The sequence below is a fragment of the Dermacentor albipictus genome, chromosome 1 (assembly GCF_038994185.2).
Source record: "Dermacentor albipictus isolate Rhodes 1998 colony chromosome 1, USDA_Dalb.pri_finalv2, whole genome shotgun sequence".
NCBI classification, from domain to species: Eukaryota; Metazoa; Arthropoda; class Arachnida; order Ixodida; family Ixodidae; genus Dermacentor; species Dermacentor albipictus.
Genome location: NC_091821.1, coordinates 193,219,419 through 193,507,776, shown reverse-complemented (window position 1 = coordinate 193,507,776; position 288,358 = coordinate 193,219,419). Strand labels below are relative to the sequence as shown.

The 288,358-nt window shown below is 46.1% G+C and overlaps 4 protein-coding genes across 5 annotated transcripts; 2 read left to right on the top strand and 2 right to left on the bottom strand.

The window, feature by feature from the left end:
• Window positions 1-6,377: 6,377 nt before the first annotated feature.
• Window positions 6,378-39,157, top strand: LOC135897968 (cytoplasmic dynein 2 intermediate chain 2-like). Its single transcript, XM_070534200.1, has 11 exons — window positions 6,378-6,532; window positions 7,074-7,286; window positions 12,646-12,698; window positions 16,616-16,794; window positions 18,936-19,066; window positions 22,237-22,390; window positions 26,336-26,440; window positions 30,184-30,353; window positions 30,777-30,979; window positions 37,749-37,928; window positions 38,676-39,157. Exons 1-10 carry the CDS (start codon window positions 6,416-6,418, stop codon window positions 37,885-37,887), a joined length of 1,464 nt encoding a protein of 487 aa, XP_070390301.1. The 5' UTR covers window positions 6,378-6,415; the 3' UTR covers window positions 37,888-37,928; window positions 38,676-39,157.
• Window positions 39,158-51,649: 12,492 nt separating this feature from the next.
• On the top strand, window positions 51,650-145,349 carry CCAP (Crustacean cardioactive peptide). The gene is made up of 5 exons (XM_065426728.2): window positions 51,650-51,888; window positions 103,564-103,661; window positions 104,903-105,118; window positions 126,011-126,130; window positions 144,636-145,349. The coding sequence occupies exons 2-4, from the start codon at window positions 103,587-103,589 to the stop codon at window positions 126,083-126,085; spliced, it is 366 nt and encodes a 121-aa protein (XP_065282800.1). The 5' UTR covers window positions 51,650-51,888; window positions 103,564-103,586; the 3' UTR covers window positions 126,086-126,130; window positions 144,636-145,349.
• A 148-nt stretch (window positions 145,350-145,497) lies between these two features.
• On the bottom strand, window positions 145,498-188,319 carry LOC135898014 (mitochondrial proton/calcium exchanger protein-like). 2 transcript variants are annotated; one of them, XM_070530703.1, is made up of 13 exons: window positions 188,096-188,319; window positions 182,309-182,352; window positions 178,665-179,240; window positions 175,154-175,297; window positions 174,640-174,780; window positions 172,925-173,128; window positions 169,720-169,971; window positions 165,661-165,795; window positions 159,789-159,879; window positions 158,999-159,159; window positions 154,940-155,139; window positions 148,625-148,775; window positions 145,498-146,752 (listed from the first exon to the last, which is right to left on the bottom strand). In XM_070530703.1, the coding sequence occupies exons 3-13, from the start codon at window positions 179,163-179,165 to the stop codon at window positions 146,561-146,563; spliced, it is 2,172 nt and encodes a 723-aa protein (XP_070386804.1). In that variant the 5' UTR covers window positions 179,166-179,240; window positions 182,309-182,352; window positions 188,096-188,319; the 3' UTR covers window positions 145,498-146,560. The 2 variants fall into 2 exon arrangements, with proteins under 2 accessions (XP_070386804.1, XP_065282799.1); XM_065426727.1 differs by lacking the exon at window positions 182,309-182,352.
• Window positions 188,320-248,045: 59,726 nt separating this feature from the next.
• LOC135897969 (uncharacterized) lies at window positions 248,046-250,224 on the bottom strand. Its single transcript, XM_065426679.2, has one exon. It carries the CDS (start codon window positions 250,209-250,211, stop codon window positions 248,964-248,966), a length of 1,248 nt encoding a protein of 415 aa, XP_065282751.1. The 5' UTR covers window positions 250,212-250,224; the 3' UTR covers window positions 248,046-248,963.
• Window positions 250,225-288,358: the final 38,134 nt, after the last annotated feature.

Here is a 288,358-nt window from a genome sequence, read left to right as displayed (position 1 = left end):
ATAACTGTTTATTAACGCGATAGCGTTAAGGAGCTCGTGTCGCAGAAAAGCCGGTGTCGTCGGCGTCGGTGTCGGCGTTTGCGGCGTTGACCGTGAGCGATAAATCACGGCAGGCGCTTCATAAATAAAAAGCAACTTCCAAGATTGGCCCGGTGGGAATCGAACCAGGGTCTCCGGAGTGTGAGACGGAGACGCTACCACTCAGCCACGAGTTCGATGCTTCCAAGCGGTGCAAACGCGCCTCTAGTGAATGCGGTGTTGCCTTCGAAACGAGCCGTGTAAAGTTATACTGCGGTGTATATCGGTAATTATGAACATGTAACGTACAGAAGTCACAATTACACGAGTTGCGAAGTGCGTTTCCGCTGCATTTCTTCTGCGCTTTCCGCACACGCAGAGCCATCTTGCGGCAAACACAGAAGACCCCCTCCTCTCAATGTACGGCGCTGCCCCGACAGGAGGCGCGCCGCGCGCGCATTGGGACCGCTGCCAGGCGCGTCGCGGGACTCCCTCTCCCCTGACGACGCTTCACCGTGCTCCCGGTTTAGATTACTATCTATCTCTCTGCCCGTGCCGATCACGACGTTTGGCTGGCGTAGATCGTTTCCCCTCCGAGACACCGAGTTCTTTGGTTCGTTCCGTTCGCTCAGGCGCACGTTTCGTTGCCGCGCCGAACGCTGCGTTGCTCGACGCTCACCGCGTGATAGGTGGGCGCTAAGTCCGATGCGGGGCGCATCGTAAGTGATCGCTGTGCCGTAGCGCATTGTCTTATACCCATTGGCGGGTTTACGGGAACGCTGTCGCGTCCCACTCTTGAAGGCGAAGCTTAAGCGTCCTCCAATTTTCCTTCTCCTCTTCCTCCTTTTTTTTTGCATGTATATAAGCTCGATTTTTTGTTAGTTACAATCGTACGAAGAAAACAGACAACGAAGACTGAGGAATAATATATTAATGTAAAAAAACATTTATTTTTGTCTCCCATCTGCCAGAAAGCGCGTTTTTCGTGCCTCTGGCAAAGCCTAGCACATGCGCCATGCGGACAAGTCGACAGCACTCTGCAGCATTGCGCCATAAGGCTGGACTAAGTTTACTGAATCGGTTCGCGAACCAATTCAGTGTCTGAAACTGGTTTGCGAAACCTTAATTTTTTACTTCTCTAAACCGGAGATGAACCGAAATAAAATCGGAGTGCGCTGAACCGTTTTTTTTTTCGGTTCGACACCCTGGAGTCATCAGGCTGAATAAAAGCGTACAGAACACAGGGTAGTAAAGCAGCTTGATAGACCTGCACGGTGGTTGCTTGATCACACACCAGCTCCTAAAGCATAAATGCACGCAAACTAAAAAATGAAGTTATAAAGAATTTCTGTATAGAGCCCCATGACTATGTGGAAATTCATGTTATGCAAAGCCTTTTGCACGTATCTGGCTGTCCAGCACCGTTTCGAGTTTCTCATAGCGTTACCAGAAGGACCAACGTGTTTGTGTAAGGCGAGCACAGACACACGCGAGCGTGCGTCTGATGACAGCGGCAATACGACGACGATGATGGCGCCGACGATAGTATGACGGCGATGACATGATGGCTTTATACATATTTTTTTGTAATTCGGTGAAGAAACAGTTACAAAAAGCTCGATTACGATTTGGCCGATCCCGAAGGCTGTAAGATGTCGCGCTACGTAGAGCTAGCTGCTCCGAGGGAAGGGCAGGGCCATATGCGGGCCGATCCCGAGAGCGGTGCTGTTTAAAAAGGGTGTTAAACTGCAGCGCCTTCGGGAACTCGTGTTAGAACACGCCGTGTCACTACAAAAGAAAGAAAGAAAGAAAGAAAGAAAGAAAGAAAGAAAGAAAGAAAGAAAGAAATTTACATACCTGGCCGCCGACTGCGAAAGCCGCAAGCGTGTGCAGTTGTTTAAAGAAATGAATATATTGTAGGTGTAACAGCAGAGACATTGTGGGCGCGTGAGTTATTTTTAGGCTTTTTCATCAAGCAGAGGGGCGGTGATTGCAGTAGTGGCACAATGTTGACTTGAAGAAGAGCAAAAAATAGGTTTCTGGAAAGGATAAATTAACAAGATCTTTAGTTCTCATTAAGCATGTCTGTCGATCACATGACTCTGTCTTCCGAGAGAGGCGGCTCAGGTGCTTAGCGCTCTTGCCAACTCCGACCCCGTTCCTGTATGGCTTTCATTGATATTGCTTGTGTGTGTTTGCCACAATTTTGGTTCTTGTCCTGGCTCCCAAGTATGGTGTTTGTCTAGCGTGTCTTTCTATTTGTGTGGCAACAATTATACGGACACTCCAGGTGAATTTCCCTCGTCGTAGTTCCTTTGTTCTAAGAAGTTCCAGAAAGGTTATGAAGAAAAGACAACGTTCCATACCACTCTGGAACTGCACTCTGTTTCATAACAGAGTTCATGCACGATTTTGCCACGAATTTTCCCAAATCAATGCAAATCGGGTGTTTCAAGTAACTTGAACCAAACTTTACAAAAATTGTTTCATAAACGATTGAGACCATCAGTACATCGTTCGTATTCGCCCTTAGTTACGTGGAGTATTTTTTGAAGTACGATTATTTAGCTAAATAGCTAAGTTCAATTATGAAAAATGTTAATTGTTTTAGGGCATAGGCGTGACTGTAAAAGTTAATAACATCAAATGGAGTTGTTTCTGTGACGTTATATCGTTTTTTCCCCCGGACTCCAAAGAACGCTCGCAATACATAAAAAAGGAAAAAAAAAAACGTGACGTCACTGGGCGTTTGCGCGCCTGGGTGTGCCGGGCTCTCAACCACGTGTTTCCAAAGTAAGAAGCCCGCATACCCGTCGTGAAAGCCGGCCAGTGTGTTTCGATGCGCTCTTAGCGCCAGCCTATCACTTATCATTTTGGACCATGCTAACGTGTCTGCCTAGATGACGGAACTTATCGCTTCCTTTTACAAAAAAAACATGACGGAAAGCTCTGCAAGCAATAGGCGCAAGCGCGCAATGACGTAATTTCTTTTTTCCTATATTCCGAACTTTCTTTAGAGCGCGGAAAGAACTACGGTAAAAAAAAATGTGTAAGGGAAACAAGTTCATTAGGGATTACCAAGCACGCGCTACAACTTTTACAATCACACTTAATTGTGCTTTAAAAGGAGAATTTGCAATTTGTTATAATTGATCTTAGCTATAATTAGCCATCTAACTGCACTTCAATATATACTCTGAGTAACCGCGGACGACTACGAACAATGTGCGCTTTTTTTCAAATTCTCAGTCGTTTGCAATGTACTACTTTCTTTTAAAGCTTGGTTCAAGATAGTGAAACACCAGGTGTAACGTTTCCGTTTTTGCTAATAACGCTTCGACCTCTATGCTTACTTAGAAGCCTTTTTAGATTGTTTCCTATCCCTCATATTGAGTCCCACGCTGTTCGGGGGTCGAAAGGCAAGCAGAAACTGCGAGCTCTGGTTGTGGGAGTTGTGTATGTCATCCCACTTTCGTGCAGCAAAAAGTACTTTGGGCAGACTGGACGCTGCCTTAATATCTACTTGGTGGTGGGTGGTAACAACTTTATTGAGACTCTGCTCAGTTATGATCTGGCAGGCCCGAGTCCTAGAATGGCCCCTCACGAGGAGCGACCCTTTCGGCCCAGGCAACGAGGGCTTTTTGTACTTTTTCATCCGGCGTTCTGAGCAGCTCTTCCCACGTCTGTTGTGAGGGAGCTGGCAGGAGCGACCTGGGAGGGGGTAAGCCCTCGCACCCCCAAAGAATGTGATTTTGGGTAGCCAATGTTTGATTTGTGCAATTTTGACATATTGGGTTCCATTGCCCGTTGGTAATTATGGCTAGCCAATGTGGGCTGGGGAACGATTTAGTTTGGATTCGACGCAGGATCGAGGCTTGCGCTCGCGTGAGGCTTGCGTTTGGAGGCGGGTAGATTCGCCTTTTTTGCTTGTAATAGTTTGTTATTTCGTGGTATGTCGTCGGTGCCTCATCCATGGGATCCGAGTCTGAGGGGCACATCTCCCGGTTGATTAGACCTCGGGCTACCCAGTGCGCCTCCTCATTCCCTTGATTCCCCGAATGGGCAGGGACCCACACGAGTTCAACAGTGTTTTCATTATTAAAGTCCCGTAGGACTCGCGCTGCACGGACGCCTATGCTGCCTCTCGAAAAGTTGACTATTGCCCTTTTGGAGTCGCTTATGATAGTTTGCACGGAGGGATTCATGATGGCCAAAGCAATGGCAGTCTCTTCCGCTTCCACGGTGGACGCTGTTTTTATGGTCGCGGCGTTGAGGATACTTCCCTCTCCGGTCACGACGCTCACTACGTAAGTTTGGTGATTTTGCTTTGCTGCATCGACATAAGCGGTGTGCTGGTTGCTTTGGTACCTTTCTTGAAGGGCCTTGGCTCGGGCAGACCGCCTCTTGTCGTGTCTCCCAGAGAGCATGTTCTTGGTCAACGGTTTTATAACCAAACGGCTTTTGACCGCACCGAGTAATGTTGTTCTTCCTGCTGAATTCATAACGGGATTCAGCCCGAGTTTACTTAGAATAACCCTGCCAGTTGTAGTGCGGGAGAGTCGTTCACGTTGGGCTGTTTTATGGGCCTCCACGAGTTCGTCTAGGGTATTGTATATACCTATAGCTCAAGTAATCGTTCAGTGTTCGCATACCTCGGGAGACCAAGGGCAGCTTTATGAGCTGTGCGAATGACGCTGGTAACTTTTTCCTTGTCAGAAAGGCGTAGGTGGTAGTAAAGGAAGGAATACACGACGCGACTGATCAGGAAAGCCTGCGTCAAATGGCAGATATCAGCCTCCTTCATACCACGGTGTCGTGTGGCTACTCGTCTGATTAGGCCACAGATTTGGCGGGCTGTTGTCTGTAATCGTGCAATCGCCTCAGAATTATGGGTGTTATGTTGAATCAACATGTCCAGGACTCTTATAGTCAGTACGGGCGGAACTGGGCCGTCTTTCATACTGACTCGTATAGGTGAGGTGGCGTCCCTTTCGGTGGCGTGTTTGGATGATTTATCACGGATGACGAGAAGCTCCGATTTTGTCGGCGAGCACGCAAGACCATTCTGTCGCACAAAATTTTGTATGGTATCCGCGGCCGCTTGTAATGCTTCCGTGATTTCTCCATCGGAACCGCTATTGTCTACTTTCTATCAGGAACTCAACAGGCTCGAATATGGCTGCGCATTGTAGAAATTGCCCATGCAAACCTCTGTTTGAAAAAAAAAAAACTGAAATATTGCATAAAAGTGCAAAGCAAATCAACCGATAGATTGTAGAAGCTTACTCTACGCATATCAACCTAGGCGCATGCGTCAGCCAGACTTCTATCTCTCTGCATGATAAAGCTTTTGAATGGCAAGATAGACTGACACCCGTTCACCACTTGTACACGTCACGTGATCACGTGGTCAAATTCTCTGTATATTTAATCACTTGTTTGAAAAAATAAACCAGCTGTCAGTCTGCGCTCGTATCGTCCTCCTTTTGTCCTTCGTCCGAATTGTGCTGCCCACCCATAAGATTATGTTTGGGCGATAGCTCCTCGCAATAGCTCATCCCCATTTCGCTGCTTTGTAAGCTGCCATACATATATCTGAGGCGTGCAGTAAGTTACTAACAAATCTTTCCGCTGCGTGGGTTCTCTCGAAGCGTCCTTTTTTACTTAGTATAGATGCTAAATTATGCTATAGTTCTCCTTTGCACTGTGGTATTGCACACGGAAATATATAGAAAGCATTTTGTGCTGCTGCTGATACTCACTGTTTACCATATGATTTTGTCGCCCACCGTCCCGAAAGCTCGTCAATTTATTTCGTGCTACATTCTTTGTGTATTTGCCTTCTGTGATACCCACTATGGGACCAGCTTTTATCGTCGTCGTTGTTGTGCTAACAGTCTATGACACATACCCACAGCGGAGGAATTGGCGGAGAATTGGGCGTTAAAATATGCTGAGGAAAAGATGTAGCTATGGTGTCAATTTCGGAAACATCTTGGCGGACACGAAAAATAAGGGAACTGGTGAACACAGGAATAAAAAACAAACACATGCAAAGCTGGGTTTACAAAGTGTACGTTTGACATCAAGGTATAGTCTTGAGTTGTGGCGCAAGTTATCGTGTCTTTACCTAGAAGTAGAGAAAAAGGGAAAACGTTACCACGAATTATATATATATATATATATATATATATATATATATATATATATATATATATATATATATATATATATATATATATATATATATATATATATATATATATATATGCCGCCGTGTCAATTGTTGCATAATTTGAACAGGGTACAATCAGCCGAGAGCAAACTGTCATCGTTGTCAGACAAGAGCCCGAAATGTCGCCGACCCACAGCGTCTTCGTCGCTCGTTGCGCGAGCAATGCGTAAACGGCGCTCCCTTTTCTCTTCCAGAGAGACACAGCACAGCTGCGTCCAGACAGAGCCGCGGACCACGAGGGAGGCGGGGGTCCAGGGGCGCCGCTGTTGCGACGCAGAGGTATTTCCACTGTGTGTTTACGCAATGCCTGAGCACTATTCGCGAGCTGGCAAACGCAATTAGAGCAGCATTTAGAGAGGACCGCACGATACCATTCCTTCCGCCAGTTGACCGAGAGACGCCGCTTAAGTTTGAGGCTCAGCATGCTGCAAGGAGGTCCAGCCCGTCGCATGCATTATAGCAGCGGCCAATGTCGCAACTACTTCGCGTGAGCTATAGAGCCGCTACATATTAATTCAGTGCAGTCGCGGTACCAGCGTCTTTAGAGAGACCTTGTCAGAAGTGCGTAACCTAACCTCGGCGCCTGCGAATGCCCGGGAGTGCCCGCGACAGACAATAGACGCCACAAACATAGGTCTTTCCTTCTGTCGCGAAAGGACAGCTCCGAACTCATTCCTTGTCGACGTCCGGCCGCGATTGGCCCGTATACTCGTGGCTTGCCATGTCAGCTTTCCAGATATTCTTGTCGGCATGCTTCAATATCATGAGATAAATAACCTGATTGATTGGCTGATTGATACTGAAGCTGAGCATTGCGCAGGTCCAAGCGTCGCCGCAAGCCATGCCGACCGTGGAGCCCAGGGCATATGATTGGCCGTCCCTTGCAACGTTCATGCGGCAGGCCTACCCAAAGATGTTGCAGGAGCTCGAGAAATCATCGCGCAGCAGCGCCTTTCGTGGCTACAGGCTGCTGGCCGACACTTGCGAAGGCAGTGCGTCCCGGCTCTACTGCAACATGACGTTGCCCCGAGAGGTTGGTACGAATTTTATGAAAGCTGCAGATAAGCGAGTACTAGCCTCCGCGACTGCTTCACCGGCAGTAAACAGAGGAGCTCCTTTGTTATATTTTCACATTTCCTTGTTTCAATGACAACAATAACGTTAGAAAATGCCGGCCCGTTGTTTCGGTTAGAACCAAGATTGAGCAATTTTTCTGTCCAGACCACAGACGAGTTGCGAGCGTTGGAGAATTCACAACATCTGCGAAGAAGTTAGAAGCACCTTTACGCGTACGAACTATAGACCTACAGCTGCTGGCAGCTGCCACACGAATAATATGTACAGGGCTCAGCGAATGAAACGTGATACTCGGAGCGCGCGACTGCCGGCTGTGTCCCCAGAGCGCTGGGGACACCAATTAATTGCGGTATATACAATAAAGGCCAGATTCTTTGTGACGCATTGTGACCTCATTTGTCTCCCCCAGCGCTCTTCGGTGGCGCAAAAAGCATCGGCGGCCATGTGTCCGAGTACCGCGTTTCAATCCCTGGACACTGTACATTGATAGTGCGGTCTCATCGCATCTTTATGAAGTGATAAAAGCAACGCGTGACAGTGACAAGAACTTTATTAGAGTGTCCGGAGTAACTTGATTGGGTCGGCTCCCCAGTCAAGTTGGTGGCTCCGCCCACGACGGGTCTGGGAGGTGGTGACTCTCTGCGATGTCGCGGGCCTTCTGGACGACCTGTAGTTGGTGCGTGAATTCCGAGCTCTTCAGCAAGGCCTCCCACTTGTACTTGTATTGAAGGTCGGAGCCCGCGCTGTGCGGGCACAGCCAGAGCCTGTGGTCGAAGGAGCAGCATGCGTGACCGCATTTGGAGCACGATAGCGGGAAGTTGGGGTCTATCCAACTAAGCGCTCTGGGGGTGAGATACGATCTCGTCTGTAATAACGGCCTGAGTCCTGTTCAGTTTAGGGCTCGGGGGAGGGAATTTCCTCCTGCTGTGTCTATAATGCGACGTAATTTCGTGATAGGTGTGCTCCGGGGATGAGAGTAGCCAAAAGGGATAGGAAATTGTATTTACGAAATATATACAGAGAGGACGGCTGCAGGATATATAGATGTCAGAACAACACGAGCGCTACTCTGATCGTCGTCGTCACCGTCTTTCTGCGCGTTCTTCCATGCTCGGCAGGATGCGTGCTTCAGTGCGCGGGAATAGCGCGTACAGGTGGTAAGAGGATCTTTGAAGGGGCAACCCTGAGGGAGAGCTGGACCGTTAGCTCGGACGTGGTTCGTGAATTCACGCGCCGGGCAATTGGCCCGCTCGTTAGGGTCGCAACCCGCTTGGTTAGTTAGATCGTTCACGTGGGCCGGGAACCACGCTATGCTGTGACCTCCAGTCTCTTCGCCCGTAGTAATACGAAAGTTTCTGTTGAGGATGCCGGCTGCGTGCTTAGATAGAGCGGACTAGAAAGCCCTGACCGCCGTGCGCGAGTCGGAGAAAATAAAATTGAGCGAAATAAATATTAAAAAGAATACACAACCACGAAGCCAGAAGGGTAACGAAAGCTGTTGGGACTTCAATTTCAGACCTGTTGGAGCTGTGTTAAGAGTCGTACAGCACACCAGTTGTCAGAGCAAATGCTCCGTGATTGCTTTGCGATGTTGTGGCATGCGCAGCAACGTAACCGACTTGGACGCAGGGGTAAAAGCAGGACTGCACAAGATATTCAGGAACTGTGTTCACTATTGGCACTCTATTTTCTTGAATGTATTTTGTATACATACGCAAAGTGCTTTTGGAGACACATGCAAATATATATTTTGTTATTTGGTTGCTCTTGAAAACGTATTACATTCCTTATGCAACCTTAGGTAAACTGATACCTCTTCAAGTATATCTACAGCGATACATTGCTGAAACGAGCCACAAAGCCTTAACTTCGAGGGGGAACTGTTTGCTTAGAAGTTAATACAATTTCCTGAGAGGTCTCTTTATAACTTTGTACATTACAATGTGCTATACAATAGTGGTAAAATAATGTGGTACTCTGTAGCTATAACGACGGTAGCTAACATGGTTACAAAACGCTCTCTCTCTCTCTCTCCAGGCGTCAGCAGTGGGACATTTGCACACAAGCAGCAATAGCGCACTCATTCGCATTCAAGTCGTGTTCATTTGTTCTGAATTGAAAAGAAGTTGCTTACATTAGTAGTCGGCCTTTTGGTGTTCGCTTATACTTATACAGAGCGGGCTGAGCAGAAAACATGATATCGAGTATATCAAACTAGATTACTTACTGTGCACTGAAAGGTTAACTATAATTACGTTTTACTGAAGCGGCCTGTCCGCGCGTGAGATAACATGAACAGACTACTGATTGATATGCCCAAAAGCTTCACTGTATCTTGCTGTCGTAAGCAACGATCAAAAGAAAAGTAAAGTTTACTTGACGGGTGCTACAAGGTCGCTTTTAATGGCCGATTTGCATATGCCTTTCGCGGTATTTTTTCACGCATTTACCTTTCTTGTGTGCTCTAGCTTTCAATAAACGTAGTAGCTTTTTCGTTGCGAGAAAAAAAAAAAAAACATTACTACGCTAAACACGCGAACGAGGCAGAGGAAACCGTGACAGCCTTGGCTCTTCAAGCCGCAAGAGGCCCGGCGACCATTTTCTCCGACTCGCGCACGGCGGTCAGGGCTTTCTCGTCCGCTCTAGTTTGTAAACACGCAGCCGACATCGTCAACAGATCCTTTCGTATTATTACGCGAGAAGACACGCGAGGTCATACCATAGCGTGGTTCCCGGCGCACGTGAACGATGTAACTAACCAAGCGGGTTGTAGCCCTAACGAGCGGGTCAACTGCCTGTCGCGTGAATTCACGAACCGCGCCCGAGCTAACGGTCCGGCTCTCCCGCAGGATGGCCCCTTCAAAGATAATCTTACGACCTTTCACGAAATTACGTCACACTACAGACACAACAGGGCACAGGCTCTTACTTTCAGGCTTTTACAGACGGAGATCCTACCTCACCCCGAGAGCGCTTAGTTGGATAGACCCGAACTTCCCGCAATCGTGCTCCAAATGCGGTCACGCGGGCTGCTCCTTCGACCACATGCTCTAGCTGTGCCCGTAAAACGCGGGCTCCGACTTTCATAACAAGTCCAAGTGGGACGCCTTGCTGAAGAGCTGGGATTTCACAAACCAACTACAGGCCGTCCAGAGGGCCCGGGACGTCGCGGAGAGTCACCACCTCCCTGTCCCGTCGTGGGCGGAGCCACCAACTTGATCGGGGAGCCTTCGGTTCCCCCCAATCGAGTTCCTGAGGACACTATTTAAGTTCTTGTCACTGTCACTGTTGCCTTTTGAGCAGTGAAGCGAAAATAACAGCGCCCTACTCGTTTCTTAAGGCAGGCTTCTCTAAAAGGAAATGAAAATAAATGTCTGGCTCTCGTCGACTGCCCTGCATACCTCTGTCTCGCACACCATACGAAATATATAAATCGCAATTACTGGCTGAAACGAAAACTAAGGTGATACTTGTCGCTTACATGCTAACATACAAATCCATAAAAATGATATCTGAAGTGCGAATTTTCTTTAAAAAGATTTACCGAATTTTCGAAGAAATACGACTAACTTCCGTCATTGAGTCATAGGTGTGCAGATGTGTGCCTTTAAAAATTTATTCACATGATCGTATACTTGAGTGTTTTTTTCAAGTTAACAGCGGTTGCCGTTTAAGTGCATAAGAATCACCCGCCGTGGTGGCTTAACGGCTATGGTGTTGCGATGCTGAGCACGAGGACGCGGGATCAAATCCGGTCGCGGCGGCCGCATTTCGATGGGGGCTAAATGCAAAAACGCAGGTGTCTCGTGCATTGGGGGCACGTTAAAGATCCCCTGGTGCTCAAAATTAATCCGGAGTCCCCCACTACGGCGTGCCTCATAATCAGTTCGCGGTTCTGGCACGTAAAACCCCAGAATTTAATTCAATAACTGCATAAGAATGTTCAGATGACCTGAATATTCACAACGAAAAAAGTATGACAGGCAAACCCTTTATTTGCCAAACGTAAATCAAAGGTAATCCACAAGGCATGGCTGTCCGTCCACAAGCAGCGAGCTATCCAACTATGCCACCAAAATCCAACTACCTTTGAGCGACTCCCTTGACTTAACGCCGCAGGCATTTCCCTAGAGGATGTGCAGTAGTGGGTACAAGCCCTCGGCCGCCAATGCAGGGCCCAGCACAAAAATAATTCGAGGACACCGAAGCACTTATCAGTTGTGAATGCGAAAGCATTAATGTGCAATTGAACGCTGATGAGCGGTCCTTCGAGTTGTGAATTCCTCGCGGGCAACCGAGAGCGTTGCGACGCCTGGCGTGTTTGACTGGGCCTAACCGAGGCGCAGTTCGAACGCAGGCGAAAGCTTGCGCGGACGAGGAACGCGCGGATAACGCAGTCTTGCGAGGGTGACGTGGCGTCGCGGCGATGTCGCGCCAGGTGTTGCCTTCACGGAACACCTGACGCGCTGTCACGGAAGCAGGTATTCCTTTTCAGCCGCTCTGCTTTGTCCAGGCGCGCTCGTGACGTAGTTTCGCAGCCAATGGGAAATTAGGCTCCGTTTCGCTCCTACAGGTGACAGACGGCTTCTTCGCTCAATTGGTTATCTGACGTTTTCGCATCAATAAATACTCTTGATGCAGAATGAAAATGCGTCTATACAACGTGACTAAAGCGGCAGTCGTCGTTAACTTTATAAGTCTCAACTACAGGTGATGATGAAGGGGCAGCTTGATCGATAGTGGAGTCACGGAAAATAAAGCGCTGGCGATAGCCGCAATTGCGCGCTCAGCGGGATAATTACACTTCGTGTTTATCGTCGTGCGCTATGACGCTGACATCGAGAAGTGGCGAAGCACATTGCCTCTAGACTTACCGTGCTTGCTGCTCCCCTCAATATCGTTCAACGTCCTCGTGCTAAATTTATCAGGCTTTTGTGAAGGAGACTGCAGTAGTTATGGAGTTCTTTACCTGAGTAGTAGCCGACTATAAAGTTGTCATTAAGCTAACAAATAACTCCTAATTTAGCTGTAGAAAGCTTGCGGAAGCACTGCAGCTAACTTCACGCATGGTTCGTTAATATCAGTCATAACCCTTTCTTCTATCGGTCATATCAACGATATACCGCACTTTATTTTCCAATTGAAGTACCTCTTCATTCTGAAGCAAAGCAAAACAAAGAAAATAGCATGCTGAAAAACGTGTCGGCAACTTCGCGCGGTTGTTTTGGCTGATGAAATATGACTTTGACGGGAACTCTCCATCTTCCTGTGATTATTTGTCTTGTTTGTCTCACGAAATGTCTGCTTCCTTGCAGCTTGTCTGCACTGGCTCTTCATGGAATGCCACTGGCTCCGTCATAGCCATTTCATATCCTTTTGACTTTGCCAAGTAGTGCATCAGAGGGAGGTCTGTTAACCGCAGTATACCCAGGACTACAGTCCGCGGACTATACATGTCTAAATGTTTAGGTTTTAACGACGTTCGGGCTGTCTACATTTACTACGCAAGATATTTGTCTTCAGTATCGCTCATTCTAGACCAGCGCGATTCTTCCTGCCGTGACAATTTCTCCTGAGGTCACACGCGAGGCAAACGTGGACGCAAATGACGTGTTTCGTCGATTTGGCTGTAACTATTTTACTTGGACGTCACAGCGAACATTTGGAATTAATAATAAAAAAACACACACACACGACAGCGATAACGCTCATTTAATTCAGTCGTGTAAACTTTTTATCAACTTCTACTGCTTATTCGTAGAATTTCACTCCATCTTTTTTTTTTCGAATGAAGCAGCTGCGCAATTAAGTAGTACAAATACATATTTTTTTTTGTGCGCCGATTAGGCCCCTGCTTACTATGTAACAAATGTTGAGAAACTAACGAGAAAAAAAAAACTTGTAGCCGTAACTGACCCCTGTAGCCTATAGCAAACTGTAGCCCGGAAATACGGTACACGTGAATCAATCAAGATTAAGAAGTGCGTGCTGAAGTGTGGCATATTGTGCAAATCTTCGGAGGTCGTTTTGTCTGTCTGCGGCCGCCGCACGAGCGTAGACTCCCGAAGAGCGCCGTATGTTGAACAGACATGCACAGAGGGGATAAAACGTGTCCTCTTGAAGTGCTAGCTCCCTACATAACATTTACTTTTCTTCAGCCGGAAATAAGAGCTTTTCCAGTTATAGTGTTAAAAGTGTTAGTAGTGTTACAGTGCTAAAAGTCTGAGTGTCTAAAAAGGTGCGAATAATTAACACGTCATCTCCGTTGACATAGCTACATATTTTACTCCGTTAGCCTTCGTTGGTCCAGAATATACTGACGAGAAGAAATTACTAACATTGCGGCTTAGGTTATTGTTCGAAGTTTCGGATGGTCTGACTATACCGTGAAACATGTGGTCTGGATCTTTGCACCAAGGCTACTTGCATCAAAGCAAATAAATAAATAAACGACAACAAAGAGAGGTTAACCGAGGGGCCCGATTTTATTAATCACATAAAAAGCCAACAAACAATGACACCAAGAACAACATGGAAGTTACTTGTACTTACTAATGTAAATAAAGAAATGATAATTTAATGGAAACGAAAGTGCATGAAAGAAAACAACTTACCGCAGGTAGAAAACAATCCCAAGTGTGCGCATTACGCGTGCGATGCTCTACCATTTGCTCATCCACTTTCATTTCTATTAATTTATCATTTCTTTAATTAAATTAGTAAGTACAAGTAATTTGCCCTATGTTGTTCTTGGTGTCATTGTTTGTGGGCTTCTTAAGATATATATATATATATATATATATATATATATATATATATATATATATATATATATATATATATATATATATATATATATATATATATATATATATATATATATATATATATATATATATAGTCGAGGGCTTTGGATAAATTTTGACCACCTGCTGGCGTTCTTTAGGCATCGGAATGTTCTTGCATTCCGTTCCAATGGCAACGCTGCCACGGAGGCCGGGGAACGCAACCTCGTACTTCGCAACAGAACGCATGTGGTGGCAAATTGTTTTTTACATGCCAGCTTAAGGTGCTCCACTGTCAAATCTGGGCCACTAACTTATCTGACACATAGTGGCTATGAAAGCGGTTACACGCTTTCAAATTCCCCCTTATCCGAAACAAGTGTTTCGAAGTACCGTTAAGCGGTTAGTTCTGAAGAATATGGCGCTGTTCTGCTCATTGTGCAGATGATATTAAAAGAACCGATCTCTTTGACGTCAGCAAAAGCAATGCGAAAATTTTTGTGCGGGAACTTGCGGAAAAAAATTAGCGTAATTTACCTGGCAAAAAACAAAAGTCAACCAAACGTACCAGTAGTTCTATGTATCAGTGATTGTGATTGCGAATGTCTTTTGTGATTTAGTTGCTAATTATAAATGATTTTTTTCTTTTTGAACGCCGGCGTACGATCTCGCAGAATTAAATAAGATCTAACCGCGCGGACTTGAAATGAACACCTCAAGGCATATCCATTGTGTCGCTTGGTTTCGCGTCACAATGTGTTCCCCAGCCTTGCTAATACTGTGCTGACGTCATCGGATGTTGTAAAAGGATGTTTAATATCATTCACAGAAAATAGTCTCACTCGACGCGCATCCCACGCTCCCGTACATTTAAGACAAGTGTAAAGCGCACTGACGCTAAATAGGAGTCCATGCATTTTTTTCCTGGTATCCTTAGTCTCTATTAATTTCAAACGATTTAAACATATAAACAACGTGTATCGTCATTTTTCCTTTGTGCCTCTAACATAATTGTTCTCATTCAGTATGAAACCCGGAGGGGAAAACCACAGATTTCAGTAAGCCTCCGAGAAAAAAAAATGTGTTCCTCCGCAAATATCGGTGGAATCGTCAGTGGCCACATTTTACATCTAATAAGAAAGAAAGAAAGAAAGAAAGAAAGAAAGAAAGAAAGAAAGAAAGAAAGAAAGAAAGAAAGAAAGAAAGAAAATTAAGCCCTTGAATGAACCAGCCTCATATAAATTTTAAGTAACTGAGGAAGACAAAGAAATGATAATGCCTTGTGTGCTTATCAAGTGTGACGGCTACCAATCGGTGCAGAAAAAGTTCGGAATTTTCATTGTCTCAGTCTAAAACAACGCACTTGAGATTTCATGCTTCATCAGTAAAAACGTGTGCCGACAGAGCGCACCTCTTCTACAAGCTTAGCTTGTAGAACCAATATTGTCTACTTCAAGAGAATATGAACCGGGGCCCGTATTCACAAAAAGTTTTCTCTGGAATTGTTCGTATGATTGAATTGAATAGCCAATCCTGACGCTGGACATATCACTATAGCGAAAGCTGCCTACCAATGGCAAAGATCAGTTACAAACGAAACGCTTCCTAAATTTGGTTCTGGGTTCTTCGTAGCTTAGCCAGGACATGCTTAATCGGAGTGTTTCAAAACTGTTTGATGCTCAGGTATAACTTTCACGTCAAGGTGCATAAGCGACAGAACGCACCGAAATTCAGACGTGACCTTTGCTATGCATATGCAAGCGTCTGCGCCTGCGAGACGTGGTTATATAAACGTCTCGAGCAGCACAGATGTTTCTGTACGAGTTTGTTGTTTTGTAAGCTTCGAGAGGAAGGAAATTGGTGTGTGTTGTTCCAGGAAGCCCAACTTTTTCCCCCTAACATACTATGACGGACTTGTATAGATTGCCGACCGAAACCCTCCATTGCATGCTGGATTGCGCAACCAGTGCGACAGGCATTATTTTGCTCTCCATTCCAGTGTCCGCCCAGCGCTTGTGTCTTTTCTAGCGCAGGACACTGGCCAAGCGCTCTGCTGTGTTCATTAAGAAGGTGATGTAAATGACAAAACTAGTTCAGTGGCGTCAAACAAGAGGACGTTTATTTGAGAGTACATGTTTCGAAAGAATGATGCTTGTCTTTCAGTTCAACTTTTTTTACGAATGTTCACAGTTCAGGGCAGATCGACTAGATAACTCCGGCCATGACCGCATTACATGTGTTGCGCATAGTATATATGTGAGTGGAATCGTCAAAAAAAAAAAAAGAACCTCGGTAGTGCAAAATTATTTGGTGTTGCAAGAGCCGCATGATGCGGGGTTGATTGTGATTTTGGTTATGATATGACATCTTGCGTCTCGTGAATCCGATATGTACACTACGCGCCTTGCCATGGCATTGTACGCCATGTCACATATCGCTACTACCAGTAATCTCTGCAAACGCATTCATTGGCGTCCTCCTTGACAATAACTTGTAGCACGTGTGGAGTTGCCAATCACGATGAGTGGTGCACACACGAAGCCGGGGTGTTTCTCTGGAATCCCCACCGCTCACACACTTTCAACCAGACCGGCGGTTTCCTCCCCACGGACACCTGCGTCACCTCCGTCGCTTTTCACCCACAAAGGGCGTCAGTTTTGGTTGCAGGCACAGTGCACGGTAAGTAAGCAGACGTACGCCTGCATTGCTATGCCTCCACTTTCCGCATCCTATCTCGTGCAAGAGACGCTATTACCTGGTTCGATTCACATGAGCTGCGATAAAAGGCGTTTTAATGCAGTCGACACCGTGGGATGCACTCTAAGAAAAATCCCGGGGAAAACGGGAGTAACTGGGCCGTTAGTCCTAAAAAGGGCGCTTTCGTCGCTCAAAGGACTAAGTGCATGAATATGCATGTCGTGTGCAAATTTCGGAAAGTAAGTGTTTAGTCCCTGGTCGGAAAGAGAGCAACGGGAGGACGAACGACAACAGTTACCCTCGATGCACTTCGCTGTTTTCGTCCGTGTCATGGAGCGATCCAGTGAAAACAGTATTGTCTATAAATCGTGAATAGTTCAAAGTCCGTGCACTCTTTATTGAACTACCGACCACCATGCCTTTAAGTGCTTTTTTGCGTGAAGTGGTCGCGTCTTTCCGAACACTAAAAGCAAGATTTTCCAGTGAATATCTGGCCGTTGTTACTAGTAAGAAGTTGTACAAAGATCTTGTTGATGTATTCTTGCCTGTACCGTTGTATCGTACAATATTTGTTTTAGGTTCAGAACGAGATGTTCTTAAGAGAGTTAAACGAATGCCGGTAAGAGCTTCTGTTAAATCTTTCTTTTTTCAACTACATACAGGCACGCTCCCAGTGAAACCGTGGCTGCAAAGCAAAGGCATTTTTGTACCTTGGTCTGTGAATTGCTTTATATGCAAAAAACCGGAGACGATTGAGCATATCTTTTTGGACTGTCATGACGCATTATTTTTGTGGGATATTCTAAAACGTAGCCTTAAAAAGGAATTGCCGTTAAGTGCTTTCGGAATACGCTTCCTGCCATGCGCGGAACCAGAGGGAGTGCCTGTCGATCTGTTAATGCTTCTGTGCATGCACAGTGTGTGGCGAACGCGTATGGATATTAGACATGAGCGCATTGTTCAGGCCCCAGCACATGAATATTTCATTGAAAGTGTGTTATATATACGCGAATTTTTCTGTGTACAGAGGGACAGTGTATGTACAGTGTACATACACTGTGTACACTGTGTACAGTGTACACAGTGGACTGTGTACAGACCCTCCTGATTGGCTAAGTGCTTTGGACAAAGTGACTAGCCTACATCGTTCTTATCACACCACACTGATCCGGCATTGACTAGTTGTTTTTTATGGCCATGTAATACTCACAATGTATCTGCTTTTGCCAAGCCGGTAATAAAAAAAAAAGACCACCGTGGTGAAGTGGTTAGAGTGCATAATTTGTGAAGGAGGAGACATGAGTTCGAATCCTACTTTCAGGCACCTTTTTTTTTCAGCTCAGTAATTTTTTATCGGGGTATAAATGCCTAATTTCATTATTTTCACCTTTGCGGAGCATCGGAAAGAATGACCGTTACTCCATTGAGGAGCATCGGAAAAGGGCAACTGTTAGTCCTCGAAGGAGTAAATGCATGGGGAGTAACAGTTCATCCCATGTCAATTAGTCCCCAAAAGGACTAACCTCCCTACCCCTTTTAGTCCTTTTTTTCTTAAAGTGTGTGAGATATGTTTGCATGCCATACACACCGGGTATATTGAATGAAAGCAGAACATATCGCACATCCCACTATGTGGTTCAGAAGTGGCAGCGTAAGCGTGCCTGCATGTCTCGTCGCGAAAAAATAGCATACCGCGCACGTCGCTGCGTAACGGCTTTTCTTCATTTCTGGGCGTTCTGATAGCATCTGGGAATAATTTCGCCGAACTTATGAGAGCGCGATTATCCAATCATTGCGCAAACGTAACGTTTTGTCAGAGGTTCGGAAGTAGATAAAATGTTCATAAAGACGAGCATTTTACTGCACGTTGGTGCAGGTCACGTGCTAAATTAACACACCCGATGCGTAATTAAAGTACGACCAGAGATTGGTATTATGCCCGCTGTCCCGGAGAAGTTCTCGCTCCACACGAGTGAAATCAGGGTAATTGATTTGTGATCAACATGGCGAACAGCGCAAAGAACTGTTAGAGGTGTTCTTATGTCCTCCAACACTCCTCTTGCTTTTATTATATCCTGGCGTATTCTTCTACTAGTGAATAATATCGACTACTCATCGTGCAGGAGACATCATGATCTGGGACATGCAGAATACAAGTGACCAGTGGGCTTCATCCCCAAATGTCATGCATGACAATCACCGAGATTTGGTGAAATGCGTTGAGTGGATCGGAAACACTGAAGATTCGAACTTTGTAAGTTGTCAGGAGGAAGATACAATTGATATCTGTTTATTTTGCAGAAGATTTTAGAAAATCCATGATCGTCAATTGAAATGTCAAATCGCGCAAGACTGAAAGCGAGGCTGATGCTCGCAACAGTCGTTACATATCCGTGATGATATAGGCAAACTAGGTTGCGCCCACCACCACACGTTCTTCAGTGCGCCACGTATTTCATGCGCCACGTATAACCTCTCATGGTTCCTAGCTGGGAGCATGTATACTGCGCAGTTATCGGCGCACATTAAATATCCTTGCCAAAAAGCAGGTAGGTTGCAGAGAGGAAAGCAGGAAAGTGGTTTTGCTCTTTCAGGTGTGCCTCGGGCTCTTGAATGATGTCAGCTAAAGAAACGACACCTTTCAGTTTTTGTTTTGTTTAGAGAACTGACTATTACACGAATGCTGAAAGTCAATTCTTTGAAGCATTATCATATCTTGTGGTTTCACAAGGAAACACACGCAGTCGTTCACGCTTTAGTCAAGGACTACAGCGATCTTGCTTTTCGGAAGACAAAATTATTTGCTGTATGTCAGCTTCAGCTGCATTGGAGAGTACAAATGCACTCGAGATTGCAAGTATACTGTAGTAATGGGCGACTTAATGCAAAAGTGGGGAAAAAGCAGGCTGGTGAACAAGCAATTGGCAACTACGGTGTTTATTCTAAGAACGCTAGAGGAGAGATGCGTGGTCGAATTCACAGAAAGGAATAAACTTCAAATAATGACAACCTTTTTCAGAAAGCGTAGCAACAGAAAGTGGACCTGGAAAGGCCCTAATGGTGAAACACGAAATGAAATTGATGTCATACTTTCTGCTGATCCCAGCATAGTGCAGGATGTAGGGGTGTTATAAGGTAGGGTAAAGTGCAGTTATCAAAGGTTAGTGAGGGCTAGGATACACCTAAATTTGAAGAGAGAAAGAGTAAAATTGCTCAAGAAGAAACAGGTCAACCTATAGAGGCAGTAAGGGTAAAAGCAGACAAATTCAGACTGGTACTTACAAACAAATATGCAGCCTAAGAACAGAGAGATGAAGATGACATAGAGATGATGAAAGAAACCGTAACTAGGCTGGCTTCAGAGGCAGCAATTGAAGTGGGAGGCAAGGCACCAAGGCAACCAGTAGGCAAGTTCTCCCAAGTAACTAATGGCCTAATAAAGAAACGACAAAGTATGAAAGTGTCCAACTCAAGAGATAAGATAGAATTCTCGGAACTGTCAAAACTCATTAACAAGGCGAAAATAAGGGATATTCAAAACTATAACGTGAGCAAGACTGAAGAAGCCGTAAAATATGGACGCAGCCTAAAATCAGGGGGAAGGAAACTTGGCATAGGACAAACCATGATGTATGAACTCAAAGATAGGTAGGGTAATATCATCAGCAATCTTGAAGGTAAAATACAAGCAGCGGGATAATATACTGACCTGTGCAGTACCCAGAGGAGTCAGGATACCTCAATTAGAAACAGTAATGAACAGGATACAGGAACTCCTCCTATAACTAGCGATGAGGTCAGAAAGGCCTTGCAAGACATGAAACGAGGAAGAGTGACAGGAGAAGATAGAATAACAGTCGATTTTAATCAAAGATGGAGCAGACATACAGCTTAGGAAACTGGCGGCACCTTATACGATGTGTCTATCGACTGCAAGGGTTCCAGAAAACTGGAAGAATGCAAACATTATACTAATCCACAAAAAGGGAGGTGTTAAAGAATTGAAAAATTATAGGTCCATTAGCTTACTCCCAGTATTATATAAAATATTTAGCAAAATAATCTCCAATAGAATAAGGGCAACACGGACTTTAGTCAATCAAGGGAACAGGCTGGCTTCAGGAAGGGATACTCTACGATGGATCACATCCATGTCATCAATCAGGTTATCGAGAAATCTGCAGAGTACAATAAGCCTCTGTATAGGGCTTTCATAGATTACGAAAATGCATTTGATTTAGTAGGGATACTAACAGTCATAAAGGAATTACGTAATCAAGGAGTACAGACCGCTTACGTAAATACCTTGGAAAATATCTGCAGAGGTTCTACAGCTACCTTAATTCTAAACAAAAAAAGCAGGCAGATACATAAAAAGAAAGGGATCAGACAGGGACACACTATCTCTCCTAAGCTATACACTGCGTGCTTGGAAGAAATATTCAGACTATTAAACTGGGAGGCTTAGGAGTAAGGATCGACGGCGAATATCTCAGCAACCTTCGGTTTGCCGATGACATTGTTCTATCGAGCAACAATGAAGACGAATTACAACAAATGATTGAGGACCTTAACAGAGAGAATGTGAGAGTGGGGTTGAAGATTATTATGCACAAGACAAAGATAATGATGAATAGCCGGGCAAGAGAACAAGAATTCAAGATTGCCAGTCAGCCTCTAGAGTCGGTGAAGGAGTATGTTTACCTAGGCCAATTAATCACAGGGAACCCTGATCATGAGAAGGAAATCAATAGAAGAATAAAAATGCGTTGGATTGCATACAGACATTGCCAGCTCCTGGCTGGAAGCTTACCATTATCATTGAAAATGAAGGTGTACAACCAGTGAAATTTACGAGTGCAGACATATGGGGCAGAGACTTGGAGACTGACGGAGAAGCTTGAGAACAAGTTAAGGACGCGCAAAGAGCGATAGAACGAAGATTGCTAGGCATAACGTTAAGAGACAGAAAGAGAGCGGTTTGGATCAGAGCAAGCGGGTATAGCCTGTATTCTAATTGACAAGAGAAAGAAATGGAGCTGGGGAGGTCATGTAATACGCCAGTTAGATAACCGTTCAACCATTAGGGTTACAGAATGGTTAGCAAGAGAAGGGAAACGCAGTGGAGGATGGCAGAAGACAAGGTGGAGCGATGAAATTAGGAAATTCGCGGGCGCTAGGTGGAATCGGTTGGCGCAGGACAGGGGTAATTGGAGATCACAGGGAGAGGCCTTCGTCCTGCAGTGGACATAAAACAGGCTCATGATGATGATGATGATGATGATGATGACTGCAGAAAAGGAAGTGGCTTGAAATTATTTGTGTCGGGTGTCCATTCTTTGCTATAAGTGTACACGTAAAAGAAATGCGATGCGCTCATCCAACGACGAATTGTCACAATTATTTCTTGTGGCTCCTTTCAAGCTGCTAAGCTGTGGTTTAGACGGCATGGTTATCCAATGGAGACATGATACTCGAAAGAGCAACCTTGAAGTCGTCAACTACTTCTTACTGCTAGCAGAAAACGTACGACTCCACAAGCAGGTTCCAAGCGGAGGAAGCGGAACACATGTCGGAGGTAAGTCATGGGTTTCTTCATTTACCAAGTGTTTTGAGCTTACAATGTGCCCAACCGGATGTCGTTGTCGCAAAACAAGAAGTAACAGCACAGACGTACTCATATATATTTCCTGTTACCATGACTACCGCGTAATTAAAAGCGCTGAAAGCCGATTATCCGAAAATGTCACTGAACACAAGTTGCCGTGTCTTATTACCTCCGTCTCTGTGTCTCTCAGAAACTTAGCATCATCAATCTGTATTATACTTGTTATTTATATCTTCCGTCAGGGGGACGTGTAAGCTTACTGCAATGCCTTGGACGAACACTTGTTTCTCGTATTCTGTGGGAAACATGCTCTTTAATTCGTGTGCTCAGCAGCGTGTGTTGCTTGACATTGCAGGCTCTGTATGCGTACAGACCACAGAGTTGTATGTATTACAAAGAACTGAGAGGTGATCATCACCGGCTTTATATGCGAACTATGGCGGTTTTGCAGTGGTGACTGCATTCTCCTAGTCAGCTGCGACCACTTTCGTGCTCCTTATTTTCCCGAACGTTTTGCTATTATTTGCTAACAGCACTGGAGCGGCACCCTCGAGTGTTCTTAGTAACATTTCACTTACGAATATGAAATTCTTCCTCATTTTCGGCTACTGTTTGGATCGAGAGCCTCGTTCGTAATGCTCATGGTCACGATGTCCGCCTACTTCGAAGGAAAAGGGGAAAAAAATAGCCTTCCGAGTTTTCGGAAATAACGCGACTTTCCTGTATTATTTTACGAGAGAGAAAAAGTACCTCTCTGAACGTATACGTTGCCATTAAGAATGCCTTAGCAGAGACCAGAGACCGTATATGCTTTTAGCGGTACTTACGTGTTCAGCTGGTCACAAGAAGAGTGCCACATTAAGTAAGCTGCGCAGCATGAGGCACCTGTGAAGTCAGTGAAGTGCTACAAATAAATTCTGGGGGAAGTAATAGCAGCTTCCGCGTGCTCGTGTGCATCGCCTTCCTCCTTTCTCTGTGTCGGTACAGTCGCCGACCAATAATTTGGCCTCAGCAGGGATCACCTAGTGTCCATGTAAACGCAAACCCAAGATAACGGATCCGCCAAAGTTAAGTGACTTACTTAAATATTCTCCAAGTAGCAATAAAAAGAATCGCACAAGAAAAAAATCTCAGTGCCCTTACACTCTGTGAAGAAGGATGACCAGCGAAGCTGTGTATGTGGGCCCCATAATGGCGAACTGCACCTCCGCCGCGGGTCGGCCCGGCATTGCACTATATATATATATATATATATATATCTTCGGGATCGGCCCACGTATGGATAGTGCTTAACACGTGCTTCACCTCTGCCGCGGGTTGGCCCGGCATTGCACTATCTTCGGGATCGGCCCTCGTATGGGGAGTTTTCTTTGCTTATCACGCCAACAACGACACGAAAATTTCCTTGGACGGTAAAGGTATACAGCTTCGCTGTAGAAAAAAAGAAAAGAAAAAAAAGGTTGCCAGACGTGTTGCTGCACTCACATATGCTTGAATGCAACCTGGTCAATATCTACATTGATCATCGTGGCGCTGTCGATACAGATAGACCAAACTATATACGGTTAATGAATGCACCAAGTCTGCATCCTCTAACTAGAACGGAGGTAGGCCGCGCTCCGATAGCCGTATAACAGCGTTTCCTTTCTTTTTCTTTTTGCAAGTCACTTTGCGGTCCTTTCCTCGCTTCATTGCCTTGCTTCATACATATATATATATATATATATATATATATATATATATATATATCATAACTGGATTCTGCAGTTCCGCTGAAAGGGAGTTCCAAACATTCTGGTGCTGTTTTACGAAAGTTGTTTTTTTGCTTTGTTCGAATACAAAAGCAACCATGAGAGATGTTAGTCCGCTTAAATGGCAATTCTGTTTAAGCAGTTTCCGTTTGTCGAGATTATGCTGTAGTGAAATACTATTAAAAATATAGTGCATAGAAAGAAGAATGAAAAACGAGAGGAGCAAGAAAAAAAAAGGCTTTGAAAACGTGATAAGAAAAAAAAAAGAAAAAAAAGAAAACCGATTAGAGAGAGCTTATTGCACAGTTTATCAAGGGATAAACGCGACCGGATCACTGACACATTTGGAACCACGGCAAAAATTAAACCACAAACAGTGAAATATGCGGCACCGAAATTTGATGAAGCATGCTCAGAGGCCCATGTGTATTCATGTTCTACTAAGTAAACACGAGTGTGGCAGCGCATGATCGCTTGCTCCCTTTCGTGACGGCCAAAAAAAGAAAGAGGATCGAAGTTGGAAAATGGGGCTAGAAATTAGGACTCAAACGCAAAATAGGGCGACCTTTCCCTACAAGCTTTCTTCTACCATTGTTTACAGTCAGTACTCAGTTTTCTTTAGTCCCCTCTCCGTTATTTTCTTTATTTTCTTGCCATTGCTCTTTCATCCCGTTGGCATCCATTTCTCTCTTCCCACATCTCGATTTTCTTCATTCATTCATAGCTCATGGTGGAGCACGTGCCAGCATTTCTTTGTTTTTTTTTTCTTTTACATCGCCAAATCATTGACAGATTGCCTTAAAGAAGAGACTTGAGCGATCAAGATTTCTAGTGACATGGCACCAACTCTCCGCTCACTGCGTCATGCAGCTTTAACTCGGGCGGTCCTATCTAAATACACGTAAAAGGAGAATTCGTTTTTCTCGACAACCACTGCACCAAATTTGGCGAGGTTTGTTGCATTTAGAAGACAAACATATATTCTAGTGACTGTTGGTTTCGAATTTTTTATTTAGGCCGCGAATTCTTTGGCAAAAATAAAGAATTTTCAGAAGAACAAACTATCAGGTTTGCAACTATGTAACTCAGCAATGAAAAATGTCATAACAACTTTGTAAATTGCAACTAATAGTGCATCTAAAGCGGAAAAATAAACTTATATGTTACACTTGAAAGTCAAGAAATTTAGTAATATTGAAATACAGCTTTTTCAGAACCCTTGTGTACAACGTAACAAGTTCACGTAAGATATAAAATGTCATATAGGATTTCTCCGCTTTCAATGATCTAATGGATGCCGTTTACAGAACCGTGATATCCGTTCTTGATGCAGAGCTATTAATTTGTAAACTTCGTGTTTCTATCTTTGTAAAACTCTCGAATTCTTGAAAATCTTTTTGACAAGATGCATGCCCTAAATCGAAATTCCGCTTCCAACAGTCACTAGCATTTAACTTTCTCTCTCAAATTTAGCGAATTTCATTAAAATCGGTCCAGGGGTTATCTCAGAAAAGCGTTTTTGCGTTTTACATGTATTTGAATAGGCCGCGTCGGAGTTGGGCCCGAGCTAAAGCTTCCCCTAAAGTTTATAACGACACAGTGTTAGTTAAGTAACAGATCACAACGTAGTTGATTTTGTATTTTTTCAGTTACATAATTATACCGTGAGTCTTTCTCCACTCGTGCCAAGCCCTGAGAATTGCGGCCGGTATACAGCTTCGCGTGCCCGCCGCCAAGCAGAGCGCAAGGGTCAAGGCGAGCGAGGCCAACTATCAGGAGGCTGGCGCCTGCCGGGCACCGAGCTTCAACAGCGAGGTGGGGCGGACGCGTAGTCGACTAATCCGACAGAGCTGCGGGTAGCGGTACAGTGGATTAAGAAAAACAAGCCACGTAAACTGCCTTCTGCCGCCAGACTGCATTTAGCACCGCCGCCCGTCTGTTTCCGTCAACGTCATGTTGGGAAACTCGCGTCCGCGGAGAAAACAAGTTGGACAGGGCCTCCAGTAAGCGCGCTGCGCGACCCAAGTCGGTGCTCGGAAGGGAGCAATAGGGGCCTCCTTGCAGGGAATTCTTTGCCGAACCTTTCAGACGGGCGAGACGACGGCAGCTGCTACTTTGCATCTAGCGAAGAGCACTCGCTCATTCTCCCTCGTTTCTCTTTCAGTGACGTCACTTGCCAAGAACCATTTCGACGACGCCGTCTTCGTGATGGGAACTGAAGGAGGCGGAGTTCTCCAAGGGTCGCTCAGTCTTTCGCGGCCGATAGCATGTAAGACTTTTCGCATACAGCTTGTATACCATTCCCGTGCGATGCCTCCGGGCGCAGCAATGTTCAGCGCTGTGATCTCTGAGAGAGCTATGTTGTTGTAAGCGGCCGGCGCAAGCTCATTTCGCATGAGCCACATCTGCCGCCAGCGCTCAGTGTTTGCGGATGCGATGTGAAAATAACGATAAAACGTACTTATATAGGGTATGTGTTGTATATAACGGCTTTCTTTCGCTTTTCTTTTTCTCCTTCCGTCCTTCCTTTTTCATCTAGTTTTCTTCTTACAAATTTTTTATTTGAAATTTTTTTAGCGAGGAGACATGCTGTGGCTAACCCTCCTGCAGCTTTCTTGCAAATTGCAACAAATATGGAAGGAAATTAATGCCGCTGCGGACCTGGGCCGCAAACATGAAAGAAAAGTGCCGATGAACTGGTTGAACTGTGCAGCTAAAGAGATTGATTTTTCTGGTTAAGGCTACACCGCGCAGAGACTGAAGTTTTCTCAAATACGCTACCTTGTGTCGCCTGTCTGGTGACGCACCACCTGGCGGTGACGCGGTGCAAGTCGTTAAGGTTTCTAAAACTAGTGCCTAGATTTTCAAAGTGATTCTCATCCAGGAACGATATAAAGCGCTGGTGCCTTGTGATAGTAAGCAGCGAAGGTACCAGCCCCCGCCGTGGTTGCTCAGTGGCTATGGTGTTAGGCTGCTGAGCACTGTTGTGCCATTACCACAAGCCCGGATTCCGAATCTGCAAGATGCAGAATCTGTCCTGCGAGCGCCCTAATTCTCCCTTCACAAGTCAAGGTGCTGAGCCGTCAGGCAGCGGTGTCCTGCGGGAGAAGCATCGGCAGGCGACGTGTTTAGACGTGTCAGCGTGTGCCAGACAGCCCGGCGCCGCACCTCCTTTTGCATGGAGGTCTCCGCGCGCGCGAACTTTGAACCGGGTGGCCAGCGCGGTCGCTGGTTGGACCCCTCGGACGACCGTCGTGTGCTGACTTTGTATTGGGCCGTTTGAGTGACAATGGTTCTCGGGGATTATAAAGCGGCGAGGAGGCCGCCTCGAAAACAGGATCCGCCGACCCACCGGGAGACAGTGTCGCTCCCGACTGGGGTGAGATGTGTCACGCGTTTTCGCCGGACGCCGTCGTGCGGGAACAGTCGCGTTTGTGTGAGCTCTCGGCCCCAGTGCCGATCCGATCTTGTCCTGTACAATAACCTGTATATAATGTATAAAGTCCCTTTTGTTATGCTCATCGACGCCAGGCTCGGAGTCTTCGCTACCAACGCTCTGTCACGAAACGGGTGACGAGCGCTACGGGACCACAAAGTCGTAATAGTGGTGCAGCGGTACAAGTTCGTAACAGCACGAGGTCGCGGGATCGAATCCCGGCCACGGCGGCCGCATTTCGATGGGGGCGAAATGCGAGAACACCCGTGTACTTAGATTTAGGTGCACGTTAAAGAACCCCAGGTGGTCTAAATTTCCGGAGTCCTCCACTACGGCGTGCCTCATAATCAGAAAGTGGTTTTGGCACGTAAAACCCCCAAGCTGAAGGTACCAGCAAGTGATGCAATCTTATGAATGACGGAGGCTGCACAAGAAATGATACATGTGTATGGGAGTATATGGTATATAGCATATATAAGCCAATACTGAACAAGCAAATGCTGGCCAATGACATCAAAATGGCACATTTCTGCTACGCCGGCTTGGCAGATGTATGGCACACAGCACGCTATGACGGCTTACGTCCAAAGAAATTGCTACGTCGTCAACCCAATAGAGGGGCGCGCCTTGTAGACTACATCAGACAAGCCAGCAGATCTCTGCGTAGGCCGAATGAAGTCTTCGGAAAATAAAGGTTTAAATTTCTCACCCGGGCAGCAGTCTGATTATAAATATATTAAGTATATTTCGACAGAATTAGTCAATCGGAAAACAACAAGGGTAAGAGTGCTTTATGTATAAAATGTCAATACAGTGTCTGAATATATTTGCTGAATGTATGCACTCTTTTTGGTAAACACATTGTTTGACCTTACTTTGCTTCGAGTTCTTTTTCTTTACCTCGTCCTGCCCATGCTTCAAACAGTTTAATTAGCACAGATGGTGTCAGCGGCTCCCGGTTCAGCGGCAGTCGCAGGTTCGAGCAAATTTTTTGTCAACTACCAAGTTTGGTTGTAGAGCATCCCTATATGTCTTATAAGTTTCTGTTTGTAACATTTTGCAACAGGCAACTGGATTAATTTTAAAAAAAATTATTTTCATTAGGAGCTCGATGTGGGTGAGTTGGTGTAAATTACTTGAAGAAAAAATAGCGCTACAAAGACGCGGACTAAAAGAAGAACATGCCATACATTGTCTGAATACCTTTGCTGAATGTATGCGCCTGTCCTTCGTACACGTTTTTCTTTTAGTTCGCATCTTCGTAGCGCTGTTTTTTCGACTTTTCACTAGACATGCGCTCAACTTGGTCTTTGTCAGCGATGAAAACAGGCCTAAAATTAGGCGTAATACGTGCGTCGTCACTTTGCTTGTCAGAAAAGTACATTATGGTACCGAGCAAGCACCCTTGTTTGAACAAGCGCCGACCCCATTGGAGTCATTTGCATCACTTTTTTTTTATCCAGCAAGTGCACCACATATTTTTATCAGCTTTGAAAACGCCTAAATGGTATAGTGCCAACTCTCTTATCTGAAGCGAATAAAATGCGCGCTTTCCAGGTGAGAAAACATCGCCGGCATATCTCACCTGCGATGTTCGAACTACATCACTTGTGTAACTCTATTTTCTTTTCTCACTCTCTATATCTCTCTCTTTTGTTATTGCACATCGGCACGTTGTGCAAACGGCTGCCTTTTTTTTTTTATAAACCAAGGGGCCGTTAAGTTGCAATGAGATTTTAGTCTACCAGCCGCCCACGCTATCAACTTATATATTGCTGAATTTTTTCGCCATATAATCGCACAGCCGCCCATCTAAATTTTTCTTGCGTTAATCCAAAAGTTTCTGGTGAGCTCTGCATTGACACTCTGCTATTGATGACGTGTGTCCAGGATTCAGTTCAGGACATTCCTGTTTATATTAAGATTTGCAAGTTTCATTTTAAGACGAGTGTGAGCAACCTTGTCGAACGCTTTTGCGAAGTCGATGAAGACGGCGTCAATTCTTGCTAGGTGACGAACAGCGTCATGAAGGTCGGCTACGATTTCGAACAATTGTGACTCTCAGGAACGACCGCGCACGAACCCGTGTTGGTTTTGAAAAAAAAAAGAAGTTGTGCTGATCCAGGTACGTCATTATTACCGATGATATTATGTGTTCCAGCATTTTGCACGGTATGCTCGTTAACGAGATAGGCCTATAATTTGAAAGGGCATTGTGCGCATTCGGCGAGGTGCAAAGGTTGAAGCAAGTTTCTCGCGTCGCCTTTCCTCTCTGCCACGCTCCTGTCATTATACATGCGTTCTGAACCACCCCCCGACGCGGTGTGCCAGACAGCAGCAGTGGGAAAGTCGAAGGAAGGGGCAAAGAAACTTCGCTTTAAAATCCCAACAGTTCTAGCAGCTCCATATTCCAGAACTCCAGGCTCTTAGCTTGGACACAAAATACGTTGTATTGATTCTGTTTCCCGAGAAGCAATGACCGAAAATTGTGAAGTGAATACTTTGCATTCCTTGTGTGTTACAGACATTCTGGAAGGCATGCGCGAACAACTGGTTGCCTTCTTTCTTCGTTACAGCCCTAGTCGTGGGCCACGGATCGCTAGAGCGCACCTACAGCTGTCCAGTCGTGGCACGATTCCCTCCCCACCGTGGTCACACACTCGACGTCCACTCGTCTCCCTTCGAGAGGAATGTGTTTGCGTCAGGCGGCATGGACAGAGAAGTCAAAGTGTTCAGCTTGCTGCAGGTAATCCTACATGGCGTCAAGCTAGAAGAGTGCCTGTCGAGGGTTTCTGTATCGGATACATTCTTCGGCCTGTCCATATTGCGCGACTATTTCTCGCGAGCGCGTGGCCAAAACATCTCAAAAGCGAATTATGCTGAAAACTGTAACATTCGTTTCTCTTGCGAACCTCGCTGCAAGGTCTCAGCTTACTGCAATAACTAAAATAAAAAAATACAAATGGAATGAACAGTTGCCCACTGCCATCCAGTAATTTTGGCTCAAGTCTCACCGACAATCATTCTATAGCTTTATTGACGTAAAAGGACCTACATTACGCGGTCCGTTCAACGTGCGACGCTCGCTGCGAACCAATGCGAAGTGCAATATACTGTCGCGTACCGAAATGAAGCAACTGAAAACAGTTGGTACATGCTCTAATCGCAGCTGGAGCCCGTGCTGACCATTCCACTTCCAGAGGCGGCCATTAGGGTCCGTTGGTCTCCTTCGCAGCCGACTCTGCTAGCGGCGCTTCAGGGCGACGGCCGCCTTGACTTCTACGACCTGCGTCGCACCACAGCTCCCGTGGCGGAGTTTCCACTGAGCGCTGAACGTGGCGCTGGCACTAGCCTCGAGTACTGCGCGCGCAGGTAACGCGATAAATCGCTACTCTACAAATGTTTCGCTCTCTCGAACGCCGAGGCAGCTTCCCTTCTGACAGGCGCATGGCCGGAGCCGCCTTGCCCGCGGTTTAGGTCTGACCGTGACGTGCTTTGAGATGCAACAACGGCTGAGTTAGAAAACAGGGAAAGAATAGTGAAACAAGACAGAGGTGCCGGAGTTTGTCTTTATTGCCTTCCAAGCGCTTTCGGTGCCTCGCGCGGGATGCTCCAGAACACATTCGGCATAAAATCTCGCTATAGCCGTGCGTATTAGAGCTTTTCTTGCGTCGCGCTTTAAAGAGCCGACTTTTTTCTGGACCTGACAGCGACGCTTTCGGCTAGTTCTTCCACATGCGGACGAGTGCTTACTCTGGGCAAATGTGAACTTAGCATATTGTTTTCGCTGTAATGGCCCTTACGATTATATAGAGTATATCGGACAGACAGCCTTTGCAAAATGCCGTTACAGCGAAAATTCGTCGTTACTCGGCAAAGCCTCGACTGTAGTGCATCCATCTCAAAACATTTTGCAGATCGAAGCTCCTATCAGCATGATCAGTACAGAATGGTACTTTTAATTTCAATAGAAACGCTAGTATCAGGCCACACTGATTATTTTACCAGCCGTGGTTGCTCAGTGGCTATGGTGTTGGGCTGCTCAGCACAAGGTCGCGGGATGGAATCCCGGCCACGGCAGCCGCATTTCGATGGGGGCGAAATGCAAAAACACCCGTGTGCTTAGATTTAGGTGCACGTTAAAGAACCCCAGGTGGTCGAAATTTCCGGTGTCCTCCACTACAGCGTGCCTCATAATCAGAAAGTCGTTTTGGCACGTAAAACCCGATAATTTAATTTAATTAGGCCACACTGCAATATATACACTAAACGATTGAAAAAATCGCAACTAGAGCACAACAGGGACAATTCTGACACCGAGTTACGGACGGGCTTGAAAACAGGCTGCGCTAATTTACTTGTACAGGGTGCACAAAGTTAAACTATCAGCAACTTTAATAAACAACGCTGTGCTAGCCACGCAAGTGCTGCTTGCACCGGTGGTTTATGCGCTTTGGCGGGCACAATTTTCGAGAACATATACAGTCAGCAAGTATATAATTATCAAAATTTTGTTAACCTTACCCGACGCGGTGGCTTAGCGGTTATGGTGTTACGCTGCTAAGCGCAAGATCGCGGGATGAAAAAGCGGCCGCGGCCGCCGCATTTCGATGGGGGCGAGATGGAGACCCGTTCGTGTTCCGTGCGTTGGAGGCAAAGATCCCCTGGTGGTCGGAATTACTCATGAGTGCCCCACTACGGCGTGGCTCATAATCGAATCGTGGTTTTGGCACGTAAAACCCCAGAATTCATTCATTCAAATAACGTCATAAATGTTGCGCTTACTGCATATCTTTATATTATAAACTTGAAGGCAACCGTATTGGAAGGCAATCCCCATCTTATTTGACACCTCTAAGAGTTTCTGTTACATGATACTCATCATCAAATTTAACGCTCAGTACGCTAATTCGCATTTAGAAGCTGGAGTCTCGATACGAAGACGAACGTCGCAGGTGGTGCAGAGGATTGCTGGGTAAAGGGGGAAAAATCAGTCTTGTATCTGCCAGCCGGGAGCAGGATCGCAGCTGTCAGATCCGCCAGGCTATACAGGCGTGCTATACGGAATCAGCGTATTCATGTAAAAATCAAATGGCAGATCAAGAGCGCTTCGCAAGCTGTGCCACAGAGCGCCGTCTTACGGTGGAGACCATTTGCTTCAAATCTGCATTTTGAACGCTCGCGCTACAGCCTGAGCAAGCAGGTGTGCATAAGCGCATACGGAAGTATACTGACAGGGATTTTTTCAAATGAGAACGGTTTCGGCTACGCGGCAAACCTGGCCCTCAGCTGGTGCACCCCATCAGTGCTTTGCCGTAGCCTTGTGGCATAACAAATTTCGCGCGGAACTTCAAGGTGTCGGTGCACACAAAGTAATTTGCATCAGAAAATTCGTAAACTACGACTTACACACAAGCTGCAGACATGATTGCTTGAGGTTGTAATTCAAATACAGCCGAGGAGGTTGCAGTAGCGCTCGCTTTTACGGGGGTACAAAAGCGGGAGTCGTATTATGCGATAGCCAATTAGCTGTTCGAAATTTTAGCCAAGGGAGAATCTCGGAAGACGCCCTCCAAATTCTACTCAAACATCCTCCTAGGAGAGACATAACTTTTATTTGGGTTCCGGCCCATGAAGAAGTCCCGGGTAATGAAGCCGCTCACGAGCTCGCCCGAGCACTCTACCACTGGACAGCTCTAGAGCAGCCAGTTCCCGGGATCAAAGATAACATCATCACGCACAGGGAAATCGTAGATCACTACAAAGCCGAAAGAAGAATCTTTCCGCCTCCGCATCGGTCTCTCTCTCTCCGGAAGACACTTGCATTTGGCGGCGCCTCTAGGGAAACAATTATACATCACCATATTGGATCTACTGAACTCAAACGAGGGACTATAACGACGGCCTCTGCACAATTTGTAAGGAGAAAGGTACGCTAGACCATGTAATATACGAGAATAACGGCATTCTCACGTGACAGTATCGCCTGAGGACATCATAAAGTCAAACGTAACGTCGCACGATGACATCTTTAAGGGATGATGTCATCTGATGAATTCATGTAATGCCTCTTGGAGAAGCAGCACAATGTGCGCTTCCCGCTTCAGTTCACTGTCTCCAGGATTGGCCCGCATTATTGTGTAAACACCGCGCACGCGGACACGAAAAATCCAGACCAACTAGAGGCTAACAGATTCGCTGTAAAAGTTGGCCCATATGATATCTAACGTTCGTCAGTTAATTAATGATTTTTGCAGGCATTCATTCCAAATGTAAGCCGCTATGTCTGCTTGAATGTCGATGATTTGTTTTCCCTGAAAACGTCGACGGCACTGTTCGTTATTCGTTGTAATAAATTTGCTGTCAGTATTGCGCTCATCTTGTGTTCTACGAGCATGAGCCAGGGCTTTAAAGTATCGATGTGGCGTTGCAGGGAAGTTGTGTGGCGCACTGGCCTAGACAGATGGAGTGAAGGTGAAGTACGAATGAATGAATTCTGGGGTTTTACGTGCCAAAACCACGATTTGATTTTGAGGCACGCCTTAGTGGGAGGCTCCGGATTATATTTGACCAGCGGGGGCATTTTTACCGTGCACGGAATACGGGCGTTTTTGCCCTTCGCTCCCGTCGAAATGCGGCCTGCGCGGCCGGGATTTGATTCCGTGACCTCGTGCGTACCAGAGCAACACCACAGCCGCTAAGCCACCGCGGCGGGTGAAGGTGAAGTATCATGGCGAACAATGTGGGCATGGTAGGGAATGCCATAAAAGGTAGTCAATAAAAGTGTACTTTTTTTTTCTTAGGCGAGAAATGCTATTCAAATTTACGTATATCGCCAGGCCTAATTAACAAAAGCTTTCGTTTGTAAGAAATCTTACTGACCGAACATCATCGCCGATGTCCTTACATTTATTTATTTATTTATTTATTTATTTATTTATTTGATACTGTCAAAACCGTTCTTGGGGTCATTACAGGGAGGGTGATGTGTCAAAATTCATGATGCATGATATTCATACATAAAGCATTATATTCTATGTAACATACAAATTCACTGACGCTATTGGTGATCAACAACAGAAAACCAAGGAATAAAGAGGAGTGATTGTGCAAAGAAAAGGCAACAAATAAATGCTCGTACCAAAATTTAGTAAACATCATCACAGAAAAAGTATCTAACGCATTTGCGAAATCGGTAGATCTTTCATTGCTCACAACTGCATAAGACACACTGTTCCACATTTCAATTGTGTCACCTAAAAAGGGGAAATGAAAAGCATCCGCGCGTGTTAAATAAGGTTGTATAGCTCTGTTGTTTAGACGATCGCATCTTCTTCCTAGATGTTGCAGATATACATGCCTGTTGATTTTTCTTCGCCGACTCATGATTCTAAAAAGAAACTTTAGCCGATGTTTACGTCTGCATTCCTCCACACACTCTCGCTCACACGATTTTAACAAGGCCGTAACGGAGTCCGTGCGTCGGTAGTCCACACAATACAAGCGTACTCCAAGGCTGGTCGCACAAACGTTTTGTGGGCTCCTAATTGCACCTCCCGTGTAGCGCATTTCAGCTTTTTCTTTAGAAAGTATAGTTTTTGGTTTGCCTTGGAACACACATTATCAATGTGTGAGTGCCATTGCAATGTGTGCATAATGCTTACTCCTATAAGTATTTGAAACAAGCTGCACTACTTAATGGATGCTTTCCGATGTGGTAAGTGAAGGAAAGTTCGCGCCTACCGGAGCGAATATGCGTAAATGTTGTTTTGCTATAGTTTATTTCCATGTCCCAAGCGTCTGCTCAGATGTTATAATCGATATCCCAATTCAGGGGCACGCGCACGTACGAACCGTTCTACCGTACGGAAACGCTTCTCGAATGCGACACGTGGTGCTTTTATATTGCGTAGCTGCCAGTACTTACCAGTACCAATACTTGTCCGTAACGAGAGGCATCTTTCACTAAGTCTAATCTTCCTCTTTCTTCAGATTGACATTTCTTTGTGCACACACGATGCGAACTAAATCATGTTAAAAACTAGGATATCATCTCTTTGTTCGCTGCTTTGTGAAGATACCGGTGGATTTTGACTGGCTGTAAACGACTGGCAATAACTTCCCCCGCAGGGTATAAGACAATTGGTTTATCGATTGACTGATTACTCGGTTTACCGGCCCAAAGCGACTCTGGGGCTATGGGCGACGCCGTAGTGGCGGGCTCCGGATTAATTTTCGCCAACTGGGGTTCCTTAACGGGCACCTAGGTCCAAGTGCGGGCATGGCTGCCAGGATTCGAACCCGCGACCCCGTGCTGTTTGTGGGTTCGGCTCCCAGCGGCGAGAAGTTATTTTTTAGATGGTCAAAAAAATTAACAATAGCCTGTAGCACGTAGCACAATTCTAACCCTTGATATAAATTACTCGATGAGGCGGCCATTACTTCTACGCCTAACTGAATAATTAAAGTATAATTACACATATTAACTTTTGAATTGGTTACATTACGGCTCATGTGTATATCTACAAATTATAGCCGGTGAGTTCACAAACCGTATCTACTTGGAACGAATTCTTTGGTCTGCACCAGTACCCGCCGCGGTTGATTAGCGGCTATGGTGTTGCGCTGCTAAGCACGTGGTCGCGGGATCGAATCCCGGCCACGGCAGCCGCATTTAAATGGGGGTGCAATGCGAACACACCCGTATACTTAGATTTAGGTGCGCGTGAAAGAACCCCAGGTGGTTCACATTTAGGGAGTCCCCCACTACGGCCTGCCTCATAGTCAAATCGTGGTTTTGGCACGTAAAACCCCATAATTTAAGGACTGCACCAGTTTCGAGATATTCATTTTCAAAGTGTCCGACGAAATTCATTGGCGTTCCAATTATTTACTTTAAGAAAAGGCTGTTTTATGTATTGAAGCACAAAAGTAAATGGAATACCAATGCATTTGGTCGGACAGTTTCAAAATTAATATATCGAAACTGGTGCAGTCTAGAGAATTCGTTTCAAGTGGATACGGTTTGAGAACTCACCGGATTTAATTCGTACATTTAAATATGTGCCGTAAAGTAATTAAATAAAAGGTTAGTTAGGGTAATTATGTTATTTAGTTAAGCATTTTGATTTCACGCAGAAATAATGGCCGGCTCATCGAATAACATAGTCCAAGGGTAAGAATCTGCCACCCGCAATATTAAAAAAATGTTGGAACTTCTAAAGAAAAACACCTGGTCTATAATATATATATATATATATATATATATATATATATATATATATATATATATATATATATATATATATATATATATATAGAGAGAGAGAGAGAGAGAGAGAGAGAGAGAGAGAGAGAGAGAGAGAGAAAGAGAGGTTATAATAGAAGGCAGGAAGCTTAGCCCGGCTGATCCCGCTACGCTACCCTGCACTATAGGAAAGGAGGAAATGGGACTAAACGATGAGGAGGAGGAGAGTATTACATTTTGCATGATTCACACTCAATCAAACGTTCGTCGTTGAGTCATTCACAAGCGGTCATATAGGCTGGTGCATTTGAAGAACAGCAGCAGCGCTTTTGTGGTTTTGTACATCGTAGACGGACGTGGCCACGGTCGCAAGATCTTCTCTTCTGTGAACGGCCTTTCATCTAAGCGCCCAAAATCTCTCCGAAGGGCAATCCTTTCCCCTTCATATGTTGGGGAGTCACACAGATGTTTTATTGTTTCTTCGGCGCCACATGCACTTCCCGTGTAGACTGCATAAAAACCAGGGGCCCGAACTCGCAAAGCTTTTGGATCATACAAGAGCTGTTTACCACTGGCACACGCTATATACCTCCGCTATCATACGTACACTCAAGCAATCTGGAGGCGCTCTCTTCTTACGAAACGCTCTTGCGTGCATGCTTCGTCAATCGGGGCCAACAAGGCGCCCTCTGCTTCGCGAAACCGCTGCCTTCTCGAGTAAAACCACTCTTTCGCTTTGTGATCACTGCAAGCACATAGAAAGGTGCGTCTGCGAACATTCCCTTTCTTTGCGGACTGTGCCGTCGGCAGATGTGTCGTTGTAAGAAATAGAACTACGTTTGCTTTGAAAATGAGTCCGTGGAGTGAGCATTCGCGTGGTTTTTACGTGTGCAGCCCAGACCTGGTCTTCGTCAGTCGCGGGCCCGGCAACACGCAAGTCTGGCAGCTGGGTTCCAAGTTGGTGGCGGCAGGCGAAGTAAACCAGAGCGACCTCATCAGGGATGTGGCCAATGGCACGTTTGCATCCGAGTAGCCCGCACTCCTCGGGTCGATAGCCAACATCCAACATTGGCTGTACGTGTGTGTATGGTTTGGTATTAACTGGTGTCGCAGGCTAGTGCGCTTCATATCCAAGGTGCTGAAAAGATTTTTGCCAATAAACGGCGATGTGACCGAGAGATATTTAACCTATCTGTAGAAAAAAAATAATTATGGCTGGTTATGAAATAACTTAATAAATATCCTTTAAAAATTTACGTTGTTTTGAGCGTTAGGAGCAGTTTAGTGAAATGGAGCAAGGTCTTTCGGCAGAACAGACGGTAGGTGCAGGGATCTGTTTTTTAAGTGAATGGCAAGTTCAGTGAATAACTAGGTTTGCTCACGGCAAGAAGTCGTTTCGCAGCGTGCTCGTTGATATTGTAACAGCCAGCAGGATGCTATCGGCCTCTTGCGCAGTCCTGGCAAACACCAGAGGAAAGCTGAGGCATTCCAGTTAAGAAGTAAAGAGAGCACTCAGTCCAGCTAATACGCGGCTAGTCGGGGTATGTTGAACGGCAAGGCAAAAACTAACAGCTCCGCTGCGCTTTGCGGCCCGCCGGTTTTGAACCGCCATTTCGGCAGGAAATGTGCACTGTGTCCCTGCCGAGTTCAGTTTAGTATGACTTGGTCTCATCAGTCTGCGCGTATGTATGCATGAAAGCGGCGGGAAGCGAGATGCCGTCGGCTCTTTTGACCGAAGCCGCGCAAAATTAGTTGCAGTGGGCCACGGGCCGGGATGTTTCCTTTCACCTCAATGTTCTATTTCTTTATTTATATTCGCAGACGTCCAGTGAACTTTGTTCGCTCACGGAAACGAGAGTGGAGGTGCACCTTTCATCGGGATTGACGTTTCATTGAGAACGACATGAAAGAAGGAAGTACACGGATGATCCTTCACATTCGCCCCACACGCGGCTAGAAAAATATTTCGAAAGAAAGGGCTCCCAACTAATGGAATGAACTGCACTGGGCCCCAGATGACGTCGTGGCTGTATGCGTTTAGGGTGCCTCAATCATTGAGGCGCCTTATATGCGTTGCTCGTTGCAGCTACGAAGGGCATCGTCACAATGTCGCAAAGGAGGCCTGCGACGAAGCGAGTTTCATGGAAATATATTCCAAGTTTACATGCGCTAACGTTCACGAGCCAAAGCTTTGAAAACTCGTGGTTTACGCGTGTGTGATATAAGATTTAATAAGCTTTGCTCCGTTAACTAAAGCTACGGAATTAGTTAAGTTAAACTCTTAATAAAAGTAAAGAAGTTAACTCTAATATCTGCAGTCTTCATTCATTCATTCATTTACATTACATTACACTACATCACAGGGCTTCCGAAGACGCATATATAGTGATGGGGCACGGTGCAATAAACAGAGTTATGTCAGCAGACAACAACTAAAACAAAGCACTGGAGTGTCATCGATGTACTATACAGACCTATTCAGTATGCAATACAAGGGAATGTGGAATCCTTGCACAATATTAAGATTAAGTTGTTCACGAAAGTGGTTACGGTCCTGAGCACGAGGTCGCGGGATCAAATCCCGGCCACGGCGGCCGCATTTCGATGGGGGCGAAATGCGAAAACACCCGTGTACTTAGATTTATGTGCACGTTAAAGAACCCCAGGTGGTCAAAATTTCCGGAGTCCCCCACTACGGCGTGCCTCATAATCAGAAAGTGGTTTTGGCACGTAAAACCCCATATATTATTAAAGTGGTTACGGTCAGGGATCGTGACGATGGCTTCGGGAAGTGCAATGGCGCGTGGTAGTGCAGATGAATTGAACGCTTGAGGCCTTCCAGAAATGGCGTTTGATACTCAGATTACTATGTAGACCTCGTGATGTGCGCGTGGGAGGGTGAATTGGTAAGCGACGAGGCGGTAGGATATGAACGTACTTGTGCAATGGACATAAAAGGGAAACAGAGCGACGGGTATCCAATGGCTGGAGGTCAAGTTCCTGTTTAATATTAGTAACGCTGAAATGGCGGTCGTAGTTACACTGTAAACGAAAATAAACCCAACTGAGAGTTTTTAAGAGGTGATGTGCCCTAAAACCTCCCCTCCTCAAATATTTACTCCGATGTATGGGAGCAAAACAGCGCCATTCCCTCGTTTCACTCCGCTGGCTAGCTGCCGGAGTATTAAGGCGACATGACGCGATTTTACTCCGCTTAAAAATTTTGTTCTCCCGTGAAACTCCGACAGGGAGTTTTGAAAAACTCCCCTCCGCCGATACAGGTTAGTCACGTGGCGCTTCCCATGAGGCTGTGCGCCTCGCCAGCGACCGGGCGCGTTCGGCGGAGCGGGCAGTGCTCATGGCTGACGGTTTGTTTACGTCTGTGAAGTGTCGTTCCGTGACAGCGTTTCGTCAATTTGTTTCCCGTATCTCCTTCCAGAAAGTGTTATAGGCATGCCTGAAGCTCACTGTATCTCAGCTTCAAGTACATTAGCTGTGATCACTTTGCTGACAACGATGATTGCAAGAACCACGTTTTCAAGTGCGGAAAAAGGCTTAGGTATACCTCGAAGCTGCTCACTGGCTCGTGATGTCGGCTCACGTTCTGGTTGTGTTTCCGTGCTGCGTCACCCTGTCTTGTGTTCTTCAGTACGTGAAATGCCACTTCTATGTCCTTTTGAGTACATGCTGACAACGTCCGGTGTAATGTTTGTAAGGACCGCGTAGCAATGGCAACAGCAGCCACTGTTCGAGCGACGACATCCGTGCTAGTCGCGCATGAATGGCGTAACCCAAGTTCGTTGCGGTGCTGTGTTGCCAGTGAGAGAGACCGGAGTGCAAGCAACTGTTTTTATTTATCTGTGAACGGATATCCTCGCCCGAAGAAAAACGGTAGGACATAAGTATATATGTGTGCTTAAAATAAAGCTTCTTATTGAGCGATGTGAATCGAATTGTTATCGCGCATATAGGTTTTGGTCACGTCGTTGCTTCCGATATTGCATTAACATTACGCTCTATCCGAGACACTGATTTAGACGCATGCCTGCTGGCTACGAGTTTAGGGGTCCACTCGACAGATCAGCGATGTAGCTCCTTTTCGCAACCGAGACAGATTGCTTGTACTCAGAGCAAGTAGTGCGGTGTATAAATGTATGTCTGCGCATTTTTCGGTGTTACGTCGGCTGCTGCGGGTCATGCTCACACGTAATAATTTCTTGCTACGCTACCACTATATCGAAAAAATGCAATTTTGCTATGCAGCACATGCACTTACATTTTTCTAGCTTACTGTAACTAACGCACTACTTTTTGGCCGCGAACGCCGGCAGTGTGCGAAGTCGCTTCAGCACTCACAGAATGGCATAGTATTGAAAAATAACGCCATTAACTTTTTTTATCTCACTATTTTGAATTAACAGTTTTGTGTTGATTAAGGTATTCTGTTAGTTTCAAAGAGGCAGATCTCGTATGAACGAGCATGTGAGTCGTAATTCTGAAAACAGCACAGCTGCTCCCTTGGCGGTTTCGAGGCACACAGTATCGTGGCTATATATACTGGCACCGTTGCATCTTGAGTATCGCGTGTACGTGGGATGTCTTTCAAATTTCTGCATTGGGCGTTTCTGGAATGTTTATGTATGTCATGATATATGTGCTTTCATTGACTTGTTTCATCGAATTTGACGCGGTCTCGTGTGCATATTTCGAAATTTGACCAGCAGCCTCTGCATGTAAACATGTTCGCGCAAACTGACGCGATGCCTCTTTTTATACTCCCGTTGCACCTCGAAAAAACTCCGTCAATTGCAAAGCAAAAAATAAAAAAAGACAGAAAAAAACCTCCCATAATTCCACGCAAAAATTCCGCTCGTGCGGAGTAAAAATTCTACTCCGATCATACGGAGCATAATAAACTCCGAACCGGGGGGTCGCTAGAGGACAAGCAGTATACTCCCACCTCGGAGTTATTTCCGTTTACAGTGTAGGTGATATAAATCGAGCGACCCTATTTTGGATCGACTCTATCTTGTTAGCCAGGTACTTCTGGTGAGGAGACCAGGCTGCTGAGGCGAATTCTAGCTGCGGGCGAACGAATGTAGGCTAATTTACGTATACATATGAGTTAGAATGACGCAAATACGACGCAAATAGCCATGTTTTAGATGCCTTAGCTCAAATGGCAGTTATGTGCTCCTTCCAGGAGATGGTAGGTAGATGGTAGGACTAATTCCTAAGTAGGTGTATGATGAAGCATGAGGTATACACTATTATTTATAGAATAAAGAAAGCTAGATGTAGAGTGCTTACGACTGAACGAAAATACCTTGCTTTTAGTTGAGTTAAGGGTCATTATCCAGTTATCGCACCAGTAGTTGATAGCTTTAAGGTCGTTTTGAAGGGTAAGATGGTTATTAGCTTTTTTAATAACCCGGTAAGCAATGCAGTCATCGGCATTGCACTTCAACATTGTGACGAAGAAAGGTTTCTGGTTCTTCAAAAGTGTATAATGTATATAATACCGTGCTGCTTATGATTACCGTGGCAGAGGTAGTAGTAGTCGTCGTCGTCGTCGTGCCGTCATCATCATGGTCATCATCATCATCATCATCATCATAATGTTTTATGTCCACTGCAGGACGAAGGCCTCTCCCTGCGATCTCCAATTACCATTGTCCTGCGCCAAAAGATTCCAACTAGCGCCCGGGAATTTCCTAATTTCATCGCTCCACCTAGTTTTCTGCCGTCCTCGACTGCGTTTCCCTTCTCTTGCTAACCATTCTGTAACCCTAATGGTCCAACAGTTATTTAGCCGGCGCATTACATGACCTGCCCAGCTCCATTTTTTTCTCTTGATATCAATTAGAATATCGTCTATACCCGTTTGCTCTCTAATTCAAACCGCTCTCTTTCTGTCTCTTAACGTTATGCCTAGCAATCTTTGTTCCATTGCGCTTTGCGCGGTCCTTAACTTCTTCTCAAGCTTTTTTGTCAGTCTCCAAGTCTCTGTCCCATATGTCAGCACTGGTAAAGGGCACTGATTATACACCTTCCTTTTCAATGATAACGGTAAGCTTCCAGTCAGGAGCTAACAATGTCTGCCGTATGCTACCCACCTAATTTTTATTCTTCTATTAATTTCCTTCTCATGATCAGGGTTCCCCGTGATTAATTGACCTAGGTAAACGTACTCCTTCACAGACTCTAGAGGCTGACTGGCGATATTGAACTCTTGTTACCTTGCCCGGCTGTTCATCATTATCTTTGTCTTCTACATATTAATCTTCAAGGCCACTCTTACACTCTATCTGCTAAGGTCCTCAATGATTTGTTCTAACTCGTCTGCATTGTTGCTGAATTGAACAATGTCATCGGCAAATCGAAGGTTGCTGAGATATTCGCCGTCGATCCTTACTTCTAAGCCTTCCCAAGTTAATAGCTTGAATACTTCTTCCAAGCACGCAATGAATAGCATTGGAGATATTGCGTCTCCTTGTCTGACCCCGTTCTTAATAGGTGTCTACCTACTTTTCTTGTGTAGAATTAAGGTAGCTGTGGAACTTCTGTAGATATTTTCCAAGGTATTTACGTAAGCGCTCTGTACTTCTTGATTACCTAATGCATCTATGACTGCTGGTATCTCTACTGAATCAAATGCCTTTTCGTAATATATGAAAGCCATATAGAGAGGCTTATTGTACTCTGCGGATTTCTCGATAACCTGATTAATGACATGGATGTGATCCATTGTAGAGTATCCCTTCCTGAAGCCAGCCTGTTCCCTTGGTTGACTAAAGTCCAGTGTTGCCCTTATTCTATTGGAGATTATTTTGGTAAATATTTTATATAATGCTGGGAGTAAGCTAATGGACCTATAATTTTTCAATTCTTTAACGTCTCCCTTTTTGTGGATTAGTATAATGTTTGCATTCTTCCAGTTTTCTGGGACCCTTGCAGTGGATAGACACTTCGTATAATGAGCCACCAGTTTTTCAAGCATTATGTCTCCCCCATCTTTGATTAGTCACCTATGGGTAGATATTGAAAGAGTTGCATTCAGTAAAAATCTAGAAATGTAATGAATTGGCTAAGTACAGTTTAGTCTAATCGACATATCTACCAGTTTCGTAGTCTCGCTTAAAGTCAAGGTTTAGCGCTTCAAAACTGTGTGTCCAATCCGTTCCAACTCCTATTCCTAAATCTCGGGCTCACATTCCATTCACATTCCATCTACCAGATTGGTACCTTCATTCTATCGCCATTCCATGCAGGGTGACTGGAAATAGGGGATGATTCCGGAATCATTCCAATTCCGGATTTGCCACTCCGCAACTCTGGTGCGCACTATGTACGAATGCACCATTTCATATGACTCCCTCGTCATCTGCAGTAGAATACTATAGGCCTATAGCCAGGCGATCATCTGCAGCACCCATTAAATAGTGTTCAATAGTGTTTTTCTCTCTCTCTTACCCTTCAGTCCGCGGTCGATTGCCAAGTTTGGACAAAGAAGCAACCAAAACGTTCGCGATCATACTGGACGTGGTTCATTGTTTCTGGCATGTGGCAACAGATGGTGCACATGTCGTTTTGTGAGAGCCACACATATTGTAGCCTTTGAACGACGCACGGTTGACTTCGCTGTATGTCAGGTGGCATTCGAAAAGACTTAGTAGGGTCAATCCTATGAAGGCGGCTATAACGATTGGCCGATTGTGACCAGTGTCTTCTTGCCGTATTTGACATAGCCGCACTGTCGAGATATTGGGGTTTGGGTCTGTATAATGAGAAATAAATATGTGTGTCATCATTCGAGGGGAGGCTCACAGCTTTATCTGCGAGGTGATTTCGATGCAGTCCGCAGTATCTATGTGTCTACTGGTAGTCACTGCCATGGCATTTTACTGCTGCAAGACTGCGCAGTTTTGCCGTTAAAAGCCAGTAAATACCGCTATCACGCATTCAGGTAATTGAAGGTCTGGCTTTGCATAACTAAACTTTGAGTCACAAGGCAAGAGACACAACGTACACATCTGAAAAAAAAAAAGACAGGACAGAGTGAACGTGTCCCGTTCGTGTCTTACCAGTCGCCTGCCGTTTTCATGCTGAATAAATAGTAGCTCAACTTAGCACTCACAACAGGAACCCTCGATTATGCTAAAACGCGTGCACAGAGAGTACGCACGCCCTCCAAGTGCCGGCAAGGGGCATTGCTTAGCGGGCATGCTGCACTTTTCACCTATAGGTTCACAATGCTCCGCCTGGGCAACGTCTGAGGGCAATGCGAAAGCGCTCGGGCTGGCCCTGAAAATGCTGCCCTGTTAAGTAGGAAAAGAGAAGACGCTGGCGCCAGGCGAAAGAGATCTGCAGCAGCGCGCTTCCCACCACCTAGCGGCCATGGAGATGAGCGCGCTTCCGCAGCGCGACATAGGGGGTTGGCGTTGGCGCGTTTGTGATGCGTTCGACGCGCGGCAATCGGTGCGGCGTCGCCTGATCCTCCGCTGTGCGTGGGAGCCGTGCGGCCTTGCCCGGCACTGAAGGCAGCTGCCGATGACCAATGGGGCCTCGTAATCCTCGGCGGCCTCGGCGGGCGGCGGACTGCGAGGCGTCGCTTGCGGAACAGCGTCCCGCACTCCGGCGCGACCTGGACAACACGGCCGCGGTTCCGGCCAAGGCTCGCTTACACAAACTTCGGCGACGGCGCGTGCGGGATTGTCGCTCACCGGAGAGAGCGGCGTGGCCTTCAGCGGTGTTGTAGTCAGCCGCTCTTCCAGCCTACACGCGTTGGATGGCGGCGATCGCATTACGACAGAAGACGCACCCTGCTTCGCTCCCGGCCCCCTTCCGCACGTATATATAGTAGGCCACTGGCGGACGATGTACACGCAACCGTTTAACGCCAAACTATGCATGCGGCTAATAACTTGAGCCACGTGTGAGCCGCCATGGGTTAGAGAAGGATACCTTGGTAGCAGATGGCCACGGGGAGATTCGAGGGCAACGTAAGAAACATACCCTGCAGGGGCGTAGCCAGGGGGGGGGGGGGTGCTCACGGGGCTTGAGCCCCTTCCCCCCCCCCCCGCCCCCCCTGCTGTCGTGCTGTCGTGCACGGCCGACCAAAACAACTCCCAGCGCCGGAAACCATTCTGGATTTTGTCTAGAATGTCCTTTTCACTCTCGAAAAGACATTTCAGCGCGAGCATTGGGATCTTCGGCTGGATTTCGGGGCAACACCCATGCACCTAGAGTCACATAACGCAAGGAGCCCCATCCGAGCACAAAGTTTCAAGCGTGTTTTGATGGCAAGCGGGCTCGTCGCGGCATCTCGCGGAGGCCGCAGAATTTACGGAGCGCATGGATTTCAATTCTGAGACTTTATATGTATAAAGTTCTCATAAACTTTTGATGCGAAAGGTGCATTGACTTTTCCATAGTCGTTCGTTATATATCTTCAATGCCGGAACTTTGTGGGTTTACTGTTCTTCATTTGACGCCATAGGTGCATTGACTTTTCTAAACTCGTAAATCGGACCATACAACGAGAGAACCGAAGTCAACACACTATCAGACAAGTTGAAAAGCACGAAGCGAGGTCCGATGAGACGAAGCGTTGTGGTGGTTCATTTTTGCCGTCAAGTCACAGAAAATAATATCAACATTGTTTTCACCTGCGCCAAAGCATCCATGTCAAGATACTGAAACCAGGAAAGGTAACTGCGTTCGTAATTATTTTTCTACGTTAACTTTTATTTGCGACGACACATTGAGCCTCTTCAATTTTTTTGTTGTCGATACCCACGGGCTGCCGGAGCCAGCCAGAGCGCATGCGTGTTTCTCGTGTTGCCCCGACCACCGCGAGGCGCACATCGATGCGCGTTCGTTTTAGAGCGCAGCTCTTTGGCGTCCGTTCCTGGGTTTCGCGTCGGCGTTGTCGTCGGCCTCGTAACCAGCTCCGCCCCCCTTTCATCCCCCCAGCGCTAGCAGCGACCGACTGATACCGCTGGATGCCGCTGACGCCGCTAGAGAGTCAAGATAACGTGACTGCATAGAACACCGTCGCCGCCATGCAGAAAGAGGAGGAAAGGGTCCCCCCCCCCCCCCCCTGGTTCTTAGCGCTGCGGAAGCGAGGGTATCATATTGTTTGTGTCGGCATCGGCGGCGTTGTCCCTGAAACCAACTCCGCAGCTGGGGTTGACTCACTATCGGCGTCAGCGGCATCAGTCAGTCGCTGCTATCTCTTCCCTCCTTCCTTTATCGTGTTGTCCGCTTGCTGCACGCGCTTCTGCCCCCATCGTTTGCCGCTGGGTGTACACGCCGCCCCCCTCCCACCCCTTCCTGCGAGTCTCCGGTTGTCAAAGCGCCGGCTCGAACTTTGAAGTTGGCGAACTGTGCGCCGCAAAGTTGCCCAACGGCTTGCTGGTAGTAGCTGCCTACTTCGCCCCTACCGCACTCACGAAAGACGTCGTGCACTTCCTGCAACTCGCATTAACCGTCCATCGATCCACACCGATGTTAGTAGTGGGGGACTTTAATGTTGACACAAAGACAAACAGCAATTTCCTAACACTTATGCGGGAGAACATCCTGTTCCTCTCGCTCGTAACGCGTCCCACGGCTGTGACAACCTCGCGAGGCACTTGTATAGATCTCGTCTTTGAGAATCAAGCATTGGTGTACCAAGTCGAACATATATCAGTCTATTTCTCCGACCACAAAGCTTCCTTCATGACTGTCAAGAACTGTTAGTGGAGTCTTTGTTAAAGGAATACGCGTGAAAAATTAAAAAAAAATTCTGTGATAGCGCATACATGTGTTGCTCGATTTCTTTGCCTCAATCTATCGAAAAGGTGAAACAGCTTATTTGCTGCGCTCAAATTTCGCATTAGGAAGTAACGTAATCGTCGGTAATTTTTCTCTTGCCGAGTGGATTTTCGCCTGGCAGAGTTTTGGATGCTTTCTGGCTAGCAGACGAGAAAAAGAAATAATGCGTGGTCTCTCGCTGCCATCACTGCGGGGACTCGACGGATTGCAAAGCGTCCGCTTGAGCGTAACCACTCCGGAAAATTTTGTCTCACCGGTGTAGGATACCTATAGCATTATGCGTGTGTAGCATTCGCATTTGTATATTCCATTGTATTTTCGCATTTCTAATGTACGAGGGCGAGTCAAAAGAAAGTGAGCCAACCCACCCCGCGCAATAATGATTCAGTTCATTATATGCGAGGCATGCGCGTAGCACAGAGGCATCTCTCATTTACAAAAGTGACACGCAGGTGTGAGTAGAAAGGTTCTTTAATGCTCTCATACACTGTTCAACATGGTTGCGTGACATAATGGACCCTCTAAAAGTTGAACAGCGTCATGTCGTGAGGTTTTTGACAGCTGAAGGTGGTTCCGAAAAAGAAATTATTCGCTGTATGGCTGCCGTGTGCGTTGAAGATTGTATTTCATTGGCCACTGTGAAGCGTTGGAGCAAATGGTTCAAATAAGGACGTGAAAATTGCAAAGACGATCCAGGACCGGGTCAAAGCCACCATGCAATTACCCTCAACACAATTGCAAAGGCTTATAAGCTGATTAGAGACGAACGGATGATAAGCATCGATGAACTGGCAGGGCGTGTGAACATCAGCCATGGTTCGGTTCACACCATTATTCATGAACATTTCGGTTATCGGCTCTTGTGTGCGCAATGGATGCCCAAGGTCCAGACGACGGAGAGGTTCGGCGGTGCCTTGACTCATGTAATCCAGTATCACAATGAGGGTGACGAATTTTTGTCTGCAGTTATGACCAGGGATGAATCATGGTGCCACTACTACGAGCCTGAAACACGACGGCAAGTGCTTACAGTGAAAACATTTGAATTCACCACCCCTAAAGAAAGCAAAGGTCGTCATTTCCGCCGGAAAGGTGTTGTTGGCTTTTTTTTTTTCGATCGCTAGGGGCCATTAGTGATTGAATTTGCTAAACCTGAAGAGGCTATCAATCGTTTCCGGTATTGTGAAACGCCGGATCGGCTACGTGTTGAGATCAAGAAGAAACGACGTGGAAAATTGAGGAATGGGGTCATCTTGCTACACGACAATGCCCGTCCCCACGTCACTAATGGGGTTAATACAAAACTGGCAAAGCTTAAGTGGGAAACGGTGCAACATCCGGCATACGGCCCAGATCTGTCGCTTTGCAATTTCCACATTTTGGGGTATTTGAAGAAACAGCTCAAGGGAACCAGATTCGTTGTCGGACGATGACGTCAAATAGTCAGTTACAGACTTACAGACTACAGTTACAGACTACAGAAGCGGCAACCCAAGGATCTTTATGAGACAGGCATCACGCGACTCGTCAGTCAGTGGGACAAATGTCCAAGTGCTCATGGAGACTACATTTAAATAAAGTACCCCGTTTGTCATTTCTTCGCATTGACTCACTTTCATCTGCATGCCTCGCCGTCGTATATCTTATAGAACTCCTGTTTTTTATATGTGCTCTCTGTTGCGACTATAATTTTGGTGGAATCACTCACAATACAACGACCGGTGACAGTTGATGCTACGCAATACGTTGTAACAAAGGAAAGCGTCATTGAGATTTCTCGCTGGCCGTTGGATATGTACAAAAATGTAAACAAGGTTCTTGAATGACAAAAATTGCATTAAATTATTCATTCACTACTTGTTCATTTTATGGCCTTTACATTTTTCATATCAACGACATGCACTGCTTTGCTGGTCTCAAACTGACATAGTTCTAAAGTTCGTGGGATATTTTCTTTACTTATTAAATAGGCAGGCAATATGGAAGCATTGACATCAGTTATTTTGGGCACAACTTTTGAGACATACGAGTATATTCTTTTATGAAAGAAATACATATTTTACTTGTCTTGACAGTGCGTAGCAATCAAGAATTCGTTTGCAGCATCTTTGGCAATGGCAATACAGTTGTTATTCATGTATTTGATCGCTCGACAAATTATATAAGGAATAGGTCGAGTTGCAAGGTGAGCCCCCCCCTCCCCCCTCCCCCTTTTCGAAAAAAATTTCTCGCTACGCCACTGATCCCCTGCGCCTCTTTGCTCTGTACCTGAGCCACCGCGCCATGACTCTGCCGAGTTTCCAAGTGCTCACGTCAAGGCCAGTTAGGCAGCTTTCCTTTTGTCCAGTTCTCACTTGCAAGTCTGGTCGAGCGAAATTATAACGACTGATGGATACCCCTGCGTCTCTTTCCTTTTGCTTTCGCGTATAGCTGCCTGTATAGTATTCGGTGTGCTCCATGTATATTTTTGCTTGTTTTGTTTTATTAATCGTTAATTACGTCCAATCAATCTTACGAAAGTGCTTTCTTGGTCCACACGAGGGCGACGGCGCACAGCTCGCGTAACTGCATTAAAGGGACACTAAAGGTTACTAGTAAGTCAGCGTGGACTGTTGAAATACCATCCCAGAAACCTCGAAACGCTTGTTTCGTGCCAAGGAGAGACTTATTTTAAGAGAAAATGCGTTCTGAAGCGTCCGCGTACCTCTAGCGCAGTTCAAATCGCCCGCCCTCCGATCGAGGAGTACTGACATCATGGTCTCATAGTGACGTTGCGCCATTGGTGAGTAGAACGGCGTCCGCAGACGGCGCTACGGCTTTTCTGCGCAAAACGCAAACGCGCGGTCAGAAACAGAGCCAAGACAGAGCCGACAGCAGAGCGAAAGCGGGAGTATGGTGGCTAGAGGAAGGAGAAACGCGCGACCGTAAGCTGGTGCTTCATTCTATGATGCAAACTTCGACGCTCGTCGCAATGGACCCTGACAACGACAGATTGGCTCGCGATGCTGGGCTCAACTACAGCGATTTGAGCACTGACGAGCTCAACCTGCTGCCGAGGGCTCGCGCTGCCGGCGTCGTTGCGTACTACGACGGCGGCCTCGACACCGGCTCTCCGGAGCGGGAAAGCAACGAGGGCTTCCCACGACATCACATGGACGTGGCATTCTCGCTGCTTGCTCCAAATGAAAGTTTCGCGAGCCAGCAGAACCCGCACAGCGCGACGCGATAACCAAACTTCTGAAACTCCAAAGCGTGCGCGGCGCAGAGTCGAGCCTCGCAGAGTCGAGCGAAAACGAAACCTTTCGACCACCCATACTACGGAAGGGTAAAGTCAAAATGTTATTTTTTCTTAGAATCGAATAGACGTAGACAAGTAGCATTTTCTTCCGTCTTATAATCGAATGAAATGATATTTTTAATACGAGTAGTTGAGTATTAGTAACACAAATTATGAGGAGTGCTTTCGTCATCGGGCTATCGGAACGTCGCTGGGGGGTCTCAAATCATGTCATGAATTTACCTCAATTTCTCGGTTACTAAAGCTCTGTTCGCGGTTATATTGACGCCTTAGACGTTCTAGAACATTGCTCTACCACTTTAACTTGGCTTTCTGGTAACCTTTAGTATCCCTTTAATGAACAATACGTGTCGCGATCCCAGAACGTGTCAGTCGTTTTGACTGCCGCCAGCGGCTTTTGGGCGGCGTTTGTCACACGGTGTGCATAAGTAACGACAACGAGCAGCCCACCGCTTTCTGTATTTCACAGCTCAGCCCGTGGCAGCTTCGCCGGGGCGTATCTCAGCGGCGGCGCGCGATCGTCTGAATAACGCAAGAAAGAGGCGCGGGAGGGAACCGAGGAGACTCCGCCGGACGAGAGAGGATGGGCCGCGCCTGCGCGCCGCTTCTCTTCCCTCGCCTTCGAGCCGTCAGTTGCCGTGGGTGCCCTGGGTTCGAACTATCAGCTGGACGCGGGGCCGGTCACGTGGTCACACGCGTCATCGCGCCGGCCCGTGCAGTCCCACTATAAAAAGAGTTTGAGCCTCCCTCGCGAAGGGAAGCCGCGCACTTCGAACGAGTCCCGACCGAGCGGTCACTCCCGAAGACGTCCACGCTGCGCTCGCCGGCCCTCTCGACCACGCGAATTCGCGAGCTCCGGAGGCACCAGCCAGAAGGCAGCGCCGCACAAGAACAGCGCGGAGGACTTGTCTTGAGGTGAGCGCTAGGCTGGCAGTTTGTCGGCTGTCGATTGGGCCGAGAACAGTTTTGACCCGAGTTCATCGATGCGTTCGTAGCTGAGATCGGTTCCTGAGTCGCCGGCGCTCGTCGGATACTGGTCCCACTGTGGAAAACGAGATAATGGCCAACGTGCTAGCTAGAATATAAACTATTCTTTATCTGTACGAACGTGCTCGTGAACTCGTGACCGCTCATTTTGGGTCAGTACGGAGACTTGTTCGCGTAGTACGTTACTCTTGCGCGCAATACAGTCGTCGCGGAGAAAGCATACGAACGTCGGGCGTTCTCTCTGAAGCGTAATTTATCTTATTTGCGTGTTTCAATGACAATTTTTATGAACGCTTTCGTCTATAGGACAGCACAGATTGGAGTACAGTTTACACACGTGTGCAAGGCTTCCGCGAAAGACGATAAAATAGACTTGTCGCATCATCACTATATGGTTTCACATTGTTCTGTTATGTGTGACCTCGTAACATTGTCATCGTCACTGTACACTTTAGCTAAGGCTGATTTGACAAAGAACGCAAGTTGTCATTCATTTATCGTATAAGCCAAATAAATGTTCAAAGAAATTACTGAAAAACTTTCATTCAGAACTTTCCAGGAGGAAATATTTAGAAATGTGTTAGCGAACTTGCGCGTGTGATGCATTTTAACATTTGGCGACTACCTGTGCGATGAAAACTACAGTTGACATGGTTGACATGGTTCACATGAAAATTTCGTTTAACTGATGGTGACGCACATGACGTGTGCCCGTACCTCGTACCTTCACGCTGTACAAATGCCAGCACTTCTGCAGGGTGATTCATTTTGCATTGGTCGATGATTCATTCTTGATTAACCCGGAAGAGAAAAACTCTAGCCACCAAGTCGTTTCTCTCCTTCGTCATCACCTTCTTCTTTTTTTTTGTAAGCTTCGTCTCTGTATCAACTGAAAAATCTAAAATGAAAAAAATTAAGACAGGGCTATTTTGCTCTAAAAATTGCATTCATGTAGCGCTTGAGGCCTATTAGTGTGTGTAAGTGTGTCATTTAATCGTGCTCTCAACATTGATCTGTATAAAGTTATTGCACGTTCAAGCGACTCGCTGCAGAGAAGTATATATATGGAGAGAGAGAGAAGAGGAGGAAAGGCAGTGATATAGGTATGGAGGGTGCGCGGCGCTGCAGCACTGAAGGAAATTGGCATTGGCTAAAATATCTATGTTGTTCGTTCTTCTATCGCCAGTATTGGGTAGAATTTCTGGGCAAGCGTTCCACAATGTTTTACTTAATGAATACCTTTGAGTACTGCACGCTGTGGTGCGTCATATGTATACATAAGTGCTCAATAACTTGGTTCCATCGCAGAGCGTCTGTACGAACCGTACGCACTTCATTCGGTAGCGCGGTAATTCGGTAGACTCTATTGCGTAAAAAAAAAAAAAGCTATGTTATAGCTAAGCGTGTTTAGGAAAATTTCCAGAAAAAAACTTTAAACGGTTCGATGTATATAGATACAAATAGCCGCGGCTCCACAGCCATACAGCTACAAAGAAAGACGTAGTGCCTTTTCTTTGTAGCCGTACGACTTCTTTCGTGTGAAATTAGCCGAAATAATCTCTCCGCAAGTGTATTCTTCGATATCTCAAGTGCATACGCGTGAAACTACGCGATGCAAAAGCATCCACAACAGAACATTCAGCTCAGGTAGTAGGTCCCTTATACAGGAAGGGAAACACACTCACGTTGGCACTAATCTAAGACTCCAAACTTTGTTCTGTTCTGAGTTCTGGACTGTCATAAATGTTTGAAGGTCTATTGACAAGCCATAGTTAGAGCAGTAAAAAGGTAAAAAAAGAAAGAAGAAAAACGGCGCGATATCTCACAAAAATACATGGGCCTTGTGGCACACTTGGGGCTTCGCACAGCGGATTCGCGATGCGCGTTACTTTGCGAACTTACTGAAGGAAATTATTCCAATAAGGAATGGCGCAGCTTCTACGTGTAGTCAGTAGCAGTTAGGCAGAGGATTTTCAAGCGCCACTGATATTTCCGGATAACTGCGGGGCATATGAAGGCGCCATGTCTGACTGCATAACACTATTCCTACTTTTTCGGATCCATCGCGTTTTTGAGATGAAATGAGAGCGAACAATTGGACGTCTGATAGGTGTGCGCCGTGATACCTAAAACGTCCATATGTTGGTATACGGGGTTAAAAAAGAAAGAACGCTGGCAATCTCTTTCGTCATATGTTGGCGATTGCACCGGCGCCTTTAGGTTTTTGGCCTGTTCGTCGTCTAGTCAGTAATAGTTAACCCATACTCCGGTGTATGGACATCCTGTCTCCGTTCTCCAGGAAGAGCTACGGAAGCGGCTTGCTTCAGAGAACAGCTAACGATGCGCACTCGATAGGTAAGCCATCTCCCATTGCAAATAAGGAAGAGGCCCGTGCCTGTCGAAACATTTGGTAAATATTTAGTAATATGCTCCAGTTTGCTTGCCGAACTAAGTCGTAAAAAATATATGCAACGCCATCAGGTGTGAGGTATCCCTCCGTCGGTCTTCGCTATACTAACACACGCTAGGCGTGGCCGAGCGCACGTCGCGGCCCTCGTTCCGTTTCGCCATCCGTAGAAACCAGGGGCCCAAATCACCCGATTGTCTCGCAAGGGCCCATTGCCAATATAAGTGCCCATTTCATATATATATATATATATATATATATATATATATATATATATATATCGCGCGAAAGCGTTTGATTCAGTCGAAACCTCAGCAGTCATGCAGGCATTACGGAATCAGGGTGTAGACGAGTCGTCTGTAAAAATACTCGAAGATATTTATAGCGGTTCCACAGCCACCATAGTCCTCCATAAAGAAAGCAACAAAATCCCAATAAAGAAGGGGTTCAGGCAAGGCGGTACGATGTCTCCACTGCTATTCACAGCGTGTTTACAGGAGGTATTCAGAGACCAGGATTGGGAAGAATTAGGGATAAGAGTTAATGGAGAATACCTTAGTAACTTGCGATTTGCTGATGATATTGCCTTGCTTAGTAACTCAGGGGACCAATTGCAATGCATGCTCACTGACGTGGAGAGGCAAAGCCGAAGAGTGGGTCTAAAAATTAATCTGCAGAAAACTAAAGTAATGTTTAACAGTCTCGGAAGAGAACCGCAATTTACAATAGGTAGCGAGGCACTGGAAGTGGTAACGGAATACACCTACTTAGGGCAGTTAGTGACGGCGGATCCGGATCATGAGACGGAAATAATCAGAAGAATAAGACTGGGCTGGGGTGCGTTTGGCAGGCATTTTTCAGATCATGAACAGCAGGTTGCCATTATCCCTCAAGAGAAAAGTGTATAATAGCTGCGTCTTACCAGTACTCACCTGCGGGGCGGCAGAAACCTGGAGGCTTACGAAAAGGGTTCTACTTAAATTGAGGACGACGCAACGAGCTATGGAAAGAAGAATGATGGGCGTAACGTTAAGGGATAAGGAAAGATCAGATTGGGTGAGGGAACAAACGCGAGTTAATGACATCTTAGTTGTAATCAAGAAAAAGAAATGGGCATGGGCAGGGCATGTAATGAAGAGGGAAGGAAGGAAGGAAGGAAAAAGTGAAGAAGGAAAGGCAGGGAGGTTAATCAGTTTAGCTTAACCGGTTTGCTACCCTACACATGGGAGAGGGATGGGGGAGATGAAAGATGGGGAAGGGAGAGAGAGAGAGAGCACATAGCACAGCACACACACATCGTCCGTTGGAGTCCATCAATCTGGCATGGTACGTGATCTCACTGTCACAGCCGCTTGTCCAATCCCGTCTCTTTCAAAAACCGAAATAGTCCCTTCGTCGCCTTCACCTGCGATGTCTTCTGTCGGCGGCATGTGAAAATCGTGTCGAGGGACAATGCTCTAGTGTCAAGGTGCGCTAGAACAGATGCCAGGGACTGTCGCTGAACATTATATTCGGGACCGTCGCACAGGATGTGTTCCAGCGTCTCCTCGCAAAGACAGGCATTGCAGAGAGCGTTGTCGGCCATTCCAATGCGGAAGGAGTAAAATTTCGTGAAAGCCATCCCTAGCCATAAGCGATAAAGCAGAGTCGCATCTCTTCGGCGGAGTCCAGTTGGCATATAGAGACGTATAAAAGAGGGCAGGTGGTATTGACTGTTGCTCTGGTTGGTCTGGCTGTTTGGTGTGTACCATAGAGAGAGCGTGATCTCCTGTGCAAGCACTCGAAGTCTGCTAGCTGCGTCGGATCGTGAAAGCGGTATGGCCTCTTTTTGTGCGTCTTCAAGAGCTGCCCGAGAGGGAAGATAACCGATCGTCATTAAAGGGAAGCTGAAGAGTCTGTCGAATTCAATAAGACGCTCATATACGGGTGCGGGAACCTTATAAACCAGGAAGGTAAAATTTTGGGGGGATTTTTCATTTAGGAGCGATGCAATCGTCGGGTAAAATTGCGCTGTAGCTCCGCCCCCCGTCGAGCGCCGTGCGCTGCTGCTGACGCTGACGATGCGAGCGGAGACCGGAAACCGCGGCTTAGTGACGTCAACACTGGTGTTCCGCTCCTTCGCAGTCTCCGCGACCGTGCCTGACCGGGCTTATTTCTGCGTGCGTGCCGTCCTAATCTGCTTTGCTCGACCCTACATTCCTTTATTTGTGTGTATATAGGAGTGGTAGTTGATGTGCGCAGCATCAATTGAACTTGTAGGCCGATCATGCCGGCGTTCTGTGCAGCCTACGCTTGCACGAACACTAGCGGCCGCGATGATGTTCCGATGTTCCATTAGTTCCTGCAAGACAAGAAGCTTTCAGCTAAGTGGGAGGCTGCTGTGAAGCGAAACAACTTCAAGCGCTCAAGAACAACAGTGTTGTGCCCTAACCACTTCCGTGACGATTACTACCGGAGTTTATCAATAATGCGTGCTTTGGGTTCTCCTAAAAAATATAGTTAGCACGCTGAACGGAAGGTGCATGTTTATCGCCCACCCTTGACGCAGGTTTCAACGCCAAGCGCCGTGAATTTTCTATTCGCACGTGTGTTGTGAAACAGGCTGCATGCAGCTACCATAACGCAGTGCAAGCGTAAAGTTTGCGTGTGTTGGAAAGCCTGCTCACGAAGACGCTGCGCTCCCCCTTCTTTCGCACACATAAGAAACCGACCATCTCACGTGGCCGACGGAATTCGCCGGTTACGAGTAACGTGCGGATGGCGCGTTGATGAAGGTTCTATACTACACGTGCTACAAAAGCCGGTAAACTTTTCCCGCGTTTACACCGTCTGTGTAGATTGCCGGCATCTTTGGGGCAGCGCACAAATGCTGAAGATCGCATCACCGCTTACGTTATACGAGGAGGCATGCAGGAACATAACACTACAGTTGTTCGTACGTACGTATGTACGTACGAACAACTGATTTAGATGTACGTACGTGTAGTATGTACAAGTATAAACTCCTTACAAGTGATCTTGCACGTGACAGCGACAGCGCTACAAGCGAGGCGATGGCTGTCCTGTTCACTCGTCCTCTGCAAGCCGAACTCCACGCGAGCGAGGGCTTTGAGCGACGACTTTGAGCGACGACTTCCCGGTATGAGGGCAGCAATATACGCGCCGAAACTAGCGTGACGCATGCTTTATCAACTTAAGTTGATGTATTTTACTGAAGAAGGAGCATAAAATATTTCTGAAGGTCTTTCACTAGGTTCTTAACCTTGCACGTGTAAAATTCAATAGTTTGCTCGTTCCCTGCGACAAACAGTAGTATTTGAGTTATGTACATCCAGTTTCGGCTTCGCACAATTGGCTAGTGGCTCATAGCATTTCCGGGCGACGAGCGACCAGTTCCAGATTTCTACAAACGAGCGATTGAGCGACAACAACGAGAGATTTGTTCAAGCGACGGCCCGTTTTGTCGCTCGAAGCCGTCACCCGTCACCGTCGCGCGCAAAATTGCTCTCGTAGAGTTTGGACTTAACGCCGAACTCCTCAGAGAAACGCAATAAGCTCTCGAAAATTTCCATGACCGTCTCAGCAAAACACCACCAAACTACTTTGCACCGTGCTTCGTGTGTAGCGGCAGCAGTCGGTCCGGACAAACACCATTGTTGACGTCACGAGGCGCCCGACCAATCACAGGCGGAAACGAGGCGCGCGAGTTGGGCGTGTCTGCTGCTGCACTTTTCGTCGAAATAAAATATGTTTGCGCTTTCTTTCGCTCAATTTCGATGCGATATTCGAATTCAGAGGGTTGAAAACCACGGCGTACTCCTCTTCACTCATTTTTTTCTGGAAAAGCTTTCAGCTTCCCTTTAAGGGCTACGGACTGGATTCCAAGAGAAGGGAAACGTAGCAGGAGGCGGCACAAAGTTAGGTGGGCGGATGAGATTAAGAAGTTTGCAGGGACAACATGGCCACAATATATATATATATATATATATATATATATATATATATCGTCAGCCTGGCTACGCTTCCCTTCTCTTGGAATCCAGTCCGTAGCCCTTAATGACGATCGGTTATCTTCCCTCTCGGGCAGCTCGACAGCTCTCTCTCTCTCTCTTTATATATATATATATATATATATATATATATATATGCGTGAAAGAACCTCTTAACTTGCATTCAGGGACCTTCAGGACTCTAAGGCTGTGGGTTAATTTGGATAAGTTTTCGTAGCCCTCGTCTCCATCCAATTGCAGATCTTAAATGTAAGGGGAAATTTTCGCATATCGGTGTTTTCCCATATGGATCACGGCGGAGCCGGAGGCTTCCGCTGCGAGCAGTCGAACGCGCAATTTCGCGCACAGCAGCAGAGGGCCTATGCAAGTAGAGCTCCGCATCAACGGTGGCAGAGGCGCAGGGTTCACTCTTACGCGGCATGTCACCAACGTGTAAATTCACCCGCTTCTCAATATATTCGCGTAGGTGACACTAAGTTGCTGTACAGCAAGTTGACAGGGGTTTAAAGATCGACACCTAAGTTCTTAGCTTTGTCGCTTGGCGACATGCAGCATGAGATGCGCGAAGCTTTTTAGTCATGGGTAATATACCCGCGGGTAAAATGCTTCGTGCAAGTATAGTCCCACTTCCAAGTTGAATGGAACCTCCATATGCCACCGTAACTTGAAATGAATGGGTAAAAAGCGGAAACCAAGCAGCTCTGCGAATGACCACCTGTGTCAAACGCAAGAATCACCGCGAGACTTCGCTTCGCAACAACGGTAAAAGAATTTGGAGCGCGACACCATTTTCGCAGGAACATCAATGCATCTACCACGAGAACCGCATGTACTCGTCACGAAGTTGGCCACTGTTATACTTCGTAGTGTCGTGACGGACAATAGTGCTCCTTTGAGCGACCGCCAAAATGAAAGGGTATGCTCAGCAGGGCATACGAAATGGAATCGTAAAACAAGCAAGATATGGGACAAAATGCATCTTCAGCCACGTCGTGGACAGTGAATCCAAACGAACACGTTGGCAGGACAGATTCATTCTGCACACACAAAATAGGAAATAGCATGTGCTAGATGCGGCAAGCTATAGCCCTCGTATGGGCTAACTCGCCGAGATTTTATTCGAAGACGACATAACAGGCGTCACATTTCCACCAATATGTGCGCTAACACATCAGCTAGGGACCCTGCAATACTTAAAAAAGCAATAATGGATAATATCGTCACACCTGAGTGACACATTGTATGCGTCAAAGCTGTACAGTGGGCTATATGAAAAACGTCGTAGTGACTGATTGCAGGATAATTTCGACAACTTGTTCCTGAAACCTGAATCTACGCACATATAGCAACGTTTTCGCGTTGCGCACCCTTCAGCAGAGGCGGCCGAAAATCGCGCCGGCGACGTCGTGTTCGACGAGGAGAACGTCATGCCGCCACTGAAGCGCCGCAGAGGGGGTCAAACTGAAAAAGCACAAGGCACTTCTGTGTAGTCTACTATTTATAGCGGAGCAACAGCGCGAAGGTGTGGCCCAGTGTGCTGTGTCCTTAAGGAAGACGGGACGCGAATACGGAACGAACACTGCACATGCCCTGTCCTTAAGCCGTGCCCTGTCTTGATAAGTCGTCAGCTGTATAGTTCGCAGGTGCACCTTAGGGCGTACGTTTGCCGAGAGGAGGGCCAAGATAATATCATACTTTTTCGCGCTTCGGCAGTGGTCCGAGCGACGCTTCACCCACTTTATATAATCGAGATCGGCCAGTCGTGAACGATGGACGATAAGAAAGGAATGAGATTGAGCGAAAATATTCCGTACATTACACCGGCCTAGAATCCCGGTAACTCACCAAGGATGCGGGAGAGAAGTGGATGGCCATGGCATAGTGGAGCTCCAAAGTAAGCGTCCTGTGACGTCGATGACTGCGGCGACACGTGGCTGGAATTGGTTTTTTGAGCGAGATTTAAAAAATAAACGCATTTAATTAGAATATAGCTCAAATTCCAGCCTAGCAACTTTAGTACACATTTTCGTAGCCTTTCAGCGCGAAACTAAGCAGACGGACGGAAGGAGACAACACGAGGGCTTGCGTTGTGTCCTATGCCTGCCCGTCTGATGATTTTCCGCTGTAAAAGTACAAACGCCATGAGAAGGTCGAAGGCTCCCTCAACAGCTCCCTCTTTTATGGTGATTAAAAAGCACACATTTACAAATATGCTTAAAATAAAATATCTCAAAGTGCGTGATCTGCGCCCTGAAATATCCAAGAGGTCTAAAGCACTCACATACTATGGAGAAATATTAAGGTAATTCTATGCGCCGCTACACTTTAGCGAACTTGCCTACTGCCCCACAATATTTCTTAAGAAGCATACATGTGATACACAAATTGATTATTGATGAAAATTCACAATATGGAAACATTTATTGTGCTAATGTAAAGCTATATTAATATTATTCAATACGATACTGTTTGGTAGCTCTTGCCTGCTTTCTTTTTTAACAACTATCGTATAGGCTCGACAGTGTACAGACCACTGTCAGCTTATAGTGGTTTTCTATTTCATGTGAAATTCTAAAAACGTTTTCAGGACTAATATGTGTTGCGCATTCGGGTATAGAAACGTGTATACGCGTCTATTTTTTACTCTTCATTTTCTACAGGTGCGTATGATTTGTCTATGAATAAGACATGCCTGTGGTTTAGACATTGGGTCCATGCCATTGTGTCCATGCCAGACACCAGGGGTCGCATAATGTGAGGAGGATTCATTTTCCATGCTTTTTGTCCTCGTCATTGGATGGCATGATGCCAGGTCTTCCCTGTCGCCAGTATCGGCCACTTGCTGTGACGGAGGATAAGAAATGAAGTTGCCTAGTCAGGTAGTGTCACCTTCTGCCCTCCTCTTGAGTGTGCAAACTATCGCAACTGAATAAACTGTAATTTAAATTTCAACCGAACATAAAGAAAATAATCCTAACATATACAGCCCCTGAGCAGACGCTGGAAGTGGCTAAGGCAGCCGGTGGCACGCAAACTAGCACGGACCCCGACCTCTGAAACGAGACAACGCGCAGGTAATGACAATTTTAATTTCGGAGGCCATGTATACACCCGGTGCACCAATATGAATATGCGCTATTAGTCGGTTCAAACAGCGATTCCTTCAAATGTTCAATTCCTTCATGTCGCAATACCTCGGACTGCTATTTGCTAGACGGTAGATTTGAGCGCAAGAAGAAGGAAAATTATTGCCCTTAAACGCAAATTCTGTGTTCCCGTTCATGTTGGTGCACCCGTACGTTTACAACCGAAGACCACCAAGCATTTTGCGACAGTGTGAAAATAATAAGACGTTTTGCAGAAAGAATACGAGTGCTCTCAAACGAAGCTTTCTTTGTCTACACCATGGGATATTGATCATGCATGTTGGTTAGAGGTGAATAAGCATTAAACATGCATCGCTGTTTCATATTGATCTGTACATGTATTTGTGCTCACAATCTTTCCTTCTTCCTTCACCGCTCGCAAAATATAGCCTCCTAAGTCGGATACGTCGTCGCTGCATCCACACTTCGTACCATGATACCATGTAAACTTGCATTTAAGAGAATTGTGTAAATTATTACGTAAGTTCGAAATACATACAACTCCACACACATCATGCGCATCTTTGTATAGCATTTAATTGAAACTATTTAAGAAAGCTTTACTTGACGTAGATCCAAACAAGTGCGTTAGATCTGCCGTAATTTTCTTTCGCGATAATGTTACTTAAAATCTGCCAGCTAGATATAGAACGTTTAAGATGGCAGGAACTTCTGGCTGAGCCGCGCCACGCCCGAAATTCGTCGAGGCAAACGTTAATGAAATTCGTCGTGCGCCCACGCCGGTAACGCCTGCCGGCGCCTACGCCGAAAATCGGTCGGAAATTTTCCTTGTGGTTTGAGCTTACTTGACTCTTGCACTTTTCGCACTGCAGCGAAGACGGCCGCAGCGGTGTGCGAAAGGGCAGGATGTAGGAACGGGGCGCCTTAATTGTTTTTGTTTTTTCGGGGGGGGGGGGGTCCTGTGAAGGTAAGAGGCGATTTGGGTAACATTGGTGGAAGTTGGGAAACAACAAGAAACGGAGACGTAAAAAGCAAAGTTCACAATACAGGGTCAGAAAATTTGGTTATGAAAGTTCTTCGAGGGTTTTCTTTTCTTTTTTCTTTTTTTAACCTAGGTAGGACATTAAACAGTATGATAGCAAGAGCTCAGTGGCGCAACCCACCGCCCCGTTCCAAAGGGGACGCTCCATCCATCCATCCATCCATCCATCCATCCATCCATCCATCCATCCATCCATCCATCCATCCATCCATCCATCCATCCATCCATCCATCCATCCATCCATCCATCCATCCATCCATCCATCCATCCATCCATCCATCCATCCATCCATCCATCCATCCATCCATCCATCCATCCATCCATCCATCCATCCATCCATCCATCCATCCATCCATCCATCCATCCATCCATCCATCCATCCATCCATCCATCCATCCATCCATCCATCCATCCATCCATCCATCCATCCATCCATCCATCCATCCATCCATCCATCCATCCATCCATCCATCCATCCATCCATCCATCCATCCATCCATCCATCCATCCATCCATCCATCCATCCATCCATCCATCCATCCATCCATCCATCCATCCATCCATCCATCCATCCATCCATCCATCCATCCATCCATCCATCCATCCATCCATCCATCCATCCATCCATCCATCCATCCATCCATCCATCCATCCATCCATCCATCCATCCATCCATCCATCCATCCATCCATCCATCCATCCATCCATCCATCCATCCATCCATCCATCCATCCATCCATCCATCCATCCATCCATCCATCCATCCATCCATCCATCCATCCATCCATCCATCCATCCATCCATCCATCCATCCATCCATCCATCCATCCATCCATCCATCCATCCATCCATCCATCCATCCATCCATCCATCCATCCATCCATCCATCCATCCATCCATCCATCCATCCATCCATCCATCCATCCATCCATCCATCCATCCATCCATCCATCCATCCATCCATCCATCCATCCATCCATCCATCCATCCATCCATCCATCCATCCATCCATCCATCCATCCATCCATCCATCCATCCATCCATCCATCCATCCATCCATCCATCCATCCATCCATCCATCCATCCATCCATCCATCCATCCATCCATCCATCCATCCATCCATCCATCCATCCATCCATCCATCCATCCATCCATCCATCCATCCATCCATCCATCCACAGGGAGCCCACATACCGGCCAGACAGAAGTCCCGTCTTTTCTAGCTTCCCAGCAGTTTAGTTTAACTGTCTGGTTCCTTGGGCGTGGCGGGGTTGTTGAAAAGTTGGAGCTAAGTAAGATAACCAAAATTGAGCCTCGTGGCTATCTATGGAGAGAAAAACAGAGAGTGAGATCGAAACAGATCGAAAGCAAGGAGACGAAAGACAGGGAGGTCAACCGGAGAAGCATCCCGTTTGTTGCCCTACGTTCAGGGTAAGGAAAAGGGGGAGTAGAAAGAGAAGAGGGAGTGAGTGAGCACTGAGTGCACGCGGGCACTCAGTGCTCACTCACTCCCTAGCGGACTAGGACTAGCGGTAGCCTGTCCACTTAAAAGGAGGCTCAGAAGCACTAGAAGCACTTTTCCTCGAACCAGTGGCGCCTCCAGGAGACAGCGCATATACTACGCAGCGCACTGTCACTGCGTAGTAGCGACGGCAGATGTATACATCATACACCGGCTTTGTTGTAGCTTTTTGTTCCTGTCCAAGTAAATTTATCAGGATACATTAACAATTTTACAGATAACAGATCTCTCAATGGTTCTTAAGGTAAACTTTCTGTGCGAACCTTCCCGGATTTAGCTGGCCGTGGCTGCTGCTGAGTGCTAAGTGCTTCTGTTATCTTGCCGAATAGCTCACACAAGGTGCAGCACGTATATAACAAGTCGATTAATATGTAGCCATCTGTACTGCCTCTGTACAGATGCGCCGGTGATCGGCTCTGTTCGCTACGGAATTACGCAATGAGACAGCTAACGGTGTTCAAATATCCTCACTGCAACAAATATACACCTTCACGCGCATAAAGTCATTTAATAAGGCGAAGCTTTTTGCGCCCTCCTTATGGGCTTTAGCGTGTCCGCACAATCGGTTTTTCTCAGAGTAAAGTGCGCCGATCCAGGAGACAGTGTAATAGCAAAATGTGCCAATCTCAGCGAAGCTGTAATGAAAAGAGGGCCTTTCCCGGAGACCGTGTAAACCGCGGTCACGTTGGTCGCGTGACGGGGGTCTCGGCATCTTACCGTTCACCGGGCAGGCCCGTGATCGATAGGTTGCGAAACTAGGTGCAGAACATGGGTCCCTATCTGATTTTATTCCAATCTTCTGTCATCAAATTTACGTAACCGCCGACGCAAGCGCGGGCGGTGAACCGCAACGTTGTCTTAACATACCAATCAAACGCTCTCCTGGTTTATAGGCGGTCATTTTTGTTTGCTGTCAAAGCGAATAGGATTGCCCACCTTGACAGGTTTTCCTTATCTAGTTGGCTCACAAGAGGCGAGGAGCGAGCAGAAGTGGAGAGGGTTTCGGTTAGGCCGAACTGACGCAGTGAAAGTAGAGAACCAGGTGAGGAGAGTAGTACACGTGCCTCCGATTGGTCCGCTTCCCCTTACTTAGATTGCGGTGGCTGGTTGGAAATTGCAGCGGCGTGCACATTTTTCATTATACGCGATCAAATCCAATCCCGACGCATTGAGCAGACACTGGAAGTCATCTTACATCGTCAGGCAGCCATCTTACATGTCTTTTATTTCTTTAGGAAGCCACCCCCCTCCCCCCTCCTCTCGAAGTCTCCGGCTGTTCAAAAAATAACTGTCAGTTTTGTTCGGCATATGAATGCCTTTTTAATGCATACGCGTCGCTTTGGTAGGTTCGCGCGGTTTTGCGACGTCGTGTGACAGAAAGGCGAAGTGAGCACCGATTGCCAATTTAGTTCGCTATGCAGTTAAAAGCTTCGAAGTACTCCATAAAATAATACCTTGGAACAATATGGGAAATCACGGGCCCAATTCATAAAGCTTTTCGTCCGCTAGAACTGTCAGTGGCCATAGCCTTCGTTAAAACCATGTTCGCTATCCCAGTTGGCCATAACCAACCGCAAAAGTAAAGTGTTATTAGCGCAGGCAACGACCAATGATGCAATAGTTCTTGCGGACGAAGTCTGTATACATCCTATGGGTGCGAACGACAGTACCGCGCTCACTACTGCCTGTTTCAGCGAGTCATATGTATTCCACTCACAACAGCAGCAACGACGCACGCCGCACTGTGGCGAGTGAACACATGTCTCATGATCAGTACCTTATGTACTATTAGGCACTTTCTGTCCTGGCGGTATTGCATACAGGCATTGCCTAATGTTCGCGTAAGTATAAGTAAGCCACTTCGATATTGCGTTGCTTTCGAGAACATATGTTGCGAGGAGTCTTCGTTTACTTGCTCAAACCAAGACTGAATCTTCGTGGAGCACCCCGATTTTCTCCAACTGTCATGTCCATCGGCTGGGTCTTACAATGAAGCTGCAGATCACATCGAAGTTCTTCCGCCGGGATGCAACATTAATGTGCCGCCTCTGGTTATGGGTGGCTTTTACGAAAGTCTACTCATTCGTTATTGGAATGTCCGACACACCGATCTGTGACTCATGCAACTGTAAAGAGACGATCGAGCACGAGTTGTGTTTTTGTAATCTCTATGATGTCGAACGCGACGTTCTTCGGAGTGTGTTAAACCAATTAGGCAGCAGACCATTTTCAGAGACTTAAGATTCTTGGACCCTGGCCACACGCGTTGCAGGCTTACAAAGCGACGCGGACTTTGCTACGATTCATGAAATCGACTGGCCTATTGTAGGCGTGAAGTGATGGACAACCGCACCGTGTTCACACTGAGAGTACCTTCATCCCTCCCTCTCCTTTTTTTTTCTTTTCATCCCTTAACCCCTTTCCCCTGTAGGGTAGGAAACCGGACGTGCGTCTGGTTGATCTTCCTACCTTTCCTTCCTTATTTTCCTCTTCACCCTCCTTCAATACAGAACAGTGGGATTACTCTGCTTGTATGTATTGTGGACACTTATGTCATCAATACTGGGCAGCTATCCATTGAGGTTCACCGCGATACCGAATCAATTTAGGAACTGGGAAGTGTCACGATCGTAAATATATAGAGTTGATTTGAATAGCTATGCGACATAAATAAAAGAGACAGCTAGCTGTGAAGGAGCGGCGCCTCAGTCGTAGTTTCGTGCCTTCCACACGCGCTTATTCAGTCCACTCCTTAAATGCATACTTGATTGCAGATTACGGTCCGGAAGCAATCAGAAACGCTGTTTAAAGACTTGGTCGCACGCATAACTTAAGTTTAATTTAACTTATAAGCAAGCATAACAGGCAAATACGAACGCCTGAAATCGTAGCAAGCAGGAGGATAACTCCTTCCGGTAAAAACTGGGGGTAAAGAACATTAGGAGTGCCTATATCGTCCCTGTGTCAGCTTCCTTACTACCTGCTTAAAGCGATGTGCGTCCCACTCTGGGCATGACTTTCTTTTCCCCGGTTTCTAGAAAAAAGAAGAGCAGCTTCTGTCCAAGCCCTAATTTTCTTTTTAAGTACATAAATCAGGTTACTCCTCAAAAAGTACCTCGCTTGAGTAAAGCTTTATCTGCACCGTCCACGTGCATTAGATCGAGAAAAAGAAAGAAAGAAAGAAAGAAAGAAAGAAAGAAAGAAAGAAAGAAAGAAAGAAAGAAAGAAAGAAAGAAAGAAAGAAAGAAAGAAAGAAGACAAAGAGAGCATTTCTCGCCTATATTTAACATATATGGCTGGGATGGCTAGGCGCAAGAAGTGATTTTTAGGAGCATTGTCGGCTCACCAAAATCGATTAGGAGAAACAATGGTACAGATGCGCTTCTGATAATACAATAAAAAGACGCCCACGGCTCTCCAGTTCACCCTGGTCTTGCCGAGTTGCCATTCTCTCCCACAATGCTCCAACGCAAAGTTCGCAAAGTTGCCATGGCCACTGCGCGGCGACGTCGTCTTCTGGGTGCACTCGGTTGATTTCTTTTCCCCGCATAGCAAAGTGCGTCTAGGTGGAGAAGGGGCGGAGGCGAGGCGGCGAAAAGCGGGATGCGCATGAACCGGGCGGCTGCCTCATAAAGGAAAACCGCCACTGCACTCATTAGTTGGTCGTTCGAAGCAGGACGTGCTGTGGATTTCCTTTATTTTTTTTCCTCTCCCTCTTCACCTCACCCCTCCAAAAGGGGGAGGCGTAAACAAAGCGACGTGGGTGCGCTACTGGCAGGCGGGAAAACAGCATGTTCGCTGCAGTCGCCAATGGATAATTTACGCCAAGCCGCACAAAAGGCGCTGCTCATTGTGTATCTGCAGTCGTTTTCATGCGCTCGTGCAGAGTTGCATTAGCGGTAATCAATTGCTCATCACTGGTTAACAAAAGAAGGCACCGGGTGCAGGGCTCTCTAGCGAATGTCCAACAGTTCCTTCGTTCCGTCCTTCATTTTCTTTTCTTTGTCTTTCTCACTTTTTTAGCTGGCCAGTAGAAGCCGGCAGAAAGTGCATCTATGGCGATATCCTTAGTTTCACCCGTACCAAAACAGGTATACGTGGGCAGGAAGCCTGCGTTTTGCTTCCCGGGCTTCAAGCATACTTTTAATGCAACGTCGCTTTGCACTTTTCCTAGGAGGCAAAGTGCCCGCCCTGGGTGGGCCGGCTTTCATCGGGTGCCATCAAAGTCTATCCGGCAGGGAAAACATGGCTGTATAGAGTAGTTGTCACTCGCTGGGTGACTGCTGGGCATCCGAGAAAATATCAGGGGCCGCCGGACGTAGTTCAGAACATTGAGCTTCGCACTAAACGAATTATAGAGAAGACTCATATTGAAGTATCTGCCTGCAGTTGCGGTATAACGCTTCAACCAGCAAGTTGTCTCAACTCGATCCGTATGACTTGTTCTTGATGAGCGCGATTTTCTGACCACGGTTGAAAATGTGTCCTGAAACATATTTCTTTTTTAATATCGATTGATAGTTTGTCGTACTGGCTGTATTGAGTTTATTGAAATAGTGTTTGTTTCTTGCTTTTGTCCTGATCCCTTTGCAGCAATGTTAACAATTTCGTCTACTGGCTATCTTGTATCTGCTGAAATATTTGTCCGTTACGTATTTTTTCAACTTTGCATTAGTGTAATTTCCCTATAGCAATGCCTTCTTGGAGCTGTAGATAATCCAAATAAATAAATAAATAAATAAATAAATAAATAAATAAATAAATAAATAAATAAATAAATAAAAACCTTGTCGTTGCTTATATTATGCTTTCCAAAACTAATTTGTCATCGCGTAACTTCACTGTAACAGCGGTTAAAAACTCGAAACTGGGTTCCCTGTGTCCATCCGACCTTTCCGTGACGCCGCAGCGTCTGACCGACGCCGTGGCTGCTCAGCGTGGGATTTCACAGTGCGAGCCGCGGCAGGTCCAGTGCCAGGAACGTGACGTCATCACTTGGTCACGTGGGTTTTGGTGCCATCGGGTGTTAACGCCGGACGGACACCGTATTTTCCGCTTCATGGGGCATATAAGGCTTTCGAATTAATCAAATAATTTGAAACGTGCGTCTATAGCCGCCATGTTTCTTCTAGTAATCTCCAATTTAACATCTGCCTTTTAGACAGAAATAGGCAGACTGTGAGCGAGGAAAACTATATATAGCTGCTTTACTGATATACGAAGAAATTAAATACCGATGTTTAACATTCTTGTTGCTCTACACGTGATGCCATCGTGCGCTATAATGATGGCCATCTACGTCATTCATTCTATATTATTCCCATAAATATATGATCCTATTCTTGTTTTCTAGTAGCCTATAACATGTGGCTCTTAGAAACGCTCATTTTCTTCGACGCTTTTATCATTCCAGGCACTCAAGATCTGAAGCAAAAAATACGTGCAGATTTGGGGAGCTAAATCGCTCGTACTCCAGCGCAATCCAATTTCAGGGCCCAGAGGCGAAATTCACAAAGCGAACTTGCGAACAAGTTTTGGTGTAAGAAAAATTTTACAAAAAAAGTGTATTCACAAAGCTAAAACTGTTCCCAAGACCAACAAGCTTGCGATTCCCGCCGCTGCATAGACGAACGCTGTAGCCGGAAATAGGCGTGTATGTAATGGTAGCACAGGTGCTAACTTCAATACTTGCGTCAACAGTACGCGTAAGTCGATTCACCACACCTAAACAGCCGTAGCATGCAGCTGCCGACGTAAGAAGAAATTTCTACAAGAGGGGCCTAGCAGTCTTACGAACATAATTATGCATATCTGTGCCGTTCGAGCTGACGTGAGTAAGCGTTTCAACGCTTACCCACGTCCACAACTGGTAGCGGAGGATGGCGGGTGCTTATACCTTTGTGGCGCGTTCTGATTTGGCATCTCAAAGTGCGCTGGGCTGTTTCAGTGCATAATTGTATTGAGCGTGCACTGCTGTGGAAGGCAGTAACATTAATATTTTGCGGCGAGCTTCTGCTTAATCTCTGATAGGATGTGTTCCTTTACGCGCCCAATAGCCTGACTTTTCATGTTCGTCATGACACTCTATTGGGTGGTAGCAAATAGAAGTGCAGTGTCCGTCCCTGACCATAGTAAAGTTTGTCATTGATACGTCTTGAGCACTTCTATCGGGCTTTATTTTTTTTAGTTTGAGCTTTTTTTCCTTCATAGTGCTGCGGATGATTACTTTTCCCAACGCTTTTGAGGCTATAATTCTCCTTGCGAGATAAAACAACGAATAAAAAAAACGCCTAAATGTTTCTAATTATCAAAACTTGTTGCTGTTGCACAATTTCTGTCGTCTTCCGTGCTCTTAGCTTCAGCTTTCTATTACATTGCTCATAGTTTCCATTCAGCTCTTAGTCAAAGCGACATAGTGTCTCTGCCCACGGTTCTTCTCATCCTGTGGCCTACGGTGTGAGTGAACGTATGCGTACGACGCACGACAATCCTTTCTATGATATGAAGCGCGACGTCAGTACGATGACATATAAAAAAGATCATCGCCCAAGCACTCCGCACAGATGGTTAACCAGCGAAGCTGAAACGTGCGGCCCCGGTGTTTATCACTGGGTTAATCCCGAAGTTTAATTAAACGACGGCTTGGTAGGCTGCCGGATTCTCGATACGCAGTTGCTGCTTGCGCTCGGCTGCACGAGCCTGCAGTTCTTGCGCCCGGGCTGCAGCATCGGCACGTAGAAGAGCTCGTTCCCGGTTCTACTCACGGCGCTGCTGATTGAAAGCTGCCTGCTCCTAAGGAGTACGTATGACGCGTGGCCTACCCATTTCGAAGCCGGAGAGAAACTCATGGAAACTGCTGCGCGCGCGCCTGGCTGCGACGGAGAACAACGGCGACAGTACTGGCGCAGCGAATCGCGCGCCTCTTGTTTTTTTTTTTTTTCGCGCATGCGCATGGGGTTACGCCGGAGGAGCTTTCGGCGTGCAAACGACGGACGGACGAATATGCTAGCCTCATACAGCTTCTCTGTAGAAGGGCAAATAAAATCATTTACCACCATTGATACGAAAAGTATGCCGACTGCTCGAATAAGAGCGATGCTGTGGAATACACCTCACGAACGGAGTGAATAATTGTCGCATGAGTACACACACACACGTATATATATATATATATATATATATATATATATATATATATATATATATTGTGAGGAAGATAACGAACATGCGCGCTGGGTCAGCAGCATCGGCAGCATCAAGCGCGCAGCAGAAGCTCGAGCTCGGGGACTGTGCTCGGTGCATCGTAGAACCGGCGGCCGCTGCGAACCCTAATAAACCTCCTTTATAATTGGTGGAGCCGTGCGGGGTAACGTTCCACTCTACCATCCTGGAACTCCGTTCTCGGACGCTACTCTCCGCCATGCCGGACGCCGACCAGCAGACTCTTCCATCGCCACCCGTCCCTTGCGCTGGCACCGTTCGCCAGCGGGAGCCTCCCATCTTCAGCGGAACCGACGACAACGACGTTGAAGAGTGGCTGTCGTCCTACGAACGGGTGAGCGTTCACAACAAATGGAACGACTCGGACAAGCTGGCTTACGTCTCATTCTACTTCGCGGGCGTGGCCAGTCTCTGGTTCAGAAATCATGAAAGGGATATCCGAACGTGGTCGGCGCTCAAGACGTCCATCACAGAAGTATTTGACCGACCCGCCGTCAGGAAACTCCGAGCCGAGCAGCGTTTGCGTACACGCGCACAGGACACGGGTGAGACATTCACCAGCTACATAGAAGACGTTCTCGATTTGTGCAGGCGCGTGAACGCTGCCATGACGGAAGCGGAAAAGATCAAGCACGTCATGAAGGGAATCGACGATGACGCGTTCCAAATGCTTCTGGCCAAGGACCCGCGCACTGTTGGCGACGTCATCAGCTTGTGCCAGAGCTATGATGAATTGCGTAAGCAACGAGCCCTGACAAGGCGACATCCCACGCCAAATGCGGCATCCCTCTGCAGCCTTACCACCGGCCCAGAATGCGCCTCCCTGATAACGCAAATCAAGGATTTCGTTCGCGAAGAAGTCGCACGACAGCTATCTCTGGTGTCCGTCACTCAGGAGTCTGCCAGCACTTTGCCGTCTCATATCCGTAACGTGATCCATGAAGAGGTCGCGGAAGCGCTGCCGGCTGTTCACCAGCAGGATGTCGTGACTACACCAGTCACTTATGCTACGGTTGCTGCAATGGCCCCTCGCAGTGTGCCCGTGCGTCGCTTCCAGCAGCCTGTGCACCGCCCTCCCCCTCCGGTCCCCTGGACCGCCACTGCCGTCGCTAACCCGTGGCGTACGCCGGACAATCGCCCTATATGCTTCGCATGTAGGTGTCCCGGTCATGTCGCAAGGTTCTGCCGCCGCCGATCGCAGGCGTTCGACGACGATCGCCGAGCGCCCTATGTGCCGCCTGATGCAAATGCGCCTTACGAACCCTTCGGCCCACCTCCAGCTCGCTCCCCGACTGATCGCCGTCCTCGCTTCGAACGCCTCCGGTCACCCTCCCCACGTCGTCGATCGCTTTCCCCTATGCGTCGACGACCCGTCTCTAATGAAGAGGGAAACTAGACGACGCAGTTCCTGAGGCAAGAACTGCGCAAGTGTCGACATGCCGAAGTCCTCCTCCTTTACCTGCTAATGTCATTGATGTGTTTATTGAAGATGTCGCTACACTCGCCTTAGTCGATACCGGTGCCGCTATTTCAGTTATGGATGCAGGATTTAGCCGTTCGCTTCGTAAAGTGACGACGTCTCTGTCTGGATTGTCGCTCCGAACGGCGAGTGCTCAACCCATTCGCCCTACCGCTGCTTGTACTGCCCGTGTGACCATACAGGACGTTTTGTACACGATTGAATTCATAGTTCTTTCATCGTGCTCCCACGCCGTTATTCTTGGATGGGATTTTCTCTCACGCCACAACGCCATCATCAATTGCGCTCGGGCTGAGATTGAACTTTTCCACCTTGGTGACCTGGCCTCCGTCGATGCTCATCCTGCCGCTAAAATTGTCGTGAAAGAAGACACCTGTATTCCTCCGCGCTCTTCAGCATTCGTACCAGTCTTCTGTAGTATCATATCCGACGGGACGGTCTTCTTCATGCCCTCTCATCACTTTGTTAGCCGAAAAGCGCTTCCTTTGCCCTTTGCAGCTCTTGACCTTGCCGCCGGTGTCAGCACGATGCCCATTTACAATCATCTTTCATCGCCGCTATCACTGCTCCGCCGCGAATGCCTTGGTTACGTCGAGTCGGTCGATTCAACACGAATTGTCTCCGTCCTCGACGAAGCGCCTGCTACTACCGTCCATGAACTGAGTGCCCTCTCCGTACCCGACTCAACATGCACTGGTGTCTTCAGCCCATTCATCGCCGAAGATCTGCCGCATTCGCAGCGATCTCAACTTCTCGCCCTCCTTCAGCACTTCCGCCGTTCTTTCGACGTTGCGCAACCGTCTCTTGGCCGCACTTCGACGGTCGAGCATTACATCGACACTGGCTCTCACTCACCGCTGCGACAAAGACCATATCGCGTGTCCGCTACGGAACGTCGCGTCATTGCAGACCAGGTCGATGACATGCTCCGTCGAGGCGTCATTCAACCTTCCCAAAGCCCATGGGCCTCTCCCGTGGTCCTCGTCCCAAAAAAAGACGGCTCCATCCGCTTCTGTGTTGATTTTCAACGCTTGAACAAGATCACGCTGAAGGACGTCTACCCATTACCACGCATCGATGATGCTTTGGACTGTTTACAGGGAGCCGAGTTCTTTTCTTCCCTGGATTTGCGGTCAGGCTACTGGCAGGTTCCGATGGCAGAGGCCGATCGCCCGAAAACTGCCTTTGTTACACCAGACGGCTTGTATGAATTCACCGTCATGCCTTTCGGACTTTGCAACGCTCCTGCTACGTTCGAAAGGATGATGGATAATGTTCTACGTGGCCTCAAATGGAAAATCTGTCTTTGCTATCTTGACGATATTGTGGTGTTCGCCCCTGATTTCGCAACGCATCTGCTCCGTCTCCAGCACATACTCACTTGCGTGACCAACGCCGGGTTGCAACTTAACCTGAAGAAATGTAGATTTGCTGTTCGTCAGCTCACAATTTTAGGCCATGTCGTGTCAAAGGAAGGCATTCGCCCGGATCCCGAGAAGCTACGTGCTGTTACTGCGTTCCCAAAACCTACCACTATGAAAGAGCTACGCAGTTTTATCGGCCTCTGCTCTTACTTCCGACGATTCGTTCGAAACTTTGCGTCAATTATATCGCCTCTCACGCAGATCCTTGGTGGCGCTCGAGATCTCTCATCATGGTCTCCAGAGTGTGACGACGCCTTCGCAACCTTGCGCCGTCTTCTCACGACGCCACCCATTCTTCGCCATTTTGACCCTCAAGCACCAACCGAAATCCATACCGATGCAAGCGGTGTGGGCCTTGGCGCTGTGTTGGCACAGCGTCAACCTGGCCACACAGAATACGTCGTCGCATACGCGAGTCGCACGTTAACCAAGGAGGAAACCAATTACAGCGTTACAGAAAAGGAGTGTTTGGCCATTGTGTGGGCGCTTGGCAAGTTTCGCCCATATTTATACGGCCGATCATTTGACGTAGTGACCGACCACCACGCACTATGTTGGCTGTCGACGCTCAAAGATCCATCCGGCCGTCTTGCCCGCTGGGCATTGCGAATCCAAGAATATGACATCCGCGTGGTTTACCGTTCCGGGCGAAAGCACTCCGATGCTGACGCGCTATCCCGATCGCCGCTTCCCCCGAAGGCCCGTGACGACTCCGCCTGCGAGTGTACACTATCCTCTCTGGACGTTGACACTATCGCTGCTGCACAGCGTAATGATCCCTGGACTGCATCTCTGCTCGAACTCCTCTCGGATACGTCGAAAGTTCCCGCGTCACGTACGCTTCGGCGCCAACTTCCTCATTTTGCGATTCGAGACCAGCTACTATATCGACGCAACTATGCCCCAGAGGGACGCACCTGGTTACTCGTCATTCCGAGAACCTTGCGATCAGAGCACTGCTCCTCGTTCCACGTCGACCCTCAGTGTGGCCACGCGGGAGTCTTCAAAACCTACGAAAGACTTCGACACCGCTATTACTGGCGGGGAATGTACAATTTCGTTCGAACGTTCGTCCGCTCTTGTCGTGAGTGCCAACGCCGTAAAGCGCCACCACACAACTCCACCGGTGAACTCCAGCCTCTGCAATGCCCATCCCGACCCTTTGATCGCGTGGGCATAGATCTCTACGGGCCACTTCCGTTGACTCCTACCGGCAACAGGTGGATAATCGTTGCGGTCGACCACTTAACCCGTTATGCGGAGACCGCTGCTCTACCAAATGCTACAGCGCAAGAGGTCGCCAATTTCATACTTCACCGTTTTCTCCTTCGTCATGGAGGTCCACGTGAACTTTTAAGCGACAGAGGCCGCGCCTTCTTATCTGAAGTCGTCGAACACCTGCTTGCTGAATGCGCTATTGTTCATCGTAAATGCACTGCTTATCACCCACAGACGAATGGTACCTCGGAACGCTTTAATCGAACTCTTGGTGACATGCTCGCCATGTATGTTTCACCTGATCACTCTAATTGGGACCTCGTTCTTCCGTTTGTCACCTATGCCTACAACACGGCGACTCAGGCCACTACCGGATTCTCACCCTTTTACCTTCTTTACGGCCGTCATCCTTCGCACACAATCGACACTATTCTGCCCTACCGGCCAGACCCATCCGGATGTCTGCCGATCTCGGAAGCCGCCAGACACGCCGAGGAATGTCGCCAGCTGGCCCGCCGATTCACCTCGGACGACCAGAACCGTCAAAAGGCCCTTCACGATGCCCAGAACTCGACTCCCACTTTTCTCCCGGGCGCTCTCGTCTGGTTGTTAGTGCCACACCGCACGCCTGGGCTCGCTTCAAAACTCCTTCCGAAGTACAACGGGCCATACCGCGTTCTCGAGAGAACATCACCCGTGAATTACCTGATTGAGCCGCTAACGCCGCCGTCCGACATGCGGCGTCGTAACCGCGACGTCATTCACGTTCAGCGTCTCAAGCCGTATCACGATTCTACCGTCCTTCCAGAAACCTAAGTCGCCAGGATGGCTCCTTTATTTCCGCGGGGCCATTGTAAGGAAGATAACGAACATGCGCGCTGGGTCAGCAGCATCGGCAGCATCAAGCGCGCAGCAGAAGCTCGAGCTCGGGGACTGTGCTCGGTGCATCGTAGAACTGGCGGCCGCTGCGAACCCTAATAAACCTCCTTTATAATATATATATATATATAACCACACTGACGCGTGTCACTGGAGACACGTCGTTTTTGGTAAAAACGTGCTGCATAAGGCTTATAAAGACGCCACTGCGTTTTTGAAAACCAGTAACAGGAAGCAGGCCATGTGAAGGCGAGACGAAAAAAGCGACAGCAGACGACAGGCATCGTCGCCTTATGATTGGCTGGAGATACTTCTTCTAAACCCCAGACCATCCTGAGTCCTGGGCAAAATGACGTCACTCACGTCTTTCAGTCGCTTTGCACGATATTCTTTCTATCTTTTCCTCCTCTCACTTAAGAAACCCTTCATAGGCGTTTGTGAATTCAGCGCAAGGATTTTCTCCCAGCCGGCGACGGTGTTACGGTGCTCAGCGCCTGTTGCGCAGTAGGCAGGTCAACATGACCGCTTAAATAAGCCGGCCACAGTGGCCCGGTATCGCGGAGTGAACAATGTGAAGCGTGGGCGACGCTAAACGCGATCACTAAAATGCATCGTATCAGCAAGCTCGCGATTTGCGTCGCTGGAATTAGAGTGTTTTTTGTGCTCTCCCGGCGGCGCACAGTTCAATCATATAATTCAGAGCGATTGGACGAAGCTACGACATTTGTGTGTAATTAACGGCGTAAGTGAATATAGTATGGATTGTACTGAAGGACTGAATGAACCTCACATCAAGGCCATGGTGCTCGCAACATTCGGCTGACAAGTCAAAAATTCTTTCATTTATGTGTAGCTTCCATATTTACGTTCAGCCACAGCGCACGTACAGCAACTCCTCTGGCTTCGACTCTACCTCAATGATAGTTCCGGCTTCACATGCTTTAGTTATCTGCAAGAAAAGTAGAAAAAATATTTATCGAAACAGCGGTCAGGCAAGGAGACACATTATATCCAAATGATACCACTGCATGCTTAGAAGAAATATTCAAGCGGTTAGACTGGGAAGGATTAGGGGTGCCGATCTACGGCGAATATCTCAACAACCTTTAGCTTGCCGATGCCATTGCCCTGTTAGCAACGCTAAGAACACAGAGACGATCGCTCGCAATCGCATTAGCGCGCTTTGACCAAATAGCTCTATCAGAGGAACTTATTTTAGAATGCCGACATCACAAGCCATCGCAGCGGAGTGCGATGAGGGCATTGTTGCAGTTTTTAAGGGCAACAGAATTGGACAAGCGGCTGTAGCCTGAACAGATGTTTATAGTGCTGCAAATGCTACTGTGCTGGGCGGTGACGGTATGCGGTGACAGTGACCGACTGTGATTGTATGTCTATGCTCCTTTCTTTCTTTATCTCTACTTTGTTATCACTTCACCTCGCTCTCCCCTTTTTCCCCAGCATAGGGTAGCAAACCGGATCTTCCCATCTGGTTAACCTCTGTGCCATTCCCCTTTCTTCTCTCTCTCTCTCTCTCTCTCTCTAAGAACACATTGCAACAATTAATAGAGGCCCTTAAGCGAGAAAGTATACATGAGTAGGTTGAAAATTATTATGCAAAAGACAAAGAATAATGAATAACCTGTCAGCAGTGTGTTCAGTGGGGCTGGTTGGTTAATCTTTAGAATAAAAACAGGAACAGCGCAACACAGGACGAGTGGGTAAAGAGCACAGGACCTCTGTCCTGTGCAGTCCCTGGAGCGTGTGCAGGAGTAAGTTCATCTAGGTTAATTACTCATAGGGAACCGTGATCATGAGAACAAAATTTACAGAAGAATGAAAGTGGGTCGGAGTGCATACGGCCGGCATTACCAAATCGTGACTGGGAGCTCACCGCTGTCGTCGAAAAGTGTACAATCATTGTATTGTTCCAATACTATCATATGGGGCAGAAACTTGCAGGTTAACAATGAAGCTTGGGAACATGTTAATGACAGCTCGTAGAAGCGATGGAAGCAAAAACGTTAGGCCTAACTTTAAGATACAGAAAGAGAGCGGTGTGGATCAGAGCAAACGGGCGTAGGGGTAGTTGAGAGAGAGAGAGAGAGAGAGAAAGAAAGGCAGGGTGGTCAACCAGACGAGCGTCCGGTTTTCTACCTTACACTGGAGAAAGGGAAAGGGGGGACTAGAAAGAGGAAAGCGGGAGAGAGTGAACACTGTGTGTGCGCGCAGCAAAGCGCTTGCAATCAGTCAAGTCCAAGCAAGTGCCCCGCCGATACATTGGGCTGCCGTCATTCTGCTGTCTGAAGCTAACCTTGCTGCTTCCCCATAGCTGTTGACGCGCGTTGAAGGCACTTGGGAAGGCCAAGGGGCCAGTGGTCGTAAGCAGTACGTTGCAGTACGTGTCAGTATATTGTTAAAGTAAACCGCGGTCTTTTTGACTTCAGTGCGAATAGAGTGTTGCGCGGAAGCCATGATGTTTACTCAAGAGTTGCAAGCACTGAAATGAGAGCATCCAGGACTTTCACTGCACTTCGCGCTGACGGAGTATGCAGGTTATTCAAAAGCATTCGAAAAGTATTCATCAGAGACCGGAGCATCATAACCGCTTGCCGATCTTCTCCAGGCGATTTCTCAGAAACCCGCGCTGTGCACTCCAGAGCGGTGCGCTGTATCACTTGACGTGACTCCGGCTCCGGCTGTGGCATCGGCTGTGGCTTTGGTTTTGACTTCCGTTGTGGCTTTCGCTGTGGCTTTAGTAGTGTGGACCAAGGATGTGTTCCAATTCTGGCCAGCATCGGAGACAGTCTACGTAGATAGCTAAGGAGACAGCCGGGGGGCAAGCTTGGAGGCCATCTTATGGTATACGCGCTTTTAGCCGCCTGGAAGACGCACGGAAGACGCTTCTGTGACATGACGCCACTTCGCGGCGACAAAAAAAAGTTGAGAAGAGTACACATTATTTCTGTAATTTAAGTATTTGCGCCTGCAAGCCTACGAAAACCCCATGTAGCTTACATTAAGGGCGTAGGATCGCGTGTCTACGTTTTCTTGTGCGCAGACAACCTTCCTGTCGACTTTCCAAGTGTCCTGCTCAGCCGCCATCTTGTTTGGACAGGAAGGTAGCCTGCATCGTTTTTGACTTCGATGCTGTCTTCTCGAAGCTATCTACTTTGACGTCATCGTGAGAATTTGAACGAGACTTAAGATGGCCGCTGTCGGCTTAGCCATCTATTTAGCTGTCTACGGCGAGTATTGGAACATAGCCCAAGTTGTATTCAAGGAAGTTTTAAAAAAATTGCTGGAGTAGAGATGCCATCTCAAAAATTAAGCCGAACCGCCGCCACCTTACCGTAGGCAAGAAGTAATGCTATCAAATAGCGGAGAATATACGAACTGCTTTCTTCCAACTCCGTGCTATTTCGGATGCTAAATTTAGCCGGAAAGATATGGTTGGACGACTTTCTTTCTGTTACTGGTTTCAGAAGGAAGCCTGAACGTTTTTTTTTCAATTTCATGGCACATAATGATATCAATACGCCGCCAAAGATAACATTTTAGGCCGTAACTTCGAGCTTTTACTTTCAAATGCCCCTAGCATTTGCAATAACTGACCAAAAGGTCGTGAGCTGTGAGAAGTTTCAGCCGTCGCGAGCTCGTTCAGAGTAGAAGTATAAGAAACTCTGGCTTCACTTATGCTAAAATACAGGGGCTGCCACTCCAGCTTATTTTTTAAAACCTCCTTGGTTGTATCGTTCTCCACCATGACCTTGTTGTAAGATTTAGATTGGATTCCACCAGGCCTAGGGGGCAGAGGTGGAGGTGTTGTCGGAACGCCGACGCCTCTTCACAAAGGCATGGGCGCTCTTTGAAGTCCGACGGCTTCGGAAGTGTCGCTTTCTAGCGGCCGCAACAGCTTCCCGACGAGACAAACGGTTTCTCGCCGTCTGCTTGTACACCGCCTTTTCCTTCAGGGAGCATCATGGGACCCAAAGTAATTGGTGCATTTGGGAACCGTCGTTGCACAGGAGTCTGCAGCGCGAGCAAACTCTCGTGTTCTCGCACGTGGCGCTCACGTGCCCCAGCCTCAGATAATTGCGCCATTGCAGTGGCCTTGGGATAAATGGTAGCAAAGGGGGCCTAAAGGAGACACATGGCATATGCAGTGCTGCATCAACGGCTGGCTTCACTAGAATCGGCAAGTCAGCAACATGGAGGCGTCCACGTCGTAGATGACACCAGTGATTGAATCACTGACCAGTGAGATATACGAGCGGACCTTCATGCTCCCAAGTTCTGTAAGTTTAGTCAAAGTGTGTTGGTTATTGACATCGCACATGAGACTGCGCTGAGTGGTAGTTGAAATTAAGAAGAAAAATTGAAGCTGGGTAGTCCACGCAATTCGTAGGTTATGTAATCGGTGGTCCATTAGAAATGCAGAGTGGGTGGTAGGGGAAAGGAAGCGCTGCCAAGGACGGCAGAAAATTAGGTGAGGTAATGAAATGAGGAAATTTGCGGGCACAACTTGGAATCAGCTAGCGCAGGTCAGGGATATATAGAGATGACTGGGAGAGGCCTTCGTCATGCAGTGGACATAAAAATAAGCTGATGACGTTTTACAACATCCAAAATTTGTCTGGAATTTTAATTCATTGCAGCTCTTGAGCCGCAGTTCGCTTCGTACTGCGAGGCCACATTCGCATGTTTACGGAACGGTGTCTGTCGCAGAATAGGGGTGTGCAGTGATTTGCCGCAAGAATATAACTTCAACTACAGATGCATGATGTGCGATCATACTAACAGTTGACCGCGCTTCTTTCATTTCTTGTCGTTTAATCCGAGCTTTGCTTCCTCCTCGCTCTCATATGGCGCCATATGTTAAATGTGCTGCCACGTTTGCACCCTTATCTCAACGTAAGAACGTTTTGGCTAAGAAATTGCGTACGAACAGCGCATCTTAGTGAACTCCCATATCGTCAGAACTCGATTTTTTTACATGAAACAACGAAAATCGTTGGCTATTTCCGTGTCGGAAATTTCATCGCAACTTCAGTGAGATATTATGCGTGCCGTTTTCTGCGCTTCGCCCGTAGGGTGATGCACGAAGACCATACCATGCGAAAGAAGGTTGAGTTTAAGTGTTGTCTATTTCGCTGTTGCGCGCCTTTCCGAAAAAAATAAATATGTATATATAAAACTGTAGATCGAGAAACTGACTCGCCACAAAGCGTTGAGTGCCACAGAAAGAAACAAACTGGTGGGTAATTGTCGCACCTATTGATGTGCAATACTATGGGGAATATTCACGTGACGTCACCGTACGCCATTTTATAGCATATTTGCCGGTTCCACTGTGCTGCTGAAGATAGCGATAAAGCGCAGTTTTTCACCGTGCTGGCTGTACAACACCGTACAGCCAGCACGGTGAAAAACTGCGCTGTACCCCCTACTTACTGGTTGCAAGATTCCAAGAAGTTATTCTTTGCTCCAGAAGGGTAGAAGTCATCACCTCACCAGTGCTTGAGGGTGTTCACTACAGCATCGAACATCGCATAATGTTAAAGGCTAAGCACTCCATCGCTTGTACCTGCACTACACAAAGCACCCGACAGAAGGCACGAAGGCAGTCACGGTCACTTCGCGAGAAACGAGAAAGAAAACAACCTGTTAGTATTTGAAAAAAAAAAAATGATCTGCGAAGCCCATTGTTCGTTTACTTTTATTCCGGCGTTATGCTGACCGAGTGCGCGTACCTCATGGGCCCCGCCTCACAGTATTGCTGCACGGGGATGCAGCAGTGAAGTAACGATAGAGCTGACAAATGGCGATACTGAGGCCTGCCATCGGATGTAGACAATGATGTCAGAAGAGGCCAACGACGAACAAAAGAAATGTCGCGTTCACAGGTTGCCAGATCACAACTAAATGAGAAAGGTGTTCTTTTCTGGCGATAGACGAGGTGAGGAAGCCTCGTATATGCTGTAGCCGCTGACTCGGTCCGGGGTAGTCGCTTTGCATTGCCTGCCACCAGGCAAATTTTGTATCACCCTTTGCTGTTTGCTTGCTATCCATATAACGTTTGTTTACGTTATACAGTAGGCTTGGCTTTATTAAAAAAAAAAGACATTAGCGACGCTTTGCGGAAGCAAAGACCTGTATTTGCTACAGGGTTTATTTACGTGCATTATTCAGATGTATATCTATCTACAATATGAGATCCTGAAAAAGAAAAGCAGGCAATTGGAAACGCAGCACAGCGGGAAACCACCATTTTGTGAAAGCAATGCATTCATACTTGTTCCTATTACCTCGGTGCATAGTAAAAAATTAAATTATGGGGTTTAACGTGCCAAAACCACTTTCTGATTATGAGGCACGCCGTAGTGGAGGACTCCGGAAATTTCGACCACCTGGGGATCTTTAACGTGCACCTAAATCTAAGTACACGGGTGTTTTCGCATTTCGCCTCCATCGAAATGCGGCCGCCATGGCCGGGATTCGATCCCGCGACCTCGTGCTCAGCAGCCTAACACCATCGGTGCATAGTACGAAAACGTTGTTGCCCATACAAGGAATCGTATAAGAGCAGCTTGCAAGTTCTCACATTGTGTCACCCCTAAAGAAATCTTCAAGATGCGGTAAAAGCCCCCCTTCACCATGCTGGAAGTAAGATATCTGGTCGTTGAACGATATTATTTATTTATTTATTTATTTATTTATTTATTTATTTATTTATTTATTTATTACATACTGCCTGCCCTTTTTGGAGGCCTTAGGCAGGAGTAGGAACAGGAATACAACTGAATACAAGCTCAGTACACTAAAGCAAAACAAGGTCACATAACAAAAGAAAAGAAAACATCAAAGGACACGCACACCCGCCGTGGTTGCTCAGTGGCTATAGTGTGGGGCTGCTGAGCATGAGGTAGCGGGATCGAATCGTAGCCAAGGCGGCCGCATTTCGATGGGGGCGGAATGCGAAAACACCCGTGTACTTAGATTTAGGTGCACGTTAAAGAACCCCAGGTGGTCGAAATTTCCGGAGTCCTCCACTACGGCGTGTCTTATACTCAGAAAGTGGTTTTGGCACATAAAACCCCATAATTAAAGAAAAATTAAAAAGGAAAGGTCACACACGGGCCAATGCGTGCAAGCGAAGGTATCAACATTGATTCCAATACACAGAATGATAACGTGCGCACACACTTCAAATATAAAGGCGCCTACAGAGCTCAATTTCTGATCGCTTGTAGGAATGAATAAATATTTGGCCGTTCAACCACATCAGCAGATAAGGCATTCCAGTCTGCAATTGTTCGAGGAAAGAAAGAGTACATGAACGTGTTAGTCGTGCATTTAAACTCAGATACCTTTTCTGGGTGAACAGACCGAGTAAAGCGGCTTATGGCAAGCGCTATGAATGCGGATTGATCAATTCTTAACATTTTGTGATATAGTGAATAAAAAAGTTTTAACCTGTCATGATAACGCCTCGTTTCAAGTTTTTCTATTTCTGCTTTTTGTAGGAGGTGAGATGGGGATACTTTCCAGCTATAACAGTTGAAGATGAACCTAATACATTTTCTTTGGATGCTTTCTAGTTTTACTTTTTTAGCTTCTGTCTAGAGATCCCAGGCCGTTGCAGCGTACTCCAGTATGGGCCTAATAAACGTCTTGTACGGCAAAAGCTGTATTTCTGTTGTTGAGTGACCCAGCGTGCGCCGAACATATCCCACTTTTCTGAAAGCTTTTTTGTAGTGAACGTCACATGTTCATTCCAGCGCAAATCGGAGGTTATCATCACTCCCAAATACGTGTAGCTGTGCACTATGCTTAAAGGTTCGTTACTCATGTAATAGGTGAATTCAAGTGGCTGCTTTTTACGGGTTGTGGTCATTTGTCATTATGGGTTATGATCATTACCTTTGACTAATATTATATACAATATATGCATCTATAGATATTACAGCGTAGTCCCAAAACTGCTTATTCATGTAGGTACATTTGCCACAATCAGGTCAGCATTCGCGAAATAAACTTGAAAATCAATATTATTCACTCCGGATAGGATTTGCAGGGCCCCTACGACTGTGTTCGGGCGATGCTTCACCCAACAAGCATGCGTAGCAGTTACAGAATTCCGTGCCAAGCGGCACGAAATTCCACCGTTGTCGTTTGAGTTAAATAGGAGGCCCCAGTGTACCAGCCGTTTTCTTTCGCACGAATAAATTTGTTTTTTTTTATATCGCCTGTGACAGATAGTGCTGTTCTAACTTTTCACGCGTACTTCTGGAAGAGGCGGAGATTATCTGCATGAGTAATCGCGATGTTCATATAGCGAACTTAGACGGCCCAATAATTAACTTTTTAATTAATAATTTTAGAGCACATGCTGCCAATGCGAAATTGGTTGAATCTAAGCATTACTGGAGTCATGTCTGTTTAGCAGAAATCCTACAACTAGTACCACCTTTAAAATGTTCGTCCCTAAAATCTGCGAAAAGATGCATTTGGTGTTCCAGTTAAGATTGTGCAGAACTGCTAGAGGGACGCTTTCGGCAAACTGTTAACGGGAAGGCCAGCATATTTTGAGGCACATATTGAGCACGGATATTTTGAAAGTGGTGCTAGTCTTAGACTTCCTGCAAAGCAGACATCGCTTCACTAATGCTCGGCTTCAATTTTACAGTTGCAAATTTCACAAGTGCAACCCATTCCATAAACTGAACAATTAAACGTTAATTAGTGGACCTTCTTTATAAGCTATCTGGACGCTTCAATCAGTCGTGCAAGTAATGTTTACCTCTTCAGGCAATCCATCTGAACAGGCCGAATTGCGCTTTGTGCTCCATGCAATTTTTGTTTTCGATGTCTGTTCGAATAAAAGAAAAACCGGCATGTATAACCATAATCCATGAGTGAAAATACTACTTACGTCGTTCAACCTTCTAGCGTCGTATCAGTACATGGCTTGCACTTTGAACGACTTTGAACGACTTGGGACGGCTTTGAACGACTTTGAACGACTTATGAGCGTGAGTAAGTCCACCTCCCCGAATTATACTCAGTCATGAAAGAACAGTCATCTATAGAAACTAAAGGCTACGCTAAAGCTTGTGTTACTTTAATGGGAACCAAACCAGACGCATAGCGCACTTTGTTCAACATTTCTATTTGTTTTACTCATCTCACAGCGGCAGAAAAAGGCCGCTATCGTCATTGTTGACACGTACCAAAAGGTTTACGCTAAAGACGCTCCTTCTGGAGCCACTTATATATAGGAAAAAGCGAATGCCGGCACTCTGGTACAACTGATTGGCACACCGTACACGCCTACGCCCATGCTACGATCTTGCGCCGTTGATATCAGCACACATTACCAAGGCCGAAATTATTGGGTTTCGGTACGTGAAGACGTGAGTAGCAATCATACTTTGACGTTCGTTCGTCCTCGCGCGAAGTAAAAAATGCAAATGCCGATAAAAGGACGCTTGGCGGGTTTTCTGGAGGCCGCAGCCGTTTTGTTCGAGGCCAACGTCCGCGTGTGCCCGATACAAGAAGGACCCGTGAATGCAGGGAGGGCGGCCGGCTTGCCGAGAAAGTAGGAACCCGTTCTGCTGTGGGCGCAGCAGCTTGACAACATTAGCTGAATTAATGTTGATTCCTTCACGATTCCCTTTTAAATAAGCTGCAGAGCGCTGGGCATTGTCGACAGTGTAGAAGACAACGGGGGAAAATGCTTGCAAGCACTTGTTACGAAGAACAAAAGTATCACTAGTGTGTCTGTAGCCGAGTGAGACCTTTCCTGCAGGAGCATTGGCGATTTCTAGAGCAACGCTCGACTAAAAGCAGACCGGTGTGTGTAAGCTGCCCCTGCAATCCGTAATCGCGCGAGTGAAAAGACTTTTGATGACGTCCTTCGAAAGCGGCACATTACCTCTAAGAAGCTTCAGCTTTAGCCGAAGCTTCCTGTACGTTAGCACTTACCATCTGGCAGACATACTGCCGATCTTACGATGCCATATATGTCAGTCGCTTTTTTCCAGCCGAACCTACTTGTTCACACACACTGAGGAAAAGAACTATGTTGATTTTATGGGAATGGTTTTTCGTGTACCGCTCGGAACGTAGTACGAGACCAAGACCTGACGTTAAGGCCAGTCTGCGCAGCAGTACACTGAAAATAACTACGAAGAAAAGTCATGGGTCTGCTTCTGTGTCATGGTTTCACTGCGGCGAACAGCATTTCTGACCAATGCTGCGCCACTTGTGCTTCTCTTTGGGATGTGTTGTGCCATCCAGATCACTGCGACAGAAAACAAATTCCACCCATACATGGCCGCGTTAATAAATTCAAACCCGCATATCAACGGAAAGTTAGAATAAATGCCTGCAGATCAGTCATTCATTAATATATATCTGCATTACGCTCCCTCCCCCCTCCCCCGGCTTTCTTCCTACTGGCTGCATTTATCTGCAGCATAAATGGTGAAGCTATGTAAGAGTGCGCAGTAATGAGGCGTTTCCTCGCATAGGAACGGGCGACCTGGGGCGTGAACAAAGGTCAGAGCCAAGTCAGGTGCTAATTATAGGCGCGTGACATTCCACCAGCCCCGCCTCACTACACATGTTCGAAAAAAAGGCGCCGTTGGTGAGGCACTACTTGTCCAATGCCCTGCGGTGCTGCTCGCTGCTGTTAACTCAACCCGGTGCTTTGATGTAGCAGCTCGCCGCCGCGCAAAAGTTGCACGCGTGCTCTTGCTGCTACATTTCGACATCACTCGGGAATGGCCATATATACACTGAATGGAAACTAACGAGCGGACAGCTAGCTCAGGAATTCCTCGCGCCATCCACCGTTAGTAATGTGTAAGTTGAAACGAGAAAACTTTCGAAATTACTAGATCAACTACTTTGATAAACGGCTTTCTATAGTTTACGGAAACAGCGGTGCTTTGGTGGTCACAGTGACGATTGGAATGCAGTCATGCGTCAAAAAAGAAAATGTGGTTTATTAATACAATTGTGTTGTAATAGCGACAGTGCAACTCGTTATGCCAAATTATGCGGCAGGGTAAGTCGTTAAATAAATAGATAGAAACAACACGCGGCTTTCGTCACTACCGCGCCTTCTTTTTCTCTCCCGTTTCATTTTCTTTTTCTTTTGTGGGGCCACAAGCTTTCCGATGTCGTCGCATGCATGAAACGAATGGCGCGATACGCTAAAATGACTGTGTAATTATATTTGACAGCTAATACACAGTCTGAATCAGCTGTATAGCAAAAAAAAAAGTCAAGCGACATGCAGGCTGATGACATAGATGGTCGCGTGCCACGCGAAAGCGAAGACGGAACAAGGACATGCGGGCTCGCGCGCGTGCGCGGGAGAGAGAGAGAGAGAGAGAGATAGATAGATAGATAGATAGATAGATAGATAGATAGATAGATAGATAGATAGATAGATAGATAGATAGATAGATAGATAGATAGATAGATAGATAGATAGATAGATAGATAGATAGAGAGAGAGAGAGAGAGAGAGAGAGTTTATTCGATAGAAGTAGAGCACAGAAGGCAGAACGGTTGGCCTATCTTGCGTGTCCTGGTATGCTACTCTGCACAAGTGACAAAGGGCAAAAGGGGAATCAAATAAGAAATGGGGGCGTGGGTGATAAGGACAGGTATGCATAAAACTTATTTTGCTGTATCCTCTGCTATTCTCTCTCTCGCTCTCTCTCTCTCTGTCTGTTTACTCCCCTACCCGTATCCCCTCCTCACTCACCGCCGTACAAGTGTCAGCAGCCAGAGCTAGACAGTTACAGTGCAGTGCGGTCAACAGTAATTTATCTCCCTCCTTTTTCTTTATTCATTTCATTTATTTGTCATGTTACACAAAAAATTACTACTACATAAAGCTAGATGCACAATCCTGAAGCGCTTAGAATGGCGCCGGGCAACTTTTATGCTGTGTAGATCTTCCGAAACGTCCTTCGATGCCAGTACGTGTTGCACATTTTGACTGATATCCCCGGCACCCAAGGGAAGGAGTACAAAATGCGTCAGATTACAATTGCGCAAAAAAGAAAAAGAAAAAAAAAACTGCTGGTGACTGACACTCATTCATGGGCGCAGTACAGGCATAAAAAATACTAGCTTCGTAGGCTGTTACCGAGAGAGAGAGAGAGAGAGAGAGAGAGAGAGAGAGAGAGAATAAACTTTATTGTTTGACCAGGCTTCTTTGACATGAGCTCAAAGGTGCGTGGCCTCATCAGTCCAGGAAGCCATGGCTTGCTGCCGCCGCCCGAGCCCTGTTCACCATTTGTAGCTGGTCTTCAGGGTTTTGCGCCACCAGCAAAGCCTCCCACTAATATTCCGATTCTTCTTCTGGTTCCGCTTCTTTCTGCGCGTTATCGCCTGGTGGTAGTGATGACGGTGGTACATCTGGGTTATTCCTGGATCAAAGCAACATGTGGCGCAAGATTTTGGCCTTGTCCGGCAGGCAGAACTTGCAGTCCTGCCCGTAGGTCCCCGGATAGCTAGATGGCGTGCAGCAGTGTTCCATGCGGGTAGGTTCCAGCCTGGAGTCTTCTCCAAGTCACCGCTTCTTCCCTACTCATCCTCTTATGTGCGACTCTGGTTCCTGCAGTGTGCCAAGATCTCCGAGTACTTCTTGGATTTCAGTTCATCCATCCTCTTTGCGACAGCCGTTACTGAAGGAATGCAATAAGCGGCTTCAGTACGGCAAACACCTGTATGGTGGTCCTTGCAGCCGGCGTCTTGCCAATGCACCCCTTTTATTTCTAATTTTCATTCATTCATTCATTCATTCATTCATTCATTCATTCATTCATTCATTCATTCATTCATTCATTCATTCATTTTGCTGTTGGTGTTCGTTATTCTTTCATCACGTGGCTCATACTGACTATACGTATATGAGGGTTGGCCAGAAATCGTGTGACAAAAAAAGAGAAAGAAAACAAAAACAAAATTATAGCAGAAAAAAATTCTATATTTTTGCACTGACGAAAAGTCAGCGCAATGTGAAAAGCTATATCATTTATTACAGATTTCTTTAAAAAACGCTGGCAAAAATCAAGGGAGTCGAGAGCATGAATTTAAACAACTGATTGAGCCTACGAAGTTGAGCTACAGTTGAAAGTCGATTTAATGAAATGAAGACCACGCTCGAATTATTTCGTTAAATCGGGAAGTTCGGAAAATCGAGTAAGGAATTTTCGCTCCTTTGAAATCTAAAATTGTAACGTAGCCACACCCAAGAGGTACCAAGGCATTGCATTTGCCGCTAACACACGCCTGCACGTGTACAAAGTTCTCGAGGGCGGCCCAACTACCGCCGCCCCTAGCGCCGTCTGGTACGCAACAGCGCTAGCGACTGCTGAGTCCATTGTTCCGTGCATGGGCGGGCGTGCAGCCTCGTTAAAATAAAGCTAGGACCATGACTAGGCTGCCTAGATGTTCTAACGCGATAGCGTTAGAGCACACGAAGAAAAACCCATATGCGTCAAAATTAGGAAGAAATCACAGCTTTTTTTACTCATTTATTTCTGGAAAAACTTAGTTAAATCGGGTTTAGTGTAAGCTAGTTTCGTTAATTCGGGTTGATGACAATATTTAACCTCAGTGGTACTTGCCGGGGAATGGAAATTTCTTCGTTAGATCGGGAACTTCGTAAAATCGGGCTTCGTTAAATCGAGTTTTAACTGTAGTTGGTTCGAGTTCAACATTGTGATAACAGTGCAACAGATGGGACGGAGCAAGGTGGATGACACAACCTGTGCCATTTGAATCGATAAGCATGAAAAATAAAACAAATGATTTAACAGGGCAATCAGTTAGAATCGTTAAGAAATTCCTGGGCGGTGAAGGGCCCTACCTTGTCCCTGTACCCTAGAGTCGAGGCTCCAGAAGAAAGGATAACAGTAACTGTTTAATCCCGTTTTGATGGGACTCCCCGAAAAATTAAATCTCATAGAGTCCCTGAATCACACAATCTACGCGGACGATATTACTATCTGGACCTGTGATGGCAGCGACGGATCAATAGAACGACTCCAGACTGCAATTAACACAGTAGAGGAACACCTCATAGGAACGGACCTCACGTGCTCTGCAGAGAAATCTGAACTTCCCTTGTACCGCCCCACACTTAGGGGTAGGCCTTCCAAAGGATACGACAGAACCAAGGCTCATGAGGAAATCAAGCTACACACCAAGAACGGGCGGAATATCCCAATAGTGAACCAGCTCAAGGTGTTGGGTCTAGTACTCTAGAACAAAGGCACAAATGGGGAAATTCTAAAGAAGTTAGACATAAAGGTAACAAAAACCATGATATTAATCAAACGAATTACTAACAAACACCAGGGTATGAGGGAAGAAAGTATCGTGTGGCTAATACAGTCATTCGTAATCAGTCAGATCACATACTTAGCAGCCTTCCACAATTGGTTGGCAGCTGAAAAGACTGTAAAATTAACAACCTGATAAAAAAATGCATACGAACTAGCACTAGGGATTCCCATCAGTACGAGCATGGATCCCTTCCTAAATTTAGGACTCCACAACATACTGGACGAACTCATAGAAGCACAATAAACATCTCGGGCAGAACGACTAACCAAAACCAAAACGGGACGGCATATAGTGAGCAAACTAGGAATAAATTACCACAATCTATACGGAGAAAATAGGACGGTGACGAGAAAAATTCGTGACAAACTCCTAGTACCAAATATACCTAAGAACATGCATCCATGTTAAAACGACAGCAGACGCAAGAGTAGAGCAGAGAACATGATCCGAAGCCTTGGGTCAGACGACAGAGCAACCTTGGTAGACGCAGCTGAAAACCCACACAGAAATAGCTACGTAGCAGTAATCGTAGATCACACCCAAAAACCCCTTACAAGCGTATCAGTTAATACCAAACATTCCGAGACAGCAGAGGAGGTAGCCATTGCACTAGCAATGGTCTCCACGAATGCTCAGTACATCATTAGCGATTCTCAAGCGGCCATTAGAAATTATGCAAAAGGTAGGATCTCTCCTGAGGCATGGCACATCATCAGAGTCAATGAAGCAAAGTTCTCTAACGCAGTGAAGAACGGCAGGCAATTGCTCTGATTCCCAGTGCCTACGACTCCAGGAATTCCCGCAATCAACCTTAACGAGGTAGCACACCGCGAAGCTCGAGGTCTTACTCGCGGAGCTGAGCAAGGAGTGAATTTCATCGCTCAGAAGAATGCGGAGGTGGAGATTTGGAGATATCACCAAATTCTATCAAAATCGAAGGCGAGTATTACCACCGCCTCACACTAAACTGAACAGAGCTGAGTCCGTTACTTGGAGGCGAATACAAAAAGAAACTTTTATGAGTCCCGTGCAACTAAAAACTATCTACCCCGATATATACGAGAGCGATATGTGCAAGCTATGCAAGTCTCTTAGAGCCACCCTTCAACACATGTTGTGGGGATCTGAAATGTATCAAGATAAAATGGCAGTCTCCCCGGAAAATCCACGGGCGCGGGGGTCAGCCGCGCTGCTCAGCTCAGAACTCCAAGACCAACTTTGGGCCGTCCAGCGAGCCATGGAGGCCGCACGGGAGCAGCAGCTCCCAGTGGCCATCTGGGCGGCCCCAGGCCCGGGCCTCCCGATCGCCGGATTCGAAATAAAGTTATCACACATCTTTTTAAAGCATTAAACTTTCTCCTTTTTATACCCCCACCTTCCATTCTCTTCGGTTTCATCTGTCAGCGCAGAGAGAGAGAGAGACAGAGAGAGATGAAGAGGAGAGGCAGGGAGGTTAACCAGATATTAGTCTGGTTTGCTACTCTACACTGCGGTTGTGGGATAGGGGTTAGAAAGAGGACAAAGAGGAAAGGGAAAAATCACACACAGAGACACACACACGAAGGGCGCTCCAGTTAGAGATGTTCACAAAGGCCGGTAGATCGCAACAAGTGCAGTATAGCGCTTACACGGCCTTCTTCTGTGACCTTAGGTCCTGTCGACGGTGTAGAATTCCTTCTTTCGATAGGGGTCGGTCGTCCAGCTGGTTGAGTTCGTGGTGAAGGGATTCCCTCTGTGGACTGTACCGCGGGCAGTCGCACAAAATATGGGCAGTCGATTCTTCATGGCCACAGTGGTCACAGGTTGCGGTGTCGGCCATCCCTATGCGGAACGCATATGCTTTGGTAAAAGCAACGCCCAACCACAGTCGATACAAAAGCATGACGTGGCGTCTCCACGACGAAGCTTTGATGGGACTCGAAGGCTTAATATGGGATCAAGGGAATATAATCGGAAATTTCTGAAATGTGGCTCATTCTATTACGACCTGGTGCAATGGCGAGCAAGCAGGCGGAGCTTCCGTCCTGCGTCATTTCTATAAAGTGGTCAGCGCAGGGTAACTATAGCTTCGTAGGCTACTACGAGTTTTTGAGAAAGGTCTCCGATCTTCTGTAAATAATTGCATACCGATATCACTCACCTGTTGCTGCTGCAAAGCACTAGAACACGTGATAGTCACTTACCTGAATGATTTTTTGGAACGAAACAATATACTTACGGCAAATCAGCATGGTTTTAGACAGGGATACTCCACAACCACATAGTAGTCACTGTCCATGAGCTCGCTTCGGTGCTTGGTGGGGGCGGTCAAGTTGATGCTATTTTCTTACATTATTCTGAGGTATTCGAGAGAGTCCCTCATTCGACACTAATAAATAAAATGAAACTTCTTGGAATACCCCGCACAGATCATAAACTGGGTAAATTCATGCCTGACTCGTCGTAAACAGCATGTAGAAATAAATGGATCATGCTCCCGTTTTTGGGGGGTAACTTCTGGCGTACCTCTGGGATCGGGGCTGGGTCCAGTACTATTTAATATTTATATTAATGGCCTAGTTAAAATTGTGGACTCACCTGCTCGTGTCAAATTGTTTGCAGGTGATTGCATTACTTATAGCGCCGTTTGAACTGTTCCTGATCAGCTTCTTCTTGAAGAAACTTTGGATGGGCTGGCAGAATGGTGCAATGAATGGGATATGGTGATCCATTATGACAAATCAGTGCATATATTTATTACAAATAAATTACGAAAGCTAGAATACTTGTAAAGAATGAAGGATAATAAGATTAGGAAAGTAGAAAGCTGCCAATACATGGGGATAACTTCACGTCTATCCTAAATGCCTCACAAAGACAATATAACCTCTGGAGCCCGCAAAAGGTTAGGATTTCTAAAATTTAATTTTGAAGACTCCGCATCTTCATTAAAATTGAAAGCCTATAAAACGTACGTTGGACCTCTAATAGAATATTCGAGTATTGTTCGGTTTCCTCACACATTGATAGGTATTGAAAAACTAGAAAAGTTCAAAGGTTAACCGCTCGCTTAATTTATAAACGCTTCAAGCAACGTGATTGTCCGACCAGTATGCTAGAAACCGCAAACTTGGAACTACTAACTGACCTAAGAAAAACTGCCAGATTAAATTTCTTTCGCCAGCTTTATTACGGGAAACTGAGAATACAACCACGCGACTATATTGTAAAGGACACATCTCAAATTTTCCTCCTCAAGCAAAGCCAGTTTGTTATGCCAGTATTTGCACGAACGAACTTCTATAACTACTCAATTTTTCCGAAAACAATCAATGAGTAGAATGCCCTGCCCGGAAATTCCCATTGGTTACAACCACCCACGTGATGTATTTTGTTGACTCGCTTTTCGTGGCCCTTGTATGTCTTTGTACGCTCGCTTTTTGTTGTATTTGCTCATGCAGCCCCCTCCTACTTGGACAGGCGTCCGCAGTATTGTGAAAATAAATAAATAAATAAATAAATAAATAAATAAATAAATAAATAAATAAATAAATAAATAAATAAATAAGGACCTTAACCACGGCTATAGCTCCCTGCATTTCCCTCTCATTCTTTTTTTTTCTGTGGGTCTCAGTGGCGTACCAACTATTTCTGGATTGGGGGGCGAACCACAAGCGATCTGATCTCTCTCTCTCTCTCTCTCTATATATATATATACATATATATATATATATATAGATATATATATATATATATTGCGAATTACTGTTACAATAAGTGAAAGAGCCTGAAAATGCGTGTGTCCAGTTACATTTATTTTTAACAGACATAGACCTATTTATCAATCAGACGTGGTAAATCACAGGGGCCCGCAAAATTATTTGAATTTCCATTTATTTCTGGCAACTTTGTAAAATCTCAAGGTGACACAGGGACAACAGGCAATGAGTGCCTCACAGAGGTCCCAGATCCCGCCCAGTAGCAGCAGTACAGCGCACATAAAAAATGCGCATTTGCTACAAACAATTTTAGTAATTAAACAAAGAATTCTACTAGGTGTTTAGGTCTACAGCTTAAATGTATCGCTAGTTAACGTAACAGTATTGTGAAGGCTATACCCAATGAAGTGCAATCAACATGAATTACTTGCAATATACACAAGAAGAAAAGGCAGCAGATGTGAGCGACCTTTGAAGAATTACAACCCGATTTCCAGCGTAGCTGTTTCTTTGGAACAGTTGGAATAAAAGTTTCAGTTTCTTGACTATAACGTATACTTAAAATGGTTGCCCGAATATATATGACAGTTCCATTTTAGACCTTGCCCACAGGTAATGCTTTGTAGCACTTCTTGTTGGAAATTCTTAAAAAGCGAGTAATTCATCAACACACATGTTACTTCGCCATAACATTTAGCATGGTATCCTCCCTCCCTCCCTGCCCCTTCGCCCCCCCCCCCAACTAACTTTTCGCTAGATTTGATATCGGTTGAGTTCACAGTTTTCCCAGGGCAGCGGGATAAATTCTCTGTTCGCAAAGCACATTCATAAAACTCCGGATCGCTTGTATGGGTAACTTACTGGAAATGCCATAATTAGCATTCGTCTTTGAAGTTTACCTACCATATTGTCCATAACGCTCCCTTTATTTTCGCCCATTATAAACAAAATGTCTTGTTTAGTTCACCGAGGATGTCGCTGAAACCCAGTCGGAACATGTTATCATGCCTGAAAATAGGGAAAGAAAAACGACAGCTCAGTAATTACTTGCAACGCTTCTAACTGGACCAGTGACGTAAAAATTTTGTCGCTCATTGCAGTTACCATGCCCCGGTCCGCTTTCCACAAAATATAAGCCTGTTGTAAGGTATAGCTATGTCGGGACACTGGGAATCATAGCTGATAGCAGCCATATCACACGCTCTAACACTTGAATAATATTTTTTTATAAAGGCTGTGTTTGATCCAACAATACTTCGCACAGAGAGTTTCCATAGCGTGCCATCAATTTTCCCTCAGTTTGATTCTGGTGGCTTTTATAGTTCTGCCAGGGCAGCGCGCCCAATTATCTCCATCACGTTAGGCACGCTCATAACACTCTAGATTGCTTACATATGTAATTTGTTGCTAAAGCCCCAATTAGTGATGTATATTGAACTTCACCTAAACTTCACCCATAAACTTGTCCTCACAGTCACCAAACAAAACGAATCTGCCTCCTTTATATCAGACAGGGTACCAGGCGAAACTAATATATACCACGCATAAAAAGTAAAAAAAAAGGATGTGGCTTCAATAAATATTCTTAACGCTTCTAAATAAGCCACAAAAGTTAACACTTAGTATGTTGTCTATTCCTTCAAAGTATAAGATATATGAAACGCAGAGTTCCCTTGGGACATTGGGAAACCTGGCTAATAGCAGCAGCGTGATGCTTTCGAACACTTGCTTACAATTTTTATAACACCCGCCGTGGTTGCTCAGTGGCTATGGTGTTGGGCTGCTGAGCACGAGGTCGCGGGATCGAATCCCGGCCACGGCGGCCGCATTTCGATGGGGGCGAAATGCGAAAACACCCGTGTGCTTAGATTTAGGTGCACGTTAAAGAACCCCAGGTGGTCAAAATTTCCGGAGTCCTCCACTACGGCGTGCCTCATAATCAGAAAGTGGTTTTGGCACGTAAAACCCCAAATATTAAAAATTTTTATAACGCTGTATTTGATCAACACGCATTTACCATCGCGCACTAACTTGGCAGATTGTTCCACTTATGTTCGCAAAATCTGACCACAGTTGTAATTGTAACTATGTCAGCGCGGCCATCAAAGTTTTACAACGCTCGTAAAACAGACTAGGGGCCCTGTAACGTAAAACTATTCCAATATGCTTTTGTTCCAATCCCCTGACGTCAAATTTGCGTAACCGCCGACGCAAGCATCGGGTGATCACCCGCAGCGTTTTCTGAAAAAAAAAAAAAAACTATCACAAGCTCCCCTCCTTCATAGGAGGTCACTTTTGTTGGCTTGAAAAACGAATAACATTGCCTGCACTGAGCGGCTTGTCTTATCTAATTAGCTCACAAGAGGCGAGGACCATGCTCAAGTGGAGAGGGATTCGATGGGGCTGAGCCACTGCACTGAATATCGATAACCGGTTGAAGAGGGTGGTGCGGCGTCTGCGATTGGTCCGCTTTCTTTTACTTACCCTGCGGTGTCTCGTCGACAATCGCGGCGGCATGCAACGGAAGCTTAAGAATGACGCTAAAACGGATCCTCAGCAAAGAAGAGTTGGCAGAACGAGGTCGCAAACGTGCCGAAAGTTCTCGAAAACATTACACGGCCCCGCAAAATGTTTTATTACACGCAAATAAACCCACGCTCTCCGGCAGGGGCGAGTAACCAGTGCCGGAGCGATCGGCGGCAGCCATCTTTTCTTCCTTTCGGAACGCGGCATGCAGCCTGCGGCTATTCAGGAGAAAATTCCGTTTTGTTCGGCATAATAATGAATCTTTAACGCGTACGCGTCACTTGACGCGGTAAGTTCTTGCGGTTTTGTGACGTCGCGTGAGAGGCAGGTGAAGTGGGTGACCCGAAAACTTTCGACGAATAGCCGAGAGCTAATGCAACAAGACGTCCAATCAGAAATAACTAGTTTTTTTTTTCGTTCGGTAGAATCATGTATAATCAGTGTGTACACGTCATATCAGATGGGGAGCTATGGCCGTTTTCATGACGTCGAGTGACAGACAGGTGGGTGGGGGTGGTCCAAAAAAGCTTTTGACCAATCGCGGAGGGCTGATTGCAGAATTGAAATAGGAAAGTTTGGAATAGCTTTACGTTATAGCGCGCTAGTAATGCTATGGACCACTTGCATAAGTATTATATTGGAAAATGCGCATTTAACTCCCCCCCCCCCCCCCATTTGGAACATTGACAGAGTGGCCACACCATGCCCCAAATTTGCCCTCGATATAAAGAAGATGCCTTCTTTAGCTCACCGTGGGCACCGAAAAACCAAACTCCGAATCACGTATGATGCGTGAAAACACATGGAAAAACGAGAATTTAATAATTATCTGCAACACTTCCATTTAAAGCAGGAAAGTTTCGCAACGCATCGCGTTTAAAATTCCCTCTATTTTCAGGTAATGTCAACCGTCTCTTGTGCTGTTGTTTTAAGAGTCTGGGAAATATTTAGATTAGTGGCAGTGTGACACTCTGTTATGCTTCAACGAGTAACTTTCTATAAAGGATATTATGAACCTACACATAATAAGCATATATCGCTCGTCACTAAGAACATTGCTTCGTACTTCGAATAAGTATATACACCATGCCCTGCATAATTTACCGAGGACACCGGAGGAAAACAATCAAATGCCGTGTATAACGCATAAGAATTGGGAGAAAGCGCCTATCAGTAACTGTTTTCAGGGCACATAAACAACCTACACAGTGCGAATTTTCGGTGCACGTCACCAAAAAGTAGGCCTCAGTTTTTAAAATATGGAATATCTGTTTTTTTTTTCTCCTGCCGGGAAACGAGTGGCTCTTATTTAAAACCAGCCTGAAAAGGAAATCGTCTGTCAGAAGTGACACATGCCTTTAGAAAAAATTCAAGTCAGTGTTCTATTGGTATTAAAATGGCTCTGCACGTTCGACCAAGGTCGATTTCACTAGCCTATCTACGATAAGTAGTGTTTACACGATGAAGTTCGACAGTTATACCTGTAAGAGGTTTGATTTTATTGTTGAAGGTGTTAATATACTGAGACTGCAACGCTACGCCGGCTATCTTTAGGCAGAGATTAAACAGTTCTAGCATTTGATAAACCAATGATTGCATGCCGTAAAGCACATCAGTCGTTTTGCATAGATGATTGTAATACTTAATCAAGACCTCCGCCTCACCCACAGGTTAAATATGCCAAGCTGATTGTGTGTTCGAATACGGAAACAGCGGTCCCCCCAATAAACTGAGCATGATGCAAGTGGCGCGAGATGACATTTGTTAGGGCGGGAACTGCCCAGCGTCAGGCGTTCTCCGCAACGCGAGTGGGTATGGCCAATCCCGCGCTACAGGGCGTCCCGAGAAGGCACAGAAGACAATTCTCGCTGTCCAAGCAGGGGATGCGTAGTAAAGAAATGCGCTACTTATTTGGTCACTCTATTAAGAAAGAAAATTTAGCTTCAGCTGTAGTTTTGTTGCGATGTCCAGCGCGCAGCCGAAAGTGCCCGCTTTCAAAAGTGGGGGAGGAAAACAGGAGGCGGGGCAAGTGGTCCTCTTGACCCACCCGGGGAGATACGCCTATGGTGAGTGAGTCGTGCCTTGAAACTATCGTATGTTTGTGTGTTCATCACGGCCGTTGAAAGGTCTTCGGGTGTGCTAACATGAGAGCTTTTTGCGACATCAACATTACGCCACTGACTACGCCACTTCTCGCGTGCCACGAATAACCACCAACACACGCCTTTGCGTTTGTCATGCGAAAACACTGCATTTTCGTGAAATCAGATATAGTCAACCATTTTTATTTTGGACGCAAACGAAGACAAATAACGTCACGAATGACTGTAACGAAAAAAAAAGAAAACACACATTAGGTAAACTAAGACATATATATGTACGAAAAGAAATTATTAAATGTGCGGCGGCGTGCTGGTGGTGGTAGTGGTGGCTAGTTGTAGTAACAGGTGGGTTTAGCCCGGAGATCAAGGCCGGCAATTGCCCCGCCCAAGCGTCTCTTATAAAATCACTGTCGTGTATCACCATTTGTCCATCAGATCAGTCTCTCTTAAGAATCCGATGAGGAGATGTGAAGTTTCTTTGCGGGCTATTCCTGGTCCTTCGAGGAACACAAGGTGTTGCAGGCACGTATGTGGAAGGACTTATGTTGCAGATTTTACAGGAGAGCGTCCCTTTCGCCTCGAAATTTTGGGCATGACCACAGAAAGTGTTCAATGTCTCCTGCCTCGTCGCATGTCGTACAGCTCGGAGAATTGATGCGCCCCGTATTAAATAACCATGCTTTCGTACTAGCAGATCCTGTCCTTATTCGCTGTAGAAGTGAGGCTTCCTCTAGACAAAATCTCTTAGTGACGCATGGCTTATGCAGTGGAACCCAAAGTGGCACAAAGTGATTTCGTGTGTCAGCTTCGTTAACTTGATTGCTCTTTGGGCCCTTGGCTTTGGGAGGAGGATGGAGCGTTGCGTATGCAAGAGGCACCAGCTTTTTCGTTGCCAGCAATGCCAATGTGGGAAGGTATCCACTGAAACTGTACTGTGAAGCCTTTGTTGCCAAGTTCTTTCACGAGGGTTACTGATTGGCGTGGGAACTTGATGGACGGTAGGCCATGGTAGAGTTGTTGCAACGCGGCCTTTGAGTCCGTAAGGAGGACCACATTTTGTGGTGGCAACGTCTTTAGTTTGCGCAGAGCAGCAGCTATTGCCACGCCTTCTACGACTGTCGACGAAGCTATGCTGTCCAGCCGGCCAGAACACGCATATCAAAGAGAGGGAATATAGAATGCAACTATGCAGCGATCTTCGTATACTTTGACAGAGCCATCTGTATATACATGGAGGTGATTCTCGTAAGTCGGGTGCAAATGTTCCAGAACTAGTGACTTGGCTTCTACAGCTGGAATGGAGCTCTTTGACTGCAGTCATGGTACACTTAAGTTTCATGTTATATCCTCGAATGTCCAGGGTGGGTCTACCTTCTCCCTCTGTCTCGAGCAGAGTAATCCTAAGAGTGGAAGCGTGTTCAGTGCTGCATAAAAATGTGAGTGCGGCCTATTACCTACACATCTTAAGAGGGCTTTGCCGGGCAAAGACTCACTCAGACTTAGTAGTTGGTTCATGAGAGTCTGGGAAACTTGAAGTCACAGAGGTCGTGACTCAGCTTCGTCGAGCACTTTTTTGTTCGATGCCGGTTGAGGGACTCCCAAGCACATCCGAATACCTGTTCTGTGTATGGTTTCTAAGCGCTTCTATTGGCTATCTCAGGGTGACATCAGAAGTAGTTGGTATAGTATGCGACTTGTAAGCAATGCTGTATGTAGCCGTAGCATCGACGTCGGGTGGTTGGTGACTTGTCAAACCTGGTGCACGTTCAAATTCAGCTTCGAGCGTGTAGATTTTCTTTTAATTCTAGGAAATAGTATGAATGATGATTTCTCTGTTGATAGTGATAAGCCAAGCGTTTTCAAATGGCCCTGAATTGCATTTACTGCTACCTGGGCTATTCGTACGTGGCTACGATGCTGGTAGCCGGAGACCCATACGCAGATATCATCGGCATATATAGACATCTTCATGGGTGTTCGATAGTTTAGTATTCTTGGGAGAGTCGTCATGGCGATGTTAAATAATAAGGGAGATAAAACACTCCCCTGTGGTACACAATGAAATATGCCAATTTTATCGCTCAGCCCCTCTGCCCAGGAATATCAACCCAGAGCACAACATCGACAGAAGACTTGTTCGAGCCAAAGCACTTTTCTGACAGGCAGCCGCCTCCGGGAAAGCATGCTGCTTTACGGACGCAGCCAAATATCCTGGCAGAAGAGCCTATGTAGCAGCGGTGGTCAACAAAGATGGTGCGCTCATCAACGCGTGCACGGTCCGCACTGATAGTCCTGAGGTGGCCGAGCAGGCGGCCATCAGCCTTGCACTCCTAGAAGACGATAAAAGCTTGGTGTACTGCGACTCCAAGAGGGCAATTCGGTCCTTTGGAACAGGGAGCATATCTCCGACTGTCGGCAGAATGCTTGGTACTCAACACCTCACCCCACACTACATCAATTGGTTGACCTAACTCACCGTGCGAACCCGGACTCCCTCTCGGCAGGATGGTAGAGCGAGTGCGACCCCCTCGTCTCTTACAACGATCTCACCCAGCATTATAAGTTAGTCAAGAGAACCATGCCGCTACCGCAAAAAGCACTCAATAAAGCACAAGAAGTCACGTACATGCGACTTCAGACGGGCACCTCCCCATGCCCGGCCTTCCTGCACAAAATCTTTCCGGACGCGCGCCCTCACAATGCCTGTCGCTTTTGTAAAGATATAGCTAGCCTTGCTCACATGCTCTGGGGTTGCCCCCTGGCGCCGGGGGCAAGGACCACCAAGGAGGAGTGGGAACGAGCTCTACGCAACTCGGACCATGAAGCACAGCTCTGGGCTGTCCATCAGGCGGAGGGGCATGGCCTCTCTCTCCCAACGTGAGAGCGACCCACCGCGCGCTAATCGCGCACACCGAGGGACCTTAAGAGAGTTATTCATCCATTCATCAATCCATCGCTCAAAGGGTCGCCAAGACAAACTCTGATGCGGCGATCATTGAAAAACGTATGTATGAAGTGTAACAGATGACCCGTGACGCCTATTCCTTATAAGTGGCTGATGATGGCTGCTTGAGACACATAGTCGTAAGCCTTGGAGACATCGATAAAAACAGCAAGTGTCGACCAGCCGTCTGCATTGTAATGTTCTATGTGACTTTGCAGGTCTAGCTGATTGTCTGGAGCACTTAGACGCTGCCGAAACCAAGTCATGCCCGATGGTAGTTTCCGACCCTGCTTGACGTACCAAGTGAGTGGTCGCTGCACAGGAGGTCAGTGATGGTCAGCTGTACAAGTACAGAGCAGCCGGATTTTTTCCAGTCTTCAGAACCAGTAACATACATGCTACCTTCCAAAAATCTGGGTTATCCCCTCTGGTCCATACTTCGTTGAAAATTTTCAACAGATTACGTCGTCTCTCAACCGGTAGGTTGATCAGCATCTGATTGCTGATAAGGTCAGGTCCCACCGCACAGCGATGTCGGAGGCTGCTCATAGCTAGTTCCAACTCTCTCAGTGTGAAAGGAGCATCCGTCAGAGACGACGATAGCGGCGGAGGCTGGTTGGTTGTGCCTGCTGACCTGCCGGAAGAGTATGCTTGAGCAAAGGCATTCGCAAGACAAGCGAGTGGCTTGCCTAACTTCAATGATAGGGCTTCAAATGGCTTGATTGGTCGAACTTTTTCAGCAAAGCTATTAACGACCCAACATATCCTAGGTACTGGCGTGAAGAGCGAGAGGCTCGCGCAAAATGCTGCCCATTGATCTCTTCTTAGTTTCCTTGCGTAACGGTGAATCACTGCGTTAATTCTGTCATATATTCTCTTCATTGGTGGATCGCCTTTCGTCCTCATCAGCCTTCGTTTCGCTCTTCTACGGGCAGCGCATATATTTTTGACCTTCAAGTCCGGAGTGGGAAAGTGGTAGGGTAGCTTCAGCTAAGCAGTAGTTAATCTCTCGCTGCGTAGCATATCCGAGAACAGGTCACCAGAAGATTCGTTTAGAGCGTCCCTGTACGTATCCCAATGCGTCACAGGGCAGGATCTTCGGCCGGTGATACGAAATCCAGCAATGTTGACGAAGACAGAAAAATGGTTGCTGCCCATTCTATCTTTACTCGTCGTTGATGATGCAAGAATGTCCGCCAAGTGTAATGTCAAATCAATGACACTGTAAGAGGCCGGTGATCGGAAAAACGTTGGCTGTTTGTCATTCAACACTCAGAGTCCCTCAGTATCTAAAGCACCTTGCTCGATTGCCATACAATTCAATGGGAATGCTCCCGAGTAAGCCGCGGTGATCTTGACGCCACCGCTTTCGTCACGCCAGGTTCCGCAGATGAAATTTTGGTCCAGGTAGCATGACATCAAAAAACAGAATGCACAGGCCTGCTATCCAGGAAGCGTTGGCTAATGTCACGGCTAACCTCTTCTGCGACACATGGTGTTTGTCGGGACACATTCCGACGGGAGGCAGGAGAGTTATGTGGATTCCCCACCAATTCTCTTTCTTCTTCCAACTTTTTTTTTTTGATAGATAGAACTTCGCTGACAGCAGCAATCACAGATTATGAAGGTGTTCTAATGTTTTGCAGGATCTAGGTGCGCAAGGTCAATCATGTCTGCAACTGGGCTGCTCCTCTTCGGCGTCCTCGTCTTTTCAGTCTGCCTGACTGCAGCACAAGAAAAGCCGGTGAGTTGTGACGCCGAAAGTCGCGAGCTTCAGTATTTAAGGAATACTTGCAGGTACGTCAAGCAGGTTAACTCTATGCGGGGTGTAAGGTCTCAACAGGGCTTCATCAGGGCTTCTATTTAGGATAGCCAGTTCTAATGAAGCCTGCCTTTCCGTCTGCCAGCACTTATTAAGCAACAACAGCTATTATTATTACTACAAGACTTCTCTGTTCCCTGTAATTTCTGTAAGTTATACGGTCAACTTCGCCATCAGATGAAGAGGTTCGAAGTGTCTTTGCCTAAGCTTCTCCGTCTTTCCTGTGGTTGAAAACAGAAATATAAATTTTAAATACGTGCGCTAACCCCCGTATTCAGAATGCATCTTAAGTTGAAGTCCATGCTTGCCTTGATCGAAATGAAGCCTACCGTGAACGCGCCAAGGGAAACGCAGTGAGCGTCAGGCGTCATTTAGGTGAAGTCAGGCATGGGCTTCACCATAAGATGCATTTCTGAATACGGGGTTAGCTCAAGAATTGAGAGGCATCAGTGCCTATCAACGCATTTATACCCATCATACCTTGATGTGCGAGCGTAGCTCTCGCTGTAAGTTTCGATGTGCCGTGTAAGCTTGAATGTGTAAAGCTTCAGTGTACAAACCTCCATCTAAGCAAGAACGTGTCTGGAGGCCTTCATATAGCAGTACATTTACTATCGCCATACAACATAAAACACACATCCACGTCAACTGTTGCAAGGTATTTGAAGAAAAAAAAGTACATTATACCAACAACACGCCTAAGAGGCAACTATTAAACATTACGATATTCCGCGAAACTATATATATATATATAGAGAGAGAGAGAGAAAGGCAAAGGAAAGACAGGGAGGTTAACAAGATATTATCTCCGGTTGGCTACCCTGTACTGGGGAGGCGCAAAGGGATGTGATAGATGAGAGAGAGGAAGGGAAAAAGAAAACCGAACTATACAAAGCGCAAATGCATGTGACACACAGTAAGCAACGTGGAAAAAAAGAACGAAATTTAAGATCTACTTCTTTTTATTTGCAATATACGCTCTAATTTGTTTCCGGGCGAATGTGCTTGTAATACTTTCTGTCTAGTATTGACTTAAACGTGAAGATAACGTGTGTGTTAGCAACTGTGTGTCTTTTACAAGCGTTTCTCATGCTCTAGCCTTGCGATAGTAAAGACGTCAGTAGGGTGCCTCACCATGTGTCGTGCATCTATCTGTCGGCCAGGACGACGTGAGCGAAGAGCGCTTCGCCCCGGAGCAGAAGCGGCCCTTCTGCAACGCCTTCACTGGTTGCGGAGGGAAGAGGTCCCAGTTCAGGACGCGCAACCTGATATCCGTGCTGCGGCAGAGAATACTGGATGAAGCGACGAGGAGTCACCAGCGCTACCGGAGCAAATTTCCAGAGGACGTAGGCAGCCGCAATGCTTTGGATGCTGGCGATGTGAGTGTGCCCGTGTGGGCCTTTGGCATTTGCGCTAGGGGTGCTTGAGCAGTGGCTTTCGAAACTAGGCCTAATGAAGAATCGAATACATATGCCGTCGAAATGTATACCAATTAATCACTTTGCAAGCAGTGTTACGGTATACTGCGTAGCTTTGTATTTTGTGGAAAAAGGAGGAAAATGAAGCACATCAGATCAACGTAATGCCGCGCTTTGTTGCATCACATAAACAGAACGTGCTAGAGCAGCAGTAATTCTAGTAGTGGTAAAAATAGTAATAGTAGTAATACTAGTAAATAGCAGTAATACTGGAGCAGCAGTACAGCAGTAATGCTAACGTATTAAAACAGTATTCAGCATGTATCAGGTGAAAGGATCGCTTCATTATCTCCGCTTCGCCAGTACCGCCTGTAATCCGCCTGTGAGCAATTTAGAAGCACTCACAGATTGCCGATGATCCAACACACGTATCGTGCATCAGAAAGCGCGTATCCTGATTCGTTCACTGTAATAAGAAGTTTGCGCAAGAGAGAGAGAGAGAGAGAGAGAAAGGCAAAGGAAAGACAGGGAGGTTAACCAGAGATTATCTCCGGTTGGCTACCCTGTACTGGGGGAGGGGAAAGGGGAAGCGATAGGTGAGAGGGAGAAGGATTAAAAAAAAAACGAAACTACACACACACGCACGTACACACAAACTGTTTCTGTGGGCACTGTCACGCAGCCCGCAAAGGCGTTCCTACTGTGATGCAGTGCACCGTACAATCCTGAGTCACACAGTGAAGTCACAATCTGTCAGAAAGTCCAGTGTCTTTTAAATACCGCAGCAGCGCCTTCATGGCCGATCGCGCTGATGTTCGCGTAGGCCAGTGTCCAAGAATCTTGTTTTCTGACAGTGGGCGCTTGTCCAGTTTGTCTAGGGTGGCTGAGAGGACTGCTCTTTGCGGGTTGAAACGAGAGCACTCACAAAGAAGGTGCGCGATTGTTTCATTGCACCCGCAGAAGTCACAAAGTGGGTTGTCGGACATTCCGATAAGAAACGAGTACGCATTTGAAAATGCTACTCCAAGCCATAGACGAACTAGAAGGGTACAGTCGCGTCGTGGAAGCTCGGGCGGAATACGGAGTTGTAAATTAGGGTCCAGGGTATGAAGTCGCGCACTTGTGAAATTGGATGAATTCCACTGAGCTAATGTCAGGTCGTTTGCCAGTACGGCAAGTTTTTTCGCTGCGTCGGCTCTCGAAAGTGGAATGGCAACGCACCTGACGCCGTCATGGGCAGATCGGGCAGCTGCGTCTGCTCGATCGTCTGCGTCTGCTCGTGCGGCATACACGGCAAGTTTGCGCAAGACTAATATCTAATCCGCTACCACGCATTGAAAGGGTCTTAGAGTACTGATGTCGTGTTGCCTCTTCTTGCGGTATCACTGTGGCCCATTCCATGTAACGGCCAAGCAAACATCCATTCATCTACATAAATGGATAAAATTGCTAAAGACTGTCTGCTTCAGAAAATCAAAAATGGCCGAACATTTTGGAAAGTTCGGGCGAGGAAAGACATCTGCGCGGACTTCTAACTGTAAGCGACTTCCAATTTAAACAGAAGACCTTGCTCAGAGTGACAGGGCCGGGACGCAAGCGTTGGCTGCGAAGTTCATGCCAGCGATCGGTCTCGCTATGCTGCCGAAAGCAACAGGCCCGGTGACTCACGATAGCCATAAGGAAATTGAATAACACGAAATCATCGCTGTCATGTCACTTCCTCAACGGCAGCCCATTAGCGTTCGTTCTTCAAAGGGTAGGAATGCGAGCTAGTTGGTACGAAGCTGTTGGTGAAAAAACGGCGCGAAATGAACACGGACAAGGTAGGAACACAGGGCTGGCGCGTGTCCTGTGTTCCTCCCTTGTCCGTGTCCATTTCGCACTCTTTTTCCGCCGATGAGTTATTCGCTCATACGTGGCAAATTTGAGAGCATTGGAGCGCGCAAGCGAGTAGCCACGCGTTTTGTTATCTTTCTTTTTTTACGTATATATATAGAGATCTCGCGAAATTTCTATACGACGCGCAGTGGCAACGAGAATGAGATCGAGGCCGTCAGAGTTCGACGAGAGAGCAAGCAGTTTGGATGCCCACCATGTTCGTCTCGAGGCGCACTTCGAAGGCAACAATATCAAGGACTCATCGAAGAGTGCCGGGCACTTTTGCTAGCATCGCTCAGTGACAGTGTATAGTTCTTCTTCAGTGGCATGGGATAAACAAGTCCATGCGAAGCCAGAGCCCGCGGAAGCGACGATAACGCCACCATGGGAAGCACCACTGGGCGTACGGAGGCAACAACGCCCTATCGCCAGACGAAACGCGGAAGCTAGAAAAATATTTGAAAAGAGATTGGGATTAAACAACGCCGCAGCACACCACTGACATCTACACGGACGCTGCAATCACAAACGACATAGCAAGCATGGCCTGGGTTAGCACATCTGCACCCCAACACGATGGCTATCACACATGTCAGCTTCCTGGGGGTGCAACCTTGCACGCTGAGCTCTTAGCTATATGGGGAGCGGTCAACACCATTCCCATTGACATGGGAGACATTGTAGAGCAGAGTATGCGGAATAATTATCGGATCCTTACTGATTCGTACAAAGCAGTGGCCGAATTAACGGGGCCTACGACAGATGATGCGGTGGCCAACGACACCAGAAAAAAGCTAAAGAGAATACAGGACAATGGGACAAATGTTGAAATCCTATGGACACCGGGGCACACCGGCACGGATGGGGGAAACGCAGCCGCTCACGCTGCTGCCGCGCAAGCGGGTGGGCTTGATTACACGTACAGCTCCCCACACTCCATTTCCTCGCCAAACCCCGCGGACCAAAACCCATACCTAAACATATTGGCGGCAGGTTCTCCTAGCAGAGCACTGATGCATTACATTAGTACTAAAATAAAAGCAGACAGTAAACGGAGATTATTAGAAGCTACACGAGTACATGTGTTTGACGACAAGGGCGGGCTTACCCGCACGGAAGAGGTTTTCTTGAATAAGGTTATGGCAAACGCTGCGTACACACCACACATACTTGAGAAATGGCACCAACCCAGACAAGCTACGATTGCGAAGACTTACACCCGATGTACACATTGCCAGGAGTCATGCAGAGCAGACTTGCAACACTTCAGTTGGAGCTGTGCAGCTTTTTCACAAGGGAGATCCAACATTCAGCATCTACTACACGGAGACATTAGAACATTAGGAATTGCAATACAAACTAACCCTGAAACACAGAAAGCCATTGCGACATATGGCAGACAAAGTGGCCTGTTTCGAGTAGTGTAGAAGGGGTCGATCAGCCCACGTGAGAGCGGCGAAACTAAACATGCACCTGAGCCTGCATAAAGCGGAAGATCCCAGACTGAGATGAAGTGTTTCAGCCAACAGTCTGGGTACCCACATTCCCTTCCCTCCTAATCCCCATCAGCGGCCTAGAGCCGTCCCCTTCCTTAAAATAAAGGCTTTATTCATTCATTCATTCATTCAGGGACATGACCGTCAACGCTCGTGAACAGCTTACCGTACGAGGAAGTTGCGAAGGTGTTAGAAGAGCACTACAGCCCGCAAGTGAACGAGACAGCGGCAAGTCACGCATTTTTTATACGGAAGCGAGAAGACGGCGAGAGAGAGTTAAAGACTTTGTTGTCGACTTACGACGTCTTGCGAATGATTGAAACTTCAGCAGTTTTTCGGACAGAATGTTACGAGACCGGATGGTCTGTGCTATTCGGGACGACGACGCCAAGCAGGTCCTGCTGAAGCAAATGAAGCTGAGGCATTCTCAATGTCTTCAGAAATGGCTGACCGTAACGTCCGTTCTATGAGGACTGCAGACGGTGAGAACGATGGCGGCAACGTGCTCTTCGTTCAAAGGCGTCGTGGCAGCAGGTACAATACACGAGAAACACGCCCTTCTTGCAGGAGATGTGGCTCAAGTCACTGGGTACACGAATGCCAGCATGTCAAGAAGGTGTGCCGTAAATGCGGCACAAGAGGACACTTGGCGAGAATGTGCCAGACCCGGCGCACCGACCAGCAGGGATCATACGCGCTCAACCGTCCGATGCTGAAGACAGCAGTGAAGAAATGCTTTTCGCCCTATCCGCCCGGCACAATGTTGACCACGCGAGGATGCGACCGATGTAACGAAACTGGTCTGAAGCGGCAGGACACTAGGGGTGCTCATCGACACATGGTCGTCCGTCAGCGTTATTAAAAAAAAAAACGTGTTCACAGGCAGCTTGAGTGGTGGCCTGGGCTAGAAAAGACACCACTTCGCTCTGCTTCTTGGGGCCTCTTCCAGTAGTCGGCCGAGTCCCTATGAGTATGGAACACGACAAGACGCGAGTGAACACTTCGTTCGCGGTAGTCGACTGCGATTGACCACTAATGTGCGGTAGAAACACATTTCAAGCTTTTCGCGAAGCCGGCTTGTCACTCTTGGAAGAACATGGCTCTATATATGCGTTCATACACTGCAGTCAGAAGACGGCATAAAAGTGCTTCTTGATAAGTTCTCAGATTTGTTTGAAGACCGGCTGGGCTGTTGAAAAGGTCCGCCTGTGAAGCTGTGCAAGAGAGGAGGTGCGGTGCTACGGTTTTTGAGGACCCGTTCGGTGCCGTTCGCGCTTCGCAAAGCCGTCTCCGCCGAAATTGACCGCCTCGTTCGGCAAGGCGTTCTGTCACCGGTCAGTGTCTCCGAGTGGGCTGCGCCTGTCGTGCCAGTGGTGATGAAAAAATGGGGACATCAGACTGTGCGGCGATATTAAGCTTACCGTGAATCCTGCCACTCACCTGGAGCAGTACCCTTTGCCAAATGTGGATGGCATTTTTGCTGCGTTCTAAGGGGGAGAAGTATTCACTACATTGGACTTGCGAAATGCTTATAACCAGCTCCTGCTTGACGTGGAGACTGAGAAGATAACCGTCATCTACACGCACGAGGGCTTATACTCGTACAACCGACAAGCCTTCGACATCTTGTCTGCTCCCGCACTGTTCCAGCGGCGGCGCATTGAGTAGTTATTGCGGGGCTTACCAAGAATGCGCGAATACCCGGACGACATCGTAATCAGCAAACACTTCTTTAACTGCGCATATAAACAATCACAGAGAGAGCACACAAAGGACAAGCGCAGACTTGCAACTAACCTTTATTCCACAAAGACTACATATTAGTATGTGGCGAAACGGTACGGTGCGGCTTCTGTGTCTGCGCGCCGCGTCGGTGCTTTTCAAAATGAGCGCCGGCGAAGATAAGAACACTCTCGCCAACAGAAGCTAGAAAAACCATGTGTGCACCCTGTGCATCCCGAAGGGGATCAGTTGCTGTAATGTGTCTCGACTGGAAGCATTCAAACCATGATTTCCCACATCCAGCTGGTGACCCGGAAACCGAGCCTACCGCACCGCCATGGCCGACCAGGAACCTCTTGCCGCTATTCCCCAACAAGTGCAACAACTTCAACAGCAACTGCAGGCCCAGCAACAGGTAATCCAGAACCAAGAGCAGCAACTTCAGGAACAGCAGCACCCCATCCAAAACGATTCCGCACAGCCCCGCTCGGGCCACGCACCCCAAAGCTCCGCTCCAGCGGTCGCTATCAGCGCAGGCGCTGCTGCTACTGCGGCCGTCGCCGACTCAGACGTCTATCGCGTCGCCGTAAAGCGTCCACCGTTTTGGCAGATTCACCGGAATTGTGGTTCGCACAAGTAGAGGCGCAGTTTTCCCTGGCAAGTATTACCCAGGATCGGACGCGCTACGACTAGGTCGTCGCGAATCTGGACTCTCTTTACGGGACTGAGCTTTGCGACATACTCGCAAGTCCTCCGGCTGACGATTGTTAGCTGCACCTGAGGACGGAACTGATCCGACGGCTTTCACCCTCAGAAGATCAGAAAGTGGGTCAAACTACTTCAGCACAAAGAGCTCAGTGACAGCAAGTCATCGCAGTTCCTACGCCATATGCGTGCCCTTGCGGGCAATACGCGGGTTGACGACTCCCTCCTTCAAACCATCTGGCTTCAGCGCCTACCGTCACACGCACAGGCCATCCCCCAGTTTCTGCCGAATCTACCGCTGGACCAGCTCGCCCAGATTGCGGACCAGTCCGAGTCGTCGAAGTCTCTCTGCCATCGCCACCACTCACCGTCCTTGCCATCGGCGCCCCACAACCCACCCTCGAGCTCGCGTACCGTATCGTCGACATCACCCATCAGCTGAACTCTATTGAAAGGCACCTGGATCAAGGCCCGAAGTCCCGTTCTCGCAACCACTCCCAAAGCCACGACCGCAACGCCGACTCATCGCATCGTAACGATAACGGCCGCTGCTACTACCGTCGTCGCTTCGGCGACAGGGCCCGGAAATGTAACCACCCTCTTCAGCCGGACATCAGGGAAACTTCAACGGCAGCCCGCAGAAACGGCTGCGAGCTGCCAACTTGGAAGCCGTCGCACTTTTGTCACCGACCAAGTCACTAAGCGGCGATTCCGAATCGACTGCGATTCCGACATCCGCTGCTTTCCACAAGCCTTCCTGCATGACAAACGCCCTTGCGCGTCATTTGCGCTAAGTGTGGCGAATCACTCGAGCATTAAGACCTACGGCTCGCTTCGCCTTAACATCCACCTCAAAAACCTACGCCGCGAATTTCCATGGAATTTGTCGTCGCCGACGCTACATCGGGTCCGACTTAGGGTACTACTATCTCCTAAAAGACTGCCGACATGACGAACTTAATGACGCCACAACAGGTCTCTCCTCGTCGGGCCAGCGTACTACCACCTAACAGCCCAGCATTAAGGTGCTCGCCGTCCAAAACCAACTGCCGTACCATGCCTTCCTCGCAAAATTTCCCGATCTGTCTTGACCTAGCGGGCGTCCACGAGAGGTGCGCCACACAACCGTCCACTACATCCGTACTACTACCGGCCCGGCGGTCTCCTGCCGCGCCCGTCGCCTAGCACCGGACTGCGTGTGAATCGCCCAAGCCGAGTTTGAAGTCACGCTACGTGAAGAAATTTCCTGCCGCTCGGAGGGACCTTACGCCTCACCGCTTTATCTGGTGCCAAAGATGACTGATGGCTGGCGACCCTGAGGAGATTATCGCACCCTCAACGCCGGACCATCCCCGACAAGTACCACGTCCGTCATATACAGGATTTCGCCCACCGCTTACCCGGTAGCACCACGTTCTAAGTTGTTGACCTCGTAAAGGCCTACACACAAATTCCTGTGAACCCGGACGATGTCCAAAAGACCGCAATCGTCACGCCCTTCGGCTTATTTGAATTCCCTTTCATGAGTTCCGGACTCCGCAATGGTGCACAAATCTTCCAACGCTTCATCGACGACGTCGTCCGCGGCTTACACTTCATCTTCGTCTACCTAGACGACACTCCGGTCTTCTTTCCCAACGAAGAGGACCACCGCCAGCACCTTCACCAACTTTTCCAGCGCCTCGACGACTACGGCTTACTCACCAACTTCCAGAAGAGCACACTCGGCGCCCCCGTCGTCACCTTCCTTGGCCATAAGATCCCTTCAAAAGGGACTAGACCCTTACCTGACCACATTCTCGCCCTTCAAAACTACGCTGGCCTACCACATCAAAAGACCTCCGCCGTTCCCTTGGCATGCTCAACTTTTACAGGCGCTTCGTGCCTAAAGCGGCCACATATCAGGCCCCTCTCGACAATGCAGTGGTTGGCCTACGAGATAACCAATCTGTCACTTGGACACCACCTTTAACACAAGCGTTTGAAGACTGCAAAACTGCCCTCTGCAGCGCCACTCTGCTCTCTGATCCCAAGCCAGAGGCCCCCTTGGGGCTCTTCACCGATGCCTCTAGCACTGATACCTCTAGCACGTGGACAGAAACTATGCGTTGGCGCTCTTTTCCAAGAAACTTCAAAGCCAAAGGCACCCTCGTCCCCTGGCAGCGTCGCAGATGCAACTTCGACCCCTGCGGAGACGACTTGGCCAGTCTGCTACAGAGCTTCTCGCCATCTACGAAGTGGTCCAGCACTTTCTCCACATCCTCGAGGCACAGCACAGCACCATCTACACCGAGCACAACCCTATCGCTTACGCCTTCTTCCAACGCCGCGAAAAACTTTCACCGCTATAGCAGAACCAAATGGCCTTTATCGCCCAGTTTACCACAGATATCCAAAACATAAGCGGGAAAGATAATATGGTCGCCGACGTACTCTCCCGGGTCTCCGCTGTCGAGTTGATATCCGTGACGACTGACGCCCTCGCTGACGCTCAGAAAACGGACGCCGAACTCCAGCAGCTCCTCGAGAATGGCTCTTCGACTTCATCAAGTTGCCGTCCCTGAGTCGACGGATACTCTCTACTGCGACATATCCACCGGACAAGTGAGACCATATGTACCTTTCCTGCATCGCCGAGCCTTTTCAACCAGTTACACAAGCTCAGCCGTCCCGGCATTCGCGCTTCTACACGCTTTATGGCTGACAGTTACGTTTGGCGCTCAATGCAGCGTGACTGCCGCACCTGGGCACGCACGTATATCCAATGCCAACGTGCCAAAATCAGCTGGCACGTCACTTCGCCGTTTGAGGCATTACCCCTGCCGTCGGAACGGTTTCAACACGTCTACATCAACATTATTGGCCCCCTTCCACCAACCGGATCTCACCGCAATTGATCGTTACGCTCGATGGTCCGAGGCATGGCCCCTCGAAGGTATTACCGCAGACGTCGCCTCGGCCTTCTTTGCTGACTGGATAAATAAGCCCAACCAAACGCTCTCCTCATTTATAGGAGGTCACTTTTGTTTGCTTTAAAAACGAACAACACTGCCTACACTGAGCGGCTTGTCCCATTAATTGGCTGACAAGAGGCGAGGACCATGCTCAAGTGGAGAGGGATTCGATGGGGCCGATCCACTGCACTGAATATCGATAATCGGTTGAAAAGGGTGGTGCGGGCGTCTGCGATTGGTCCGGTTTCTCTTACCTACCTTGCGGTGTCTCGTAGACAATCGCGGCGGCATGCAACGGAAGCTTAAGAATGACGCTAAGACGGGTCCTCAGCAAATAAGAGTTGGCAGAACGAGGTCGCAAATGTGCCGAAAGTTCTCAAAAACATTACACGGCCCAGCAAAACGTTTTATTACACGCAAATAAACCCACGCTCTCCGGCAGGGGCGAGTAGCCAGTGCCGGAGCGATCGGCGGCAGCCATCTTTTCTCCCTTTCGGAACGGGGCATGCCGCCTGCGGCTATTCAGAAGGACATTCTATTTTGTTCCGCATATTAACGAATCTTTAACGCGTACGCGTTACTTTCACGCGGTAAGCTTTTGCGGTTTTGTGACATCGGGTGAGAGGCAGGTGAAGTGGGTGCAGCCCGAAAACTTTGACGAATAGACGAGGGCTAATGCAAAAAGGCGTCCAATCAGAAATAACTATTTTTCTTTCGTTCGGTCAAATCATGTATAATCAGCGTGTACACGTCATATCAGATGGGGAGCTATCGCGGTTTTCATGACGTAGCGTGACAGACAGGTGAGTGGGGGTGGTCCAAAAAAGTTTTTGACCAATCGCGGTGGGCTGATTGCAGAATTGGAATAGAAAAGTTTCGAATAGTTTTACGTTATAGCGCCCCTATTCCAAACTTTTCTATTCCGAAGTGACGCGTACGCGTTAAAGATGCATTAATATGCGGAACAAAACTGAATTTTTCTCTGAATAGCCGCAGGCTGCCCCCTTTCGAAAGGAATAAAATATGGCTGCCACCGATCCCTCAAGCACTGGCTACTCTCACCCGCTAGAGAGCATGGATTTATTTGCGTACAATAAACCTTTTTGCGTGGCCATGTAACGTTTTCGAGCACTTTCGGCACGTTTACGACCTCACTCTGCCAACACTTATCTGCTGAGGATCAGTTTTAGAGGCATTCTTAACCTTCCGTTGCATGCCGCCGCGATTTTCGACCAGCCACCGCAAGCTAAGTGAGGGAAAGCGGACCAATCGCAGACGCCGGCACAACCCTCTTCATCCTGTTATCGATTTTCAGTGCACTGGCTCGGCCCCATCGAATCCCTCTCCACTTGAGCGTGCTCCTCGCCTCTTATCTGCTAATTAAATAAGACAAGCCGCTCAGTGTAGGCAATGTTATTCGTTTTTAAAACAAACAAAAGTGACCTCCTATTTCTACGGCACAATATGTGCGATCACGAAAGGCGAGCAGTGTGCAGACGACGACGATTAGAAGCTAGCGCGGGCTGTTGCCTCTTGGCCAAGCGCAGCGTATTTTCTTGTAAATATACTTGTACATAGCTTTTCGTCTGCGTCTTCCTACGTAACATATCTAGTGGAGGTGGACGTTCCCTGTACCTCGTCACGGAGCTTCGCAGTGGACGGTACGCCGAGCCTTCCTTCATGGCTCCCGGCGACGACAACCCGACTCCGCCGGCTCCGACACCTGCTGCCACTTCGACGACATACATCACTCTCCCCGCTCCCCGTGATCCTGGCGTATTCTCGGGCCAAGATGGGGAAGACGTCGATGACTGGATCAGCCTGTAAGAACACGTCAGCCGCAATAACCGGTGGGACCCTACTATTATGCTCGCCAACGTAGTCTTTTACCTCGGTGGCACACCTCGAGTTTGGTATCGCACGCACGAAGATGAGCTCACCAGTTGGGATTCACTTAAGACACAGCTTCGAGACTTGTTCGGCAACCCCTACGGTCACCAACTTGCCGCGCAGAAGGCGCTTTCCGGCCGTGTGTAGACGTCAACAGAGCCCTATGTCACGTACATTCAGGACGTCTTGGCTCTGTGCCGCAAAGTTGACACCCAAATGACTGAGTCAGACAAGGTTTCCCACATCCTCAAAGGCATTGCCGATGACGCCTTCAACTTGCTCGTTTGCAACAACGTAGCGACGGTGGATGCTGTTATAAAAGAGTGCCGCCGCCTGGAACTCGCCAAAAGCCGACGTATTGACCAGCAGTTTGCCCGTCTGCCCAACACCCCAGCGACATCTTCCTGTGCCGACGCTCCTCGTCCCAACAACACTGCCGATGTTACCAGGATCGTCCGGCGTGAGATCGAGGCCGCCTATCCGGCTGCCTTCGACTCCAGTCCCACCAACACATCTGCAGTCACGGTCTCACTGATCCAGGCAGTTGTCCGCCAGGAGTTTGAAAACATGGGTCTTCACACCATCTGCTCGGCCCATCGCCTTGATACCCGCCCGGCTTCTTCGATTCCGCCCCGTCCCGTATCTTCTTACCCACCACGTTTCCGCAACCCATCTGAATGGCGCACTGCTGACGACAAGCCTATTTGTTTCCACTGCCATCGAATCGGGCACATTTCTCGGCACTGTCGCAGTCGCTGGAGTTTCCCGATCCGGTCTACTTATACTGCCTACTCTCGCCCCCCAGGTGGCCCTTCTCGTCCCTATGCCGCACGCTCCGATAATACCGCCACTTATTCTCCTGCAACGAACCGCCCATATTCTCTTTCGCCTTCGCCCCAACGACGACAATCTCGCTCTCCCCAGCCCCGTTGCTCCTATTCGCCGACTCCCTTCGGACGCCGCTCCCAGCCGGAAAACTAGACGATGCAGCGCCTCGAAGTGACGCTGCATTGCTCCCAACGCCGCCAAATCCTCTACTGACGTTGCCCACTCATCTGAACCTTCTTGACGTGCAAGTCGACGGTGTTTCTGTATGTGCACTCATAGACACTGGGGCGCATTTGTCCGTAATGAGCGCTGACCTTCGTAACCGGCTCAAGAAAATTATCACGCCCGCCACGACGCCTGTTGTCCGTGTCGGCGATGGCGGAACAGCCCCCGTAAGTGGTATGTGTACCGCCCGCGTCTCCTTCGCCGATCGTTCAACAATCGGGCTATTCACAGTCATCGCCCACTGTCCCCACGACATCATCCTCGGCTTAGACTTCCTCTCCGCACATTCTGCTCTCATCGATTGTTCCGCCAGTACTCTCCGCCTTGACCTGCCTGTTCTGGATCCTGCTGAACCACACCCCCGTCGCCTCAGTACCGCCGACTTCGTTCGCTTGCCACCTTCGGCACTGACCTACGTTGACCTAGTGTCATCCCCACCAGTCCCCGAAGGTCACTACATCGCGGCTCCTATGCAAGACGTCCTACTTACACACGGGATCACAGTAACCCATACAGTTTTATCTATTACGGCGAATAGCGCCTGCCTGCCAGTGGTCAACTTTGGCTTGACGACACAAGTGCTGCCACGTGGGATGTCTCTGGTCCAGCTTTACTCATTCGAGGATCACTCAGTAGCATCCATTGCAGTAGACGACACTTCATCCGATACTCCTCTACCATCGCAGTCGGCAAATTGTACCATCGATGACTTACAGAAAATGATTGCCCCCGACTCGCACGCTCGTGAACTCTACCGCGTTCTGTTTTCCTACCACGATATTTTTGACTTTAACGATCGTCCTTTGGCTCAAACTACAGCTGTCAAACATCGCATTAATACCGGCGATGCCCCTCCTATTCATCGCCGCCCGTATCGAGTGTCACCAGCTGAGCGTCAAGTTATTCACGCAGAAGTTCGCAAAATGCTTGCCAAGAATATTATTGAACCATCATATAGTCCATGGGCGTCACCCGTAGTACTGGTCAAAAAGAAGGATGGCTCATGGCGCTTTTGCGTGGATTATCGGCACCTTAACAGGGTTACCAAAAAGGACGTGTATCCCCTACCTCGGATTGATGACGCGCTTGACTGCCTCCACGGCGCTCGCTATTTCTCCTCTATTGACCTACGTAACACTATAAATGAGGAGAGCGTTTAGTTTGGCTTATTTATTGGTTTTTGGTTGGTTATTTAGGTTATTTAGCGTTTGGTTGGTTATTTATTTATTTATTTATTTATTTATTTATCTATTTATTTATTTACATGATACTGCAGACCTTTTGGGCCCAAGCAGGAAGGGCAAATTCAAATAAAGAATAAAATGCATTGTACAAACAGCAATGTAAATATCTGTTAAGATGCATGCATGTAGATATAAAATACTTCCAAATACGTATGCATACCTGGCACCTACAAAAGGATCACATTGCAAGTGGCAAAAAAAATCCCTATTAGAGGTTAAACAATATCGTTAATGGCCTTTTAAAGGCTTCCACACGTGAATCAGAATCAGTTTATTCATAACAAAAATGGGGATAGTTACATGAGCTCTTCAGGTGTGTGAATTCCAGTCAGTTATTGTTTTCGGAAAAAATGAGAACTTGTGGGAATTTGTTTTTGCAAAATGAAGAGTTAAGCTATAGTTCTGTGCGTGTCTTGTTTTTCGGGATAAAGGCGGCGTGACATATGGTGTGACCGGCATGCCGAGCTTTCCACGTAACAAGGAATGCAAACATTCTATCCTCGCTAGTTTTATTCTGGTACAGAGAAGCTTTATTTGATTAGTTTGATGAGGAAATATGGAGTCACAATTTCTGTATTTCTTGTAGGTGAATCAGTAATCTCGAAGATATAGTAAAAGAAGCGGAAGAATTCTATACTGACCTGGTGCAATACCCAGAGGAGTCAGGATACCTCCATTAGAAACAGTAATGACCAGGATACAGAAACTCCTCCTATAGCTAGCGATGAGGTCAGTAGGGCCTTGCAAGACATGAAACGAGGAAGATTGGCAGGAGAAGATGGAATAACAGTCGATTTAATCAAAGATGGAGGAGCCATAATACTGTGAAAACAGGCGGCTCTTCATACGAAGTGTCTATCGACTGCAAGGGTCCCTGAAAACAGAAAGAATGCAAACATTATACTAATCCACAAAAGGGGAGACGTTAAAGAATTGAAAAATTATAGGCCCAATAGCTTACTCCCAGTATTATCTAAAATATTCACCAAAATAATTTCCAATAGAATAAGGGCAACACTGGACTTTAGTCAACCTTCAGGCTGGCTTCAGGAGGGGATGCCTTACAATGGATCACAGCCATGTCATTAATCAGGCAATTGAGAATTCCGCAGAGTACAATAAGCCTCTCTATATGGCTTTCATAGATTACGAAAAAGCATTTGATTCAATAGAGATACCAGCAGTCATAGAGGCATTGCATAATCAAGGAGCACAGACCGCTTACGTAAATACCATGGAACATATCTAAAGAGATTCCACAGCCACCTTGATTCTACACAAGAAAAGCAGGAAGATACCTATAAAGAAAGGGGTCAGACAGGGAGACACAATCTCTCCAATGCTATTCACTGCGCGCCTGGAAGAAGTATTTAATCTATTAAACTGGAAAGGCTTAGGAGTAAGAATCGACGGCAAATATCTCAGCAACCTTCGGTTTGCCGATGACATTGTTCTATGCAGCAACAATGCAGATGAGTTCAACAAATGATTGAGCACCTTAACAGAGAGAGTGTCAGAGTGGGGTTGAAAATTATTATACAGAAGACAAAGATAATCATGAATAGCTGGGCAAGGGAACAAGAGTTCAGGATCACCAGTAAGCCTCTAGAGTCTGTGAAGGAGTAGGTTTACCTAGGCCAATTAATCACAGGGAACCCTCATCATGAGAAAGAAATTCAAAGCAGAATAGAAATGGGTTGGATAGCATATGGCAGACATTGTCAGCTCCCGACTGGAAGTGTACCATTATGATTGAAAAGAAAGGTGTAGAATCAGTGCATTTTACCGGTGGTGACATATGAGGCAGAGACTTAGAGACTGACAAAGAAGCTTGAGAACAAGTTAAGGAGCACACAAAGAGCGATGGAACGAAGATTGCTAGGCATAACGTTAAGAGACAGAAAGAGAGTGGTTTGGATCGAAGAGCAAACGGGTGTAGACGATATTCTGACATCACGAGAAACAAATGAAGTTGGGCAGGTCATGCAATGCGCTGGTTAGATAACCGTTGGACCATTAGGTTTACAGAATGGGTACCAAGAGAAGGGAATCGCAGTCGATGACTGCAGAAGGCTAGGTGGAGCGATGAAATATGGAAATTCGAGGGCGCTAGTTTGAATCGGTTTGCGCAGGACAGGAGTAGTTGAAGATCGCAGGAAAAGGCCTTCGTCCTGCAGTGGACATAAAACAGGCTGATGATTATGATGATGATGATGATGATGATGATGATGATGGTGATAAAGGTGGTGATGACAAGCGTGTCTTTGCAAACTTTGTTTAGTGTTATCGCACAATCTTGATTCTGGCAATTTATATCTTTTTTATGACATGTATCTCGTTAATAAAATTTTTATGCGCGAAAAGTGCATTAATTACGCTTTTTTGTTTATGTATTACATAAAATATTCAGTGCAGTAGTTCCTTCAGAAAAAAAAAATCTAGCGAAGCCTATAAAAGGCACCTATTTTCCCCATGGTAGGGAAAGAGTTAAGTGCTGGATCTCTTGGGCCACCGGCACCTGCCAGTAACCGCGACGCAGGTCTACCAGGGTAATGAGATTCGCACGGCCTACCTTCATTATCAGCTCTTGCGGTGGTGTCGTAGGAAAAGCATCGGCGCGGATTGCGGTGTTTAGTGTCCGGTAATCGATACACATGCGCACCAATCCATCTTTCTTTCCGACACAAACCACGGGGTGAGCGTGTTCGCTTTCTATTGGGTAGATCAGGCCAAAGTCCAATAGTTCCCCTGTCTGGCGGCTAAGCTCTTGCTTCAGGAGCTCGGGGACTGAGTACGGAAATGCGCGCTTTGGTTGATACCCTTCGTCCAACTCGATTCTGTGCAGTCCGACATCTGCAGCTCCTGGCTTTTTGTCAAACAAGTCGGGGTATTTTGCAAACACACGAGAAAGGTCGGCAGGTTGTTTGCTATCTGAATGCACAACTCGCTGCGGGTCGACGGATACAGAAGGTGTGCCAGTCGGCACACGTCGGGGAACATGTTTAATGTCCCCAAATTCAATATGATCATCAAACACGACTCCGATATGGTTCACCCTAGCATAATACGGGCGCAGCCTTTTTGCGTGCACCACTGGGCTTGCTCGCTGTCCGGTGTCGACCCGATATGAGTTTTGCCTTCCGCGAGCGGTTATACTGAACAGGCCAAAGCACTTTGGTGCGAGTTTGCTACCGCGGCCCGTCTCGAGCACCAGATCCTAGTCCCCCACGCTGAACGTATTGTGGCGCGTCGACCTATTATACGCGAGCGCGTAGCTCCCCTGTCGTGCGCTCGCTGTCAGTCCAGTTACCCCTGTCGCTACTTCTAACTGTTCCACAATTAGTCTTGGCACAACGGTTTGGTTCCACGTGAATGGAAATGCAGCCGCTTGGTTCCACTTCCTAAACCTCGTAAATCACCGTTAGATTTGTCATCGTACCACCCCATCGCTCTGGCCAGTTGCATAGGGAAAATAATGGAAAGAATGATTTTTACGCGCCTGGAGTGGTACCTGGAAAATTACAACGTGTACCCAGATGCTATTGCTGGTTTCCGGCGTGGGCGCTCATCCATAGATAATGTCATCGATTTGGTGACGTTTGTTCAACATCAAAAACGTCTGAAACGACTCACTGCGGCGTTATTCCTTGACATAAAAGGCGCCTATGATAATGCAACAGGCATTTCTTCGCTATGATCGAGGATGGCGCCACAACTTAACACCAAACATTCCGTGGAGTACCGCTAGGCGGAGTGTTGAGCCCGACGCTATTCAACCTAGTGCTCGTTGGCCTAGTCAAATGCCTGCCCAACACAGTCCAATGTCAATCTGTGCCGACGACATCTACATTTGGGCATCTGCTGTAACGCGACTGCAGGTACGAGCAAGGCTACAAAAGGCAGCTACGTTAACCTCACTGTACTTGCGAAAACAGAACTTAGAGCTGTTTTCAGAGAAATGCTGCCTTGTTACATTCACTTGGAAGGCAATGAAGCGTTACTATGTAACTGTCAATGGGCAAGCTATTGCAAACGCACGGAAACACCGCTTTTTAAGGGGTAATTATAGACCGCGACCTATCATGGAGCCCGCACGTTTCATACCCAGAGAAGAGGTCAGTGACAATAATACATCTCCTTAAATAATTTCTCGGCGGCAAGTCATGAGGCACATCGGTGCGGTCAATGCTGCAGCTTTACAACGCCTTGTTCCTCGGTTTCGCAAGATACAGCCTCCCTGTGATTAGTAAGACTTGCAAAAAAAAAAACTGCGTGTACTCCAGGGACTACAAGCAAGCTCAAGCCCTAAGGAGGTGTCTCGGTCTTCCGAAGCGTGCGTCTACAGCGGCGATGGTTGTCATAACTCGAGATCACCCAATACCAACATACTTGGCAACCGACGCTCTCAGGGTGCTTATTCGGCACGCTGCCCGACTACCTTCTCATCATCTTGCCGCATTAGCCGCAGAAAGGCCACACACAACTTTCAGTCGTATAATTGTTGCCAATCGTACCTCCTTGCCATCGAACTACATGCCTGCAGCAAGACCATCCTCACCTTTATGGTGCCTGCACAAACCTGAAATGCGGCTCACCATCCCAGGAATCATGAAGAAAGCTAACATGCCGTTGTTTGCCCGGAAGCAGGCCACATTAGAACATTTACATGAGGTGCACAGTGGCCGCGTGCACGTTTGCATCGATGGCTCAGTCACATCTGCTAGTTCAGCTGCTGATGTGGTGATACCAACAAGACCCGTCAAAATACAGCTAAAAACGTCACATGTATCATCAACGACAGCTGCTGGAGTGGTAGCCCTGCGTGCAGCTCTTCATTTCATTCAGGAGAAACCACCCCATGCATGGTCAGTCTTCTGTGATTCCAAGGCAGCCCTACAGAGTGTACTCTCAGTACTGCGCCATGGGTCACACGAGCAGCTCGTCGCATCGCATAGTTGACGAAGGGCACGATATAATATATCAGTGGAGCAGACGCAGCTTCCCGATCTGCCCATGAACGCGTCAACTGCGTTGCCATTCCTCTTTCGAGAGCCGACGCAGCGAAAGAACTTTCCGCACTTGTGCGTGACCTGACATTAGTTCAGTGGAATTTATCCGAGTTCACAAGTGCACGTTTTCATACCCTGGAGCCTAACTTACAGCTCCGTATTCCACCCCGTTTTTCACGACGTAACTGCACATTTCTAGTGCGTCTATGGTTTGAAGTAGCATTTTCAAATGCGTACTCCTTTCTTATCGGTATGGCCAATAGCCCACTTTGTGGTTTCTGCGGGTGCAATGAAACAATCGCGCACCTTCTTTGTGAGTGCTCTCGTTTTAACCCCGCAAAGAGCAGTCCTCTCAGCCACCCTAGACAAACTGGACAAGCGCCCAATCACAGAAAACAACATCCTTGGAAACTAGCCTACGCAACCATCAGCGTGATTCGCTATGAAGGCGCTGCCTCGGTACTTAAAAGACACGGGACTTTCTGACAAATTTTGACTGTACACTGTGTGACGTAGAATTGTACGGTGACACTGCGTAACACTAGGAATGCCTTTGCGGGTTTCGTAACAGTGCCCACAGAAATAGTTAGCATGTGTGTGTGTGTGTGTGTGTGTGTGTGTGTTTTCATTATTTTTTTCATTATTTTTTATCCTTTTCTCTCACACTTATCGCATCCCTCTGCCTCTCCCCCAGTACAGGGTAGCCAAGCGCAGATAATCTCTGGTTAACCTCCCTGTCTTTCCTCTGCCTTTCCCTCTCTCTCTAACTGTTCCCATAACTGCTGGAGATATTTGGCGGGTTCCTCCCTCAATGTGTTGGGAAGGAGAATCTCGCCTGTCCAGCTGCGCTGTAGAATATCCAGCGGCCCGGAGGGATACCTACCGCACAGCAGCCGGAATGGCTCAACCTCGGTGGTGTCGTGAGGGACGTACCTGTATGCCCATAATACGAACGGCACGAGCCTCTCCCAATTCTTGGGGTCTCTTTACCTTACGTGAAACAACATATTCTTTAGGACTCGGTTCCATCGTTCCACTGTGCCGTTGCTTTCTGGGTGCCCCGGCGTGGAGAACCGGGGCGAGCACCCTAATCTGGCCAGCATTGCTTGAGTGAGCTGTGCCGTGAAATTCGTGCCCTGGTCGGAACAGATTACCCCCGGGATACCAGTACGGCTGAATATGGATAGCAAGGTGTCACAGGTCGCTTTGGCCGTCAGGGATCGCAAACACTACCTCAGACCAGCACGTGCATAGGTCTACCAGGCACAACGGGTATTTGTGGTCCCTGGTCCAATTACGTCAACATTTACCACCTGGAAAGGGCGATCTGGCCTTGTGAGCGGCGTCTATCCGATCGAACCTGACAGCCATGGCACGTCCTGCAGAGCCTTTTACCATCCTCCTCTAGGCTAGGCCAGAAGAAGCTATATTTTATTCTCAGCTTCGTCTTCTTTGGACCCAGATGACCGCCACACTGGGACTCATGTGCAGCAGCAATACCTCCTGACGCCTGTTAGCGGGCAACACCAGCTGTTTCACTTTACTGCCAGCAATTGAGTTCCAGTGGTATAGAATTAAGGCTGTCTGAAACAAACATGCCTGCTTTCCCTGCCGTCGCGCCGGCCCTCGCTTTCTTCAAACTTCGTCCGCCAGCTGGGCGGTCAAAAGTTTTGGTTGCTGGCTCGGAACCTCGTGGGTGTCCGCCTCATCGGCGGCTTCTGCTGCCTCCTCCTCTGATATGGTAGTGCGGCTACAGGTGCCTTCTCCGGGCGGGTCTTGTTCGGGCGAGTCTACACGTGCGCAACTCCCACTTGGCGTTGCTCCTCTTGCGCCTGGTCGTTTAGCCGCCGGTATGCCATATGCCGACGCGTATTCCGCGTTTTGTTTACGCCAGCCGTACCCAATGCCGGTTCCGCGTGGTTACTTCTCATGTAGACGAGTAGCTCCCATTCTTCTTTAGAAAGTAGACAATCGGCATCAGCAAGCTTGTGTGTTATTGCAAAAACGATCTGCACGACGGTGGAGGCATTTACGAATGCTGTACGCCTAAGGCTAAATGACATGTCCGGCCTTACATCTGCCATTGACGCTTGAACTGTATATATATATATATATATATATATATATATACCTTACTGCTAGCAAGCAGGAATGTATGGGGCAAGTTTTCTTCAAATAAATGATGTGGAAAGACCTATTACTGTTCACCCTCTTTAATTCCAATAAAACTTCAGTGAAGACGTCACCGGAATACGCTTACTCAGCGAGAAAGCAAACAAACAACATATCAAGTTGAATGAACTACTTCGTTACTGCGCCTATATACAATACCGCTCTTATAGAAATCGTGTTGTTAAACATTTCCGTCGGAATTCTTCTCCTAACAACATCATGCACCGTCTGAAATGACGACTGAATTTCAACTGTTTGTCGAATTTCTCAATTTTGGGCAGATTCGGGAATCTGGAACAATAAAACTTCGACTAGGACTCTCGCGGAAACTAGCATGCAGTAGCACTTCTTTAGTGGACTCGGCAACATCATTTTTAAATGAGGTAAGCCGTGAAGACACAGAGGATTTCTTCGAACTGTGAATTTTCCGACCCGTATAGGCTCTTTTAACGATGTCTCAAACAAACAGCGCTAGACGCTCGTGAGTGCGTATTGTTTTGATTCGACTAATGCCAATTGCATCTCTATTTTCCCCACCGTGGATTTCGCTCATCCGTCAACGCTTCGACAGCGTATGTTCAAATTATTACGAGCAAGCTCTCCTGTCGTGCGGTGTTTTCGCTCACACAAGATTGCGCAGTCGATTTCAGACCGATTTTCGACCGATGCTGGACTAGCTTTCTAATCTCTTTGGCTCATCTAACTCGCTTGTGGGCATTTTCTGTTGCAGCTCCGGAGCGGTGCCATATTGGTGAATCTACCCAGCCTGCTGCGGAAGCGGAGGTTCGCCATGAATGGCCCATAGCTCGAAGTGGGCCATGCTCATCACACTCCAGCATCATTAGCACAGGTGCCGGCGGCTACTGAGCTCGTTGGCGTGAACACAGTCGGCACATTCAGCCCAACTAATGTAACTGCAGCTCTCCCCTCCCTCCCCCTCAAGCGAGCCTAAATTGAAGAAAACACATTTCGCATCTGCTGTGCTTGTTAACTGTGCATCGCACCTGAATACGTCAGGATTTGGTGCTTTGCCAGTATGTGTATTCCCTCCTGTTTCTTTCTTTTTCATTTTTTTTTCTTGGGAGGGATGAACTATCTAGGTTATAGTAAAATCAGAAAAACAAGATCTATAGAAGCCGCTGACGTGTGCCCACGCTTGGTTACAGCATTGCCTTCGAGAAAACGGACGGCAAGCATTTAAGGCGGGGCACTTCACGTATGGGATCGAAGTGAAATTGGCCAATGGCCGACCATTGGCAAGGCGTTGGGAGAGTTGGCTGCCGATTTTACACCGATGTGTCGGCAATAGGCGGGTCAAATTTAATGGCTAACTATACGCTGAAATGCGTTAAATTAGAAACCTACGCTACGAGCTCAGAAGCTCAATAGCACACCATACTTAAGAACTGCGAATTCGTCACACCAGACCACAGGGGAACTGTAGGCGGTATATATATATAATAATAATATATGGGGTTTTTACGTGCCAAAACCACTTTCTGATTATGAGGCACGCCGTAGTGGGGGACTCCGGAAATTTTGACCACCTGGGGTTCTTTAACGTGCACCTAAATCTAAGTACACGGGTGTTTTCGCATTTCGCCCCCATCGAAATGCGGCCGCCGTGGCCGGGATTCGATCCCGCGACCTAGTGCTCAGCAGCCTAACACCATAGCCACTGAGCAACCGCGGCGGGTGCGGTATATATATATATATATATATATATATATATATATATATATATATATATATATATATATATATATATATATATATATATATATATATATATATATATATATCCGACGACGAAGCAGTCATGTGGCGTCAGTCGACCACCAGTTTATTGCCAATCCGCGCGCATGGTCATCTTCCTCGTTCACCATACACCCATGAACCGTCACACGCTTTCCCACTACCCCCGAGAGAGGGACAACGTGTTGGGACAGTAGTAATGGCGAAGTTGGCTAACGTGCACAATGACGTCGTCAGTTCTGCATAATGCTGTCACTCATCGATCAATCACAAAGTTCACGGGATGCACTCTGCGCATGACCGAACTAGTTTTCCTTTGTTTAGGTGCCATGCGTTTCGTAGAGCACCAGCTCGCCAACTTGAACATCTTTCGGAAAGAAGTTATTGTCGTAAATGACCTTATTCTTCTCACGGTAGGCGATCGTGTTTCGGAATGCAATCTTCCTTGCTTTTTCCAGGCTTTCCAGAGTTGTATTTGACAACGGTGTGTAAGAAGGTATTCGATACGTTAGATATGATGGTGAATATCTGGTCACCTCGTGTGAGGTTCTGCTGTGCTCCTGAAAATCCGGAAGATGTTTTACCCAAAACTTCTACGGCTGTACCCACATAAGCAAGAAAAAAGGGGCTTGTATTTGAGTTTCCGCGTAACAAAATTATGTTTTCTCGTATATTCAAATTATTTTCTCGTATATTCACGGTGTTATATCGTGTCTGTGTGTAAGTCGGACTTTACGAATTCTCTGACGTATTTTACTTTGAGAAATTCAATTAGTTCAGTAACTCCTATGTGCCACGCGGAGGGCCCGCGTAATCTTCCTCGTTCACCATCTACCCGTGAACGAACGAACGAACGAACGAACGAACGAACGAACGAACGAACGAACGAACGAACGAACGAACGAACGAACGAACGAACGAACGAACGAACGAACGAACGAACGAACGAACGAACGAACGAACGAACGAACGAACGACCGACCGACCGACCGACCGACCGCGATGGAGGGGGTGAACGAACGAACGAACGAACGAACGAACGAACGAACGAACGAACGAACGAACGAACGAACGAACGAACGAACGAACGAACGAACGAACGAACGAACGAACGAACGACCGACCGCGATGGAGGGGGCGAACGAACGAACGAACGAACGAACGAACGAACGAACGAACGAACGAACGAACGAACGAACGAACGAACGAACGAACGAACGAACGAACGAACGAACGCACGCACGCACGCACACAAACACACACTTTTAAAAATTGCATACGCACGTAGAGAACTAAGAACCAATATTTAATGACGACGTTTTGGCCGGGGTCCGGCATCAAAAACGGATACCGAAACGTCCAAATTAAATGTTTGTTCTTGTTTTTCTACGTGCGCCTGCAATTTTTTCAAATTATTAAGCACAGGATCCGAAGAACTACTTCATATGCAGGGTGTCCCAGCGAAATGTAACCAATGTTTTAAAAACGACATAGTGTGCTAGGGGGCTGAAACCAACTCAGTGGTGTTGAGAATCGCGCGTCCTAGTCTGCGGTATTTCTTTCCTTTTTCAAGATCCGTTGATTAGTATAAACTAATTGCCTAGCTTTTTAAATATTGGCTTCACCAAAAAAGTGTCAATACGAAAGTTGTAGATCACATTTAAAAAAAGGCCATCTGAAGTGTTTGCCACTAAGTACCATTGAATGTGCCTCTTGTACTTGCCCTTGAAGAAAGCCCGCGAAATACAAAATAACAAGCGCGTGATAATGATGTATATATAAATAGCACCACTATTTCAGCGCTCCAAGACGACCGATCAAGAAACAAAATCCGCTTGTCTCAGCAGAACTGTCCGGGACGGCCTTGGCGTTTCCGGTGGCCGCTATCCGCAAGAAACGCACCAGCGACACTCGCTAGTAAGGTAATTCTGTAATTTTACGAGCCAAAACCGCTAACTGATTATGAGGCACGCCGTAGTGGGGGACTTCAGATTAATTTTGACCACCTGGGGTTCTTTAATTAACGCGCCCCCAATGCACGGGACACAGGCGTTTTCGCATTTTGTCCCCTTCGAAATGCGGCCGTCGCGGCCGGGATTCGATCCCGCGACCTCGTGCTTAACTGTGCAACGCCATAGCCTCTAATCAGCCGCGTCGGGTTTCTTGCTAGTAAGATGTGATCGCGAACGAATAGAAGAACATGACTGATGTATTTTCCTTTCCGACTAAACAGTGCTGCGCGCAACATTTACTTAAGCCCAAGCTTTTTTTCTTGTTTGCTGCCTCGTGTGTTCGGGCTTCCTTCCGCAAAAGGAGCTAATGATATGTTTATGCCACGTCACGTCGAAGCGCGACACACCTTCATCAGCGCCGCTCGCTCTGGGCGCCCGTTTCCTGATCGGTCGTCTGGGGGCGCTGAAATAGTGTCGCTATAAAGGCAGAAGCCTTTAATGGCTCATTGTCAAGGTCATCTGCCGTTAGCAGAAACCGTCACAGCTTTCCGGCCTCCTGATTGGTCTCCTCTGTGTCGTGATGTCACTGTCGCTAGGCGCAGGTGTGCGCCTCGTGATTGGCTCGCATGCGTGACGTCACTGTCGTCAAGTGCGGGTGTCGGGGTGGTTGACGGGGTGGTTGATGAGTCGGGATGACTCATCACATCGGCACGCGTGGCGGTCGTCTGTTCGACGGTGCGCCCTGACGTCACTGTCATCAGGCGCTTGAGGTGGCCTCCCGATTGGGCGCTGTGTGGCCTGACGTCACTGTCGCGAGGCGCGCGTGGCGACCGTCTGCTTGGGTGTGGTGTGGTGTGGCGGCGGCGGTGGCGGCAGTTTACTTTGCGGTGTCGTGTGGGAAGCATGCCTCGTCTCGCCAAACCAGTGTCGCAAGCGGCGCTCAAGAGAGGCTGAGCGTATACGTCGCATGCATCAGGGCGGCGAGGCGCGTCCGACACCACAGAGTCTAGTGACGCGACGGGCTAACGCAAGAGAGGCAATGCGTTTGAAGCGACTCGCTGCATCTCCGGGTACCAAGGCAAATGAAGCTCGGAAGCGCCGTGACCGCCATCTTGCTGCGGCAAGCCGAGCAAGTACAAGTCAATCGAGCGAAGTGGATGATGAGGATGGCCACCTACACCCCGACACCGCCATGGAAGACGCGTCTCCTCCTGATCCACAAACGGCGCTGAAACTGTTCCAGGTGGCCACAAACTACTTTAACAGACACTTCGTCCAGAACGAGGTTGCAGGCATTTAATAAACAAACAAACATTTACATAACAGTGTACCAGTTGTGTGCCTCCGTGGTGTTTCCGACGCAACAAATCGCCATTGGCAATGGTGTCAGGCTTCCGCCGTTTCACACTTTAGTCTCGACAAAGTGTCTTCCGTTACACACACACACACACACACACACACACACACACATATATATATATATACACACATATATATATATATATATATATATATATATATATATATATATATATATATATATATATATATATATATATATATATATATACTAAATTTAACACCGGGGCCAGGTACATAAACAGGCAAGGCGGTAGAAAGAGAGCGAAGTGGTTAGAAATAGAACAGCACTTCAAGGACGAAGAAGTAGGTGTATACGCGCTATGCGAAACACATCTCAGGGATCTAGAAGACCCACCGTTTATTGAGTGCTACGTCTGGGAAGGGAGCAACAGAACAACAACGGAGAGGAAGGGAGGAGGGATAGGTATGCTGATACAACAAGGAACAAATTGGCAAAGAATAAAGTCAACTTGCAAAGAACATGTCTGGGTATCAGGTACAATTACCGGTAAAAAGACAAGGCTAGGAGTAGTTTATTTAGGGACAGGGGACAAATGCAGGCAAGAGGACAAGGATCTAGTGAAGTGGCTCAATGACGATATAAAGCAGTTTGGAGAAGGTGCCGATATTATTCTGCTGGGTGACATGAATGGCCACATCGAGGATCTGGTTGGATACACAGATTGTAACGGGAAGTTGATGTCAGACTTCTGTGAGCGACACGACCTAGTTGTAGTATATAGAGAAACTAAATGTGAGGGACAAATCCCGTGGGAATCCCGTAACAGGCAAACGACCATTGACTACTGCTTAATGTCGTAGGGGATGTATAGCAAAGCTCGCAATAATTGAAATAGACGAAGAGGGGAAGTGCAGCCTCGGAAGTGATCATAAGCGTATTAGTCTACAGCTGGGAGCCCTGCTCAAAAGAGAAATGTAGGGAAGTCAAAAAGAGTACGCAAAATTAAATTACGAACAAATAGCGCAAATAGCGGCTGGCATAGAGGAAGCAATAGAGAAACATCCTATGGAAAAGTGGGATTTTAATCAGTTAGAACTACTCATTAGTACAAAAATAAAAGAAGTGAAAGGAGTAAACCGCTGGAGAGGAAAGAGGAAGCCACGAAGTTGGTGGAATAAGGAAATTAAGGAGGCCATCGAACAACGACGGTTGGCTTCGCGGGAACACAGAGAAGCAAAGAGGGTGCAGTTATCTGAAGAGGAAATAGGACAAAAATGGGAATCTTATCGACAAAAGAAACAAGTGCAGGTCCTCGTCCAGGCTATAATAAAGCAGTCATCTGATCGCTGGCTGGCTGGCTGAAGTTCGCGATGCAACTAAAGGGGGGTCAAGAAAATTCTGGAACCACATAAGCTGGCTGGGTAAAGCGAATCACAGAAAGCAGGAACAGATTCACGATGCCGAGGGAAAATGTTTAGGGGGAGATGACGCTGTGAACTACATTGGTTCAGTTATAGCTGAGTCATTTAGGAAAGACGATAGGGTAATCGCCCCAAATGAGGGAGCAACACAGGATAGCACAATAGAAAACAGCTTAGAACTTACCAATCTTAAATGGAAAAAGGCGGAAGCAAATGTTCCAATATGCATGTCCGCAGGGATAAACGAAATTTCAATCAAGTTAATTAATGAACTTGGCCCAAGAAGCAAGGAAACGCTGACAAAAGCATTGAAGGCAGTCATAACAAATAAGCAAATTCCGCACAGCTGGAGGGTCAGTCTAAAAAGGGTCGGTCTAAAAATTGACCTACAGAAAACTAAAGTAATGTTTAACAGTCTCGGAAGAGAACAGTAGTTTACGATAGGTAGCGAGGCACTGGAAGTGATAAGGGAATACATCTACTTAGGGCAGGTAGTGACCGCGGATCCGGATCATGAGACTGAAATAATCAGAAGAATAAGAATGGGCTGGGGTGCGTTTGGCAGGCATTCTCAGATCATGAACAGCAAGTTGCCATTATCCATCAAGAGAAAAGTGTAAAACAGCTGTGTCTTACCAGTACTCAGTACGGGGCAGAAACCTGCAGGCTTACGAAAAGGGTTCTACTTAAATTGAGGACGACGCAACGAGCTATGGAAAGAAGAATGATGGGTGTAACGTTAAGGGATAAGAAAAGAACAGATTGGGTGAGGGAACAAACGCGAGTTAATTAAATCTTAGTTGACATCAAGAAAAAGAAATGGGCATGGGCAGGACATGTAATGAGGAGGGAAGATAACCGATGGCGATGAAGGGTTACGGATTGGATTCCACGGGAAGGTAAGCGTAGCAGGGGGCGGCAGAAAGTTAGGTGGGCGGATGAGATTAAGAAGTTTGCAGGGAAAACATGGCCACAATTAGCGCATGACCGGGTTAGTTGGAGAAGTATGGGAGAGTCCTTTGCCCTGCAGTGGGCGTAACCAGGTTGATGATGATGATGATGATGACAGATTAGGTGGAAAGGTTGTTCAGCAACGACTATCAGGTTTGATGTATGCGGACGATATTGTACTGTTAACAGATAGCCAGGAAGATTTGCAAACTCTGCTTAATTATTGTGGAGACGAAGGAGACAGTCTAGGTTTCAGTTTTAGCGCAGCTAAGTCCGGTGGGATGTTTTTCAACGATACAACTGATCAGGAGCTTACAATACAAGGCCATGAAATACCTCGAGTGGCCGAATACAAATATCTCGGGGTATGGATCAACAAAGGGCAGATGTACACGGAAAATCACGAACAGTCTCTTATAGCAAAAGGGCGAAGAGACGCCGGGACAATGAAACATAGGGCATTGTGGGTGTACAACAGGTATGAGATACTCAGAGGTATTTGGAAAGGAATAATGGTGCCGGGGCTTACTTTCGGGAATGCGGTCCTGTGCTTAAGGGCAGAAGTTCAGTCGAGACTAGAAGTAAATCAGAGAGCTGTTGGAAGATTAGCACTAGGTGCCCACGGGAAAACCACAAACGAGACAGTACAGGGGGGGGGGGGGGGGGGAGGGGCATTGGCTGGGCATCGTTCGAAACACGGGAAGCTCAGAGTAAAATCCTATACGAAAAACGCCTGAGGAAATTGAACGATAACAGATGGGCACCTAAGGTATTTAAATACCTATACAGAAAGAGCATTGACTCACAATGCCGGAAGAGAACTAGGAAGCTAATCAGTAAGTATGCCAGACACGAGAACGGAGACAGACAGAGCATTAAACGACAGGTTAAAAACGCGGAAGGTAAAAAATTGGATAAATTCAATGGAAAAGAAGCAACGTGTTAGACTATATCGATACTAGAAACAGCAGACCAAGAAGGAAACGTTTTTGGTAACTCAAGAGGCAGTGCCCTACTCTTTGAAGCTAGGTCAGGATGTCTTAGAACGCGCAGCTATAAAAAAGAAATTTAACGAAGAAGAAGACACAGGTACTGTGCGTGGTAAATCTGTAGGAACAATAGAACACCTCATACTAAAATGTGATGGTATCTATCCCTATGTCGGTGTGGGCACAGTCACGCTTCCTGAGGCCCTAGGGTTTAGAGATAACAATAGTCATGTAAATAAACATGCGGTGGAAATGAGCAAAAATGCGATTGGAAGATTGGTGGCTCAAAAGCAGAGAGGTTAGATACGGTTGAAAGTGTAGGAAGAAGTATTTAAAGAAAATTGCGAATTTTAATAGCTTACAGCACAGTTACATACACACACACAAAAAAAGAAGCTGAGCATGGTGGAAACTGCCATCACCCCGTTTCAAAGGGGACGCTCCTACCTTCTTTTCATATTAGGTCGCTATTTGTGCTGATGTTTGTGGCGGACAATGGCGGACGGTCGTGTTTTTAACGCGATAGCGTTAAAGGGTAACTCCGGCGATTTTTCGATGTCCACAGATTTTAACGAAATTTTGAATATATGTTCTCTTTTGAACTCTGATTATCTGTGTCAAATTGTATGACTCCCAGTCCTTTAGTTTTCTGTAAAACCAATTTTAAAGATTGGCTGCGTTCGGGACTCATGACTTTCTACTGGTCACTCTGTGTTTGTGACGTCAGAGACTACACTGCCACTACACCGCCACTGCCGCTAAAATCGTCGCTTAAATCACCGCTGTCTAGTTTGGAAACTCTGTAAAAGCTCCCTGTGTCGTCAAGAGACATCATCAGCGTTAGCGCCACGTGTACTGCGTGTTTAGCATAGGTTCTGCGTGTTTACATTATGGCAGTGCAGGATCTGACGAGATCGACTCATCGTGCCGTCACACGAATCAGCTACCCGTTTTGGTAGCTCACTTATTGGCTATCTAAAATTATTTATGAATTTCTAAGCAAATTGAATCACCCTGCGCCGACAGGACTGTCGATGCCATTTGAAAATGACAATATCCTAATATGGTTACAAAAACGCCGGGGTTGCCCTTCCTTTAAAGAGCCCGTGTCGCAAAAAAATCCGGTGGCGACGGCAGCTCACGACGACATCGGGACAATGATTTTCAAATCACACATACCCAGGCCGTTCATGTGACGCAAGGAATTTACTGAACTAATTGAATTTCTCAAGCTAAATTACGTATAATAATAATATATGGGGTTTTACGTGCCAAAACCACTTTCTGATTATGAGGCACGCCGTAGTGGGGGACTCCGGAAATTTTGACCACCTGGGGTTCTTTAACGGGCACCTAAATCTAAGTACACGGGTGTTTTCGCATTTCGCCCCCATCGAAATGCGGCCGCCGTGGCCGGGATTCGATCCCGCGACCTCGTGCTCAGCAGCCTAACACCATAGCCACTGAGCAACCACGGCGGGTTGAATTACGTAGAAAAACCGTAAACTACAATTTACACACAACCTACAGACATGATAGCTCTCGCATTGTAATTTGAATATACGAGAAAACATAATTCTGTTACGCGAAAACTCAAACAAGCCCCTTTTCCAGCGTTTCTACAATGCACAGACCGGAGACGGCGTCCGGCGTTTGCGCACGCCGGCGCGTAAATATCCCAGATTCCACGGAGCAGCGCGCCTGTTTCCTTAAAAGACTTCCAGATGACGCTCGCCTCCACCATATCAAAAGTAAATGGGCTGGGAGAGTGTTGATGTATCTGTACAGGAAAAACATTGATTCACAGTGGAGGAAAAGAACTAGGAAGCTTACCAGCAAGTATGCAGCCTGTAGGGTGGGCAACACAGCAACAAAGAACGTCAAGCGGAAAGTCTGAGATACTGAAATAACCTCATGGGTGGTGGCAATGGAAAAGAAACCTGCCGTGAGTAACTACCTAAGAGGAAAAAACGAAATCAGGAAAGAAACAATTTATAATAACTCAAAGGGAAGCTCATTACTTTTCGAAGCGCGATTGAGATGCCTTAGAACACGCACCTATAAAGTGAGATATAAGAAGGAAAGTGCTTGCTGCGGTAAAGCTAGGGAAACTGTGGAGCATGTTTTGTTAGAATGTGAAGACGTCTGCCCAGCGGTTGATTTAGGCACCACTGGCCTCCTTGAAGCCCTTGGGTTCAGCTAGAGCAGTGGAAAAGTAAACATGTGCGCAATAGGGATTAGTAAGAAGCGGTTGGAGGATTGATGGAAGAAAAGTAGGGAAACGACAAAAAACGGAGACGTACAAAAGCAAAGTTCGCAATAGGGGATTCAAAAATTTGGTGGTGGGAGTCCATAGTTTTCTTTCTTTTTTTTTCTTGTTTAGCCTAGGTAGGACATTAAGCAGTATAATAGTAAGAGCTTGGTGGCGCAACCCACCACACCGTTCCAAAGGGATAACCCACCACATCCATCCATGCCATCGCGGCCCTTGCAAGAGGCAGCGTTTCGCAGCATAGCGTTAGCCGCGAGCGTTTCCCGGTAAACATTACGATTACGTATACGCTGCAGTTGCCGGAAAGCGTGAGAAGCAGTCAGGGATCGTTGAATGCTATCGCATTCCACTCTTAAAGGCGTGGCTTAAGCGTTAAAAAGATTTTTGTGCATGCTTTGAGCTTGCTTCTATTTCTGATTTGCTGATTTATTTTAGCATTTAAATAATAATTGGCTAGCTTTCTTTTTTCTCTTTCTTTTTTCGTGTGCGCGGGTGTTTCGTATATATTTGGTTTTGCGGAATAGTCGGAGCGTCCTTTCGCGCCACGTGCTTCAGCACGTGCAACCGTGTGGGACGTTAAATCTTTATAGCCTTTAAATAGTAGTTAGGAATTGGCAAGAATAATAGCTATTAGTTGTTTTAATGTGCTTGCATTGGTATCGGGAATATTGTTTTGGTAGGAATGTGAGAACGCGACCGCGTGGTTGTATGCACGTGCGAACACGAGGCATACCTTAAGTCTGTGCGGCATTTGTTACGTCTAAAAACATTGGTGATAATTACTTCGCGGAATTTTAAGGATTTAGATACTGTGCGTATCGGCTTTTGATAGAAGGCACGTGCTCTGAAAGCTTCGGTGTTTGCATTAGAAAATGCTATGTGCAACACATGGCAAGACGGCAAAGCGTACGCAGCGTGCGGGGGGTCCTTCAAGGTAGACGACGTGAAGGATGAGAATGGATAAGAAATCGAGTCAATCGGCAGACACTGTGATGTCGATGCTAGGCTAAAAAAAACGGAGGATTTCCAGCATGAGCTTCTGAAACAGGTCGAAGAGCTCAAAAATGATCTAAAGATGTGGAGCGTGATGCACGGAAGGCGGTGAAAAAATGACTTCAAGCAGCCCAGGAAAAGCAGAACAAGGCCGCCATCGTGAACGAGAATGGTCGTGACAACGGAACGCAGTTTCCCGACGTGACAGAGCAGGGAGTATCAGCAAATCACGTGGAATGCGTGCAACGTCGGGAGGGGCAGCTGGAAAGAGCTGCACCTACCTTGAGGCCGAAACAAAGGAAAAGCAGGAACGCAGCGCTCAATGCCCCTGGTCAAGTCCGAATCATCCGGAAAAGGATAACAAAGGGAAGCAGGGAGAGGCCTCGGCAGCAGGAGAGAGTGAAAGGGCGATTATCGCCGGTGACTCAAACCTGACTAGGTGCTCAGAAGCAATTGTGGAGAGAGTGAAAAGTGATAAAAGAGTGGTGATATGGCCATTTCCAGGGTGGACACTGGGTTCTGTCATGGAGCGAGCAGAAGCAAAGCTCGCGGAAAATGCCCACGGACGCAACTTTGACGTAGTAGCAGGTGGGCTAAATAACGTCTTAAAAAAGGGACAGGACTAGCCCAGCGCATGGCGGAGGGGGTGGACGACTTGCGCGAGCTGTCCCCTCGGGTGCAGATCGTGGTGTGCACGGTGCCGAGGGTGCCTGTACGCTACAGTAACGTACAAAAAGTCATAGTGGCTGCTAATGAGGATATGGTCAATGAGCCAAGACAAAGGTCTCGAGGTTGTAGAAGTAAGCAGGGAAGTGAGGTGTGGTGGTTTTAAACGAGGCGGGATCCACTTCAATTACAAGCTTGGTTAAAACACGTTAAAACAAGCTTGGACGATAAGTGGGCTGGCGACTTGCTGGTCGCGTGGTTGCTTTTTTTATGGGGCCCACGGGCGCTCAGGAGGCCAGTGTAGGTAGTAATGAAAAAGGTCCCCAAGGGGAACCTCAGAACAGCATTGCCATCAATAAGGGAAAAAGAGGAAAACAAGAGAGACCTCACCATGCAATGAGCTACATAAACATGCAGGGCGGCAGAAGAAAGGAAAAGTGGGCAGAGATTGAGGAGCACTTCAATAGATAACAAATAGGGGTTATGTGGCTATAGAAACGCACCTTAGAGACTCAGAAGAGCCACCACTGATTGAGCATTGTGTTTGGTAAGGGTGCAACAGAAATAAATCGGAAAGAAAGGGAGGGGGAGTCGGAATGCTCATCCATCAGAGAGCCAAACGGAAAAGAGTAAGTTCAAAATGTCAAGAGCATCTTTGGTTATCAGGTACAATGAGTGGAAAGAAAACTTGGCTGGGCGTAACGTACTTGAGGACTGGAAATAATTGCACAGAGAAGAATAAAGAATTAGTGGAATGCCTAAGGGCTGATACTAAGGGTTTCGGGAATGATGCCGAAATTATCCTATTAGGTGACATGAATTCCCACATACAGGATCTAGATGGCTGTACCGACAACAACGGGAAGTCAATGCTAGATCTTTGTGAGCAACATAACCTCGTTACCATGAATACAGGGTCTAAGTGTGACGGGCAGACCACATGGGAAGTGGGAAACTGGCAATCGACTATTGACTACTGTCTTATAACAGAAGGAATTCATGATAATTTGAGAGAAATGGTCATTGACGAGGAAGGGTATAGCAGCATAGGGAGTGATCATAAACGCATGCTGTTGAATATGGCTTATGTATTGTGAAAGAGAGCAAGGAGTGCAAAATGGCCAGTCCAAATTTGAACATTGAACAAATAACAAATATAGTTTCAAGCGTCGAGGAAGAACTTGGTAAATGGCCAAGCAAAGAGTGGGAATATAGTGAGCTTCTAAGTGTAATAACGACGGATATATGGAAAGAGAAGCGACATGTTCGTTAGAAAGGAAAAACGCAACCAAAAAGCTGGTGGAACAGGGAGATACTAGAAGTTATCGCTGAACGAAAGAAAGCATCCCGAGTGCACAGGCAGGCAAAAGAAGCGCAGTTGCTGCAGGATTAAGTAGGCAGAAAATGGGAAATATATCGGGAGAAAAAAAACCTATGGTTCAAATACTGGTGGAAGCAAAAATAAAAGGTGAAAGTGAACGTCGGTTGGTCAGAAATATGCGAGAAAAAGAAGGCTGCACCTAGAATATTTTAGAACCACATACATTATTAGGCAGGAAGTCTGGAACAGTAGAACATACCCTAGAAGAAGATGGAAACAAACTGGAAGGGGACGCGGCATTAAATTACATCCGAAGAATAACAGCCGAATCTTTCCAATTAAGGTTGTGGTTGAGGAAAAGGGGCATGAAAGAGAACCAGATGGAAAAGGAGCTGGTGCTGACAAATTTCAACTCGAAGAAAGCCAAAGAGAAAATTCTGAAGTGCACAGCCACAGGGCTAGACGAGGTTCCCATTAGGCCGATTAATGAACTCAGACCAAAAAGTAAGGAAGCTCTGTTTAAAGCAGTAGAAAAAAAGTCTAAAAGATAGATGAATACCAGACAGTAGGCGAAAAAGTATAATGAATTTAATTTATAAAGGGGGAGAAAGATAGAATTCACTCGTATAGACCATTGACTATTACATTGGTAATATACAGGTTAGCAATACAGGCAATTAAGTTAAAGCTGCAAGCATGGGCAGAGAATAATGGTATTTTGGGACAACTTTAGAATAGGTAGGAGTTTGGATGCTAACTTATTTGTCCTTACTCAGTGTATTGAAATATCAAAAGTAGAAAGGAGACCGTTATATGTGGCCTTTTTAGACATTACAGGAGCGCATGACAACGTAGACTGCAAGATTTTGCGGGACATTCTGGAAAGGGAAGGCTTAGGCGACGATCGTCTACAGCTTTTGTGAGAGATTTACCTAAAAAATACCATTCACGTTGAATGGGAAGGGATGAGGAGCAAGGAGAAAGTTGATATCAACAAGGGACTGACGCAGGGGTGCCCTTTATCCCCACTGCTGTTTATGATGTGCATGGTGAGGATGGAAAGGGACCAGACGGAAGTAATATCGGGTTTACTCTCTCATATAAACAGGCGGGTAAAGTAGTAGAGCAGCATTTTCCAGGTTTGTTTTATGCGGACATTGTATTGCTAGCTAACAAGCAAAGCGATATGCAACGTCTGGTTAATATCTGTGGACAGGAAGGCGATAAGTTAGGTCTGAAATTTAGTGTTAAAAAATTAGGTGTTATGGCATTCAGTGAAAACAGTGGGCAGTGACAAAACAGGCCCAGGAAATACCTTGCGTAAAAAAATATAAATACCTTGGTATATGGATAAATGAAGGCAATAGATATATAGAAACAAAGGGAAAAACAATAACAGTAAAGGGGAAGAGAAATGCGGCCATTATGAAACACAGTGCGCTATGGGGATACAATAGGTACCAGGTGCTCCGGGTTTTGTGGAAAGGTGCAATGGTTCCAGCACTTATATTTGGAAATGCGGTTATTTGCTTGAAATCAGGGGTACAATCAGGTCTCGATGGCAACCAAAGATCAGTGTGACGCCTCGCAGCGAGTGCTCACGGGAAGACTACAAATGAAACTGTGCAAGGTTATATGGGTTGGACAAGTTTTGAAGTGAGGGAAGCTCACAGCAAAATTAATTATGAAGAACGACTGAGGAATATCGACTAAAGTAAATGGGCTGGGAGAGTGTTCAGATATTTGTACAGGAAAAACATTGATTCAGAGTGGAGGAAAAGAACTAGGAAGCTTACCAGCAAGTACACGGCCTGTATGGTGAGGAACACAGCAACAAAGAATGTCAAGCGGAAAGTCAGAGAGGATGAGATAATCTCATGGGTGGCGGCAATGGAAAAGAAATCTGCCATCAGTAACTACTGAAGAGGAAAAAACAAAATCAGGAAAGAAACAATTTATGATAACTCAAAGGGAAGCTCATTACTTTTCGAAGCGAGATCAGGATGCCTTAGAACAGGCATCCTGGCATAAACAGGGTTAAAGCGAGATATAAAAAGGAAGAAGAAGCACGTGCTTGTTAGGGAAACTGTGGAGCATGTTTTATTAGAATGTGAAGATATCTGTCCAGTGGTCGATTTAGGAATCACTGGCCTCCTCGAAGCCCTTGGGTTCAGCGAGAGCAGGGGTAAAATAAACATGTCTGCAATAGAGATTAGCAAGAGGCGATTGGAAGATTGGTGGAAGAAAAGTAGGGAAACGACAAGCAACGCAGGCGTACAAAAACAAAGTTCACAACAGTGGTTCAGAAATTTTGTTTATGGGAATTCAGTGTTTTTTTTTCCTTTTCTTTTTTAACGTAAGTAGGACATTAGGCAATAAAATAACAAGAGCTTGGTTGGTGGCGCAACCTATCACCCCGTTCCATAGGGGACGCTCATAACATCCATCCATCCATCCATCCCGCAGTTGTTTTGGTATTTGGCGGGCTTTTTTTAAGGGCAAGTACAAAGAGCTCCCCCCATCAGTGGTACTTAGTTATAAACACTTCAGTCGGCTGTTTTCAAATGTGATCTACAACTTTAATCGTGGCAGTTTCTTGCTGGAGCCAATATTTAAAAAGTTAGGCAATTAGTTTATACAAACTGAATATGCAAAAAATAAAAAGCAGAATAGGTTGCACGATTCGCAGCCCCCTAGCCAACTTTGTCGTACTTAAAACATTGGTTACTTTCAGCTGGGTCAGCCTGTAGATATGTGAACGTGAAGAATGGAAATCGAGGGGCTAAATTTTTGTTAATCACGATCATATAAAGCCAACAGGCAATTAAGCCAAGGAAGGCATAGGGGTGATTAACTGTGGCATAAACTGAAATGTAGAAAAATAATGAGGAAAAGGGAAAATAAAAGTGGACGAAAAGATAGCTTGCTGCTGGTGGGAGCCGAACCTTCAAGCTCTGCAGTACATGTGCGTTGCACTACCAATTGTGCTACAGCGAAGGGGATATACATATATATGACATCACCATAGAGTGGGAAAAGAATTTGTTTTGTCGGGCCATGCAAGTTGCAACGTTGTCACAACAATATAGGCATATTGGCAGCCAGTTGTCGTGAGGTTGATGTAAAATGCAAACTCCGTCCAAACTACATCATGCAGCTTGGCCCAACCAATCCTTGGTTGGCCACCATACCTTTGGCCAAGGTTGTGCCAGAAGAGTTGAAGGCTGCCATGTGCTGTTCACTGTTGAGCAACCTCAGTGCGGACAAAGAAAAAAAACAGAAAGAAAACCGGACTTTTAAGCTTGTTGCTACTGTTTCGGACATAGTGTTTCATACAATTATTACAGGGAACTCTGGCATCAGTGTCTACTGGAGTTGCAAGCAGGGTGGTTCAGCTAGCATGGGAAGGATGCGATGGTTTAGAAGACATGAGCAGGAAGATGTACTAACCATCATTCCCATGGTGGCTGAACGATCGCAGCGCTCGAGTTCCTTCTAGTCATTAGTGTAGGAAGCTCTTATGGTTTCAGGCACCTTCCAGCTTTACATGTGCTATTTCTGCTGTGCCGCTTGGCTAGCATGTGCAATGCTGGCCATTACACAGTAGACTACACGTACTTGAATTTCCGCTGTGGAAGATGCGCTTGTACAAATGGCACCTTGCCCTACAGACGGCCCAAATTGTTAATCGACGTTTGGTTTCCAATGTTCATTTTAACGTGGCGAATAACTGCACACCGGCATGGGGAAGAAACACTGCGCACATTAATGCTCCAATTTCCAAGAATTCCTCTGGACAGGTAAGCAACCTCGTGAACAGACGCTGGAGGAGTGTTATCAATGAATCAAAAAGCAAGATAAAGATGAGAACTAGCCAAGTGCATAGCTCTCAGAATGTGCAGACAGGCTGCAACTGAGGGCCCCTTTGCGTTACATTTATGTATTGCATGCGTTGATGTTAGCGACCTTCATGACGAGCTGAACTGTCATTGTGCTACCGTGAACCGCCGGGCCTGCTTAGTGGCTTTGCGCTGCTAAGCACGAGGTCATGGGATCAAATCAGGGCAGCGATGGCTGCATTCCAATGGGGCGTGAAATGCAAAAATGCCCGTGTATATAGTGCAATGGGTGCACATTAAAGAACCCCAGATAGTCAAAATTAATCCGGAGTCCAGCTTAATTAATACGGCGTGCCTCATAATCATATTGTGGTTTTGGCACGTAAAAATCCAGAAATGAACTTTTTCTTTTTTTGAGCTAATCTTTTTCTGTTATCACTGTACTACATTACAAGCTGCACACAGCTGCTGCTAAGTGGTAACTCTCCTTCCATTGCCAAGGCAACTAAAAGAAAAATGTGACACGTACAGCTTTGTTGACATGCCTTCCTTGTTTCACAGTGCTATGCAGCACCAAGCTTACTTCACCACCATGCTTGTGTCTGCGACAATTATTGCTTATTGAAAAACGTGAAAACAGCACGATTTTCTGAAGCGCCCAAGCATGTGAACTGTGAATGGTGTGGGCAGCCCTGTGCAAAAATATTGTGCAAAAATGAGAAGAATGCTACAAACAGGAAAAACAGGAATGTCGTTTCCTGTTGAATGTCGTTTCCTGGAATGTCACTGTGTCCGTGTCTGTGCGCTGCTTCACCAGCAAGGTATGAGGAGCAAATCACGATTGTTATTTGCACGGTAAGACATGCATGGAACACTTGATAACCAGGTGTGCGGTACCACATTGCTTTTTCATCCATAGCACTATGAGAGCCAAGACAATCCAGCAGATTCATGGAGGGGCTTATCTTAGAGTCGTGCCTTTTCATTTACAAAATTAAAATTTTTAAGAGCACTGGTTTAATCATTCTAAAATTCTGTAACTTGGCTACCCTTGCAAAATTTTATTCTCTGTTTCCCAGTCTCCCATCCACAAGCTATATTTCTATGCCAAACCTTGTGCTTTACAAGGGAAGAGTGAGTAGCAAGGGGCTCATCAGTGTTGCACACCCATAATGCAATGTACATTTCTTCTTTCCAGGACCACAACCCCCCCCCCCCCCCTGCACACACTTTTCAATAGCGCAACCGCGCAGTGTTGAGCAGGAACCATTGAAAAAGGGAACTGGCTTTTAGGTGCCAGATGACATCCCTTTCTTTCTTGTGTTAAATATGAACGTGGTTTGGGGGACAACAAATTTTGCAAGCTGTGAGAAACAAATTTCCAGGGCAGTGCAGATAATTCTGCAAACTGCCCATTGACAATCATTAGACAAATATATACATTTTCCCTGAAATAAGGAAAGTCTGGTAAGGCTAGTTTGCCATTAATAGGACACGCTAAGCACAACACTTATGCTGTGCGCCTGACAACATTCAAGCCTGCAAATGAAGGAAAAGAATGTGTCACGTCTCTCCTGTCTGTATGCACAGCTTGACCATGCAGATGTAGTCACTGCTGCACAAGTGACTATGCAAAAAAGCAACACCTTCTCTGACATGGACATTATACTACTGTTTGCAGCATGTACAAGAAAGGTCTGGTCTGCACAATCTCCAAGCTCGTGGAGGTAGCACAGTTGGCACTCACGCGACTGGCAACACCATTTCTCACATATGCTAGTTATTGAAACTTTGATTATACGTATTATTCAGGTTGCTATCACGAGGCTATTCCTTACTCTAGCCACAGACAGCTACATGTTCCTTTTTCAGGTGCTTGGCGACGCTGTGACACTTTGCCAGGGGCGGTGCCAGCTGTCCTTGGTCATGCCTTTGAGCAATGCCTGCAACTTCCATGCTCTCCAGCCAATGATGCCGCTGTGCATCTTGACAGTGCTCTTACAGGCCTGCTACTGCCCACACCTCTTTTGCAACCCTGGCTAAATGCACTCCAATAAACACTTTCCTCAAACACAACAACCAGCATATGTAAAATTCATTCAATGTTGACAAATTATATACAGTGCCTGAATGTTTGTATAGTGAGAGTTGCACTGCAACAAGAAACATTGTTAAACTGAAAATTTTGTTAAGTCAAGGTCTCTGTGTTTCAACATTACAAATGACTTCAGAGGTTTCTAGAACAGCACCACTGGATAGCTCCGATAGCATATTCTCAGAAGCATAAAATCAAGCAATAATCACATTAAATGCAATAGCATGTGTGGTAGAGATACCAGTGAGAGAAAAGAGCTATTGTAGAAATTACTGATAAGATTTTTCTTTTGTCAAGCAAAAGTTTTTTTCATTAGGGACATAAACCAAAAGCAAGCTTTAGAACAATGTAACACAGTGGACAACATATGAAATCAAAAGCTGACCTACTCACATTACTAGTAAAGGTCAAGAATACTGGTACGCATAACCATACCAAGTGAGATTTTATGGCTAGCTCACAAAGGCCTTTAGCCCTACAGCACAAAACTAAAGAGACAGAGGAAAATGAGCAATCTAGTAATAAATGTAGTGTAGCATAGCAGGCTGCTGAACTGAAATGACCACGTGAAGTTGACAAGGAGGCAATACAGAAAAATGTTTTTGTCTTCCAAATGGATACACAATATTAGCACATAAATATTACTAAATTATGCATTTATTTCATAACATTAACAACATTGTTACCATGAACATGCACAAAAAAGAGACACTTCCAGTGCTCTTAGGCGATGTGTGCACTTGTTAATTAGCATTGAACAAGCTGGACCAAACATGTTTGGTTTTGTAAATGATTTCTAGCAGTCATTATTTATCCATCACCCTCACAATAGTTTTGCACACAGTATACTATGTGTATCCACGTGAGCGTAAAGAAGAATCACTTTTTACTAGCGCAAAAAATAGGACCTACACAATGTCCATGTATGAATAAATGTCGACCACAGCATTCAAACATGTATCTTACAATAATTTTACAGTCTACAAGCCAGAACAACAAATTTGTTTGGAAAAAAATTAAAAAATGCCAGGGATTCAGTCACTAACAGAAATTTTGCTGTTTTAGATTCACAAAACAACAGATCATACCTTTGTAAAACACAAATACATTATACCACATAGGCCCTCAGACTTTTATACTTTTCCAGAAGAAATATGTCTTTAAAGAACTGTTTTATGCAATGTACAATATTTGAAAAAGGCAGGCCACGTATCACTTAACTCCCTTTAGTACAGTGTCAGTCTGTTTTGTGCAAGAATGCAAACGTTTTATCAGGTATGTATGAAACAACTTTACAATTTAATGCACAGAGTTATAAAAAAAAGAATACCACAGAAGAGATATGGACAAGCTTATTTACCACAGAACCTTGAAGTGTCAATAATTCTAAAAAAATAATAATAAAAAAACTAAAATATTGTTCTACAGATAGACTGGTCTAGCACGTTTCACAAGCACAGTGCAACAACACAGGCATCTAGCAATAATTCTCATCTCATCTCTTCCATTCAAGGCATAGCACACTGATGAATCTTGTGCATATTTCCATGTATGCACGCAAATAAAAGAGCCTGTTCCCCACTAAGTCATAAACTGCTTCACTCTAGATGCCCTTAATCCTAAATGAACCAACATAGTTACACAGGCCATTTGTCAAGGGCAGTGTTACAGTATAATACAATGCCAAAGCACACTCAGCACACTAAGTGTTTTTGTTTTCTTGCTGCTGCTCATGATGATTAGAACTAGGTGGCTGTGCTGCACCATCTGTACTGGCTGCCTGCTGCTCCTTATTCTTGGCCTGCAGGACTTCCTCTTTGATGAGGAGCTCAATGATTTCCTTCATCTGAGCTGGGCTCACCTTGACATTTTCACGGCCGATGGTGTCGATGACCTGCAATTGCGAAATATCTATTTAAGCACGTGTCTCAATACCTAAAATCATGGGAAACATGAGAATTAGGCTTGTGGAATGAAACCTTGTTTGTGAATAAAGAGAATGTTCTATCTATTAAATGCATAAGCATTTCTATGTCTACTCATTGAGAATTCTGTTCGTCCATCACGCAAGACAAATGCAATGGCTCATAAGCAAGCAAAACATGCAATGGCTCATACCCATGTAAGGCAGAGGCTACAAGCGCTCAGCAAAGTGAAGCGAACAGTGCACGCATTTATTGAAATCACCCGCACAACACATAGAACAGTATATGTTTCAATAAAGAACAAGCTCAAAACAAGCACCTGAACCATCAATAAACCACTGCATACCCCCCTCAGAAAATGTAGTGGTGGTTTTGCAACAGCTTCGCTGGACATCCAGGTAGATAATGACCGATGAGGGTTGATAAGGGCTTATACTGGTCGGATAAGGTTTCATAACACTGATAATGCCACCGGGCTGCATGGAAATGAGCAACTGGCACAATGCTTATGCATACTTAGACAACTCCGAGAGAGGTTTCTGCGTGAATTTTTAGAGGGTGCTACGACTTCACATCTGTGTGCTCATATCGCACGACTATCAGTACTAATAAATAAACTGATATATTAATCTCACATGGATGCAGCCCTCCTTTCCGTTTGACATCATTAGAGAGTTTTAGAATAGGGGCCCCAAACATCTTGAGGCCCCAAAGAAATAGCGTCGAAGCGACTGCACATGCGCGAGACGCAAACTGCGTTTGGGTTTTGTGTTGGGAACGCTATTTCACCGATTTAGCGGGAGCCCAGATAGCGGCCCCAAAAGCTTTGCGTCAGCAAACATGGCAGCACCCATCGAAGTGACGGCTCTAACCTAGCACCAAACTGGGTGCGATTCATGGTAATGCGTGAAGTTCGCAAGCTAGAAGTGACTGCGGTTATCACTTTCTCTCAACTAGCGTGTGTTATGAAGATTGATTTATTAGATGCTGCTGATTCTGAATTCGATTGTGGATTTTATGGCTTGTAAACCTAACACGGCTAAGCTTGGCTGGTGAAGGCACGTAAAGTTGGTTTGCTCAAAACTAAGCGCAGCTAATTTTTTGCTGCTTACAGAATAACCTCTAAATTGTAATTAAACACGAATACACGCAAGTCAAAGTTACTATTCCTATCATAAAATGGTATATTTTATTTAATTACTTCTAATAGCTTTTCTTTGACACAGTAGTGGCGCTGTCAGCGCAAGACGCTATCCGAAAACGAAAGCCCTATTCTAAAGCTCTTCACTCCTCCATGCCCCAACGCTAACACCCGCAAAGCTCTTTGGGGCCCCAAACTATTGGGGCCCCTATTCTAAAACTCTCTATTATTTGTACAGACGTATGTGTTAAAGCACATCAAGGCCAAATTTTACACATGATGCTGACACACCATGTTCTTTTATAATTCACAATCAGTACAATAGTAAGACTATCTCAATAGGGTCAAGTAAGTTTTGTGCCCTCTGTCTCCCAGACCTGGTATCACACTGTGCAAGACAAATAGCAATGAGTCTTTAAGTGGTAACACAGCAAACATGGCGCTGCTCTTACGAGACCAACAACGATCTGCATATCTGTACCACACAATGTATGTATGATATGGCAATAAACTCATGCAATCTGAGATCATAACGGCTAGATACAATCCGACCATCATATGGTTTTGCCAGCCACATCGATGGTGATACCCAAGTTCTACCATTACACAATCCTGGGTATAGCTGCAGCTAAAGGTAATGAGAGTTCGTTGTACTGAAATGATTGCCCTAAAATGTGCTCTCCATGAAAAGAGAACCCACCTTTAACACATGGTCAATCTTCACAGCACCATCATGGTCAATGTCGAGTGTGTCCAAAAGGTCGGTGATCATCTCAAGACGTGTATCGTTAGACGACTTCTGGATCCGCCGCATAGCCAGCAGCAGGTCATTGATTTCAATCAAGTTGTCCCTGAATACAAAATACAGACAATGCCATGATCAAAGTGAGCTCCTGCAGTCTTGAATGGTCCGCTAGACTAATGAAAAGTAAAGGACTGTCACAATGCAACCAGGTTATCAGTTGAGCCTGGAGTTCAAATATTGTGTATGCTTTCACTGACCAAGCAAAAAACACACAAGTGTTATTACTCGATGACAACATTGTAATGACTTTTACATAATTTGATATTTCATCCCGAAAGACACTGGTATATTAATTTAATTAAGGCTTACTATAAATTCTGTTCATACCCTTTCTCACTCCTTCTAGTGTTGACTACACAAATTGAACGTAATAACGTTCAATTTGTGTAGTCCTGAGCTTAATAAGTCCTGAGCTTAATAAAGCTCAGGACCTAGCTCTGGATGGTGCTACTCTGTATCACAAGACTGTGTATGTCCTGTACTTTACATGCTTCATAACTTGTGAGCACTATCAGTCATAGGATGAACAGGTTTGGACACATGAAACTACTCTGCGTAGTGCAGGGAAGACAAACTGCACTTATGTTGGTCAAATGAGGGTGGCCCATAAAATCCAGATAAAATTTTAAACATGCTTTCTACCCAGGCATGACGTCTCACCAATAGTATTAATAGCAGCCTTTTGACACCAAAGCACCGGGTACCCTATATTGTAATGCAGTAGACTTTTGTTAATTTAACTCTAGCCAATTTGATTCTGACTGAAGGTTCTGGCCGGTGCCCATACGTTTCTATGGGCGAAAACTTTCATTATATCAATCCTGAAATTGGCCCTCAATGGATAATTCAAACTTGACTGGTCTGCATGAATGGATCTAGTCTGAATGGTGAACCCAATGGCTGCAACGTCAGTCTTGGAAACGACTGAGGGATAGTTAATATATTGAAGACACATAAATCTCCAGTCTGCCATAGAAATTTCCACAAATTTCCAGTCTGCCATAGAAAGAAGTTAAAATGAAAACAGCAGCTCAAAATGAATGATTACCATATTTACTTTTTTATAATTTGCGCATTTGTTTTCAAAAAAAGTAGTCCGAAAGTTTCTTGTGTGGTGCAATTGGGTCCAAAACCACAATTGTGGCCTTCGCTACAGCCTACCATCAGAGCCAGTACCATCATCATTGTCATCAAAAGATGGTGACAGAACAAGTTTTCGCATAGTATGGCAATGACGACGCACATACAGTTTCTGATTACAAAAGTGCTTTCAAAAGATAAGTTATTTTACATGCTAAGATAGTAGCAACAAGTTGTGTCACACATATTTGGTATTCCGGAGAACTGCATCGGTTGCAGGATGAAGCAGCTAAGTCGTAAGTCTAGCTGTGGGTCACCATATCCCCTTTACAATGCTCAATACTGTCAGCTTGCATGTTGGTGGGAGAAGGAAGGGAGGAGCAGTAGCTTCAAGTGCAGATTTCACCATGCATATTCAGAGTGGATGGCAAACTGCCTTTCAATGCAGAAAAGCGACGGATCACCTGAAGAGGAAATCTGTTTCGAATGTTTACACCTAGCTGGATTCTCAAAGCCTAGGAAACAGTTTCCTTAAATACAGTGGAAAGAATGTTAAAGTGTCTGGAATCTCAACACCCTTGGTGACCCTGAAGACTTAATTACTGGGAGAAAGCCGTCCAGATGAGCTCAGTGAGGAGCTAACAGCATAATGACAAATGTTTAAGTCAGAAATGCTTCTCCTGCGGCAAATGTATGAGCACTTCCAATTGATAAAAGAAAAGTTTTTCCTTTTGTTATGGCCACAAACATTCCTGTTTAAATCCTTGAAAGAGAAATCTGCCACCATAATGTGTCTACAGATAGTAATAAATGCAATGCTTCATTAGTTGAAAAACCTGCAAGTGCGCTTCTCCACAGACCTCCTTTGACTTAATCAAGATGGAGAACCTCTGGCTAGATTCATAATTAAAGCATCAACATGCGAGCTGGTGATGTCGCCGCCGCTCCTTTCCCCATACCGTCCAAGCTTTCAAAATGCATCTCAGCTTTAAAAGTGCTATTAGTGCGAAAGCAGTCATCTAAGTAAGGGCAAGTTTGTTGTGTTAGAAAGCCTACTTATGAAGTTTTGCTATTATCTACTATTAGGGAAAAATGTTTCCCCTCACATAATGGTCGCAGTGCCAAACTTCAGATAACTTGTTCTTGGGCTGGTTGGTTGATACTAGGTGGAACTATCGTAGCACAAATCGATCGCACACAAAGAACGCAAGACTGGACACCATGGGTGCTGCAGTAGTGCCCGCGGTGTCTGGTCTTTTGTTTGTGTTCATTTTATTTGCACTACAATGCTTTCACCAAATGCCAAACTTAGTTACGCAAGCTGTCCATTTTTGGTTCCACCAATTTCAATCATCCTACGTGACAACGATCGTCATCACCACCAATCACACATGTGCATACCTGCTGACCTGAAGATTTGGAAATTCGTAAAACTATCGCAGCGAGAGGAAGGGGGAAGGGGGGGGGGGGGTGCGCGGCAGCACTTTTTTTTTTTTCAGGGATTTACCTTTTGCGACAAGCTTACTCACATTTTCACAACCGCAAGTGAAATCTGTGTCTTGGAGAGTAAAGAGTGAGAACTCCATTGGGGCACAATATATTTTTGCAATGATTTTGCTGTTGCCGACTTTGCCTGCTTCAGAAACTTCTCTGTGTAGATTTGCTCAAAGCAAGTACCACTCTGGTGCCCCTTGACCATCAACAGACTTTCGAGTGTTTTCTCAGACACAGATTAGCGAAACTCAGTTCGAGTTTTGTTCACAGTGCTGAATGTTCTCTCACATTCAGCATTGCTGTGGGGAGTGGAGAGAATACTCAGCCTAACCATTGAAATTCTGTGGAACCTGAGTGATCCGTTGACACTTCGAATGTTTCCTAATTGTGACTACTGCACGTTGCACCTTGGCTCATTCAATATGTCGGCTGGAGCCTGATACGCTTGCAAGTTGGCAAACTTGACTTCAAGTGCGTCAATTGCTTCTTCTTTTGATTCGCCACTCTGCTGGGGTAGGATAGCAGGGAACGCTATAATAAAATGACGTACGATGTTGAATGAAGCAGTTTCCAGAGCTTGTACTTGAGCAACTTCAGCCATCTTGAGATTGGCATCTTCAAGCGGGAATTTGTGGTGAATATCATGCTGCCGTTAAGTACAGACATACAGCAGAGAAGAACTGCTCTCTCTCAATGCAGCTCAGTGTCTCAACCACAGAGTAGGTTGTGCTGCCAATGACTATGTCTTCATCACCTTTCTGGTTCTCCGCAGCACCATAGTCAACTTCCAGCAATGAATTACATGCCTTGACAGCATCTGGGCGCACAAATCTAGTCAGGAGATCCTTGAAAAAGCATTTCAAGAGGCCCTACAGTACCTGAATCTGAGGAGCCTGCGCCTGAAGAAGGCAGTTTGTCTTCTCAAAAAGGGGTATAACATTTTGGAGAAAAAGGCAGCATGCCCCAATTAGCTCCGACGACAAAAAATAAAACAGGTGCTCCTCACGGGTCACGTGGCTGGCTTCCCCAGAATCCTTGGTATATAGTTTCAGTTATTTTGCTTGAGGTCCAGAATGAGCTCCTTTCCTCTTTAGCGAGAGTTCATCACCATCGGTGCTTTTTTTCCAGAGGCCTGCAGCAGTCTTGTGAAGATGTGTAGCAGACTTTGGGGTCAGTGCAGGGTTCTTGGGGGGTTTGTGAGGAAGGCTTCGGAATTTGGTATGCCTATAAAAAACAAGGTCTGCTTGTTGCACTGCTTTGCATCAGATTAAAAAAGGCTGAGTAGTTGTTTCCACTGGTCGAGCAGCCTCTTCATACACTTTCCCAACGACAGCCAATGTGTCAGCGAATGCTTCAACATGTTTCTGACCTTGACATCATGCATTTTTTCGGAACTCTTTAAGTCAATCTCCATTTTGAGCTTTTCTCTAGGTAAAAAAAATGTCAACCAAAGCCTCATCAACCTTTACAGGAAGGCATGAAGCTTCTTTTAAGGCGACCAAATTGATGAGATAGCACGGGCAACCAAACCCTATCAAACCTGGTTGAGCCTCTCTCAATTCAGTAGCAACAGTTTTTCATGCTGATAATGACATTGGCATTGTCCGAACACATTGCCAACAGGTGTCCAACAGGCAAATTCTGAGACTTCACCTCGTCCAGAACCAGATCTGCAATCTTGTGACCCATCGCTTCCCCTTGGATTGTCCCGAGGCAAAGAAGGCGGCTTTCGACTCTACTCGTTTCTTTAACAAAATATGTTGCAACAATAGGGTAAAACTTGCGTATCCCTATTGCTACTGCCATCCACAGCGATTGTAAATACTTGCTGTTTTAGGGTATCCAGCAAAGGAGTCTCTGCATTGGCGGCCATTTCCCGAACAATTGACGTCGTTTTTGTTTGTCCACAGGCGTAGCGTTTTGTTTCTTCGCACTTGGGGAACATCTTCCGGAAATGTGGTCTGGCATGATCATTGACACTCAGCAGCATGTTGTGTTCAACTAATAACGCCGTGAAGAGGCATTCTGCACAAATCACACCGAGGTCATTATCACAGCGTACAAAACTTGCTAGGCTTGGCTGGCTATACGCGGCTTGCACGTATCCCTGATGCTTTTTCGAAATGATGTGGACCTTGATGTCAGACTTGCTGCCATGCGAGGTGTTCACATCACATGCACACGTGGTGCAGAATCCGAACTTCTACCCTTTCTTCGACGGCATGAAGCATGGAAATTCTGCCGTGCACGATTTCAAAAACACTTGGAAGTACTGTCGAGGCTTAGAGCCTGCTATTGCACTGCGAAGCCGCTACAGGCCAGAGTCGCACTGCGTCTGACGCGGCAGCTGGTCACACAATAGGCGAGGCCAACACTGCAGTGACTGAAGCTGACTGAAGACCAAACCCATGCGCCCACGTAAACAAAGGCAAGAGCATGGCAACAGGTTTGCAGAGGTGCTAGAGGCGCTGTCGGCATTACTGAGCTTTGGATATGGATTCATGACTCCCCTAGTAGATGACAGAAGTCATTACAACCTTGCAGCTGCTAATGATGATACCACGCATACGTATTGCCCTCCTGTGGCGGCGCGAGGTACCAGGGTGTAGTTTTACTACATTTTCATTTTTTTTCGCAAATAAAATGTTTTCCGTAAAATTTCAAGCAAGATTCGTAAAATCGTAAAACTGCTCAAAATTCATACATTTTAGGAAAAATTTGGAAGAGTTGGCACGTATGCATATGCAACACACAGCACCAAAGAGGATGAAAGGAACGTAGCCAAGTGTCGCAGAATTGGCTCAGCTACTCTGTGAAGCACATGCAGTAAACATGCTGGAAAATTGCCGTCGAAGTTAGGCCATCAGGAGTGGAGGAAGAGGTGAAGTGGCTTTTCTATGTGCACTGTACCATCTGAGTGTGCTGTTCAACATTTTGCCTGTTGTCATTACAAAGGCCATATGGCTGTGTGCTGCGGGCGCATAGCTTGACTTATCGAACTGCTCTTACAGCTTTCACAATTCCAATACAGTGACCAGAAGTTTTATCCCACATAACAATTGCAGGCCCTCAATTTAGGAAAAAAAATTTTAGGGTAAGACAGCATGCTCACTTGATGAGATTAAATATGGCAACTTAGACATAAAAAAACGAAAGACGGAAATAAGCTTTTTTTGGAGCATGTTCTCCACAAAACACTAAGACCTTTGACTAAAAGTGGTTTATGTGTCTGGTATAATATGCTGAGCAGGCAGGCTTTGCAAGTTAGCCTACAAAATTTGGACAGGAGAACCTACAACACACAATGTTTGAGAACTATAAACTGGCATTTACAGCGCTCAGACATTAAAACTCAATACTTGGCCTGCATGGTGGCAGACCCTTTTTGCACTACTGGCGAAAGTTTGATGATCGCTGAGGGGGATGAATGCAGTCAAAACACATCAGATTGGTGTGTGTAGCATTGATTGGTGGTGCAAAAATTTTCCAGATGTCACGCACTCAGAGTATCGCGTTTCAATAGCTGAGCACCGTACGTACAGGTGTGCACAAATAGGGCTCTACTTATGGCAGAATAATCAGAAACTACAAGTTCCCAACTACAGTCCAAATTTTTAGAAAGTAGGTGGCACTCACTTGGTTTTTTGACTTGCAGCGCCTTCTGAAGTATCAAGCTTGATCTGCATTGACTTCCGTTCCTCATTTAGTTTGTCTATTAGATGGTCCATGCTACCAATTATACGGTTCACACGACTGTAAAGACGCATTGCTGCTTTAGTTTCTTGAATGTCACGTTTACCAGTTTTGACGGCCACATCCTTCAGTTCTTCTACATCCTGCAAGATAAAAAATGTATATGAGCTTGGCTAAATACAAGAAAACCTACTGGCTGTGAAAACAAAAATAATAAAATGGCAACAACATTGAAGTTTACTGAAAGCAAGTAGCGAGGTAGCCAACAGATGAATTCATACATTTAGCTGCTTAATAAAAAACAAAACACCAAAAGCATTCAGCAATTGAACGTACAAGACTGCCACATGTCAAAAGTAAGGCAACACTTGATCCCAAACTAAGCATATATGCAAGTACTAGATCAAATCAGCATCAGTGCTTGATGAGCCTTTATGTTTAGGCAATACCATACATTTTTTTAATTATTTATGTACCATGATTATTTCACAGTATGGGGGTGAAACACAATATACTTAAAAAAAAAAAACTATAACGTGCAACTTATTGATCTGAAGTTAAAATTATAGAGAAAATGCACATCGCCACAATGGGCCAGTCCACAGCTAAGGCCTACATGGTGCATGGAGAAGTGGCATGTAAAATCATCTCTGCAACTACTTAGAGTAGTGTTGAAAGAAAGCGCTTACAGAGCGTTGGCTCTTCAAACTGCCGACCTCTACACTTTAGCGCAAGAAAACGGCCACCACATCACATTTCAGTGGATTCCCAGTCACTGTGGTATACACGGCAACGAACTGGCCGATGCGAAAGCGAAGAAAGCACTCGAAGAACCAGAGTCAATGCTAGCAATTCCCTTTTCAAGAGCGGATGCCAACTGCCTCCTCTCCAGCATCATCCGAAAATCTACAGAAAAGCACTGGGACAATCCGGATAATTGCCACAGACCACTCAGAGATTGGACCCTACCATGAAATTTAGGCTACCACCGAAAATTCAACGCAGCTGTGCCAGTCTTCTGCACAGACTAAGGCTGGAGGTAGCATTTACGCGTGGATATGTGCACCTCATGCCACGCATTGAGTCTCCAGACTGCGAGTTGTGCAATGTGAATGAGACTATAGGTCATGTGCTTTGTGACTGCCCTAAGTATGTGGAAGAGTGTCAAAATATGAACAATGACCTTACGCGTCTTGACAGCCCACCGTTGTCGGAGGACGTTTTTTTAGGCCCTTGGCCATATGCTCAATCAAGTTTCAAGGCCATCCAGGTGTTACTGAACTTTTTAAAAAGTATGGGCCTGGACTGTAGGCTTTGAGCATGCCAAATTGCTTGCATCCTCCATCTCTAATCAACGTCACCCATCATGCGCCTCTTTCTTCCCTTCTTATTTCCCACTTCCCCTTCCCTTAACGCCGAGTAGCTGGCTAGAGGAATATACCTCAGGCCGACCTCTCTGCATTTCGTATAATTAAACTTCTCTCTCTCTCTGGAGAAGTGGCATTCATGATGTTGGAACATGCAGTGGCTGCCCGAGAAACTATCAGTTTAGAGTACTGTAGTAGCACATTTTTCCATTAAAACTCAGTAACTTACACAATGACATTGCTTAACCAAAGTCGAGTTCAGGAAAGTCTGCTGTATTACCTTAATAAGCAAATACCCAAGCAACGAAAAATTACCCTAACTAAATACAGTCAAATGTCTCTACAACGAATGCCTCTACAGCAAAATAGTAGCCTGAGTAATGAACAATTGATTATGTCCCGGCTGAACTCCTATCTTTCATATGTATTGTGAATGCATCTAGAACGAATACCACAACAGTCGGCTCTCATTACAATAGACCCTTAATCCGACAACAAACATCCGTTTTATCCAAAGTCCATAATATCTGAAACATCTCACTTCTGAAGCTTCCCTCGTGATGTCTGACAACTTTATTACAAAGAGTGAGTGACGAACGTCCAAAGTAAAAAACAAACAAAAAAGTTGCAGTTTCGCCTGAAAGGCGAAACACTGATTGCGATAGCAAATTAAGCAAGATAAGCGTGGCAACAGCAGCGAGCGAATTGACCTTCGTGCTGTCTCTCGCTTCAACGCGAACTAAGCATCGAAAGCACAGCACAAACGAAGCTACCAGCACTGGGTGCACTCTGTCCACATTGCAGCTCGCTTTCAAGATACGGCGGTTGTGCCGTAAGCAGCAGCCGTAGGAGTGTAAATCTCTCTCTCTCTCTCTCTCGCCTAGTAACCCCCCCCATGCTTCTCGCGCGAAAGACGACGGCGCATTTCTGCCCCGCCTTCCTCCCTCGGGCACGCGATATTGAGTCCCGATTGTCGGCTGATCTTATATGCCTTTATACGCCCAATTATGGAAAACATTGCCTATAATTTCTTCCGCTGTAGCCGATAGTCTGTTGTAGTGCGGTCTGCTAAAAGCAAAATTCGTTGGATTAATAAAATAGGTAGAACAAAATAATGCTGAAATATGGTCCGTTATATCCGAAACTGTTGTATGCGGGTCTGCTGTAACGAGCGTAGACTTTACAACGAATCTTCATGTGCAACAAAAGAATTTGGGCATCCCTGATGACTGACTTGTTGCTTTACGACTAACACCACATAATGGCGCTGCTACTACTTTTCGCAGACATCACCAAGGTGCGTCACAAGGTGTAGCAGTGGTGCTAGTGACGCACTTGAAGAGAGTGCCAATAACAGACGTAGTGCTGCACCGCTCCAGGAATCACTCAAGTCAAACACTGCTTGTTGTAACTGCATCAGTGGGTGCAATGGTTGATGAACACATTGTAGTTGATGGTGGTCTGATGTGAACAAACTGACAATGTCTCCAAACCCATCTCGGGTGAGAAGGACGCGAACGTCAACAACGGCAACAGTGATGAAGAACCTGTAAACGAACCAAGAATTTTGAAGGCAAGGGAGGCAACAGTGGCATTCGACAATCTACAGTTTTATTTTGCTTAGCTGCTGTGAAGAATGCTGCGACTTTCAGTGCAATAATGTTGATTGCAGTCATAGATGCTGTCAGACAAGGTATTCACAAAAATATTAGGCTTAATAATACTTCATTAACTATTTCTTGAATTCATATGAAATACAGATTTTCATTTGTTGAATGTTCTTAGCCTGCACTGTTGTGAGCAGTATGGTGCATGACCTTTACAATGAAGTGACCTGTGTAACGAAGGATTTTGGAGGTCCCGAGCACTTCGTTACAAAGGCGTTTGACTTATTGTGAACTTAACATATCAAATTATCCAGAGTGTATAGAACAGAAATGACTTTCCAACTTCTAATAAAGTGTATTATGAAGAAATATGATACCCACAAGACTACAAAAGTCCATGTCATCACAGTTGTCCATGCAGGAAATCCCTCACAGGTAGTTTTAATAGATCCCAGTGCTAATGTTTTCCAACCATACCCTGCCCACCTAGCATCATTATCTTAGATACCACCATTTACAAGAAGCTACGCAGTGAGACCTGAAGAACTCACCATACGACTATAAATAGTAAAGTGAGAGAGTCCTTGTCTGGTGTGTCCTATCCTAGCGGTTAGTTTCACTCAGCTGTACTTGGTGCATTACAAGATGAATATGACGAATCAAATTGATTCAGGCTTTAAAATATGCACTCAAATCCAGGATTTCTTCCTCTGTGCCTTTGTAATGCCTTTGCCACACTTCTACATTCTTGCACTGTAGCCAGCAGAGAAAGCTTGGAAATCTATAGCATTTATTTTTTGCATTTCCTTTATCAGAAAATTTGCTACAACTATGTGTATTGCTTCACTTATGCATATTTTACAGTTTCATAAAGTACTACTCGGCATTTTGGTGCATCCTGCCTATTTCTGTATCAGATGCGGATGGCATGCCTAGAAAAACACTTCCATTTTACCAACACCAGTGGTGATATCGAGCAACATTTTTCATACGACAATATTTTGCACATCACTACCACGCTTACCTACCTGCTTGTAGTCTGCCATTTCCTCTTTTAAGTCTTCAAGCTCTTCTTTTTCTATAAGAAGTTCTTGTTTCTCAGCAGCAATTTTTTCCAAAGCATCCTCAATATCTGCGAGGTCAGCCTTTGAGAGCTCTTCCTTCTTGGGTTCAGGCGGCTTTTTCTCCACTGCAGAGTGCAGAGAGACAGCAGCAAGAATGAGAAGATGTGAAAAGCATGTGTGTAGTAAAGACAGGAAAACAAAGAGACAAAGAAAAAGAAAATAGAAGCCAATGAAACATGGCGAAGTGGACTTGAACTTGGCATGATGAATGATGCAGACTAATACTCAAATACAGTAACAGGGTAGATACAAATAGAAGAGAATTGCATATATATATATAAGCAAGTAAGGATGAGAGATAACGATGGGTACGTTTGACTCAAAACTGGATATTAGGAGAACACTGGGGGAGGCCCTTTACTGCAGTGCACTTAATTTGATTGATAAAGGTAACAGTGAAAATGTCACAGCAGCCCTAGCAAATTCTTGACTGAATTGCCAGACTGATATTGCGGCCATTGTTAGCACAGAAGCCTTTGAAAGGCTTTCAAGATTGATTTCAAATAACCATGAAAAAGCATTTAATCCAGGAATCCCATTAGCATTATGGATGTGATTTTTCTGAGCCAAAGGATCACCAGCACACAGCCGTTAAGAGCGTCATGCATAATATGGGAATTACACACTACAGAGCATTAAACATTAAAGTGCGAGGTTCACACTAAGGTGAATGAATAATACAATATATGCTCACTATCTTCATCTAGTTGTGTAATAACGGCAGCCTTATCTTCAAGAATCTCCTTGATTTCTTCGTCATGCTTCTGGCCACTAATCTTCAACTTCTGCAAATGAAAAAAGAAAGATAACACTCAAAAAGCTATCAAATTAATTTCCTATTATATAAACACTGACGGCGTTCATATCTCTCTGGAAAAATACCATGGTGACACATTTTATGGCAAGTTTTTACAGTGACAAGTGAAAATGAAGAGGTATGCAATACACAAGCTATCCTTGTGATATAGCTGGGATGTTACACATTTTTCATTTGAAATGGAAAGAGCCAATGCTTAAGAGCAATGTGACACAAGGAAAAAAGATATGTGCACTAAACTCCCATTTTTGCGGATTATAAGTCCCACCTTTATATAAGAAGTATTTTAACAAGGTCTGCAGGATTAAATGTTATTATGCACATTTCTACACTTATCACAAAATGCTGTATGCATACTTGCCAACATGAAGATTTGGAAATTCGTGAAACTGTTGCAAAACTATTGCGACGAGAGGAGTGAGGGGAGGGAAATGCGCGGCGGCACATTTTTTTTTAGGGGATTTACCTTTTGTGACAAGCTGACTCACGTTTTCACAACCGAAAGTGAAATCCATGTCTGAAGAGTAAAGAGCAAAAACTCCACTGGGGCACAATTTATTTTTGCAATGATTTTGCGGTTGCCCCGACCAGTTTCCCCGCAACCGCCGTCGCATAGTAGTAGGGTTTCCTTGCCTTCTCACGTCACCTCCACCCATCCCTTTTTATGGGAACTGCCTCTTCTCCTCCCTTCACCCAACAGTTCTATGTGCGTCCCCTCTGGCCTCGCACATTAGTAGAAAAGGAAGCGCTGCAGTTTCTGCAATGCTTCTGAGGGGAGTCACGGATAATTACAGCTGTCAAGTGTCTAATGCGGCGACGGCCAGGGAGCTCCAGAGAGCATTGAGCTCATTCAACGTGGTGGGGTGAAAACGAGTTTCTCCCGTCACCTTTCCTCTCTGACTCGCGCCTGTCATCTATATACACACTCTGAACCACCCCCCGACGTGGTGTGTGCGACAGCAGCAGCCACAGCAGCAGCATCAGTGGGATAGTCGAAAGAAGAGGCAAAGAAAGCTTCACTTTAAAAAAATGTCAACCAAAGCCTCATCAACCTTTACAGGAAGACATGAAGCTCCTTTGTGGGCAGCCAAGTTGATGAGATGGCACAGGCAACTAACCCCTATAAAACTTGGTTGAGCCTCTCTCAATACAGTAGAAACTGTTTTTCTTGCCGATCATGACATTAGCATTGTCCAAACACATTGCCAACAGGTTTCCAACAGGTAAATTCCAAGACTTCATCTCATCCAGAACCAGATTTGCAATCTTGTGACCCGTCACTTCTCCTTGGATTGTCCCGAGGCAAAGAAGGCAGCGTTTAACTCTACTTAACGAAATATGTCGCAACAATAGGGTAAAGCTGCGTGTCCCTATTGTTACTGCTATCCACAGTGATTGAAAATACTTGCTGTTTTAGGGTATCCAATAAAGGAGTCTCCTCGTTGGCGGCCATTTCCCGAACAATTGACGTCGGCTTTGTTCGTCCACAGGCGTAACATTTCGCTTCTTCACATTTGGGGAACATCTTCCAGAAAAGCGGTCTGGCATGATCGTCGACACTCAGCAGGATGTTGTGTTCAACTAAAAACGCCGTGAAGAGGCATTCTGCACAAATTACAATGAGGTCGTCGCTGCGTACAAAACTTGCTAGGCTTGGCTGGCTGTCCATGGCTCGCACATATCCCTGATGCTTTTTCGAAGCGATGTGGACGTTGATGTCAGACTTGCCGCCATGCGAGATGGTCACATCACAGGCACACGTGGTGCAGACTCCAAACTTCTCCCCTTTCTTCGATGGCATGAAACATGAAAATTCTGCCGTGTACGGTTTCAAAAACACTCGGAAGCACTGTCGGGGCTTCGAGCTCGCTATTGCACTGCGAAGCCGCTACAGGCAGGAGTCGCACTGCGTCCGACGCGGCAGCTAGTCACAGAAAAGGCGAGGCCAACACTGCAGTGACTGAAGCTGACTGAAGTCTAAACGTGCTCTCCCACGCGAACAAAGGCAACAGCATGGCATCAGGTTTGCGGAGGTGCTAGAGGCGCTATCGGTACTATCGAGGTTTGGATATGATTCGTGACCCCCTAGTAAACGACAGAAGTCACAACCTTGCAGCTGCTGATGATGATATTGTCACGGGTATAAAACTATCTACACGGCGTATTTACAAAGCGTATATACACAGCTGCCGAGAATCCCAAGAGGCTCTTGCCACTTCGAGCAACTGATTTTGTTCACGTTCCACCGCAGGACTTGATATACATCGAAATGTCGCCTTCTACGCCAGTTCCCGATGGTGATTACATCTTCACTCCCATAACTACCATTGTTCTAATGAACAGCGTTACTGTCCCGCATACAATACTGAGGGTAAATGACAATCGCACCTACCTCCTGTGGTGAATTTCGGGCTCGCTAAGCAGATCCTGCCTAAAGATATCACCCTGGCTATAATCACTGCTTTAGGAGTTAGTTGTGTTGATACTTTTCCCGTCGGTGCTTCCTGTGAGCCTTTCCGGTCTGCCAAATGTACTGACGACATTAGGAAAATGATCACCCCGAATCTCACTCCTGCGGACACTGAACAGCTTTGCAGTCTATTACTTTCTTACAAGGATATATTCGACCTGAACAACCGACCCTTAAGCCAGACGTCACTTGTCAAACATCGTATACATACAGGCGATAATCCACCCATCCATCGCCGGCCCTACCGAGTTTCAGCTTCGGAGCGGGACGTCATCAACATGGAAGTAGAGAAGATGCTAGAGAAAGACATCATTGAACCAACGTCGAGTCCATGGGCGTCTCCTGTCATGCTCGTCAAAAAGAAGGACGGCTCATAGAGATTCTGCGTTGATTACCACCACCTCAACCGCATCATGAAGAAAGACGTCTACCCAGCACCTCCACCAAAATGTCACGGGTATAAAACTATCTACACGGTGTATTTACAAAGCGTATATACACAGCTGCTGAGAATCCCGAGAGGCTCTTGCCACTTCGCCCTCTTCACCATCGACGACCTTGTTCTCTTTTCCCACCGTAACAGTATCATGCATAGGTATTGCCATCTCGTGTCAGTGCAAGGTACCAGGGTGTAGTTTTACTACATTTTCATGTTTTTTTCCTGCAAATAAAATGTTTTCTGCAAAATTTCAAGCGAAATTTCAAGCAAGATTCGTAAAATCGTAAGACTGCTCGAAATTCGTACATCTTACAGAAAATTTGGAAGAGTTGGCAGGTATGTGTATGTATCCATTTCAGGGCACAGGGCACTAAGTTATTGTAAACATAATTTTTAGAAATTTTATAAGTTGCAAATTCTATAAGAAAAAAAATACTTTTACCAACAGTCCTCTTAGGTGCAGAAAAAACACATTTATTGCAATTCAATCGATGCCATTGAAGGCCTTGTACTGCGATGCACTGTGAAGTAAAGTGGGGTGCTCACTTGTGGCTGATATTCCTGCCTTTCAAAAAAGTTAGTTGCACAGATAAAATCTGCCTAAAACCTTTAACTGTTCTGTCCTATTCTTGAATGAGACAACACCTTTAAAGGGATACGGACACCAAATCTGAACATTTTACAAAAATACTGAAAATGAGTCCTCAGTGTGCAAGTACACCGAAAACAAGTAGTCACTTAGCTCATTTTTCAGCGGATGGCTTTATTTTTGGCATTTCTGTGAGCGTGCGCAACGCCGCCCGGCCCAAGCGAGTTGGAAAGTGTGACGTCACGACACCCTCGTCGGATAGCTAGCCGGCCGGCCGTGGTCATTCGAGGCGCGCCGCCGCCGCCATCGCGAGCATGGATTCAGGTTCTGGTGTCTCTACCAGCGATGTGTACACGTCTGGAGACAAGAACCGTTCCAACTTGGCAAGAAATATAACCGCTTACGGTTACGAACTTTCCGCGTCAAGCGACGAAGGAGAGCGGGCGGCCGTGGACGTGCCGGTCAGGCAGCTCAAGCCAGCAACATGGTAAGCCTTTTTTCTAGTAAACTTCAAGTGCGGCGGCAGCAGTTCATAAAGTTATGCTATATAGGATGTAAAATGCCTAGTTTCGTGACCCACGTTGAGACAGAAAGGCAGCTATTACGGCTGAATCACAGGTAGCGTTGTAGCTTGTCGCTTTGTGATTACCTACGCTGTTGGCTTTCAACCGCTGCGCACTTCGTTATTGCGCGACGAGGTATGGCATGTGTAGAATTTTCCAGCTGTTTCATAGCCCTGTGTTTACAGCTACTGTAACATGCACGCCATTAGAAGCCATTTACTGGTTAAACTCGTTAAGATGGGTGGCTGTGCTAGGGACTCATCGACCATATCACTTAGCTACTTCGATTCTGTGGCCATAGAAAAAGGAAAGACTTTGGCTGTGACATTTACGAGGGAAATGCTGCGCGAACAATCAAGTCATGAAACCCGACGCATGATCATGCAGAGACCTATGAAAATCCTTCATTTTTTGCTTCAAGTTGAAAAGCAACGTGCGAGAAGGCGACGTAGATAAATACGCTGTGCATTTTAGATTACTACACATGCATGCTACTGTCTGGCATTAATTCACTAGCTGTGTTTTGTATATTTGATCAATTAAAACAGCGCTCATATGCTTTCATTCAACACTAGACGCAGCGAAAGTGTACACAACATGACCATTTTGTTTTGTGACAAAAACATGCATCGGCAGGGTGAACAATTTCTGTCACAACCCGAAAATATCTGTTCTTGCACAGCGAATGAAAGGGTAATTCCCCTTCTTTCAACAGGTGCTCCTGCGGTAACCACTGCGGCTACATGCCGACAGGAAGAGAGAGTATCTGTTGCACAGAGCAACAAAATGTGGTGAACACAACCGAGAGTTATGAATCCACCACTAAGCACCCGCTCTTTGAATTGTATTGCCTCAACAGGAGCCTTTTCAGCGGCATGCCAACGCTTTTTCAGCACAGCCGGCCTGGTCGCACAATCATCGTCGATGAAGTGGTCAGCGCAAATGAAGCCATTTTTTAGAAGTCTCCACGCTTGTAAACGCACCTTCTTGTCTCTAGGAAATGTGTGTGACGGCGTGTCACGACCGACGATGCTGTTATAACAGCATAGGGCACAGTAATGTCTGGGCATTTCCTTCCGCCGCGACGAATGCGTCAATACCGATCGACGACCGTGGGAACATGCGTGGAAGACGCACCACCTGCGTGGAGCGCCGACGAGGATAATATTTCAGACAGACCACGGGTGAACATCGCCGACGGCGATAAACAAACGCTGCAAGGGACCGACACTCCGGAAAGACTGCGACAACTGTGACTGACCTAGGCCGCGCGCGGGGTGTGTGTGTGTGTGTGTGTGTGTGTGTGTGTGTGTGTGCGTGCGTCATGATGTCAAATTTCAGCTTCTGCTGGTGGCCGCTTGGAGGCAAGGCGCAACAGAAAATCGCAAAAAAAGATGTTTCTCGTTCCTTTTTTCAAAGCAGCTTGTTGTATTCGTAATTTTTAACAGTTGAACTTTTGTTCAGGTGCAAAAAACCACCCACCAACTTTTGTATCCGTATCCCTTCAGAAAGTTTAGGCCCAGCGACAGCACAAGTCTAAAAATCTTTGTGTTACTGCCACTGTGGCAGTTTACCACAGGAGAAAACAATCAGTAGTGTGTCCAGTTGTAAACTGCACACCTTACGTGCATATGTAAACACACACGTGTGCACAAAGCTAAAGATACTAATAAAGAACATGTACGCACTTCACTTTCAACTGCTACTTCAATTTCTTCCTTTTCCTTCTTAATAGCTTCTTCTTCTTGTTGGATGATCTCAATTTTGGTACGATTGTCCACTTTCCCTTCACGTTCACCAATCTTGTACTTGGCCTCTGTAACCTGCAAACAAGCCACAGTGACAATACAGTAAACATCTTTGTCCAAGCCATATAACTGAAAACATATATCTGCAAAGTGAGCCATTAACAAAAATTTCTGCCCATTCTTCTGCCCCAGCTCAACTTTCTTTCCCACTGGTTGGAAGAAAGCAGTAACACTATCCACGGCATTTGAAGCAGAAAAATTCCTAATTATACCCAGAATTACCACAAAGCTAATCAAATTATCATAAATATCATACAGACCAGAAAAAAAAAGGCATCTAAAAGTATACGTGGCTATCATTCTGTAAAAATATGAGAGAGAACTGCCAGTGAAAAAATTAGATATTTGTAGGTCATTTTTGTCTGATGTGCACAGTACAACAGCACTGCAAAACAGGGCAAGCTCACTTAGTTCTTACACAATGTAACGTTGCCAGCACCATTGCCACATCATTTTTTAGTTTTTAGTATTTTTCTTGGTGTACCACTCATAAGATAGATTAAGTAGTGTTGGAGATAGCAAAAGAACTGGTCCAGAAATTGAGGTCCAGCGATTTCTTCCGTGCTCACGCCAAGTGATGCATCTTAAGATGTAATTGCCCCTCTTGAGTAATCCCCCGACTCTGTGCTCAAACTGACACAAAGTACTAGTCGGAGCTTGATATAATGATGTTGTGCTTGCTGTGAAAAACTCTGTTAAATTATGATCTTCATTTAGTTGAGGTTTCTAAGTTTCAGAAAATTTCTTCACAGGTTCCTAGAACAGTAGTGGCAGAAAGCATGTTCTTAGTGTGCATTTATGAACAATATCCCATAATAAAATAGAGCAATGATTACGGAATCAAAAGCACTGCAGTGTGTGGGCACTGAGCAGTGTCTCAGAGATTAAATCGCAGCAAAGATTGCAGCAGAGTGCTTATTGCACTTAGTGCTAGCATATCTGTGAATAGGGATAAAGCAAGCTCAGCGCGGCTTTCGTATTAACATAACACATTGTCCAGTGGTGCATTCTGTCCTCCGCTTGATATTCAGCTTTTTTTTACTGCTCGCTGGTAATGTTTGCAAGCAAATAACGGATTCTGTGTCGGGAAGCTTTTCTTTTAATTTGGTGGTCACAAAAGCTCCATGTACATGCATGTGGTGCACATGGACTTCATTAAATCAAGGCTGCTGAATACGCTTATTTTGCCAAATTATGTAAAAAAATGTACACTGTTTTCATGGAACTAAGATCAGGTAGTGAAAAAAGTTTACAGTTCTGCCTTCATTAAACTGAGGTTGGTAAGAGCAAGGTTTGGCTGTAGTTGGTAGTTGTGATCGCCCAATAATGTACATGATGATGGTATTAGCCATATTGTCCGAAATAAAATATGTTGTCTAGGGTACACCATAACTCGGGAATTTGTTGTGATGAATGTTTTGGAACTTATTGTGAGTTTCTTGTGGCAGAACATGACACTACATGCTGGAAAAGTGAAGCATATGTCACCATAGGCAAAAAAGAAAAAAAAAAGAAATTAATTATGGAGTAGTACACGCCAAAACCATGATATGATTGTAAAGCATGCTGTAGTGCGGGACTCGTGATTAACTGTGACCACCTGGGGTTTTTTAACGTGCACCTAATGCATGATACACAAGTGTTTTTTGCATTTCACCCCCATTAAAATGTGGCCACCCAGGCCGGGATTCTGGTCCACACTCTCAAGTTTAGCAGCACAAGGCCAAAGCTTTTTCACCAACACAGCAGGTTGTCAACATAGGCAAAGTGCATAAGGGAGCACAGGAATGAATGTGTCCTAACATACTGCCATTATTCTATGTTCAATGCCCATTTTCGATGTATAATTAAGCTTTGTCATTAATGGTGACATATTAAAATAATCACCATTACTGATCACAGTACTTAAACTCACTGACTGCTAAATGCTACTTTTATAGAAAAATTGATTGACTGATTCATGGGGTCTAATGTATACCAATGAAACACCGGGGCTATGAGAAACACCGTAGTGGAGGGCGCCGAATTAATTTTGACTGCCTGGGGTTCTTCAACATGCCCATAAATCCTGTTTACAGAAAATAGAGAAAAATGAACATGATTGTGTGCCGTTGAGGTTAAGGGAACCAAAAAGTGAGGTTTACAGTGCCTATTTTTCCCAGTGCAACACAAGCTTACCATCCAGGCTGTCCAGCCCTGCAATGGCTGTGTGGATTATTATAAGAACTATTTAATCTGTAGTAAAAAAAAATGGCTGTGGCTTAGGTAAGGTTAAGCCCAGGATGCGAAGCATACTAGCCTTTACTTTAGTTGTTGAACCACTGTTTAGCCTGGTGAACTGCTGTTGCTTGGCTATATTTGGTTCGGCTAGACGAAGAAACAACTCATGCATTACTGCTTCGCCTTCAAGATTGGAACGCGACAGCGTTCCCGTCGACCCGCCAAGGGGTGTAAGACAATGGGCTACAGGGCAGCGACTACGCGCCCCGCATTGGACGCGGTGAGCGTCGAGCAAAGCAGCGTTCGGCGCGGCAACGAAATGTGCGCCTGAGCAAGAGACGCACGCCTTAGAAACAGCTCGTTTCTAAGGCAACACCGCATTCACTAGAGGCGCTTTTGTACCGCTTTGAAGCATCGTACTCGTGGCTCAGTGGTAGCGTCTCCGTCCCACACTCCGGAGACCCTGGTTCGATTCCCACCCAGCCCGTCTTGCAAGAGTTGAGCCAAAGCCACTTCTCCTCTGTCGTGACGTCACGGTGTCACGTGGTTTCAAGGCGACACCGCCGCGCCTGAGGAGCTGGGTTGAGCTCTCGTAATATGCTTCGCATAAAAAAAAAAAAAAATTATGGGGTTTTACGTGCCGAAACCACTTTCTGATTATGAGGCACGCCGTAGTGGAGGACTCCAGAAATTTCGACCACCTGGGGTTCGTTAACGTGCACCTAAATCTAAGTACAGGGGTGTTTTCACATTTCGCCCCCATCGAAATGCGGCCGCCGTGGCCGAGATTCGATCCCGCGACCTCGTGCTCAGCAGCCCAACACCATAGCCACTGAGCCAAATAATCTGTAGTCAGGATTTTGTTTATGTAGTCTTATGCTGGAAGCAACACTGTATGAGTGTGATAGCAATTGTGTGCCGGCATGAGAAAGCAGCCGACAAGTGTTGCCATAGCTGTAAGGAACTGACTTTTGTTTATCAAGGTGGTCCTCATGTGGTTTATGCTTTTAAGAACTGCTGAATTATCTCTATGATTAATATAGAGTTAAACCTCAATATAACAAAGTTGCGAATATTGACACTTTGCTTAGTTATATTGACATATCATTCCGTTAAAATGCAGTTATATTCTTGTGTAAGGGCGACATAATTTCACAAATAAATATTTTTGAAATTATCTGTCCATGGGCCACACCCGCATTTCACAAGCACGCATCTCGTCCGCCGCAGCTACACAAGTATGTGTTGCGCCATCTTCATGTGGTGCACATAAAAGTGCATCAGTCTCTCCTTTGATTGTTTTTGCAGTTGATAATCTGTTGGTGGGAAGCTCATCAACTTAAGTGTAGGCATCACCCAAAATTAGTTTCCCAGTGGCCCCTGGCTTGCTCCATTGTGCTTTCTAAAAGCCCATGCTGCCCTGAGCACACATGCGCCCCTTGCACATAGTAGACCGAGGTGTATATTTGGGTACATAATACACATAATGCGTACATTGCGTAGTAAGCTTTCGTTACTGCCACACGGCCTGACATTCTTGCAGGTGCAATTGCTCACAATGAATGCTGCAGGCAATAACACCTGTAACATTTGTTCACACTTCACGTGAAACCTCAGTTGATCTGTTCAGACTAGAAAAGGGTCTTTGCATTTTATGAGAATAATTATCTCATAAATCTTGTGCTGAGTTGCTTCCCATATGTGTGCTAGGATACTTACCGCTTCCTTGGGTAAAGTAGAGATAGTGGCCTTGAGTTGTTCTGTTGGAGGCAAAGCCTCAGACAGCAACATAGCACGCGACAACAACAGCAGTGAGGGAGGGATGTTTTCATTGAGGCTGAGGTCCAGCCACTGAGCCAGCTGATAGCGAAGTTTGGACTCAGGTAATCCCATGGCTCGCATGCCTCTTGCTCGGGAGGCCGCTTGCAGCTCCGTCACCGTCAAGGAGTCAATGCCTTCCTTGTGAATCATCTGCAGATATATTTAACCATTCACAACATGTATAATCTACAAAGCACCAACTGTAAATTGCAGGAACGTTTTCAAGGGCTAATAAAGTTATCATAAAGGCCATAAAGCTTATATTGTAAAAAAGTTGTTTGCAATGCTAAAGAAAACAAATCTGATTGTGGTCACACACACTGTACAACATCAAAAGGTATACAGTAAAACCCTGCCCACTGTTTATGCCATGACGCACGTGTTGTCATGAACTAACTTTGGTCAGGCTAATACCTCACAGAAATAATTCCTCAAATGTTTTCAACTGTAAGATGCTGCATTACATTTGACCCTCCCTGCATGACTTGCAGCAACCAACACAAAACCATAGTGCTAGGCAGATGCGGCAGTGAGGTTGCAAGTGGCCGCTTTGTGAACGAACTGTGAGAGTAAACTGAAGGAACCAGTGAAAGTAGAGTTAGGCAACATCAGTGACAGTTGTGAACAAGTGCAGAGGAAGCCCTCTGTTGTGCCATTCCATGTGCTCCCTTTTGCATTTCTGTAATAGCTGTAGAAACTTCCAAGCATTCCGCAGGGGCCCTCACCAGGCTCCATTGCAAATTTTGGTCATACACCAGAAGTTATAGGGTGGCGTCTAGGGAGCGTCTTAGAACAAGAATTTTTCAAGTTAGTTAATTATTAGAGGAGATAGGAGAAATTTAAATGTCCCCTTTCCATGCTCCAAGGTGGCAAGCTTCACTACCAGTGTAGACACTCTTTTCTCTTGCCTCGACTAACATCTGCAAGACTTTTCTTCCATGCCTTTTCCTATACTGAAGGACCACAACACATTCACACCGGGAGCCCCACCTGCCTTCTTTTTCTCCTCTTCTTTTTGATTAGCGGTGCATTCACAGTGGTGGTATTGTGCATTCTCTGTTCATCAATTTTCTGAGACAACAAGCAATAATAGGTGATGTTGCAGGCAGTGTGTCTTATGTAAAGGCATTTGTGCATGTGACCTTCACTATGGTTGGAAATGGGGCTCCCTCTAGATGAAAGGCGCGCAGGCTTGTGTGTGAAATTTCAGCTGTTTCATGCCATGCAGCAGCTTGGTACTTCACAGACCCGGTCGGCACCTCATTATCTATGCGCCATGCTTCTCTATTTGCAATGGTCAAACCTGGTCAGGGGCCCTTTGACTGGCGTTTGAGCCTACTGTTGCGAGAAATGACCCAAGATAGCTTTCAATTAAGAAATGATGCCATTACTAGCTGTGACAGCCTTTTGCACCTAATACTATATTTGCACGATTCTACTGCACCCCCGATTGTAACACGCAGTTATATTACCACCCAAATAAAAAAAGATAACTTGCTCCTGATTCTACAGGGTACATCAAGTAACGAAACCTTAGTCAACATGTAGCGTGTTGAAGCGATTTTATGGAACAGACAAAGGCAAGCCACATCTTTTTTTTTCATCCTGCCACTGGACTACCACGACAAAAGGCGTCTGAGCAGAAGCGCTATGACAGGAGTACAGCAAACTGTAAAATGGGGACTGCAAATCGAGGCATAAACAAACGATGTCCGTTCAACCGCAGTCTAGCTAGCTACCTTGCATTTAGCTTTGTATGTTTAGTAAGATTAGTTTCTTTTTTATTTTCAGTAGAATTAGTTACGATTGAAACACGCATGCAAATTTGAATGCACATATCATTCAAAAAAAGTGCGCGTTAGAATCACGCAAATACAGTAGTTGCCTTCAAGGATATGCCATATTGTTTCCATGATCTAGTTGCTGGCTATTTCAGTGGTGACCAATGATGCATATGGAGCACTGCACGCTTCTGGTGCTTGTAAGTGCACAGAATGCCTACTTCCAATTGCAGGTCCCGGCAATTTGTGTGCAAAAACAGTTTGTGTAATGCAGCCATTGGTCATCGAGTTGTGCATGGCACGCCACACCAATGACGCAGCTTGCACCCCGAAAGTGCATTCAGTACGTACTGAGCACTCAGTCCTAAGTGCGCTGAGGTGCCAAACACCACTGCCCAGTTCACATCATATGAGAGGTCGCTTGCTGCTCTGCTGCAGAATGAATTTGTGGGCCAAGACTTTGAAATGGTTTCCTTCAAAATCCATTCCTGTGAACCTTTGTCACTGGTTCCCAAACCAATATGTCACTGTTAGCAACTACTCAAAATCAATTCAAAATAACCATTCCAATACGTGGGCCCAAGTTGTGACTAAGCCATAGCTGGCTGCGATTCAAGAAAATTAATAGACTAGAAAATCTTTTATTGACGTAGTATCAACTACCTTGACAACCACTACAATTCTGGACACTAGGGATTGATTGCAAGTGGCAGCTTTACATGCCACAGTGATGCAGGGTGAGGCACCAAAGCTATATTACTGTTTCCCTATTTATACATTTAGGCAACACTACTGTGCAGTCCCTTTAGGACGTAATCAGAGTTCCTACATAGTTGTTTCCCTGGAGTCCTCAATTGACAATTAAGCTAGGCAGGTTCTAAGAGACTGTACTATTAAACCCGTAATATTACACAAGATACAGTACAAAGAAATATTATACAGGAGGAGGGCTTAAGGTTCCATTACAGTCTTTGACCTTGGTAATTCCTCCTGTATAATATTTCTTTGTATTGTATCTTGTCTAATAATTATAATAAAACCTCAAAATACAAAAAATAATATATGATGCCTGAAAGGCCCATTTGTACAAGAGATCAATCAGGACACATTAATAGCACAATCAGGACAAATTAATAGAACAAAAGCACAATCAGGACAAATTAATAGAATACCTACAGATGCTTAGAGTACATTTAAGATTATCTGCTAATATATTTTATGCAAACCTGCAATAACAGCATCAGACATGTGGAGACAATTCATTCTTCACATTAAACAAATAAGATAACAATCTGGCTCAGTAAGATGGTCCATTTGCTCACCTGGTCATCAGCCTTCAGGCTTCGCAGTTTCATGCGCAACTGAAATCGGAGAAAGTTGTTTGTGCCAATAGGTTGCAGCTCCAGAAGCCGGCAGAGTGCAGTGAGCTGAGGTCGTGTCAGACTGTCCAGAGTAATTTCATCTTCAAACAGCTTTGAAAACTTCAAAATTTCTTCATTTGTTGTATCTTCTCCAGACTCTCTTATCTTTAAAAAAAATTTAGTAAAGAACATATTGAACTTGGGCAGCCAGCTCCTACACAGGACACATCCCCACTCACAGCAGAGCAGGTGAAGCACTTTCAACAAAAGGAAACCTTTCTTTAATATGAATTCAAGAGAGACTAAGTGAAATAAGTTATTAATATTTTTGTGCACAGTTCATATAACAGAATGTGGAAACCTCAACAAACCGTCGACAACAGTGCATCGACAACAGTGCATCGACAACAGTGCATCGACAACAGTGCATCAACAACAGTGCAGAGACTATTCCTTTAATGTGGTGTTCGCTCACTGAAAGTTCTCTGTGCGCTCTCTTATTGATCGAGTTACTACCCTGTGTACAACTGAAAACACTGTTCTTTCATCCACTCCATTAAGTCTCTAATAAACTGCATGCTGGACACCCTTAAAGGCCCGATATCAAGAGCAAGCGCTCCAAGCCATGTGACAATGGCCAACGTTCTGTCCCTGCACTCATGCACAGATTTCACGATTCTTGTTCAAGAAGGCACTGCGTGTTTTCAGCCCAAACTTTGTTTTGTCCATGCTCACTTTCTGAACCATCTTGGAACATTTTTGTGTCGCAAAAGAAAGAAACCTGCAACCACAAGCACATGCGGACCCCGTATGTCGCAGTGGCGGTACTATTTATTCGATCACATTTCTCACTTTGTAATTCTGAAACAAAAGAAATGATGTAACATGTTTTTCCAGATTACATCTGATCAAATCATTAGCTTTAATTTGCAAAATTTTGAAGAAAATTGAGGATGGCCTTTAAAAAAGAGATTTTTAATGTACTGCTAATGTAACAAAAGGCCTAAACTTGAGTGTTTATTGTGTTATCATGAATTTTTAGTGCTGCTTGGGCACAGATAGTTGCCTCAAATTTTAGCAACTTTCATGGCAACAGGCTGACAAAATTAGAAAACTGTGCTTTTCACCAATAGAGAGGAAAAAAACCTAAAGTTTGACCAATATTGTGGTATGCACCGTTTTTTGCGATTTTAGAGTATGAAAGCAGCCATACTCTGTAACAATTAATTAGAATCGATACAATTTACTTATACTCTGTCACCAAGTATTTTTAGAACCATAATTTCAACACTTTTTTGGGTGGGAGCTAACCAAAATGCACTTCAACAAAATTTGCAAAAAAGCACTTCTTACTGACCGGGTGTTTATACCAATTTTTTTCTCGAGGACAATTTTTTTTTCCCGCAAAACTAAGATTGATTCCATCTTTTCTTGGCACTCAAGCAGCAAAATATATGCTTTTGATCAAAATCAAGAATGGTCACCTGACATGCCCGGCCAAAGTTATCTAAACACACTCACTAGTAACTGACACAGCACACGGTAGTAGGTCCTGAAGCCTGCCCTGGGCCAACATGTCTGAGGCACCCCACTTTGAGATCACTGCTATTTTTATATATTAACTGTAGTGATGGTGCTGTGTTACAGAAAGGAAAAAAAAAAGTGAAACTACAAACCTTTTCACAGAACTCGGCAAATTCTTTTGCGTTGTGGGAATGAGTTTCGCCTCGTTTCTTCACAGCCATTTCATCCAAGGTGTTTTGCAAGAACTTGGCCATTTCAAGTTTCACCTTAAGTTCCTTCTTCACTTTTGCATCCTAAGGAAACAAGAAAGCTATGCAACAGCTGTATTTAATGCAAACATGCAACTTCTCTTGCCAAACAAGAGGATACAATACTTGTGTATCCAACTCCTACAGCACAATGTACTAAGACTACAAAAGTCTAAGGAGCATTAGAGACACGAAAAATTTTGTTGCAGCCCATGCAGGCATTTCAGAAATGAAAGATGCCCCTACTTCTGTATGTGAAATCAATATGACAAACGTCATATTGCAGCTGCACATCCGTTCAGCAAGGAAACTAAGCATTTAGCCATTTTCATGTTCACAAAACTAGGCCAAGGAATGTACTGGCAGGATGCTTGATATATTAAGAAGAAATTAAAAAGTTTGGAGAAATGCACAGTACCTTATCAGACGTTGTTTGAAATGTAGATGGTAGCATGCCGGGAAACAATTTCAGGGCAACTGGTAGCAGGAACTCCATGAATGGTACAATAATAAACACCGAAAATGGAAGAAGTCGAAATAAATCTGAAACTGTTCGGACAAGCTGCAGGACAAAAGAGGGCACATATGTCAGAAGTATATTTCACTCAAACTAAACCTGCACTTACGCCAACAAAAAAACATCACGGTTTCAGAGAAACACTAATATGCAAGAACATCATGTCTATGATCCACAGCGGACATTGTGGTCAATGTTTTGGATGCTGCCCTATCAAGAAAGCTGGCTAACCTTTTACAATGTAACAAAATGACTCTATAGACAGCAGATGTTATAAGCCAGAAAAGAGCCTCAAAGGCTTCTTTTAGGAGACAAGGAAGGGGAAAGACTAAGATGCTTTAATCTACTTTTGCTATACGACTCAAGGTGATGGAATGCAGCTCACCCGACATAATGGATGATCAAATAATCAGATGCATAAACATTAAATCAGTGAGACAAAGACAGCTCTCATACCACAGTAATATGGTTGATTATAATGTTAAATATATTGCTCAATTTTAACAATCACATTACACATTACTGAAGTGTAGTTATCTAGGAACATGCCTACAGGTGCTTGAATACTGCTAATTGAATGGTTTCTGATATTACTGGGCTTAATAGGTCTTGCTAGAGCAGTGACCAACTTGATATAGTGGCTGATAGCTATGGCATATTGTTGTTAAGCACATGGTTGCAGGATCAAATCTTAGCCACAGTAGCTGCACTTTGACGGGCACAGAACATGAAAACACTCATGAAATTTAAGTGGACTCTATTGAGAGCCAGGCTAGAAATATTTAAAGCCATGCCCACCCTTGGCAGTGCCTATGATAACTTGATTTTTCATTTTGGGCTCACCCGTCTTAGCTCCAAGTTTTGTACCTATATACTTGCGACACACAATGAACTGGTTGCACCATCTCTTCGTTAGCTCTTTAAACTGCTGCTGGGTTTCACTTTTAACCTCAGGAAAACGCAGATAGACTATATCAAGAATGCAGCCGCACTGGGTACATGACTGTGCTGCAATGGGTGTATGGGCACTAGGGTACAGAAATGACGTAACCAAATACACAAGTTAAATTTGTTCATGCATTAGAAAGCTTACATGTTTAACTTATGTTACAGCTAGTGGGGGTATTACGGTTTAATTTTGCAATCATGCTTGTTCCCTATTCGCAGTGGGCCGATTTGTTTTGCAGAGGTCGTTTAGGCACTACGGTACAGAAATGACCCCCCTACTGGTGGCGCCCGAGACTGCCCTGTGCCGCTCAAGACTGCCACGCTCGTAGGTGGTTGGGGTTCCTGCGCTTGCCTTAGTCTCCTGCGCTTATGCTCCCTATGGAGATAGACACGTCCCATTTTTGTCAAAGGGGTTGGGTATTTCTTTGTTGTGCTGCCTGAGCCTCTCCACGCCATTTCTGGACTCTACGTGTCAAACGCGGGGTGCCATAGCCAAGCAAGCGTGAAATTTTTGCAACAATTTGCACACTTGTAGGCATTACAGTAAAAGCTCGTTAATTCGAACCGCAAGAGGAAGCCACTTCAGTTCGAATTAACAAAAGTTCAAACTAACGAAATTGACGGAGAACAACAGTACACCGCGATTTGGAAGCAGTAGTGCATGTCAGAAATGGAATGCTTGAAAAAGTCCATGATCGTAGTCTGCCTTTCTTCCTTGAAGGCGACAGCTAGCACTTTTTGCTCTAACGAGCGAATGTGACGGAAGGCCTCCTCTTCGCCTTCTTCAAAACTGAAGAAGAAACGAGCAGCATTCAATCCAGCCATGACCTCCACAGCAAAGGGCCGCACTGGTGCTTCGTCTTCCTCCTCCTCCTCGTCACTGGCAGCGACTGGTTCAGCGCTTCTGACCTGAGAAATTATGTCCTCATATGTCAGCGCACCACACACCACTGCACTCTCGTCCACGTTGACATGGTCAGCAAAGGAGATTTGCAAAGCCCCCGAGATTTGCGACGGGCAAGAAGTCTCGGAGGTCAACGTAGAATGGAGAGGAGGCAGGGCGACGCAGCCTTGTGTGTAGGCAGTAGGCACATTTCTCTGGCCGTGTGCCAGGTGCCAAGTCGCCGGCACGGTGGTGCATAGTTCAAGTTATCCATGGCAGAACCTTCGCCCGTTAGAATTAACAGGCTTTTTTATGCATAGACGTTTGTGGAGCTTGGCCGGACGAAATCATACAGTTCGAATAATACATAAATTCGAATTAGTGAAGTTTGAATTAACGAGCTTTCACTGTATAACTGCTGATGAGCACTAGTCCGAGTTTGATTAATTATACCTGCTGTGGCATAGTGAGCACTCTCAAATGTGATCACTCCTGCTCGGAGTGACAGATGTACTGCCAAGCCATGCCTCTCTGAATGCTGCACGCAAAGCTAAATTTAGCTTCAACTGCATCATGCATGATACAATAGTACCATCTGTGCATGTGACACATGTATGATCAAGTAATGGCTTTTTTCCACTATAGAATACCAACATAAGACATGTAGGTAGTATGGTTGCAAAGATATAAGCGATAATAGTATAGCATGTTTTCATTACATGTGGTTTTAGCAAGCGACCCCCTAGACCAATTTTAAAGATGTTTCACGTCAAAACATAGCACATTTGCGTTAAAATGGTCTGTGCTGCCTGCACATTTATTTTTTTATATGGCTGCACACATCTATGATAGCTCAATGTGGTGAATTGAAGAGGCAACTATGCTCAATAAGGGTACATGAATTTGCTTGAAGTGCATCCCATTTTTTAGAGGATTCACTTCATCTCATCTTCCTTACAACACAGCAGGAAAAGAAGCATAGTCATAAAACAAAAAGTAAATATAATGAATTGCGATTATAATAAATGCAATAAACTGAAAGAGACTGCTAAATCAGCACACTTGCAGTATTATATGCAGCTCAAATTAGATTTAGTTTCCACTCAAATCTTCAACAATGAAGCTGAAGCACCTTGTATAACTAATGCCAGGTAGGATAAAATTAGAATGGCACTATTAATGCATAATATTACGTAAGATCCCTAGGTAAAGGTGAGGCAATAACAAAAATGAGTTTGCTTAGGAACAGCTTGTCCCATAGATGCTGCTCTGACAACTACAATGCCAACGAGTTTCAGCTTTGTAAGCAGCATTATTTTAATGCATAGCCAGATGAAACCTTCGTTTATCTGGCTTCCGGCTTTCGTATTAATTTTTAAGGACTCATTACCACATCTTCAAAAAAGAATGGATAACAGCTGAAACAATTTTGACACTACCTCTCATGAAATTATACACAAAAGAAGCAACACCAGGTGTAAAACCTAAATTTAAATAATAATAATAATAATAATAATAATAATAATAATAATAATAATAATAATAATAATAATAATAATAATAATAATAATAATAATGCACCTGCTTATGCTCTCGTCGAGACAGTTCATCCCCATTGAGCACCCTATAGACCAACCGGCTTGAGACTCGTATGTCAATGAACAAGAGCCGGAAGCCGTGATAGTAGTGCACCAGCTCATCCCAGATCCTCTTCACAAGTGGCCGTTTTGGTGGCACTGGCACAGGCGCAGCAGACGTGTCTGGCTTGGCGGCTACTCTGGACGGCTCAGCTTCTTTGAGTGCCTTGACTGTGCCTTCTACCTTGGAGGACTCTTTCTCGAACAGCTTCTGCGAGGGCACAGACAGTGGCCGGCACAACACCAGGGACAACATATTGTGCGAGGGCGCAGTTCCAGTTGGCGCCCGTCGGTGCTGCAAAAGTGGTGCGCACCCATGCCACGATGACACCAAATGTCTGTGTGGGTGCCAGGAGCATTGAAAACCAGCTACAACACACCTCCCTGACCGCAGCATGGTCAGCTGCCAAAGGTGTAGACCGTTGGAAATGGGCCTCCGGTGCATGGCAGTGTGACCCAGAGGTGTAGGACTGGCAGCCCTTAGTACCTTAGTAAAGATTCACAGACACCATGCACGGTCCTGTGCAAGAGAAGATAAGAGAATGCTTACTATCGAAATGCAATGTAAAGCCAGTTAAAGGGGAAAAACTAGGTTTTCCTTCTTAAATCACCAAATCTTGAATACTGAACTTTCTGCAGATTGCTACATTGACAAATGTAATTCAGAATCTGCTGCTTCTATAATTATGATCACTCCTTATAACAAAAAAAAAAAAAAAAACTGAGAGCTGCTTTTGCTATTAAATGTGAACATTATTTGCTATTAAATGTGAACATTATTTGCCACACATGTTAATGCCACTGCTGACTAGTACAGAAATGCTCACGAAGCTTGCAGCATATTTTGCAGATTGAACTTGCACCAACTGTACTAGAAGTTTAATATAGATAGCACAGGTTCCTGGCTTTTGTGTGCACTTTTGGCATGAGAATAATAAGTTTCGACAAGCACAAACATGTTTTAAATTTCTAGCTACAGACATTATTTCTAATATTGTTTTGTCAAGCCAATGTTGCTGCAGTTCTCTTTACGTACTGAAATAAAAGCAAATTTTTAAAACCTTAACTACCGATGACAAGGTAACTTTCTCCATAACAAAGAGCATCCTCTCGTGCTGATGATGGGTCAATTTGTCGTGAACTTTCTGCAATTCTTGCACATGTGTATATGTGCATCATCATCATCATCATCATCATCATCATCATCATCATCATCATCATTTTTATGTCCACTGCAGGACGAAGGCTTCTCCCTGTGACCTCCAATTACCCCTGTCCTGCGCCAACCGATTCCAACTAGCACCCACAAATTTTCTAATTTCGTCGCACCATCTAGTCTTCTGCCATCCTCCACAGCGCTTGCCTTCTCTTGGTACCCATCCTGTCACCCTAATGGTCCAACGGTGTATATGTGCAGTTCTTGCAATTTTGACAAATTAATAACACACTAAATTTTAGTGTTTATTTCCAACAAGACTAGTCACAATGCAATTGATATTCCGGCTATTCTTAATTTTAGAAAAGAAAATGGTGCTGAAAATGCACGTCTAAAGAAATTCTGCACATTGAAACATTTCTTTTTCTATAATTGTCATGGCAGTTAAGAGGTAAACTGATACTGGAATAAATTTTCTGGATTTAAAGTGAAACATGACTCAACAAAAATGTAAAAATATGTGTGAACCTATTGGACATGGCACCTCTTAGCTCAATAATGTAAGCCAAGGTTGGCCAGTGGTAGCGCCTGAAGTAATTTTTCTTTCACTTTCAACATAATGTATTGGTAAAGTGTACAAAGACCATCATTTTGTATTACCACTTCCCTCTTTGTAAAAGCGAGCCACTGATAACTACATGATTAATGGAGCAACTAAAGAGGTTGTTGGTGAGGCTATGGAGGACACATACCAGTCTACAGTTCCCTTTAAAAGTAAGCTGTCAACTGAATGCTATTATATCTTTGGGCTACTTCTGCTTCAGGCTAGACGCCCAAAAGAATGAGAACTGGCTCTAAGACTGTGACTTGGTGTTTGCAGATTGCCCAATCGAAATAACCACTGGTGCTTTGTAAAACGTTAATATAGTGAGTACAGGAACATGAACACTATTAGAGGTAGTTAAATATGGAAGGAGCTGACAGCTACGCATTATGAATTACCACGCCAAGCAGAACAAGTCTGTTACTGTTATGCCCTTGCACAGTTTCTGTGGCTACTACAACTAACCTCAACAAAATTTGCAGCAAGGCATGGTTCTGTTTAAAATATGGACTCATTCTTGTAAAATTACCCAATATCAGGCACCTGACGTTAGTACAGAATAAGATTATGGCTCCAACATTAAGAGACAACAGTGCCATGCAGTGTCACAATTTGTTCTGTATCTTGTTTCTGAGAAATCCAATAAAGAGAATACTTAATCTAATGAAAAAAAAAAACAAAAACATTCATGGTATCATACCTTCAACTAGAATATCTATTAAGTGTTTGTTATTATAATGTTCAATGAACACCTCGTTTTATTCTGTCCATTATGCAAATGTTGTACCAGAAATACTGCCGGAAATGGGCACTACTTTCTATGTACATGATGTCTGGGGCCTTATTCCTTGTGGCCAATGATTAATAAATTTCAAGCAGAAGCAACATGCCACTATGCATTTCTTGAAAAAGAAGGACTTCAGTATGCCTGAAACACAAAAAGCTGAACAGCTGGAGAACGGTATGTCAATGTACTTCAAGACGAGATACACTTCCAGTGTACTTGCAGAGGTACAGGACAGTGGTCACAACCCCGTAAAGTAGTAGAGGGCATGTAGTATCAAAAAGCTTATGCAAGTGAATGCCTTGACTGGTTGAAACACGAGATCAAGCACAAGATGAAAAGGAATCACTTGTACACTATTCTGCCGACTTGCATATGCCACCTTTTATTCATATAAAAATGGTAAGAAAATACAGCACTTGCCTATTGAACGCAAGCACCAAACACGAGGCATGTACCTAGATTGTGTTTTTACTTAAAGACAAGGGGTGACAAGCACCTAATAAAAAAAGAATAAAGACAGGCTTTCTTTCTTTTTTACAGCCACTGATTAAAAACAACAGAAAACAAACAGCTGAGCATGCTAGCTTAACAGTCGAAGAAGAATGAAGCCCGATACAGGTGGGTCAGTACTTAATATTAAAACACTAGCACCAGATTCTTTTGTCAGTTTTTAACTTTAAGCTTCTCTGTCTATCCCTGTCAATGCACACAGTCAACCTATGCATGTAACTTAAGTGGACATGCAGGAGCCATATAAACATAAATATGCATAGACTAGCCCCATGTCCATGCTTTTGTTAAAGGATCCATCAATTTAAAGAGAGCTCAAAATAAGTTTGACAGTCCTGTTCAAATTTAGTGATTTGTTAGGAGATGTCTTCGAGAACACCATGGTCCAAGACTAAGTATTCGAAAAAAAATAAAATCCTTCATAAATTATCAACAGATCTTAATCATTTCTTACTGATGTGGATAACAGCAACACCACTCCATGTGTTATTGTTTGTGTCTGCCAGTACTACACAGAGTGGCTGTTCGTACCATTCAGGTGAGCAACCTTTTGGCTAGCCAAGTGATCCTACCACCTGCAATACCATCAACAAGGCACAGCACGAATGTCCACTTTTTACTTTTAGGGCAACATTGGCACAATAACAAATACATGAGAACAAACCATATCATAAGAAGCCAACAAACAATGACACCAAGGACAACATAGGGGAAATTGCTTGTGCTTAATGGATGAAAAATACTTGTGCAGTGGATGAAAAAACAATTGCCGCAGGTGGGGAACGATCCCACAACCTTCTCATTTTGCTTCGCACCGCGGCGCCATTTCCCCATCCACTTTCTTGGGTATTTATTTTTCCTAATAGAATCCTGAGAGTGTTAGCCAGCGCCACCACTCACAGACCTTGGTGGCAGATGTGGAACATCCTTTCTGCCGCAGGCGTTCTCGTGACATTCTCGTGACACCTGCAGCAGAAAGGATGTTCCACATCCGCTGCCGAGGTCTGTGAGTGGTGGCACTGGCTAACACTCCCAGAATTCTATTAGGAAACATAAATACCCAAGAAAGTGGATCGGGAAATGGCACCACGGTAGCTCAATTGGTAGAGCATCGCACGCGAAATGCGAAGGTTGTGAGATCGTTCCCCACCTGTGGCAAATTGTTTTATCATCCACTTTCAGTTCCATTAATTTATCGTTTTTTTATTTCATTTAATAAGCACAAGTAATTTCCCCTATGTTGTCCTTCGTGTCAGTGTTTGTTGGGTCCTTATGATATGACTAATAAAAATTGGGCCCCTCGGTTAACCCGATTTCTTCTCGTTTATGAGAACAAACCAGTGGCATGAGACGCAGATGTACACTCGTTCAAATCAATGGGATGTAGACAACACATGTATCAGTGAACAAAGCAGTGCCTAGTAAGCTAAACAAAACCACAGTCACACTGAATGCAAGCTCAGGGAGAAGACAGTAACCTTACAGAAGGGAAATTGTCAGAAATTAGGAGCTTTGAGATATAGTGTACAGCACTATAATTCTGGTGTGAAAACCTTGTTAAAGTATACTCTTTTTACATAAATTATCCTTCTCACTATGTCAAAAGTCATTTCAGGAACTTTTTAAGGAGTAACAAGTTAACCACAGATTGTGCTGAAGAGCACCTATCAAGATTGACATAATTTCAAACAAACATATCACTAATATACAGGAACTTCCACAAGCTTGGTATCCTTAGTACAACAATGTTTGTCTAAAATTTAAAGAAAGAAAAAATGAAATTTACAACAACAAATGTAGTTTTTCTTGGCAACACTAGACTGTTTGTACGAAGCCAACAAGGGTGGTCATCAGGAGTTCAGAACTTTAAGGAAGTGCCAACATTTTTTTTTTTTACTGGATGGGTGTTGAGCATGTAATAACATAATCAAGCCTCAATTCCTCAAGTGTACAACAAATAAATTACTATTCAATGCAACCGCTTCAAAACACATTCAAAGTGCAGCGTGGCTTCAGAAGTTGCATCACAGAAGGTGGAGGTGGCAGTCAAATGGTACAACACACCACTGATGCGCACACTCACATCTTACTGTGCCAGTGAAACCAAGCACACTGAGCACATAACAGAATAACAAGGAAGGGAAGGTGTTATAAACCCCCTACATTCTCCGAGAAGTGGCAGCAGAGGACCAGGCTTAACCCACATCGAATGTGCAGTAGAAAATGATGGAGTGTGGGAGGGCTGATAGTAGTGTCCTGGTAGCCTTTGGGGACAACATCATTGTGTGGCCTACAAGCAGTAGACAAAGCTGACTAGCACATGCGAATGCTTTGTAAAACCATGTGACTGCCACTTTAAATTTCTGTGGTGTCCTCCTTCAGATAGTCTCTTTCAGAAATATCACTTTCAGTGCACTAATCAGCAGGTTGAACAATGCCACTTAAATAATTAAAGCATACAATGCGGCATAAACTAAGTCCCGTGAAAGAGATAGTACCGCTGACAGTGACTGTCCAAGAATACGTCCCCTGCTTCCTGGCCAAAGCAGCACTGCACTGGGCATCGAGTTTTCAAATGGCCACATTAAACAGTAACATAATTATTTGTTGTGCCCTTGAGAATTTGCAGCTTTATACTATAGTAATGGCGTTGACAGCTATCTAATTAGAAAAAAAAAAGGATAGAAAAAAAAAAGGCCGGGACTTTTGTATTATTACTCCTTTAATAAATACCACAGCTTCTCGAATGCTTGATACTTGTCAGACAGCAGCATTTCCCACTGAGGAACAGTCAGGCTTGTGGCACAAGGTTCAGTGAACAAAAAGAAGGGGAACCGAGGGGCCTGATTTTTGTTAAATACAACTATACAGAATCAACAGATGATGAAGCCAAGAAATGCATAGAGGTAGTTATTTGTAGTTCTAATTGAAGAGTAGGAGTGCTAAATTAAAAGGAAATATAAGTGGATGAAAAGACAACTTGCCACTGGTGGGAGTTGAACCGGTTTATGCAAATGAACCTTTGCTTGACACATTGTTTTTCCATTCACTTTCATTTCTTTTTAATTTATAATTTTTAATACTTCAATTAAAACTAGGTTAACTTCCATACTTTCCTTGGCTTCATAAGTTTCAGGGAAGGCTGACTTGCTTCTTGTTGCATGTGGCCCATTGATGCAAGCAATTAGGTGGAGACACCTTACTGCATCACCTTCTTTTGTATATTTTGCAAAATTTGTGCATAATGCCTATATTCTGTCAGTAGCAATATTCAGCTGGTTGATACAGGAGTGGCTGCCCAAATTTTTATGTTGCCAACAACTCCTTGCCTCTCTCTGGCACTATTCCAACCTTACTGGGCTCAGTTTGTATTTACTATGTATTCTATAGTTATAACAGGATAACAAGGAAGGGAAGGTGTTATAAAGCCCCTGCATTCTCTGAGAAGTGACAGCAGAGGACCAGGACTACGTCAAATGTGCATAACACCCTTAATAAAACTTTAGTTCCTTAGAGAATGTCATGTGTTCTCCTGCTCACCATGACATTCTTGCACTGTTTTTGCAATGGTTTTCATTGTCTTGTTGAAACACCAAAAGTTAATAGTCACCATTGCTAGGTATGAAAGTCAAAGCAAAGGGAACCCATATTATCTTGAAAGGAACACTGCTCTTTGCTTGCCTTCAATTCAGCCTCTCTTACAACCTTCAAAATGATACCTGGTGCCTAAGCTATGCGAAAGCAGAGTACAACCCTGTCACGGCTATGTAGAGCACATGGGAGCCGTGTGCCTCCAAAACCCTTAGCACCGCCTACTGGAGGAAGCTGGAATGACATAGTTGCTTCTGAACATGTGCAGCCAGGTACATAGGGCTTCACCCCTCGTGGTCACAGCCATGCCTCCCTGCACAGCTCCCCCTTTCTGATGATTTTGCCCGATTACTAGATGCACAAGCACACAGTATTTTGTCAAGTGATGAGCGGTTGCATTGCCGTGCCAGGACGCATGCTCATAAAAGAACCTTTCCTGTCACTTGTGCCTATCCCAGTTCCCCCTGTTATTGGGCAGAATCATAAGAAAAAGGGAGCTGCGCAAAGCACATGGATATAACAGAAAATGGTGAAGCCCCATCCACCTGGCTGTGCATGCTCAGATGCAACCATGTTGGTTGAGCTTCCTGCAGCAGGTGGGGCTAAGGGTCTTGGAAGCGCACTGCTCCCACTCTCCAGATAGCTGTTACGGGGGCTCTACATGCATTGCATAAGTTGCAAGTAAAATCACAGACATGCTCACATGCACCACAGAACCCAGATACAGCAACTAGGGGTCAAGTACAGTGTGTGAACATGGTGCAGGTTTATGCTATCATCATCATCAAATGAAATTTATCGCATGTAGAATGTTTTCGTTGCCATTTCAGCAGTAAGACCTCCTGAATGTGAAACAACTTCACTTCAATGAACAAGGTCTAATTGGAACAATCCTTTTATGTGAACATTGTTTAACCATCATGGGTTAGAGATGAGAAAAATAAAGCAATTATATATATATATTTGGAACAGTAGCATCAGAGGAATTTTCTTGTTTTTGTGTGGTTCATCACATCTATCTAGTAAAATAGGCACCTATATTTAAGAAACACTGGATATAAAAAGTGTCGATACCCTTCTTGCTCTTAACTATGTCCCTAAGAAACCCATTCCAATATTCTTAGTGTTTATTGTTCTTAAAGCAAAAGCTAATTGTTTTTTGTTGTTGTTTACTAGCACAATTCACCTGAAAGAAATTCTTTATGATCCTAAACTAAACATTTGACTAAAATATGTTTTGTTTTACAAATGAAAAAGGAGGAAGTTTGCCCATTTGCAAAATGCCTAAACTGTTGAAAAGTGCACATCTTTACTAAGAGTTTCAATATCTTGAAATACACCTCTCATTCATGATGAAACAGGTGACATATTTTTTTTTTTATGATGCTAAATCAATAACTGAATGCCAGCTCCACTAATGGCTTGGATGTAGTGTGCCTTCCAAACAATACATAGAGAATTATTAGCAAGCTGGTCCCTTAGCAGCACTGTAAATTCCTTTATTAAATCAATTTTAGGGAGTCATTATATCTATGAAAATGATTCAGTACTTTAAACCTGACTCATACACTGACTAAGGGAGCTAAGCTGCATTCACCATACATAACAGCGTCAAGTAATTTCGCACAGAATGGCACTCATAGAAGCGGCTGAGACTATTTTTTTTAGAAGCAACGACCTTTATTAACAGGTACACAGAAAATATTTATAAAGACATGCATTGCATCCAGCTGAAATACGCAGACAATGTTCACCTTGTGTGCAGTGGCAAAAAACGAAAACTCAACGCGGGGTTCAAGAGCCTGGGGCAAGACGTAAAACACCACACAGCTAGCAGTTATATTGTAAGTACCCCTTTTAGTACTCGCCCAGTTGATTAAGAAAACAACTTGGCCACCCCATCCCTCCTCATAACAAGAATCATTCTAAATTGGCTTATTCATACGTTGTTTATTATGCTCACGCGCAAGAGCCGTTCGACCTACTTAGTTCACTGCACACTATTCGCACTTAAACGAACACACGCGCCGATTATACGCAATAAGTTTGCGAGCAGGGGCACACATGTACCTTATGTACTGGAATCACACATCATCCTGACAGGGCTGAATAATCAAAACTGAAGCACATGACCGAAACAACGGAAAGCGGAACGGAAGTGAGCGTTAGCAACTCGGTAGTTCAGTGCAGGAGAAATAAAACACCGTGTAAAGTTGTCAAACACTGGCGTCCATCCCGCTCAAGCTCTGCAGTAACGAGTGCGCCAGGAATTGCTCAATGTCCCGAGGTAAAAAAAGCATGCAGCTTTTTATCATTCATTTGACCTCAAACCAGAATTAGTTCTTAGCAACTACCGCAACTCTAGCAAGGTCATTCATCAGTAGATACATTACAGCGGCTGCATAAACAGTACTTCACAACAGTAAATGATAACCTAGCGAAAGTCACACAGCACGACTAAGAACACCTGCACATCGCCTAATAATAATAATAGCCGTACTTGTTCCAAGTAATCAGTGAAACGAAAACAGAAAGTCCCTGCACAGAAAACTCATTCATTCGCACACGAGGGCAACACGGAAAACAGCAACACACACAACGCACGCGGCACCAATCAGCCAAGCAAGCGCGGTATTTTCCCAGGAAAAGATAGCGTTGCGACAGTGGTTAAGAAGAGGCAAAAACGCAAAGTAGAAAGTCAGTTCAGGAATCAGAAGTCACCTGTACCTTTCCTTTTACGACGATGGAGGCAGTCTAGGCCTGATCGCCGGCTGCTTTGTATTACGTTCCTGTAGCCAAATTACGTTCCCCAATGTGACACAGACATCAGCGCAATTTACAACACGAAATTAACGCAGTGTCCATTCTAAATTCTATGATCTAACATACTGCTAACCGCACGCGTGAGGTGAAAAAGCACGACACGCCATCACGCCAGCCATCTGCTGAAAGTAAATGTTGAGTGTAAATTTGAAGTCCGCTCCACGGTTTCGTATTTAGTAATCTAAATTAGTTATAACGTGGTATTCAATAAAGATTCTATAAAGTTATGCTTAAGTAGCTAACTTCAATTATATTTTAGTGCGAGAAGTGAAAAGTTTTTCTTTTTTTAAATTCGGATAAGCCAAATGTCAGTCAAGCCAAGCACAAAACCTGATCAGGAAGATACGCTAGGAAGAGGTGGGAGAGGAGAAATTGGGTAAGGATAAATGGCGCAATGGCGTCTGCTTTTTAAGCGACTGCGCGCGGCATTTCCATAGAGTGCACAGTGACTAATCCGTCATGGGTAAGAAATTAAGACGGAGAAAAAACTGTTAATGGAGTTGTACAAGACTACGTGATTGCAAACAAATCAAACATCCAAGGAGAGACATATGGGTGTCACTCCACGCCAAATACACCAAGTGTCGATCTCGACTCCTTCAGATTTCTTAATAATAAAAGTAATAATAATAATAATAACAACAACAACAACAACAACAACAACAACAACAACAACAACAACAACAACAACAACAATAATAATAATAATAATAATAATAATAATAATAATAATAATGATAATAATAATAATAATAATAATAATAATAATAAAGTTAGAAAAGATGTGGTGTATACTCTCAAAATATTTGGCGTTTTTGTTTACTTTTTTTTATTCCATCTCTCTCACTGCGAGAGAACCATTGTATTCTCATAACAGATTCTGTAAAAAAAATCAAAGCCACGAAAATAGTTTTTACAGGATGACTACAATACTTTTTTTTTCTACAGACATTTGGTAGTTTTATTCTCTTTTGGATGTTCGTTTAGTGTTTATTTTGCGTTTCGGCCCATGGAAAAGTACCATCTAGTACTTTTTTTTTTTATCAAGCAATTCACTCTCTTCTAAGTTAAGTTTGACCCGCCGTGGTTGCTCAGTGGCTATGGTGTTGGGCTGCTGAGCACGAGGTCGCGGGATCGAATCCCGGCCACGGCGGCCGCATTTCGATGGGGGCGAAATGCGAAAACACCCGTGTGCTTAGATTTAGGTGCACGTTAAAGAACCCCAGGTGGTCAAAATTTCCGGAGTCCTCCACTACGGCGTGCCTCATAATCAGAAAGTGGTTTTGGCACGTAAAACCCCAAATATTATTATTATTATTCTCTTCTAAGTTACTTGAACAGCAGTTTATGAAAACGCCTTGTAACTGTAATTTCATGACTTGTATGTTTACTTAGGCAATGTAGTGAAAACATGTTTGTTCTGTCTTATACTAATGACCATTGCCTATATCTTGATGGTCAAAAAATGCAAGTATATTCCTGAATCGGAAAAAAAGAAATCAAGATAGAGACCATAACTTCTGTGATGCTTATTTAGCTGCGAATTGCATAATCAATTAGGATCATGAGTACAAATAGTATGCATTGGATAGTAAAATTGATAGTAAAATTTGCCTCTGAAAATTAGTTGGACTGATTTCTCATTTGTAAAACAAAGCCCACAAACTGATCGTGATATAGTCATGGTGTCTTCTATGGATTTAGCTGACATATCCGCCTCGTTTTCAAGACCATTCCATTAAGCGTTTCCATACCTTCCTAAGACGTTGCTTATGTAGGCTTCCCAGAACGTTCTTCGTCTACAGTATTGAAGTAAATGAGAATACTCACTCTATTTACTGCTACTGATGTGCTTATGAAGGCATTGTTTCATTTAATATTATTAATGCAATTGTGATGGTGTCGGTGATGGTAATAGCTGCAGCTGAGTTTAACTCAGCTGCAGCTGCAGACGTCCAGCTGATCGTTATCGAAGATGAAGAATAAGTGAGTAGGTGCAAGACTACCTTGCGAGCTACGATTGGACCGTATCAGCCGCAATTGTTGATGTCCTATGAAAATGTCATTTGCGGACTTCTGCTACACACACAAAAAAAGTTAACACAGCCCGACACTCTTTCTGAGTTGTTGTTGTTGTTGTTGCCTCAAAATATGGCTCGTACCCACGAGGGGGATTGGCCACACTGGATTGATCGAAAAGTACATACCAATAGGGGTAAACGCCTGCATTCAAAACGAAGCATTAGGCAACTAAATGATAACACAACTTTTGAGAGAGCCTATACATAAACTTTGAAAAGAACAAAAAAAGAAGTGTCCCACGGTCGGCACCCTGGAAGTGTAACCTCCCGGACGCTTCAATGAACTTGTGCAGAGCAGTATATTATCAACGACCCATGGCTTGTGCCTATAATTGAGAGGCACCAAAGGACAAAAATGTTTGGTGTTGTTAGTGCTAAACCCAGATTACCACTTGGAAATATGAGGGACATTCTGTGGAGGGAGGAGAAGCGGCGGCAAGAAAGAGAGAAAGGGTCGATAGTTTCCGGTTCAATACAAAAAAAAAAAAGGTCAGATGCTAGTTATGGACAAACCAGATCTATGAAGGTAAAAATTTAGGCGGTGAACTCTACAACGGAAGCTTGATAACGTCATCCCACATTGTCGTGAAAGGCATTTGCTTGTGTTCCACCAAAATTTTAGATGTCGAAAATCATGCGCGCAAAGTATAGGGATGATTCACTGCAATTTAGAAATAAAAGGGGTTTAAATCTAGCTCCTGTTATTAAAGAGAAATCCTGAAGAACATTTAAAACCAGACCATTTAGTGACGACGATGCGAGGAGGGGGGGGGGGGGGCGTGCCAGTTCATTCTCATTCATTTAAAAAGATTCCACACGTCCAGGGACCCGGATAAAGCAGACTTGAGATAAATTGTCCGGGGCAACAGTCGTAAAAAATAGAAAGTCACTTAAGCATCCTCACGTGATTCCGAAACGAAAGCATTAGGAGTAAGCATTGTCTAAGTTATCACCTCAAATTTAAATTCCACCTTCATCCACTTCAATGTGCCTTAATCCCCCTTGCTCTAATTTGCACTAATCTTAATCCACTTTAATCCACCTTAATCCAACTTTGGGAGTGGGCCAGTTCCGACGCCGTGGCTGTTCCCCGTGGGATTTCGCAGTGCGAGACGCAGCAGGTTCAGCGCGGGGAACGTGACGTTAACACTTGGTCAAGTGGGTTTTCTTGCCATCGGATGTTAACTCCGGATTTTACACTTCATGGGGCATATCATGCTTTCGCATTAATATACTCAGCGGGTGGGACCGATTATCAGAAGTTAAATGTGTACAGACTGAAAGCGCATCTGTAACAATAATTACTTTAGATTTCAGTGCCCCCAATTTTCTGATGGCCAGAATAATTGCCAGAAATTCTGCGAGAAATATTGGAGTGTAAACAGCGAGACCGAGAGCAAAAGACCACTTAAGCTGATTTGAAAAGAAGACAACTCCGGCCTTCTCTTAACTTTGTGTTGCGTCCGTAGAAGTAACCAAGTGAGACGGAAATTGACTAACATGATCTTGAAGGAGGCTTTCAAGTATCGCGCTGGAAGAAATTTTGGGTGTTTTGGAAAAATATTGTTACGCGAACGAAGGATTAACAACTGGAGACTATTTACAAAGTATATTTACAAAGGATAATGCAGCGCTGGCCAGTTCAGCCGACAGTTCGAGAGCCAGAGAGCGTTCGTCGTCTTCGCCGGGGCGCCCGCGTGCATCGTCCACAAGAAACACGCAATATGCATGTATCATTACCCCCGGCGGCAGAAGCATCGTCCCGGTGCGTCTAAATATCGGTGACAACAGGAGAGTAATATGCTTTGAGGCGTGCGACATGAACAACGTCAGTGGAATTCGGGGCAGATGAGGCACTGGTACTGATTGGGGCGATCGCGTAGGTAACTGGAGTGAGGGCACGCAGCACTCGATATGGGCCTGTGTACCGAGACAGGAGTTTTTCTGACAGGCCAACGTGACGAGTAGGGGACCACAGGAGTACCAGAGATCCAGGAGAAAAGTGGACGTCTCCGTGTTGGCGACCATACAAACGCCGTTGCTTCTCTTGCGAGGTCAGGAGGCGAGCGCGGGCAATTTCGCGTGCTTGGGCTGCCCTGGTGATGGCGTCAAGTGCATACTCGCTACTCCCTGCTGAGGCGGATGGTAGCGATGCGTCCAGTGGCAATGCGGGTTCTCGGCCGAACAACAGAAAGAACGGGGAATAACCAGCAGTGTCATGACGCGAAGAAGTATATGCAAAAGTGACATAAAGATATGGCAAGGTCCCGATCAGTATGGTCGGACGAGACATACTTTGCAAGCATGTCTGTTAGGGTACGATTCAGACGCACCGTGAGACCATTAGTATGTGTATGGTAATACGCAGTCAGCTTGTGCTTGGTTGAGCAGGACTGCAGGATGTCGGTGATGACTTTAGAAAGAAATGTCCGACCACGGTCAGTGAGCAGTTGGTGTCGAGCGCCATGCTCCAGAATCACGTCACGTAAAAGAAAATCGACGACATCTGTGGCGCAGCTCACTGGAAGCGCTCTGGTGATAGTGTAGCGTGTGGCGTAATCTGTCGCCACAGCGACCCACTTGTTGCCAGACGTGTACAGAGGAAAAGGGCCAAGTAAGTCCAGGTCAACGCGAAAGAACGGCCAAAAAGAACGGCTCCGAAGGAATGTCGAGTGGTTGAAGGCACCCGACAGGCAGCGTCGATGGTGTTTTTCGGCGCTGGCATTTCTCACACGCCGCAACGTATTTCCGGACGGAGCGGGCAAGGCCTGGCCAAAAGAAGCGTCGGCGAATCCGGTCGTAGGTGCGGGAGACGCCAACGTGACCTGCCGTTGGTAAATCGTAAAGTTCTTGGAGAAGAGCTGACCGGAGGTGCTTAGGAATGACGAGGAGCAGGGCAGGAACGTCGGGGACGTACATTGTGCCGGTATAATACACCATCCCTGAGAACAAACAGGTGAAGGGGCGAAACAGAAGACGAAGATTCCAAGCCATCAATGATAGCTTAATATATGGATTATTATATAATAGAGTAAATATAAGGGGCTTTACCTTCAACGAATTCGTTTTTGGAGAAATCAGGCAAGGTAGAGGAGCTTGAAGCTTTGATAACAGCTCCTGAACAAAAACTTGTAATTAACTGTCGATAACGCAGCCAGCATGAACTGAAATATGAACCACGGGAATTGATGAAAGCGAACTGCAAACGGGACAGAGATGTATCGTGAAGCTTCAGGAAAGTCAGGACAGTAAATTGTTTAAATCTGGACTCAAGCGGTATAATGCCAGCCTCCATATAAAGCACAATGCTAGCCACAAACCACGGCAGCCCATGGCAAAGACGCAGCACTTGCCTTTCCTGTAGTATTAAAGGTCTGAGCTTTTATGCTGCACATCATGAAAAAAACAGAAACAGAAGAAATTGTGCAGATCATATGCACTGTGGGAATCGATGTAAGCGAAGCTTTCTGCGTTGCTTGCTTTAATTGACGTAAATAGCGGTGCTGTTGACGGCGAATGTTTAATTTCTTCGGCGTTTTGTCAACACAAGTGTGGTGAGTTGATGTTACCTTGCGTGTACCACTGCTTTTTGCCTGTGTAGTACACAAAACACAAAGGGAGAGGTGTTTGCTTGATGCGTTGTAGTGCGCCATATTTCATAACCTCTGAGGCGGTTGAGCGTGGTCATTGCCTCACATAGCACATCGCATCGTGCCAGACGCATTGAACTTGAATTGGATTATGGGGCTGGTATGCGCCAAAACCACAATCGGATTATTAGGCCCGCCGTAGTGGCGGACTCCGTATTAATTTTGACACCGTGATGTTCTTTAACGTGTACCAAATTATAAGTGCCCGTGCGTTTTCTATTTCGCCTTCGTCGAAATGCGACTGCCGCGGTTGGGATCAATGCCATAGCCGCAAAGCTAACGCGGCGGGGACAGAAGTGTTGGTTTGACGGTCGACCGCTTCAGTAGTGTCGCCTGGACCCTGCGGTGCGCTTTAATTAATGCGGCTCTGCTTTTGCATGCCCTGCGTAGTTTGTCCGCTTGACATATTTGTATGGTGTTTATTTTTCAGAAATAGCAGCAACGTACTGTGCCATACCTTCAACTTAAGCTTATCCAGTTTTCCCGCAACCGCCGTCGTATAGAAGTAAGTGTTAAGATGCGTTATATTTCGATTGATTGGACGCTCAGATAGCAGAGCACGTAGCGAGAGGACACAGAGCTTCGGCAACACAGACACAAGGCTTCCAACCACACGTTGTCGTCGTCTTTCTCGAAGCAATGCCTGCTGCGCGTTCTTCTCCAGTACATAAGGTTTGCTTGCCTTCTCACGTCACCTCCCCTCCCCCTCCCTTGTACGGGAACCGCCTCTTCTCCTCCCTCCTCCCTACAGTTCTATCAACGCCATCTAGACTAGGTGGCGTTGGTTCTATCTACTTCCCCTGTGGACTCGCACCTTAGTAGAAAGGGAAACGTTGCAGTGTCTGAAATGCTTCTGAGGGGAGTTACGGACAATTACAGCTGTGAAGAGGCTAATTTGGCGACGGCCAGGGAGCTCCAGAGGGCACTGTGCACATTCTACGCGGTGAGGTGAAAACGAGTTTCTAGCGTCGCCTTTCCTATCTGACTGGCTCCTGTCATGCATGCACACGCTGTGACCCCCCTCCCCCCGACGCAATGTGCCTGACAGCAGCAGCAGGGGGAAAGTGAAGGAATAGGTAAAGAAAGCTTTGCTTTTAAAGAAGACCACCGAATTCGGGAATGGGGCGGACGTAAAGTTTATAAATAGTCAATAATGTTGCCCTACGCACACCTGTGTTTTTTATGACTGAACCGGTGCATCAACCCCATTGCATGTTCTCCTTTACTAGCATTTGCTTCGATTTGCTGCAGCGAGTTTAGCTTACCTATATATGTTACACCTAAGTATGACGTAATAGTTGTGCGGAAACCCGCAAGGTGAAGAGAAGTTATTAATAAAGGGGAAATGAAATAATAGAGGGAAAATGAGCCCTGGACCAGGATGAATCTTTTTTTTTAACTTCGAGGCTTTTTCTTTAGGGGAACCCGTATGGTTTTTTTTGTAGCAATTTGCTGCGTTTGGGTGAATGTCTCATATCCCCCTTTATTATCCTTAAGTACTTCAACGTTGCAAGTCGCGGTATCAGCTCATTTCGATAGCGAAGAGAAATAAAAATGGGATTGTTATTCTTGTCGCCTTTAACATATGGCACGTAGCCATGAGGGGGGATTGACCAAGTTTCGCAATGGAAACTCTTTCTGCGTAAAGCTTTTGATGATCGACAATTTCTTTTCAGCACTGAAAAAAAAAGAGTTAAAGGGAGACCAGCTGATTTTATTTATTTATTTGAGTACATTAGAAATGCTGGAAACTTTCATCACCAGTGTTTCCACATTATTTGACTTCCATATACAGTGTCCTCAAAGTTAAACTATCAGTAATCTCAACAAAACGACTATGCTAGCAACGCAAATGCTGCTTGCACAGGTGGTTTATGCGCTTTGACGGACACAGTTTTCGCGAGGGAGTAGAGTCAGCAAGCGCATAACCAAAACCAAGTTGTCAATTACCGTTTTAAATGTCGCGAATATATTACACGTTTATGTTAGAAAGACGAAGAAAATGGTATTCCAAGTCCATCTTTTAGACACTTCACTAAAACACTTCTGCTCCGAGATATACACAGCAAAATTTATAGCTACTTGAAATTCGCATCCAGAGGCGATAGTTTCAAAACAAAGACAAACTTTCCATGTGACGCGGACGACCTCGATGGAAAACGGGAAGCTGGTCTTGTTTTTGTCAGCCCAGAGCAGAAGCGAAACTGTTATCAGCTCCGCCCTTCTTCTAGACTTGCGTGCTATACGGAATCGGCTACGTCACACGGGGGTTCATCTTCATGTCGGCCTCCCGCCTCTGAGTGTGAAATTAGCGTATTGAGCGTCAAATTTGCAGATGAGTATAACACAAAATCTTTAAATGTGTCAAAATTGAGTTGTCCTGGAATATGATCGTGTACTAGTTTTTAATGCAAACATATATCCTATTTTCGAAATTCAAAAAGTTGGTTACCAATTTTCGTTAATTATGTACTTGCTGACTGTATTCGTTCGCGAATATTGTGTCTCCGCAGCTCATACACCACCTGTGCAAGCAGCATTTGCGTCACTTGCATATAATCTTTATTAAAATTACTGATACATTGAATTCGAAGACCTTGTGTATGAAGACGCAGAATGACCTGAAGTACAAAAAGAAATGATTAAATAATTGACAGCGATATTTCTCGGGCATTATCCTATGATAATAACATAAACAAAACGGCACCAGCATGCTCTTGCATATTGCTACGCCATCATGCTCCGCATATTTAATTTCTGCTTACTCACGAGCCAGAGCATTAGCAAAGCTCTTTCCGTGAATTCAATCAACCTTAGTCCCCAGCATCTGTGGAGCATATGACCAAGGCGGCAGTCAGACCTGTAACGCAGCAGCAGAGGGTGCTAAGGATCTCTGGACCCGGACAGACCGCCAATGGAAACTGACCCTGGCAACATTAATACATGAACTCTCTCGAGCCAAGCTAGCCAACCATCAGTCATTGTTTGGGATATCATGGGCCTTAGTGAGGTTAGAAGAACTGGTGATGCTTATACAGTGCTGACAAATGGCCACGTGCTCTGCTATAGAGGACTTACAGATAAGAAGCAATACGGGGTAGGATTCCTAATCCATAATGACATAGCGGGCAACATTGACGAATCCCACAACATTTATGAGAGAGTAGCAGCAGTCGGAATAAAACTTAATAAGAGGTACAGAATAAAGGTAGTACAAGCCTACGCTCCAACCTCCAGTCATGATAATGATGAAATAGATCAGTTTTATGAAGTTGAATTAGCGATGATAAAAGTGCGAACTTAATATGCTGTAGTAATGGACGACTTCAATACAAAAGTAGGGGAAAAGCAGACTGGTGAACAAGCAATTGGCAACTACGGCGTCGGTTCTAGAAACGCTAGAGGAAAGATGCTGGTAGAATTCGCGGAAAGGAATAATCTGCGAATAAGGCACTCCTTCTTCAGGAAGCGTAGCAACAGAAACTGGACCCGGAAAAGCCCTAATGGTGAAACAAGAAATGAAATTGATTTCATATTTTCTGCCGATCCCAGCATAGTGCAGGATGTAGAAGTGATAGGTAGCGTAAAGTGCAGTGATCATATGTTAGTGAGGTCTAGGATTCACCTCAATTTGAAGAGAGAAAGAATAAAATTGGTCAAGAAAAAATAGGTCAACCTATAGGCAGTAAGGGTAAAAGCAGACAAATTCAGGCTGGTACTTGCACAGAAATATACAGCCTTAGAACAGAGAGATGAAGATGACATAGAGGTAATGAATGAAACCATAACTAGGCTGGCTTCAGAAGCAGCAATTGAAGTGGGAGGTAAGGCACCAAGGCAACCAGTAGGTAAGCTCTCCCAAGTAACAAAGGACCTAATAAAGAAACGACAAAGGATGAGAGTGTCCTACTCAAGATATCAGATGGAATTCGCGGAACTGTAGAAACTGATCAACAAGGAGAAAGTAAGGGATATTCGAAATTATAACGTAAGAAAGACTGAGGAAGCAGTAAAAAATGGACGCAGCATGAAATCAGTGAGAAGAAAACGTGGCATAGGACAAGCCAAGATGTATGCACTGAAAGACAAGCAAGGTAATATCACCAGCAATTTTGATGATATAGTAAAATCAGCAGAAGAGTTCTATACTGACCTGTACAGTACCCAGAGCAGCCATGCTACCTCCATTTAAAGAAGTAATGAACAGGATATGGGAGGTCCCTCCTATAACTAGCGATGAACTTAGAAAGGCCTTGCAAGACATGAACCAGGAAAAAGCAGCAGAAGAAGATGGAATAACAGTCGGTTTAATCAAAGATGGAGGAGATATAATGCTTGAAAAGCTGGCGGCCCTCTATATCATCTGTCCCACGACTTCAAGGGTCCCAGAGAACTGGAAGAATGCTAATATCATACTAATCCGCAAAAAGGGAGACGTTAAATAATTGTAGGCCCATTAGCTTACTTCCAGTATTGTATAAAATTTTTACCAAGATAATTTACGATGGAATAAGGGTAACCCTGGAATTCAGACAACCAATAGAACAAGCTGGCTTCAGGAAGGGATACTCTACAATGGGTCACGTCTATGTCATCAATCACGTAATCGAGAAATCCGCAGAGTACAATCAGCCTCTCAATTAGCTTTCATATATTACGAAAATGCATTTGATTCAGTAGAGATACCAGCAGTCATAGAGGCATTACGTAATCAAGGAGTACAGACCGCTTGCGTAAACATCTTGGAAAATAGCTATAGAGATTCCACGGCTACCTTAATTCTCCACAAGAAAATGAGGAAGATACCTATAACGAAATTAGGTCAAACGAGGAGGCGCAATCTCTCCAATGCTATTTACTGCGCGCTTGGAGGAAGCATTCCTGCTATTAAACTTGGAAAGCATAAGAGTGAGAATCAATGGCGAAAGTCTCAGCAACCATCGATTTGCAGGTGATATTGTCCTGTTCAGCAACACTGGCGATGAGTTCCAAGAAATTATTGAGGACCTTAGCAGAGAGTGTCTAAGAGTGGGGTTGAAGATTAATACGCAGAAGACGAAGATAATGATCAATAGCCGGGCGAGGGAACAAGAGTTCAGGATCGTTAGTCAGCCTCTAGAGTCCAGGGGAACAGGGGACCCTGATCATGAGAAGGAAATTTACAGAATAAAAATTGGTTGGAGCGCATACGGCAGACATTGTCAGGTCCTGACTGGAAGCTTACCATTATCATTAAAAAGGAAGGTGTACAATCAGTGCATTCTACCGGTTCTAACATATGGGGCAGAAATTTGGAGAACAACAAAGGAGCTCAAAAATAAGTTAAGGACCGCGCAAAGAGCGATAGAATGAAGAATGTTGGGCGTAACGTTAAGAGACAGGAAGAGAGCGGTGTGAATAAGAGAGCAAACGGGGATAGCCGATATTCTAATTGACATGAAGAGAAAAAAGTGGACCTGGGCAGGCCATGTTATGCGTAGGTTAGATATCCGATGGGCCATAACGGTTACAGCCAAGAGAAGGGAAGCGCAGTCGAGGACGACAGAAGACTAGGTTCGGCGATGGATGGATGGATGGATGAATAACTTTATTGAGGTCTCTCGGTGAGCGCGATTAGCGCGAAATTTGCGGGTGCAAGTTGGAATCGGTTGGCGCAGCACAGGGGTAAGGCGTAAAATATGATGATGATGATAATGACGACGACCGGGTAAATGTCCCTGAAATGGAGCCCAAACAAAAACTTTGCCCGGTACTCGAAAATTTCGTGCCTTTCGTGCGGCTTCTTTTGGCACTACAAGTGCCCTTAGGTTGTGGCTTTCCGAAGCACAGTCGCCTGTAACATTTCCAGTGAAAATTCTAGAAGATCTGTGTTATCAATGGGCAAGAAAGCCTTCATCGGAGTAATGAAGCTGTCAACGTGGTTGAAGAGACATTAAATAGGGAAGCTGCATTTGTACATTCTGTGTGTGCAATGGAAAGGAACCATCACTTTAACCGTGAGAGGACGCTTGATAGACCATAGCAAAATATGTGGAAAAGAAACCGCAAAAATGAAAGACGTGTACGTGGAAGACGCCATGCTGAAGTTGCCGCACCAGCCCGCCGCGACGTCATTGATTTTTGTAGCGTTTATTCGGGTCTTGTTATTTACTCGTAAACAAGGCCACATTGCATTCCGAAAAAAAAAAATGATAGAGTCAGGTTGGCCAGTTTTGAGAACTTTTTCTGCTACCGGAAGCGGTTAAAATACCACGAAATACTTTGAAAGTGTTATGAACGAGAGGAAAGGAAACCAAGAGTCCGGTTTTTTATCACTCATATCATAAGAAGCCAACAAAGACACCAAGGACAGCATAGGGCAGATTACATGTACTTGTTAATTCAATTAAATAAATGACAAAGTAATGGAAATGAAAGTGGATGAGAAAACAACTGGCCACAGGTAAAGCACGAACGTTTGTGGCCCACCTATATATATATATTAAATTAAATTATGGGGTTTTACGTGCCAAAACCACTTTCTGATTATGAGGCACGCCGTAGTGGGGGACTCCGGAAATTTCGACCACCTGGGGTTCTTTAACGTGCACCTAAATCGAAGTACACGGGTGTTTTCGCATTTCGCCCCCATCGAAATGCGGCCGCCGTGGCCAGGATTCGATCCCGCGACCTCGTGCTGAGCAGCCTGACACCATAGCCACTGAGTAACCACGGCGGGTATATATATATATATATATAAACCGCTCTTTACACGAATTGAATGATACCGTTTTTGAGATTGCAATTGCGCTTTTTCTTCCCTTTTTATTTATTGCACCACATTAAAGATGGCTTAATCGAGACTGCCGTACACATCAGTGAATTCTATATTAACCACATTCGCAATGTTTTTCGTGGGCCTTATATATATATACTAGAGAAGTGCTTCGTCGAGAGCAGGGTAGCAAAGGTCGGTGTGGCAGCGTATTGCCCACTCATACAGGCGTAATTGTGTGGAGTATTGGTGAAATTTGCTCTCTCTAATTCCAGATGAAAAAGAAGAAAATGTTGTAAGCTCTGATAGCCTGATCATATTGTCATAGCTTGGTCATACTCTACACGATCATTGTCTCTTTCATTATTTCCGAGCCCAAGTTTGAATATGCGCGTTTAAAATTTCGGCTGTTTTTACTTGGTATTAACCTAATATAATTTTAAGCTTTTTCTCGCTGGAAGAACTATTTATAAATCCAAAGTCGTCTAAAACAAATGTCTAATCCTTATAGTGTTCGCAACATAAAGTATTGTGCAAAAGCTTTAAATAAAATAATTTGCCAAAAATTTTTAACCCTGCCTGCTTTTTTAGGCCTTTTCGTGTTAGCAGCACACTTGCTGTTTTGAAAAAAAAAAGAAAACGTTTTTGTTGCAATGTTTTATTGTCACTGCCATTTTAATGCAATGTCTTTCGAGTACCACTTCAGCTATGGCATTTTCGAGTCATGTACACATATAAAGTTCTTTCGGTGGTCCCGGGCCGGTCCCAGTCATGCAGGCACGGGCCCGGCCCGGCTTGATGTTGCGCTCACAAACCTGTATCGGGCCCAGGCTCGGAGCCATTGGGTCCGGCTTCAAACGTTGTAAAACAGTAACAGAACTTTCTGGAAGAGGACTCTCGCTACGTCACGAAAATCGCGGCTACTTGTCACGTGGTATCACAAACAGCTGACGCACGCGAATGGAGCGGCACAGCGGTTAGCAGCCGTGTCTCTGAAAGTAGACCCTCGCCGTAAATGGCAGTCCCATACCCAGTAATTTCGGACATTGCCCCTGCAGCCATCTGTCGAACTTCACCGCATTTCACTAGCGTAACTCAATGGGTAACATAAAAAAAAAAGATATTTCAGAAGGCCATTTCAATTTCGACAACTTTCATTTAGCAGGAGAAAGAAGACGAAGTGCTTCTCTTGCGGAACACATCTCGTCCGTCTCAGTGCTTTTCGGGACTTCTCACTGCACCTGTGGGGTCTACCGCCCCCTCCATCGCGGTGATGGATGTCCAAGACCCCGAGGACCCTCCCGCGATTCCCGTTAAACCGCGGACATCGGTTCGAAGAAGTGATGAAATACGTCGAGTGATAGCGAGGACACAGAGCTGTACTCTGCATCAGGTGACGAGCCCTCGGAAGACAGCTTTCGACTTGTCCAGTACCGCAAGGCCATACGAAGAATTCTCAACTCTTCTTCGGTTTCCAGCTCGAACACCGTGAAAACAGCGCCTCAACGATGGCCTCACTCCATCCTGTTTGTGCCACAGAACGCTACCGACAACCTGCGCGTCCTCAACAGGCAAGCACTCTCCGTGCATCTAGAAAACACCGTGCCGAACGAGATCAAGCATGTCAGGATAAACACTAGCCAAAACATCCTGGCAATCGATGTGATGAACCCGAGCACGTTGAACATACTACAACATGTAACGCAGCTGGGAAACATCAAGGTCCGCTCCATCATGCCATCGAATGGTGCCACAATAATAGGAGTCATCTATGACATTGACAATGAAATACCTAATGCAGACCTCCCAGTTCTCATAAAACCAGCAAGTGAACAGAACGTGATTGTCCATGTTGGTCGCATCGGCAACACACATAGTGTGCGGATAACGTTCAAAGGCAACTGCCTTCCACCCTGCATGAAGGTCGGTCACTTTCGCCACCAGGTTCGACCATTTATTCCAAAACCAATGCAATGCTTCAATTGTCAGGAGATTGGCCATGTGAAGGGTGTTTGCAGAAATTCGGCCGTGTGCCCTCGATGCGCCGAACTCCACTCAGAAGACAACTGCAACGCAACCACGTTGAAGTGTTCTAACTGTCAGGGTGATCACTACGCCTCTTCCAAAGACTGTCTCCAGATCAAGAAAAAGATCACCATTCTTAAACAAATGATGAGAGACAACTCTACCCACAAAGGGGCCGCTGTGAAAGTGCGGTGAAGACGACGCCACCGTTGAAGGTCTTCACGACAGAAAACATCAACTTTACAGGAAAAGTCAACTCGTCAAGCAGCACCATCAGCGGAAGTTTCGAGCACTCCAAACACCGATTTTGGAAGGGAGAAAACTGCCAGATCTCTCTCTACAAAAGAATGGCCGCCACTTCCACGTACATGACCACCAGAAGAGCCGCGCCCAGTACAGCAAGGTGCTGTATCCGAGGAGTCGCGGAAAACAGATGAGCAAGTGATTATTATTAGTGACTATTATTAGTATTAGTGATTATTATTAGTGACTATTATTAGGCCTTTAATGAATGCCATTCGCGTGTTGCTAAGCAAGATGCACACACCGTCTACCAGAAGTGCGCTTCAAGTACTGGACGCTCTGAGTCCGGTGCTGGCAACCCTTGAGTAGATCATGGCTCCACAGCCACTGTCATTTAGGGATGAGGTCCGACAAGCAGCTATTTTTCAGTGGAATGCCCGCGGGCTCAGAGAGCGCCTTTCAGATTTCCGTCGCTTCGTGTATGCCAATATGTTTCCCATTATTATCATTTGCGAGCCGAACTTACCGAACACGATCAGGCTTTCTGGATATGAATCGTTTATGTCGTCAACTGTTGGTGAAAACAGTATGGTTTTTGTGTTTATTCATCGTGACCTCACCTACATTCATCAGCCTGTACCACCTAATGACGACAATCAATACATATATGCCTAAACGTAAGGAAAAAGAATTTGGCCTTTACTTTTGTGGGCGCCTACTTATCTCCGTCAAGCCGATTTGATTACAAAAGACTACGAGACATCCTTTCCTCAACTCCCAGTCCCTGGGTCATTATTACAGATTTCAATGCCCATCAGGGGCCCACTCTGGGGAAGTCCGAAGATCAACGCAAGAGGCAGAGCTCTGGTATCTTTCGCCTCCAGTAATGAACTTTGGCTGCTGAATGATGGAAGTTCACGTTCTTGCGTGGCTCCACGTACAGCAGCTGTCTTGACTTGTCTTTCGTCTCACGAAGCCTTGTCAGACGTGCAGGGTGGTTTGCGGACATACAGACGCACGGAAGCGACCACATCCCCACGTACATCAAGATCAGAGGATTGTCCCCTTACAAAATACGGGATGCGATCCAAAGAGTGGACTGGTCTAAATTTCAATCTATCATGGAAGACCACTGCGACGCCAATCCATCTTTCGACTTGGAAGAGGCAATCAAGAGCGTGGTGCAAGACACTAAGTGTACTCTCACATGCTCTTCGAAACTGACGGAATTTGATGTGAAACTAGAACGACTTAGAGCAATCCGACATCGTGCTGAACGAAGATACCGACGTACGAAGACAATGGATGATTTACGGACCGCCAGACGCACGCAAAAGAAGATCCAGCGCCGGTTAGACAAGCTCGAATGGCAACGTTGGACTGCCTTCTGTGAGTCGCTAGATCCACACAAGCCTTTATCGCAACTATGGAGAACGGTGCGTGGTCTCCGGACACTGCCCGTACAGCGATGCCCATTCAAGGCTCTTGCCCTCTCTCAAAAAAGATCGGAGATTGACGTGGCAGAGGATTTCTGCGCCAGATTATCCGGCCAACTCACAGCTACCAACATTCCATCGCCTTCGAGTAGTTTTCCACCGCCACGTGATCACCGCATGGACGTATACCATTCTCAATCTACGAACTTAAGACAGCATTAGCTTTGTGTAGCCACGCATCAGCGCCAGGACCTGATGGAATTTCCTACCGAGCACTGTGTCATCTGGGTGAGCGAGCGAGAGGCGTTCTCCTTGAGCTGTACAATGAATCTTGGAGAGATGGCACGCTACCAACAACTTGGAAGACAAGTCGCCTTATTCCACTGCTGAAGCCTGGCAAGTCGCCGTTGGAACTCTCATCATATCACCCGATCGCTTTGGCGAGCTGTGTGGGCAAAGTAATGGAGAGGATGGGCCTAGGACGCCTGGAGTGGTACTTGGAGTACCGCAACACCTACCCGGATGCCATGGCGGGCTTTCGATGTGGTCGATCATCGATCGATAGCGTCGTCGACCTGGTCACCTACATTCAACATGTGTAGTTAAACCAGCACGTAAAGCCAAAAAACCATGGATAAATAAAAACTGTATCCGTGAAATTCGTGCCAAAAACCGCCTCTACAAAACTTTTATTGACACCAGGACTGAAAAAGCTTTGCATGAATTTAAGGTACAAAGGAAAAAAGCAAATAGTCTTTTGCGTAGAGAGAAGAGACAGTATTTGAATAATTTGTTCATTTATGAGGTAATAAAGACATCTGATTTCTGGAAGCGTATTAATGGTTTTCTTGCGCGAGGAGATAAGAACACGGCTATAACAGAAATCACACTAGGTGATAAAGCTTTATCATATGAGACGCTTGAAAATACATTTAATAACTATTTTACAACCTTAGTAAACAGTACTCATGATCCTAATTCTTTGAATTATCTTGGCCACAGGACTAAACAATCTGCATATTTAGCGCCTATTTTGGAAAATGAGGTATTTACTACTTTTATGTCTATCAAAAACAGCAGATGTTGTGACATCGAAGGATTCGAGATCATGCCATTTAAGCATGTCCTGGACTTGATTCTACCTGCATTAGTACATATATTCAACTTGATATCTTCCAGGGGCTCGTTCCCGAAAAGACTTCAGGTTGCGAAGGAAGTAGTTTTGTACAAAGTTGGCGATAAAAACGAGCTGACAAACTACCGTCCAATATCTGTGTTGCCCATTTTTTCTAAAGGTGTAGAAAAACTAGTACATGCCCGCATGACATCGTTTCTAATCAAACACGACCTGATCACTAATATGCAGTATAGCTTTGTGAAAGGGTAGACGACAGAAACTGCCTTACTTACTCAAAAGGAAATTATATTGCAGTCGTTTGAACAACAATTATGTACTCTGGGTATCTTTGTTGATTATTCGAAGGCGCTTGATTGTATAAATCATTCCACACTACTCAACAAACTTGAACGTTATGGATTTCGTGGCGTATTTCTTGAATTATTACAGTCGTATCTTCAACACCGTATGTAACAAGTGATCATAGAACGATATGTGTCGAATTTAAAGCCAGTTCACGCGGGAGTGCCACAAGGAAGTATCCTGGGGCCCCTGCTTTTTTGTATTTATATCAATGACTTAGTTACTATAGATAATAATGTGAAATTTATTACGTACGCGGACGACACAACTATTCTGGTTACCGCACCGAATTCCACAGAGGCTATCGGTATCGCAAATGAAGCTGTAACAAAACTGTCCTCGTGGTCTACCGCAAATTCACTTAATATAGATACTAAGAAAACAACAGGTGTTTTGTTCAGACCGAAAAATCGTAATGTCGCTACAGACTTAACATTACAACTTAATAATTCTACTATTCCGATTGTGCCTTCTGTTAAATGTCTTGGGGTTGTATTCGAACAACATATGTCGTGGAACTTGCATATGGATTTAGTCGCTGCGAAAATATCCCGTGTGAGTGGAATTTTATGCAGGCTATGATATTTTCTCCCTAAAAGCATCAAGCTTCTCCTACACAAGTTCTTGCTTCTCAGCCAAACCCACTATTGCCGTCTTGTTTGGGGTACTGCGACACTTTCTAATATCACCACATTAATTCAGAAGAGATACCAGCAGTCGTAGAAGCATTACGTAATCAAGGAGTACCGAACACTTACCTAAATACCCTGGAAAATATTTACAGAGGTTCTTCAGCTACCTTAGCTCTACACAAGAAAAGCAGGAAGATACCTATAAAGAAAGGGGTCAGACAGGGAGACACAATCTCTCCAAAGCTATTCACTGCGAGACTGGAATAAGTATTCAAGCTATTAAACTGGGAAGGCTTAGGAGTAAGGATCGACGGCGAATATCTCAGCAACCGTCGGTTTTCCGATGACATTGTTCTATTCAGCAAGAATGCAAACGAGTTAGAACAAATGATTGAGGGCCTTGAAGGGACACTAAAGGTTAATATTAAGTCAACGTGGACTGTTGAAATACCATCCCAGAAACCTCGAAAGGCTTGTTTCATGCGTAGAAAAGACTTATATTAAGAGAAAATGCGTTCTGAAGCCTCCGCGTACCTCTAGCGCAGTTCAAATAGCCCGCCCTCCGATCGAGGAGTGGAGACGTCATGGTTTCATAGTGACGTTGCGCCGTCGGTGAGTAAAACGGCACCCGGAGCTCTATTCTACACGCATGGCGGCTGCACGGCCGCCATTATCCGCCATGTTTACTCTCTGATTGGCTGTCGAGAGGTCACATGTTTTGAAATTTGTGCCGGGAAGCGGAAGTATTACAAAATGCAATTTTGCGTTTTCATCAAGATGACGAAACGTGACGTGGAGCTGCAAATTTTATGGACTAACACATTTCTTTGGTCCTTGGCAGCTATATTGCGATGTTAGCGCTTCAAAAAGAATGTGAGCGGTAGCGTGCACAACCAGTGCAATACATGTGCAATTGCCCGAATATGTGGTGGCGATCCAAGATATGTGCCGTGCCAGCTTGCTGATTGGCTGAAGGAATATCTCGTCAGGAGCGTCACAGGAAGGGCTGTTTCGTAAACGTCATTTTGACGATGCGTGACGTTGCGCTGGGCCGCCATTGCTGAGATTTTCCGCCATAATTTTTACTGCGACGAGCCGCGCGAATTATGCTAATGGGCAGCCATATGCAATGGCAGCCGAGAGGAATGCGTATCGCCACATTTTCCCCGTCGTTTGGCGCCACGAAAATCTTTTGTTCATAACGCGTGCTCATAGTATTTGCATCGCTCTCGGGTGGTGTTGGCATTTGTGTTTAGGGCCATCGTTTTTTAAAAGAACGCGTTTATACGAAATAATATTGGTTGAATATAGCAAACTTTCAGCAATGTTGTCCACTTTTCACTGCTGCATCTGTATTGTAATCGAGATTAATGCCTTTTCGCACAATCAGACGTTATGACAACGGCCTCTTTCTAATTTATAAAAAGAAATGTACGCAAGGCGGCGCCTTGAAGTTTCCTCCCGCGGTGCGAGAAACCAGCGAAATGAACAAGAGATGGCAGCGCCGGCGCTTGCGTCGCTCTAGTGGATATCTCTGGCGTGCGCAACGCTATCGGTGATATTCGGCCGTTTCTCAGCCAGCCGAGTCGGGCTGAGTCACTTGCGTTTCACGAAATAGCGATAACGTGGCCTAGAACGTGCGCGCATCACCACTGGTAGGTCGCGTATGTTGTCTCAAGAAAGAAAACAAGCGCGTTAGCGCCAACATGCGATGACTCATTCCATTTTCCGGGGACACGCATCCTAGCTATTGAAGCAGACGATGGCCTGTACGCAGCAGACGACGGAAGCGAGAAGCGCTTTCGACGGAATAATCATACGCTTTGAGATCGCTGCTTTACTTTTACTGCGGAGGAAAACTGTTTTGCCTTACCGATAACGCTACATTCAGTGCCTTCATTACAGTTCCTTAGGCGAAACGTCAAGTTAGCGTCACGTTACGTAAGCCAACGCCTCCTCTAGAAAGATGCCTGCGGCGTCGCTCGCTTACCCATTGTAGCCGTCGCGCCTTGAGTTGCGGTCAGTTGTCAAGAGATGGCGCCACTTACGTCCCTATCTCCGCCAAGGGGACTGGGGCGGTGTGGTGTCGCGGCGGTAGCGGCGGCCGCGCCGGCCGCGCTGCCATGCGGTGATGTGCGCATGCGCGCATGTGTTACAAGCGACCACCGCAAGGATCGCTCGCTACCGCCTCACGCGGAACGGAGGAAGGAGGGAAAGGTAAGGGCAGCAGGTTTTCGGCGCACGCGGCAGGCATCTTTTTAAAGGAGGCGTTGCGTAAGCAAAACAGGGCCACCAGCGCCATTTTATTTGCGTCGCGCCTACGTCACGCATCGAAGAAAATGGCGGAATGTCCAGAATAGCGCCCTCGTAGACGGCGATATGGTTTTTCTGCGCAAAACGCAAACGCGCAGCCCGAAACAGAGCCAAGACAGAGCCGACAGCAGCCCGAAAGCGGAACTATGGTGGCTAGCGGAAGGGAAAGCGCGCGACGATATCTGGTTCTTTCTTTTATGACGCCAACTTTGACGCGCGTTGCAATGGATGACCCTGACAATGAAACATTGGCTCGCGATGCTGGGCTCGACTTCAGCGATTTAAGCACTGATGAACGTGACCTGCTGCTGAGGACTCGCGCTGCCGGCGTCATTGCGTAGTACTACGACGGCAACTTATGTCATGGCTGTACATATTCGCACATTTGTAGCTTTTCCTTCGTGAAAACCAAATGCCGCACTCACCGCCACGTCTTCGACCTGCAGTTGTTCTTGCGCTTCGGTGAATGCAGGCAAGACCGATGGAACAGCGCTACGGGAAAGCATTGCTTTAAAAAGCACTCCACACGACTTCACTAAGTCGGCGTTGAACTGGTAATCCTTTGAACGAAAGTACAGCGAGCACACTATGCGATTTTTCGGCTCTTTGCCAACGCGCTGTAGAAGAGGTACGGCACCTAACCACTTCGACCAGGGAGGTTCACTGGTTGGCACACAGTGATAAGTAACGTTGGATTCGCCGCTGCAACTGCCCTTGGCCAAGTTCCGCGGACCATTCGCAGCATCCCACGACATCACATGGACGTGGCATTCTCGCTGCTTGTTCCAAATGCAAGTTTCGCGAGCCAGCAGAACAAGCGCAGCACGACGCGATAACGAAACAACTGAAACTCCAAAGAGGGCGTGGCGCAGAGTCGAGAGCGCAGAGTCGAACGAAAACGAAACCTTTCGACCATCCATACTATACTGAAGGGTAACGTCAAAATGTATTTTTTTCTTAGAATCGAACAGAAATAGACAAGTAGTATTTTCTTCCGTCTTATAACCTAATGAAATTATCTTTTTAATGCGAGTAGTTGAGTACTAGTGGCAAATTATGATGAGGAGTGCCTTCGTCATCGGGCTATTATCGGAATGTCGCAGGGGGGTCTCAAATCGTGTCTTGAATTTACCTTAATTTATCGGTTACTAAAGCTCTGTTCGCGATTATACTGACGCCTTAAACGTTATACAGCATTGTTTTATCACTTTAACTTGACTTCATAGTAACCTTTAGTGTCCTTTTAACAGAGAGAGTGTAAGAGTGGGGTTGAAGATTAATATGCAGAAGACAAAGGTAATGATGCATAGCCGGGCAAAGGAGATCAGGAGCGCCAGACAACCTCTAGAGTCTGTGAAGGAGTACGTTTACCTCGGTCAACTAATCACAGGGAACCCTGATCATGAGAAGGAAATTTATAGAAGAATAAAAATGGGTTGGATCGCATACGGCAGACATTGTCAGCTCCTGACTGGAAGCTTACCATTATCATTGAAAAGGAAGGTGTTAGATCAGTGCATTCCACCAGTGGTGACTTATGGGGTAGCGTCTTGGAGACTGACAAAGAAGCTTGAGAACAAGTTAAGGACCGCGCAAAGAGCGATGGAACGAAGATTGCTGGGCATAACGTTAAGAGACAGAAAGAGAGCGGTTTGGATCAGAGAGCAAACGGGTATAGACGATATTCTAATTGACGTCAAGAGAAAATATGGATCTGGGTAGGTCATTAAATGCGCCGGTTAGATAACTGTTGGACCATTAGGGTTACAGAATGGGTACCAAGAGAAGGGAAATGCAGTCGAGGGTGGGAGAAGACTAGGTGGAGCTATGAAATTAGGAAATTCGCGGGCGCTATAGTTGGAATCGTATGGCGCAGGAGAGGGGGGGTTGGAGATCGCAGGGAGAGGCCTTCGTCCTGCAGTGGACATAAAACAGGCTGATGATGATGATGACGATGATGATGATTATTATGATGATGATGATATATCCGGCTTTAATAGGGCCCAACGGTGTCACGGTATTCTAGAACTGTTTTACAGCGATAGCTTTGATGTGCCCACTCTTCGTTTTGATGTTCGTTGGTGTCAATCGCAGGAATCCCGAAGTGCTTTGCTAGAAGCTTTTAAAGAAATAAACAAAAAAAAGTTGGTTTCGCCCACAATGACCTGCAATTTTACGCGCCTTAAATCTTGCACTGTTTTGCGCGGTGTTGGCAGGTTGCAACAGGGGCGGATACTGCGCCTGGAGAACTCGGTCTCGTCGTTAAATCTTGATTATTTTATATGTGTTGGTTCGACTAACACACAAAGTGGAGGCGCTAGCAGACACGAGAAAAAATAAATTTATCGCACCAGTACTTGGACTCCAACTGAGTGACGAAATAACTGCACATGGACATCACACAATTAAAAACTGTCATACGTAGAGTACATATGCTACTCCAACTGTTTTATACCACACATGCAAAACGCGGTTGGCGCGCTCAGTTAACGTCTTAGTCCTAGTGGGCACCGAAAGCCCACTGACGGACTTTCTCGCGGTTGTGGAGCGACGACGGCGATGCTTTTGCGCTATCGTCTTTTCAGTTCCGCGAGATGTCGTTAGCCGCCAGTAAGCAACAAGCTGGGCAAAAATACATTGAAATTGTATCATGATACAGATAGAAGATACCGAGGAGATAATTATTTCAGAGACAGAAATATAAGATAATGCTGGCTTAACTGTATCCGATACGGTACTCGCCGTTTGTACGTTAAGATACTTCGATAGATTTGTTGATTACTCATTATATAGCTCAATGTAGGGGTTGCGGCTTGCAATTTCCGTAAAGAGCTGCGATACACGGCTCCAGCACGGCGAGCACCTGCAGGACACTTTTAGCGGCCGGATTCTGGAGACCACCGAGAATCACGCGCTTTGACTCTACCAGGTGCTTCAGCATTTTCTGAACGCTTTCCTTACCCGCCGTGGTTTGAAAGTTTGAAAGTTTATTTAACATAATGAATGTATACAATTGCAAAGTAATTGCTTAATGGCTATGGTGTTGGGCTGCTAAGCACGGGGTCGTGGGATCGAATGCCGGCCACTGAGGCCGCATTTCGATGGGGGCGAAATGCGAAGACACCCGTGGTACTTAGATTTAGGTGCACGTTAAAGAACCCTAGGCGGTCGAAATATCCGGAGTCCTCCACTACGGCGTGCCTCATAATCATAAAGTGGTTTTGGCACGAAAAACACCATAATATAATTTTTTTACGCTTTCCTTCTCATTGTGTCCATCTCCTTGCTTGCCCGTAGTGTCACCGGTCTCATTGGCTCTATCATCCTTGGCTTCATGGCGCAGAGGACCATTAGGTTCCGCTGGCATGGTCGTGGGCCTGGAGGGCAGCAAAGGCCATTCCGTAACTGTATCAGCCGGTGGAGGTGAATGTTCGCCGCATGCTCTCATCGACTTTGAATCAGCAGTAGGCGCCGTTACCTTCCTCGATGCACGCACAGGCAGAGGTGGTTGTGACGCCTGTGACCCGCTGTGTAGTTCTTCTGAAATGGCTTTGTGGCGCTTCTTTCGCGAGCGTTGATCCCTTTGGCGAAGATTGAGCAGCCTCTTTACGTGAAGATTGGTCTCTTGCCATTTTTCGAAGAATACGAACTTCTTGTTTCATCTTTGGGCATTCCTTCGAAGTCGCTTCGTGAGAGCCAGTGCAGTTGGGACATTTAAATGAAGACGCATCGCAGTCGGTGGTATTATGCTCTCCGTTGCAACGCGAGCAGGTGGCTTTACTTCTACAAAGAGCACTCACGTGTCCTATATTTAGACATTTCCGGCACTGAAGAGGCCTCGGAACGAATGGTTGTACACAATGTATCACGTAGCCCACGTTGACAGACGCTGGTAATGTCGAAGAAGGAAATATTAACTTGATACATCGGGAATTCCCCAAGCGGTGAATCTCAAGAATGCGCACCGATGACCTCAAAAGACTCTTTAGGTCCACATACTTGATTTCGAGCTCCCCGTCGGAAATCGCACCAGTCGTTGTCTCCTTCCCGTAAGTAATCAAGGAGTTGACGGGGATTGCGCTGAATTGTAGAATGGTCTTGAACTTCTCCAGTATTGCGGAATTTTTCACATTTATTGTCAGGATGTTGTTGCGAGCGTTGTTCCTGATCTCCTTGATTTGCCCAGGGGCCACACTTTCAAAATATTCGGTTAGAACCTGCCTGCTGAGGGAGTTCATGCTGTGTGACGTCGAGAGCGGCCCGTAAGAAACTATGAAGGATTCCTGCTTACTCCGATTTGATGAAGTCGTCTCAGTCGACATACGGCGCATCTTCATACGGCGGCCCATGGCTACGGTGTACTCACTGTCAGAACTAGTACGTGACTTCTGGCGTTGAGCTCTCCCTAGAATTGAGCTGGTCCGAGCTTTCAAAGGCACGTCGTCCGAAAATGAGCGTAGAAGCAGATGGCTGACCTTGTTCAGGTGGTCGTGGGAGCGTTTTCTTGCTAATCCTTGATGAAATGACTCTAACGAAAATGAAAAAAAAACGTAAAAAATTGCATAACAGAGAGAGGCCCAGAGCACCAGTGAGCCCTGGGCACTTGTTTCTCTTCCCCAATTCTACGAGTTTCATTCTCCAACAGCCTATGGGGCTGGCAGGACTGACATCAAATTAACGAAGGTACGCTGCGCAATCAGCGGCTTTTCCATGCCGACTTTATAATCCATACAAGGCACTGGTTCGGGAGTCAAACCTGAAAGAGATCAGCGCTTTATTTTGCTCTGCGCTTGGTTATAGTATAGTTTGGTTATCGCGGCACATCAAGCTTAAAATAACGCACCGAATAGGTGGTCACTATAAGCACGTAACAATGTTTATAAACAATGCGTCGTGCTAGGGACTCTGTTGGGCAGTAGTAAACGGATCTGAATAACAATGGCACAGAGTGTTCGCACCAAAGTTCGAGGTGCGCGTAACGTTAGGTGAAGCTTAATGTTCGAGGCGGAGCTTGAAAGAGAAAATTGTCATCCATACGACTGTAACACGAAGTTACAGAGGAAGCCCCTGCAGGTTTCTCAGAAAAGAAGCTTACCAGTTGAAGAAAAATTTGTCCTGCGCTTCGATCTGTCGATCGATTCGGCCTCGCTCTTGTGGTAAGCCCCGGATAGGCGTTGGTCTCGTGTTCGATCCCCGGGTCAGGACGACCTCTGCTTCAACTGCGAAGCTTTCTTTCTGAGAAACACGTATGAGTTTTCTTTGTAGCTTCGTGCTATACAGTTGTGTAGGGGAAAAGTTTACCTTTCGTGAACGTTCTACCTCCACGCGGGCTTCTAGCGAACTGATCTGCCATGTTCAAGGTGGAACTGTATGAGCCGTTGATAATAGTTTCGCAAAATGCGCGTCTTGCTTTCGATTTATTCACTTCAGAAGAAGATACCGCAGATGACGTTCTATTCAAGATAGCATATGCCGATGCCGGCTATCATTAGCCAGACTCAGCTCTTCGGTATAAATATTCAGAAAATGGGCTGGCAATTGATTGCGCGGTAATCTCGGCGATCGCACGCATTTGGAAACAACATGCACTGTATTTGCGTTCTCAAGACAGGGCGTTCGGAAAATATGGAGAAACATTGCCACCTTTCGAAAAACGTTGATTCAAAATGGAGAAAACAAGCCACAAAACCAAACAGTAAATATGCGTCAATGGTGTGGATGGTAACAGAGGAAAAGGTGTTAAACCTGAAATCATGGGTGGATAAATTGCATACTTTGCGCGATGTTCAGAAAGCCAACTATAGAACATTATCGAACACGAACGACTGATACCAGAAATATAAAATTTTTATAATTCAATGCAATGCGCACAACTGCTCGAAACCACATCAACATTTCTTATCCTGAGAACGCAAGTTGCAGGTGAAAATTTGCGATAATGGCTATTCATCCTTAGCGCGTGGTACTAGCGCCCGAACCGTTAAGCAGTCGAGACATCTATATATGCATGGGAATGAGGACGTAGTTATCCTCTGCAATACCTGTGGTTTTAAAGATAGCAGGGGCAAAGCGAATACAACTACGAGTGGATCGTGGGGAGCAATGGAGAATAGTAAAATACGGTTGGAGTGACATATATGTGTCACACGGACACTGCAGCAAGCTCCGCGTTTCTTGTACACCACCCTCTGACGCTGTTGCCAGTAATTGTGACGACAGCCTTGTTCATGTGGTTCATGAATGGTATCCAGACAATTTCAGGTGGACAACATCTGAATAAATTTGGTGCAGCTACTAAAGAATAATCAGGTTACAAATGTACGGCGCAATCATTTTTTTCAAATTCTATGCAGCTTTTTAAAATCGCCTGTTGAAGATGGCATAATTCTAGTCCTTGAACTGGATTGTTCAGAGAGGCCGGAGGACATCACTTGCACGAAATATGGAAACACATGTTGGACTAATTAAAAAAATCAATAACTACTTCCTACAAGCACGTATGCAGTTTTTGTTTTTCGCGGGGTTGGGGGAGGGGAGGGGCCCAACCCAAAGTAACTTTTCTATGCAAATGAGGGGGGGGGGTACGTTTACTAGTACAAATGTGAATAATGGCCCCCATTCGCCATAAAGACGCGTAAACCCGCAAAAGAGAACTGAAATAACGTGTATCTCACAGGTACGCCTGTGAGCTACACCTCTCCTTTACTTAGCAAAAAAAAAAAACTACATCAAATGGACTCGTGCGTGAAAGATGCGCAGGAAGAACCTTGCCAAGAATAAGTTAACAAGCGATAGTGCAAAATAAAGATTTCTAGTAGCGTTTTTTAAGTTAGCTCTCGAAGAATTATAGAGAAATATATATTTGCAGAACAATCACTGTTCTTTTGGATCCCTCGTTTACTGCTCTACCTAGTGCCAAAACCGACTCGTGCTGTTATTTGGGAAGTTGCGTAACGATGCGTGGCCGCCAGTCCCGTACAACCGCGTAGAGCGCAGGACGCTGCGCTTCTACACGTACTGCGCCCACTACGGAAGGTTAGAAAAACACCCACATAAGCACAGCAGAGAAGTGGCTACGTCAGGCGGCTCAATTAGAGCTGTAGAAGCTGTAGAATAGAGCTTTAGAAGCGTCATTCAAAACATACGCATTTATTCTCCACTTCTGGCGGCGTTTTCTATACTTCCTTTTAAATAAAGAGATGTTGATCCATAAATATTTTCACAAACAATTTTCCGTTTTCCTCCCTGTTTGGCTGTTGCCTTGGCTCTCTCCCTTAGTAGATCGCTTAATTTCTCAACTCCTTGCGACTCTTGTTTCCAGTTGCCAATTTTGCACGAAAAGTGCTGTACAATTAGGGAAAAGGCAGACGAGGTAACTGATGACAGTCATATTGCTTATGGGTTTAACGGTTTGCAGTCTGATGATGGACGCTGTTTCGCATTATTTTATTTTCCACCTTATCTAACCCATATCAAGGGTATATGGTTCCGAGGATCTGCCAGCGTCGCGGCGAGCCGTCACTCGAGGAAATTATGAAGGAAAAGTGAAAGTTAAACGCAACTGGCGTTTTCTCTGGCCACTACTCGTTCGACGATCATACAGACCAGCTGACTATGAACCGAATCCCTTTCCTGGCCCTTGGATCGGTCTAAACAAAGAAGGTTGAACTAACGAAGCAGCATCGATGTGCGTGATCGTTGAATAGGTGGTGACATAAAAATTGCGTCGGGCATTATAAATAATATAAAATATTATAATTAAAACGATAAATTACGCCCTACCTGCTGCAATAGATGGTGATAACTGAACTCATCTTGAGTTAATCGCGCGGGCACCTAATCGATGAGAAAACTGGCCTCCACACCCCAGGAGATGCCGATAACTACCGCCATCCAAAAGGAGTGAAAAAATTGACACTCTGTGAAGATGGAATGGTAGCGAAAGCTGACGACAATCAAAGCTCTCAAACGAAAAGCAAAGTGTTTCATCTCCGCCGACATGCGGCGGAGGTGAAGCAGGCGTTAAGCACTCCCCATACGTCGGCCGATCCGGAAGGTGGCGCAACGCCGGGCCGGCCCGCGGCAAAGGTGAAGCAGGTGTAAGCACTCCCCATACGTGGGCCGCTCCCGACGATACCGAAGGGCGCGTTATAGGTTCCTGAATCCACAGGGGTATGTGCCATTGATCTTGGTCCCTTTCTGCACTATAACCAGGATCAGCTCACATGATGATTTTTTCTGTTGACGGACGCTTAAAAAACTACGGAAGTTAGACATATGCTGCTTTCGCTGTAAAAGGCAGCAAAATGTTGACCGCCGATTAGATTGATTTGTCGGCGCTTTAGGAATGTGTGTGAGGAGTGGTGGCGAGGGCGGATAGGGGGGGGGGGAATGCCGCGTCAGGTGACGATGGCTTCGAAAGAGTGGTACATCGGCAGGCCAAGAAACATCAGCGGACGGTCTTCGTCAAGTAAGTCTACCGTCATGCCACAGCGAAAGCCATCGGCGCACACAATTCTTTTTGTGTCGGACACACCTGCCGACAACCTCAACCGCCTTAATCGACAAGCGAGTTCCTTTTCTCTAGAGGCTCTTGTCCCAGGATAAATTAAAGATATCAGAATTATTACTCGAAAGAACGTCCTGGCTATTGATGTCCACAACCGAAGCGCTATCAATGATTTGATGGCAGTAAAGCTCCTGGGCAACATCAATGTCCACTGCCTCATTCCGCAAGACAACGAAACCACAGCTGGTGTTGTTTATGGTATTGACACATCGATTAGCGACAGCGACACATATCATCGCATAGCACCATGGCCCGCCCCTCGCTGCCCTTCCACAAGGAAGTCAAGAAAGCATCTGTATTGCAGTGGAATGCCCGTGGTCTCAAACAGAGAATTTCAGATTTTAGACACTTTGTCTTCGAAAACCGTTTTCCCATCCTCGTAATTTGCGAACCGAACGTGCAGAATGTTATACGCATTTCTGGCTATGAGGCATTCATGTCCTCTACCTGCGGTGATGTGAGCAAGGTAATTGTATATATTAGATGTGATCTGACATAAGTGTTGCACCCAGTCCCGCCTCACGACAACAACCTGTACGTTTGTTTAATTGTCAAAACGAATAAGCTTACGTTCACACTCGTCGCTGTTTACATTGCTCCTTCAAGTGGCTTCGACTCTAAACGACTGCACGACGTGCTATCAGCGACACCCGGCACTGCGATTCTCACCGGAGATTTGAATGTTCACCATCTGCTTTGGGAGAGTTTGAGGATGGACTCCAGGGGAAGGAGACTAACATCCTTTGCCCCACAGCACATCCTTTACTGCCTCAACGATGGTAGTGCGACATACTTACGTGGGCTTACATACAGCAGCTGCCTAGACTTGACCCTGGTTTCTCGGCGTCTTGAAAGAAACGTGCAATGGTTTCCAGACATCGAATCACATGGAAGCGACCATATTCCGACGTGCCTGAAGATGAGGGGACTATCTAAATGCTCCTCCACGACCCTCCGGCGAATTGACTGATCGGCATTTCGGTCGCACATGGAGGAAGTATGTCAGCAAGGGAACCATTCAAGTCTGGAACACGAAATTCAAAAAGCCATGCAAAAAGCTATGCGTGGTTTTCAGCCTTTCCCGAAATATGAAGAATCTGAAGCCGAACTGCAGCGACTACGAGCAATTCGCCGGTGGGCTGAAAGAAGATACATGAGAACTAAATCCATCCATGACCTCATAGAGGCAAGGCGGATGCAAAAGAAGATTCAACGCCGCATTGATACATTACAATCTCAAAGGTGGAAACGTTTCTGTGAGCCATCGGATCCACGTCAGCGATTATCTCAGATATAGAGAACCGTGCGTGGACTTCGCGTGTCACCGCAACAGCGTGATCCTTTCAAATCCCTCGCGTTGCACCAAGGTCGCAGTGAAATCGACATTGGTGAAGAATTTTGCTCAAGACTTGCCGGCTTGCAGTCCCAATGCGCACTTAGACCATGTGCCACCCATGTGCCACGGGATTGCCGCATGGTTGTAATGTTTTTGGTGGAGGAGCTTGAAGCGGCACTGGCAACTTGCACGCGCTCTTCGTCACCTGGGCCGGACGGCGTTACCTATGCGGCGCTCGCCATTCTTGGGCAGAAAGCACGACTCATGCTGCTAAACCATTACAACGAGTCTTGGTGCAACGGTTTGGTTCCACGTGAATGGAAATGCAGCCGCTTGGTTCCACTTCTCAAACCTGGTAAATCACCGTTAGATTTGTCATCGTATCACCCCATCGCTCTCGCCAGTTGTCAAGGGAAAATAATGGAAAGAATGATTTTGAAGCGCCTGGAATGGTACCTGGAAAATTACGTGTACCCAGATGCTATGGCTGGCTTCCGGCGTGGGCGCTCATTCATAGATAATGTCATCGCTTTAGTCACGTTTGTTCAACATCAAAAACGTCTGAAATGACTCACTGCGGCATTATTCCTGTACATAAAAGGCACCTACGATAATATACCACATTATGCCATTATAGAGGCTCTGATTGAAGCAGGAATCGGTGGCCGCACTTTTCAGTGACTCTGCAGTTATTTGACCGACAGGCATTTCTTCGTGATGACCGAGGATAGCACCACGACACGACACCAAACGTTGCGTGGCGTACCGCAAGGCGGAGCGTTGAGCCCGACGCTATTCAACCTCGTACTCGTTGGCCTAGTCAGATGCTTGCCCAATACAGTTCAACTATCAGTCTATGCCGACGACACCTGCATTTCGGCGTCTGCTGTAACACGACTACAGGTACGAGCACGGCTACAAAAGGCAGCTCATTAACATCACTGTACTTGCGAACACAGAGCTTAGAGCTGTCTTCAGAGAAATGCTGCCTTCTTACATTCACCCGGAAGGCAATGAAGCGTTACTCTGTAAGTGTCAATGGGCAAGCAGTTGCAAATGCACGGAAACACCGATTTTTAGGGGTAATTATCCACCGCGATCTATCATGGAGTCCGCACGTTTCATACTTAAAGAAGAGGTTCAAATACATCTCCTCAAATTTCTCGGTGGAAAGTCATGGGGCACATCGGTACGGTCAATGCTGCAGCTTTCTAACGCCTTGTTCTTCGGTTTCGCAAGATACAGCCTCCCTGTGCTTGGTAACACCTGCAGAGCAAACCTGCGTGTACTCCAGGGACTACAAGCTCAAGCCATAAGGACGTGTCTCGGTCTTCCGAGGTGTGCATCTACAGCGGCAACGATTGTTGTAGCTCGAGATCACCCAATCTCAACGTACTTGGCAACCGATGCTCTTGGGGCTCATATTCGGCATATTGCCCCACTACCTTCTCACCACCTTGCCACTCTACCCGCAGAAAGGCCACCCGCAACTTTCAGTCATATAATTGTTGCCAATCGTACTTCATTGCCATCGAACTAGATGCCTGCGGCAAGACCATTCACACCTTTATGGTGCCTGCACAGACCTGAAATACGGCTCACCATCCCAGGAATCATGAAGAAAGCTAACATGCCGTTGTTTGCCCGTAAGTAGGCCACATTAGAACTTTTAGATGAGGTGCACAGTGGCCACGTACACGTTTACATCGATGGCTCAGTCACATCTGCTAGTTCAGCTGCTGCTGTGGTGATACCAACAAGACCCGTCAAAATACAGCTAAAAACGTCACATGTATCATCAACGACAGCTGCTAAACTGGTAGCCCTGCGTGCGGCTCTTCATTTCATTCAGGAGAAACCACCCCATGCATGGTCAGTCTTCTGTGATTCTAAGGCAGCCCTACAGAGTGTACTCTCAGTACTGCGCCATGGGTCACATGAGCAACTCGTCGCAGAGATCGGAGAAGTTCGCCATCGCATAGTTGATGAAGGGCACGATATAATATATCAGTGGTTGCCTAGTCACTGTGGCATACATGGCAATGATCGAGTAGACGCAGCTGCCCGATCTGCCCATGAACCCGGAACAATTAGGTCACTGCCATTAAACGATTTCCTGTTAAAAGTTAACCACACCTGATTTTATGTATTTTCTTTTTGTTACAGTGTATTTACTCATTCTCGTTTTTGTACTGATTCTCAGTGTTGCTGCTATTTCGAGTTTCATTTGTGTCATCTGCCTTATTTCTTGTGAATTTTTAATGTTATTGTTTACTTGGGTTTTTGTATGACGTTTTTTTTTTGTCTAACCCACTCCTGCGATAGCCCCATATAGGGGCTGCAGTATGTACAAACAAATAAAAAAAACTGCGTTGCCATTCCTCTTTCGAGAGCCTACGCAGCGAAAAAACTTTCCGCGCTTGCACGTGACTTGACATTAGTTCAATGGAATTCATCCGATTTCACAAGTGCACGCCTTCATACCGTGGACCCCAATTTACAGCTCCGTATTCAGTTCGAGCTTCCACGACGTGACTGCACCCTTCTAGTCCGTCTATGACTTGGAGTAGCGTTTTCAAATGCGTACTATTTTCTTATTGGAATGGCCAACAGCCCTTTGTGACTTCTGCGGGTACAATGAAACAATCGCGCACCTTCTTTGTAAGTGCTCTCGTTTCAACCGGCAAAGAGCAGTCATCTCAGCCACCCTAGACAAACTGGTCAAGCGCCTAATGACAGAAAATAAGATCCTTGGAAACTGGCCTACGCGAACATCAGCGCGATCCGATATGAAGGCTTTGCTGCGGTACTTAAAAGGCACACGACTTTCTGACAAATTGTGACTTTACACTATGTGACGTAGGATTCTACGGTGACACTGCGTAACACTAGTAACGCATTTGCGGATTTCTTGACAGTGCCCGCAGAAACAGTTCGTGTGTACGCACGTGTGTGTGTAGGTATTTATTTTTTTATCCTCCTCTCTCTCACTTTTCGCATCTTCTTGCCCCTCCCCCAGTACAGGGTAACCAACCGGAGATAATCTCTGGTTAACCTCCCTGCCTAACCTTTGCCTTTCTCTTTCTCCCTCTAGAATGACACCAGTTTGGAGATATGCGCCATCAAATTTGCCGTAAAAATGCACTGTTGGTTCACTTGCTTTTTTTAACACAACACTCGTCTATGTATGGAAGCACAAAAGTAACTGGAACGCCCATGTATACCATCTCAGACTTTCTAAAATAATATTTCGAAACAGGTGTAATCTTGGAAATTAATTTCTAGTGGATGGCGTCTTGGAAAAATCACAGGCTACAATTCCTAAATTGCAATATGTTCCCTAAGGTAATTAAACCAGAATCAGAAACAGTTTTTATTTTCCTCAAGGAAAAATGGACCCCAGACAAAAAGCTGCTCATTGATCAGCTTGACGAGGCCTGGGGCCCTACGGGCAGCGGCAACAGCGGCAAAACAGCAGTGTATGTCGTACACCCATGCGAGAAAAAATAAAAAAATGATAATGAATAGTTATTTAGCCAATTTTTGCTAATGAGTTGTATATATGTTCCGACTTCACGTGCTACTAATGTCAGCCTCTTCGAATAACCCAACTCAGCGACAAGAAATGTGATATGTGCCGCAGGCAATTTTTAAAAATTCCGTAAAACTTATCATCATCCCGTATATCCCGCATCATTCCTTATATTTAGGTGGCGTACGTGACTTCGAATAGTAAAGTAGTGCGCTGAGAGAAGTACTGCAGCATAAGATGAAGTGGCGACCGGGTGACAGCTGCATGCGGAATACCTGCAATAAGATATCGTATCATGTTTAGTGCCTAGTTTCGCCGCTTTGAGTTTCATTCCGGAGCGTTTGTGCGGGTATTTAACAGTGAATGAATTTGAGGACTCGAAGTACTGAAAATCTACAGCGAAAAATCTATTGCGTTTCCAGGAAATATATTTATGTCCTGTGGGAAATAGAGTCAGGAAAACTGCTAACTAGAACCGCAATGCATTTTACGGCACGTTCTCAGTCTGAATTTGTCGAAGCTATGTTACGGACAAAGTGCCTCGAAAAAAAAAAGTAATTTGAGTACTGGCTGACTTCCTAGTGTGAAGTTACATCCATGCTTCCTAAATATAATAACTACAATTATTTAGTGAATATTGCTCAGTATTCTTAGAAGTGGCCTTACTTATATGTTACTTAAGCTGATTGACCATATACTCCTCTAATTAAGGAATAATGACTATCGCTGTTGCTCTTGATGCACCTCGCCTGTCGTTTTTGGTATAGTGGAGCCGCACAGCATCCTATTTTCTCAAGAAACTAAAGTCGCCTGACGCTCACCAGTCGCTTAAAGTAGAAAATTATGGCGTTTCTAGATGGCACTGTGCAGTGCATTGTTTATATTGTTACGTAAAGAAAACACAGGGACTAATTATGTGCAGGGCATATTTTACACTGATATTCAAGGCTCTCAACAAAATAGCGGTCTGCTCGCAGGATCCACATCTACAGCGATTTGCCTGTAGCCATATCAAAGGTCCAGAGGCGAAAAATAAGTTGCACCATGGGGGCAGTGAAGGAAGTCGTCAACGTGAGAAAGCGGTTAGACGTCCTTTTTATTGATCTTGTCGAGGTGGCGATAGTCGATGCAGAACCGGCACGTACCGTCTTTCTGGCTCTTACGAAGAGGGACGCCCATGGACTAAATTACGGCTCGATGATGTCCTTAGCTAGCATCTTCAGTTCCTTTTGAATAGGTTCGAGCTCTAACGCGGACACACGGTAAGGCCGACGGTGAATTGGCATAGCTTTACCGGTTTTTATGCGGTCAGTGACAATTGAAGTCTGGTCTAAGGGGCGACCATCGTTGTCAGAAATGTTGCTATAAGAGGCCAGAACGTGGCAGAAGGCGTCAGCCTACTCAGGTAAAAGGTCTGATCCAATCATGTTCCGAAAAATAGTGTCACAAAAAGCAGCTGATTGTGGACCTTCGGTTTGATCAGGAGAAGGGGGCTACAGCAATGACTTCTACGGCGTCGCCTTCGATAGCGCTCAGCTGGCGAAGTGTCGTCTGTTGGGGAAGCACTTGCGGGGTCAGCCCAAAATTTAGAAGTGGAAGGAATACTCAGTTGTCCCCAATGATGACGATGGTATGTGGGACACTAACATTGCGAGTCAGCCGCACGTCAAGTATCAAGGTGATAACATGATCGCCACCAGGGACGTGAGGGTACGATGTGGTATATGAGCGAAAGCGGTGGGGCTCAGACGACTGATGGGCGTTTCACCAGCATCCGATAGAAGAGGAAGGTGAAGGTTCAATTCTTTAATTCAATTCTTTATTCAACATCATGAGGATGTTGGGTGCATCGACAAGAAGCCAGAAGAAAGGCTTGACAGAGGTCGACGCACCCTACAATGACTTGGCAACAGTATCACAGTGTATCATACAGCATGTGTAAAGCATTCGCAATAACAACATTGACACAAATGAAACGGTATTTGAACATTACAGGCAAAAACAAAAGCAAGCACAAAGCACTATGACATAAGTGTCAGCAGTACATAAATTAACATCAATTCACAGCGCGTTATTTAACGTCTGTGGAAGAATGTATCTAAGCATTTGGCGACCATAATTCATTCGCGTTTTAGGCACAAACCGCGTGAAGCCAGTGCGGGTAGCATAGTTAAGTTCCTTGCATTTCAAGATTGCCAGGTCTAACATGAATGTATTATTCTGTCTTATACTTGTTTTATACCGCCTTAACAGTAAATTTTCATGCAGTTGGGGAAGGGGGGTGATGCCAAGTGACGCAAAGATCGGTGCTGTATGTTCAATTCTCGAAGCATTAACAATATTTCTAACAATTCTCTTCTGAAGCATGTGCAGCCGTCTGATATTGGTAAATGACGTGGTGCCCCAGACCAAGATACAGTAATTAACGACTGAAGAAAACAGTGCATTGTACAGCATTTGCTTAACACGCTTCGGTAGGAAACATCGCAGTCGGGACACGATACCAACAACCTTTGACAACTTGCCCCTGACCATTTCAACGTGATCATCCCACGATAAATTTTCGTTAAAGAAAACACCCAGACTTTTGACCACGGGAACTATTTGAATGGACGACGAACCCATTTCTAAGCAGATTTGTGGAGTAGAAGCAATCTTGTTACGAGGCCTAAATAATACAGCTTTACTTTTTTTGTGTTTATGATTAGCGAGTTCGATTCAGACCATTCATGAAGGCGGCGCAGACACTCTGTAGCTTGCTGTTCAAGATCTCGCACATGTGCTGCTCGAAAGAACAGAGTGGTATCATCTGCGTAGATCACAAATGTTGGGATCTTACTTAAGCAGACTATGTCGTTGACATAAAGGAGGAAAAGCAGAGGACCCAGAACACTTCCCTGGGGAACGCCAGAAGAAATATGTTTAACATCGGATAGTGCGTTGTTTATTGTTACTTGTTGGACGCGAGAACTGAGGTAGGATCTAATTATGTCAAGACATTTTCCGCGAAAACCATAGTGTTCGAGTTTGGCTAACATTGTTTGGTGATTGATGCGGTCAAACGCTTTCGAGAAATCGATGAAAATACCAAGAGTGAAAAGCTTTTGCTCAAAGGATTCCAAGATTAGTTCTTTTTGGGTTAGAAGTGCAGTCTCTGTCGAAAAGTTCTTCCTAAAACCGTGCTGGCTTGGCGTTAGTATATTAAATTTCCCACAGAAACTAGACATTCGGGTATACAGTATCTTTTCAAAACACTTTGAGAAAATTGGAAGAATAGAAATTGGGCGATAGTTTGATAAGTCGTTTTTGTCTTCACCTTTATGAACAACGGTTACTTTAGCAATCTGCATTCGTTTAGGGAACACTGCATGTTCGAGGCAACAATTAAAAATATGTTCTAGGACTGGGCTTACTATATCGGCTACATATTTTACTGGCTGAATCTTAAGGTCATCTATGTCCCGTGAGCTACTGTTGCGGAGGGTCAAGAGGCATGCTTCGATTTCGCTGGTGTCTGTTGGCATCAAGAATGCAGTGGAAGGAACTCGCGAGTCAAGGCATTTGACATTCGGGGGGGGGGGGGGGGGGCACTATTGCTATCTGCCAAAGACACGAAAAAATCATTAAATTTTTCGGCTAATAATTTTCCACCCAGTGGTATGTTGTCTACTAAGACTTCAAGCATGCCGCTGGCATGTGCACCTCGATTCAAAATTTCATTTATTGTTTTCCATACAAGGTCACTCCTTTTCAACACGTCTGGGTTGAATAACTTTTCCATATACTCTTGTTTTGCTCGGCGTAGAAAAGACGTCACTTTGTTTCTATACGTCTTAAAACGCGCCAGGTCATCCTGTGATCTGCTTTTGATGAAGCGGTTATAAAGATCGTTTTTTTGTTTTATCATATGAAGACATTCGGCGCTTATCCAGGGTTTACGAGCCTTACGAGGTTTCTTAAGCGTCTGAAGTGGAAAACTTTGCGCATAAACAGACTTAAATGTGGTAATGAAGGCATTATAAGCGTCCTCTGGATCGCTTTCACGGAGCACAGTGCTCCAGTTCACACCTGCAAGTGCTTATCGAAAAGAATTCATTGTGTTTTGGTTTATGCGCCGGTATAGTACTGCAGGAAACCTGCGTTGTTTTTGAGGAGTTAAAGAATCTACAAACAAGAATATGGGCAGATGATCACTTATTTGGACATTAATGACTCCTGAGTGAAGACAGTCAACTCGACAATTAGTAATGAAGACATCAATTGCCGTCGCTGTCTCTGGTCGTGTCGGTTTATTTATGAGATTTGCGAATCCATTGCTGTGTAATATGCAGTCGACTTCATGTTTACGCGCAGAAGAAGATAAGAAATCAATATTAAAATCACCACCCAGAACTAGATTAAGGTTGTTTTCTGTGATCCACTGCAGATATTCATCAAGAAAGCGACCAAAATTCGAAACGCTACCTCTAGGTGGTCTGTATATAACAGAAAACACGTTTCTTCCGCTTTGTAATGACAGAATTTCGTAGTCCTCGTGGGTTATAGCGAAGTCGACAAGAATATTGCATTTGAACGTCTTTTCAGTTGCTATCATGACGCCACCACCTCGTTTATCAGTACGATTCTGCACATATGTATTGTAGCCGGGTAGGTGCATAACATCGCTACTGCTTTGATACCAGGTTTCAGTAATCATTATTACGTTGAAACGGAAGCTCAGTGTACAGAAAAATGCTTCTAGCTCATTACCTTTATTGCACAAGGATTGCGCATTAACATGAAAAAAGGACAGAGCTTTGTTTTTCTGAGTAAACGTAGCACAAAGGTCAGAAGGCGACACGGTTGAGCACATGTTAAAGTGCAGTTTGTCAATTAGTTGTTAGAAAAAAAAATACTTTGCATCTACGCTATCTTATCTAGGTCTTGTACGCAAGTGATGCGCACAATCGCCGACGACTCATTTTTCCTGGCCAGAATGTGCCCATTTTGCGTCCACACAAATTTCCACTTCTGTTCCCTTTTTCGTGCCACTGCCATTCCCAGCAATTTTTTCAGCAGTGGACACAAGTGCTCGTTAACGTACACACAATCTGAACCGCTATAGCCAAGGCTTTCTGCTGCGAGATTGGTCTTCGCTTTCGCTAGCACAGTGTCACGCTTTGCTCGAGTTTTGAATTGCACAATTACATTTGTATTTCTCTTGTTCTTCGTTTGAACCCGGTGGCAAACGTCTATATCACTTTCCAGTATCGGCTCATCGATCATTTCGCCCATTTTTTGCAACATGTTCGGAAGGCTTTCATTTCCCTTTGCTGGAAGTGCATTAGTGCATTAGCTGAATTAGCTGATTAGCTGATGATTAACATTAGCTGATGAGTGCATTAGCTGAACAATCAATGAGGGGAAAGGGTACATAAAGAAAGTCGAGGCTGAGTATGAAATCATGGGGGCCACGAGCAAGGACGACGAAAAGTACGACCGTGGGACGACTGGCGATTCTGACATGGGCAGTGCACATTGCTACCACGTCAACAGTACCGCAATGGCAACACGTATGGTCGGCGTCGAAGACGGCGTTAGAGGGTCCCTCCCTAGGTCTGGCCATGTTGAGCTGACAAGCGCAGAGCATACATTGCGCGATAACGATCGTTTCTTTAAAGTATTACATCGGTACGCGCCGAGGTAAGATCTGAAATTTCAAACCAAACGCCGCTTTTCTTTCTCCTCGCGGCCGCCGCGCTCCAAGCCGGAGGATGACGCACTAGTGTGCCTGCGCCTACGTACTGGTGTCCGCAGTGTGACGTCGCTCGTGGTGACACGTGACTTCGAGAATTATTCAAGACAACATGTGTTATCTGTGCGACCTGTTGCTTGAATTGACGAATTGAAGTGTAGAGAAATAATAAAACACACCAATGGAATGTTTGCGTGTTTTTTGTGCAAGAGAGATGTACTTCCGCTTCGTCTGCTTGTTCCCACTGTCGTGCAGTCACGTGCAGGTACCGAAACTACGCAATTTTCTATCTTGTTCCTCTGCGATCCGCTTATATATATATATATATATATATATATATATATATATATATATATATATATATATATATATATATATATATATATATATAAGCAAGAAGAAAGGGAGTTGTGGCGCTGGCTAACACTCCCAGGGTTTTACTAGGGCACATAAATACCCAAGAAAGTGGATGGGGAAACGGCGCCGCGGTAGCTCAATTGGTAGAGCATCGCACGCGAAATGCGAAAGCTGTGGGTTCAGTTCCCGCCTGCGGCAAGATGTCTTTTCATCCACTTTAATTTCCATTAATTTATTGTTTTCTTATTTCATTGATTAAGCACAAGTAATTTCCCCTATGTTGTCCTTGGTGTCAGTGTTTGTTGGCTTCTTATAATATGACTATATATATATATATATTGTAGCGAGATATAAGCTATTCTTTGTCATCTGTACATGATCATCATCATGTGGGGCTCATATGGGGTTCTTCTTCATCATCGCTTGTGGGGCTGGCTCTCGAGTGTGCTCCTTGCTGTGGGCGTGGTCGGTTCGCCTAACCTTTTGACGCGGAATAAAAGCCGTGATTACTGCTGCGTCACAAGTGGTGGAGTGTGCTCTTCGGTCCCCCGTCCTCTGACTCCCCGCTAAACCTCCTGGAGCTTCGATCGGGTCGCCGATTGTGCCAGCTGTCCGCCAACATGTCGCAGGACGAGCCCACAGGCACTTCTACTTCCACCATCTCGGCCTCGACTACTCCAGCCGCTCCGTATTGGGTTGTCAGTGAGCACCAGCGTGATCCCCATCTGTTTGCTGGACTTCGCGGTGAAGACGTCGAGGATTGGCTGGACGACTATGACCGAGTGAGTTCGGCTAACCGTTGGGACGATGCGTCCAAGCTGCGTCACGTCGCCTTTTATCTGACAGGCGTAGCGAAGACTTGGTTTTTCAACCATGAGGTTGATTTCACGAACTGGGGTGCTTTCACACAGCAGCTCCGCCAAATCTTCGGCACACCGGCTGTTCGTTCTGCCCTCGCAAAAAAGACGCTCGACACTCGCAAGCAACAACCCGGTGAATCTTATACGTCGTACATCGAGGATGTGCTTGCTCTTTGTCGACGCGTGCACACGGCCATGACCGAATCAGACAGGGTTCGCCACATCCTCAAAGGCATCGGCGCTATTGCTTTCAATGCTTTAGCCATCCAGAACCCCACTACCGTCGCTGATATCGTCGCTATTTGCCAGCGCCTTGACGAACTGGAATCAGTACCGTTGCAGCCGGACACCACTGCAAACACTAGCGCCAACGACCCTACGTTACGAGCAATGATACGCGCAATAATTCGAGAAGAGCTCCAGTATCTTGGCTTAGCAGCAGGACCTATGCCTTCTCATGCCTCCGATACCAATCTGCGAGATGTCATCAAGGAGGAATTGGCATCCATGGCTGGTGCAGCGTACACGGACCCTCTAACACCTAGGGCCCCATCGACGTACGCACAAGTAGCCGCAGCTACTCCAGTCATCGTCCCACCGATGCCTCCAAAACCAACACCGGCTCACATCGCTTCCATGACTACCAGCGCACCTACCCAAACCAGCTATCCGCAGTGGCGTCCTCCTCGTCCCATCTGCTACTACTGCGGCTATCGCGGCCACATAGCGCGTTTTTGCCGCAAGCGCCAGCAAGACGAGCGTCGCGGCTATGACGTATACGAACGGGATGACTTTTCGCCCGGAGCTACTTTCCAACGTCTAGGGAGCTTCCATGACCAACGCCGTCCTTATGGTCCACCGCGCGGACGCTCTCCATCGCCTACTGTAGCATCCGAGACGGCTTACCGTCCTGCAAGACGCCGCTCGCCGTCACCCCTTCGCCGCTCTACGTCCCCACTGAGACCTGCTTCTCAATTCGCCGAGCGTCGTCCGGAAAACTAAATTATGCAGCTTTTGGAGGAAAAGCTGCATCGAACGACAGGACAGAAATTCCTCCATCGCGTCCGTACAATGTGATATTGGTTGTAGTAGAAGGTGTACAAGTAGAAGCTTTAATAGACACTGGTGCTAGTGTTTCAGTCATTCACCGTGATTTGTGTTCGCGACTTCGGAAAGTTACGACCCCCTATGAAGGACCTACGCTACTCGCTGCTCAAGGGGCCTCCATTCGACCTATCGCCATGTGCACAGCTCGTATTTCCATCGATGGACTTCTACATCACGTACAATTTGCAGTGCTAAGTTCGTGTGCCCAGCAGCTCATATTGGGATGGGATTTTCTTTCTATGGCCTCCGCCTCCATCTGCTGTGGACAACGCGTTCTCCATATGACCGACACGACCTATTCACTTCATGCAGATGACACACCCCTTCACTTCCTTGCTGCAGAAGATACCGCGTTACCTCCTCGCCATCAAAGCATCGTTACTATCACGTCTGATGTGATTGACTGTGGCGACGTGCTCGTCTTACCATCTGCACGCTGTCTTGCAAGAGGGATAGCCTTTGCATCAGGGCTCGTTAGGTTTGATGATGGCTCTGCACTTCTCTACGCTACAAACCCGACATCCGAAAAGATTCTCATCCCTAAAGGCACTACATTGGCTTGCGCCACTGCATCAGAGTCTATATCTGTTATTTCCTTTAAACCAGCTTCCTCTGAAGGTCCTTGTACCGGACGGGCCGCATCTCCTTCAGCTCTTGCAGCTGCCATCAGTTCCGACCTGACACCTTCGCAGTCACAACAATTGCTTGCTTTGCTCCAAAAACATGAAGCTTCCTTTGACGCGCATTCATCTTCGTTGGGAAAGACTTCGATTACGACGCATCGGATAGAGACAGATGGTACATCCATCGTGCGCCGTAGACCATATCGCGTATCGCTAGCCGAGAGGAAAGTCATTGACGAGAACGTCACCGACATGCTCCAACGCAACATAATACGCCCCTCTGCTAGCCCTTGGTCTTCCCCCGTTGTTTTGGTTCGCAAAAAAGACGGCTCTGTTCGATTTTGTGTCGACTACCGAGCACTTAACAAGATCACACGCAAGGATGTATACCCTATGCCGCGAATAGACGATGCCTTGGATTCCCTGAAGGGTGCCGAGTACTTCTCCAGCATCGATCTGCGTTCCGGCTACTGGCAGATACCTATGCATGAGGACGATAAGGAGAAAACGGCGTTTTCAACACCAGATGGGCCCTACGAGTTTAATGTCATGCCATTCGGCCTTTGCAATGCGCCCGCAACGTTCGAGCGCATGATTGACACCGTTCTTCGTGGCCTAAAGTGGAAGACTTGCCTGTGCTATCTCGACGATATTGTTGTTTTCTCGTCAACCTTCTCTCAGCACCTGCAACGTCTGGATGAAGTTCTCACGTGCCTTGCCAACGCTGGACTTCAGCTAAACACCAAGAAATGCCATTTTGCGAGCAAGACGATCAAAGTTCTAGGTCACATTGTGAGCAAAGGTGGCATTCGTCCTGATCCTGACAAGGTTTCCGCAGTTCAGCACTTCCCTCGTCCCGAAAAGACCAAAGATTTGCGTAGTTTCTTAGGCCTCGCTTCCTATTTTCGGCGATTCATACGGGGCTTCGCCTCAATAGCGTCACCTCTGCACAAATTACTGGGTTCTAATGTTCCCTTTGTGTGGTCTCCCGAATGTGAATCTGCGTTCACCCATCTGAAGCAAGCTCTTACATCTGAACCAGTACTATGCCATTTTGATGAAGCTGCTCCTACCCTCCTGCATACGGATGCTAGTGGTCACGGAATTGGTGGCATTCTCCTACAGCGAGACGACACTTTAGGTGAGAGGGTCGTCGCATACGCAAGTCGCGTTCTGACAAACGCCGAAAAGAATTACACCATCACGGAGCAGGAATGTCTAGCTATCATTTGGTCTGTGCAGAAGTTTCGACCTTATCTTCACGGCCGCCACTTTACGGTCGTTACAGACCATCATGCATTATGCTGGCTTTCGACGCTGAAGACCTTGTCTGGACGACTTGGTCGGTGGATTCTTCGTTTGCAAGAATACAACTTTACCATTACCTACAAGTGCGGGAAAAAACACCAAGATGCAGACGCGCTTTCTCGCTGTCCGCTTCCTACGACACCATGCAATGGAGCTCCAACTACCATCCGTGACAAGCTTTCGCTCAATCCCTCCTCAGATGCTTTCTTGTTGGCCACTGTCGACGAGATGCCTCCACACGACAACAAATCCTTCCAATTTCATCAACTTGCCGACTCTTACTGTCGGCGCATCATTGACCACCTTCAAGGAGCTTCGCGCCCGCCTAACGCCCGCCTTCGTCGGCAGCTGACGCAATTTAAGATTGACAACCGCGTCCTATACCGTCATGTCTATCACCCTGACGGTCAACGCTGGGTTCCTGTTCTGCCACGCTCTCTACGTGCTCATGTCCTGCGGGCTTCTCACGACGACATGTCTGCTGGTCACCTTGGTTTCCAGAAAACCTATGACCGCATCAAAGGGCGCTTCTACTGGCCTGGATTGTCCGCCAGTGTAGCGAGGTATGTCGCTTCCTGCGCTCTATGTCAGCGTCGAAAGCTCCCTACATCAGCTCCAAGCGGACAACTGCAACCGGTTCCATGTCCGTCGCAACCATTTGAGGTCGTTGGAGTTGACTTATATGGCCCTCTTCCTGTGACTCTCACCGGTAAACGATGGATTGTGACAGCCGTTGATCACTTGACACGCTACGCCGAAACAACTTGTGTGAGTTCTACCTCAGCCTCTGAAGTTGCTGCATTCGTACTTCAATCCTTAATACTGCGTCACGGTGCTCCTCGCGTCCTCCTGAGCGACCGTGGAAAAGCATTCCTCTCGCAACTACTAAACGAAGTACTCAGAGCCTCCGGAACCACCCACAAGACTACCTCCAGTTACCATCCGCAAAGCAACGGCCTCACAGAGCGATTTCATCGCACGCTGTCAGACATGTTAGCCATGTACATTGACCCGGATCACAGAAACTGGGACGCAATTTTACCATTCGTGACCTTTGCATATAATACCGCCGTTCAACGCACGACCGGTTACTCGCCATTCTACCTTGTCTATGGTCGTTCGCCCTCTTCCTGTCTTGACGTCTCTTTCTTCGCGCCAACTGTCCATCAATGTCCTTCCTCCTGCGAAGAATATGTGTCCCGCATTCTGCGTTGTCGCCAGCTCGCCCGCATCAACACCGAAGCACGGCAACAGGACCGCAAGCAGCATTACGACGCCTCTCATCGCGTCGTGTGCTTCCGCCCTGGCGAGGAAGTGCTACTCCGGACACCAGTTCGTACTCCTGGCTTGTGTGACAAGTTTCAGCTTCGGTTCATCGGCCCCTACAAAGTCATGGAGCAGACCTCTCCAGTGAACTATCGCGTGGAACCAGTTATTGTTCCAAATGACCGCCGCTGCCGCGCCGCTGAGATTGTCCACGTTTCCCGTATGAAACCTTTCACGCGACGTTCACCGCCCCTTTGAGTTGCGGCCAGGATGGCCGCTCTCGCGCGAGGGGACATTAGTGTAGCGAGATATAAGCTATTCTTTGTCATCTGTACATGATCATCATCATGTGGGGCTCATATGGGGTTCTTCTTCATCATCGCTTGTGGGGCTGGCTCTCGAGTGTGCTCCTTGCTGTGGGCGTGGTCGGTTCGCCTAACCTTTTGACGCGGAATAAAAGCCGTGATTACTGCTGCGTCACAATATATATATATATATATATATATATATATATATATATATATATATATATATATATATATATATATATATATATATATATATATATATACACGTCACCTGTCCGAGAAGAATATGAGAATCTACGAGACCTCATAGCAGGAGGCAGTTCAGTTTTACAGCCCGAGTCCTCTCGAACCACCAACAATCTGACGTCTCTCGGTGGCGTAACCTTTATTCGTGTAATTGTATCCTTGGCTATCACTCATATTGTTTCGCCTTTCCAGCAAAACTGCAGCCTCTCTCTCTCTCTCTTTCTTCATTTTCTGTGAGTCCGAGTATACGCGCCCCTGCGCATGACTGCCGTTGGTTCTGATTTCAAGTGAATCCGGCTTGACTTCATTTCGATTACTGAGTAAATTATACAGGGTGCTCCAACTAGCATGCATCAAGACTTAAAAAGAAGAGCAGTAGGAGGATGAGGAGGTTGGAGCTTTATTATTGCAGATATCGTTGCGCGGTTTATTCCTGGGTGGTTCCCTCTGACAGGGCTCCACTGGCGATCATGGCTCACCGGGCCTAGTCCAAGGTCGCCAGTTGGCTTCCCATGTCCAGTTCGGAGAGTATCGCCTCCCAAGACCACGTAGTGAGTGTGTGTGCTGTGACTCGTGGCGAAATTGCGTCGCCCGGACGGTCGGTGCATTCGTGTGTTATGTGCGCGAGTGTCGCTGTGTGGTTGATACACCAGCGACATGTCGGGGACGTATATCTGCCTGAGAAGATTGCGTGTAGACGAGACAAGTGTGGGTATGTGTTTGTTTGCAGGCGGCGCCAGTCCCTTGCCTGGAGTTGTTTGAGAGCTTTGTGTGGGGGAGCGTAATGTGTTTTTTCGAGACGTTGGTCCTGCAGTATTTGTTGACCTGTCGTTAATAACTCGTGGGCCGCTCGTCGGTCTGTTGGGGGCTGAAGAACGGTGTGGTTTGCCGCTCGGCTTGTGAGACCTCGAGCTGCGCAGTCCGCCTCTTCGTTGCCCCGCAGGCCTTCGTGCTCGGGGCACCAGACAATGCCGTCGGTCCATTCCAGTGAGCGGCCCAGGATTCGAATGGCTTGTATAGGGAGTGTTCCATTCATGTATAAGCGACACGCCGCTCGTGAGTCCGTAAGGACGCGGGCGGTCCTTCGCTTGCTCTCGGCGTCGCGAAGTGCGAGAGCGATCGCTGCTGCTGCTGCGCTGTATGTGGCGCGGATGGAGGCAGAGGCTACCAGGTTCCCCTGATTGACGACGGCGATTGTGTATTTGGGCCCACAACGTGGCGACGAGTGATACGGGACCCAGCCGCCAGTAATTTTTTGGTTACTGAGATTTATTTCGGTAATTGCAATTATTTTTCTAATTCGAGAAGTACTGTCTTAATTATCAAAGTCTCAATGGGACATTTGTAGGCCCCCCCCCAAATGACATCTAATTAGGATGTTTTCAGCGACGTACTAATTGCGTACAATTTTTCTGACTGGCCAAAAAGCATCATGAAATATGAAAAATACCGCGTGACAGCGCTCCCACCCGCATCATAAAGCAGCGCCCTCAAATAAGCTGATTGAAAGCAACTGCATTGCCTGTCGCAAACCCGAAGAGACAGCGCGTCACCTTGATAACAGTACGGAAAGAGCACCAACAGCAGGTTTCGCGTTTCGCAGCTATTCCTTCCTCTGATTTCTACGACACACTTACTATACGTCTCGCATGGCCGACTGATCACATTGATAACAAACGCCCCTTGATAACGCGGCCAAAGCACCGCTCTGACAACGCACGAAACGCGATAAGCAATGTAATAGGCATAGCATGTTTCAAGTTCCCGGCTCTGCTCGCTCGGCATCGAGAGAGTGCACGCGCAGCTATATTTCGCGCCATAAACTTGCTTCAGACCAAAGCCAAATCAAAGTGATGGTTTTGTTTTTCATGAGAGGGTACACGTGCTGCAAAAACAGGTTCGTGAGAAAAAATAAAAGCGAAATAAACTGACCGGGAAGCCACTCACGTGCAGAGAAAGGCAAAACCAATCCGTTCAAGAAAGAAAATATACCACTTCTAAATGAGCCGAATTGGCAATCGGGATTCCTGCACAAAAGCCAAAGAAAAAACATCAGATTTCAGTTTGCCCTTATTATCTATGAATCCGTAAGCCCCGCTGAACACCAGCTGCTGTCTACAGGACATGTTCGAATGGGTATCCTTCTTCAGCCATGCTTTACTAAGTCCGCTTTATCACATCTTCAGTGACTTTCTTGATGACCGACGCTTGAATTCTACGGCAGGCATCCGTTATCCTTGCCTTGAGCTTATCTGACGTCCGTCTCGATCACGTAAGCACGATCTTTCACATAACCCCAAAGAATGAAATCGAATGGAGAGAGGTCAGGTGACCAAGCCGGCCAATTTACAGGCCCGTGCCTTCCAATCTATTGCGCATGAAAAGTCGCATCCAGCCAGTTGCGTGCTGGCGCCCCGTCTTGCTTATACCACAGACATGGAAGACGTGAAAGCGGGACTTCGCTGAGAAACTCATCAACCACTTCTTCAAGGATTTCGTTCACGTAACGCTGTCCAGTTAATGTGTGATCGAAGATGGCACTGATTATAGCACCGGCGTAAATTCCGCACCCCACATTGAATGACTACTGGTACTGGTGCCGACTTCGCTTTACCCAGTGTGCATTGTAGTCTATTAAGAGAGAGAGAGAAGTTTAATGATACGAAATGCCGAGAGGTCGGCCTGAGGTATATTCCTCTAGCCAGCTACTCGGCACTGAGGGAAGGGGAAGAGGGAAAGAAAGAGGGAAGAAAGAGGCGCATGATGGGTGACGATGACGATAGAAGGAAGATGTAGAACATATGGCAAGCAATTTGGCATGCTGAAAGTCTGCAATCCAGGCCCGTAATTTTTAAAAAGTTCAGTAATGCCTGGATGGCCTTGGAACTCGATTCAGCATCTGGCCAAGGGCCTAAAATAACGTCCTCCGACAACGGTGCGCTGTCGAGACGCGTACGGTTGTTGTCCAACTTTTCACGCTCTTCCACGTACTTAGGGCAGTCACAAAGCACATTACCTATAGTCTCAGTCACATTGCACACCTGACAGTGTGGAGACTCGGTGCGTCGCATGATGTGCACGTATCCGTGCGTAAACGCTACCCCCAGCCTTAGTCTGTGCAGAAGACTGGCACAGCTGCGTTGAATTTTCGGTGGTAGCCTAAAATTCATGGTAGGGTCTAATCTGTGCATGTTGTTGGTGCAGGTGCTACTTGAAGACCGTCCCCATTGCTCGTCGGCTCACAAAGGTATGAAGGCCCTTTTGTCTTTCTTGACGGCGACTGGCTTATGTGACCGTCTTTTGCTCGCTCAGGCCCTTCGCGTGCGTGCAGGAGCTCACCGCGGCACTCCTCTCCCTCCTCCCCCTCCCCTCCATCTCCCTCTATCTTATCTTTCTATTCCCTCTTTTCCGTCCCTCAGAATAGGGTAGCCAACCAGACGCATTTCTGGTTAACATCCCTGCCTTCTCTCTTTATTTTCCGCCTCCTACTGCTCCCAATAGTGTGCATTATGCAAATTTACCCGTGCATTTATGTGAAAATTGGCTTCATCTGTGCGCATGATGTTGCTAAAAAAATGGCTGTGGCTTAGGTAAGGTTAAGCCCAGGATGCGAAGCATACTAGCCTTTATTTTAGTTGTTGAACCACTGTTTAGCCTGGTGAACTGCTGTTGCTTGGCTATATTTGGTTCGGCTAGACGAAGAAACAACTCATGCGTTACTCTGCTTCACCTTCAAGAGTGGAACGCGACAGCGTTCCCGTCGACCCGCCAAGGGGTGTAAGACAATGGGCTACGGCGCAGCGACTACGCGCCCCGCATTGGACGCGGTGAGCGTCGAGCAACGCAGCGTTCGGCGCGGCAACGAAATGTGCGCCTGAGCAAGCGACGCACGCCTGAGCCTTAGAAACAGCTCGTTTCTAAGGCAACACCGCATTCACTAGAGGCGCTTTTGTACCGTTTTGAAGCATCGTACTCGTGGCACAGTGGTAGCGTCTCCGTCTCACACTCCGGAGACCCTGGTTCGATTCCCACCCAGCCCATCTTGCAAGAGTTGAGCCAAAGCCACTTCTCCTCTGTCGTGACGTCACGGTGTCACGTGGTATTGAAGGCGACGCCGCCACGCCTGAGGAGCTGGGTTGAGCTCTCGTAATATGCTTCGCATAAAAGTCTGGTGAATCATCGACTTTTGTGAGGACCCAATTCGAGAAATCTAGACGATTCTACAGGTCCCTAACTTCTAATCACTGGCGCTGGTTAATGTGGTACGGGTGAAAGGCCGTCATTTAGGATTCTTCAAACTGATGACTTGGAAATTGGTACCTGGGCGGCCACGTCCCGCACGCTACCATGAGGGTTTGAGGCCATAAATACTAGAGCATCCGTGCGTATAGTTAAGACTCAAAGAGGGAGTCTTCCGCCGCTGTTTCTTGAAGCTGCCGGTTTGTCTTAGGTCTTCATAATTTCTGATGATAGTCGACTTGTTTGGTCTACCGCTACACTTCCATGACTGATATATATATTTGGGGCCTTCCTCTCGTTGCTATTTGCAGATCCCAGGGTAAGGATCATGCTTACCTTCTGCTCATTAGCAGAAGCAACACATGGCGACTGGGACGAAACAAAATCCACCTTTAAACCTTTGCACTGACGTTTTGAATGAGCTTTCGTGGTGATAGGCTTTGGGGCAAAAAAAAAAAAACAGCATTCGTACACTTTATCTACGTTAAGACGACAGCCTTCACAGCTTGTTTCGAACTAACACCAAACGCGACGTGTTACTTCGGCCGGGGCGCGGCAGATAAGGCACTAGCTCGATCACGATGTTTTTATTTATTTCCTTTATTTTGTTCTGGCTAACTCAGAGGGAGCCTGTTCGAGGCGATGTTTTATGATGCGGATGGGATCGCAGTCACATGGTATTCTCCATATTACACGGAGTTTATTATCAATCGTAAAAAATTAGTACGCAATTAGTACGTCGCTGAAACTACCACAATTAGATGTCTCTTGGCTGCCCCTACAGATGTCTTATTGACACTTTGATAATTAGGACAGTACGTCTCGAGATAGATAATTAATTACAATGACCTAATTCTGAGTAATGAAAAAATTACTGGCAGCTAGTCCACTGTACTGGAAACAATAGGCACTAGATTTTTTTCGAGTAACGCATTGCTCGTTAAAAAAAAAAGATCTTGGTGAATGATATTTCATTGGGACACCCTATATATGTATTTATGACCTCTGCATACAAGTGGCGATGTTTCCATCCCTAATAAATGTTATAAATTATTAGAAATGTTTTTTTATAAGTCGTTAGCATTGTTTACTGGAAAGTGAAGCAATACTGAGACACATATAATTTATGTGGATTTCACACGTCGTTGATAAAAAGACCCTGCCGAAGGGGTAACTGAAGTGTATAGGTCTTTTCCTGGGTCAAAAAAGCACGCGAAGCAATTTGAATCGAGTCGAACATACAGTAACAAATTCACTCTCTAGACATAGGCTATCCATACCTTTAGAAAAAATTGTTAATTGGCTACATCCAGCTCTTTTAAAAATATAATGAAATTTGTCCTGTGTATGTATTTAAATATATTTTATATGTGGGTAGTGTTTACAATGTAAATTTAAAACAATGTTGTAGTTAGAAAATACGAATGAGGCAGCCGCCGCTAAGTGCTTCTAATGCGCTTGTACTCCTATTGTCAGGATTTGCAGAAGTAAACCGAAAGTGTGAATTAAAAGCCGTGCACATCCGCGCAAACAATAATGTAGTAAGCTAAGCAACAATAAAATTTTAAGTGAGAAGGTCGAGGCAAGTCAAAAGAAGCCTGAAACGATGTGAGTGAAAAAGCTCCAGTAATGACACTTTAGGTGTATGTGGGGGTGAGGGGTAGGCCCCCGTAGTCGGCGCCTATGCTCAGCCTATGATCGGCTTCATGGTGAGCGCCACTTTCGAAGTTGCGCTTAACGTCCGATGGATGGCGACACTTCTGTGTGAGACGCCCTTCTGCCGGATCGGCTCCCCATTCCGGACCGATGCTCTGCGCTTTCCTGCCCATAGCCTAAGGGAACAACTTGCAGCGAAAGGAGAGAATAAGGCGAGAGTGCAGACAGGGGTTCCGTTGAGCTCACCACGGCGCCGGCTGTTTCTTAGTTAGTTTATTTATTTATCGTATAGCAATAGCGCTACATGATGGCGTTAAAGTGGGGAGGGGTGGGGCAGTTGGCAGATATGCACTAGTTGAAGTTCTGAAACGAAAATCAGTAAAAGGAACACACAATTACGCAGCGGCTAACATGTATCACTAACATAGCATCTACAACTCATTTACAACAGAGAAACAAATAAATCACCGGACGTAACGGGCGCAACGCCATGGGATAATATAGTCCAGAGCGGGGCCCCTAGAGTCTTCGCCCTGGATCCACCAGGGCTCTACTGGACCTACAATTCTTTCTCATTCTTTGGCTTGCCCGAACAGAAAAAAGCGATATAATCTGCATACTCTAGCACTTTAACATCCTCTCCTAGCACGTTGAAATCATGAATGCTATCAGATTGAATAATGCTCTAGCACAGCGGCTCCAAGTGAAGAAAGAACAGGAGAGGCGACATTAGACAGCCTTTTTGACAGAGGATTGGATAGATAAAGTCTCCGATAGATGGCCGTTAACAATCAAGCGGGTAGAACAATGACTGTAACAAAGTTGTACTTCTTTTAATAAAGTATAACCAATATTACATTGTTCGAGAAGATTACAAGTGGTGGCAAACACGATCGAATGGTTTTGCGAGGTCAACTTGAAGTAACGCGAGTTGCTTATAAGAGTCTGAGGAAAAAACAAGAATCGTACGTATGGAGTTTTCATAGAGCGACCCTTTTGTCCACACGCTCGATGAGGTCCAATTAGGACTGCGATTATAAAATGTATTCTATTGGACAAAATTTTATCACAAATTTTTACTGTAAATGTTACATAACTTTATGGGCCTATAGTACTCAGCATAGCGTAATTTTTCTCGAACGTCTTTTTGGAATCAAAATCGAGTGACTTTCGTAATTTAACTGTGGAAGGGTCTCTCTGTGGAACCTCTGGGAAAATTATCATTAATATGGAGTAAAGATGGCTCTTAAGTGCTTTATAAAATTCGCCTGAAATTCTATCAGGACCAGGTGTTTTTCACAAAAGCAGCTGATCTATGGCAAGCTCAACCTCTTGCTGAATAAACGGACCGCTTACAGCTGAACACTCTTCATCTGTTAATGGATTAATAGAAGAGACGTTATGGTTTAGAAGTTCGGTATTTCAGTACGTGGACTAGCGCCAAAAAGACCTCTGTTGTGTTCGGGGGGTGGCGGGGGGTGGCGGTGTGCCTCTTTTAAAGCGTCTTTTTTGAAGAAAGGAGGGGGGGGGGAACACGGGAGGTGGGGAGACACTCCACAGACGGAAAGGTGGGGGGGAACAAAAGGAAAGGGGGGGTTTGTGTTGTTGACCGCTTCCAAGGAGCTGCGATGACCGGTGCTGGGTGGAGTGCTCACGAGGGTGCCCTTGATGGGCCGCGGGGGGGGGGGGAGGTTACAGGGTCGCGCCGACGTTCTGTGTTGGTGAAACGAGCGGGAGTCTATCTGGCTGTGCGTCCTTTTCTTCTTTTCGTCATGTCGCCAAGGCCATGGACATAGACCGAGGGTAGGTTGCCCTTCACACGGTTTATGTTATTCTCCGTATTCTGAATGTGCCATGACTCCAGTAGTAGTCTCTTTCGCCAGTTCGTTTCTGTTTGAAGGATTTCAGTTTCCTTGAAAGCAATTTTGTGGTCGGCGACTTCAGAGTGTTCCGCGACGGCGCTGCGAATACGGTTGAATGTCCTGACGTCGTTCTCGTGTTGTCTGATCCTTTCTTTTAGATTTTTGGTTTCCCCGATGTACGACGCCGGACAGTCAGCACAACTGATTTTGTAGACGACGCCTTGAGCTTTTTCTTTTGGTGGACGATCTTTTGGTTTAGGGAGGAGGATATTGAAAGTGTTTATTGGTTTGTGCGCCACTTTGAGGCCTTCTTTTTTTAATATTCGGCTGAGCGCTTCGCTGGTACCTCTGATGTACGGGATGGACACTCGCTTCTGGGGTTGGGGAGAAGTAAACGGCTGAAGGTCCCGCATTTTGTTTCTTCTTTTTTGTTGTCTGGTTGTCTTTCGAATGAAGTCATCTGTGTAGCCATTCCTCTTAAGTTCGTTGAGAACCGTTCTCTTTTCTTTCTTTAGATCCGATTCCGATGAGGAATGAGTTTCGGCTCGTTTGAATAAAGAATTTACAACAGACGCCTTGTGGTTTGCCGGATGGTCGGATTGGAAATGAAGATAGCGGCCTGTGTGGGTTGGTTTTCGGTAGACTGAAAATTTTAGAATGCCGTCTTTTCGTGTAACTTGTACATCTAAGAATGGGAGTGATCCGTTCTGTTCGCGCTCATATGTGAACTGTATATCCGGGTCTATGGAGTTTAAGTGTTTCTGCAAGTTTTCGACTTGGCTCGTCTTCACGATGCAAAAACAATCATCCACGTACCTGAGGAAGACTTTTGGTTTCGGGAAAAAAGTATTTAAAGCTCTCTCCTCGATGCTCTCCATAGTCAAGTTAGCCATGGCAACGGAAATTGAGGCCCCCATAGGAGTTCCTTTGACCTGTTTGTAGTAGCTGCCTCGGAAGGTGAAATAGGTATTGGACAGGCACAGTTCGAGAAGGCGGCAGATCTCGTCTACACTCAAAGGGGTTCTCTCACTGAGCGTATCGTCACGTTCCAGTGCATCTCTAGTTGCGGAAACAGCCAACTTAATGGGTACTCTTGTGAACAGAGAGATTACATCAAAAGAGACCAGACATTCATCATCTTCGATACGGATTTTTGATGTGAGTTTGATGAAATTCTCGGAGTCGCGCACGTGCGATGCTGTCCTTCCGGTGAGTGGTGATATGATCTGATGCAAGTAAGTGGATAGTGATCGTAGTGGGGAACACGAAAAGTCTACGATTGGTCGTAAGGGGATTCCGGGTTTATGGAGTTTTGGCAAGCCGTAGAAAGCTGGGGCGTCTTAAAACGGTTGCACCCGTTGGGGTGTATATTTGTCCCACAACCATAATCACCATCTGCCTTGCTTGCGTTTCCTTTCTTGAAAACTCGGCGCTGGCTGCTTTCCTGTCGAGAATGCTGCGTCACACTGATAAGGCGCATGCCGTTCGTGACTGGAAAGTACCGGGCTCGCAGCGTTAAAGAAAGGAAACGCGGGCAGCACGGATGACGATTATTGTTGTGGGACAAGATACGCCCCAAAAGGTGTAAATTTTTCTAAGAGTGTAAGAGTGTAGAAATATTTACACCATTTGGGGCGTATCTTGTCCCACAACGATAATCGTCATCTGTCTTGCCCGCGTTTCCTTTCTTTAACGCTGCGAGCCCGGTACTTCCCAGTCACGAACGGCATGCGCGTTATCAGTGTGACGCAGCTTCTCGAAAGGAAAGTAGCGAGCGCCGAGCTTTCAAGAAAGGAAACTCGGGCAAGACAGATGACGATTATCGTTGTGGGACAAGATAAGCCCCAAAGGGTGTGAATATTTCTAAGAGTGTAGAGCGTACGTAGTTGTGGCGATACGCTGTCGTGTTTCAGTCGTGGTTTGAGACTTCCACTAACGCACATTAGTTTTGCTATGTTTTTACGAACTTAAAGGTGACTTCCGGTCACGCATGTGATAATGTTTAAGTTAGTTGGATGGTGGATCAGCAGAGTGATGAAGCGTTTTGTTCTCAGATGCCCGTCCAGGGTATGGCAAATGGATCGAAAAATTCCCTCTCTTCGTGCTACCTGCAAGCCAAGAATGATTTAACGAATAGAGCGCGAATGTTACTACAAGAGGGATAGATCCTTATCAAGCCAGGACAGCGATTGTGCGCGTCCCTTCGCGCAGCACTTATGGTATCTTCGACTGGTCGCCTGTATGCCCCGAAGCAGAGTCGGGTAGATCGGTCGTTTCCCGAGCTCAAAGGTAGGGGACAAGCGCGCAAGCCGAACGTGCGACTCGCTCTCGGAGGAGGAAATTGCTGATGCGAAACCACGTGATTACTGCCAACGTACGATGTTTCGCCTATCCAAAGCTCCCGGCGCTGCTGGAAAAACGGGCGGACGTGCCGGCGAGACGAACATTCGCCGAAACGCCAGCATGCAGTGGCCTAGGTTGCCAAGGTTACGGTGGGCCGTCGCCGACAGCAGCCGCGCGGCGCTGCGATGACGTTTCAATCTCGATGACTGCTCCGACGACAGGGCTGCCTCAGAGCGCTCCAAGATGGAGGAGAGCAATCGAGAAGAACCAGCCGAACGCAGGGCGCGCACTATATTTCAACCAGCCGAAGACAACGCCGCTCGTGAGAGCGCTCCAGAGCGCTCAGAAACGACCAGCCGAAGATAGCATTAGTTTTTAACAGGTACTCTTTTCCGAGACTTCCGTATGAAGAGCGCAAAGAGGAGCTTCCGCAAGCATATATACTGCATTATTATGTGCGCATGCGAATGCAGCCATTTTGTCGACAAGAAATCAGCACTGCACAGATGGCATCTAGAGGTAGGAAAAGTCGGCCAAGCCCGATCAGAACGTGAAATAAACGGCCGCTTGGCTGTGTATTACCTAAACTATGATCCCGCCTTTGAATTTAACCACGTACCAGAGGAGTGAAAGCGTACGGCGCGTACACGTACACTCCGGCGAGTATCTGTCGTCGCAGGCCCAGCATGACTAACAATATATACGAATACAGGTGTTACCCGACCGGTTTGTAAATTGACGTCCTCTTGTCGTTCCATTAGACAGTTTTAGTATAGGGTTTGTCGTCTTACGTACGTTAAACGCAAGCACGGCGCTATAACGTAAAACTATTGCAAACTTTTCTATTCCAGTTCTGCAATCAGCCCTCCGCGATTGGTGAAAAACTTTTTTGCACCACCCCCACTTTACCTGTCTGACACGCGACGTCACAAAAACAGCGACAGATCCCCATCTGATATGACGTGTACACACTGATTATGCATGATTTGACCGAACAAAAGAAAAATAGTTATTTCTGATTCGACGCCTTTCGCCATTTGCCCTCGGCTATTGGTCACAAGTTTTTGCGCTGCACCAGCTTCACCTGCCTCTCACGCGACGCCACCAAACCGCAAAAACTCACCGAGTCAAAGTGACATCTACGCGTTAAAGATGTATTAATATGCCGAGCAAAACTGAATTTTCTTCTGAATAGCCGCAGGCTGCCCCGTTCCGAAAGAAATAAAAGATGGCTGCCGGCGATCGCTCAGGCACTGGCTACTCGCACGTGCCGGAGAACATGGGTTTATTTGCGTCTAATAAACTTTTTGCGTGGTCATGTAATGTTTCCGAGCACTTTCGGCACGTTTACGACCTCGTTCTACCAACTCTTCTTTGCTGAGGATCCGTTATAGCGTCATTCTTAAGCTTCCGTTGCATGCCGCCGCGATTGTCGACGAGACACCGCAAGGTAAGTAAAAGAAAGCGGACCAATCGCAGACGCCGCACCACCCTCTTCAACCGGTTATCGATATTCACTGCAGTGGCTCGGCCCCATCGAATTCCTCTCCACTTGAGCGTGCTTCTCGCCTCTTGTGAGCCAATTAGATAAGACAAGCCGCTCCGTGTAGGCAATGTTATTCGTTTTTCAAGCAAACAAAAGTGAACTCCTATGAACGAGGAGAGCGTTTGATTGGTCTGTTGAGACAACCCTGCGAGTGACCGACCGATGCTTGCGTCGGAGGTTACGCAAATTTGACGTTAGGAGATTTCGATAAAAACATATTGGAATAGTTTTGCGTTATAGGGCCCCACCTTTACGGTACATTACGGTGAGCGTCCCTTCAAGACTTTTAGTTTAACGTGCAGGAATGCAAAAGTGAGGAATATGTTAGAAGACAGGGCGCCGTCTTGGGCCTTGTGTCAAACGTATTCAAGCTAAGGCGATTTATTTATTTATTTATTTATTTATTGTCATACTCTCAAGGCCCGGAGGCATTACAGAGAGGAGTGGTGATTACTGCAAACAAATTCATTAACAATGTTCTTGAAGTTGGTGGCTTCAGAAATGGCAGTGATGGAGGCAGGGAGGCGGTTCCAGTCATTCGTCATTCTTGGTATAAAGGAATCAAAATAAACGTTGGTGCGACAAGTTGGAACTTCAACCTTAAAACGATGATCCGTGCGTGACGATATGTATGATGGCGGGGAGATTAGTTCATCCTTAAGTGTTTCGTTAGAGTAATAAATCTTGTGAAAAAGGCATAGGCGAAAGTACTTACGACGTAACTCTAGGTTAGGCAAGTCAAGGGTTAGTTTCATTGATGAGACACTTGCATGACGAGAATAATTCGAAAGAATAAAACGAGCAGCTCGGTTTTGAATGGATTCGATGGTGTTTTTTAGCTTTAGAGTAGAAGGGTCGAAAATGGAGCATGCATATTCAAGTTTAGGCCTCACTAATGTTTTGTACAGAAATAACTTGACAGCTGCAGTTGCCGATGAAAAATTACGTCGTAAAAACCCAAGCATGCGATTAGCGTTACCGTAAATGTAATTTATATGAATGTTCCATGTAAGATTGTGTGTAATGTAGATACCAAGATATTTATATGATGATACATTTCCTACAGGTATGTTGTTAATATTGTACGTAGGAAGGGTGGTATTTCTTACAACACGGGACACACGCATCGCCTTACATTTATTAGAATTGAGCTTCATTTGGGATCTAGCACACCATGATGTTACTATGCCAATGTCTGACTGAAGAGTATCGCAGTCGTCAGGGTTAGAAATGACACGATATAGAACACAGTCATCGGCGAATAACTTAATTGATGATTTAATTTGGTCGGGGAGGTCATTAATAAAAATTAAAAATAATAATGGTCCCAGAACCGAGCCTTGCGGTACACCGGAGGTTACTCGACCAGTGGAAGAGAAGTATTCGTTAGCATAAACGAATTGGGAACGGTTAGACAAAAAACACTTGATCCAAGCAAGCACGTTAGGATCAATGTTGAGGTTACTTAATTTAGTTAAAAGTAATTCGTGTGAAACAGTATCGAATGCTTTGGCGAAGTCTAAAAAAATGCAGTCAATAATAAAGTTAGCATCCATCGCCTGGAATAAATCATTAGTGAATGACAAAAGCTGCGTTTCGCAGGAATAGTGTTTTCTAAATCCGTGTTGGTAGGGGGTGAAAAATAAGTTTGACTCGAGAAATGAAACCAGGTGTGAGTAAACTATGTGCTCCATTAATTTGCAGGGAACGCTAGTTAGGGATATAGGTCTGTAATTAAGTGGGGAGTACCGACTGCCAGACTTATGTACGGGAATCACCATCCCTGCCTTCCAATCATTCGGAAGGATGGTAGTTTGAAGTGACTGAGCAAAGATTTCGCTAAGAATTATAGATGAATAAGTAATAGTTCCCTTAAGAAACTTCGTGTTTATACCATCTACTCCACTGCATGCAGAAACTTTTGAGGTCTGTATCAACTTTACAACGCCATCAAGGTCAATGGTAATGGGGAGCATTGGAAAATAATGCATATCAGAAAAAACAGCGCTTGCGCACAACACAGAATCAGAAAATACAGATATGAACGCGTCATTCAATACTTCACAACAGACACTCCGATCGACAGGTTCGTTGTTAGGATCACACAGTTCAATGGCACTAGATTTTTTACCGTTGACCACACTCCAAAATTTCTGTGGGTTGTCTTTCAAAAAAGAAGGCAACGTGTGCTCATAAAATGTTGTTTTGGACTCTGCTACAGCATTCTTGTAGTCGCTCAGTGCTATTGTGTAAGCATTCCAACGATCATGATTGCCTGTTAATTTTGCTCGTCGAAAAAGCCTTTTCTTTTTGTTCAGTAAACGTTTAAGACGCGCGTTGAACCAGGGTGCGCGAGAATTGGAATAAATACGTTTTTGCGGGATGTACCGGTTAATTAAGGAGTTGGCTTTTTCTTTGAATATTGACCAGTTTTCTTCAACCGATCGAGTGTGGAAACTTGGAATGTAGTCAGTGATGAAAGTTTCTAGTTCGTTATTAATTGCGGCAAAATCAGCATTTTTGTAATCACGTATAACTTTCGACGAGGTAACAGATGGCATGGTTAACTGCAAATTACACTGGATTATACAATGGTCGCTAATACCCGGTAGGTAAGTTAGGGGCGAAAAAAATTCCGGGGATGTAGTAAGGATTAAATCCAGGATATTAGCCGAGTGTGCAGAACATCGAGTAGGCTTCAGAACAAGCTGCTGCAGGTTAAAATCAAGGCAAAGGCTGATGAATTCGGAATATTCAGAACAGCACTCTTGGGTTGAAGGGGGATCAGTATGCCAGTTAATGCCAGGAAAGTTAAAGTCCCCAAGGAGTATTAGTGGCGTGGAAGGAAACCGTAAAATTAGACTATTTAAGGCATCGTGAAGGTCTGAACAAAATGTGTTAGGTGAGGAAGGGGGCCTGTAAACGACGCAAATGATAAAATTTTTGCGTTCGAAGCCTACGCGCGTGCACACCAGCTCTAATGGTGAGGCAAGCTCAATTGCAGCAGCGGTAATCGAATCACGAACACCGATAAGTACACCACCACCACACCGTACATCGCGGTCATGTCGATAGAAACGGTAAACACCCTCGCATTCCAAAATTTCACGGTCTTCAATTTTGCTAGAAAGCCACGTCTCTGTCAGGATAACAATATCGGCACTGCACGTGTCAACGACAGAAGATAAAGCATCCCGCTTATTGCATACGCTGCGAATATTTGAATACAAAAGAGAAATATTTTTTGCCACCGGACCATGACACCGCTATGTTTGCGAATTGCTAGGGCCATCAGAAGGTGCATTTGGGACAGAATTCGTTGAACGAAGCTCGTTTGTGTGGATTTCGCACACACGATCAGTTACCGGACAGTAAACATAAGTTTTTTTGTCGATTTGTAGACGGTTGAGCCGTAGCGCATATTTCTGTCCGCTAGCCTTTCCGAATTCAATCAATTTTTTCTGTGACAAGCGTGTGGCGCGGCAGAAGTCTTCGCTAACAGAAATTCCAGAACCTTTGAATTTTTTTCGCTCAGTGAAAACCTTTTGCTTAAGTTTTGAGGACGAGAATTTTACGATTATGGGCCGGTGTTTATTTACTGCATAGGAACCCAGCCTGTGGGCGCGGGAAATGGCTTCGTCTATTAAAGTTATCTGTAGTAAACTAGTAAGGCAGTTTCGAATTTTAGTTTCAGATTCGGACCAGTTCTCAGCTGGGACGTCAGGAATCCCGTAGAATATAAGGTTGTCACGGCGAGAGCGGTCTTCCAGCTCGTCCAACCGAGAAGTTATTGCTGCAGTTTGGTCTCGCACAGCTTCATCGACTACTCTCGGTAGATCAACACCATTCTGATTTGCTTCATATGATTCCACCAGGGATTCAACTGTTGCGAGCCTACTGGCTAAGCTGGAAACTTTTTCCTCGAGTTTTTGCTGATTAGCTCGGACCTCTGATAACATCCCTATTACCTCGGTATGGCGTGCGTCACTTTTAGCCGACAAGGCCGCAATGGCGTCTAGAATCTCCTTTTGAGGACCAGGGTTCTGTTCCACATCTCCGGCTAACATAAGCAATTTGACAACATATATACACTCAAAAAAATCACAAAGAATCACCAGTGGGCCTGGGAAGAGCAGCAGACAGATATTACTGGATCGCTTAGCGTGCAACGATGGGTGTTTACCAACCTGTACAACAAACAAGAACGGGTTTTGAAGCGGTTGCATGGCTGCCGCTCCGTCCAGCCCACTGAAGTGGCCCGATGAAAGCGTCGCTCTTAAGTACGTCCGGCTGACTGGTGTCGTAGGCGATGGGAATGGCCAGCCAAGTCGGGGCACGATGTACGCCGTGTCAAGGGTTGATGATGTGGCGTTTCCGCCATAGTGTTGACCTCTGACGTAACATGGTGATAGAGGCAGGACGATAGCTTCGCAAAAGGAATCCAAGGGCTGCCACGTGCCGAGGAACGCCAGAATCTGTACAACAAACAAGAACGGGTTTTGAAGCGGTTGCATGGCTGCAGCTCCGTCCAGCCCACTCGCCCATTAGCAACAATCCTCTTGCTGCTATGCGGACGCGTGTCGTTTAGCATACGGATGGCGGAATCGCCGAACGATAATTCGACATGCTATGTGCTCATAACTAACGCTTCAGGTGAGTTTACAGGAAGCGAAAGCTCATTGCAATAGTTACTGCCGGTCAACGAGAGCGAGAGCGTAGTCATGATGAGAATTCAGGCTGAAGCGGGAGCCGTGGGTGCCGCCATGTTCGTCAACGCTATTTCTTAGCGTACGTAAACATTACGAACGTTAAACTCGTCAAATAACGTACGTTATCATAGCGCACGTAAACCCAACGTTCCTATCATAGCGCACGTAAACCCAATAACGTTCGGAGCATACGCAGTGATGACAACGCTATTTCTTTACGTACGTAATGCGTTTACGTTTGGTTGCAAACGCTATTCTAAAACTGTCTATTGAGAACGTGTCATAAAGCAGACCACGTATAAGCTATGTCCTCTAAGCATTGAGCAATGCGAATCCTTTCCGTACAAAGGAAAGAACACAACTGCGAAAGAGAGTGCAGTGGTAAAAGGTATCATTTCTGTTCGTAGTGTTTTGTAGACCTGCTTCTTATCTCCTTTAATGGCTGTTTCCTGCGACGTTAACCAGTCATTTTTTTACGAAAAAACTTTCTAGTATGACATGCACATGAAAATTCTAGAAAATTCCTAGGTGCCTAGATATTCGCCATAAAAATAATGTATATATAGACACCCCTGACATTATAATAATAATGTAGACTTCGATAATTATAGTTGGTAGACATGGTTCTTCTATTAGGAAATAATTTAGGCACAATTAAATAGTTTTATACCTGTTGTTGGCTTCTAAACATGTCAAAATTAAAGCGTTTTCTAGAAGCTATGAGCAAAAAAATGTTGTGGACGAAAGGCCAAAAATACTTTCATATGAATGTCCGTAGAGCACATTCTCTGCGAAAACTTGATTTATGCCTCAATGTTACTTGACAGCCCAGGAAAGAAACGGTGAACTTGGAAAACATAGCATCTTGGCCTGTGTTTACGCTTCCATAAAACACTGTAGCGGTCCTCGTAAAAAAAATTCTCATGGACGTTAACGACCTTCCAAACATTTGTTTTTTCGTTTCTTTGCTTTTTCTCCGTCCCCTATTCTTTCCATCTTTCATTTGGCCTTCCCCTTCCCCAGTGTAGGATAGCAAACCAGAATTTCATCCTATTAACCTTGTTATGACACCCAACCGGTGCCACCAGTGTTACGAACTTCAACCGCTGCCGCCAGTGTTACGAACTTGCACCGCTGCACCACGATAACGGCTTTGTGGTCCCGTAGCGCTCGTCACCCGTTTCGTGACAGAGCGTTGGTAGCGAAGACTCCGAGCCTGGCGTCGATGAGAATAAAAAAAAGGGACTTTATACATTATATACAGGTTATCATACAGGACATGAACGGATCGGCACTGGGGCCGAGAGCTCACACAAACGCGACTGTTCTCGCACGACGGCGTCCGGCGAAAACGCGTGACACATCTCACCCCAGTCGGGAGCGACCCTCTCTCCAGGTGGGGTCAGCGGATCCTGTTTTTCAGGCGGCGTGTCGCTGCTTTTATAATCCCCGAGGAACCATTGTCACTCAAACGGCCCAATACAAAGTCAGCACACGACGGTCGTCCGAGGGGTCCAACCAGCGACCGCGCTGGCCACCCGGTTCAAAGTTCGCGCGCGCGGAGACCTCCAGGCAAAGGGAGGTGCGGCGCCGGGCTGTCTGGCACACGCCGACACGTCCAAACATGCGGCTAGCCGAAACTTCTCCCGCAGGACCCCGCTGCCTGACGGCTCAGCATCTTGACTTGTGAAGGGAGAATTAGGGCGCTCGCAGGATAGATTCTGCATCTTGCAGATTCGGAATCCGGGCTGGTGGTAATGGCACAACAGCATCCCCGCCCTCAGATAAGGCGCCGGGAAGACGAGCTGCCTCCACGTGGCTCGGATGCCAGGCGCGCACGTTCGTCAGGCTCGTCCAAGTTCACGTCCAGTGTCGGGACGCCAGGTAACTTCACGTGCCCAGGTCCGACTCGCCAGGACAGGAGCTCTGCTCACCGCGTCGTCGCCAAGGCACCTTGACCAGCTCCGCTCGGGTCGTTCCTAAGACCTTGCTTCTCGCCACTGGTCCCGCTTGGTCGTTCTGCAGCTTGCAAAACCGACCGGCAAAAGGCAACACCCAACACGAACAAGTGCCCTCTGTCTCCCGTCAAACACCAGACAAGGCCATAATTCAAATCAACCTAACTAAATTGCTATCCCTCTTTTTGCTCCCGCTGCAACAAGAGGCAGGTGTACGATCTAGTACACAAGGCTCAAACAACCAGTTTTCAAATTAACAACACAACAAAATAGACAAGAAACAATTAATAATCAGCAATAATAATGACAAATAGAATGGTCCCCTTGAAATCGCTCTGGACCGAAACCATACTTCTGAGGAAGCAAACGAGGTCATTCATTTTTCCCGGCGATATTTTCGCGGAATCCGAAGCTGCTTATATTTGCGACCCTGCTTATCCGTGTAGCGGCGGTACAATAAGCCAGATTCCTTGCCAAATGAAACCCCTTTTTTTTTCACTCCCCGTTTGACGCTCTTCCTCAGATCGGCTAGTGAACAATCTTCCTGTTGTTCGCGAATCCGAGTTTCCCTTTCAACTGCAGCCTGCTCCTGCCAGCTGGCGGAAACCGGAGCGAGTGTGGAGCCCGCGTCGCCTAATTGCGGCGTCGCGTCTCTATCGCGGCTAGCACTGCACGCGTCACTCCCACTCACCTCCAGGACCCGCTCGCCTAGGCCAGCCTCCGAGCTCTGCCTCTCCCGTGACTGCTCGCCACTCAAGTTACCCTGATCGGTCCCTGTACCGCACCGCTGTTCGCTCACCGACGCTGAGTCAAGTTCCCTCGACAGCGGGCGCGCTTTGGATCGCGTGGGGGCCATGTACGCCACGTCGGCAAAGAATGATTTGCCGTGATCCCTCAGCAGCTGCTCCGAGCTATTTGAGAAGAGGTAGGAAAATTGCTCCGGGAGGGCGGCTGACACAGCGGCTTCGGTGTTAAGTTTCCCAAACTCTCCTTCAATGATAACCGTTGCGATCGGTAAACAGACACTCTCCTTCTCGGCCACTTGCCGTATCCTAACGCACTCTCCCGTAAAATCACTCGAGGAGACGAAAGACGGGTGAACAACGTCCATAGTTGCTGCAGAGTCCCGAAGTGCACGGCACTTCTTGCCGTTTACCTTAATTTCCTGCACATAGGGCTCCAATAGACGTATGTTTTTGTGAGTTTCCTGTATCGTTGCAAAAGCAATTCTCTCTGGGCAGCTTGCAGCGATGTGCCCTTGCTTTTTGCAATTGTAGCAGGTTAACGGTTTCCGTTTTTCAAAAGAACGTGTCATTTCGTTTCGCTGTTTCGGACCATCGTCATCATTCTGAGATGCATTCTGTCCTTCCCTTACAGTTTCTTTGGTAAGGGATTCGTCGTCCCGAAACTCGCGACGCGTGATTTGCTTCCGTTCGTCGGGCTTCCCGGAAAACCAATCTCTCCTATCAGCTTTTTCTACGCGCACTGCCTTGCTGTGCAAGCTGCGGCGTGTGTAATACTCTTCCGCTAACTCTGCTGCCTTGTTTAGCTTAACATCCTTTAGCCTATCTTGCAGCCAGAGCCGGACATCCTCATCAATGCAACGGTAGAACTGCTCCAACGCGATGCATTCGACAATTTTGTCGCGGTCGTCGTAAACCTCTTCGCCCTTCAGCCATTCCACCAAGTCGGCTTTTAGACGAAACGCGAAGTCAACATTCGACTCCTTACCCTTTTTTGCATACCGGAACCTCTGCCGGAAAGCTTCGGGCGACAATTTGTACTTCCGCAGTAGCGCTTCCTTCACATCACTGTAGCTATCAAACGCCTCTTTCGATAAGCAAGTTATTACGTCTGATGCCTCCCCAGGAAGCAACGCTAACAGATTCTGTGCCCAGAGGGATCGCTCAATGCTATTCCGTTCGCACACGTGCTCAAATTTCACGAGGTATTTGGCCATATCCTCTCCGACGACAAAGGGTGGAAGTTGATCGCGTATTCTTGGAACGTTAGAAGTGAGACTAGGCGCTGGCGAGCTATTTCGGGTCTCCAACTCTTTCATTTTAAGCTCGTGCTCACGTCGCTCCCTCTCTGCCTGCAACTCCCGATGTTCCTTTTCTCTCCTTTCCTCCCTTTCCTCTTTGCGACGTTCCTGTTCTCTCCTTTCCTCCCTTTCCCGTCGTTCATTTTCCTTCCTTTCCTGCTCACAACGTTCCTTCTCCTCCCTTTCCCGACGTTCATTGATACCCGCCAAGGCCTCTGCGGCTTCCTCAGCCGTTACGTCCCCAGTCCTCATGACCTCAAGGATCGCATTCTTTCTTTTGGTTGAGCCCAACTCAATGCCCAACTCCTCACAAATTTCGAGAAGTTCCTTCACCTTGTACTTCTCCATCGTTCACACTGTCCTCCTGCTGTTTACCCTTTTTGAATATACCTGCCGTACGCTACTATAACACTACTAGTAAGACATATGCAAGTATATCACACACTGCCCTGTTTACCCCCTCAGCATCCCCTGGTTTTCAAAACACTCTTACTAGGCTTGAAACACACAAGGTTATCACAATGCAACACCAAATCCTTCCCTAAGCTACTATAACCTGTGTCAGAGAAAGTCTGGTGTTTGAGGTAAACTTCAGGCACTCACCGCGCCGAGGTAGCTGATGCCGGTCAATCCCGTAGCTGCCATCCAGTGTTATGACACCCAACCGGTGCCACCAGTGTTACGAACTTCAACCGCTGCCGCCAGTGTTACGAACTTGCACCGCTGCACCACGATAACGGCTTTGTGGTCCCGTAGCGCTCGTCACCCGTTTCGTGACAGAGCGTTGGTAGCGAAGACTCCGAGCCTGGCGTCGATGAGAATAAAAAAAAGGGACTTTATACATTATATACAGGTTATCATACAGGACATGAACGGATCGGCACTGGGGCCGAGAGCTCACACAAACGCGACTGTTCTCGCACGACGGCGTCCGGCGAAAACGCGTGACACATCTCACCCCAGTCGGGAGCGACCCTCTCTCCAGGTGGGGTCAGCGGATCCTGTTTTTCAGGCGGCGTGTCGCTGCTTTTATAATCCCCGAGGAACCATTGTCACTCAAACGGCCCAATACAAAGTCAGCACACGACGGTCGTCCGAGGGGTCCAACCAGCGACCGCGCTGGCCACCCGGTTCAAAGTTCGCGCGCGCGGAGACCTCCAGGCAAAGGGAGGTGCGGCGCCGGGCTGTCTGGCACACGCCGACACGTCCAAACATGCGGCTAGCCGAAACTTCTCCCGCAGGACCCCGCTGCCTGACGGCTCAGCATCTTGACTTGTGAAGGGAGAATTAGGGCGCTCGCAGGATAGATTCTGCATCTTGCAGATTCGGAATCCGGGCTGGTGGTAATGGCACAACAACCTCCCTGCCTTTCCCATCCCGATTATCGATTCGCTTCTCTTGTAAAAACCGGATCTATCACTGACTATAAGTACTTATTAGTGACTATAAAGTTACCTTGCGTATTCCTTACATGAAGAGATAACACTTCCAAGGTCCAGTTTTGTAAGCCATTATTACGTAACTTTTGTTTCTCGTGTCGTGCTTCAGCGGCTTTGCGTTGGCGGTCAGCTAGAAGTTTGTACAGTTGCTGCGATAAAGAGCTCGCCGCAGGTATCGTCGGTGATAAATTATCGCTAAGAACAGTCAGCAAATAGACCTCTAGTGGTTCGGCTTCACTGCACGACTTCATGGCTGGATTACAAATCAGACTGACGCCCGCGGTACTGAAATGCCGGGGCTGGATTCACTGTGTTCGGAATAGGGGCCAAGAGACATGGTTGTGCAGCACATTAATGTGATTTAGCTTCGAATAGCCGGTCCCAGCTAAATTTTTTATATGCAGGGTGTTTTAGAAAATGCGCTAAAAATTGCTTCAAAATAGGGAAGATGCTATAAGAAGGCGGTTTGCTCTGCATCGCATCTATCACAGAGGCCTACATTCTAAAATAACTCGAGCTAGTAAATAAGCATATGCAGTAATTTTAGCATGGCTGGTCTGTGGCGGCTACAGAAGGAAGCGACAGCACCACTAAGTGCGTTCGCTGTAAAGCAACGCCTGTATTCCTGTGTTGCACAGCTAGGCGAATTCGTTGTAGTGGTCTTCGCTGTAGGGGCGCTCACAATTTCGTTTCATTTCATTTATTTATTTTATGAAAGTGCCCAAGAATAGCTCACACAAAGAATATAAAACCGAAAAAACAAAGCAGTATAAATCAAACAACTGTAGTAGAAAATGCAACAAAAATTGAATTAATCAAAGACAGAAGTCAGAAAATGAGCAAATATTAGAGCTGAATATACCAAGATTCCGACGCAAGGTATTTTGTTGTATTACGAGACGTCTTATAGCGTAAGAGGTGCAAGAGGAATTCACGTAGAGAATGCTAGGATTACGCAAATTAGATTACACATGGCAGGTAGGAATTTGACCGGGACATAGGAAATACTTCGTTATACGGGACATTTCGTTGTTGTGCGTTATAATGTGTTGTGCTTTATAATGTACGCCCTGACTTTGTTTCTTATTTTTCGCTTCTCTGTAGGCAATGAACGCGTGGACAAGAAACGTACCAGCTATGGCTAGCACCGCAATGTGCGTAACAGAAGGGCGTTCGTCGTTCACTTGAAAACAGCGGGGTTAGCTAATCACTCTCACCCTGTGGGCAATAGCTGCACGCGGCCGCCTGTCATTAGATGCTCACTCGCAGCGCACTCAGCGGGGAGTTCCGATGAGCCCACGATTTAAAGGACTACAGGCCGGACGCCGCAGGGAGGCTTGTCCGCGTCTCGGGGAGCAGCTGATCCATGCCTATCATGCGCGGCCGGCGGGAGTGTCGACGCTGGCGCCGTTATTTCCATACGTCTCCGTTTTGTCTTTCGCCCCTCTTTCGCGGGGCCGGCCGGCCGGTCGGATTTGCGCGCGGCAGGCGCTGTCGGAAGAGGCGTTTGTAAGCGCGCGGGGCCACCCGTGGGCGGGCACGCGCACTCTTTTGATCCGCGCCACGAGGAGCCCCCGTTTTACACGCTAATCCAGATTAGCCGGAGATTCAGGGCGCCTTCGCGCAGCCCTCCGGCGACACGTGGCGCCCGCGAGGGACGCGTGCCGCCACGCAGCCCGCAGACCCCGCTCCCGGATCTGCTTTCATTGTTATCTGGCTGGATAAAAATAAAAGGAGCTGGGCGGTAGCAAGCGCCAGCTAGGATACGGATATGGTTGTTCTACGCACATTACGCAAGCAAAGCGCGCAAAAGGCTAACCAGAAGTCGATCCGAAGCGCGTCGCGTATGGAGAGGCGTTTCCCCCCCTCCCTCTCAGCCTCATTTCGTACATTTTTGGGTTTTTTTGGTTTGCTTGTTTCGGCTAAGCTATATACTGAAGAGAGGGGGAGACTGTGAAAGGAATAACTGGCGCTGGTAACGAAAAGCAAACAGAAAAGAAACGGACAAGGGGATAGAGGAAAGAGAAAGAGAGCGAGAAAGAATAAAAAAATCCATGCATGTCCGCACAGAGCTGCTTTGGCAGAGGGCATCCCGCGAAAGTACGGAATAGGGTCATTACAATGACAATAGGCTAGACGTAACGAAGCGTCAGATGTTCCCTGTTGGGGGTCTGATATCGCGTGACATTATTATGGTGCGCAGTCCTCTCGGGTTGACTTCCTTTCGTCCTTTATTTCGCTCGGCTTTACACTCTGCTCGCTGCTCGTCTCTTTCCTGCTGCTTTTTTTTTTCTGTTATCTCGACCATTGGCACCGCTTTTACCGCACACATCCCCCTCAGCGACAGTTTGTTTTTTCCTCTCGCGTACCGGCACGTTGAAGCAAGCTTATGATGGAAGTTTATAAGAACGTGGCTCCCTGCTACGACGTGCGTGCGTGGCAGGTTTTCCCCCGCGACATAAAGAAAACGCCGCGGACGCCATAGGTGACAGAAGATGCGCAAAGAGAAAATAGGCGTCAAGGCGTTCATTTTGTCATTAGGAGACGGTAAAAGTTTTGATAAACTGAGCCGGCGACGATAATGCGCATCGGCTTATGCTGCTTCACAGCATGAGCTCCCTCTCTTTCAACTTGCACTTGACGCGTCTGATGCTTCGTCTACCCCGTACATTTTTTTTTCTTCTTTCGTTTTTTTCTGCTCTCGATCTTTTGCTGCTGCGAAGCACTGCTCAATTTGTTACCGAGAGAAACAGCTGTGGGGCACTTTTTTACGTGCTTAGAATACCCATCGTTTCTCGGACGCTAGCTTGTAATAGATTTTATCAAAATTGAGCGGCTCCCAAAAAACGTTCGCAGAAATGATCGCGAAGTCCATGCGTTGCAGGATGACATTGCATCGACAGGATAAGAAACATTGCAGAGGGGGATAGCATGTTGGATCTCTCGGCCTTTTCCTCCGTAAACTCACCCCGGTTCATACTGGTGCGCTTGCAGGTGCGTCATAATTTTCCCTTCTATATATTGTTTAAGTCGCCGTCTTAAGATTGACTTCTTCACACACATAATGCTTGTTCAATGGACCCGTATGCATTGCAACTTTAGAGAAAATATTTTTGCTATTGGTTGAAGATGCCAACGTGAACGGAATTTTGTCGCGCCTTGTTTCAATAACTGTTTCTCGAGCGTGTCGCAGAATAACGTCTCAGTTAAAAATCACGAACGACGCTTACGTGGAAAAAAAAAGAAAAAAGAAAAGAGCTAGTTCAGCGTGTGCTTCAGCCATTAAATTCACAAAGCTTGTCGTTCATAAGTGCTGTTTGCCATTGAACGGCTGCCTTCGCTAATATTATGTCAGACATCACAATTAAGTGGCTGGTATCTGCATTTGATTCACTAGAGATACCAGTAGTCATAGAGGCATTGCATAGTCAAGGAGTACGAGAGACATACGTGGATACCTTGGAAGAGAGAGAGAAAAAAGATAAATGAAAGGCAGGGAGGTTAACCAGGACTGAGCCCGGTTGATTACCCTACACTGGGGGAGGGGGAAAAGGGGAGGTAAAGATTATGAAGAGAAAGTCCACGGAGGATATTGAATATCTTGGGAAATATCTGCAAAGATTCCACAGCTACCTTAGTCCTCCACAAGCAAAGTAAAAAATTACCTATCACGAAAGAAAACGCCGCTACGGTGCCGTGGAGAACAGACGTGCTTTTCACATGGGCTCCCGCTTCTCGTGCCTCTCAACCAGGATCACGGCCAGCGACCAACCTAATTTTGCCAACTACATAACCGGCAAGACGAAAGGAATCGGCGGACACTAACCACCATCAAGTGAGTGCCCTATTTACTGATTTCTGCAAAGGCCGCGCACTCGCCTGGCTGAGCCCAACGCCGAACGAGCTGCTGCAACCCCGTGGCGCATGGCGCGTGCTCGCGCCGCTCGAGCGTATCGGTGAGCATAGCACGGCCGAGCGCCCGCCCACGCAGCGACTAAGAGCTCTCGAGATGAGCCATGCAGCAGTAGAAGCAATCGAAATAACAAGAGAACAGCTGAAAGATGCAAACACAATGCAGATGGACCCGACTGAAGTAAACAACGCAGAAATTGCTTGGAATTATGACGCAAGCAGCGGAGGAACTATTGAACGCGAGAGCATCTGGATTACGAGGGGCAGAAAAGGCAAGAAGGATGCAGAGAATCAAACGACGCAAGAAAGCAACCCAGCAAAACAACAAACCACTAGAAGGCCACCACCACTGCAACAGCGAAAGCCCCGAATGCCGCCTCTACCAATCGACGACTACAAGGTCGTATTCCGCCCGCAAGCAGGCCTTGAGCTTACAATGTCGCCATCATGCACGCCATCGGAAGAGCCAGCGCCTTCTTGCTGCAAGACTTTGGTGAAAAATGTGTGCGTTCAAGTGCAGAGAATCGAGAACCTGATTATTGCAAGCACAGCTGACTGGGAAGACGCTAAGAAACTCGAAAATATCAGCAGAATACAACTTGGTGGCACTTTCTTCGCTGTAAAAGGGAACACGAGAGCCCCGGACGATGCATCCAGAGGCGTAATAAGGGGACTCTTGCCTGGCACGAGTGAAGGAAAAATCAAGGCAAGTCTTCGCGCACCGGCAAGGTACACAGTCCTCCACACTCGTATGCTCGGCCAATCGCCCGCGGCCGTAATCTTTTTCCAAACGCCGCATGTTCCTTATTGTGCCCGCTTCCAGAGTCTTGACTTTCGATGCCGACCTTCCGCAAGTTGGTGCCATACTGCAGGACCTGTGGCAACACGGGAAACCACCAGGATGTCTACCCAAGACCATTGCCAGACTTCTGCTCTAACTGTGGCAAAACTGATCAACTATACCCGACCACGAGTGCAATCCCGCATGCAAGTTATCTGGAGAAGGGCATGAAACCGCAAGCAAAGATTGCAAGAAAAGACTGTAACCCAACCCGCCGCCGTTCAACATACGACAGCAACGCATGGACAAGTTCAAAGTGAGAGACAGTCGCTGGAGCTCAGGCGGCGAAGAATTCCCCAGAATTGGGAAGCTCAATTAACAGCTTGAGCAGCAATGATGGCAGCATCCCGAAATGAAGTAGATCTAGATCTATACTCCAATCGCCCTCCCGATCACGCTCACACTCGCACTCACCGAAACGCGTGCAGCTATTCGGATGTGGTAAGCGGATCGAGTGGGTCAAGAACCACGAGGAGCTCCAAATTCTTGTCGGCCGAAACTGCGGCCCTACAGGCTCTCAAAAATAGGGTGCAAATTCATCAAAACACGATGCATAATCAAAACAGTAAACTACAAAGCCAACAGGCACTCATCGACAAGCTGATCCAATGCAAACAGAAACAGCATGACAACATAAACAGGCTTCTACAGAAGTGCGAGGAGCAAAGGGATCTCATTGACAAACTGCAACAGAGATGTGCGAAAGTCCAAGAGAAAATTGCACAGCCGCGACCCTCAGTTCCCAACGCAGATGTTGAATCCGAAGTTGACGCAAGATTCCAAATCCTCCAAGAAACTCTCTTGAAAGGTACCCACGCCCCAACTGAGAAAATCGTACAGGCACAATAGAAAATTTCGCCGCAAGTATAGCCAATAAGATTACTACGCTAGACGCCAAGGTCGATGGGCTTGCAGCGCAGCAAAAAAATTTCATAGCCCACGTCAAGAAGACCTACGTAACAAAACAGCACCTCAACACGTCACTGAATGACATTTAGCCAGACATAAAGCGGGCGTGATCTTTACCACCATCACGGATTCAAGCGCATCACTGGATTTGTGAAGTCACAGGGAATTGGTGGACACCTTTCTCTAAGGTGGGACTTCCATTTTTGGACTTTTACTGGCCTTTCTTGGGGCATCGAACGTGTGCGGCTAGCAAGGCCCAAGTAGGCCTACTGGCCCCGCCGGGCCACAATGGCGGAAGCGCGCATGGAAGATGAAGACGCTACTGGATTAGAAGAGAATGAAGAAGATCAAGGCTGGAAAATTGTGACAAGCCGAAAATCTCGCTCCACCACAAGGATTGCTGGCGATGGGAAAACATCGCCGCAGAGCCAGCAAGAGCAAGGCGATAGCAGCAAGAACAAGAGTCCTACAACCACTACGTTCAAGAACCGGATTGTCAAGGCATCAAGGATGCCCCAATTGCCTGAAAAGCACAGCAAAATCATCATCCGGCCTCGAGGAGGTCTCAACTTGAGCAAAGTGAGCACCACAGCGATATGCGTGGCGATTATTGAAGCATTGGGCCTGACTCCGGAACAAGCCCGAGAGGATGTCGATTGCCCTAACTTCACACAAAACATCGTGGTGGTTAGTACACCAGATCCCAGTCATGCTGCCAGGTATGTGCGAATCAAATCAATCATTATAGTGGAAACCGAATGTGAAGTTAAGCATACCACGTGTAAAGGGGTGATTTGGAGATTCGACCTCAGAGACAATCAGTCCACGATAACGAAGAACATTGTGCATGACTTTAACCCACTGGCATTGGCCAGTGGCCAGTCTGACCACTGCAAAGAGGCTTACCAAAGTAGAAGCGCAAGGCGAGGACGACGAATACCTACCCTCAAAAGCAGACAGCGTCAGATCGCTCCCTAACGCGTCGGGGGGTTCTACGAAGCGTACTCTAGCGGGTAGCAGTAAGGCGGGTGCTATAAACAATGGCTAGCAGGGGGACCTTTACGGTGTGGCAATGGAATTGCCCAGGATTTTATCACAAAACAGAACCTCTCATGCAGTTAATAAAAATTTCTCGAGATAAACCGAAAATAATTATGCTGCAGGAAACCATGGCGGATGAGATCAGCCTATCCGGATACAAAGTGACATGCAGGGGCAAAGAGCCGGGTAGGGGGCTAGCCACGCTCGTAGATAAGAAAATACTATACATTGAACATGATTTGCGCCTTGGACTAAACAAATTAGAATACTTACTTGTGGAAATCATGTTGAAAAGGAATAGAAGCAAACCGCAAAGCCTCTTTTGTCGTTATGTTCATAGCAGCCTTAGCGACATGAAGCAGAGTTTCAGGGCACTTCTTAATGAGACTGTGGCTGTTACTAAGCACGCTCCACTTATTATTGGAGGGGATTTCAACGCCCCACATCAAACCTGGGGATATCGCTGGAATACTAAGAAAGGGGATGGACTCTGGCACCTAGCTACACATATTAATATCTCCCTCATCACTGACCCAGCTTATCCCATTAGGTGTGGTACATATAGATGCATGGACTCCACCCAAGACCTTACCTCTGTATCAAATTTAGCGAACGCTGGCTGGAATAACTGCAACATTTACCTTGGTAGTGATCATTACATATTTAAAATACTATTGGAAACGCCCAGTAATGAGATAAAGCACTTTAACTACATTGAGTGGAATCTTTTTCGGAAAGCAAGGAAAAGCAGAGCTGAGACAGAGACAGGACAAAAAGAAACACTCCAAACTTAGACCACTCAGCTCAGGGAAGATGTAAAGGTGGCAAGGAAGGATATTACCACAAAGGAGGATATCGAAATCATGGACAGTAGGCGGGCCCACTTGATTGAAGCCAAACAGTCTGTGTTAATAAGATGGAAAACGCAACAGCTAGGAGACTCAGGAAGCGCATAGCATTGTTGAATAGGGAGATTGAAGAACACTCCAGAAATTTACAGAAACAACAATGGGATGAGCTTTGTAATTCCACAGATGGTCGAATCAAACGAGGTGGAAATTGGAACTTACTTAGACATTTGCTTCATGAGAACGACACGAAATCAAACAGGAGAACAGCAGTAGCACGACTCGTCGATCGTGAGAGTCGGGACACAACGGAGGAGGCCATTCTGGATCGGCTCGCAGCTAAATATTTACCACTTAAGGATAGCATGAGAATACAGACCAGCCTGAATATACAGGGGAAGACTGCGAGCCTATGGATCAAGACTTCACAGGAAGCGAAGTTCGCGCAGCTCTGTTCGACCTCAACAGTAGATCCGCTGCCGGTCCAAATGGCATTTCCAACAGGTTGTTTAAAAATCTGGACGATGATTCTATAAAATATTTAACAGAGTATTTCAACGAACTCTGGAAAAACAGTGATTATCCAAGGAATGGAGAATTGCTAACACAATTCTTATTCCCAAACCAGGCAAGCAACTCAATCTAGATAACCTAAGAGCCATATCGTTAACATCGCGTGTCTGGAAATACAATGGAGCATGTCATACTCAATAAACTGACTAAGTATGTAGAGAACAGGAATGTTCTTCCGCATAACATGATCGGTTTCCGTCCTGGACTTTCGACCCAAGATGAAATGCTTTTAATCAAACATCACCTTATTCTTGCTAGCCCGCTGCATACGAGAGCTCTCCTAGGCCTAGATGGAGATAAGGCCTTTGATCGCATCAAACACAGGGCCATATTGTATATCCTCTCGGAGATGGGATAGGGTAAGCGATTGCACAATATAGTCAGTTTTTCTCGGTTGCCGTTCTACTTGTCTCAGGTTAGGCGAACACCAATCGACAACCCTGGAACTTGGGAATCGTGGGACACCACAAGGGTCTGTCCTATCTCCCATGTTATTTAATCTGGCAATGTCAAAAGCGGCACGAGGTCTCGCGCAGATTGAGGGTATCCACTTTGCAATATATATGCAGATGATGTAACAATCTGGAGCGCCGAAGGTAATATGGGACAAAAAGAGACCAAACTACAGGAAAGCATTTATGTGGTGGAAACAATACTTGAGGGTATGGGACTGAACTGCTCTGCTAAAAAATCAGAACTATTGGTGCTACGGAGCAGTAAGCGTGGGCGCAAGCCGAACGGATATATCCCAGAGGAAGAACCTCGCATTGACATATACGCCAAGAATGGAGAACCAATCAGGCAGGTGGAGACTATTACAGTGCTAGGACTTCTCCTGCAAGCGACTGAATCTAATTGCAGGATGATACAACATATCTCTAGCAAGTCAGAAGAAGTCATTAGGCTTCTGCGTAGAATTACCAACAAGTATAAGGGGCTAGGAGAAGACAGTGCCATAAGATTGATACATGCAATCCCCTTTTGCCACTTCTCGTACGTGGTAGGCATGCTACAATGGACACAGGCTGATAAGAACAAGCTAAACGCTTTAATCAGACGACTTATAATGACTGCACTAGGACTTCCCATGAGCACGGCCAATGATAGCTTATTGCGCCTATGGCAGCATAACACACTAGAAGCGATAGCTGAGGCTCGGAGAGACCAGCTATCTCCACCACCAGGAGAGACTAAAGGGGACACGACCTGGGAGTGCGCTACTTGAAGAAATATGCGTAGAAATAAACAACCACACCAACAAAGGAGAATTATTAACATAATTGCAAGCGAGCCTACGAGAAACAATTAAGACGACCCCGTTCCCAAGGAACATTCACCCGACACATAACCTCGAGATACAGAAGGCGAGGGCCAAGGCACTCTTTCAAGACATAGATCAACATAAGCAGCAGGCGGTGTTCGTTGACGCTGCCCGGGTTAAAAATAAGGATGCGTATACCTCCGTTGTTGTAGACACTCAAGGTAACATACGGGATGCCATCACCGTCTATACCAAGGACCCAACAGTAACAGAACAAGTACCAATCGCCTTAGCCGTCCGGACTAATCGGTGGACACATATGTACAGCGACTCTAGAACAGCCATACGCAACTTTACTAATGGATATGTGACACGGATAGCAACAAGATTACTAGAGAAGGTCAACAGTGAGAGGATCGAAATGCGCTGGTTTCCTGCACATCTGGAAGTGGTGGACGGAACTCGGAGAAACCGCAACGAGGTGGCAAATGAAGCAGCACGAGAACTTTTTAGCCGTGCTCTTCAAGACCGAGCAACTTACTCTTCACCCGGGGAACACAGAAATCGATTATTAACATATAACAAAATCACGAAGCACTATTATTTAAGCAGAAGGGAATACCCACTGCCACACGGTAAGCTTTGTAGAGCCGAAGCGGTCCCATTACGTTTGCTACAGAGAAGGAGATACCTAAGTCCAGATTTTATTAACAGGATCTATCCGGAGAGGGAAACTCAAACCAATTGTAATAAGTGCAATGGCATCATTACTCTTGACAACATGCTTTGGCAGTGCCCCGCGGTCTTCACAGACTGTGACAAGGAACAAGAATGGTGGCGGCAAACGCTACACAGTGAATCACTCTCTGCCCAATTAAGGGCAGTCCAGCTAGAAGGCCCGAGATGTGGCTGAAGAGCTGGGCTTGACAGTCCCAACGTCGGAGCGGCCCGCGTCAACCTAGGGCTGACCTTCAGGACCCAATAAAGTTCTTCATACCATACCATACCTATGGTCATCAAGTCGTTATAGTAGGGGAATTCAACGCCGCACACATGGCCTGGGGATACTAGACCACCACGAAGAGAGGAGCCCGAGTACACGACACTGCGCAACAGCACAGACTCACCATGTGGAATGACCCGCTCCAAACAACGAGGATAGGAAATAGTGTATCCAGAGACACCAACCCGGATCTCACCTTCACGCTAAACGTGCCCTCGGCAGAATGGAGCCGACTCCCAGAAACACTGGGCAGCGATCACCACATCCTCCAACTAACCGTGGCTCAGACTCGCAAACCCAATAGGGTTGGAAAAACCATTGTAACGGAGTGGAAGTCATTTAGAGACGCTCTAAATGTCGAGACCACCATCGAGAACATAGACGACTGGCCGAAGAAAGTCCTCGACATGGCAGAACGCCACACCAAAAGAATACAACTGAATGAAGTAGTGCCAGCCGTCGACACGCACCTCCTCCACCTCTGGGAAGCCAGAAGAGCTCTCCTCAAGAGATGGAAGAGACAGAAGCTAAACAAAAAATTAAAGAAGCGAATTGCCCTCCTCACTGAGCAAGCACAGACATACGCGGAGAGATTAGGAAGACAGAACTGGCACGCATTTTGCGACAAACTCCAGGGAACCCTGAGCACAAAGATGACGTGGCATCTCCTGCGCGTCCTTCTCGACAACGGCCCTACGAAGACGCAGCAGTAACATCACTTCTGTAGGCTCTTGCACAACCACGCCGGATTGAAAGAGGACCTCACCCGAGAAATTCAGAAGCAGCTGTGCTGCGACCCAGCCATTGATACGACGGCACATGACAAAGTATACGGTGGGAAACCGAACTCCGAACTTGATCAACCATTTACGCATGCTAAACTCTCTGCGGCACTATCGACGCTCACCAGAAACATTAACCCGGGCAAAGATTGGATCATCAAAAGGCATCTCCAGAACCTTCCGCAGCAGACTACCGCAGCCCTACTACAGTACTTCAATACATGCAGGGAGAAAGGAGAGCTACCGGCTGCCTGGAAGCACACGGAGATCACCATGCTGCCCAAACCAAATAAACAGCTCAGCATCGAGAACTTGCGCCCAATTTCTCTTACCTCGTGCGTAGAGAAACTTTTCGAGCATATGATACACAACCGGCTAACCTCATACCTCGAAGACAACGGGTATTTTCCAAACACTATGTTCGGTTCCAGGCAGAACCTGTCAACGCAAGATGTCTTCCTTCTATTCAAGGAAGACCTCATCGAGCATTTGAGTGCCAGAAGCAAATAATCGATTTTAGCCATAGACGTAAAGGGAACTTTTGACAACGTCAGTCACGAAGCTATCCTTTGCAACCTTGACGACCTGGGCTGCGGGTCTCGTACATAAGACTATGCCAGGAATTTCCTCCCGGGCCGCAAGGCCATAGTTGGAATATACAACATGCGCAGCGATAGCTTCCGACTACCGAGCAAAGGCACCTCACAGGGTTTGGTCATATCGCCGTTGCTCTTCAACGTCGCCATGATCAAACTACCCAGCCGACTCAACGCGATACCAGACCTAAGACACGCTTTTTATGCAGATGATACCACGTTATGGACAAGGGCCTCAAACACCGGAACGCAAGAAACACGCCTACAGGAAGAGTAGATACCATCGAGAGCTACTTGCAGAAATACGGCCTCCGCTGTGCTCGTCACCTCGTCCTCAAGTCAAGAACGAGAGACAGACTACCCGGCTACGATGAACCCGATCCCAACGTCACCCTCAATGGAACGGCCATTACACAAGTGGAAACCCTAGGGGTTCTAGGCCTACACATCCACAAAGACGGGTCCGGGGCAGCCACTCTCCCGGGACTACAGCGAACGCTATCACAGCTCACGCATCTCGTCATGAGAGTTGCAAGCTATAGAAGCGGACTTAAAGAACAAGACACGCCACGCGTGATGCAAGCACTCCTCACCAGTCGAATAACATACAGAACGCCCTACCTCACGCTGAAGAATGCAGAGGTAGAAAAAATTAACGTTCAAATACGCAAAGCCATGAAAATCGCCCTGGGCATACCATCCACGGCTTCGACTATGAGACTTCTCAAGATGGGCGTACACAACACCTGGTTAGAACTAGCTGAAGCTCATAAAGCTAGTCAGTTTGAACGACTGAAGCTCACGCCCACCGGAAGATCAGTGCTGCAACGGCTGCGCTACGGTGAAACCTTCATAGCCACCACGGACAGAAAAGAAAAAATTCCTCCCAACATCCGCGAATCTCTGTGCATAGCACCAATTACACGCAACATGCACCCCACGTACCACAAGGAAATAAGACAAGCCCGAGTGGATGGCTCTACGGCGAAGACACGGGTAAGATCCGGATGCCAGATACACCAACGCAGCCAAGCAGCCGCAAAGAAACGCTTACGCCCTGTGCGTCGTTGATTCTAAGGGCAGAGAGTTAGCGTCTGCCACAGTTCGTGCACAAAACCCTGAGACTACAAAAGAGATGGCGATCGCCCTAGCAACTACCACGTGCATAGACGCAGCTGTCATCTTTTCAGATTCTGAAGCAGCTGTCAGGAACTACGCTAAGGGTCGCGTGTCGACAGAAGCACTAAATATATTGAAGCACCGCAGCACTCCGATCCCCTACACCTGCGTGACGTGGGTTCCTGGGCACGAGGGGCTGGAGGGGAACGAAGCGGCACACGCCGCAGACCGACGCCACACCTGCCGGGCCAACCCTTCGTATACCCTCGAGACGCCCGGTCTGCGTGAGCGTGGGCAGAGACCGTACCCATCACCTACTCAGAGATCCTTCAACCTGACAGGCTGGAACGCAGGGTGTACCCACCACTTCACCCAATGTTCAACAAAGGAGAAAGTACCAGACTCAAAAGACTACAGAGTAACACTTACCCCCGTATGCAGAGATGCAACTTAAGTCGAAGCACATGCTTGACTTGATCCGAGTGACGCCTATCGGGAACGCGCCGAAGGAAACGCAGTGAGCGTCTTTGGGCACGTTAACGCCAGGCGTCATCTAAATCAAGTCAAGCATGTGCTTCCACTTAAGTTGCATCTCTGCATACGGGAGTTACACCCACGGAATACTCAGGTACAGACTCTACCTAAGACCACAAGGATACCACTGCCCAATGTGCGGCGTACCGGACACCTTGGCGCACCTTATCCTCGAGTGTCCATGGCATATAGACACAGACGCACCACCTTCACCGAAAGACTAACGCCAACAAGAAAGCGAAGACCTCATCGAAACGTGGGAGGCCTAGCTCGTCTCCGAGGATTTGGAACACCAACGACGCCTCGTCGCCAGGGCGAAGGAGGCAGCGAAGGCCAGAGGGTTCCTGGAACGGGGAGTACTCCCACCTAGAGTAGAACCGGGGCTTACCCCGGGATGCTGTCTCCTAAATAAACGTTTATTCTTCCTCCTCCTACTTATCAAGAAAGGGGCCAGGCAAGAAGAGACAATCTCTCGAATGCTATTCACAGCATGCTTAGAAGAAGTATTCAAACTATGAAACTGGGAAGGCTTAGGAGTGAGGATCAACGACCAACATCTCAAAAACCTTCGATTTGCAGGTGACATTGTCCTTTTCAGCAACACTAGGGATAAATTGCAACAAATGATTGAGGACCTTAACCGAGAAAGGGTAAGAGTATACGGCTGAAGACGCGAAACACGAAAAGAGTCAATGAGATCCGTCAATGTGGAAAGCGTTCGCGTTTGTGATATTTTCTATCAGACATGTGCCAAAATGAAAACGGGAATATATTGGCGGGTGCTGCGGTGGTAGGTATAAATGCGCGCTCATATTGTTGTGGAAGACAAACGTGCAAAATGCAATTCGTTCAGATCGTTCATTCCACTTGACATGTGTTCGCCTTCAAAAAGAACCGAATCATCGAGTAGACACACAATACCCGTTGCAGCCAGTAATGAGCAGCCACTGAGTTTCAAGATGTAAGCGTGACATGTGACAACTGTGTGCAGTCGTTCAGTTTTAATAAAGAATGTCTTTATCTGAGTTATATTTCTGGCTTCTAGTACATACACGCTTGAAATAGTCCTGCTCTCATGACACGTTGGAAACTTGCATAAAAAAAGCAGAACATCCATATCTGCAAAATACAAGTTGAGTAGGAAGATTAAGTTAATACAAAAATACAAACCTAAGGCGAGAACAAATAAAATAAAGAACAACGGATTCGTCAAGTTCCCATTGAACATCCTGGTAGTGCTTATTTGTAAAGCTTCGAAACTACCGTCCGTAAATTACACCTTCACCCACCAATGACCCAGAGTTTTCAAGCAATCTCAGCAGCATATGTACCACTGTTATTGAGCACTTGCTGTGCATAAAAGCTATACCTACAACATCTTTAAGGCTATCCTTTTTTACCGCTGGTTCATGTTTATGGCCGCTACTGCACGAGATGCTGGCCTTTATGACGCGGTTCGGTGTTATAGGGCAGCTTTCATTTTATCCTGTGTAAAGAGCGCCATATATGGCGCCTGATAATGTCTCCCTCTATATTCTCGGCGGGTCAGCTTTACGTCCCCGCGTTTAGAGGGCCTCAACTCGCCCCTCGTTTTAACTGCATATGGTCTCTAAAACAATCTCCTTTCTGAAGCTTTGACCACAACGAGCCGGTGGCAGGAACGACGCAGAAAGAAGGACCCAGATTGTCTTGTAATTTGTAGGTCAAGAGCTATTGGAGCCAAGGTTTAACAACAAATCAAAAGCGATACGCATGCTCCTTCTTTTTTTTTTTTTCAGGAGGGACGACTATGACGGGCTGTTTCTTGGCAATCGTCTGCCACAGGTATCACGGTATATTTATTTGGTAATTTAAGGTACGCATGGTGCTAAGATAATTATTATTCGTCTTACCTCTAGGGGTGCATGAAAATCATCAGTGAGAAAGTTCCAAAGAGCCAAGCGAAAACCTAGCGATTCATTATTTTCAAACATTTTGAGCGCTCTGAGCGAAACGCACGAAGCGCTGTAGAAAGGCAAGAATGCAAGCAAAAAAGAAAAACTGCCATAAGCCTTCGATCAAAATAAAATTAACTGGTTCAAGTTGCGTATTAAATTTGACAACCTGGGGTTCTTTGACGTGCGCCTAAATCTAAGCGCACGAGTGTTCTTTTGCATTCCGCCCCCCTCGGCCGCCGGTAATCGAACCCACGACATCGCGCTCTGCAGCAGAACGCCACAACCACCGAACTACTGCGGCTCGGGTCTAACACTGCGATTGTGTTATCCCCGTCTGGCACGGAAAGGTTAATTTTTTAAACAGCTTAAGTGTTTTATGCTATAGATCCTATCAAATTGAATTTTCCATTCAGGGGCTCTGTATACGACGATAATAAATGAAACTAGAGTGGAAGGTTGAATCAGCACGTAGGTGACTTTTGCACTTCTATCAGAGTCCTTGAATACTTTTAGTCTGGTTCCGAAACTCCCACCGCAACGCTCTAGGAACACAACGTATATAGCTCTTGCGGTGGGTGCGCCGCGGCGCTGGTGCAAGGAGGTGTCTCTGCATATGCGAGGAGTACAGCGAGACTATGAGTATAGTGTCGCAGCGGACGCCGGACGGGTCACCACAGGCATTCTGCGCGTACGCCGACGACTGCATAGTGGTAGACGGCCATTATAGTGGCGTGTGAACGTTGTCGGCGCCGCTCCATTTATTTTTCTCCGCGTCTTTCCCGCGTGGTAACAGCGATACTTAGTGACAGCTACAACGCCTAAACATTTGTTGTGTGCCTGCGTGTTCGCCCGGTTACAAGGGCATCGGCGAAAAAAAAAATATTGTTTTTTTTTTCCCTGCCGATCTAAACTATATATACGAGCCAATCGGAAGCGAGCCATTCCTCTGTATTGTACTACGCTTTCGCGTGGGTGAAAAACATTTTGATGCCGAAAACGTTATTCCTCCATACGTGTGCACCGTGAACGAAAACGTTGTGCCCTGCCACGCGGGCGAGCTAAGCTCAAAGCAGACGCAATTTCGAGAATTTTTGAAGGCCAATGGCCATAACGGGCTCTTCAGGGTTCTCATTCGCCACGTCTTAGAAAAATTTAAACGCCTGAGAAGCGTCTGGCCACTGGCAGCGCTTATTTCTTTGTCACAGGTGTTATTGGCCACGAACTCGCGTCTCCTTCTGAAAACAAAGGGCATTCAAGAAGCTGGAAATCTCCAAGTTGCTGTGGTGTGCGATTAGGGTGACGAGGACAGCGTACGGATTTATCTCCTGTGTCAGACAGAAAGCTGATACTCGGGAGCAAATATGCTGGATAGCTGACAGAGTGGTCGGATAAAAAATTACCGACGATTACGTTACTTCCTAATGCGAAATTTGAGCGCAGCAAATAAGCTGTTTCACCTTTTCGATAGATTGAGGCAAAGAAATCGAGCAACACATGTATGCGCTATCACAGAATTTTTTTTTTATTTTTCACACGTATTCCTTTAACAAAGACTCCACTAACAGTTCTTGACAGTCATGAAGGAAGCTTTGTGGTCGGAGAAATAGACTGATATATGTTCGACTTGGTACACCAATGCTTGATTCTCAAAGACGAGATCTATACAAGTGCCTCGCGAGGTTGTCACAGCCGTGGGACGCGTTACGAGCGAGAGGAACGGGATGTTCTCCCGCATAAGTGTTAGGAAATTGCTGTTTGTCTTTATGTCAACATTAAAGTCCCCCACTACTAACATCGGTGTGGATCGATGGACGGTTAATGCGAGTTGCAGGAAGTGCACGACGTCTTTCGTGAGTGCGGTAGGGGCGAAGTAGGCAGCTACTACCAGCAAGCCGTTGGGCAACTTTGCGGCGCACAGTTCGCCAACTTCAAAGTTCGAGCCGGCGCTTTGACAACCGGAGACTCGCAGGAAGGGGTGGGAGGGGGGCGGCGTGTACACCCAGCGGCAAACGATGGGGGCAGAAGCGCGTGCAGCAAGCGGACAACACAATAAAGGGAGGAGGGAAGAGATAGCAGCGACTGACTGATGCCGCTGACGCCGATAGTGAGTCAACCCCAGCTGCGGAGTTGGTTTCAGGGACAACGCCGCCGATGCCGACATAAACAATATGATACCCTCGCTTCCGCAGCGCTAAGAACCAGGGGGGGGGGGGGACCCTTTCCTCCTCTTTCTGCATGGCGGCGACGGTGTTCTATGCAGTCACGTTATCTTGACTCTCTAGCGGCGTCAGCGGCATCCAGCGGTATCAGTCGGTCGCTGCTAGCGCTGGGGGGATGAAAGGGGGGCGGAGCTGGTTACGAGGCCGACGACAACGCCGACGCGAAACCCAGGAACGGACGCCAAAGAGCTGCGCTCTAAAAGAAGTTAAGCACCTAGACAAATAGAGTAACAATGTTGTTGTTTATGGCAATTCGCAGCCATCCTATCAAATACCTCGTGCACCCGGTATATTGTAAATATCCACAAAATCAGTTCGTTTTCGAACGTTTGTAAACGCTATATGGTCGTTGAGGACGACGCAACGAGCTATGGAAAGAAGAATGATAGGGGTAACGTTAAGGGATAAGAAAAGAGCAGATTGGGTCAGGGAACAAACGCGAGTTAACGACATCTTAGTTGAAATCAAGAAAAAGAAATGGGCATGGGCAGGACATGTAATGAGGAGGGAAGATAACCGATGGTCATTAAGGGTTACGGACTGGATCCCAAGGGAAGGGAAGCGTAGCAGGGGGCGGCAGAAAGCTAGGTGGGCGGATGAGATTAAGAAGTTTGCAGGGACAGCGTGGCCACAATTAGTACATGACCGGGGTTGTTAGAGAAGAATGGGAGAGGCCTTTGCCCTGCAGTGGGCGTAACCAGGCTGATGATGATGATGATGATGATGATGATGATGGTGGTGATGATGATGATGATGATATGGTCGTTACTGCTGCGCTCCTGTGCCTCGCTTCTGCCTCCCCCTCCTCGCTCTCAGAATCCTCAATTTCCCTCATGTTCGCCGTCTTCTATGGTGCAAGCGTGGTCGCGGCCGGGGTATGTTCAGTTCGCAAACAAGGTGAAAGAAATGTGCGAGTGGCGCATTTGACGGTGAAATATTCACGTGAGCACACAGCCCCGGCTACCCGAGCGCGTACGATTGACAGGCTTCTCCCTATGGTGGTGCTTCTGGGGACACCTTCTGTGTCCCCAGAAGGTGTCCCCAAACTTCGGGGGACCTTCTGTCCCCCGAAGTTTGTCCCCCAAACTTCGGACACCTTCTGTGTCCCCAGAAGGTGTCCCCAAACTTCGGGGGAAGTTTCCGGTCCATAAAAAAAATTGAGATATTCTGATTTTACCGAAATATATTATGTATCCTCATCTATACTGTCCTTCTTTTCATGACGAAAGTCGTACTTTGCACGCTGTTTAAACCGACTGGCCGAAAGAGCGTTCATGTAAGAAAAAATATTGGGACCATGGACTCAACCGTCATTCTCCTCCAAAGCCACCAGAGCCCTGCTACACTTTGCGGTGCGAAAGAACACGTTACAAAAAAAGGGCGCTTTCTTTTTTTTCAGCTTAAGGGCGGAATGTCATTACAGAGGAGCCGTGTGAATTTACTCTAATGAAGTTTAACAAATAAAAAAAAGCAGCAGCAGAAGATGAAGAACAAAAAAAAAGAAGTGAAACGAACATGAAAATGGGATAGGACCGTTAAAATTAGCAAAGCCGCGATTAGTTTTATTAAATAAAAAAAGAGCTTATATATAGTTAGGCATATATTTCGCAGCTCCACCGATATATCATTATATTAAGTTTGTATCAGTGTGTTATAGCGTCGCAGCTTTGAGACGTAATTTGAGGCTGCAGAATAGCATACGGAAATTTTCAAAAAACCTAACGTTTGTACTTTCGGCATTCCGTGATGCATTTATTTACCCATACTACACTTCTGTCTGTTCATATTTAACCTCTATTTATGTTGTTCATCTTTTTCATTGTACTACATATTCATCATTATCATTGACCTAATCTTCTTCCGCGGACTGTCTGGCGAGCTGCCGAATAAGATTCGGCCCCTGCCTCACAATTCACAATTGACAAGAACTTCATTGAAGTGCACTGAGGAACTTGAAGGCTCCCCAATCAAGTTGGTGGCTGCGCCCACGACGGAACCGGGAGATGGTCACTCTTTGCGACGTCGCGGGCCCTGTGGATGGCCTGTAGTTGGTTCGTGAAATCCGAGCTCTTCAGCAAAGTGTCCCACTTGGACTTGTATTGAAGTTCGGAGCCCGCGTTGTACGGGCACAGCCAGAGCATGTGGTCGAAGGAGCAGCATGCGTGACCACCTTTGGAGCACGACTGCGAGAAGTTGGGGTCTATCCAACTAAGCGCTCTGGGGGGTGAGGTACGATCTCGTCTGTAAGAGCCTGAAAGTAACGGCCTGAGCCCTGTTCAGTTTCCGGCTGGGGGGGAGGGAATTTCCTCCTGCTTTGTCTGTAATGCGACATAATTTCGTGATAGGTGTTATGAGGGTCTTTGAAGGGACACTCGTGTGGAAGACCTGGACCATTAGCTCGGGCGCGGTTCGTGAATTCACGCGCCAGGCAGTTGACCCGCTCGTTAGGGTTACAACCCGCCTGGTTAGTTATATCGTTCACGTGGGCCGGGAACCACGCTATGCTATGACCTCCAGTTTCTTCACCCGTAGTACTAAGAGAGGTTCTGTTGACGATGCCGGCTGCGTGTTTAGAAACTAGAGCGGACGAGAAAGCCCTGACCGCCGTGCGCGAGTCGGAAAAAAATGTTCGTCGGGGTCTTTGCGGCTTGAAGAGCCAAGGCTATCGTGGTTTCCTCCGCCTTGTTCGCGTGTTTAGTGTAGATTGACGCGGCGCTGATAAGTGATCCGCGTGCGTCAACGACCGAGATCGCGAACCTGTCTTCGCTGCCGTATTTGGCGGCGTCGACCGAGAATGTATCTGCCCCGTAAGGATCGATTCGTTGAAAGATGGTTCTAGCCCGTGCTCTTCTTCAACCTTCGTTTTATATCGGGTGAATGTTCCTCGGTACGGGCTCTACCTTTATACCCTCCCGGGCTAACTTAGACAGGGGGTATCTGTCGAGCAGTGCCTGTATAGGGAGTATACCAGCTTCATAAAGAATCTTAATGCCCGGCTTAGTTGATGGAAGCCTGGAGATCTGTGCAATAAACTGTTCTGTGATTAATTCGTCTGTGGTGTTGTGAATTCTGAGTTCGAGTAGTTTTACCGTGCTAGTGGACTGGGTGGAATACCGAGTATTCTTTTGACGCCGGACCTGATGAGCGCGTCGAGTGTGTTCTTTTCAATTTTGCTCCATTTGAGGAACGGTGCCGTGTAAGAAATGTGACTGATGAAAAAAGCTTGGAGGACCCTGAGGAGGTTGTCCCCCTTGAGTCCTCCCCTTTTGCTTGTGATTCTAGTGATGAGTCTTAGTATATTTCTCGCCTGCGCGCATAGCTTGTTTAGAGCTTCTGCATTACAGCCTTTGGCGTTGATTAAAGTCCTAAAACTTTTATGGAGTTCACTCTCGGAATGGGGTGCCCTTCTCGTGTCGTAATTTTGATTGGCAGCGTTTCCAGAGGCTCCTAAAGCCCTGCCTTACAAAATGTATTTTCTTTAGGGAACTTGCAAGCTTATTAAAAGTAGCATCAAAGTACTGGAGCGGCATCGTAGTGTTGTGCTGTTGTTGCGGCGGGGGGTTTTTCCGGCGAAGTTCTGGCGAAGGCGACACGGAAACTACCGTAGGCTTCATTCTTCGAGGGGCTCTCACGTCATATATACAGGGTGTCCCAGCTAACTTTAGCCAAACATTAAAAATGTGTGAATGCCACGTAGCTGGACAGAACCAACGTAATGTTGTTTGCCGTCGCTTGAAGATACTCGTTTTTCTTGCATTCCGCCTAATTACATTAGTCTTAATCAATTAATGAATTTCTCAAGAATTATAATTAGATGAAAAGTGTCCATGACAAAATTGTAGAGCAACATGAAAAACTCCCGATACAGCTTTCTGTTGCTCAATAGGTGCTACATCGAAGTGTTTTCCGAGCGTGAAGGAAGACCGCAAATGCTCGCAAAATTGTCGCGCGACTGGCCGCTCGAGGCACTTTCCGTGTATTTGCGGGCTTCTTTCACGCTCGGAAAAACACTTTTATGTAGCACGCATTGAGCAACAGAAAGCCGTATCGGGAGCTTTTCATGACGCTCTACAATTTTCTCATTGACACTTTTCCTCTAATTATAATATTTGATAAATTAATTAATTATTTAAGACTAATGATCTAAGTAGGCGTAATCCAAAAAATTATATGACTATCTCCAAGCGACGGCAAACAACATTACCTGAATTCTATCCAGCTACGTGGTATCTGCATGTTTTAAAGTTTGGCTAAAGTTACGTGGGACACCCGATATGTAGCATAAATGTCGCTTCTGCTTAGCTGGGGCCGCACACGCAAAACTTTTCGTTCTCTTCGTACGCACTCTTCAGTCGGCCGGGTACCCTCTGCTAATATTATGCCCATCATCACGACTGGCTGGCATTTGCTCTGGCGAAAAATTCTAGCATAAGAACGTTTCTGTGAACACGTACCTCGCAGAGAAGTTTCAATCTGAGATTTAAGGGAAGAAGAAGAAGAAGAAGAAGAAGAAGAAGAAGAAGAAAACCTAGGCTAAGCATTCTTAAATATGTATGAATGTATGAATCACTTATTAGAAGATTGGAAAACTATTCACTTCCCAGCCTGCATTATTCTTCGTAGTCCACTCGCCTAGGTTTCATACACCTCATGTGGTCTTTGTACAAACTTGGATTAATCCTTTAAATGTACGTACATGGGAGGTGCCACCTATTTGTGCTGTCCAAGAGAGTCTACAAATCATCTACGATGACATCTACCCGAACAACGCAAAGCTTTTTTCTCATAAAATATTAAATGGACCATTATAAGACCATTTATTGAGTTTAGCTATAAATACTGTCATTGCGACGGACGCCTCAAAGCGCGAAGAAAAATCTGGTATTGACATTGTCGCTCCTGCTCCATTGGTCATTCTCAATCAGGATTCCGGGCTCCTTATCCGTATTTCTAGCCGAATTTCTAGCTGTAGTGTTAGCCTTACGCAAACTAAATTAATTGATATCGACGGTAGTCACAATAACAGATTATTTGTCTTTATGTTTATCGCTCAGAGAAAATAGTGGAACAAACCTTTTACGTACATTTCATTTTATAGTGCCTGACCACATAAATTTAATCAGATTGCTTTGAGTACCTGGAAACAACAGATTATTCGGGAACGAAATGGCTGACAGTCTCATGAGAACGACCCTCAATGGCTCTGTACCATAATTACTTCCTACATTAGCTTACCTAACTACTGCTAGATACAGGAGATACGCGATTTGTCAAGGTTTTTTGAACGCAGCTATAGCTAATTTTTCAGATTATCGACACCTCCTATTCCCGTGGCACAAAAATTCATTTTACACAAGAAAAAATAAAAGTAATTTTTACCCGATTACGTTGTAGAATGCCAATAATAATCTTTTATCGTCATAGGGCTGGTCCGGCGCCTTCCCCTCTGTGCCCAATCTGTGGAGAAGATGAGATTATAGATCTTTCTTTTTTTTCTTATTCTACCAGTATTTTTCTTCTATAAGAAAAAATATTTTAGAATCAAGGTTCAGACAACGTGGTTAAAATCTTTACATTCTTAATATTCTTTCTCTAAGAGCCTATGGTAACTTCTCTACGGATGTTTGCTCAGCCGTGAAGGAATTTATGTCTTTTTCAGGGAAATTTTCTTAAGTTGAATCGAATTCCGGGGTTTTACGTGCCCAAACTATGATTTGATTATGACGCACGCAGCAGTGGGGGACTCCGGATTAATTTTGACCACCTGAGGATCTTCAACGTGCCCCCAATGCACGGCACCGGATGTTTTTGCATTTCGCCGCTAAGGAAATGCGGCTGGCGCGGCGGGGATTTGATCCTGCGACCTCGTGCTTAGCAGCGCAACACCATAGCCGATAAGCCACCGTGGCGGGTGGTTTTCTTAAGTTCGTCATACGTTATTTGTTATTCATTTCCTCCTGATTATATTACCAATTTTATTATTAACAGCAATTTCGTAATACCCTCCAAATCTTGGCCAATCACCCGCATTGGGTGTACGCGCCATGATAGAAGGAAAACCAAACCAAACCAAACTTATAATGAAATGCGGCAGCACGGCTGTGCTCAGCAGCCTGTTCGAGGCTATATGAAAAATTTCTCTACGGAAACTGTGTTTAGGTTTTTTTGCTTCAGTTTTTCTGTTATCGAATGACAATAAATTGAGTTTTGCACATGATGTCGTGGTCTGGTGTGCGATCTGATTGACTAAAAGGCTGTCTCAGATTCCAAAAAAGGAAAGGAAAAAAAAAGGAAAGACAGGAAGAACGCAAGAAAACGCGCTGACGAAGCGAAATTCGTTCGCTAGAGCGGGGCAACCTCGCGCCGACGCCGGGCTATATTCTTTCGAGCAAAAGGCGAGCGTCGCGAATAGCGCCCGCATCGGCCTTCATATTGTCTCGAATGAACACAATTCGAAGGGTCGAAAAAAAAAAAGAAAGGAAGGAAGGAAAGCAGCAGATGCATAAGAAAGGGTCATGGTCCGAGAGGTGCGCCCACCGTTACGAAAACAACAACAACAGAAAGTACTGACGGCGCACAACAGGAGCGGACTGTGTATCAAAGCGACAGGCACGCGCGACTGGAGACCGGGGGCGGCGAATCTCGAAGATGGCAGCTCGCGTTTCTCAGAGTATAGGGACAGCGCTGCGGGACAGCGCGTCTTGAAGCGAGGGGAGGAGGAGGAGGGGAGAGACGACTAGGGAAAAAGCCTTGAAGGAGTCAAATCAAAGGAATAGCGAGCGGCAAATGCGAAAGTCGATCGGCTCCCCGAGAGCTGCGCGTTGCAGACTTTCTCGATATTACTACAAAATGGATAGGGAAATAAAATCCTTCACGAGGACATATCTCCATATCAAATGCGGTTCAGGGGCCGGCAATAATATAGGGGAGAACGTTTCTCCGTGCCCAGTTTCATCATTTTTGCGGGAAAGAAAAACAAAAGACGAGGGGAGGGCGGGGAAGAGAGTGAAAGGTGGCTCTTGCACCGAAACAGGAAACAGCAAATGCTGCAGAGAAAAGCATCGCCACTGCCTCGAGCGTACGGGCTTGCGTGAGCCGAGCACAAAAATACGGGGCCCCTCGCAGCGAGAGGAAGGAACGCCCAAGAAATGACGCGGCTTATTTTGCATACAGCGGCGCACTGCTCTTTCTGCCCCAGCATCCGATTTTCCATTTTCCCGCTGTCGCTCACTGAAGAACCAAGCTGTTGCGTACGCCGCTCTGCATAGCTCCAGCTTTGAAATGAAGATTTGGACTTCCCAATGACGAAATAAGCGCCCAGATGGAAGAGCTCGTGCTATACTCTTTCTTTAGTTGCAGTTTATGTGCATTATACCTCCGGGTCGGCGCAATCACTGCCTCTCCGCGTATGCAATTTTTTCTCAGTTTAATTTAGTACCGGCGTATTTTCCTTCCTTTCCCGTACTCGCTGGCATGGGTTTTGCTTAAAGCGCAGTTTGTATCGAAAATCTCTATCTCGGTGAAATTGGGGTGAAAGGAGTAGAATAAGAAAGCGGCGCCGTGCTTCATATGGCTTTTGATTGAGCGGAATATGCAATTGCAGTAGCTTTATGACTGGAAGAGGAATTATGCACAGAAAGCCACATACGTGATGCGCGCGAACTGAGATTCCCCGCACACGGCTTTGTTGAATGGGAGGTGGGGGGGGGGGGACGAGGAATTCAAACTTTTTGAATGTTAGAGTTGACCTTATTCAGTGTACTTCGTAACGCTAGCGTAAAGCTTTCTGGTGGGCCTGACAATAAAAAGCTATCGTAGTAAAAAACGATCTCGTCCTTACTCATGACAAATTCTTGCGCATAGAGCTTTCGAATAGTTTACAAATTTGTTTTTGGCTTTTAGTACGGTGTAACAACGAATACAGCGCATTATGTGTTATATACTGAAGGAAGGAATAAACAACGTGCATTGCGCTCATAATAACGTGTCTCGGCTAACATTAGGCCAAACACCCCCACCCACCCCTTCCTCTCCCTTCCTCCTTGGTTCAAAGAAACATTAAATCACGATGCAAGATACGATTTTGAAACCTATGGTACTCGGTCGTCAGAGGTCTCAGGACCGAACACTGCGGGTCTTATAATCGTATTTTTCAGGGCAACTTTTTTTTTTCTTTGAACAGCATGGCAAACGTTAGCTGGCACGCTGCACACACCCCTTAGGTTTGTCGAGAGAGAGAGAAAAAAAATAAAATCTCCTTTGTAAGCGGTTCGTTTCCATAACTAATGGAGACGACATTATAAATAAAGACTTATTATGAAGCTGTACGAATGCGTAAGGATAGCAAACGTCATGAAAGGACACGGGCACATGCAGCCTCAGAATGTTCCTATACAGGACGGTATTATTTTTTTTTTATGCAGATTCTTTATAAAAACGTAATGAATGCAACGAACGTGGCGTTTTCGCAGACGAGTTCCTAAGGGAGGTGGACATAATTTGCCGTTAATAACGGTAACTTGAGAAGACTAATAAACAAAAATTCATTAATTAACCTTTTTATTAGCACCTTGGGGGAACTTGTCTAAATGACAAATATTGGAGGCAGTGACATTTTAATGCACACCAATCTTTAAAAAATCTCGAAAAACGCACCTATTTCGAGATCATCATCATCAGCCTGGCTACGCCCACTGCAGGGCAAAGGCCTCTCCCATACTTCTCCAACTACCCCGGTCAGGTACTAATTGTGGCGGTGTTGTCCCTGCAAACTTCTTAATCTCATCCGCCCACTTAACTTTCTGCCGCCCCGTGCTACGCTTCCCTTCTCTTGGAATCCAGTCCGTAACGCTTAATGACCATCGGTTATATTCCCTCCTCATTACATGTCCTTCCCATGCCTATTTCTATTTCTTTGTCTTGATTTCAACTAAGATGTCATTAACTCGCATTAACCCAATTTGCTCTTTTCTTATCCCCCTTAACGTTACATCCATCATTCTTCTTTCTATAGCTCGTTGCGTCGTTCTTAATTTAAGTAGAACCTTTTTCGTAAGCCTCCAGGTTTCTGCCCCGTACGTGAGTACTGGTAAGACACAGCTGTTATACACTTTTCTTTTTAGGGATAATGGCAACCTGCTGTCCATGACCTGAGAATGCCTGCCAAATCACCCCAGCCCATTCTTATTCTTCTGATTATTTCAGTCTCATGATCCGGATCCGCCGTCACTACCTGCCCTAAGTAGATGTATTTCCTTACCACTTGTAGTGCCTTGCTACCTATTGTAAATTGCTGTTCTCTTCCGAGGCTGTTAAACATTACTTTAGTTTTCTGCAGACTAATTTTTAGACCCACCCTTCTGCTTTGCCTCTCCAGGTCAGTGAGCATACATTGCAAATGGTCTTCCTGAGTTACTAAGCAATGAAATTGAGCTGAAAGAGTGAAACTGATTTTCCAAGCCTGAAATGAAATGAGAGTCAGACGCAATGAAATTCCAATGATTTCCAATGAAATTCCAATGATTTCCAAGCAATGAAATGAGAGTCAGACGCAATGAAATTGAGCTCAAAGAGTGAAACTGATTTTCCAAGCCTGAAGCCTTCTCCAGGAATCCAGGACACAGTGGTGCCATCGCGCAGCGGACCGGCTAAAACAGTCAAATCAATGAACAGAGGCCCCGTAGAAGAGAAGACTGCTGAACAACCGGAACAGCGAAGTTATGTGTCTGTACTGCAGCGACCCCAATCGCGTTGCGATGAAAACACACCACAGGAGAACTGTCAGCAGGTGCTACGTGCTCTCTTCAAGGCCTTGCGATCACACATAGAGAAGATGCCGGCTAGCTCGATGAAGGAAATGCTCGAAGTAGTCCTCGCTCTCGAGTCAGTGATTCTCAGCTCTACCTCTTCTTAAAGCACCTAACAATATGGATGCGGTCAGGACACAATGTTCACCATCTCGTCCACAGGTGCCACTTATTATGCAATGGAACTGTGCGGGTCTTGCGTGCCATTTACCTGAACTGTCGCTTTTCTTACGCAACATGCCTGTGCCAATATTGGCCCTGTCCGAGGCTGGTCTTCCAGGTTCCAGAACAATTGCTGGTTACGTCGCACATGGAAACCAAAGTATTCCAACATTTCCGAACGGAAGCGCCATGCTATATGTGAGACGTGAAATACCACATTACGTTCTTCCAGTTCAAGACCTTTGCAGCAGTGCTTTGGAAGTCACTGCTGTACAAGTGCGGCTGGGAAATCGAAGCCTCAGCGTGGCCTCTGTGTATGTGAGCTCTCGCCTGAAGGTCTCGATGGGAGAAATTATCAGAGACCTCTGTAGCCGCTGCCCAGCTCCTAGGATTATATGTGGCGACTTCAACGCGCACCATACTCTCTGGGGCGACAAGGCGACTGATGCACGTGGAAAGCAAATTGTTAGAGCTTTAAACACCGAGGGACTCTGCGTGGCAAATGACAAACAGCCAACGTTTTTTCGACCACCGGCCTCTTACAGTGTCATTGACTTGACATTACACTCAACGGACATCCTCGCATCGTCAACGACTAGTAAAGATAGAATGGGCAGTGATCATTTTCCTGTCTTCGTTAACATTGCTGGATATCGAACCAACGGCCGAAGATCCTGTCCTGTGACGCATTGGGATACATACAGGGACGGCCTAAGCGAATCATCTGGAAACCTGTTCGCGGACATGCTACGTAGCAAGAGATTGGCTACCGCTGAGCTGAAGCTACCCGACCACTTCCCCGCTCCCGATCTAAAGCTAAAAAATCTATGCGCTGCCCGTAGAAGAGCGGAACGGAGGCTGATGAGGACGAAAGGCAACCCATCAATGAAGACTATATATAACAGGATTAACGCAGTAATTCGACGTTATACAAGGAAACTAAGAAGAGATCAATGGACATCATTTTGTGCAAGCCTATCGGTCTTCACGCCAGTTCCACGGATATGGTGGGTCGTTAATAACCTTGCTGGAAACTTTCGCCAAACAAGCCATTTGAGGCCCTAGCATTGAGGTTAGGCAAGACACTCGCTTGCCTTGCGAATGACTTCGCTGAAATATACTCTTCCGGAAGGTCAGCTGGCACAACCAACCCGCCACCGCCGCTATCGTCCTCTATAATGGATGCTCCTTTCACACTCAGAGAGCTGGAACTAGCTATGAGCAGCCTCCGACGTCGCTGTGCGGTGGGACCTGACCTCATCAGTAATCAGATGCTGACTAACCTACCGGTTGAGAGACGGCGTGATTTGCTGGCATTTTTTAACCAAGTCTGGGCCAGTGGGGCTATCCCACATTTATGGAAGGTAGCATGGGCGGTACCGGTTCTGAAGCCTGGAAAGAATCCTGCAGCTCTGGACTCATACAGACCGGTATCACTGACCTCGTGTGCAGCGAAGCTAATGGAGAAGATGGCGTGCACAAGACTCACTTGGTATGTCGAGCAGGGTCGAAAACTACCATCGTGCATGACTGGGTTTCGGCAGCGTCTAAGCGCTCAAGACAATGTACTGGACCTTCTAAGCCACATAGAGCATTACAGTGCGGATGGCCTGTCGACACTTGCTGTTTTCATGGATGTTTCTAAGGCTTACGACTACGTGTCTCAAAGAGCCATCATCAGCCAGTTGCAAGTTATAGGCGTCACGGGTCATCTCTTGCACTTCATACATACGTTCCTCAATGATCGTCGCATCAGAGTTCGTCTTGGCGACACGTTGAGCGATGAAATACGTATATTTCGTGGTGTGCCACAGGGGAGTGTTTTATCTCCCTTATTATTTAACATTGCCATGAGTAGCCTCCCAACAGTACTAAACCATCGAACACCAGTGAAGATATCTATATATGCCGATGATATCTGCATTTGGGTCTCCGGCTACCAGCATCGCCGCCTTGCACGAATAGCCCAGGGAGCAGTAAAAGCCATTCAGGGCCACTTGGCAACGATTGGATTATCACTATCAGCAGAAAAATCATCATTCGTACTATTTCCTGGAGTGAAAAGAAAATCTACACGTTTGACGCTGAATTTGGACGGATACCAGATTCGACAAGTCACCAACGTCCGATTTCTGGGCGTTACCTTAGACCACAGGCTACTCTGGCGCCGCGGTGTTGACCACGTTGTGGCGTCATCGTCACCCAGGCTACATGTGCTCAAGCGAGTCGCTGGCATACGCTGGGGCAACCACCCGACGTCCATGCTACGGCTACATACAGCGTTGGTTACAAGTCGAATCCTGTATCAGCTACCTCTGATGTCACCCTCAGACAGCCAATACGAGCGCTTAGAAGCCATCCACAGAAAAGGTATCCGACTTTGCCTTGGAGTCCCTCAGCCAGCGTCAAACAAGAAAGTGCTCTACGAAGCTGAGTCACGCCCTCTACGACTTCAGGCTTCCCAGGCTCTGATGATCCAGCTCCTACGATTGAGTGAGTCTACGCCCGGTAGAGCGCTCTTACGACGTATAGGTAACAGGCCGCGCTCACATTTTTATGCAGCATTGAACACGCTTCGCGTATTAGGATTGCGCTGCTCGAGACAAAGGGAAAGGATAGAACCACCCTGGACATTCGAGGACATCATATGCAACTTAAGTGTACCACGATTGCAATCAAAGAGCTGCATTCCATCTGCAGAAGCCAAGTCATTAGTCCTGGAACACCTGAACACGATTTACCCGAGTCACCTACAAGTATACACAGATGGCTCTGTCAAGGCAGACGAAGACCGCTGTGCAGCTGCATTCTATATTCCCTCTCTAAGATATACGTGGTCTGGCCGTCTGGACTGTATAGCCTCGTCGACAGTTGTGGAAGGCGCAGCAATAGCTTCTGCTCTGCGCAAATTAAAGACTTTGCCTCCGCAGAATGTGGTCGTCCTTACGGACTCAAAGGCCGCCTTACAACAAATATACCGTGGTTTGCCATCCCTCAAGTTCCCACGCAAATCACTAGCCATCGTGAAAGAGCTCAACAACAAAGGCTTCACAGTAAAGTTTCAATGGATTCCTTCCCACATTGGTATCTCAGGAAACGAAAAAGCTGATGCGCTTGCATACGCCGCGCTCTATCATCCTCCCAAAATCAAGGCCCCAAAGAGTAATCAAGTGCAAAAATCTGACATTCGAAATCACTTTGCGTCGCTTTGGGTTCCACCGCATATGCCCTGCGTAACCAAGCGATTGCACCGAGAGGAAGCCACACTTCTATATCGAATAAGGACAGGATCTGCAAATACACCGGCCTGGTTATTTAAAACGGGGCGAATCAATTCTCCGAACTGTTCGGCATGCAACGAGACAGGAGACATTGAGCACTTTTTGTGGTCCTGCCAGCAATTCCAAGATGAAAGAGACACTCTCCTGAAGAATCTGCAAAGCAAGAACCTTCCGCATGCGCGCCTGCAACACCTTATATTTCCCGCGGGATCAGTTATAGCCCGAAAAGAAACTTCACGTCTCCTCATCGAGTTTTTAAGAGAGACTGGTTTGATGGACACATGGTGAAACCCTTCAGCGGTATTGTGCGAGACGCTCGGGCGGAGCAATTGCCGGCCTTGTTCGCCAGGCTAAACCCGCCTGTTGCTACAATTCACCACCACCACCACCACCACCACCACTAAGCAAGGCAATATCATCAGCGAATCGCAAGTTACTAAGGTATTCTCCATTAACTCTTATCCCCAATTCTTCCCAATCCAGGTCTCTGAATACCTCCTGTAAACACGCTGTGAATAGCATTGGAGAGATCGTATCTTCCTGCCTGACACCTTTCTTTATTGGGATTTTGTTGCTTTCCTTATGGAGCACTACGGTGGCTGTGGAGCCGCTATAGATATCTTTCAGTATTTTTACATACGGATCGTCTACACCCTGATTCCGTAATGCCTCCATGACTGCTGAGGTTTCGGCTGAATCGAACGCTTTCTCGTAATCAATGAAAGCTATATATAAGGGTTGGTTATATCCCGCACATTTTTCTATCGCCTGATTGATAGTGTGAATATGGTCTATTGTTGAGTAGCCTTTACGAAATCCTGCCTGGTCCTTTGGTTGACAGAAGTCTAAGGTGTTCCTGATTCTATTTGCGATTACCTTCGTAAATACTTTGTAGGCAACGGACAGTAAGCTGATCGGTCTATAATTTTTCAAGTCTTTGGCGTCCCCTTTCTTATAGATTAAGAATATGTTGGCGTTCTTCCAAGATTCCGGTACGCTCGAGGTCATGAGGCATTGCGTATACAGGGTGGCCAGTTTTTCGAGATATTTATCACCAAATTACAAAAGTCAGTCGGGGCAATATTGACACTGAGTGCGTCCCGCTGCTACGTCAAACGGCAACACCGTAAAGAAGTGTGGGGCTAAGTTCGCACGCTAGCATGCCGTGGCAAAGCCTGACCCGATACACAGTCGCACACGTTTGCCAGGCAAAGCATGCCGTATTAGCATAGCTGCCGCGACTGGCCGAGACTTTCGGTTTCCAACGTGCTCGCGTTAGTAGTCACTGGGCGTTTCGGTCTGATGTGGTAACGGGGACGCCTTTTATGCCTCCGCCCCCCCCCCCCCCCCCCGCGGTTTCGATATTGGCTGCTGCACTCTAAAAACTAGGAAGGGTATCGCAGGAGTGAAGCGGCCGGTTCACTCTTCAAAGCGTCGTTTTACTCTCGCAAAATGTCGAGGAGAGTGAAATGCATTGTTCACTCTCTCACCAAGGAGAGAGTGAAATGTGCTTTTCACTCTCCCCCTTCAGAGAGAGAGAGTAGTTCTACTCTTGCGGCAATAGAGAACAAAACGTAGCGTGATCTTCTGCTTCAACTGTAGGTGGCTGGCCCCGAACATGGCAATGTATCATTCATGCACGCTGAGCAAAGAACACATCATTTTGCTTCTAAGAGAACAGGCCGCC

Bases quoted from the DNA above. Each gene is read 5' to 3' on its own strand.
- LOC135897968 (XM_070534200.1), top strand. From the start codon at position 6,416: ATGCGTAAACGGCGCTCCCTTTTCTCTTCCAGAGAGACACAGCACAGC. The intron at 6,533-7,073 runs GTATTTCCACTG...AGCATTGCGCAG, and splicing joins GCCGCTGTTGCGACGCAGAG to GTCCAAGCGTCGCCGCAAGC. The intron at 7,287-12,645 runs GTTGGTACGAAT...GCTTCCTTGCAG, and splicing joins ACATGACGTTGCCCCGAGAG to CTTGTCTGCACTGGCTCTTC.
- CCAP (XM_065426728.2), top strand. From the start codon at position 103,587: ATGTCTGCAACTGGGCTGCTCCTCTTCGGCGTCCTCGTCTTTTCAGTC. The intron at 103,662-104,902 runs GTGAGTTGTGAC...TCTGTCGGCCAG, and splicing joins CTGCAGCACAAGAAAAGCCG to GACGACGTGAGCGAAGAGCG. The intron at 105,119-126,010 runs GTGAGTGTGCCC...TTTCTGTTGCAG, and splicing joins ATGCTTTGGATGCTGGCGAT to CTCCGGAGCGGTGCCATATT.
- LOC135898014 (XM_070530703.1), bottom strand. From the start codon at position 179,165: ATGCACCGGAGGCCCATTTCCAACGGTCTACACCTTTGGCAGCTGACC. The intron at 174,781-175,153 runs GTACTGTGCATT...TTGTTTCCTTAG, and splicing joins TTCAAACAACGTCTGATAAG to GATGCAAAAGTGAAGAAGGA. The intron at 165,796-169,719 runs GTAAGTATCCTA...GCTTGTTTGCAG, and splicing joins CTACTTTACCCAAGGAAGCG to GTTACAGAGGCCAAGTACAA.
- LOC135897969 (XM_065426679.2), bottom strand. From the start codon at position 250,211: ATGCAACCGCTTCAAAACCCGTTCTTGTTTGTTGTACAGATTCTGGCG.